The 288,358-nt window shown below is 38.1% G+C and overlaps 5 protein-coding genes across 9 annotated transcripts; 2 read left to right on the top strand and 3 right to left on the bottom strand.

Annotated features, from left to right (window-relative positions):
* Nucleotides 1-27,083: 27,083 nt before the first annotated feature.
* On the bottom strand, nt 27,084-73,940 carry UCHL5 (ubiquitin C-terminal hydrolase L5). 3 transcript variants are annotated; one of them, XM_065872686.1, is made up of 11 exons: nt 73,738-73,940; nt 67,171-67,234; nt 65,382-65,487; nt 52,591-52,716; nt 52,447-52,508; nt 52,244-52,374; nt 50,799-50,862; nt 42,990-43,092; nt 42,036-42,149; nt 32,139-32,237; nt 27,084-27,366 (listed from the first exon to the last, which is right to left on the bottom strand). In XM_065872686.1, exons 1-11 carry the CDS (start codon nt 73,811-73,813, stop codon nt 27,322-27,324), a joined length of 990 nt encoding a protein of 329 aa, XP_065728758.1. In that variant the 5' UTR covers nt 73,814-73,940; the 3' UTR covers nt 27,084-27,321. The 3 variants fall into 3 exon arrangements, with proteins under 3 accessions (XP_065728758.1, XP_065728771.1, XP_065728766.1); XM_065872694.1 differs by having other exon boundaries at nt 27,322-27,366; nt 42,036-42,146; nt 73,738-73,813; XM_065872699.1 differs by lacking the exon at nt 65,382-65,487 and having other exon boundaries at nt 42,036-42,146; nt 73,738-73,892.
* A 225-nt stretch (nt 73,941-74,165) lies between these two features.
* Nucleotides 74,166-98,645, top strand: RO60 (Ro60, Y RNA binding protein). 2 transcript variants are annotated; one of them, XM_065873536.1, is made up of 9 exons: nt 74,166-74,311; nt 82,087-82,685; nt 86,986-87,206; nt 87,831-87,977; nt 88,231-88,368; nt 89,025-89,141; nt 89,832-89,945; nt 90,230-90,376; nt 91,881-93,119. In XM_065873536.1, exons 2-9 carry the CDS (start codon nt 82,106-82,108, stop codon nt 92,031-92,033), a joined length of 1,617 nt encoding a protein of 538 aa, XP_065729608.1. In that variant the 5' UTR covers nt 74,166-74,311; nt 82,087-82,105; the 3' UTR covers nt 92,034-93,119. The 2 variants fall into 2 exon arrangements, with proteins under 2 accessions (XP_065729608.1, XP_065729617.1); XM_065873545.1 differs by lacking the exon at nt 74,166-74,311 and adding an exon at nt 98,611-98,645 and having other exon boundaries at nt 82,106-82,685; nt 91,881-91,959.
* Nucleotides 90,212-108,776, bottom strand: GLRX2 (glutaredoxin 2). Of its 2 annotated transcripts, XM_065873568.1 has the most exons (5): nt 108,591-108,776; nt 107,054-107,121; nt 103,675-103,847; nt 102,478-102,613; nt 90,212-90,358 (listed from the first exon to the last, which is right to left on the bottom strand). In XM_065873568.1, the coding sequence occupies exons 1-4, from the start codon at nt 108,689-108,691 to the stop codon at nt 102,482-102,484; spliced, it is 474 nt and encodes a 157-aa protein (XP_065729640.1). In that variant the 5' UTR covers nt 108,692-108,776; the 3' UTR covers nt 90,212-90,358; nt 102,478-102,481. The 2 variants fall into 2 exon arrangements, with proteins under 2 accessions (XP_065729640.1, XP_065729631.1); XM_065873559.1 differs by lacking the exon at nt 90,212-90,358 and having other exon boundaries at nt 102,447-102,613; nt 103,675-103,851; nt 107,058-107,121; nt 108,591-108,691.
* A 10,562-nt stretch (nt 108,777-119,338) lies between these two features.
* On the top strand, nt 119,339-204,308 carry CDC73 (cell division cycle 73). The gene is made up of 17 exons (XM_065886215.1): nt 119,339-119,469; nt 122,141-122,246; nt 125,200-125,269; nt 127,069-127,131; nt 127,215-127,267; nt 130,397-130,485; nt 134,073-134,289; nt 138,113-138,211; nt 139,976-140,054; nt 141,692-141,756; nt 181,752-181,809; nt 188,076-188,111; nt 188,419-188,506; nt 193,446-193,607; nt 196,118-196,218; nt 202,558-202,699; nt 203,618-204,308. Exons 1-17 carry the CDS (start codon nt 119,339-119,341, stop codon nt 203,652-203,654), a joined length of 1,596 nt encoding a protein of 531 aa, XP_065742287.1. The 3' UTR covers nt 203,655-204,308.
* B3GALT2 (beta-1,3-galactosyltransferase 2) lies at nt 158,645-166,413 on the bottom strand. The gene is made up of 2 exons (XM_065892158.1): nt 165,830-166,413; nt 158,645-161,296 (listed from the first exon to the last, which is right to left on the bottom strand). The coding sequence occupies exon 2, from the start codon at nt 161,173-161,175 to the stop codon at nt 159,907-159,909; it is 1,269 nt and encodes a 422-aa protein (XP_065748230.1). The 5' UTR covers nt 161,176-161,296; nt 165,830-166,413; the 3' UTR covers nt 158,645-159,906.
* Nucleotides 204,309-288,358: the final 84,050 nt, after the last annotated feature.

A 288,358-nucleotide genomic window follows, 5' to 3' on the forward strand; every position in this document is an offset into this window, starting at 1 on the left:
CTAATCAACTCATTTGATCATTCAAATATTTCCAAAGAACAAGTTTCAATTGCCTACATTCACTGAGCACTTTCTACGTGCCATTATCTCTGGTCCTCACAATGCCTGTACTGGAAGGTTATTTTTACCTGTTCTATAGATGGGGAAACTAAGGCTCAGAGAGATTAAGTGACTTGCTCAAGGACACACAATAATTAAAAAGTCATGATTCAAATCCAGATTTATCTCTCTCCAAAGCCTATGATCTTAGTACTACACCATTCAGTTTTATTTTCAACAGTGATTAATAGTGATTAATTCAGAGAGATGGAAAACCCAGTTACCTTCCCCAACTACTTCTCCAGCAGTGGTTGCTGGAACACTGTCGAAAAGGATGCTTAAGCCGAACAAGGAATTTGCAGCCAAGACTTCCCCATCTTCCTGGACTGTATGGAACAGCAGGTATGTGTGCTACATGCCACAGGTTTGCCACGCTGGGTCACTGCCTTGTGGCAGTAACGTAGTTTGTGTTCAGTAAATACTTGTTGACTGACTGACAAAAGTACTACTTTCTAGTTTCCTTAGTCGTTCTCAGGGTCAGACAATTGTGGTATTAACATTTGTAATATGGGAGTAGCTAAAATATACTTTTATTTTTGCTATGATGTTATAATTTGTTTACACAACTTAAGTTTTTAAAATGACCACAATGGTGTTACACAAAAAGTATTAAAGTCCTCTTTGATTCTGATGAGTTGAGAGGGGAAGTGCTAACTTTTATTTTCTGCAGTAGTAAGTGGAAGTTACTGACTCCACTGAAATAACCTAAAATCCAAAAATGTTTAAGAAATAGATAGAATGGACTCTGCTTTACACGTCTTTGCATAACCTTGAGAAAGTGGTGTAAATGTGCCTTTCTCTGTTTTCTCCATTCATAAAGTGTGTTGAAAAAACGATTATTCTCCCATCTCACAAGTCAAAGAGAGACTTCAAAAATGATAAAAATGGGATGATTTTGGAAAACCTACTGCATTCCTCAGAGATGAGCACAGTACATCGATACACGTACATGCTATGAACAATGTTGCTAATTACCAGAAGACTTTAGTTAACACTTAGCAGCTGGTTTGCTACAGAAACACTCCCACTCTCCCCCAAATCCACTTTCTTCTCTCCAGCAAGGAGAGGGACTCTCATTCTCCCTAAAATAGATGGGCTGTGGAAATTGTTCCACCCCGGACAGGTCCCAGGTTCACAGGTTCTCACCCAGCCCTGGGTGGTGGGAGGAGGGATAGTTTGAGAGTTGGGGCAGCTCTGTAATTGTTGGCAAAGAGATTCGAGTGTTAAACAGAAACAGAGAGAAAAAGAAGAGAAAAATATATTATAGGACAGATGAAAAATACTCTCCACTTACCATTTTTGGTTTAAAAAAACAAAAAAGGAATAGAAGGAAAGTGATAAGGGGAACCCAAGGATCGATTCTGGGCTGCTTGATAAAATGGAAATTAATCTCACTCACAGCCCCTAATCTGCTGGGTACTGGCAAGCCTCTCCTAAGGAAGGAGTTCAATATTTTTGTAAATGTAGAAGCAGCAGCCCCTTAATCTGAAATTGGACAGCATGTGGGAAGAGAAGAGTCTGGTTAGCAGAATTTAAAATAGGTGGGAAGAAACGGAAAGCCTAAATCAGATTTCAAGTTTAGAAAAAGTTAGAACCCAGCTTCATTTGCATTCCAACAAATATCTGGGACACCTCTGGTTTTGAGTCTTGGTAAACTTATAAACTTCCTTTGTTCTTTTGATCACCATCTAACCATTTACCACTTGTTGCTAGCAGGGCATGGAATTTTTTAAGAGTTTCTTTTGCTTGTTTGATCCAAAGACTACAGTTCTCATCCACTTCAGTTTGTAAGTAGTATGAGGGGCCTGCATCGTACAGAATCTTGGATGGGAGAGCAGACCTTGGACGGGAAAATGTCTTATCCACATCTGTGGTTGTCATTCATTAGCACCTGTATGCAGACAGAGACCAGCCCAGTAATTCAACATTGGAGTTGGCATCCTGTAAACTGGGAACTCACTTTGTTAATAATCACCATAAAAAATAAAGGGTGGAAAGAAGACATGTCTTGTTTATAATTTTAAAAGATAGAGAGGCAGACATCTAATCAAATATAGATTACAAACAGACGTACAAAGGAAACGGCCGGCTTTAGAGAAAATGAGGAACATGAACCTCTCTGATTGAACTGCAGGATAAGAAAGCAGAAGCAGGCGTAGACTCATTTGCATCAGTGTATACAGGAGCCCACAGTGGATCACCGGCTTGACAGGGACCAGGCCAGATCTTTAGATCCTGGAACAATGGAAAGTTTACGGTGCCCTCCCCACACCCCAGCAATACCCTATCATAAGACACATGTAAAGAAATCCCACAATGCTCTGATTTTCCACACAACGTTATTTCTTAATGTTTTTCTCATTTTATGATGCCGTTTTTGGCAAGACTTAGGTTGCCTAATGGGTTCTCTAGTATTGGTAAGACTTGTTCATTTGCCCACAGTCAGGGAGCAGGTCCTTTTGAGCCCAAGGAAAAAGAATACTATCTAGTCCCAGCAAAAGTGGAAAGTCTGAGTAGACATCAAAGATGAATTAAAGATCTGGGCTACCATGTCTGTACCAGTCACTCCCAAGGCTACTGAACTCATTCCCTTTGGGTTCCCTTTTCAAGTTGGGGGTGGAGTGATCACTGGTGGGTGATCGCTGGAATCTCTTCCAGTTTGTTATAAATAGTCATGAATCTACAAGGTTCATGGAATGAGAACAAGAGGGAGAGGGGAGGAAAAAGAAGGGGCCCTACGTGTGGCTTCACCTCCTCCTTCCCTTCAAATACCATTCTTACCATAACCTCAGGGTTCCTCCCACCCTAGGACCCTTTGTGCCCCTTCACTCTGGAGTTTTGCCCCAGGGCAGAGGTATCAACACTAGTTTATTGGAAGAGGGGGTGTCTCCACTTCTCCTGTATCAAGGCTGGGGGATGAGAAAAGTCTTAAGTTGGAAATCTGAATTCATTTCCCTATCGAAACATTGTTATACACCTTGGTTTAGCTTTGTATGTCTTTATCATTTTAAGGATCAAATAGGCTTTTGACAGCATAACTTCTATTTAGAAGATTCCTTCAAAAGGAAGCTGCATTCGGAGTTCCAAATGACTGACCAGAGATAACTAGGAAGACTGCCTATACAGAGGAATGCTAGGGACTGTCTTTATATAAACAGCAATGCATCTAAGAAAATACTATGTGTGCCTATCAGTAGAGCAATAGCATGTGTTGAGAATCTGGCCTACGTTTCTGAAAAAAAGTCGTATATAAACTCTGATACAATGTAAAATGTACCCACTGCCAAAAGAGAGACCTCAAATATTATATGGGATCTGAGGAGAGCGTTAGCTTCTCTGATTCTGTCTGTTTACTCATTTTTGAAGGGAAGGAATTGATGAAGAAGAAAATATTTGACATGCACTCTGAAAAAATAACTAGAATTTCTATAAGAAATAAGGCGGGAGAAGGGATTCTAGTCAGAGGGAATCAGCGTAAGCAAAGCTTAAAGGAAGAATAAAAAGGGGTGCATTTGGGAACTAGTAGGTCCAACTTGACTGGAATATGAGGCACAAGAAGTAGAGGGGGAAATGCTTTAAAAGGTAGACTCTGCCCAAACTGTTGAGATGCCACACAACACATGAACAGTCTGGAGAGTTTATTTCTTTGGTACATGAGAGAGAGCATTTCAATTTTCCCGAGGAGAAAAGAGTTATGACTGGGGAAGATTAATTTAAAGAAGAGAAGCAAATCAAAGGGAAATATATGCAGTAATAGAATCAAAAAGCAAAATATTCGTACTTGTCTGGGTAAGGCGGACCTCTTTTCACTAACAAAATATTTGTGTTAGTCTGGGTATGCTGAACTCTTTTCACCAACAATAAACTTAGGGCAACAGTAAAGGCGAGGTAGCAAGAAAAGAAAAAGTTCACCCTCGGTGAATACTTACCAAATTTTGCATTCATCCACTCTAGTAAATTATTTTTAAAATTTCGACATGCAAGTTAAGCCTCATGTGTTAGGGTCTGTCATAGCTTTAAATTTGAGTAAGGTCCAGGGAAGGAGGGAATCTTAAAGCTTTAAAGATGGCCCTGCCAGTGTCAGGGTGGTGGCATGGAAATGCAAAGCGGTGCCGATGAGTCATTACAAAGGTGAGCTAGCTCCACGAGACCACCACAGGAGGAGAGGTAAAGGGAACTCAAAGATGACTACTACATTTCATTTGGGGTGTCTAGTTACCAGTAAGGGAACAGGTAAGTCGGGAAGGAAGATGCGAGTGTATTTTCAGCCATGATGGCTTCAGGATTACAGAAGAATGTTTAGATGGAGAAGTTCAGCAGGGGGTTGAACAGGCACCTGGGAGAGAACCTAGACCTTGGGAGTCATCTATACACAGATCTCTGCGCTGACCCTGTGAGAATGGAGGAGTCCAAGAAAGAAAATAGAAGAGTGTGAGAGGAGAAGCAATGTTATTTTCCTTAAGAGTCATAGAATCTTCTTTTCCCATCTCATCCTAATAGAGTGAAAGCCTTGCTACCTGCTTATTATGTGTCTGGGAGGGAACTGGATGTAGATGCTGATGCAGTGAGGATGTGTGAGTAGGAGGTGGAGAGGCAGAGGAAGGGTACCAGAACACTGTGTCCATCGTTTGCCCAATGGCTCATGCAGGAACCTGGATTTTTCCTGGATACCGTTACGGGCTCCTGTGGCTGATAGGAAGTGCGCTCCCAGACTCCACAGGAAACAGGGTAACCTGCTTCCGAAGAGTGCCCACCCTTCTGTGGGGGCAGAATGTGATAACTGTGGGAAGAATAGGGAAGCTGAAAGCCATGAGTCGGAAGACACCTCAGTCGTAACTCAACTGTGGCAGGGAGGTGTCCCCAAAGAGAAACAGATGGAGACATAAGTGGACCAGAGTCACCTCCAGTTGGCGAAGAACCCAACATAATGACCACATCATCCTCCTGCTTAAATCCTTTTTGTGGCTTCTTTTCATCTTAGTTTGAAGACCAAACTCCTTGGTGTAACTCACAAAAATCTGCACGATTACTACTGCTAGCTCACCAAACTCAACACATGCGTTTGCTCTGTGGCTCCAGGCATACTTCAACATTTCTAAACCTTTCTCAACTCTGTCCTGTCTCACAGCCTTCATACTTCCTTCTGCCTGGGATACTTCCCTCTGCACACAACCCCCAGGTTTGTCTACTTAACTCCCTCTTCTTCAGATTTCAACTCAAACTCCCCCTCTCCCCCCACCACAGGTCAGGTCTCCTATGATCTATTATGATCTCACAGGAATCTTCACTTTCACAGCACTTATACTGGTTCATAATCATATATTTGTGGCTGATTCATGTTTCTCAACCTCACTAGAGAGTAAACTTCATGAAGACAAAGGTCATGTCTGTTGTTTTTACCATTACATAGCCAGAGCCTCATTAAGTACCTCACACTTAGTATGGTCAGTAAACATTTATTAAACTACTTGATCCAAAAGACACCATCTCCAGCACTATAATGAGACAAATATCATTAGCTTTACGCCATCCATCCCAATATTCCTCCTTTTTATTGATGGAATAGCCTGATGGTGGCGAAGCTCTAGAAATAAGATTTCAGCTTTCTTTAGAAACTAACATTTCTTAATATCTAAAAAGCTATTACAAATTAATAACATTAACTTTTTTGGGGGGGGGCATGCCCCGCGGCATGCGGGATCTTAGTTCCCGGACCAGGTGTCGAACCCGTGCCCCCTGCAATGGAAGCACTAAGTCCCAACCACTGGACCACCAGGGAAGTCCCACAAATTAATAACATTAACTTTAAAAATATTAACACATCAATAGAAAAAATGGACTAAATACATGACAGGTGCATACTTCACTGGCTAAGAAATACAAACGGTCATTAAACACACACAAGCATAAACTTCACTAGTAATCAAAGAACATAGGAAAGATAAGAACTACATATATTCTTATATATTCATTCAATTTCTTTTAGTAATTAAGAACTACTAGTCAGAATCTAAAAAACAAAACAAACAAACAAAACCAAACAGAAAAAGACTCATGGAGACAGAGAACAAACTGTTGTTCACAATAGGGGAGGGTGTTGGGGGGTGGACAACACAGGTGAAGGGGATTAAGAGGCACAAACTTCCAATTATAATTAAGTCACAGGGATGCAATAATATACAAAACAGGTAATATCCTCAATATATGAAAGGGTGACAGATAGCTAGTCTTAGCATGCTGATCATCTCGTAATGTAGGTAAATGTCAAATCACTATGTTGTACACTTGAAACTAATATAATGTTGTATGTCAATTATATTTAAATTTTAAAAAAAGAACTGTACAAGTAACCCTTGACAGTTTTTACATGTAGAAATGAACAGAGAAGGAACTCCACTGTCCAGTAATGCCGTCCCGGTAGTGACTAAATCTCCTGCTTACAACAACTTTAAACAAAAAACAACAGATGAAATGATCGAAGTACCAACAAGGTAGGAAGGAATTACTACACCGAAGAAAAGAGAAAAGAACAACTCAAGAGAGAAAAGAGTCCCTGAAAGATGCTTTTGCTCTTTAGACATCTGTCAGACTCTGAAAATTTTAACTTTCATTTTTACGGCCCCCCAGGTCAACAGGAATAGGAATCAAAGCCCTGTCTTCCAGAAAATAAGAATTCATTTGGAAATGCTTCCCACAAAAAAACATTTGGACTCCACAAAGGATTACACATACTTGAAGTCAGCCCTTGCACAGTCTCATAGTCCGGAACTAACTTTTCAAAAACAATGAGCTAAGGAACACACACGTGTGTGCATGCAAACACACACACACATATGCACACACACAACTTGAGCAAGAACAGAAACCACAAAATGAAAAACAGATCCACTAAGACTTCAGAAATTGCAATAATCAGACTCATTATATGGCAGCAAAACCTTATCATCCAAATCCAAGCAAAGTAGTATGAGAAAGGTAAAATGAAGGCCAACATTACTCAGACATAGAGGCAAAAATCCCACACAAAATAGTTGCAAACCGAATCTAGTAATACATAAAACCACATACTATAGCAGCATCAAATTAGGTTTATCCAAGAAATGCAAGGTGGGTTTAACATTGGAAATATCTGAGCATTGAGATCAGAAATACCCAGGCATTTAATGGGGAAGACTCTTCCTCTGGACACACTTCAATAGATACTATGACTCTATTACATTTGCAGGTCTACAGTTGGCCATCCCTTTTCTACTAACTCCTTCTGGCTTTAGCTATGTTCATAAAATATTAATATATTCAATTATGTTATAGCAGAGGTTGTAAAGTGGAGACTTTGGGTCAAATTCAGCCCACAGTTGGTTTTTGTTTGGCCTGTAGTGTTTTAAAGAAAGTGAAGCCAACATTTACAAATTGAGAAATTTCAATAAATCCTGGTTTGGGGACTTCTTTCAAAAAACAGGAATATCTGGCAACAATGGCCCCTAGGTTTATCTGGAAACTATCAGCTACAGCTGAGGAATAGCCGGTCCTGTTAGATAAGGTGTGTATTCTCCTGTTCACTGAGAACTCTGCCGGTCTGGCCACGTGTCACTTGCCATTAATCTGTATGTGTTCTTTTTTTCTCCCTCTTAGAGTAAACTTGAGAGAAAAATAAAACATGTGTTGTTCTGTCTTGCCGATGAGAGAAAAAAGGAAACTGGACAAAGAGAGGCCTATGTGTCAAAGAAAAGTAAAGGAAAGCACATATTTTTATGAAAGTGAAGCCTATCACTTCGTGTTCAGTATGTTAAACCTGGTCAGCTTCACTCCTTTATAGGACCTGCCTGGATCTGCAGGCATACGTTTGCGACTTTTGGGTTATAGTCACGTCCAAATGGCGTGGAAACAGTCTGCCTCATTCTAGGGACTGTCTACTTTTATATTCTGTTATGTGTTGACTTTACAATTTAACTTTCAGAATGCAGTCTTATTTCCCTAATTCCTTAGTTCCTGAGATGCACCCCTCTAGCCCCTCTAGCCCCCAACAAGTCACCATTGTTACTCATCATTTATCTTGAACTTAGACTGAAAAGCAGCTAACACCTCTGTTCCCTTTTCTCCCCTTGTTTCCTCCCCCCTCACCCCAAAATAAGCTGTTACCGACTCTGAGAAAAGAAAAATGTTGACAGGAATGTTTATACCGTGACCACAATATATAATAGTAAGTTGGTATCTCAAGTGGGAGTTGATTCTCATAAACATTTGCTCAAAATACATAAATATTATTACGGCATGTGAGGCGGTAACTAGACTTATTTTAGACTGTTTTGTCTAATGGACGGGTAATAGTTACTTTTCATAATGTTGTCCCTGCTCTTTGGGGAAGTTATCACCAGTGACAATTATAATCTCACAATATGAAAAGCCAGCCCAAGCCTACAAAGCAAGACCATGTCTCTTCATCCATGTCTTCCCAATAAAGCAGTGAACCTCAGATTGAATGAGCCAATGAATGGACAAGCAGATGGTAAAGCCTGTTTCCAGTCTTGCTTCTTCTATTATAATACCATCATGTGATATTTATAATAGGGCTTCTATCCTGACATTTACTGATGCTGAAATACAGACTTCAAAATTTTTTTAATGGTATTTCTATCCAAGGCCCCAGAATTGTTTGCTTTTATTTAAAGACATATCCAGAAAGCAGTAGACTTTCCTTTCGGTGAATACATTTGGAAAGAAGCTATAAAGATGGTATATACAAACGACTAGATGTCAAATTGGAGATGCTGTGCCAGAATACATGGTTTATATAGCTTATACTCATAGGCTTGATTTCTTCTGTTTAGACTCAACCATGAGAGAGAGCAAGAGAGGGCCAGAAGTGTGTCTGTCTTATACAGTGAAGCTTTAATAGAGCAATATTTGTTTTAAGGGTTAGTTGTATAAACAGATATGAAAGCCATCTGTTTGCCCCATAAGTGCTACTTAAAATTTATAACAAAGGACAAAGTACATTTCAGCAGACAACAGAATATAGGTCAAGATTACACAACAGTTAGTATAGCAGCACTAGAATCCTAGGTGTCCCAAGTCCAAGTCCAAATCCAGTAGCCTGTAACATTTTGCACCAGGGAGTTAGAATCTGAGAATAAAATTGTATGCAGAGGGCTTCCCTGGTGGCGCAGTGGTTGAGAGTCCGCCTGCCGATGCAGGGGACACGGGTTCGTGCTCCGGTCCAGGAATATCCCACATGCCGCGGAGCGGCTGGACCCGTGAGCCATGGCTGCTGAGCCTGCACGTCCAGAGCCTGTGCTCAGACGCCGCAACAGTGAGAGGCCCAAGTACCTCAAAAAAAAAAAAAATTGTCTGCAGAAAGGTCAGTGTTTTAACTGTTAAGTTGTGTTTACCTGCTTTAAGAAAGGTAGCAAGTATGCATAGTTCTTAGAATGGCAGTAGACGCTAGAGTGAACAAGTGACTCACAGAAGCTATAAAGACACTCTGCTTCAGAGGCTTCCGGCAAGATAGCGGAAGAGTAAGACGCGGAGATCACCTTCCTCCCCACAGATACACCAGAAATACATCTACACGTGGAACAATTCCTACAGAATGCCTACTGAACGCTGGCACAAGACCTCAGACCTCCCAAAAGGCAAGAAACACCCCCACGGACCTGGGTAGGGCAAAAGAAAAAACAGAGACAAAAGGATACGAACGGGACCTGCACCAGTGGGAGAGAGCTGTGAAGGACGAAATGTTTCCACACACTAGAAGCCCCTTCGCGGGCGGAGACTACGGCTGGTGGAGGGGGAAAGCTTTAGAGCCATGGAGGACAGCACAGCAACAGGGGTGCGGAGGGCAAAGCGGGGAGATTCCCGCACAGAGGATCGGTGCCGACCCGCACTCACCAGCCCGAGAGGCTTGTCTGCTCACCCGCCGGGGCGGGCGGGGCTGGGAGCTGAGGCTCGGGCTTCGGTCAGAGTGCAGGGAGAGGACTGGGGTTGGCGGCGTGAACACAGCCTGCAGGGGGTTAGTGCGCCACGGCTGCCGGGAGGGAGTCCATGGAAAAGTCTGGACCTGCCGAAGAGGCAAGAGACTTTTTCTTACCTCTTTGTTTCCTGGTGCGAGAGGAGAGGGGATTCAGAGCGCTGCTTAAAGGAGCTCCAGAGATGGGCGCGAGCCGCGGCTAAAAGCGCGGACCCCAGAGACGGGCACGAGACGCTAAGGCTGCTGCTGCCGCCACCAGGAAGCCTGTGTGCGAGCACAGGTCACTATCCACACCCCCCTTCCGGGGAGCCTGTGCAGCCCGCCACTGCCAGGGTCCCGTGATCCAGGAACAACTCCTCCGGGAGAACGCACGGCGCGCCTCAGGCTGGTGCAACGTCACGCCGGCCTCTGCCGCCGCAGGCCCGCCCCGCACGCCGTGCCCCTCCCTCCCCCCAGGCCTGAGTGAGCCAAAACCCCCGAATCAGCGGCTCCTTTAACCCCGTCCTGTTTGAGCGAAAAACAAACGCCCTCCGGCGACCTACACGCAGAGGCGGGGCCACATCCAAAGCTGAGTCCCTGGGAGCTGTGAGAACAAAGAAGAGAAAGGGAAATCTCTCCCAGCAGCCTCAGAAGCAGCGGATTAAAGCTCCACAATCAACTTGATGTACCTGCATCTGTGGAATACCTGAATAGACAACGAATCATCCCAAATTAAGGAGGTGGACTTTGAGAGCAAGATTTATGATTTTTTTCCGCTTTTCCTCTTTTTGTGAGTGTGTATGTGTATGCTTCTGCGTGAGCTTTTGTCTGTATAGCTTTGCTTCCACCATTTGTCCTAGGCTTCTATCCATCCGTTTTCTTTGTGTTTCTAACTTTTTTCTTTTTTTTCCTCTTAATAATTATTTTTTATTTTAACAACTTTATTACATTTTATCTTATTTTATTTTACTTTATCTCCTTTCTTTTCCTTCCTTCCCTCCTTCCTTCCATCCTCCATCCGTCCCTCCCTCCTTTCTTTCTTTCTGTCTTTCTCTCTTTCTACTTTACTAATTCTTTCTTTCTACTTTTTCTCCCTTTAATTCTGAGCCGTGTGGATGAAAGGCTCTTGGTGCTGCAGCCAGGAGTCAGTGCTGTGCCTCTGAGGAGGGAGAGCCAACTTCAGGACACTGGTCCACAAGACACCTCCCAATTCCACATAATATCAAACGGTGAAAATCTCCCAGAGATCTCCATCTCAACACCGGCACCCAGCTTCACTCAACGACCAGCAAGCTACAGTGCTGGACATCCTATGCCAAACAACTAGCAAGACAGGAACACAACATTACCCATTAGCAGAGAGGCTGCCTAAAATCATAATAAGTCCACAGATACACCCAAACACACCACCAGACGTGGACCTGCCCACCAGAAAGACAAGGTACAGCCTCATCCACCAGAACACAGGCACTACTCCCCTCCACCAGGAAGCCTACACAACCCACTGAACAAACCTTAGCCACTGGGGACAGACACCAAAAACAACGGGAACTACGAACCTGCAGCCTGCAAAAAGGAGACCCCAAACACAGTAAGATAAGCAAAATGAAAATACAGAAGAACACACAGCAGATGAAGGAGCAAGATAAAAACCAACCAGACCTAACAAATGAAGAGGAAATAGGCAGTCTACCTGAAAAAGAATTCAGAGTAATGATAGTAAAGATGATCAAAATCATGGAAATAGAATAGACAAAATGCAAGAAACATTTAACAACGACCTAGAAGAACTAAAGAGGAAACAAAGAACGATGAACAACACAATAAATGATATGAAAAATACTCTAGATGGGATCAATAGCAGAATAACTGAGGCAGAAGAACGGATAAGTGACCTGGAAGATAAAATAGTGGAAATAACTACTGCAGAGCAGAATAAAGAAAAAAGAATGAAAAGAACTGAGGACAGTCTCAGAGACCTGTGGGACAACATTAAATGCACCAACATCCGAATTATAGGGGTTCCAGAAGAAGAAGAGAAAAGAAAGGGACTGAGAAAATATTTGAAGAGATTATAGTTGAAAACTTCCCTAATATGGGAAAGGAAATAGTTAATCAAGTCCAGGAAGCACAGAGAGTCCCATACAGGATAAATCCAAGGAGAAATACACCAAGACACATATTAATCAAACTGTCAAAAATTAAATACAAAGAAAACATATTAAAAGCAGCAAGGGAAAAACAACAAATAACACACAAGGGAATCCCCATAAGGTTAACAGCTGATCTTTCAGCAGAAACTCTGCAAGCCAGAAGGGACTGCCAGGACATATTTAAAGTGATGAAGGAGAAAAACCTGCAACCAAGAGTACTCTACCCAACAAGGATCTCATTCACATTTGATGGAGAAATTAAAACCTTTACAGACAAGCAAAAGCTGAGAGAGTTCAGCACCACCGAACCAGCTTTACAACAACTGCTAAAGGAACTTCTCTAGGCAAGAAACAAAAGAGAAGGCAAAGACCTACAATAACGAACCCAAAACAATCAAGAAAATGGGAATAGGAACATACATATCAATAGATACCTTAAATGTAAATGGACTAAATGCTCCCACCAAAAGACACAGATTGGCTGAATGGATACAAAAACAAGACCCATATATTTGCTGTCTACAAGAAACCCACTTCACACCTAGAGACACATACAGACTGAAAGTGAGGAGATGGAAAAATATATTTCATGCAAATGGAAACCAAAAGAAAGCTGGAGTAGCATTTCTCATATCAGACAAAATAGACTTTAAAATAACGACTATTAGAAGAGACAAAGAAGGACACTACATAATGATCAAGGGATCAACCCAAGAAGAAGATATAACAATGGTAAATATTTATGCACCCAACATAGGAGCACCTCAATACATAAGGCAAATACTAACAGCCATAAAAGGGGAAATCAACAGTAACACATTCATAGTACGGGACTTTAACACCCCACTTTCACCAATGGACAGATCATCCAAAATGAAAATAAATAAGGAGACACAAGCTTTAAATGATATATTAAACAAGATGGACTTAATTGATATTTATAGGACATTCCATCCAAAAACAGCAGAATACACATTTTTCTCAAGTGCTCATGGAACATTCTCCAGGAAAGATCATATCTTGGGTCACAAATCAAGTCTTGGTAAATTTAAGAAAATTGAAATTGTATCAAGTATCTTTTCCAACCACAACGCTATGAGACTAGATATCATTTACAGGAAAAGGTCTGTAAAAATGCAAACACATGGAGGCTAAACAATACACTACTTAATAATGAAGTGATCACTGAAGAAATCAAAGAGGAAATCAAAAAATACCTAGAAACAAAGGACAATGGAGACACGACGACCCAAAATCTACTGGATGCAGCAAAAGCAGTTCTAACAGGGAAGTTTATAGCAATACAATCCTACCTTAAGAAACAGGAAACATCTCGAATAAACAACCTAACCTTGCACCTAAAGCAATTAGAGAAAGAAGAACAAAAAATCCCCAAAGTTAGCAGGAGGAAAGAAATCATAAAAATCAGATCAGAAATAAATGAAAAAGAAATGAAGGAAACGATAGCAAAGATCAATAAAACTAAAAGCTGGTTCTTTGAGAAGATAAACAAAATTGATAAACCATTAGCCAGACTCATCAAGAAAGAAAGGAAGAAGACTCCAATCAATAGAATTAGAAATGAAAAAGGAGAAGTAACAACTGACACTGCAGAAATACAAAAGATCATGAGAGATTACTACAAGCAACTATATGCCAATAAAATGGACAACCTGGAAGAAATGCACAAATTCTTAGAAATGCACAACTGGCCAAGACTGAATCAGGAAGAAACAGAAAATATGAACAGACCAATCACAAGCACTGAAATTGAAACTGTGATTAAAAATCTTCCAACAAACAAAAGCCCAGGACCGGATGGCTTCACAGGCAAATTCTATCAAACATTTAGAGAAGAGCTAACACCTATCCTTCTCAAACTCTTCCAACATATAGCAGAGGGAGGAACACTCCGAACCTCATTCTACGAGGCCACCATCACCCTGATACCAAGACCAGACAAGGATGTCACAAAGAAAGAAAACTACAGGCCAATATCACTGATGAACATAGATGCAAAAATCCTCAACAAAATACTAGCAAACAGAATCCAACAGCATATTAAACGGATCATACACCATGATCAAGTGGGGTTTATTCCAGGAATGCAAGGATTCTTCAATATACACAAATCAATCAACATGATACACCATATTAACAAACTGAAGGAGAAAAACCATATGATCATCTCAATAGATGCAGAGAAAGCTTTCAGCAAAATCCAACACCCATTTATGATAAAAACCCTCCAGAAAGTAGGCATAGAGCGAACTTTCCTCAACATAATAAGGGCCATATATGAGAAGCCCACAGCAAACATGTCCTCAATGGTGAAAAACTGAAAGCATATCCACTAAGATCAGGAACAAGACAAGGTTGCCCACTCTCACCACTCTTATTCAACATAATTTTGGAAGTTTTAGCCACAGCAATCAGAGAAGAAAAGGAAATAAAAGGAATCCAAATCGGAAAAGAAGAATTAAAGCTGTCACTGTTTGCAGATGACATGATACTATACTATAGAATCCTAAAGATGCTACCAGAAAAATACAGTGACAAAAAGCTGTCACTGTTTGCAGATGACATGATACTATACTATAGAATCCTAAAGATGCTACCAGAAAAATACTAGAGCTAATCAATGAATTTGGTAAAGTAGCAGGATACAAAATTAATGCACAGAAATCTCTGGCATTCCTATACACTAATGATGAAAAATCTGAAAGTGAAATCAAGAAGACACTCCCATTTACCATTTACCATTGCAACAAAAAGAATAAAATATCTAGGAATAAACCTACCTAAGGAGACAATAGACCTGTATGCAGAAAATTATAAGACACTGATGAAAGAAATTAAAGATGATACAAATAGATGGAGAGATATACCATGTTGTTGGATTGGAAGAATCAACATTGTGACAATGACTCTACTACCCAAAGCAATCTACAGATTCAATGCAATCCCTATCAAACTACCACTGGTATTTTTCACAGAACTAGAAGAAAAAATTTCACAATTTGTATGGAAACACAAAGGACCCTGAATAGCCAAAGCAATCCTGAGAACGAAAAATGGAGCTGGAGGAATCAGGCTCCCTGACTTCAGACTATACTACAAAGCTACAGTAATCAAGACAGTATGGTACTGAAACAAAAACAGAAAGATAGATCAATGGAACAGGATAGAAAGCCCAGAGATAAACCCACACACATATGGTCACCTTATCTTTGATAAAGGAGGCAGGAATGTACAGTGGAGAAAGGACAGCCTCTTCAATAAGTGGTGCTCAGAAAACTGGACAGGTACATGTAAAAGTATGAGATTAGATAACTCCCTAACACCATACACAAAAATAAGCTCAAAATGGATTAAAGACCTAAATGTAAGGCCAGAGAGTATCAAACTCTTAGAGGAAAACATAGGCAGAACACTCTATGACATAAATCACAGCAAGATCCTTTTTGACCCACCTCCTAGAGAAATGGAAATAAACAAATGGGACCTAATGAAACTTCAAACCTTTTGCACAGCAAAGGAAACCATAAACAAATCAAAAGACAGCCCTCAGAATGGGAGAAAATATTTGCCGATGAAGCAACTGACAAAGGATTAATCCCAAAATTTACAAGCAGCTCATGCAGCTCAATAACATAAAAACAAACAACCCAATCCAAAAATAGGCAGAAGACCTAAATAGACATTTCTCCAAAGAAGATATACAGACTGCCAACAAACACATGAAAGAATGCTCAACATCATTAATCATTAGAGAAATGCAAATCAAAACTACAATGAGATATCATCTCACACCAGTCAGAATGGCCATCATCAAAAAATCTAGAAACAGTAAATGCTGGAGAGGGTGTGGAGAAAAGGGAACCCTCTTGCACTGCTGGTGGGAATGTAAATTGATACAGCCACTGTAGAGAACAGTATGGAGGTTCCTTAAAAAACTAAAAATAGAACTACCATATGACCCAGCAATCCCACTACTGGGCATATACCCTGAGAAAACCATAATTCAAAAAGAGTCATGTACCAAAATGTTCATTGCAGCTCTATGTACAATAGCCCGGAGATGGAAACAACCTAAGTGTCCATCATCGGATGAATGGATAAAGAAGACGTGGCACATATATATATAATGTAATATTATTCAGCCATAAAAAGAAATGAAATTGAGGTATTTGTAATGAGGTTGATAGACCTAGAGTCTGTCATACAGAGTGAAGTAAGTCAGAAAGAGAAAGACAAATACTGTATGGTAACACATATATATGGAATTTAAGAAAATAAAATGTCATGAAGAACCTAGGGGTAAGACAGGAATAAAGACACAGACCTACTAGAGAATGGACTTGAGGATATGGGGAGGGGGAAACGTAAGCTGTGAGAAAGCGAGAGAGAGGCATGGACATATATACACTACCAAATGTAAAGTAGATAGCTAGTGGGAAGCAGCCGCATAGCACAGGGAGATCAGCTCAGTGCTTTGTGACCGCCTGGAGGGGTGGGATAGGGAGGGTGGGAGGGAGGGAGATGCAAGTGGGAAGAGATATGGGAACATATGTATAACTGATTCACTTTGTTATAAAGCAGAAACTAACACACCATTGTAAAGCTATTATACTCCAATAAAGATATAAAAAAAAAAGAAGATATAAAGAGGTTACTAAGTGGACACACCAGTGTTTTTGACTGCAAATACTAATTCAAGTAAATTTTCCCCTAAAATCTGAAAAAGTAGCTGTATCACCCAAGATGTTCACGGTATTAACAAAACAACTTCTCCAATAACAGTCCTGTGTGCTCTGAGAGAAAAACTTTCCACCTTATAATAAGTGTGCAGAGCATTCCAAACGTGCAAATTAGATAATAGACTATTTCACGAATGTGATATTAAGAAAGGTAATGTTGGGGACTTCCCTGGTGCTCCAAGGGTTAAGAATTCGTCTTGCAATGCAGGCCAGGGGAACTAAGATCCCACGTACCGCGGGGCAACTAAGCCCGCGTGCCGCAACTACTGAGCCCACACGTTACAAACAGAGAGAAGCCTGCATGCTGCAACGAAAGATCCCGTATGCCGCAACTAAGACCCGACAGAGCCAAAAAATAAATATTAAAAAAAAACTCATTGAGCTGTACACTTAAGATTTGGATACTTTAATTACTTCATTATATGTATGTTCTAATTCAATAAAAAAGGGGTGAACAGACACACAAAATGAAAGGTCATGTTGGCAATATTAGAATAGAAACACTGATTCCTCATACATAGGTGTTACATACGTTTTAGGAAATAGTCCCTTTATTTGGAGACAGTTTAAAAATTAAATTAAGGAGCCCCTCCAGATGTCATTAAGAAGCCAGATTAGAATAAAATTGAAATGAAATAAACTTAAATTACAACATATTTGAAAACATGTGATATGAGAAGGGAAGTAGGAATATATCAACCAGTGATAATTATGGAGCTTACAATTTTGTCATTGTGTCCCTAGCGATGTATAGGAAAAAGATATAGTAACATTTTGACCAAGGAGGTGTGTAGTAAACCAGGTAGATTTGGTTGAGGTCAAGTATGACAAAACATTTCCCAGGTTATGACAGCCAGTATCTCTAAAAAAACAAGTAATTTCCTTTCCGATCACTTCTACAACCAACCTTCTGGCCTTAATTCAGTCTCCCTGGTAAGTTCATCTACCAGGGAGAAAATGTATTGATAGGCCATTAGGAATATTTGGCCCTTTTGGCAGTTATAACTATAAAGTAAATTAATAAATTGTCTTTTAGGCGCACCTTAGTGTCCTGCAAGTTTTATTAAATTGTCTCAAATATCCAGTGTCCTTATCACCTTCAGTGAGTATACTCGCAACGCCTCAAATCATAAACTTAAAGGGCAGATCTTGAACTGTGGTAGCCTCACTAGGAGACACAGCCCAGGGGGCCCAGCCTGGATAGGTTGTTAGTGTCTAATCAGAATCATTATAATCACCAGGCCCAGAGCTCATGTTTACCACTTGCTGTGTGCATTTCTTAATAACTCAGCCAAGGTCAACAGTGTCTCCTGCAAGTCTTCTCATCAATCCAGAGAGAGTTTTCTCATGTGTGTGCTTCCACTGTATGATTTTGTGATAATGCAACTTTCACCTCTAAGAATGGGGGACGGGGAGGAAGGAAGAGGGAAGGAGGGAGAGGAGAAGGGAAGGGTGGTTGGGAGGAAGAAGGGGAAAGAGAGGGAAGGGAGAAATGAAGAGAGGTAAAAAGGAAGAGAGAGAGGCAGGAAGGGGAGAGGGAGTGGGAGAGGGAAGGAAAGAAGGAAAGGAAAGGAGTATGAATTCAGGAGCCTCAGCTTAAGTTTGAATCCTAGGTCTACTCCTTACTGGCTGTGTGAACTTGACCAAGGAACTATCTTTGTCATTTAGTGTCCTCATCTGAATAATGGAGATAATAGGATTTACTTCCTATCAAGTGGGGATTAGAGTTACTACGTAAAAATACTTAGGACGGTGCCTGACACATTGTGAACGGTTTCGCATTTTATTCCTAATAAATTTTCTAATCGACTGCACTTTTGCATTTTGCTATAGAAACTGAGAAACTGTAAAAATCCTAAAACCAATTTCTCAAGTGCAGCAAATAAAGCCCAATGCCCACTGATTAGGAAAACAATACTTATTTCTGTAAATATAAAAATAACAGGGCTTCCCTGCTGGCGCAGTGGCTGAGAGTCTGCCTGCCGATGCAGGGGACACGGGTTCGTGCCCCGGTCCGGGAAGATCCCACATGCCACGGAGCGGCTGGGCCCGTGAGCCATGGCCGCTGAGCCTGCGCGTCCGGAGCCTGTGCTCCGCAACGGGAGAGGCCACAACAGTGAGAGGCCCGCGTGCCACAAAAAAATAAATAAATAAAAAGTAACTGGTGAGGCTGTGCTTGTTAAATTTTAATGTGCGTAGGAATCAACTGGGCATCTTGTTAAAATGCAGATTCTGTCCATTGGCCTGAGGCAAGGAGAGTCTGCATTTCTTACAAGTTCCCAGGTGATGTCGGTGCTGCTGGTCTGTGGGCCACACTTTGAGTAGACAGACTGTAGACAGTTTGATTCAAAGGGAAAAAAATAATAGGAGGAAGGAAGTAAAATAGAATAATATATTTTAAATGCTAGGGGAATGGCTATGGGGAGTACTCCATAATCAGCTGTATTATTGTTGCTCAGAAGGCATTCTAGGCATGCCTTAGATTGCACAATACATTTATTTCAAATATGTGTTATACATATGTGTATGTGTGTATATATGTATATAAACTGCATTTGTTTATGTTTTGTTCATGCTTAACTGCACTTAGGGAGCATCTTATTGAAAAAAAATCCTGCCAATACTTTTGTTATGAGAATAATTAGCTAATTTACTGATACAGCTTATTTACATATTATTTAGAATACAAAATTAATATATTCTCATCGGAAAAATTCAATTATCTCAGAAGCCTATTCATTTAAAATGGAAAATTCCCCACTTCACCCTTAAAAGTTCTAAGCTCCTAGGCTAGTAACTATTAAGAGTTTGGTGTGATACTTTAAAATATTTTTTATTCTTATATATCCATATAAGATTTTTTTCCAGAAAGTCTACACCACTATAATGCAACTTACTTTTTCCTCAAAGATATATCAAACATCTTTCCATGTTAATATGTAGAAATTCACCTCCTTCTTTTCAGTGATTGCACAGTATTCCAACATACTATGACTCATTTACCCATTCCCTATTGCTGTGCTTCTGGGATGTCTTCAATTACTTGCTATGACAAATAATGCTACAAAGAATTTTCTTACACCCGTCTTTGTATAGGTGTCTGAACACATCTGTAATGTAGTTTTTGGAGTGAAATTGTTGTGAAGGATACAGACCACTGAATTTTGAGAATTGCCAAATTGCTTTTCAAAAAGGATTCTACCACTGTTCCAGGAGCCTGCCCTACTTCCGTGCACATTGTAAAACGGTCATTTGCAATCACTTTAACTTCTTCATAATCTGACAGGAAAAGGTCATCCCTTTATTATTTTAACTTTCATTTTCTTAATCACTAGTGAGATTTACTATCTTTTATAATGTCACTAGCCATTTCAATTTCTTCTATGAATTGCTTGTTCTTATCACTTGCCAATTTTTCTCCTGGGTAACCTTTTCCTTTTTCCTTCTTTTTTTTTTTTATAAGAGCTCTCTGTATATTAGATATTATACTTCTAATATACGTATTACATTTTTTATGGTTAAGATTTTGTTGGCTTGCTGTCTTTAATGGGGTATGTTATTGTACAGAAATTTTTACAGAATCAAGCATTTCACTCTGGATTCTTTTTTTCTATGTTTTTAAAATGTTTTATTTCTTGCTTAGAGGCTTTTCCCTTCCCCCAAATAATAAAATATTCTCCCATTTTTTTCTAGTAATTTCATTTGTTTTAGTTTTAATGTTTACATCTTTAATCATGATGTATATCAAATTGTTTTTAAAAATACACTTGCATGAGGCTTTTACCACTGGAATTATGGTTTAGTCAATACTATATTATTATTGCTACAAGAAAGGGTTAGAGAAGCTTATCAATGTAAAATATCTGGATAGCCTAAAAAGGATAGGCCAGTGGTCCTAGCCTTTTCTAGGACCTACATTTTCTAAATGTAACTTTTATTCAACCTATTTTCATATTGACACCCCAAGTCAACTGTCATCAAACATTACTGCAAATTAACATTCTGAATTATTACATGTTGGTTCTGCCCGTATGTGATTCACTTTCATATTGCTGAGTCAGTGCTTCAGAAATAAAATTCTCTTCATTCAGGTCTCTGCTTAAATATCATCTCCTTAAAGGGACTTTCCATGGCCATCCTATCAAACCTCAGCTCCCTCCATCCTTTTGTCCTGGTTTCTTTTTACAGTTCTCACTGCTACTTGAAAAAATTACATTAGACAGGCTTGTCTATTACTTGTCTCACCATGAGGGTGGGGCTTTATCTCATTCACCACTATATCTCTAGCATCTAGAATAACTCAGGTATGTTGAATAAATTACCAAAGAATAAATTAACCAAAGATATTACCAGATCTTGAAACGTATGTCAAGATGTTAACATATCAAGTCAAAAACAAAAGGACTAGGTATGCTTAAAGTGGTGACTCTTTAGTTGGGTCAATCCCTGGATTTAGTGCCAGTAACTATGTGCTAAGGAAAATAACAAATTAAAGAACATGTATGCTTGCCTGATCTAGGAATTCACTTTACCTTAAAAAATAAAATTCCGCCCTAAAAATTGAACTATCCAGTTTGCCTGTTTCTACACTTTATTCCTTATAAGCCCCAATCGGGGGCTTGTTAAATACATTAAAGCATATTTATATAATGGAATTCTAAGCAGCCATTAAAAAAGATGTGATATAAGCGTAATTATTAATATGAAAGTTTAGGGTGAAATAGCATGCAACATAATCCCATTTTCAGAAAAAGAAAATATCTATTACATGTGTGAGTGTAAACACATTCTCTGGAGAGATCTACATCAGAATACCAACACTGAATCTCTCTAGGTAATGGGATTAGATTTGATTTATATATATTTTTTATTCTCTGTATTTTCTCATTTCTCTAAAATAAACATGTATTACTTATGTGAAAAGGAGAAATTGTTTTGGGGTGGAAGACCATAGTAGTGTGTGATGAAGTGGGTTTGCACACAGCACCCACATCGACCTCGTCCTCCATCCTTGGAATGCCTTCCTACTCTGCAGACTGAAGAGTTAAAAACCAATTTCCATACACTACCAAATGTAAAATAGCTAGCTAGTGGGAAGCAACCGCATAGCACAGGGAAATCAGCTCAGTGGTTTGCGACCACCTAGAGGGGTGGGATAGGGAGGGTGGGAGGGAGGGAGATGAAAGTGGGAAGAGATATGGGGACATATGTGTATGTATAACTGATTCACTTTGTTATAAAGCAGAAACTAACACACCATTGTAAAGCAATTATACTCCAATATAGATGTCAAAAAAGAAAAAAAAAACAACTTCCCAGACTCCCTTTGCAGAAAACCTAACGTAAGACTTGGAAGTGACAAGTAAGGCAGAAGCCATCTCCATGGCATGTGCAGCCAGGGAGAGGTGGCAGTTTTCTGCTTTCCCGTGTATGGTCACTGGGCGCCTGCAGACAGTGTGGCAGGTCCCCACTCCCAGAACACAACCTCTGCAGCCTGTTCTAACGTCAGAAACCCCACTGGTGAACCCCTTGGCCGCTGCAGTAGTAGCAGTTGCCCTGGTGGGCCAGTTAACGTATGTTTTGCTGGAGTCTTTTCTGGGGACCCAAACTTGAGCCCATTTCTCCATACCTTCCAATGATTTTGTAAGGAACTAAGTAGTTTCAAAATTCCCAATATTAATTCCCATTCCTCTTAAAATAGCTAGAGTGGTTTGTTTCCTGCAAGTAAGTCATCAGTGATACAAAAAAGGTAAATTGTGTATCATCAACTTTAAAAATAATGTATACTACACAAATCTATTTCAGAATGTGGAGAGGGCATGTGAGACTAACATACAAAAGCGTGGGGAAAAAGGATCACTAAGTACACTAACATGTTAATGTAGTCATCTCTGGTGGTAGAACTATGGGTAATTTAAATTTCATTTTGCTTATCTTTAAGTTTTCTTTTCTTTTTTTTTTTTAAGGGAAAACCTTAAAAACCATGGTTTTTTTTTTTTGAAACAAAAACAGAATCCTCTTACAGGAAAAGAGCAACTTCTGAATGTATCCTGAAATGTTTTAGGCAACGAGGATTAGTAACTAAAGGTATTAATCTGCATGTAACACTGTAGCACACACAGGAGTATGTATCATGGTCTAAGTAGGGGAGCAAGTCCCCATGGTTCATGATCTCAGAACAAATATTTGTCTATTCTAGTGACACAGTCAAGCTGACTGCTCTCTGCTAGAAAAAGGGCAGCTATCTTGGGAACTAAACATATGAAATTGAGACTAGCCAGTACCGCAGCTGTTGGTGAGCTTTCTTTGTTTAAAACAGCAGAAGTATATCCCTTAGAATTGGCTATGTTAAAAGGCATAAAATGAACGGAAGTGCCTTCACCTACCCAATCATTAAATGAGATTTCAGAAAAGAAAGGGCAAAAGTGAAATGAGCAAATGACTTTCTTTTAAACATTTCTTTAAAAAAATTTTTTTCCCACATAACTAACACTTACGTATTTCTGAATTGCTCTTTATTCCTCCATTTTCTCTACCCACTAGCTTCATGACATAGGATGCAGAAAAGGATGTCATACTTCTTTATTCACTGGCAGAAATTATCATGAAGGGTCACAATGCATTTGCAATCATCGAGGAAGCAGATAAAATAAACCATTCTTACTACGCAAATGCCTATCAAGGAATTGTATTAGAATTAGATTAATAAGAAAATATCCTTATATCTATTAACTCAGTGATTTTATAAAGCTAATTTTTATTTAGTTATTTATTTACTTTTTGGCCTAAAACAACATAAATTTATTCTCTTACAGTTTTGGAGGTCAGTCCAAAATGAGTCTCACTGAGCCAAAACTAAGATGTCAGCAGGGCTATGTTCCTTTCCAGAGGCTCTAGGGGAAAACCCCTTGCCTTGCCTTTTCCAGAATAAAGCTAATTTTTAAATGTCATTTGATACTAGCTACTTGTATTAAAAGCATCTTTCAATGACAAGTTTTTAATTTTCATGAACACTAATTTTAGATCTTTTATCGTTGTTTTCTGTCACCTAAGATATTCACCTCTGTTTCCTCTAAAAAGCTTTGTATTTTAGCTATCACATTTAGGTCTGTCATCCATCTCAAATTCATTTTTGTGAGGTAGGGAATCATGGTTCATTTTTTTCCATGGGGATATTTAGCTGTTCTGGCTCCATTTGTTGAAAAGATTTCCCTTCTCTGTTGGATTGCTTTGCTACCTCTGTCAAAAATCAAGTGACCATATAAATGTAGATTTGTTTTTCAGCTCTCTCTTCTATCCCACTGAGTTATTTGTTGATCCTTAATGCCAGTATCACACCGTCCTTGATTACTGGATACTACCTACCACAATATTCCTTGTATTGCTTTACAAAATTTAAGACTCTACAAAAGAGGGTATATAAATTAAGTTGAAATAAATGTATGGGCTCAAGATGAGCTTAAAAAAATCCTTATGAAATCACTGTTAAACTGTATCATGGCTTTGAAAACACTCCATAATCACTATCATTTCCAAAGTGAAATATATTTACCCACAAATGAAAAACTACAAATTCTTCATGACCTTCAACTGAAATTATGTATGAAAAATATTTCATTAATTTTACTACTCAACTTCCCACCAGGTCTTCACCACATTAGTTAAAAATACCACAGTGTAGTAAGTCTAAAAACAATCCTTAGGCAGTGTGCTCGGTGGTCCCGAGGATCTCTGTCTCTTGCTTCAACCGTGTTTGGACGGAACAGACCCAGGGACGCCCCTTGTTCCAGCCTCTGACCACCCTCCAACCTTTTTTCCCGTCTTAACTTTTGGAATCAGCCACACAGCTATCCTCAGCCACCAGGCCCGGACAACTCCATTTTTTGGGCTTAACTCCTTATTAACCCATCAACTGGGAGCTCCAGGATTCCGCAGAATGATTCCACCCAGGTGGAGGCTGTCTTCCACGGCCTGGTCAACATACATCTGTAGGCCTCCTACACCTACCTCTCTCTGGGCTTCCATTTCCAGCGAAGCGTTGTGCCTCTGGGGGGCGTGGGCCACTGCTTCTGAGAATCGGCGGAGGAGCAGCACGAGGGCGCCGAGCGACCCTTGAAAATCCAAAACCAGTGCAGCCACCTGGCCGTCTTCCAGGACGTGCAGAAGCCATCCCAAGAGGAATGGCATCAAACCCAGGACGCTCCAGAAGCCGCTGTGTTCATGGAGAAGAATCAGGCCCTCGTGGACCTGCATGCCCTGGGTTCTGCCAAACAGCCCCGCCTCTGACTTCTTGGAGGGCCACGCCCTAGATGAGCAGGTGAAACTCATCAAGAAGATGGGCGACCACCTGACTAAGCTCCGCAGGCTGGCTGGTCCCCAGGCTGGGCTGGGCCAGTATCTCTTCGAAAGTCTCATCCTCAAGCACGACGAGACGCCTCCAAAGTCCAGCGGCCTTTGAGGAGCCCCTCTGGTGTCAGGGCTTCTGCCTGAAGCAGCTCTCGGCAGCAGGTAGGCACTTTTTTTTTTTTTTTTTTTCGGTACACGGGCCTCTCACTGCTGTGGCCTCTCCCGTTGCGGAGCACAGGCTCCGGACGCGCAGGCTCAGTGGCCATGGCTCACGGGCCCAGCCGCTCCGCGGCATGTGGGATCTTCCCGGACCGGGGCACGAACCCGTGTCCCCTGCATCAGCAGACGGACTCTCAACCACTGCGCCACCAGGAAAGCCCAGTAGGCACCTTTTTAACCACGCTGGAGCCCTCTCCCAACCCTTGGACCAAATGGAAACAATAAAGCTTTTTACAGGGAAAAAAAAAATTCACGTGTTTGAAACTAGAGGATGCGTACACAGTCTCTCTACACGTTTAAACTTTTCTATAATAAAATATTAAAGTCATGTATCAATTTCAGAAAGGTACCTAGTAAAGAAAAAAGATTATTTCCTTTACAAACTTAAGTTTTATAAAATTTCCTTTAAAGTTTAACTTGGAAAAGAAGACTAAGAGCAAGAATACAATATTATTTTATAAAATAAAAAACAAAGCAACTCCCAATTCCATTGCAGGCAAACGATAAATGGCTCTTGGAAACTACTGGGCTGTACTAATTTTGTTCAAATTGGCAAAGAAGGATCCTCCACCACCACCATCATCCTTTTTTTAAAAAAGTAGATAGCCTGAATTGCTAAACCCCCAATTCTTTATAAAGATACAGCTTAACAGCTTGAAAATATGTTGCCAAACTGAGAGTAGCACCAAAAATCTTTAAGATTTACAATCTGTTCTTAACCTAAAATTTTGCTTTGATGCATAATACACCTTCCTGAAATAATTCTACAATACAAAAATAATCCCAAACACTGAAAAAAGTTTGCTAAAATAAAATTGGGATTTTTTTTACTTTTTCTACTGGTAGCAATGAAAATCACTAGAAACTATGCTTTTTTTTTTTTTTTAAACATTTATTTATTTATTTATTTTTGGCTGTGTTGGGTCTTTGTTGCTGTGCGTGGGCATTCTCTACTTGCACTGAGTGCGGGCTACTCTTCGTTGTGGTGTGCGGGCTTCTCATTGCGGTAGCTTCTCTTGTTGCGGAGCACGGGCTCTAGGCGCGTGGGCTTCAGTAGTTGTGGCTCGGAGGCTGTCGAGTGCAGGCTCAGTAGTTGTGGTACACATGGGCTTAGTTGCTCCGCAGCATGTGGGATTTTCCCAGACCAGGCCTCAAACCCATGTCCCCTTCATTGGCAGGCAGATTCTTAACCACTGGACCACCAGGGAAGCCCAGAAACTATACTTCTGTTCTTTTCAAATCATCTCCTTTAAAATCAAGCTTTTACAAATAATTGGTATAGAAGATAAAATTCAGTTTTTAAATCTTCAAATTATTTAGATATCAAAGACAGAAATACTGATTTTTTTCATTAATGATGAGAAGAGACTCCATTTAATAGATCTGACATTTATAAATTTTAAGCATTTAACCAAGCTGGAAAATTGGAAAATTATAACAATTACAGGTAGAGAATATCATTTGTCCATTTTCATTACGGTAGTTCATTACGGTAGTTCATTACGGTTCATTACGGTAGTTACCTATCCAGAGAACCAACAGGAGTTCTCAGATCCAATGTCATATAATGGGATTTGGGCAAGTGCTCTGAACACCACTTTTATTTAATATGCACCACATGCACATGATGCAGGCAGGGAGAGGTTATGAATCCATGCACTGAAGACGAGACAGACTGGGGCTATTGCCAAACGTGCGCTGAGTCGATTAGGATGTTGCTCAAAGTTCTTTATACTTAATGGTTTCCTTGAAAATAAGTGCAGAAGCAGAAATGGGTACACATCCCAAAGCATCTTCTTCATTTGGTTTCCTGTGCTTTCTTTGCATTCTGTTTTTCTTTTGCCTAGAAATTAAAGATAGTATACTATAAAATCTTAAAAGCCTGTTCCAGTTCATATTAAAATGAAATGTGTCTAAGAGGGCATTCTTAAGCTAAAAAGCTTGAGATGCGTTGTTTGCAAGATTTCTAGAGAATTATCTTTTATAAGACTCACAACAGACTACTCCTGGACAATGCTATAGTTATGCTTTGCCCTCAATAAAAAAGGGTCATACTTGGTTTGCAGTTCTTTCTTACCTGAAGTTGAAATGTATCATTATAATGGTAACAATTAAAAAATACAAAATTACTCATCCTATAAAGTCATACTCATTCATAACTATTTCAAAACAATATATTTACATGTGTGCCCATTTCTCATACAAACTGAGTATATGAAAAGTCCTGTATTAATCTCTGCATATTTGAATAAATGAGTTTAACATAATAGTTTACATGAGTTTAACATAACTAAGGATTATATACCCATAGTGTTGATAAACCTCACATATAAGTGAGGTTTTTTTCGCTCATGTAAGACCAAAAAAATGTTTTCACAAGTTTCACTTGAACCTCGTAACAAGTATAGAGCTTGAACACAGTAATTCTATTTCACTTTTTAGCAGATGAGGAAGCCAGAGTTTACAGGTGTTATCAAACTTGACCAAGTCACACAGCTAATCTATAACAAAACCTCAAGAGGTCAGACACATATTCTATAGCAGTGCTTCTAATGTAGAGACCAATGACCTGGGGACTGTGTTAAAATGCAGGCTGAATTGGTAAAATGCCTGAGGATCTAAATTTCTAGCAAACTCTCAGGTGATGCCAATTCTGCTGGTCCTCAGGTGACACTTTGAGAAGCAAGATTTTTAGAAGACTAGAATATAATGTTCTTTCCACTATGGCACTTGAATCAGAAAGAAACAAATTCCTTTTAAAAAAAAGACTTTTGCTATTATACAATTAAGAAAAAAACTTCTTTAATAAGAACAACTATAATCTTTTTTTATAATGCATTATAATGATAATAGAATTATCGTACAACCATATGATAAAATTAAGTGCAATGCATTAGAATATATTAAGAGGAAATATGTTATACATACCATATAAAAAATTTTAAATTACTTGCATAAACATTTTTAATAACAAGCATAATTTGTAATTTGATATGTACAATTTCTCAAAGAAGTCTTCTGTTTCCAAATAATAAAAATACTATTCAATTTTAGATATAATTTGGAAATAAAAATATGTACCTCTTTTCTTAGTGATCTCTGAATATACAGGAAGTTTACTAGGATTAACAGGAATCAATCTACTGGTTAATGACATAAATTTTACAACATAATTTAAAAAGCAAAGACATATAATGCAGAGTACCCATACATGTATTAAACTATATAATTCAGATAAAACTAAGGGTAAGCTAAATAAGTTAAAAATAATTACCACCATTTATTGAGCACATATTATGAACTTGACCAATATTATCTCATTTAATCCTTAAGAATGTGAAGTGTGATTACCAATTTATAGATGAGCAAATAGATTCTATAATAAAGTAAATAACTTGCCTAAAAGCAACAGCTAATAACATAACAGCTAAGTAACATATCTGAGATATAAACTGAAAGCCTGTATTCTGTTTTGCCTTTGTTGAAAAATAAAAAATACTGTATTTCAAAATAGCATGGAAAAAAATGTTCACTGTTAAGAAATACTTTCCTTCTATTTAGTGTGCTAGTGAGATACTAAAAATTGCTGACTGAAGTCAAATAATTCTGTAATCATAGGTATTAATGTATGTATTATTGCAGATAACTTTATTCTTCTACCTTATTTCTATTAAGAGATAGAAAAAGTAAGTTCTGCAGATTAGTTATTTATTACCAACTGAATTATAACGTCTTGGTAAAATCTGTACAAAATTCAGTACTGTGCTTTGAATCCCCCATAGCAACAAAATCTGTGACTCTAAATTATGGTAGGTTATTGGTGGTTATTAAAAACCTGGGATAGACAATGATTCAGAAATACATATAAAGGTTGAGATAAAATTTGAAAAGAATTGTAAATGTATCTGAATAAAAGTTTTACAAATGGAATCTTAATATAGCTGATTTTATTTTATATTTTAAGGAAGAGATTTGGTATATGGCACAAGAAGTTTTATAACTTTATATTTTTAGGTTACCTCCTGAGCAATCTTTATGTAATGTATACTCAATGAACTGATCAGATAAGACCAGAAGCTTCATAGAACAAGAACACTTACACGGCAATATCTTAACCTAATTCATTAAAGCCGCATGCTCTTGGGAGAAGCAAAGTCCTCACTCTTTGTTATTTTGTAAAATGAAAAGATTTCCACAGGTCAAATACTTCCACACCATCACAGGCAGTCAGGACCTGCCTCCAATTACTCAGAAATCTGATCCTGGATGGCTTTAGCAAGTAGCAACACTGCCTAGACTAGCCACATCTTTTCTTCTTTCACTTGGCATTGGGGGAAAGGGGGGGATTTTTTTTTTTTTTTTTTTTTTTACGGTACACGGGCCTCTCACTGTTGTGGCCTCTCCCGTTGCAGAGCACAGGCTCCGGATGCACAGGCTCAGCGGTCATGGCTCACGGGCCCAGCCGCTCCGCGGCATGTGGGATCTTCCCGGACCGGGTCATGAACCCGTGTCCCCTGCATCGGCAGGCGGACTCTCAACCACTGTACCACCAGGGAAGCCCAGGGGGGGATTTCTGACATAATAATCCATTTCTGAATTCTACATGTAATTCTTTTCTTAGAAGTATTACTTATTAAGTAATGTTCACTACTAAAGTCTTTATATTGGATATAATTGTAAAATGTAATCTTAATCTATTGTTTTTTTAATTTTTAACATTTGCATTTACCAGCAGAAAGTGATATTTCAATACGATATATGATTTCTTTTTTCAAAATAAGATGAACAAAAATATATTTGTGCTAAGGAAGCTGATTATTGGCAGAAATTAAGCATTTAATTCTAACCACAGATTCAAAATTTGTGGACGTGAAATTTTAAGTGGCATAAAGCTATTTAGGAGCTACGCTGTGACCCCCCAGAATCTTTAGCATGACTTTATTCTAGCACTTATCAGAATAATACTATGCAGCAGAGTACTATAATCATGTATTCCTTTCCCCAACTCAGTTGCTTAAGACAGAAAAATGTATCTTAATTATGTGTATATCCACTGACTTTTAAGAGACTGCCTCAAATATAGTTTCAGCTAGATAAATGTTGGATAAATAATCAAAACATTTCAAAAATTTTAATCAAATAATGAATCTGAATTCCCTTCAGAATCTAGGCACATAAAAGATACTGCATATACAGTATCTTTCTGTATAGTGTCTATACAGAAAGAAATATATCTCAATATTGCTTGTACAATATTATTAGTCAAAGAACAAGCAAGTCAGTAACTACCCTTTCAATAAAACAGACATATAATGTCTTTGTATTATATTCAATAAAACAAATGCAAACACAAGAAGAGACTTGAGTTGGTATTCCACTAACACTAGGTATTCATATACTGCCACCCTGTGTCCAAAATAATGTGAACTAAGGAATTATGGTTCTAATGTAAAAGCTGAAAAGCTATTGTACTCTATCTATGCTTTTTAAAAAATTATGGAAATATACTGTCATTAAAATCAAATAAGAATGGTCCTTTTCTTAATTTGCCCAAAAAAGTTTACTCACAGGCCAATTTTAAAGCACAACATATATATTTTAAATTTCTCTAATAACATTTGTCTGGTCCCTAATAATATTTATCTATACTTAATACCTGATACATCATACAATTGAGCATAACAGTCTATATTTCATTTTGTTTAATATTTTCTACAGAGAAATATTTCATAGTGTTTCATACAAAGAATATAATATCGAGGTACTCTGTTAACCAGGCAATTCTGAGGATCACAGGACCCTAATTGTTAATCTAAAACTTTAAAAATCAGTTTCCCATCTTGGACTTTCATGATTTAACACCCTGAGATACATGAATAGAAAAACCTATATGGAAAAGAGAAGACTTAGTAGTCCTCTTCTAAATTTTCTTAAATGTAAATTTTTACATTTAATGCTAAAAGTTGAAGCACATGTTCAGGATCTAGATAATAATGTATATATAAAAACCTTAACTCACATCTTGTATTATTTAGAATTTATGATGATATCAAGCAGCTCAGTTGAAATGTATCTTTGCTTCATGAACTTAAAAATAAGGAAAAAAAAAACCTACCATGTATTCTGGTCTTTAAGTTAACGGTCCAAATTTTTCACTAACCTATGCTAGTTTTCCCTCAGTGGAAAGAGTAATAACTTAGGAATAAGAAAACCTATTTCTTAGGCTAGGTTATGTTTTTTCCCCTTCATTCTAGTAGTAAATTTGATGATAATTCAAATTTTTGCTAAGTTAAATAAGAAAAATCTATTATTTCAATAACTAAAATTAATAATTTGTTTTCAGCTAAAGAAAGAAAAATGTTTTACATTTCATTCTAATATAGCACAACCTGAATTCCTGACACTAAGGATTCTGGAAAGCTAAAGCAGTAATGCAATTCCTTATTTTTATTTTGCAATATTAGATTGAACTAATGTTCCTCTAGATGAAAAACAGTAAGTAAGAGCAAAAAAATGAAAATAAAAAGCTTCAACCAATTTTATCTCTTCTCAAGCCAAAAAACATTTTTTGGAGAATCTAAATCTAATTTAAGTATTCGCCAGTAAAATACTTACCTTTTCTACTAGTGGTATTAACTGCTGGTGTTCTGCTAAAGTCTTTAACAATTCCATAATGAACGGCAGATAATTATGCTTCCTTCTGATATTTTCAATCTGAAAATAAAACATGTATCAAACCACAGTAACTTTGTATTTTCACTAAGTTTCTGATATTTTAATTTTTGTCTCCAACTCAAAATAGTAATGGAAGAAGATCCTCCATTCCCATAAAAAAAAATATGAGAAATAATGAGACTTCCATTGCGATTGAGAATAAAGACTAATTACAATAAAACATATGGAGACAGTTCCCTGGGTGCTGCTTCCTACTCTTGGCTTAGCAAATAACAGAGGGTTTTAAAAGTCTAATCTGAGATCATTTATGAAAACTTAACTTATGAAAGCAAACTTAGAGGGACTTCCCTGGTGGCGCAGTGGATAAGAATCCACCTGCCAATGCAGGGAACATGGGTTCAAACCCTGGTCCGGGAAGATCCTGCATACCACAGAGCAACTAAGCCTGTGCGCCACAACTACTGAGCCTGCGTGCCACAACTACTGAAGCCTGCGTGCCTAGAGCCTGTGCTTTGCAATAAGAGAAACGACTGCAATGAGAAGACGGCGCACCGCAATGAAGAGTAGCCCCCATTCACAACTAGAGAAAGCCCACTCGCAGCAAACGAAGACCTAACACAGCCAAAAATAAATAAAATTAAATCTTAAAAAAAAAAAAGAAAACAGGAAAGCAAACTTAGAAGGCCCATGTGATAAATTAACACTCTTGCTACTACACCTATGTAAATAAGGCCATGCCTAATGAGACCAGCTTTATTGTGTGATTAAGAACAATCTTTCTTTGACATTATTTTTGACCAAAAGCAAATAGACTGTAGGGAATGTCTGTGCTTCAGTGGAAAACTGCATTGTCTAAAGTATGCTCTCCCAAGTTACGTGATTGCAACCTTTCACTGTCTGGTAGAGGTTCAATTTACTTCCCTTCCCATAGGGGAAGAAAAAAGTTTCCATCTTTTGTGAATTCGTTTCAATATTCCTATACTTCATATAAATTTGAGCTTCTTTGACTTCTTTGAAATAGTTGAAATAGTCTTACAGGTTTGCTCAATTAATGAACGAAAATTTTAACGTGTTCATTTTATATCAATATGAGAATCATTTTATTTTTTTGAACAAAGCATTCTCCAACAATGTAGCAAAGATTCTAAAAACTTAGTTTTATTTTAGATAATTACTAAAAATTAGTTAATTATGTAACAACATTGCATAAGAATATATGAATAATAGGTAGGGTTTTTTTATATCACATAAAATAGAAGATAACATTCAAGTTTTCATCCCTTACTTTCCTGTCACCATATATTCAGCCCTCCTTTTTCCTGCCTGAAATACTCTGGAGCCAGTCCCTACCACTTCCACCTGAAGAAATCCTACTAGTCCAAGGTCCATGTATTCTAAAAATCACATTGCTGGCTGTTAAGTGTGTTGCAAAGCAGTATCCTGACACTGTGGTAAGCAACAGAAAGAAAAAGAACAATCCCTGCCTTCAACTGAGCTTAAAATGAAAAACTGCTTTTTCTATTGTGACAAACATGACAAATTGAATAAGAACCATTTCCAAAGTCCTACAAAATTCGAACTTTCCTTCACTCTTTTCACTCTCTGAAAAAAGCTTATCAGGCAGAGCTTTAAGATGGCAGAAGAATAAAACGTGAAGATCACCTTCCTCCCCACAAATACATCAGAAATACATCTACATGTGGCATAACTCCTACAGAACATCTACTGAACGCTGGCAGAAGACCTCAGACCTCCCAAAGGCAAGAAACCCCCCACGTACCTGGGTAGGGCAAAAGAAGAAAGAAAAAACACAGACAAAACAATAGGGATGGGACCTGCACCAGTGGGAGGGAGCTGTGAAGGAGGAAAGGTTTCCACACACTAGGAAGCCCCTTCGTGGGCGGAGCTTGTGGGTGGCGGAGGGGGGAAGCTTTGGAGCCGCGGGAGAGAGCGCAGCAACAGGGGTGCGGGGGGCAAAGTGGAGAGATTCCCGCACAGAGGATCGGTCCGACCGGCACTCACCAGCCCGAGAGGCTTGTCTGCTCACTCGCCGGGGAGGGCGGGGGCTGGGAGCTGAGGCTTGGGCTTCGGTCGGAACGCAGGGAGAGGACTGGGGTTGGCGGTGTGAACACAGCCTGCAGGGGGTTAGTGCGCCACGGCTAGCCGGGACGGAGTCCGGGAAAAAGTCTGGAGCTGCCAAAGAGGCAAGAGACTTTTTCTTCCCTCTTTGTTTCCTGGTGCGCGAGGAGAGGGGATTCAGAGCGCTGCTTAAAGGAGCTCCAGAGACAGGCGCGAGCCGCGGCTAACAGGGCGGACCCCAGAGACGGGCATGAGACACTAAGGCTGCTGCTGCCGCCACCAAGAAGCCTGTGTGCCAGCACAGGTCACTATCCACACCTCTCTTCCGGGGAGCCTGGGCAGCCCGCCACTGCCAGGGTCCCAGGATCCAGGGACGACTTCCCCGGGAGAACGCACAGCGCACCTCAGGCTGGTGCAACGTCACGCCGGCCTCTGCCACTGCAGGCTCACCCTGCATCAGTACCCCTCCCACCCCCTGGCCTGAGTGAGCCAGAACCCCCGAATCAGCTGCTCCTTTAAGCCCGTCCTCTCTGAGCGAAGAACAGATGCCCTCAGGTGACCGACACACAGAAGCGGGTCCAAATCCAAAGCTGAACCCCAAGAGCTGTGCGAACGAAGAAGAGAAAGAGAAATCTCTCCCAGTAGCCTCAGGAGCAGCGGATTAAATCTCCACAATCAACTTGATGTACCTGCATCTGTGGAATACCTGAATAGACGACGAATCATCCCAAATACAGGAGGTGGACTCTGGGAGCAACAATATATATATATATTTTCCCTTTTTCTCTTTTGTGAGGGTGTATGTGTATGCTTCTGTGTGTTATTTTGTCTGTATAGCTTTGCTTTTACCATCTGTCCTAGGGTTCTCTCTGTCCGTTTTTTCTTAGTATACTTTTTAGCACTTGTTATCATTGGTGGATTTGGTTTTTGGTTTGGTTGCTCTTTTCTTTCTTTCTTTTATTACTAAAAAAATTCTTTTTTAATAATCATTTTTTATTTTAATAACTTTATTTTATCTTCTTCTTTCTTTCTCTTTTTTCTCCCTTTTTTTCTGAGCCGTGTGGATGACAGGGTCTCGGTGCTCCATCCAGGAGTCAGTGCTGTGCCCCTGAGGTGGGAGAACCAAGTTCAGGACACTGGTCCACAAGAGACCTCCCAGCTCCACGTAATATCAAACGGTGAAAATCTCCCAGAGATCTCCATCTCAACACCAAGACCCAGCTTCACTCAACAACCAGCAAGCTACAGTGCTGGACACCCTATGCCAAGAAACTAGCAAGACAGGAACACAACACTACCCGTTAGCAGAGAGGCTGCCTAAAATCATAAGACCACAGACACCCCCAAAACACACCACCAGACGTGGACCTGCCCACCAGAAAGACAAGATGCAGCCTCATCCACCAGAACACAGGCACTACTCCCCTCCACCAGGAAGCCTACACAACCCACTGAACAAACCTTAGCCACTGGGAACAGACACCAAAAACAATGGGAACTACGAACTTGCAGCCTGCGAAAAGGAGACCCCAAACAGAGTAAGTTAAGCAAAATGAGAAGAAAGAGAAACACACAGCAGATGAAGGAGCAAGATAAAAACCCACCAGACCTAACAAATGAAGAGGAAATAGGCAGTCTACCTGAAAAAGAATTCAGAACAATGATAGTAAAGATGATCCAAACTCTTAGAAATCGAACGGAGAAAACACAAGAAACATTTAGCAAGGACCTAGAAGAACTAAAGAGCAAACAAACAATGACGAACAACACAATAAATGAAATTAAAAATTCTCTAGAAGGGATCAATTGCAGAATAACTGAGGCAGAAGAACGGATGAGTGACCTGGAAGATAAAATAGTGGAAATAACTACTGCAAAGCAGAATAAAGAAAAAAGAATGAAAAGAATTGAGGACAGTCTCAGAGACCTCTGGACAATATTAAATGCACCAACATTTGAATTATAGGGGTTCCAGGAGAAAAGGAAAAGCACTGAGAAAATATTTGAAGAGATTATAGTTGAAAACTTCCCTAATATGGGAAAGGAAATAGTTAATCAAGTCCGGAAAGCACAGAGTCCCATACAGGTTAAATCCAAGGAGATTACACAAAGACGCATGGTAATCAAACTATCAAAATTTAAATACAAAGAAAAAATATTAAAAGCAGCAAGGGAAAAACAACAAATAACATACACGGGAATCCCATAAGGTTAATATTTCAGCAGAAATATTAATATTGATATTTCAGCAGAAACTCTGCAAGCCAGAAGGGACTGGCAGGACATATTTAAAGTGATGAAGAAGAACTTACAACCAAAATTACTCTACCCAGCAAGGATCTCATTCAGATTTGATGGAGAAATTAAAACCTTTACAGACAAGCAAAAGCTAAGAGAATTCAGCACCACCAAACCAGCTTTACAACAAATGCTAAAGGAACTTCTCTAGGCCGGAAACACAAGAGAAGGAAAAGACCTACAGTAACAAACCCAAAACAATTAAGAAAATGGTAATAGAAACATACTTATCGATAATTACCTTAAATGTAAATGAATTAAATGCTCCAATCAAATGACATAGACCGGCTGAATGGATACAAAAACAAGACCCATACATATGTTGTCTACATGAGACCCACCTCAGACCTAGGGACACATACAGACTGAAAGTGAGGGGATGGAAAAAGATATTCCATGCAAATGGAAGCCAAAAGAAAGCTGGAGTAGCAATTCTCATATCAGACAAAACAGACTTTAAAACAAAGACTATTACAAGAGGCAAAGAAGGACACTACATAATGATCAAGGCATCAATGCAAGAAGATATAACAATTGTAAATATTTATGCACCCAACATAGGAGCACCTCAATACATAAGGCAAATACAGCCATAAAAGGGGAAATGACAGCAACACAATCATAGTAGAGGACTTTAACACCCCACTTTCACCAATGGACAGATCATCCAAAATGAAAACAAGTAAGGAAACACAAGCTTTAAAAGATATATTAAAGAAGAAGGATTTAATTGATATTTATAGGACATTCCATCCAAAAACAACAGAATACACTTTCTTCTTAAGTGCTCATGGAACATTCTCTAGGACAGATCATATCTTGGGTCAAATCAAGCCTTGGTAAATTTAAGAAAATTGAAATCGTATCAAGTATCTTTCCCGACCACAGTGCTGTGAGACTCGATATCAATTGCAGGAAAAAGTCTGTAAAAAGTACAAACACATGGAGGCTAAACAATACACTACTTAATAACCAAGACATCACTGAAGAATTCAAAGAGGAAATCAAAAAATACCTAGAATGAAAGGACAATGAAAACACAATGACCCAAAACCTATGGGATGTAGCAAAAGCAGTCCTGAGAAGGAAGTTTATAGCAATACAATCCTACCTTAAGAACCAAGAAACATCTCAAATAAGCAACCTAACCTTATACCTAAAGCAATTAGAGAAAGAAGAACAAAAAAAACCCCCAAAATTAGCAGAAGGAAAGAAATCATAAACATCAGATCAGAAATAAATGAAAAAGAAATGAGGGAAACGATAGGAGAGATCAATGAAACTAGAAGCTGGTTCTTTGAGAAAATAAACAAAATTGATAAACCATTAGCCAGACTCATCAAGAAAAAAAGGGAGAAGACTCAAATCAACAAAATTAGAAATGAAAAAGGAGAAGTAACAACTGACACTGCAGAAATACAAAAGATCATGAGAGATTACTACAAGCAACTATATGCCAATAAAATGGACAACCTGGAAGAAATGCACAAATTCTTAGAAATGCACAACCTGCCAAAACTGAACTGGGAAGAAACAGAAAATATGAACAGACCAATCACAAGCAGTAAAATTTAAACTGTGATTAAAAATCTTCCAACGAACAAATACCCAGGAACAAACGGTTTCACAGGCCAAGTCCATCAAACATTTAGAGAAGAGCTAACACCCATCCTTCTCAAATTCTTCCAAAATATAGCAGAGGGAGGAACACTCCCAAACTCATTCTATGAGGCCACCATCACCCTGACACCAAAACCAGACAAAGATGTCACAAATAAAGAAAACTACAGGCCAATATCACTGATGAACATAGATGTGAAAATCCTCAACAAAATACTATCAAACAGAATCCAACAGCACATTAAAAGGATCATACACCATGATCAAGTGGGGTTTATCCCAGAAATGCAAGGATTCTTCAATATATGCAAATCAATCAATGTGATACACCATATTAACAAATTGAAGGAGAAAAACCATATGATCATCTCAATAGATGCAGAGAAAGCTTTCGACAAAATTCAACACCCATTTATGATAAAAACCGTCCAGAAAGTAGGCACAGACGGAACTTTCTTCAACATAATAAAGGCCATATATGACAAACCCACAGCAAATACTGCCCTCAATGGTGAAAAACTGAAACCATTTCCACTAAGATCAGGAAGAAGACAAAGTTTCCCGCTCTCACCATTCTTAAACATAGTTTTGGAAGTTTTAGCCACAGCAATGAGAGAAGAAAAAGAAATAAAAGGAATCCAAATCAAAAAGAAAAAGTAAAGCTGTCACTGCTTGCAGATGACATGATACTATACATAGAGAATCCTAAAGATGCTACCAGAAAACTACTAGAGCTAATCAATGAATTTGGTAAAGCAGCAGGATACAAAATTAATGCACAGAAGTCTCTGGCATTCCTATACACTAATGATGAAAAATCTGAAAGAGAAATTAAGGAAGCACTTGCATTTACCATTACAGCAAAAAGAATAAAATATCTAGGAATAAACCTACCTAAGGAGACAAAAGACCTGTATGCAGAAAATTATAAGACACTGATGAAAGAAATTAAAGATGATACAAATAGATGGAGAGATATACCATGTTCTTGGATTGGAAGAATCAACATTGTGAAAATGACTATACTCCCCAAAGCAATCTACAGATTCAATGCAATCCCTATCAAACTACCACTGACATTTTTCACAGAAATAGAACAAAAAATTTCACAATTTGTATGGAAACACAAAAGAACCCGAATAGCCAAAGCAATCTTGAGAACGAAAAACGGAGCTGGAGGAATCAGGCTCCCTAACTTCAGACAATACTACAAAGCTACAGTAATCAAGACAGTATGGTACTGGCACAGAAACAGAAATATAGATCAATGGAACAGGATAGAAAGCCCAGAGATAAACCCACGCACATATGGTCACCTTTGATAAAAGAGGCAAGAATATACAGTGGAGAAAAGACAGCCTCTTCAATAAGTGGTGCTGGGAAAACTGGACAGCTATATGTAAAAGAATGAAATTAGAACACTCCCTAACACATACACAAAACTAAACTCAAAATGGATTAAAGACCTAAATGTAAGGCCAGACAGTATCAAACTCTTAGAGGAAAACATAGGCAGAACACTCTATGACATAAATCACAGCAAGATCCTTTTTGACCCACCTCCTAGGAAAATGGAAATAAAAATAAACAAATGGGAGCTAATGAAACTTAAAAGCTTTTGCACAGCATAGGAAACTATAAACAAGATGAAAAGACAACCCTCAGATGAAAATACAACCCTCAGAATGGGAGAAAATATTTTCAAATGAGGCAACTGACAAAGGATTAATCTCCAAAATGTTCAAGCAGCTCATGCAGCTCAATATTAAAAAAACAAACAACCCAATCCAAAAATGGGCAGAAGACCTAAATAGACATTTCTCCAAAGAAGATACACAGATCGCCAACAAACATATAAAAGAATGCTCAACATCATTAATCATTAGAGAAATGCAAATCAAAACTACAATGAGATATCATCTCACACCGGTCAGAATGGCCATCATCAAAAAATCTACAAACAATAAATGCTGAAGAGGGTGTGGAGAAAAGGGAACCCTCTTGCACTATTGGTGGGAATGTAAATTGATACATCCACTATGGAGAACAGTATGGAGGTTCCTTAAAAAACTACAAATAGAACTACCATATGACCCAGCAATCCCACTACTGGGCATATACCCTGAGAAAACCATAATTCAAAAAGAGTCATGTACCACAACGTTCACTGCAGCTCTATTTACAATAGCCAGGACATGGAAGCAACCTAAGTGTCCATCAGCAGATAAATGGATAAAGAAGATGTGGCACATATGTACAATGGTATATTACTCAGCCCTAAGAAGAAACGAAATTGAGTTATTTGTAGTGAGATGGATGGACCTAGAGTCTGTCATACAGAGTGAAGTAAGTCAGAAAGAGAAAAACAAATACCGTATGCTAACACATATATATGGAATCCAGGAAAAAAAAAAAAAAGGTCATGAAAAACCTATGGGCCAGACGGGAATAAAGACACAGACCTACTAGAGAATGGACTTGAGGATATGGGGAGGGGGAAGGGTAAGCTGAGACAAAGTGAGAGAGTGACATGGATATATATACACTACCAAACATAAAACACATAGCTAGTGGGAAGCAGCCACATAGCACAGAGATCAGTTCCGTGCTTTTTGACCACCTAGAGGGGTGGGGTAGGGAGGGTGGGAAGGAGGGAGATGCAAGAGGGAAGAGATATGGGAACATATGTATAACTGATTCACTCTGTTATAAAGCAGAAACTAACACAGCATTGTAAAGCAATTATACTCCAATAAAGATGCTTAAAAAAAAAAAAAGCTTATCAGACAGACTGCAAGTGAAGGAGAATGACATTATTAAAGACAGCCTTGCTTAATATTTTACTCTGAGTTATATAATGTTTGACATAATTAAAATAAATTTTAAAAATGTTAAGCCGTAAAAAAACTGGAAAGCAAAATTTAAAAAACGAATCCAACTTTGTATTAAACTGGTGATAGGATGACACCAAGAGAAAATTTTTTCAGATGAATTTTAAAATATGCTAATTTGATTGCACATCCAAAATGAAATACATCCTAACGAAAAAATTAACTGAAGAAAAAACTTCTCAGTTGTTATTAATACTACTGGCACTGTTATTCTGAATCTTTTTATATATACATACAAATACAGATAGCATAAAGAAAATAGGTAATTATGTTAATGTTGATAGAAACCAAGACTTTAAGCTGAAAAGATACAAATGCTTAACTTCAAATATAAAGCCCTTTTATCCTAAATTTGAGTATTAATATGAATTCATGTTGCATTTTCTGTTCAAAAATAAAAGAAACAAAAACTTATTTCTTAGCTCTGAAAAGTCCTAGAAGTAAAGAAGAATCAGTTATGACTGAGCACTCTGAGCAATCAGATAATGGTTTCTAAATACGATTTCTCACCAAAAGCACTCAGGACTTCTTGAAAAAATGGCTGATTCTAAGTCTGAAGCAGGAAATGTACAAGATGAGTCTGAAACATCTTGTCATACTCGAAAGCAAGGAAGCTATGAAAGATGAAGAGAGTCACATCAAAAGGACTTAGGAGACAGCCTGAAGTGGCTTCCAATGGCTAAAGATGGGATAATCTGAGCATCAATAATAACTGCAGTGAACTTTAGCATCAAATATGTTAAATATCTGTTTGTAATAATACTTGAAAAAAGAAAAAAAAAAGGAAAGAAACCTCACTAGTTACCTTTTTAGGATGCCAGGGAATCAACACATTATTCTGAAAAAGTGTAAATGATGGGGAAAAAACAATCAAGCATTCAACATACCTTCATGTCAAAATATACCACTCTATACTAAAACATTAAAGGAACAAATAAAAGGTACGTACCTTGTATCTTTTTAATTTCTGTACTTCTTCTTCAATAAGCATCTGATTTTTGGCAACCTCTGACTGAATAGCACTTAACATGTTATTACCCTGATCTGTATCCATGGGTTCCTCCTTAGGGGAAAGAAAAAGAAATAACACACCCTAATGACTGAGGCTTAAGTCTAAACTATTTTTAAATGATAAACATAGTACAATCATTTTCAAATTTTATTCTTAATATTGGTGATGGAATACCAGCTTACTAACTGCAATATTAAAGGATAAAAGCTAGGTAGTATCTTCCAATTTTCTATGTTCTACAACAATACATATGAATTTTAATCTAAAAATAATCTATACTGTAGCAAACTGAATTGCTATAATCTGCTGTTGAGCTATAAAGTAAATCTGCTTAAATATACTCATGAAAATGTGATCAAAGGAACGTATAAAAGTCTGTCTATTACTAATTCTCTTCTCCAATCATATTTACTAGAAAGATAATCATCATAAGGAATAGTAAAGATTACATGTGAATCTAAACGTGCCCAATTAATTCTGTAAGAAATATATTCTAACTTGCTTAATTATATAATGAAATTACAGTAAATTGTTCACACTTATTTAGCACATACTATTTGTCACTTTTTTTTAAGTGGTTTATATATATGTTATCTCAGTTATTCTTCACAACCACCTTTTAAGGTAAATACTATTATCCCTACTTTACATGAAGAAACTGAGGCACAAAGAAATACACTCAATCATACTTCCACTAAGTGGCAAAGGCAGGAGCTGAATCTAAGAAGCCTGACTCCAGAGTATATTCTTGTAATCACCACTCAGGATGCTTGATTAAATCTATATTTCAGACAAAGAAAGAAAGAAGGAAAAAAGGAAAAGAGAAAATAAATGGTTTCCCTGAGAGAATAACTAAGCTAGAACTTTGTACATAAAAACATGGCCACAAACCTCAGCAAGTTGTCTTTGTAACTCTGCTATCTTCTGTTCATATATCATTTTTCTGTCAGACACAATGGCCATTAAGTTAAATCGAATTTCACCTTCACTGTACCTAAAAAAAAATTAAAGCTTATAATGTAGTAAAGAAATGTAACACTATTACAATTAAGATAATCTATTGTGATTACCCCCTTATTCTCTGGGGTAAACACAGATCTACCAATTGGCTAACCATAGAAACTGACATTAAAAAAAAAAATCTTTCCTAAAGAGGAGAAGTTACAACCAGTATCACAAAAATACAAACAATCATAAGAGAATACTATGAAAAATGATACACCAATAAATTCAGCAACCTAGAAGAAATGGATAATTTCCCAGAAACAGTCTTCCAAGACTGAATCAGGAAGAAACAGAAAATCTGAACAGGCTGATTATTAGTAATGTAATTGAATCAGTAAACAAAAAAATCCCAACAACCAAAACTCCAGGATCAGAGGACCGCACAGGGTAATTCTACCAAACATTTAAAGAGTTAATTCCTTTATTTCTCAAACTATTCCAAAAAACTGAAGAGGAGGGAATACTTCCAAACTCATTCTATGAGTCCAGCATTACCCTGATACAAAAAACAAAGACACTACAGAAAAAGAAAATTACAGACCAATATTCCTGACGAACACAGATAAAAATCCCCAATAAAATATTAGCAAACAGAATTCAACAATACATTAAAAGGACTGCACATAATGATCAAGTGGGATTTATTCCAGGGATGCAAAGATGGTTCAATACACACAAATCAATCAACGTTATAACTGTATCAGCAAAACAATGGACAGAGATCACATGACCATCTTAATAGAGGCAGAAAAAGTATTTGACAAAATTCAACATCCATTCATGATAAAAACTCTTAACAAACTTGGTATAGACAGAACAATCTCAACATAATAAGGGTCATTTAAGCCAAACCCCCAGCTAACATCATACTCAACAGTGAAAAGCTAAAAGCTTTTTCTTTAAGATCAGTAACAAGACAAGGATGCCCACTCCCACCACTTTTATTCAACATAGTATTAGAAGTCCTAGCCACAGCAATCATACAAAAAAAAATAAAAGGCACCCAAATTGGAAGGGAAAAAGTAAAACTCACTATTTCCAGATGACATGATATTAAATACAAAAAAATCCTAAAAATTCTACCAAAAAAACTATTAGAACTAATAAGTGAATTCACTAAAGTTATAGCATACAAAATCAAAATACAGAAATCTGTTGCATTTCTGTACACTAATAATGAACTATCAGAAAGAGAAATCAAGAAAACAATTCCATTTACAACTGCATCAAAAAGAATAAAATACCTAGGAATAAAGTTAAACAAGGAGATGAAAGACCTGTACTCTGAAAACTGTAAGATATTGATGAAAAAACTGAAGACAACACAAATAGAAAGATATACCATGCTCATGGATTGGAAGAATTAAAACTGTTAAAATGTCCATACCACCCAAAGCAGCCTACAGATTCAATAATCCCTATTTTCACAGAACTAGAACAAATACTCCTAAAATTTGTATGAAACCACAAAAGACCCCAAATAGCTAAAGCAATCTTGGGAAAGAAAGAGCTGAAGGTATCATGCTCCCTGACTTCAAACTATACTATAAAGCCAAAATAATCAAAACAGTATGGTACTGGCACAAAAACACACATATAGATCAGTGGAACAGAATAGAGTCCAGAAATAAACCCACAAAACGCACAGTCAATTAATCTACAACAAAGAAGGCAAGAATATACAATGGGGAAAAGTCTCTTCAATAAGTGTTGTTGGCAAAACTGGACAGCTACATGTAAAAGAATGAAACTAAACCATTTTCTCACACCATATATAAGAATAAACTCAAAATGGATTACAGATTTAAATGTTAGACCTGAAACCATAAAACTCCTAGAAGAAACATAGGCAGTAGCTCTTTCACATTGGTCTTAGCAATAATTTTTGGATCTGTCCCCTCAAGCAAGGGAAACAAAATAAAAAATAAACAAATGGACTACATCAAACTAAAAAGCTTTTGCACAGCAAAGGAAAGCACCAACAAAATGAAAAGGCTGCCTACTGAATGGGAGAAGGTATTTACAAATGATATATCTGATAACGGGTTAATATCCAAAATATATAAAGAGCTCACAATCCAGCAATTTCACTTCCAGGTATTTTTCCAAAGAAAATAAAAACACTAATTTGAAAAGATGTATGTGCCCCAATGTTCATAGCAGTATTATTTACAATAGCCAAAATATGAAAGCAACCTAAGTGTCCATTGACTGACGAATGGATAAAAAAGATGTTTTATACACACACAATGGAATATTACTTAGCCATATAAAAGAAGGAAATCTTGCCATCTGCAACAAGATGGATGAACCTAGAGGGTATTATGCTAAGTGAAATAAGTAAGACAGAGAAAAACAAATATTATATGATTTCACTATAAAAAACAAAACAAATACAACCAAACAGAAACAAACTCAAACAAATTCAGATATAGAGAACAAACTAGTAGTTGAGTGGGGAATTGGCAGGGTAGGTGAAATAGGGGATTAAGAGGTATAAACTACCATTTATAAAATAAATAAACAGGGATGTAACATTTAGCACAAGGAATATAGTCAATAATATTGTTAAAACTTTGTATGATGCATAATCTATAAAAATATGTTGTACACCTGAAACTAATACAGTATTAGAAGTCAACTATACTTCAATATAAATTTATTTATTAATACTTTTATCTATAGACAAATAAATAAGCTTTCACATATGAAAGGAAAAAATCAGCTAAATTTCCATCAATCACAAATATATTATTAAATATTTTAGTACCTCCTAGACATTTGAAATAATGTGTTTTCATCAGTTCTCATACTTTCACAAAAAATATGGTAACTATCAATTACCTTTTATCTCAATTAGAAAAAATAATTAAACTAAGACCTCACATTTGTTGAATTAATTTTACTGGCATCTTGATGGTATTAACTATATTCCTTACTATATAATTTTTTCCAAATCATGATTTTGTTTCTATTCTTAACTCATATATGTTTTACATTTCACTTGTACTTTTATCATATACAAACATATAAATATTTATGTAATATGTTACAAATAATCTCTTGTAAAGTTTCTGAATACTGTTTTATTTTCACTACTCTGATACCAATGAAACATCTTATAGTATAAGCTTGTTTATGGTAAGGATTGACATTGGAAAGATTATCCATAACATTATGTAAATGGCACTTAATCAGATGAAAACATGTAGAAAATGTAAGCCTGTTTTTGTGTTAGTTCACCTGCAAAAGCTTCTCATAAATAGTTCTATTCACTGGAAAGAATATGGCCCAGTATATCTGTAGCACTTTGAACTATGAAAAAATGCTGTTTTTAAAACTCTGCTTATGGGACTTCGATTTCCCTATTCCTCCCAGTAAAAAATATCAAACTAAAAAAATCTAGACATATATTTTTTAAAAAATGAAAAAAATTAAAATTCTGAAGTGAAGAGAAGGCAGACATGCTAGGGAACCAGGACCCAAGAATGACAGTGGTGAAGTCTCTGGATTATCATTCTGCTGCGTATGTCCTGGCCTTGGAGTTAAAGAAGCCATCAATTGACAAATGCCAACAGGCACAGACAAAAAAAGCACCAACAGTCTGCTCTTTCTATCCAAACAGGAAAGGGGCAACCTCATGAGAAAACTTTGAGACAATAACCACTCTACCATACCCAAACACAACTGAAAAAACTGGCCCAAACCCTACCGGCCAGCAAAGGCTGGGTAGGGAGCCTGGACTTCCACCCCCACCGGGCTGTAACAGGCACCTGGGGTGGTGTCAGAAAAGGAGCTAGGGAGCTAGGTGTAGGGAGCTAGGACTTTCATCCCTGCAAACAGTAATGACATCTATTTGCAGTGTCAGAGGAAACCAAGTGGGAAGCCAAATGCGAAGTCACTACCATCCAGGAGTAAAGAAGCCCCCCTCCCAACTTTGGTATCAGTGGAGCCATGTAGAGAGCAGTCACAAGGCACTGCTACTCCTCCCAGCCAGGGTAGTATCAGGGGAAGCCCTACTGGGGACCAGAACTCCCAACCCCTGCCCAGCAGTAACAAGGAACCCCTTCCCACCTCAGGTGTCAATGAAGACAGAGTGGGGAACCTGGACTTCTACTTCCACCTGGCAGTAATGGGGTAGCATCCCTGATTTACCCTGCCAGAACAGTGCCCATAAACACCATCTAAAAGAGAAGTTTTAAATAAGATCCAGAGTCTTATAATATAGTACTGAAAATGCCCAGGTTTCAATCAATAATCACTTGTCCTATTAAAAATCATGAAAACCTCAATTTGAATGAGAGACATTCAACAGACAGTGATGACAGATGTCCAAATTCACTGACAGAGACTTTAAAACAGCCATCATAAAAATGATCCAATGAACAATTATGAACACACTGGAAACAAAAAATAGAAAGTCTCGGGCTTCTCTGGTGGCGCAGTGGTTGAGAGTCCGCCTGCCAATGCAGGGGACACGGGTTCGTGCCCCGGTCCGGGAAGATCCCACATACCGCGGAGCAGCTGGGCCCATGAGCCATGGCTGCTGAGCCTGCGCGTCCGGAGCCTGTGCTCCGCAACAGGAGAGGCCACAACAGTGAGAAGCCCGTGTACCGCAAAAAAAAAAAAAAAGTCTCAGCAAAGAAATAGAAGATATAAAGAAGAAACAAATGGAAATTTTACAACTGAAATATAAAATGATAAAAAAGCTGAATGGGTGAGTTCAACAGCAGAATGGAGGAGACAGAGGAAAGAATCAGTGAACTGAAAAGTAGAACAACAGAAATTACCCAACTGAACAAAGAAAACAGACTAAGAAAAATAAAGAGAGCCCCAGGGACCTGTGGGACTAAAGCAGGAGACATTTGTGTCACTGGAGTCCTGGAAGAGGTGAGAAAGAGGGTGAGATTAAAAAAGTTCTCCAAGTTATAATGGCTAAAAACTTCCCATATTTGACAAGATATAAACGCACAGATTCAAGAAGCTGAGCAAAATCCAAATAGAATAGATGGACAGAAATCCACACCAAGACACATCATCCTCAAATATATGAAAACTAAAACCAAACCAAGAAGAAAAAGAATTTGAAACCAACAACAGGAGAAACACCACCATATCTATAGGGCAAAAACTGTTTGAACAACAGTGGATTTATCAGTAGAAACCATGGAGGCCAGAAGGGAACTACATAACAATTTTCAGGTGCTAAAAGAAAAGACTATCAACACAGAATTCTATATACAGTGAAAATAACCTTCAGAAATAAAAGGGAAATCAAGACATTCTTAGATGAAGAAAAACTAGGATTCTGTTGACAGCAGAACTACCCTAAAGGAATGGCTAAATGAAGTTTTCTAAACAGACAGGAAACGATAAAAGAGTTGAGTTCTGGAACATGAAGAAGAAAGAACAATGGAAAAAGTAAAAATATGGGTAAATACATTTTCCTTCTCTTAAGTTTTTAAAATTATGCTTCATGGTTAAAACAAAAATTATAATACTGTCTGATGGAGTCCTAAATGTATGTAGAGGAATTATTTAAGACAATTATAACAATGGACAGTAAAAGTACATAAAAGAAGGTAAGATTTCTACACTTCACTCAAACTGGTAAAATGTTAACACCAGTAGATTGGGATAAATTAGAGAAACCATTAGAAAAGCCATATAAGGAAATAAACTCAAAACCACTATAGATGTCTGAGTAACTCACAGAAAAACAGGAAAAGAAAAACAAAGAAACAAACAAAAAAACAGAACAAAGAGAAAAAATTTAAATGGCAGATTTAAACCATAAGACATTAATAATTACATATTAAATATACATTTCATGTTATACGTAATTTTATAAATCCATTACAATGTAAATGGTCTCAATCCACCCAGTAAGACAGAAAATGGCAGAGTGGACTAAAAAATATGATTCAATGTATGCTGTCTATATGAAATTCACTTCAAATACAATGACATAGGTAGGCTGAAAGTAAAAGGATGGAAAAAATATATCATGCATATATGAATCAAGACAAAGCAGAAGTGGCTATATTACTGTGAAATAAAGTAAACTTCAGAGCAAAGAAAATTACTAGAGAGAAATATTGCATAATGATAAAAAGGTCAATCCACTAAGAAGAAATAGTGATCATAAATGTTTATGCAACGAACAAGAGACCTGCAGAATATGTAAGGGAAAAACTGATAAAACTTAAATTAGAAATAGCCAAATTCAAAACTGTGCCTATTTACAAATGACATGATCATCTATCAATATGTAGGAAATGTCAAGGAATTCACAAAACTTCTAAAGCTGGTGGGTGAGTTTAGCAAGGTTGAAGGATACAAGACAAAGAAAGAAAAAAAATCAACCTTATTTCTACACACTAACAATGATCACATGGAACAAAAAAGAAAATATAGTATCATTTGTAATCGCTCAAAAGAATATGAAGTGCTTGGGTAAAAATCTGACAAAATAGATATGGAACTAGCATGCGGAAAACTACAAAATGCTGATGAAAGAAATTAAAGAAGATCCAAGTAAATGGATAGACATACTATGTTCATGGATTGGAAAAATCAATATAGTAAAAATGCCAATTCTCCTAAAATTGATGTTTGACACAATTCCTATCAAAATCCCAAAAAGAATTTTTGTAGATACAAGATTATACGAAAATTTACATAGAGGGCAGAGTATCTATAATAGCTAAAACAATTCTGAAGAAAAAGAATAAAGTCGAGGGCATCAGTCTACCTGATTTCAAGACTTACAATATAGCCAGTCATCAAGACTCTGTAGTACTTGCAGACAGCAGACAAACAGATCAATGGAACAGAACAGTGAACCAGAAATAGACCCACACAAATATGCCCCACTGGATTTTTTTTTTTTACAAGGGTGCAGCAGCAGTTCAGAGGAGGAAAGGATAGCCTTTTTAACAAACGGTGATAGACCAATTGGACAGAGGAAAAAAAAAATGAACCTTGACTTAACTTCACACCACACAAAAATTAATTCAAAATAGATCATAAACTTAAATGTAAAATGTTATATAAACCTTTTAGAAAAAAAGGAGAAAATCTTTGGGATCTAGGGCTAGGCAAAGAATTCTTAGATTGGACAACAAAAATACAACTCACAGTGGGAAAGATTGACAAATTGGACTTCACTGGAATTAAGAGCTTTTGCTCTGTGAAAAACCATGTTGGGAGGAGGAGAGGATGGGCTATAGACTGGGAGAGAATATTTTCAGGCAACGTGTCTGACAAAGGACTAGTGATAGCTAGAGTATGTAAAGAACTTCAAGGCTTGGGGCTTCCCTGGTGGCGCAGTGGTTGGGAGTCCACCTGCCAATGCAGGGGACACGGGTTCGTGCCCCGGTCCGGGAAGATCCCACATGCCGCAGAGCAGCTGGGCCCGTGAGCCATGGCCGCTGAGCCTGCATGTCCGGAGCCTGTGCTCCGCAACAGGAGAGGCCACAACAGTGAGAGGCCTGAACTTCAAGGCTCAAGAGTCAAAAAAACAATCCAATTACAAAATAAACAAAAGGCATGATTTTCAACATTAGTCGCTAGGGAAATGCAGATTAAAACCACAATGAAATATCACTATCCACCTATCATTTAAACAATGATAAAATAAAGGTTTAAAAACGAGAACATTAGTTATGCCAATAAGATTAGCTGAGCATTTACTTTTGTATCCTTTTTTCTATGACTGGCCTCACTGCGCTGATCCAATCATCTTGATTGCATGCACCTAGGAGGAAATGTAAAAGCATTTATGTCAAATAAAATCAACATTAATATTATTTCAAAAGTTTGGTCCAAAATATCTTTTTACTAATATTTTGACAAATTCAGGATAGTAAAAAACCTTTTAGCATAACTATGTTAAGCTCCAACTCTTACTTTCTTAGTAATGGTAAGGGGAAACAGTATTATCATAATTTGCATTTCCACATTGTTGCGTCACTTAGTGGTGCTAAACAAATGTTTGAGAAAATAATGAACTAGGGAATTATTTCATTAAAACTCACGACTCTGAGATAAGGATAACTACCTTCATTTTACAGATGATGAGACAGAGGGCTAAGAAAAAACAGCTCACATATTAGTAACAAAATAAGGATTCAATCCTTTTGACTCCCCACCATCATAACTACAGAAAAAGAAAATGAAATCCACATACAATGCAAAACCGATTTTACCCAGTTTTTTAATCCTCTTTTTTACCTAAATTTTAGTATAGCCACCAGTTGTATAGCAAAACTGGCTGTTCTGTTTTATATTTTACTTCCTTTATATCTCATGGATCTAATGAATAGAGAATGGCTGACCAGATAGAAGCCAAGAGAAAAAAATGCAGCGATCAGATCAACCCCCAAACCAGAGAAAATCAGCTTCTACAGAATTAAAAGAACATTCCATTAATTTTCTTTAAGAAACATAGAAAAATAAATATTTTTAAACATGTAAATCTGCATTAGATGAAGTATTAGTTCTAGACATGGGCAAGGTCAATAAGAACAAGCAAAATGAATGTGTTAATTTTTTTTTTTAATCTGAAAGTATAAAGTTTTATGGACAGCAGATAACATTAGATTCCATTAAAACAGGTTACACTGCACTTAAACCTAATTTAAAAAAAAGAAAACTTAATGAGGTAAAAATAAGGAGTTAAAATTCTTTTGTGGATCTATTAGTTCATTACTAGATCAGAACCACCTCATCCTCAATAACCATTTATCATTAGCTCAAGGTAGGAGATGGGGTGGGATCAGGACAAATCCACCCTTTGGCACAAAGGACAACACATTAATGCACTAGTTACATAGAAAAAAGTAGTTTTTAAAAGTTAACTGAAAAATTAAAAATAAATTATGTAATCTATGGGTTTAAAAAACTTTTCCTGTAGGAAAAAAACTAAAGGTCCCAATGCAACTACAGTAGTCAACATGTCCTAACTACCTGTTACTTAATTTCATAAAGTAATGAAGAGCTTAAAGCCTGCATGGCATCACACCTCACAGTCACCTCCCCTTTCTAAACTTAAGCAGGACTAGGGCTAAACCAAAGGTGAACACCCAATCTTTTTTTCCTTATCAAAAGTGAAATACCAGGAATAGTAAACACATTACCTAAATCAATCGGTCCTTCTCTTAATCCATCTAATTCATACAGTCTTCCATTAACAGGAACATAACTGACAAAGTGAAAAGCATCTTCTTCTTTTGCTGATGTCTTTGCGTCAAATTCAAACATTTGCTGTCTACAGTGAAGAAAAAAACAGTGAGAGACAAAAAAACAGAGACGGCATTTATTTCACATAAAGTATCTTTACCTGGCGAAACTGTTGTGTACTTGTCGAATCACATCCGAATTACTCAGTGCCAAACCTTTCATCTGAAATAAGTTTCAAGAATAGCCTATTAAAATAAGAACCACCACAAACAGGGCATTTTAGGAATAATACGACTGTACTCACAGCTGCATCAAAGCTTTGTGAAAATTCTTTAAACTCTGATAATGTGTCTCCTAAATGGACATCTTGATGGGTACAGTTCAATAACACACTTACTATGGCTTGAGTAGCACAAGCATTATTAATTACCTATAAAATATGAAAGCAAAAATATTATCGATTTGTTAAAAAAAACAGCTTTTAACTGGTGATGATGACCCCCAAAATACGAAAAAAATAGTTTCCAAATTCTATTTTATATAGTCTTAGCATAAACATAATTAACATGATCAATTCCCAATCTAATCTATTTTCAGGAATTTGCCGCAATTCTGGAGCTGAAGATTCTAGGAAATCGAATAAATTAAATGAACTCATAATATCAGTGAAAACCAATCCAGTTAGGGTAACAAAACCAATCTTTCCTGGTCTAAAACATATATCTAATTAAACCAAAAGAGCTTGTCCTTCCCTCTTATTCACTTCCTCCTATGCTCATTTCTACCTATAAATATTCAACCCATATTTCAGTATCCAACGCAAGCTCCAACTTACCGATGTGGCTCTTAGAGAACTTATCCAACAACTCATATTACTTTCTTCCCTCATTTGAATTCCTAAAAACGTGTATATACTGTCTACATATTTTTCAATTCAATCTTTACAGCGCTGTCATCTAGCTATTAACTGTTTATTTAACAAGTTATGTGGACCTTACATTCTAGTGAGAGGAGAGAACATTTAGATAGCACCTACTATGTGTGGGTAATTTTCTAGGCACTTCATATGTATTAATTCTTTTAATCCTATCAATCAACAGCCTATGAAGAAGGAATAATATTATTATCCTCATTTTACATTTGTGGAAGCTGAGGCACAAAGAGGTTAAGTAGCTTGCCCAAAGGGCACAGAGCTAAGCAAGAGGCAGGTGATCTGGTTCTAGAATTTTGTGTACTTAGCCACAACATGAGGCTGGCTCTGTACACGTATGTGGTCTCTCCAACAAGATTATAACCTACTTATGGACAAGGGCTTCTGCCACACTCCCTACAGCACCTACACAGGGCTGAGATCACAGAGGTGGAAAGAGCCTCAGATGATCACTTCGAACACCAGCAAGGTTAACTGTAGAGTTAAATTAAACTTGATAAATGATTTTTTATAATACAGTTTAGTCCTATTGCTATATTTCATTACAATATTATAATTAAATACCATTTTCCAAAAATGCTAATTCACTTATGATCTTACAATTTGGTAAATTATTTCTATCTTGACTGATTTCAAAAGAAAATTTTTCTATTATCTTCCCTCATTAACTCTTATACTCCTGTACTTTTTTTTGCCAGACTTTTGAAGTCTTGTGAGTACCCACCAGTTCTTACATTTTTGACTGCAGTATGTTTGAGGAATTCCTTGATAAGGCTGCTTTCTCCATTAGAGAGCACTGTCTTACTCCCAATTCTCAAACAGTGATACCACCACATTCTTGTAATTCCTCTTACAGTATTTTGTACTCAAAACTATCTTATGATTGACCGATTAAGGAAAAGTAACAGGAGATCTAGAATCCAATTAACATTGCTGCTGATTTCTTTTAATATGTATTCTGAGTCACAGTTCTTTAGTAAATAAACTTGGATGAAAATTTTTAATGATTAAAGGAGACATCATAAAGGTCGTTAACTAAAACAAGACTTAGTGCTCCCTTATCTTGGGCCAAAATTATCTGGAGATGGGTTGGTAGAAGCGAAGTTAGCAGAAGTTAAAATTTATACTCATTCACACATCCTTTCAAAATGATGACACATTAAAGATATAATATGTACCCAATTCTAGGCTAGATGCTGAGGCTATGCAGAGAATACTATCAAACATTCCTATGATCTAAGGACTTCAAGTCTGTAACGTATCACTTTAGGAATTTTTTTTTTCAAACTCATCAAATTGTATACACTAAACGTGCAGTTTTTTTGTATACCAATTGTATTTCAATAAACCTGTTTTTTTTTAAAGGAAAAAAAGAAAAAAATCTCGTGGTTACTGATACTTCTCTTCCGGTGTTAATAAGGATTTACACTGCCCACGATTTATTACAGCTCATTTTGCATATGTGTGAAGAACAGTCATTACGGTGTGCATCAGTGTAAACATACCTCTTCAGGTTTTTAAATGAGTTAAGTGCCACCAAGTGGTTATGTTATAAATGGCACAGTGGTCCCCTTATCCTTGGGGGATATCTTCCAAGACTCCCAATGGATGCCTCAAACATGGATAGTACCCCTATATAATCATGTTTATATATCATGTTTTTCCCTATACTAACAGGCTGTTAGCACACATGAGGGACAAAGGGATGCATCCCACGTGGGACAGTGAAGGACAGAATGAGATTTTATCACACTATTCAGAACGGCACACAATTTAAAACTTACAGTTTATTTCTGGAATTTTCCATTTAATATTTCAGCCAGAGTTGACTGAAACCATGGAAAGTAAAACACCAGGTAAGGGGGGAATACCGCACAGAATTACCAAAAAAAAAAAAATTTAAGACATTAAAAAGTGCACAGCCATTCATTCGTTCAAATATTTATTACTGAGAACTCACTGTGTGCTAGACATTGTGATAAATGCTGAATACACAGTGAACAAGAGACATGTGGTCCTTGTCCTCGTGAAACACTTAAAAACCACCTTATACACATCCATTTGGGAGAATTTTAACTTCATCTTTCTTCACAAAAAATTATTGCAGAATAAATTATATATATAGTCCCCAACGAGAAGGGGATGAACAAGGAACAAATTAAGACGAGATGCTCAAGAGACAATGGGCACACTGGTATGTATCAGTATGCTTGTAATCAGAGCACGGGGTCATTGGTTACCTCGTAAATCAGTGCCTTTAAGCAATTAGGAGTTCACGCTAGGAGTAAGAGGTTTTTAATAGGAAATAACAGTAAATACAGTGATTCAGAAAGGTTCAGTTTAAGACAATTTACAGGAGAGACTGAAGGCGGCTAAAAACAAACAAGATCCACTGGGTTGCTATCCTAATGCTAGTATGAAATAATAAAGGGCAATAGATTAATGGGGCAGGACCCATTAAAAGCAGGATCACCCAAATATGCGAGTCAGTATTCTAGGAGTCAGGAATATAACTAAAAATAAAATCAGATTAAGAAGAATAAGGGGATAGTAATAACAACCATATAAAACAATTTTGTAAATTTAAGCTAAAATGCAGAAATTAAAAAAAAAATCTTACCAGAACTAAGTCAAGAAAAAATAAGTAGCCCAAACAAGTCTTTTAACTATTAAATTGAAGTGATTGTTAAAAATATACTCACAAAGAAAATACCAGGCACAGATGGCTTTATAGGCCAATTCTATCAAAATTTGAAGAAAGAGACGATCTAAATTTTAGATGGTCTAAATTGTCCAAATTCTTCAGGACAATAAGAAAAAGAGGAAATTCCAACTCAATTCATGAAGCAAGCACAACCCTAATACTAAAACTATTCAAAGCCATTACAAGAAAGGAAAATTAAGGCCATTTCATTCATAAATATAGATGTAGAAATTCTAAACACATATTACTGAATTAAATTCAACAGTGCATAAAAAGAGAATATGGGCTTACCTCAGATATGGAAGAATGATTTAATATTAGAAAAATTCATAAACATAACTAACCATATTAACCTATTAAGAGGAAAAATAAACATGATCATCTCAATAGATGCAGAAAAGCATTTGAAAAAACTTAATCCTTCCATAATAAGGACACTTGCTAAATTATTAAAAGAATGTCCTTAGGCTTCCCTGGTGGCGCAGTGGTTAAGAGTCCGCCTGCCGATGCAGGGGACACAGGTTCGTGCCCTGGTCTGGGAAGATCCCACATGCTGCGGAGCAGCTAGGCCCGTGAGCCATGGCCGCTGAGCCTGCGTGTCCGGAGCCTGTGCTCCGTAACGGGAGAGGTCACAACAGTGAGAGGCCCACGTACCGCAAAAAAAAAAAAAAAAAAAGAATGTCCTTACCTGAATGTTAAGAAAAAACAATCTGAAATGGGAAATGGTAAAAAGCATTCCCTTTAAAATCACAACGATTTTACTGGAGGTCTTAACCAGTCAATAAGATAAAAAAATAAATTAGAGACATAAGGATTCAAAATGAGGAGACAAAACTGCTTTGTTTGACATAGTAATTTAGATAGAACCCCCCCAAAACCAACAAATAACAGAGATAATAGAGGTTAGCAAGATGGCTAAATATAATATTAAGACATAAGAATGAATTACATTTTTTTATACCAGCAACAAACACCTAGAAAATGTAACTGAAGAAAAGATGATTTATAATTATAACAAAGAGATCAAGGAATTAAGATAAATCTAATAAAAGATGTAAACCCTCTAAAGAAAATTATGCAACATACAAAAGATAATAAAAGCATATCTAAAAATAAATAGATAAATAAAAGCAGATCTAAATAGAGATACATAATACATTTATGACTTAGTATCATGAAGATATAAATTCTCCCCAAATTGATACATATATTCAATGCTATTCCAGTCAAAAGTCAAAAGAATTTTTCATACAATTTGATAAGATGACGTTGAAATTTATATGAAGAACATAGGGTCAAGAATAGCAAGGATATTTTTGAAAAAGAGGAGGGAGAAGAGACATGACCTATTAGATATAAGAACTTATGAAGAAGTGAAAGGAATTAAGACAGTATGGTATTGGCAGAGAGACAGACAAATTGATCAGTAGAGTCCAGAAAACACACACACACACACACACACACACACACACACACACGGAACTATGGTACACAACAGAGGTGGCATGTCCGATAAATAGGGAAAATAATGGACGTTTAATAAATGAGGTTAGAAAAAAAGGGTGATCCATATGGAAAAAGATAAAACTGAACCTCTGCCTCATATAATATACCAAAATCCAACTCCCAATGAATTATGGACATAGATATCAAAAATTAAAATTTAAATGCATAGGTAAATATCTTTTCCAAATTCAGATAGATAACAATTGCTTAAACAAGACGCAAAAAAGCACTGGCTCTAAAATACAAAATTCGGGCTTCCCTAGTGGCGCAGTGGTTAAGAATCCGCCTGCCAATGCAGGGGACACAGGTTTGAGCCCTGGTCTGGGAAGATCCCACATGCTATGGAGCAACTAAGCCCGTGTGCCACAGCTACTGAGCCTGTGCTCTAGAGCCCAAGAGCCACGACTACTGAGGCCCACGCACCTAGAGCCCATGCTCCGCAACAAGAGAAGCCACTGCAATGAGAAGCCTGTGCACTGCAACAAAGAGTAGCCCCTGCTCACAGCAACTAGAGAAAGCCAGCGCGCAGCAATGAAGACTCAACACAGCCAAAAATAATAATAAAATAAATTTATAAAAATAAATAAACAAAACACAAAATTCTATTCATCAAAAGACACCCAGAAAAGGTAAAACAATAAGGTGCCAACTTGGAGAAGCAATATCATGAAGATATAAACAACACCTACAAATCAAAAAGTACAATTAGTCCTACAGAAAAATAATTTAAGAATTTCACAGAAGAAACACATATGGCCACTAAGTAAGTACATCAACATCCTTTCAACATGATTAGTGCCCAGGGAGATGTAAACCAAGACCATAATGAGGTACCATTTTAGAATGAGCTGGCTGGCAAAAATCAAAAAGGCCTCTGGCGCAATGGTTGAGAATCTGCCTGCCAATGCAGGGGACATGGGTTTGAGCCCTGGTCTGGGAAGATCCCACATGCCGCAGAGCAACTAAGTCCGTGCGCCACAACTATTGAGCCTGCGCTCTAGAGCCCGCAAACCACAACTACTGAGCCTGCGAGCCACAACTACTGAAGCCCACGTGCCTAGAGCCCGTACTCCGGAACAAGAGAGGCCACCGCAATGAAGAGCAGTCCCCGCTCGCCACAACTAGAGAAAGCCCGCACGCAGCAACAAAGACCCAGCAACGAAGACCCAATGCAGCCATAAATAAATAAATTTATTTAAAAAAAAACGGTCTGACAATATCACATATTGGAGTATGTGGCTACACAGTAACTCAGATATTGCTAGTAGGCGTGTAAACTGGAGGATCTACTTCCGAAAGCACTTTGATATTTCCTCCTAGTGTTACACTTACCTATCAGAAGAAGCACTGTTGTACTTCTACATATGTACCAGGAGAAATTTGCACAAATACAACAGGAGACGTACAAAAATGTATATAGCCACACAGTTTACAGTAATGCAAGTGAAAACTCAAATGCCAATCTACAAAGAGTAAACAATTACTTACTCTTCATGCACATTCGTGCAATTACCACTGTGCAGCATGCAAAATAAGTTAACTATTATGATAAACAACTAGTGGATAAATCTTAAAATTAAGTCAAAAAAGTAAGTCTCCCAAAACTACAAAGAGCATGATACTTTTTATCAAGTTAAAATTTTATATACACACAGCCCTTTTAGGATTAGAAAAAATACAGAAAGTGGAAAGCAAGGAAACGATATACAGAATTCCACATGCAGGTTACTTGGATGAAGGGAGGGAGGATGAGAGCTATGTGGGACAATGGGTGGGACAGAAGGAAATGATAGTTAGATGACGGTTATCTAGGCGGTGAGTTCTTAGGTGCTTACTACATTACTTAGTCACCAAATAAGTAAACAAATAAACAAAAGGAGGACATGAGCGTGTGCCATCAGTCAAGAATTATCATAATTCCATGCTGTGTACCTGAAGATCAATTTTTTAAAAAGGAAAAAAGAAAAACACACTCATCATCACTGACTGATCTGTCCTCTTCCTTCATCACGCTTAATCATTACACATTAAAGGTGTTAGTTACTCTACCTCCTGAGTATTAATCAAATCTGTTCACATCTATCACTACTAACAGTCTTTTACCTGCTTTTGCATGGACTTCTACAAAAGCCTTCTAACTGATATGTAGTCTCATATCCTACCCCACTCCCTCCTCCTCAAACACATTCCCCACACTGTAGCCAAAGTGATCTCTTCTAAATGAAAATCTGATCACACTACCCTTCTTAAAACACCTCAATAACCTTCTACTGCTCTTAGGATACAGACAAAAGGCTCAAGCATGCTCTGCCTCTGTCCACATCTTGGCAGGAAGTGGAGAGTTATTCTCTAATATCCACCTTCTCCCTCTTCCAGATGAACAGAGGACCCAAATTTTATCTGGGTCCATGTCCACCTGGAATGAGGACAGCTTCCCCCTCTGCTGCTAAGTACAGCCATGTGACTGAGTTCTGGACAAAGAGAAGAAAGCATGTAACATGAGCAAGTTCTAGAAAACGTCCGTAAAAAGAGAGTGTGTGGTCCGCTTCTACTGTCTTGAATGTGGAATTCAGATAGAACGGCTGAAAGTCCAACAATCATCTCAGACCATGAAGTAACCTTTGGAATAGAAAGCACACACAAAGGAACAAAACAAAAGAGCCTGCCATCTCGATGTGCTCCACGGTGAATGAGAAAGAGAAAAACGTGTGTTTCTTATAAACCATTGTTTCTCTATACCTAATCGTACTGAACCCTGACTACCACACTGCTTGCTCAGCTTCATCATCTCATACTGCCCTGCCTGTGCTGTCTCTAGTCCAGCTACACTGGCCTTCCTGTAACAGTACATTTTACTAGCCTTACTCCCGTTTACTATAAAGCTGTTAGTAATCTGGGATGATCCTCAACCTCTTTCCCCTAGTTAATACCTACTTAACCTTTAGATTTCAGCTGAAATGTCACTTACTCAGAGAAGCTTTCTCAGATCTCCCTGAAGAGGTCAGTCTCATTTTTATGTGTGCAGTGAAGAATCTAGTCTTGCCCTAAGAGAGGCCTGACCTTTGCCCTTGGCTCCTAGGAGGTGATCTCTAAGCTCTTGAGAAGCCATGCCTCCTCACAAAAGTGTCTTCGTTTACCTGGGGGCTGTGGGCCACGCAGATAGTCTCACGGTGTGACTTAGGGTGGGTTCTGGGTCGACAGTATCATCTCAGTCTCCAGGGTGGCTGGAGACTGAGGGCCAATAAAAACTCGGTACCAAGAATCGGCTGAGATGGCCTGAGTGGCAGCACTCTGCACACTCACACATCACTGCCACTCAAGTTACAGCGCTGGCTTTGACTCCCCTGTGCGAAGACCACGCGCAGCTTTCCTGCACTCCGCCCTGCGTGTCTCTTCCCTTGGCTGAATTTAATCTGTGTCCTTTCACTGTAACGAACTATGTGACTATAGCAGATTTTGGTGAGGTCTATGAGTTTTTCTAATAAATTACAGAACCTGAGGGTGGTCTTGGGTACTCCCCAAACTTGCAAGTATCAGAAGTCAGGGTGGTTTGTGGTACCCAAGACTCTGTAGTTGGTGTCCGAAGGGAGGGTAGTCTTAATAGATTATTTTTGAACTTCACAATACGGTTCTCATTTCACTCCATGCAGCACTTATTGCCACTGTAATTTTGTATTTCACTGATTAATACCAATCTCCTCCACTAAGCTCTAAACACCCTTGAGGAGAGGGCTCCTGACTGTTTATCATTCCCCAAGCATCTGGCACAGTGTCTGACACATTGCAGACACTCAATCATTCTTTCCTGAAAGACTGAACAGGTGGAGTCACACAAACCTAGTACCAATGACCTAAAGCAATAAGTCAGACAGACCTTAGCTTTCTCATCTGTGAAACAGTAACAAGACAACAATGTTTTGCAGAGAAGCATTACCAAAAGGGTCATTCCTGGATCCTTATACACAAATTGTAACTACCAGAAGACACCTTTTCTAGATATTTTGTTAATCAATGATCCACACATATGCACACTTCCAATTAGAGCATATGATTAGCATAAGACAGGCAGTATTACCTCTCTAAAATGATGCAATTCCATCCATAAATACCAAAACTATGTATTTAGTTAATCTGTATGACATTATCACAAATAAATATAATTTTAATTAAATGTTTTAAATATCTGAAAATATTCCTCAGAGTCCAGAGACCCTGGATTGGAAATATTTACTATAAGCTCTTGAAGCCTAGAACCAAGGATTATATATTTATGTAATATATACTATAAAATTTCTAGCACAGGTTCATAGGAGGCATACACTAAAAAGACTGATAGATATTACTATTGAATTACTGATCAGTTTAATAGAAACTGTTGGCATAATATAGTATAAAAAAATACAATATAATTGGGAAATTACTAGTCTGGCATATTAATAAACATGGCAGGAATAATGTAATACAAATAAAACATTAAATTATAGTAAGGTAGAAATGTAATACAGAACTAGAAAAGTATCAAGAGACTCTAGAAATTATAAATTCATACTCCAGTATCATTTTTTTTCTTTGTAGAGTACTTTCTTATACCTTAAAAATACCTAGGCCTCTGTAAGTCAGTCATTGTTAGTGTCTTAGTGAATCCTAGTGTTCTTTAACTGTAATATTCTCTCTACCTTTATCAGATACCTACTATGTGTCAGGGATTATACATGAAAACTCCTGGGTTTACAATTTAGTAAGGAAGAAATATAATTAAATACACACACAAATATATATGGAAAAAACCTTGAAAAACATAAACTGTTTTAAGTGGTTATCTCTGGAGCAGGGATTATAATGGACTTTTATTTTCTACATTGTACATTTATAATGCTTACATTTTATATCATGGGTATAGATTCTTATATACCATAAAAAAAATGTCTTTAAAAGGAGAAAAATCACCTGAAGGACCAAACTATCTGTCCCCTACTTTTTCTCTACTACCTAGATTTTGAAAATCACAAGCAGTGATTATAATTATTATAGTACAATGATAAATATTAAAATTTATAAATGGATTATTTGTGTTAGAGAAATAATTAGAATCTCAAAATGTTTATCATTAAGAAATTTAGTTAAATAAATTATAGGACGCTTATACTAAGAATACTTTTAAAAGAGGTGGTGTTGTGATATGGTTAAGAGTGTGGACTTCAAGGCAACAGTGCCTGGGTTTGCACCCAGCTCTCCCACTGACTAGCTACATAACTTGGGCAAGTTTCTTAACCTCTCTGGGACTCAAGTTTCCACATCTGTGAAATGACAAGGAACCTGTAAAACCACATAGGGTCATTGTGAGGATCAGTTACTACAAATAAATTAATACTAAAAAATAATACATATAAAAGTACCTGATAAGCCTTCAATATGTTAGCTAATACTGTTATGTGCACTGAAAGTCAAACTTTTATCATTAAGTGAAGAAAGATGCAAAATATTTTGCACAACAGTCCAACTTCAGAAAAAAAAAAGATAATAAGAATGTGTTAACAAGTGAATAGAAAATGTGGGAGGCAGTATGGCAGGTGGAACCACCAACCTGGGCTTTAGACCTAGGTTTAAATTCTGGATCCACCATGCAATAGCTGTGTGACCTCAGGCAAGTAAGTTAATTTTCCTAGGCCTCAATTTCTTCATCTGTGAAATGAGGGTAACACCTCATAAGGCCGTTGCAAGGGTCAAATAAATAATATATCTAAAGCACAATATCTGGCACACAACAAACATTGTAAATGTGGGCTGTTGTTGGTACTGCTATGGTGATAGTTGTTACCAGTAAGAAGACACATGCCTGCCTTATCCACCATTACATCCCTAGGACCTAAAACAATGCCCAGCACAAAGGAGGTGCTCAACAACTACTCGTTGATTAAATGAATGAGTCAAACTGTTAGAAGGGGTTAGTAGACATGGGTGTGGGAGCACAGGGATATTCACTCATCACTATATATTTCTGTAACTTAAGATAATTTAAGTACACAATGATAAAATAATGTTTTCCAAAACCTTGAAGTAAAGCAAAAAACCTCTAATTTCTCTAAAAACACTCAATTTTTAAAAGTGGGGGGGGGGAAATGGAAAGAAGTAATAAAATAAGAGAAAAAGGAAAAACAAGTTACTAAGTGGAATAGTAAACGTTTGATTTAAAGGGCAGTAATGAGAATTAGCAGTTTTATTGTTTCCACCTTCCTAAAGGTTAATGAGATTATCTTAAGCAATTTTTTGAGTCTCAGAAATAAGTGCAATTTTCAAACAAATGCGATCATATTTAGCTTAGATTTTATACATTAATCAAACCTCTTTCATCATTCTCTTTTTCAGCTTTTCCAAACAATGGACTCCAAAATATGGAGGCATCTAATAACGCTGGTTAAACGTTTCACTGTATACTCCAGAACAGCAGTTCTCAAAGTGGGGTCCATGTACCCCTGGGAATTCCTAAGACCCTTTTCAAGGGGTTTGTGAGCTCAAAATTGTTCCCATAATAATTCCAAAACAGTTTTTGCTTTTTCCCCCTGCTTTCTTATTTACACTGTAGCACAACAGCAATCGAGGGTAAAACTGCTGGTATTTTAGCATATACCTAGGCAGTGGCATTAAACTGTTTCACTGACACACATGCTTAATTTAAAAAATTAACAAAACAAAAACCAGTTTTAGTGAAGAATGTCTTTGATAAAGCAGTAAAATTTTTATTATATTTTGACCTCAGAGTACAAGTGGTTGAGTGAAACAGGTGGTACAAATAAAGCACTTCAGCTGCAAACCAAAACATGCCAGTTGATTCCATGAAAGGCATTATTAGTGCAATTGTTTGAACTGTCAGCTAAGTTGGCTGCTTTTTTCTTGGAATATCATTTTTTACTTGCAAGGACATACAGCAGACAAATACGGCTGTTCAGACAGTATCTGGCAGATATTTTCTTGAAAATGAGTGAAATGAGTCTATCACCTATCACTTCAAGGAAAACATCTGATAGTATTTGTTGTCCTTCATAAAATTTGAATTCTCAAGTGAAAATTAGAATTTTGTAAGATTCAGATCCATAGATCCACCACTGTGAGTTTAAAAGTTTCAGGATACTTATCAATTCTTCTAATGATACAGATGCTGATATTAACAAATGTGACTTGTTGATAACATATATAATCATGTGTCAACATTTAGAAAATCTGCCTAAGTCGGTAAATTTTCAAAATGACCAATGCACAATGTTATAAGATCCTCCAAGAGTAAAAGATCCTTTTGAAGAGCAAGATAAACCAAAGGATTTTTATATATCAAAGTACAAAGTTCATTAATATGATCTCAGATTTCACACTGCAACCAATCTTTAGGAGAGGAACATTTCTGGAGTTTTGATATAATATCAAAGAATATCCATAATTTCCTGGAAAAGAAATTAAAATACTTCTCCCTCTCCAACTACACATATGTGTGAGACTAAATCATATACTTCAACCAAAAACAAAACAAAATGAAAACATTGCAACAGACTGAATAAAGAAGCTGATAGGAGAATCCACTGTGTGCTTAATATTAAGCCAGATATTAAAGATATTTACAAAAATGTAAAATAATGCACTCATCTCACTACTCTTTTGCTTTGGTAAAGATATTTATGCTTCATTTAAAAAATACATTATCATTAACATGTAATGAATTTATTGTTACTTTTAAAGCAATTAATAAATATTTTAAATGTCTCAGTTTTAATGTCTAAATGATAAATACTAATAAATATAACCCATATAAACAGAAGGTCTTTGGGGATCTCAATAATTTTTAAGAACGTGAAGGAGTCCTAGGACTGAGAAGTTTGAGAACTGCGACACTAGAGACACAGATGGAAGAGTCCTGTTTGTAAGAGGGTTGCTCTTGAGACTCCACAGTATCCAAGGACCATACCTGCTTGGCAAAAAATATCGTGTCAAGTCTGGAGTCCTGAACCACAGAGCCTGCTGGTTCTTCTCCTGGCTGCCACTTGAAAAGAAAAATCAACCCATGAACTGGCCTACAAAACAAAAAAATACAAATTAGTGACACCAAACCTTGCTTCTTTTAACACACTGTCAATATGTTAAGTTTTGGTCATTTACTTAACAAATACAATGCAAATGAAGTAAATTTGAGACATTTTTGAAAGATTTCTATTGCTGTTCATAGTTACTAGAATGTTGCCCAAGACACGGCTAACAAAACTTAAAAAAAATACATCAATTAAAATGGAATTATAATGAAAGGAATAATCTCAAATCTGTGCATTATTCAATTCTACCTTATATTACCTCACTTAAAAACAGAAAGAACATAGCAAAACTAGAAGAAGCTATTAACCCTAGACTGCATTCTGATATACATGAATAAAGTTCACATAGGATGTTTACAGATAAATGGCTGCTAGCATAAATACTAAGAAATATAGGACGTCACCTCCATATAATTATTGGATGCATGAGCAACCGTCACACTACAGTATGACTGGATGTTGCATCTCACACATAATGAAATCATCACCTCCCCAAAGAAACGGTTGTTGCCCACAAACTGTTAAATCACCACTTTAGGATTCTCTCCAGTCTATCTTTCACCACTGCCTTCCATGCAACAAAAATCTTTCCTATCCCTTAAAGACAGGTCAAATGATGCATCTTTAATTAACCTTCCCTGATCATCCAGCCAGAATTTCTCTCTTATTCCATCTAAAATGACTGCACTCTTTGTGGGGAAGAAGAAGATAGGGGGGAGGGAACTGTCTCCTTACTATAAAAAACATATCCCTACAGTCCCCATTCCAGGACCTAAGAATGCTCCCCACAGTGAAAACTCCCTAGCCCTCCATTTGCAATCCAGAGTCAATGCTTGAAGGTTGGGGGTTAAGGAGAGGCCCAGAGAAATCAGGACAGAGTAAGAGGAAGGTACTTCCTGGCATCAATATTTGGAATCTGAACTGTACCTCCCCAAGAAGCAATGTAATAATGTATAAAAAAAAGTTCTGGGACTTCCCTGGTGGCGCAGTGGTTGAGAGTCCACCTGCCAATGCAGGGGACACGGGTTGGAGCCCTGGTCCGGGAAGATCCCACATGCCGCGGAGCAACTAAGTCCGTGCACCACAACTACTGAGCCTGCGCTCTAGAGCCCATGAGCCACAACTACTGATCCCACGCACCTAGAGCCCGTGCTCTGCAACAAGAGAAGCCACCGCAATAAGAAGCCCACGCACCGCAACGAAGGGTGGCCCCGGCTCGCCGCAACTAGAGAAAGCCTGCGTGCAGCATGAAGACCCAACACAGCCAAAAATAAATTAATTTTTTTTTTAAGTTTTGAATTACTATTAATATACATTATCTGTCAAATACAGTTTTGTAGACTGGCCTATTATTCATGTGTTTTATGTTAAAATGCGTTCCATGTTCTAACAGTATTGATCTATAAGTGAAAGTTGTAAAAAAATCAACCTATCAGTACTTTGTTGATATGGAATTACAGAGACTTAGTTTTGAATGCCTTGCAAATTACTTATCTATGAGCCTCAGGTTCTTGGTTATAAAATGGGAATAATACCTACCTCACACAGTTGAAAAAAATCTTAAAGGAGATAATGTGTTCAGCCTAAGGTAACCCAAGTAAAATAAACTCATGAAAGTTTGCTTAAGTATAGACATATTACTTTTAACATAAGTAAAAACACACTTACTTTAATTTTTCAAAATTCTCAGGCTCTAAACTCCATATTTCTTCTACTTGGGCTCCTCGGCAACCTGAAATAAGAAATTATTTCTTCAGAAGACAAAATAATTCATTTTTTTTCCTTCGCCACTAAATAAAATATTAACTGAAAGAAAAGCACATTTGGGGGCGATAAGACATGACAAATTAAAATGGTAAAACTGATAAAGCTCACAGCCAAATCCTAGTCCTACCTTTACTATTTCCTAATTATTACAGTGGGAGTATATTCCTTTGACAACTTTAAAAAGTTTCAAGATTTATTTTCACTGGACACCACCCCATGGCTCCTTCTCAGTCTCTCTCAATCTCTGGCTCCTCTTCTCCACTCCCTTCACTCAAATGCTATGTTTCCACAGCTCTGCCCGCAGCCCCCTTTTTTCCTTACTGTACACTTTATTTTTAAAGTGGTAATAGGGGCATCCTTGGTGGCACAGTGGCTGAGAATCCGCCTGCCAATGCAGGGGACACGGGTTCGAGCCCTGGTCCGGGAAGATCCCACATGCCGCAGAACAACTAAGCTCGTGTGCCACAACTACTGAGCCTGCGCTATAGAGCCCACGAGCCACAACTACTGAAGCCTGCGTGCCTAGAGCCCGTGCTCCGCAACAAGAGAAGCCACCGCAATGAGAGCCCGTGCACCACAACAAAGAGTAGCCCCCGCTTGCTGCAACTAGAGAAAGCCCACGCACAGCAACAAAGACCCAACGCAGCCAAAAATAAATAATAAAATAAATAAAAAAATAAAGTGGTAATAAATAGCTACCACTTAACAGTGAATTTCAGAACACTATTTAGTTCTGACCCTTTTCCTAAATTCCAATTCTATACTTTAAAAATTTAATTTAATATCAACCACATCAGAGTCCCCCAAATATGTTCTTCTTCTACAACAGTGGTTCTCAACCAGGATGATGTTTTTTATGCCTCTGCACCCCCGACCCCCGCCAGGGAACATCTCAAAATGTCTGAAGACATTTTTACTGTCCCTACTGTCACTTGGGGGGCGGGGAGGTAGCATCTAGTAGGTAGAGGCCAGAGATACTGAACATCCTACATTACACAGAATAGCCCCTGACAACAGAGAATTATCTGCCCCAAAGTGTCAAGACAAAATGAATTATCAGGCCCAAAGTGTCTAATCCCTGCAAGACAAGGCAAGAGTACCAAGGTCGGGAACTGTGCTCTAGTAGTTCATATGGTGGTAATGGTGTACTGGTTAAGAGCCTGGCCTCCAAACTGCCAAGGTTTGAACCATGGCTCCTCCATTTACCGGCTATATGACCACTGAACCTCTCTGTTCCCCATACTCATAGAGCTGTTGTGAGAAATAAATGAGATAACTTACTATCTCATAAGGTAATTTATTATGCATGAGATACATTTAATACAATGCCTCGGCAAAATGTCAGGTAGCATTATGATCACAACAGAAAAAAACAGCCGTATTTACCAGAAACTGCAATGTGTAAACTGCTCTGAATGCATTTTCTCTAATCCCTGCAAGGAAAGTATTATATGGAAGAGGCTTAGGGATGTTAGGTGTCTTATCTAAATTCACTACAACTAATATATGCCAAAAAGTTAATTAAAACCCATGTCTGGTTCCAAAGTCTGGGCACTTTCTATTGTTCCAGATTATTTTCAAGTGAGTGCTGGAGAAGCCTTTAGATCACATGCAAAAATCTGTGGTTTAAAAAAAAAAATACTGGACCAACCAACTATGTGACTTTGGGCATTCATACCATTCAGTACCTCAATTTGCTCTGCTCAGCAAATATCTATTAGCTCCCACCCAAGCATTAAAGATACAGGTACCAGGAGAGTTACTTCATTATTTGTAGTAGAGAAGAACTAGAAACAACCTGAATGTCTAGAACAGGTTGCTAGACGTCCACATACATTATGTTGGGAAAAATGCTTGTTTAAGTGTGAACCTATATTTATACGTGTTATCAAGAAAGGGCACAAAAGAACACTAATGCACTTAACACTGGTTATGCTATTGGAAATCAACTGTAAAAAGGCCAAACGTTAAAACATTGCACATATCATACAAAAACACAACAAAAGTCACTGAATTAAAAGAGCCCCAAAATCTTTTGCAAAGGTATAATTTCAAGTGGTGACACTGTTTAAATAACCTTATGTTAGACACATACATATCTCTGTGTAAGGAAAACATAGTACTTAACTGTTAGCATCTATCTCCTTATATACATTCAATTCTAATAATCCCCCTATGTACATTCAATTTCAAATAATGCATGGTATAATGGAAAGAGAAATAAGCAATGATTCAAGAGAACTGGGTTGTAATTCTAGCACTGCCTTTAAGTTCTTTACCTTGAGTGAGAACACGTCTTTGAGCCTCACTTTCCTCATGTTTAAAACAAGAATACTACCTGCTTCATCCAATCCACACAATTCTTGTGAGGTATACGTTCTCAAACACCAAACACAAAGAATCACCATGCTGATTCCTCTAATATATTTTAGTAAAAAGTTGAGTGGGGTGGGGGGTAGCCTTTAAAAAGTTAATGATTCACTGGTATTTAACAAATACATTCAGCCCTCTGTATCCAACGGGTTCTGGGTCCGCGGATTCAACCAACCGCAGGTTGAAAGTATGTGCCAAGCATGGTATTAGGCCCTAACAAGGACAGGAAATAATAAACTATTTTAACAATGCTTAAGAACTTCAACCTAGTAGGAAATAAGCTCATATAACTCAAAGACTGTGCAGTCTGCATATTTTGCATATAAAAGGTACACGGGATGCGTTATGGAAGTTAAGAGGTAGCCAACTATCCTTGCAGATCATAAAAAACTTTAATGTATAGTTAAACTGGGGGACTTCCCTGGCAGTCCAGTGGTTAAGACTCCCTGCTTCCAATGCAAGGGGCTCGGGTTTGAACCCTAGTCAGGGAATTAAGAACCCACATGCCGTGCGGCCAAAAAATTTAAATAAATAAATAAATAATTTAAAAATAGTTGAACTGGGTCTTAAATAGGATGACCAAATAATCTGTCATTCAAACCAGAACACTGCTTTTATTAAATTGATTTTACTTAATAGGACATTAAATAAATTTTTAAATTGAAATGTTTTAAAATATTTATATCTTGACTAACACATTTGTATTATAGTACTGGTGGCTCCATAAAACAGTCTATTCAAAAACCAATTCTAAAAATAATTTTCTTAACAATATACCTGGAGTCTTTCTCCCCAAGAAAAATACTCTTGGGGAGTATTTTTATAGCCTACATATAAGGCTATACTGTTTATTTATTACCTCTTGAGTGAACTTTGGTAATTTGCGTCTTTAAAGGCATTTGGACATGTCATCCAAGTTGTCAAATTTATTTGCATAAATATTAAAATATTCACTTATCCTTTTAATATCTGTAGAATCTGGGACTTCCCTGGTGGTGCAGTGGTTAAGAATCCGCCTGCCAACGCAGGGGACATGGGTTCGATCCCTGGTCCGGGAAGATCCCACGTGCCACGGAGCAACTAAGCCCATGAGCCACAACTACTGAGCCTATGATCTAGAGCCCATGAGCCACAACTACTGAGCCCATGTGCCACAACTACTGAAGTCCTCACGTCCAGAGCCAGTTCTCTGCAACAAGAGAAGCCACTGCAATGAGAAGCCTGTGCACTGCAACAAAGAGTAGCCCCCGCTCGCCGCAACTAGAGAAAGCCCACACGCAGCAAAGAAGACCCAATCCAGCCAAAAAATAACTATTTAATTTTTTTTAAAAATCTGTAGAATCTGTAGTGATGTCATCTCTCTTATTCCTGATATTGGTCATTTGTCTCCTCTCTTTCTTCTGATCAGTCTGACTACAGGTTTATGCATTTTATTGATCTTTGAGAAACCAGCTTTTGGTTTCATTGACTTTCTCCACTATTTTTCTCTTTTCTGTTTTACTAATTTCAACTCTGATCTCTATTACTTCCTTTTATCTGCTTACTTTAGGTTTAATTTACTCATCTTCTTCTAGTTTCTTGAAGGGAAAGCTGAGGTCACTGATTTGTTGTAGTAAATCTAGTCCCTGTTACTCTATCTTGGCTGGAAGCAGAAATATACAGCCTCTATTTTTAATTAGTAGACTATCCTAGTTTGCTTTGCTGCATTTATGAATTATGTATGCATTGTATCAATTAAAAGTATAGTTCTACTCCAACAGTTTCTTAATTTAATAAGAACTTTGTTTTACCATGACGTTATATTCCACCAAAAATTTTATTTAATATATTCACTGAACTCACAAATAATTTCCCCTTCAATGAAGAAACTTAAATCTACAATAGCATTCATAATACAATAAGATGTTTCACTTTTGAAAGAATAAATTTCCAAAGGTTTTTTTTTTTTTTTTTTGCAGTACGCGGGCCTCTCACTGTTGTGGCCTCTCCCGTTGGGGAGCACAGGCTCCGGACGCTCGCTCAGGGTCAGCAGCCATGGCTCACGGGCCCAGCCACTCCGCGGCGTGTGGGATCTTCCTGGACCGGGGCACGAACCCGTGTCCCCTGCATCGGACTCTCAACCACTGCGCCACCAGGGAAGCCCCTAAAGGTTTTTTAAATCCATGAATTGAATGAGGAAAAAAGAAAATGACTGGAATAAACTCAGTCTCTTTGAAGCATCTGATGGTGATATACAACTACCATCATTTAACTTTTTGCAAAGTTCTTCTTCTGCTAATTAAACCAGTCTAATAACTATAGCTTCAGTTTTCATTTGTGCAGGTACAGAAGGTGCAGTTCCATTGCAGTCTCTTATGCATGCTTTTATTTAAATCATTTTCAATTCCAAGTTTTCTGCACGTACGAAATTGGAGCAAAAGCTGTTAACAGAATGGACTAATTTTAAAATAAACAAATTTGCCTGATACAACATTTCTTAAGGTTAACTCTAAGATGTCATAATGGTTAAGGTTTTGAAGGTAAAGTTTATGGCTTAAAACCTGCAGACATCTCAAACTCAGTGTATGTCCAAAGCTGAACCCACTTTCTTGTCCATCAAGCCTACTCTTCTCTTGTACTTCACCAGTCTCCCAAGCTAGAAACTAGAGTCATTGTCACCTCTTTTTCCCTACATCCCAGTAGTTAACAGTCCTGTGGATTTAAATATAGCAAAAATTATTGAATCGACCTCCTCCTCTCCAAATCACTACTTTATGTGTGGAACCAATCATCTCAAATTCTGACCATTTTAAGAGGCTTCTAGCTTCTCTTACTTCACGCCAATCTACCCTGCACACTACCAGTAGTAAATCTTTTTAAATTACAAAAATATCATTTCAGCCTTGAAATATCTTTGACAGTTAAGTTCCCAGGGACTACAGGGCAATCCATACTACACAACATGGCACACAATCTGGCCTCAGTTTCTTTTCAGCTTCGGATTGAAATACTCCTGAAGTCTGTTACATTATGTTTTAGTCACTTTCCCAGCTGTTCCCTAAGTCATATACTTTACCACCACTACTGTTTATGCCTTTCCTTCTGCCTGTGCTCTTCCACGACCTGTGTGTACCTACTCTAATGTAGCAATTAATACGCCATATTATAATTTGCTTGTCAGTTCTTTAGAACAGCAGTCATGCTTTATTCACATTAAAAATATCCAAACCCTACCAATGTGTCAGACATAGCAGGTAAACAATATATGCCCAATACAAGATACCCAAACAGTCAGCTACATACAACAAACAGTTATCTGTATCAATGTTGAATTTCCACCTCAAGTACAAGTTTTAACGTAAGAGCTAAAATTAATACTTGAGAAATAACAGATAAAAATAAACTTACAGCCAAAGAAGAGCTGCAGGGACAGGGAAGGCTACAAAGTCAAATATGTTGGGTACTTAGGACCAGAGATAAGGAACAGAGTCAGAAAGAAATTACGAGGTAAGCATGTGGCCTCTGGAGCACTAGGTGGAGAAAGCACACTTCCCCGGAGGCCACAAAACGAGCAGAACGAGCGAGGTGGTCCGTGCGTCCCACGCGGCCAGCCTGTGCGGACGTTCGCAGGGCTGGGCACACACTCGAGGGGTTCTGCTCCGAATAACTCGAATGTCAGGTTCCGGGGCGGCTTGGGCCTTGGACACCCCACCCTCGACAAGGCGCATCCGACTTTTCCTGTAGCACCGATGCCCTGACACACGTACCTGGGCACCCCTGCCCGGAACGGGGGCGCCCCGTGGTGCAAAGGGAAGAATCGGTACGTAAAGTGGGGGTGGTGGGAACTGGGGCTCAGGTCAGTGAAGCTAGTACTGGAGCGCCGAGTTCCGGGGACACACTCCTGCCCTCGCGGTGTGGCTCTCAGATCACCACGGAAACGCGACTGGCCGGGACCAAGGAGGGACCGGAGCCCTGCCTTTCCCCCTCCCCGACTCCACGGTTAGAGAGTTGCCTCCCTTCAGAAGCTGGGCGGCGGCGGCCCCAGGGAAGCACTCCGTGCCCAGATCAGGCCTCCTCCCGTGACCCCCGGCCCAGGACGGTCCCCTTGGCTCTCACCGAATCCTTTAATGAGCTCGGTGAAGACCCCGGGGTCGCTTTCCATGAGGCACCACTCCCCAGCATTTCCCGTCATGGCCCCGGCCACACGCCGCCCCGCTCCACCTCCGGCTCTGGCACCCCCCAAATCCAGCCGCCTCCGGCCACTGAGCTCCGCAAACCCGCCGTTGGCTCGTCAACCTCACGTCACCCCGCCTACTTCCCGACAGCCTCCGGGCGCCGTCACCTGCAGCGCGACAGAGCGCGGGAGGACGCTCTAGCCACCCAAGAGACGGCGAAACTCTTTCTAGGCCGCGCAGGACCCGGAGCCGATTCCGAGGGGCCAGGGCCGCCGAGAAAGGGCGGGATTTGGGGTGCCGGAGGAGGGAACATCCGGGACTCTCGCCAGTCTGGGGCGGGGGCGGGGCACGCCCAGGGGGGCGGGGCTCGTTCCCGGGAACCGAACCGGGAGACCCGGGCGGCGGAGTCGCAGCAGGCGCCACCTCTCAGGCTGACGCGCGTCGTTTTTCGGCGGCGTGGCGCAGCGCTTCTCCCGGTGGCGCGGCGGCTTCGGAGGATCGGCCGCCGGGCACAGGTGAGGACACCGCGAGCGGTCGGCTGGCCGGGGCCCTTTGTGCGGTCTGAGCGGCGCCTGGGTCCGGCCGGTCCTCCGTGGCCCTCACCCCGCATCCCCGCGGCCGAGGCCGGAGCAGACGCTGCGCCGACCAGTCTCCCTCCGCGCCTCTGTGCTCTGCCGTCCTGGGTGGTTAGACCTACACCTCTGCTGAGCCGGGCCCTTCCCGAAGCGGGGATCGTTCCCGCTTGTACTTGCGGAGCTTCCCGCAGGCCGGCGTCCCAGGGGCCCGCTTTCCTCCTCCCCCTCCTTCTCCTCCTCCTTTTCCTCCTCCCGCCGCTGCTGCGCCGAGAGGCGTTGCCCTGCCTCTGGGCTTCGGGAAGAAGGATCTTTGTGAGAAGACCGAGGACGAAATTTGTCCTGGAGGGAATGACGAGGGACAGGAGACGATCCGTCCTGTCGTCGGTGGGGCTGATAGACAAGTGTAAAGGCGCGCGATGCCTCCAAGGCACATGAGGTTGAAAAAGGCAGTGTGTTCATCTGAAAATATTTGTAATCTTAAGACTAAAAGATGCGTTAAACCAAAAATGGCTGTCTTCACTAAATCACGAAACCTCATTCACCAAGCCCTTGCACAATAGTAATGTTAAAACTAAAATCTTTCAGAGTAGTAGTGTTTATGCATCACTCCTTAAAGCTCTGACTTCCAAGAAGGGCCCTTGGCTTCCAGAAAAAAAAAAAGCTTTACTTGGTAAAACTCGGATTCTTTGCTTCTCAAGCAGGAGGACCTGTGCCCTGCAATAAGGGAACCTTGTCCTGCAGGATTATGTGAAGCTACGAAATAAACATGATACATTTTACTGAGAGAAACAGCGGCACAACTTTTATATGAAAACAGCCGTGGTTATATTATGGAGTAGAAGACAAAGTGTATGTCAGGGGTTAGATTAAAAAAAAATATTTTTTTTGGAAACTTTCTTGAAGTTTGCCCCTGGGAGACTGTGTCTTCAAGCTGGTGGGGGGCGGGAGAGGTATCTGTTCTGTTAAATATACTTAAATGGGAAAGTCTGTGTGGCACAGGAGTCTAGCCTTATTTCCTTATGAACCATGCCTAGAATGAGTGTCATCAGAGCCCAAAGCTGTTTGCAGGAATTTGCCGTATTTTCTTAATCTGCAATATTGCTGTGAACTTGAAAGTGTTTTTGGTGCTAAGTAACTATTGAATACATTAAAAGTAACATCTGATACCCAACTGAACATGGTGCCTATTGTAGAAAGACCAAACTGAAAGTTTAGCCCTTAAAACAACCTATAAGTAATCAGAATGGGGGGGTGTCAAATTTCTTTATGTTGTTAACATTTAATCCTAAGAGGTCACCTAAAAATCCAGATTTCTGAGTTTTTGAGAAAAATGAGAAGATCTGGCAATATGAGGCCCAAACTACATGACGGCCAGTTGGCTAAAAGGTGTATTCCTTCAGGATGTCATGCTGTCATGTCTGCTCCAGTTCCTAACCACTTTTTTTTTTTTTTTGCGGTACGCGGGCCTCTCACTGTTGTGGCCTCTCCTGTTGCAGAGCACAGGCTCCAGATGCGCAGGCTCAGCGGCCATGGCTCACGGGCCCAGCCGCTCCGAGGCGTGTGGGATCCTCCCGGGCCGGGGCACGAACCCGTGTCCCCTGCATCGGCAGGCGGACTCTCAACCACTGCGCCACCAGGGAAGCCCCTTCACCACTTTTTATTGCATCACCCTTGACTTGATTCGCTCATGTCCGTTTACCAGTCTGAGTGATACAGCTATATGAATTTGTGACCCCCCGTGTTTACAGTATTGTTTCTTTCAAACTGTCTTGCTCTCATAGATGTAAGTCAGCTTTGACTCCATTTAAAAAGGAATAAGCTGCAAACTTGTTTGACCTCTTGGGATGAAAGGGAGCCTTTTCAAGTGACAAATAATCAAGAGACTTGGGAAAGATATTTAGATGTGAACATTCAAGAAGAATGTAGGAATCCTTAGAAGTAATATATTATTAGCACTGTTAAACGTTACTATAGATGTTCTAGTTCCAGCGAATAAGAAGAAGAACTAGTGCTATTGCATACTGTGTATTACTGCCATTCACTGGTTTTGCATTCAAAATTAGGGAAAAGAGAAGTGGGCAATGTATAAAATATCCACAACCAATTTCAGAGTGTGGCCGTGTTTTTAATGATATTGTGATCTGTTTGATTTCCTCTCAAAATTTTGATTTATAGACGTTTAATACAACTTTAGCTGTATTACATTTCCTTGGAGGGGTGTTGCTTTAAGAGCACCGAACAGGTCAGGCCAACTGAAAGAAGAAGTAACTATCTTTTGTTTGTTTGTTTGTTAATCTGGATTTACAACACTTGATTATTCAGGAGTGGATTAATTGATGACCAGGCTTTGACCTCACTCACTGCCCAGCTGCCTTCTAAACCACTGACACTGGAGCTTAAGCTTTGAGAAGGGTGATGATAACATTTGGGGAAGGAAGAAATTAAGGTCCTGTATATGTATGTCTGTGTATCTCAAATTTCTTTCTAAAGACAAATATAAAAAATGTAGGGTTAAATATCACTTAAATGCTTATCTATTTAAATAACTTTCCAAATATATTTCACCTAGCCAATTTTTAATTTTTTTTAATAACAGATTTTTGAGATAGAATTCACACATCACATTCAGTGGGTTTTAGTATATTCACAGAGTTGTGTAACCGTCACCACTATCTAATTTCAGAACATTTTCATCACCCCTAAAGAAACCCTTTACCACTTTGGAGAACAATCTAGCAGGTCCTCAAAAGGTTAAATATAAAGATATCATATGATGCAACATTTTACATTCCACTAGCAGTATATGAAGGTTCTAATTTCTCCAAATCCTCGCCAACACTTATTATTGTCATTTTGATTATTGCCATTCTAGTAGGTGTGAAGTGGTAGCTCATTGCAGTTTTGATTTGCATTTCCCTGATGACCAATGATATTCAGCATCCATTTTTGTGTTTGTTGGCCATTTGTATACCTTCTTTGAAGGCATACCTATATAGGTTCTTTGCCTATTTTTTAATTGGGTTATTTATCATTTTATTATTTAGTTATGAGTTCTTTATATATTATAGACACAAATTCCTTATCATATGTATGATTTGCAACTATTTTCTCCCATTCCATGGGATGTCTTTTTTGCTTGCTTTGTGGTGTCTTGAAACACAGTTTTAAATTCTGATGAAGTCCAGTCTATCGGTTTTTTTCTTTTGTCACTTAGAGCTTTGGTGTCTGTATTTTGAGATCAACTCAGTTCAGTTCCAGAGTTAGCATCAGATCTCCCAAGTGAAAGGGCAGGATCCCAAACAGATTGCCCTTACTTCAGACAACAGCTTCAAATAAGGTCCCAGTCCACCCAGCTAGGCTTCCCACAATGCGCTCAGCGTCAGTAATTCACTGGAGTGACTCAACTCCCTAAAAGCACCATCCTTTGATTACAGTTTTATTATAAAGGATGCAACTCAGGCACAGCCAAATGGAAGACCCGCTCAGGCCAAAATCTGGAGGCAGGAGAGAGATTCCTTCTGTTTGTAGAATCCTGGCACATCACAGCCCCAGCACATCAGTGTTCACCAACTGGGAGTCTCTCCTGAACTTTTTTTTTTTTAAGATTTATTTATTATTTATTTATTTTATTTTATTTATTTTTGGCTGCATCGGGTCTTAGTTGCAGCGTGTGGGATCCTCCTTGAGGCACGCGGGATCTTTCGTTGGGGCGCGTGGGCTCTTCATTGTGGCACTCAGACCTCTCTAGTTGTGGCATGCGGGTTTTCTCTCTCTACTTGTGGCGTGCAAGTTCCAGAGCCAGTGGGCTCTGTAGTTTGCGGCACTCGGGCTCAGTAGTTGTGGCGCACAGGCTTAGTTGCCCCGCGGCATAAGGGAGCTTAGTTCCCTGACCAGGGATCAAACCCATGTCCCTTACATTGCAAGGTGGATTCTTTACCACTGGACCACCAGGGAAGTCCCTCCGCTGTACTTTGTTGTCCAGAGTTTGTATGTGGGGTTTCATGACTAGGCATGATTGATTAATTCATTGACCCTGTGGTTGAGGTAAGTCACCTGCCTTCCTTCCCTCTTGGGAGGTTGATCTGGCCTAAAGTTCCAACCTTCTAATCAGATGATTGGTCTTTATGGTGACCCCCAACTGGAAGCAATCCAAAGACCCAGGATGAATCGCCTCATTAGCATAACAAAGATACTCCCATCAATCAGGATATTTCAAGGTTTTTTTTTATTAACTCTTTTTAAATTGAATAAAAGATTCTTTAAATTCTATAGTGCTTTACAGTTTTCAGAAGTTTCACACATACGATTTCATATAGTCCCATAATAACCCTTTTTTTTAAGCCTCTACCCCTATATTTCCCCTTCCCTCTTCCTTCTCCCCACTGTAACCACTAGTTTGTTCTCTGTATCTGTGAGTCCGCTTCTTTTTTGTTTTATTCACCAGTTTGTTGTATTTTTTAGAGTCTGCATGTGATACCATACAGTATTTGTCTTTCTCTGTCTGACTTATTTCACTTAGCATAATGCCCTCCAAGTCCATCCATGTTGCTGCAAATGGCAAAATTTCGTTCTTTTTTATAGCTGAGTAGTATTCCATTGTGTATGCATATACCACATCTTATTTATTCATTCATCTGTTGATGGACACTAAGGTTGCTTCCATACCTTGGCAATTGTAAGTAACGCTGCTATGAACATTGGGTGCATGTATCTTTTCGAGTTAGTGTTTTTGTTTTTTTCGGATATAAACCCAAAATGGTATGTGAAGCCCTGTGAGAACCATGGACAAAAATCAGATATTCTTCTTTTTTTTTTAATACAATTTTTAAAGGTTACAAATTATTCATTTAACAAATATGACCGATAAGCAGGAATAGCCAGGTTGAAGTAACACCAGAAAGAGTGTGTTTTGTTAAATCTAAAGGAGAGGCCAGCAATGTCAAAAAATTTCTACTGGAATTAGCAATTAATGTTATCAATCTTTGAGAAGGCTCTTAGCCTTTTTGGATTGAAAGGCAGAGGTAAATGCCATATTGAAAAGGGGGTACAAATACATAGAAAAAGCAACATCCACTGCACCAGGAGTTTCAGCCTGTGCTGTACTCAGTCACTATAAATCAGTCCATAATGACTAATGTAATATGACCATTTCGTCTCTGACACCACCTGAAGCCTAGGCCTGCGCTGACATAAACTACTTTATGTCAGCACTTTATTTGGAATATTGACACTGCTGTTTCCGGCACAATGCAAATCACTGTCCCCCTTAGTCACATTCACAACGTGAGGCTTTCTTCCCAGCACTTATCTCTGCACCATTGTGTGTTCCCCGCTCTGAGACCCAGTCTGTCATTGCTCCCTAACTCACCCAATTTCCCCGCATTGACTCCCTCAAAAGGATCATTACCCATAACCTTCACCCTTAGTGGAGGAGATACCTCTTCTGCTGTCAAGGGCTAGTCTCAGCCTGGATGCTCTGAAGCTTCTTTCAGGGATCTCATTCCCTCACTTACGCCCTTTCTCTGCTGTCTTCACCTCTCCAAATTGAAGTTTGAACCTCAACCTCAGTGTCCTCTCATCTGAAAAGGTCAAAAGATTTTTCCTCTAGCTCCTGCCTTCTCTCTTACCTTCCCTTTAGAACGTTGCTTCCGTGCAAGAGTAGTCTACCTGTGAAGTCTCTTCATCGCTGCATGCCCTCCTGACCTCACTAGAATCAAGCTGTTTCTTGCAGCGCCCGACTGCGATTGCCTTTCCTCAGCATTCCTGTTGCCAACTTCAGCCTTACTTGATTGCTGAGCATTTGACATTACCAGCCATTCACTCCGTGAAATTCTCTTCCTTGCGTCTACGATACCACTGTCTCCTGATTTTAAGTCTATGTGCCCCTCCTTCCGTTTCTTCTTTAAAGGGCCCTTTTCTCCTTAGCTATTTTTTAATTGTTAATACTCACCAGGATTCTGTCTTTAGCCTTCCCCACAGTATATAAACATGCTCAAGCTTGTATCATCTTCAGAACAAAATATCTTTTACCTGTGTTCCTCTTTAAGCTACTACCTTACCTGTCAACATTTCTTCGCAGTATATTTAGTTCCTTTTCTAAAATTTAAAGACACAGAGCAAGATTTCATATACCCCTTCCTGGAATGTGCTCCCCAAACTTGATATGCCAGTTTTTCAGTCTTCCTGGATTATTGAGACAGCATTATTTTATCTTCCTCTGCTCATTCACTTTTCTGTTAAAGCACTTGATTACAGTTTGCTTTGTATTATGTATAAATTTCTATCTCATCGAATAGACTGTGATTTACCTGAGGGCAGGAAAAGAAGTTTTAAAAATCTTTTTAATGGAACAGAAATCTCCTTCACGCCTCACACACAGTATGCAGTAAATGCTGGTTGAGGATTTTTTGTTGGTTGTTTGCCATGGGGAGAAGCCCAGTGCACTGTAGTGGCCCAGGCAGGAAACCTGAAGATAAACAGCTGTCCTATAGTGAGAGAAGCGGTGGACGGATAAAGTAGTGGATGATTGTGGTTACTCCCTTTGGAGGAGAAAAAGGGATATTGCTGCCAGACAGCTGGTTCTAGTAGCTTCAGAGATAATGCAAGGAGGAAAATGTGGGTAGTCACAGATGAAGTAAACTATAAATGAGCACGGTTGATACAGGATGTTAATCAGTTAACATGCTCTCAGCTACAGGTAACAGAAAACTTATCTATGGCTTAAACAATAAGGATATACTTATGATATATTAGGACATTTCTAAGTAGGGCAGTTACAAGTAACTTGATATCAATGACCCAGATTCCTTCTTTTTTTTTTTTTTTTCTTTCTGGTGCTTCCATCCTTATAAATTAGTTTGTCTTCTTAAAGTGGCACCCCCCATGGCTCAAGATAGTTGACACCACTTCAGGCATCACGTGCCGAGGAGTACGTCAAGGCAGAAAAGGGACTGTTCCTTTTTAAGAAGGAAGAAAACCTCATAAGTATAACCAGCAGACTTATTATGTCTCACTGGTGGGAGCTGTGATACTTGCCCAATACCTGTACCAGTCACATGGCAAGAGGAATGAGAGCATCACCTGGGGACTTGTGATAAGTATGAATGCTTAGGCCTCAACCAGACATACTGAACTATGAAAGAAACTTCGGGGTGGGCTGGGGGCGGGTGTGGGGGAGGGTGGAACCCATCATCTTGTGTTTTAACTAGCACTTCAAGTAATTTTGATGCACGCAGAGTTTGAGAACACTGGCTTAGAGCAATCAAGATTCATCCCTTGGGGCTGGGAAATGTCCCCTGAAGGGCATTCCTACCAGAAAGAGGATAAGACAAGGGGGAAGGGAGGAACAGATGTTGGATACACAATCAAAAATGTCTACACTGTTATTCAGGAAGTAAAGGGAGTGTCAGCCCCCGCCCCGCCCGCCCCCCCCCCCCCTATTCAGTGGCTATTGCCGCTCCTTGTATTCTCCTCCATCTGGTCCTGTAGACTCCATGCTGAACTGCCTGCTCAGTCTCTGAAGCAACAAGCTATACCTCAAAAATGCGACTTCTTAGCTTTTGCTTCTGATCGTTATACCACCAGTTACTGAGCTTAAGAAATATTTTTAAATTAAAAGATTTCATGGCAGATTTCAATAAGCATAGATTAATAAATAATTTTCCTTTTTAGAATTTTCTTGTTTCTAGCTAAAATAACATTTTGCTTTTTGACAGTTTCCTAGAAGACAAAAAAATGGAGGAATTGGTAAACCAAATGCAGCCGCTGAATGAGAAGCAGATAGCCAATTCTGAAGATGGATATGTGTGGCAAGTCACTGATATGAATCGGCTGCAGCGGTTCTTGTGTTTTGGTTCTGAAGGTGGGACTTACTCTATCAAAGAACAGAAGTTGGGCCTTGAGAATGCTGAAGCTTTAATTAGATTGATTGAAGATGGCAGAGGATGTGAAGTGATACAGGAAATAAAGTCATTTAGTCAAGAAGGCAGAACTGCAAAGCAGGAGCCTATGCTCTTTGCCCTCGCCATTTGTTCCCAGTGTTCTGACATAAGCACAAAACAAGCCGCTTTCAAAGCTGTTTCTGAAGTTTGTCGCATTCCTACACATCTCTTTACTTTTATACAATTTAAGAAAGATCTAAAGGAAAGCATGAAATGTGGCATGTGGGGTCGCGCCCTTCGGAAGGCCGTAGCGGACTGGTACAATGAAAAAGGTGGCATGGCCCTTGCCCTGGCTGTCACAAAATATAAACAAAGAAATGGCTGGTCTCACAAAGATCTGTTAAGATTGTCGCATCTTAAACCTTCCAGTGAAGGTAAGCGTAAGATCTTCATGCGGGGGGTGAGGTGCCAATATCCAACAAATAGCAAATTTGTATTTGACGTAAGACAGTTGTGTAATATTTTCTAGAAATAGCCTTTAATTCTCAGAACACATTGATTAATTCATGTATGTTTAATGCCAACCTGGAATTAAACACCTAGACGTTAATGATCAAGAATCAAATGACAGATTTGCAGCTTGATATTCTAAATCTTAAAATGTCACCATGCTAACTAGAATGCTCACCCCCTTGATTATGGACTATGAAAGCAGCATGGATATGATTAAAGTTGTAGGAATCAAAACGGCTCCTAGCCAATAGATGGCAGATAGCCAGGCTGTACTGCTTTAGCCCCTTTTCTCCCTCCCTGTCTTCCTAGGACATATGTTCCGTGGAACCTAAAGGCCACCCAAAGTAGTGCTGAACTTAACAAGTCAGGGTGGTAGTTGTCTCCACACGGTCAGCCAGGGGTCATGGTGACTTGGGGCAGTTTTTCTATGTCTATGGGAAGAGACTTTTGAAAAGTTAGTTGGGTCTACAATGACTCTTTAGTCCTTCTTAGAAGGGAAATAAGAAAAACTTTTGCACGGGAATAATTTTAAGTGTGAACTTTAACAAAATGAACATGTCCAAATTTGACTTTTTTTTTTTTTACAGCAGAAGTGAAACTTGAAAAGACAGCCCCTCAGATGGGTTCAAATTTCAGTTCTACCTATTACTTTGTGTCCTTACACCAAGTAACTTAACCTTTCCGAGTTTCTGTATCTTCATCTATTAAAAAAGGTAGAAAAGGAATAACTCTTAAAATTATTGTGACTAAATGTGATAGTGTGTATTACAATACTTCCACAGTTCCTGGCACGGAGTAAAGGGCAGTGTCGGTTCTCTCCCCTCCCTCCCACATAGCTTGTGTAATGATACCTTCATACATAGTATCTCCTCAGTAATTCTTAATTTATCCCTTGTTTTTTTTAATTACAAATGGACTTTTTCAAATGAAGTTTAAGCAGTAAATTACTGCAAACATTTATGTATATAAACACGTTTCTATTTTGATTTTTTATTAGACATTGCATGCTTGTTTTATTTACTTATTCATTCATTCATTCATTCATTCATTCCACACGCAGCTTGTGGCATCTTAGTTCCCTGACCTGGGATTGAACCTGCACCCTCGGCAGTGAAAGCACGAATCCTACCACAGGACTGCCAGGGAATTCCCTACATGCTTGTTTTAAAGTAGCTGGATAATACAAAAAAATATAATGCAGAAAGTAGTCCTGCCCTTCAAAAGAAATCACTATACATAGGTTGTATATTACTCCCGATTTTTCCTAAATATGTTTTTTTTTTTTTAATTTTATATACCTTCTTTATTTCAGTTAAAAGTATATTGATTTTTTTCAGGTCAGTAGAAATAATTGCATGTGTGCCATTATATGAATATAATTTATGTAGCTGGTCTCTTACTGATAACAGTTAAGTAGCTTCTGGTTTTTTTGTACTATTAAAAAAATACTACAGTGGGGCTTCCCTGGTGGTGCAGTGGTTGAGAGTCCGCCTGCCGATGCAGGGGACACGGGTTCGTGCCCCGGTCCGGGAAGATCCCACATGCCACAGAGCGGCTGGGCCCGTGAGCCGTGGCTGCTGAGCCTGCGCGTCCGGAGCCTGTTGCTCCACAACGGGAGAGGCCACAACAGTGAGAGGCCCGCGTACCGCCAAAAAAAAAAAAAAAAAAAAAAAAACTACAGTGAAAAAACTTGGTTAATATAAATGTTTCTATAATTTCTGTAATGCTTAAATCCACAACGTGTGTGAAAGGGCCCCTTTCCACACGTTTGAACACTGACTCTTTACTAGTGTTTTTTAATCTTTGCCAATGATAGGTAAAAAATTTTATCTTGTTATTTGAATTTATGTATTTGGGCAAAAGCTCAACTTTTCATGTGCTTATTGATTATTTATATTTTTCATGGATTATATTGTATCTTTTTTTATCTACCAAGTTGCTATTTTTAATATTATAAAAATAGCAATAATTATAGTCAACATTCATTCAACAAATATTTATTGATCACCTACTGTAGATGGGCACTGTTCTCAGAAGTTGGAATACCAAGTATAGGAATTAATAATTTATTATTATATGCATTGTATGGACTTTTCCCCCATTTTTTTTTTCTTTGTCTTTTTGTTTTTTGATGGAGGGGGTTTCTGGCACAGTGAAGTTTGGAATTTTCATGTAATCAAACTTATCTGCCTTTGTTAGTACGTTTTTATTTTATGTTAGGTTTAGAAAGGCTATTTCCAACCTAAAGTCATAAAAATACTTACCTGGGTTTTTTTCCCTAACATATTCGTGGCTTAATTTTTTTAACTTTAAAAATTTCTTTAAATTTTTGCTCCAGTTTGAGGAGGCTGTAGGCATCCAGCTTTATTTGTCTATTGAGACACTATGTGGTGGTGTGGGCCTAAGTGCTAGTTCAAATTGGAAAAATTAGTTTCTGAATTTGTGCAAATAGTTATTCTAGTTTTGAATTCTTGGTCTATAAATTGAGAAATTAGTAGATATTCCCTAAACTTAGTCCCACACATAGGATTCTTCAATTCTAGATTTTTGAGGGCAGAACTCATACTTGAAACCTTGTAATAATAGCAATATGTTTAGGTGTAGAAGATCTTTAGGCTTCTCAGAGCCTAGTGTTTGGAAACAAACTCTTAAGTTACCAAGTAAGTGACTGAAATGTGTATTTAAACAGATAAAACAATTCAAAGTGTGATTCAACTAATCACGTGTTTATTGTGTACCTACTGTGTGGCCAACTCAATTCTAGGACTTGAGGAAGATAAAAATAATAAGAAGACAGACTTTCTGAAAGTTTTTTCTTTTAAATAAATTAATTTATTTTTGGCTGTGTTGGGTCTTCGTTGCTGCGCACGGGCTTTCTTTAGTTGTGGTGAGCGGGGGCTTCTCCATTGCAGTGTACGGGCTTCTCATTGTGGTGGCTTCTCCTGTTGCGGAGCACGGGCCCTAGGCACTCAGGTTTTAGAAAGCACAGCCTCAATAGTTGTGGCACATGGGCTTAGTTGCTCCGCGGCATGTGGGATCTTCCCGGACCAGGGCTCAAACCCATGTCCCCTGTGTTAGCAGGCAGATTTGTAACCACTGCGCCACCAGGGAAGCCCCGAAAGTTTTATTTTAGTTGGAAAGAGTAGAAAACATGCTCACATGAAACATTAACTCATTTAAGGCAATGTAATATTTTGTACTAAGATCTGTAAGATAGCAAGAGTCACGATAATTTAGAAGTTCCTGCATGTTAGTACTAACTTTTGATCAAGTTATTTAAATTAGAGTTCAGAAATAGCACATAGGCTCAATCTGCCTTAGAGATGTATTTTATTTGGCCTGCACCATATTTTAGAAAAAAATGAACTCTTTCGCAACATCACATAAAAATCCATATTGTACCTTCTTTTGAAAACATGGTTTTCTGGCAGCAGTGAGCCAATATTTCACTAAAACATTTGTCAGGGCATTCTCTCTTCTGTCAGTGGCCTCGTTCATTTATTTACTTTACCTACCATTCCCCCATAGACCCTGGAATTTAATAATTCAGTCTGTCCCCTTCCCCCCTTTTACAGAAGTGGAAACTAAGGCCTAGAAAGATCACAGAGCCATTTATTGACAACATGTAAACTAGAACCCAGGTTTCCTCACTGCCCCCCAACTGAAAGCTCTTTCAGCTATTGAAAGGAATTGTAGAAGAAATGAACACATTATTTTCCCTTTTTAAAAAATTTGGCCTGTAATACTTTCTCAGCTATTAAAAAAAAAATCACAAATTACCTACCTACCTGTCTACTTCCACTTATCTCTACAATTTATAAATGCATATTTATTTAGCAGCTAAAGGGGCAAGTGAATATGAGATTAATTGAGGTAGATCTGTACTTTTGTGAGTTCTGAGATTGTGGACCTGAAATAGGCACTGTGTACCAAAGGTTCTAATGCTAGTGCTTCAAAAAAATAAATAAAAGCTTCGTAACGAAATGACTTAGGATATTGGAGCTTTTCCTCCAAAGTCTCATGTTGAAGCAGTTATGAGGGAATAGGCAAAATTAGCAGACTCCATTGGCTTAAATGTGTTTGTCATATCATAGAAAGTAGCATGTCGGTTTAAACTCCCGTGTATCTAGGTGTGCCTTTCACATAATGCGTTCTCCATAACATGTCCTGTTCTTTACCTTATAATCCTACATGCCTTTTTAATTCTTTATTTTGTTAAAGGACTTGCTATTGTTACCAAATATATTACAAAGGGCTGGAAAGAGGTCCATGAAATGTATAAAGAAAAAGCACTTTCTGTGGAGACTGAGAAATTATTAAAGTATCTGGAGGCTGTAGAGAAAGTGAAGCGCACAAAAGATGAACTGGAAGTCATTCATCTGATAGAAGAGCACAGACTGGTTAGGGAGCATCTCCTAACAAATCACTTGAAGTCTAAAGAGGTAAGCAAATTATAATATGTTAAAGCATGTGATTAAACACGAGGAACTTACGCTGTGTATTAAAAGGATAAATTGTGAGTAATGCTTTTAAAAAATAATACTTAAAAAAATTAATACTTACAAAAACATTTTTTTTTTTTGCCCCACCACACAGTTTGCAGGGTCTTAGCTCCCCAACCAGGGATTGAACCTGGGCCCCAGCAGTGAAAGTACTGAGTCCTAACCACTGGACTGCCAGGGGATTTCCTAAAAAAAGTAATTTAAATATATCTTAAAATTAATGTTTATTTAAAACATGTAACACAATGCCCAGATGTAGTTGGCATTTTATAAATATTAGTTTCACTCCAGAAAATGTGCTGGTTCATTTGCCTCACTAATTAAAATAAATAAATAAAATTCTTATATGCAATTCCTTTACAAAATATACGTCAGTTTCTTACCCTAGTAAAGAGCAAGTTATTTTATTTGATGAGCCTTTGACCAGTTCACACCAATTTTTATTTAGAACGTGCTCTGAACCCCAAAAGAAATACTTAGTCTATGTTATTAATTGATACAGCTATGTTATACATATTCATTTACCCTTAATTCCTTATATTTCTATCTGTGTTATTGCAATAGGTATGGAAGGCTTTGTTACAAGAAATGCCTCTTACAGCATTACTAAGGAATCTTGGAAAGATGACTGCTAATTCAGTGCTTGAACCAGGAAACTCAGAAGTGTCTTTAGTATGTGAAAAGCTGTGTAATGAAAAACTGTTAAAAAAGGTAAGCATTACCTTTGTTAACTATTACTAATTGAAAAAGTTGGCTCCTAAATTTTGGAAATGCGGTTGGCACATTTTTTAGGTATTCAGAGACCAAGTTGCACTGACTCTTAAATCTAAGATTAATATGTCCTCATTTTTCTCTTTTCTTTATGGAATAGATTTATTAGCCATAATAACAAAAATCTAAAAGAAATAGTTACTGTTTTTCACTTGAATTTGACATTTGCTTTCTGTCTTGGTTGTGTTTCTAGGCTCGTATACATCCGTTTCATGTTTTAATTGCATTAGAAACTTACAAAACAGGTCATGGGCTCAGAGGAAAACTGAAGTGGCGCCCTGATGAAGAAATTTTGCAAGCTTTGGATGCCGCTTTTTACAAAACATTTAAGGTAATGGTTTGATTTTTATTTTAAAACAAAAGGCCCAGTTAGGATTTAATATCACATTTTAAAGATGATATTAGTAGTTTAACCATTTTTGATTATTCATTTGTTTTTTCTTAGTTCATGTGAAAATGAATATATAATTAACATTGTAAGCTTATGAATAAAGTACTTCTCTCTACCTTTGGACAACAACCAGTTATCCTAAGATCATTTTGATAAGTTTTAAGGTACCAAATTTAAAACTTTGCATTCCTCTGGAGCCCTGTGACTTGGTCCTCTGTCCTCTGCTTTTCTGTTAATCAGTAGTAGATCTCTTCTGTCTTGATAGGAAGTAATTTTTTTAGGAATGGTAAATTTTATTTGTATTTTACCACAAAAAACTTTCTTACTAGAAATTCCCAGTTTACTTCATGTGGAAAGATTTTTTAAAAAATGAAGATGATAACTTCTTTAAATTAATAAATAGGCCGTCTTATTTCCTTTGCTTTACCTCTAGTAAAAGCTAAGCATTTGTAATTGTCAATTGGTAAATCAAATATCAGGCCTTTTATCTTAGTCTTTTGAATGAAAATTAAGTAAATATGATTCGTTAGAAATTTAATATACTTATCATTTCTTTGATTGCTTTTAATGATTGTTTGGTTTTGTTTTCTCTTTAGACAGTTGAGCCAGCTGGAAAGCGTTTCTTACTGGCAATCGATGTCAGTGCTTCTATGAACCAAAGAGTTTTGGGTAGTGTACTCAACGCTAGCACAGTAGCCGCAGCAATGTGCATGGTGAGAACACCTAAGACAATTTAGGATTTTGCCACCCTAAAAATGTTTACCCTGGGACAAAACTATAAAGTTGAATATGATCAAGAATTATGTTTTTGCTTGTTTTAAGCAAAGCTTTAAGTATTATATATATACTTGGGTATACTTGTATATACTTTTATACTTAGGTATATACAATATTGTAGGTATATTGAAAAAGCATGTCTAAAGAAAAGTCAGAGTAGAAATTTTAATTTTACAACAACAGATTAAATATTACCAGTATTTTTAAGGAAACCGATAATGCTTAGAGAAATTATTAATGAATATAGACGTTAAAAATCAGGAACTAATAATAACAGTCAGGAGACTTGTTCTAGCCTGACTCTGTCGCTGAATAACAAGTAAATGAACCATAGGCGAGCTTCTTGGCTTCTCTTCTGTGGGTTTATTCCTTATTTAATAAAACGAGAATAATAATATATACTCTATTTGCTTCAAAGGATTGTTGTGAAAACCAGTTTCTTTATAAGAGTTTGTGAAAGTACTTTGAAAGTTATACCACTGTTACTGTGTAGTTTCCAAACACAGTAATACAAGTTTAGAAATAAAAGTAAGCATCATAGGGTATTTTCTTTTAAAGATGAACTTCAAGATACTGTATTTGTTTCCCCCAAATCTACTGAAAATTACTACCATTGAATTTTACAGGTTGTCACACGAACAGAAAAAGATTCTCATATAGTTGCTTTTTCAGATGAAATGGTACCATGTCCTGTGACTACAGATATGACCTTACAACAGGTTTTAATGGCTATGAGCCAGGTAAGAAACTGTTTTATTAAGTTTATTTAACATGTATTATATAAAAATTTATTGATGTCATTCCTGATATTAATAAATTTGTGAGAACAAATTGTTTCATCTCAACTTTCTCATGAACACAAAATCAGAAATATATTTACAAGCCTTGGGAAAGCCCATATATTGGGTCTAAACAAAATAACCTATAAAATAGTATTTTTAAGTATTTAATTATTTCAGACATGTCAGTACAGAAATGAGGGCATTTTCTTGTATTCTTATCCATGGTTTTTTTTCCGAGTTAGATCCCAGCAGGTGGAACTGATTGCTCTCTTCCAATGATCTGGGCTCGAAACACAAATACAGCTGCCGATGTCTTCATAGTATTCACTGATAACGAGACCTTTGCTGGACATGTCCATCCTGCCGTTGCTCTGAGGGAATATCGAAAGGTCAGATAAATTCTAATATTCTTTCTCACCCCAAATAAGATTCGATTCTCAAACATTGACTATATTTTTCAAAAAATGATACTGAAGGTAGTTCTGTACCTTTGTATAGGAATGTTACGCCCGTTCTGGACTCAGTAGTTCTGTACCTTTGTGTAGGAATATAACACCAGTTCTGGAAATAAGGAAGTACTACCTATACATACATAATTTATTTCAACAAGTTCCAGTTCCATACATTTTAATATCTTTTGCAAACAGTATTTTCGATAACAATCAAAATTTTTGTTACCTTAACTGTAAATTTTTAATGATTCAGTGTGCTCCTTGAAAAATTAAAGCATCATTTCTGAGTTTTGCTAAGGATTACATAAACCTAAAGCAAAGCTGTAATCTGTGTTTTAAGCTTTATGGGTATTTCTGTGTTCTAATCAGTGCTCTCTAGTTGAGCTTTCTGAAATGATGGAATTGTTCTATATTTGCACTATCCAGTATGAAATCTACCAGTCACATGGCCTGAGGAGCACTTGAATTGTGGCGAGTGTGACCGGAAGTGGAAATAGAGCTTGATGAGGAGCAGTGGTTCTCAAAGTGTGATTTCCCTACTAGCAGACTTAGCATCACCTGGCACCTTGTTAGAAATGAATATTCCTGGGCCCCATGGGAGACCTGCTAAATCAGGAACTCTGGGGTGGGACTGTGTTTTAACAAGCCCTTCGGGGATTCTGATGTATGCTTAAGTTTGAGAACAAGTGAGAGAACGGAATTCGGAGTCAAGACAGCCTGGGTTCTGAGTCCTGGGCCTTTCTCGTTATACTAACTGTGGACCCAAGTGAATTATCAATATTTAACTGATACATGTCATAGTAGTACATCACTACTGTGATATGTGCCATAGTAGTTAAAAGTACTACGTAGCTTTTAGGGTTGTTATAACAATTACATTAGATAAATTGCCTAAAGAGTACATCGTGTCTGACATAGTGCACACTCAGTGATTGTTGGTTTTTCTCAAAAACTCAATTATTTTAGCCTGAAATCATAGCTGTAGAGAACAGGTTATTACATGTGACGTATATGTTATACATAGCAAAGTCATAAACCAAAAATCGATAACCCCAGGGAACTGTTTCCTTATATATATCCTTACATACTGCCCCAGGGTTTGACATGTTGGTAAAAATGTCATGCCCCTGAATATCCTGACTAGTTTCATAAGTACACAGTCCCTATGCTGCTCAGGAATGTGTTCTATGCCTGTAATATGAGTAATAACTATTGAACAAAGAAGCAGGAATTTCAGGCAGCTTGTTGACATGTTTATTAATAACCTATTCTTCTGAAGATCACATAGTCTGGCCCCAGAAGATTGACAGATTTTATGGAGGAAAAACAAATTGGCTTTGAAATGAAAAGCTGTGATAGAATTTAAAGTGTTTTAATTTTAGGTTAAAATTTGCTTTTGCTTACATACTATTTTTAAAATATTTTTGATCTTTTCCTACAGAATATGGATATTCCAGCCAAGTTGATTGTCTGTGGAATGACATCAAATGGTTTTACCATTGCAGACCCAGATGATAGAGGCATGTTAGATATGTGTGGCTTTGATACTGGAGCTCTGGACGTGATTCGAAGTTTCACATTAGATATGATTTAATCATATGCACCAGCACAGTCTAAGAGGTCCATTGCCATCAGTGATCTCGCTAATACACCGCTACTTCCCAGCTAATCTTAATCCAATGAAAGGCAGTAGGATGATGGTATAGTATGTGCATAATGGAAAGTTTACCTTACCAAAAAAAAGGAAGGAACAATAAGATGAGCCCAAAGTTCTTTCTGTCTACTAAACTAGCTCTTGGGAAATAGCTTCAGAATACACTGTAGCCCCCTTTATCTAATAGAGAACTTCTTGTCGAGAGGCTGTAAAATAGTCAAACAGTTTTGCTTTGGCGAATAATCACATTTGTACTTAAAAGAAGAGAGAGCCAGAAGTGTAAGTAGTTCCATATCATGTCACTTATTTGAGAAATGCCTAAAGTTTTCTTAAATGTTTTCATTGGTAAAGGACAACTTTGATAATGTCCAAATATTCTGAAATGCACTGGACCATGTAACTGTGATGGAATATGAAACTCATTTGTAAACTTTTATACCAAGGGGGTTAAAAAAACAAACAAAAAAAACAAAAGACATTTGATTATGAATGAGTTTTACAAATTCCTTTAACAGTTTTCTACAGTCACATAAATAGCAGCTTTCTCAGTCAGTGAAAAAGATATTTTGTTTCTGTGGTTTAATTTACACTTGTAGAATTGTTACCATTAACCAGAAACATAAGGGAAACCCGTGAGATCTGAAGTTTGTGTCAGCTAAAGAAGTCTATTTTGGTTTGCTTTTGTTTGTTTATTGCTGTGAGTGAGGGGGCATGACTTGACAGTTTCATCTGGCTTATAACAACATAGCCACATGTAGGCACACTTTTTTTTTTCATTCTCTTAAATGAAAACAGATGTTTCAAGCATTTAACTCCCCCATTCATAATCTGAAAGTATGACAATTAAAATCTCAAACAAAAAAAAAAAATCTCAAACATAGCCAGATTAGCTTTTTCCTTACTTTAAAAATATTGTTTTAATTACTTTTATCTATTTTTTTAGCCAATTGTAAATGGGTTTTAGATATTTCTAATGGTAAACATGTTAGTGGCCTCCTCTCTCTTTGTCCATTATTCATCTGTGGCTTTGTCCATTATTCATTTGCGACAAAATATTCTTTTTTGATAGTATAAAAAAATAATAAAGCAAGGTAGGTCTTTCAGGTTTGAAAGGCAATTTTTGTGTGGCATATTATCACTAACCAGTCTGTAAGAAATTAATTTTTTCTATTTTATTTGTGTATATTAAACTTCCTATTCATTATAAAGTGCACTATTTTCTTGAGCAAGTATCCCTTCTTTGTGGGGAGGTTTAACCTGTTGAACTGCCAGTATATTTGCTCATAATTATATCATGGCTGTCTAAGATAATGTGCACATAAAACTTCAGTTTTTATGTATTGTTCTTTAAATGTATTTAAAGATTTACTGGGGATTTATAAAGCCCTTCTCAATATTATATGAAAAGTCAAACTAGTAAATGTAAATTATACTTTCACGTGCTTGGGGGTTAGAGGTTTTATGTTCTGGGGGGCAGAGGGACTTAAGTAATGTTAGAATTTGTATATTTTCTTCTGTTTCATGAGAAATTTGGGCTCTGGGAGTAATAAGACAATGTTCCTTTCAAACTTATTTGATAAATTAATGCTGGCCTTGTCTGATATGTAGCTCTTCCTTCAAGGCCACTGGTAGCAATTTGTAAATATTATGATTTACCTGATTTTTTGGTCAGCAAAGCCAATAGCACCACTACCCCCCCCCCCCCCCGCCAAAAAAAAAATACATGGCTTCTGATATCTGTTTTTTATCCTCTGTCAGGCATTGGATTTGACATGTTAGCTACTTTTGATACATTAAAATATTACGTTCAGATTGAATTTAAAGCTTAAAGAACCTAACAGAATTTTGTAATAGTACTTGAATTCTTTAAGTAAACCCAAAATCTTTTTTTTTTTGCGGTACGCGGGCCTCTCACTGTTGTGGCCTCTCCCGTTGCGGAGCACAGGCTCCGGACGCGCAGGCTCAGCGGCCATGGCTCACGGGCCCAGCCACTCCGCGGCATGTGGGATCCTCCCGGACCGGGGCACGAACCCGTGTCCCCTGCATCGGCAGGCGGACTCTCAACCATTGCGCCACCAGGGAAGCCCCAAAATCTTCTTAAATTAAAAATTATAACATGATCTAACTTTTTATTCCTAATAGAAATGTTAAGTGGAATATAGTATAAACGTTTATTTCCTTCAGTTAAACATTGTTTCTATATTGTTTTTAGACAGATATGTTCAGGAACTAATATTAAATCCAGCAGAAGTAAGATTAGATGTGACTTTTTTGAAGTCACATAAATAAGTCTATTAAATGGTAAGATTTTAGAAAGAAAAAACTAAAAGCCACCACTGAAGGTAGCTTTATTTTCAAATCATGGAGCTTTAGAGCTGGAAGAAACCTTAGAAATTTAAAAGGTAATTGTTTGAGTTAGTTTAAGGATCCATGGTCTGAGAGAGTGTGACTTTGGAGCCCTAGATCTAGATCTAGAAACCTTGGTCTCTTCATTCCCATTCCAGTGTTCATTTCCCGACAAAATGGGAAGACATTGACTTAAAAGAATAGGTGATAAAATAGAATTATTCAAGACTTTTATCTTTTTAGGTATTAGGAAATAATGTATATACATGATTGCTTTAGGAGTAGAAAAACAGAACTTGTGAACATGTATACTTCTGTAGTTCATAGTAACCCTCAAGCACAATTAATGTCTTAATAACCTGTATTGCTATATAACACAGTCATATAGAAAGAATAAAAATACTTTACCTCATATGAATAAAATATACTCAAGTGATAAAGAAGTTTTATTTTCTGAATTACTTCTAGCATTATTGCTGATTAGGAAAATGTTGCTTCTAAAAAACAATCCTAAGAAAAGTAAACTTTATTTCCTAGAAAATATGTAAATATTTTCAGGATATAGTTGTAATTAGTAAAACAAAAACTAATCTTATGATCCTACCCTATCCCTGTTAATTGAAATTTCTTGGAAATTCCACTTACTAACACTTATGTATTATTTAGTTTAGTCATCATTTTAGGAAATATTGGTGAGGAAGACACTAGTGAATGGGATTTAGCGTTATACCCTTCTGGAACCTCTTTTGCTTTATCTAACTTACTGTGTGACTGTAGACAACCAGTTTAACCTATGTGATTCAATTTTGCTATCTTTAAAAAGTAACATATCTGATGCTTGGCTCATAGAAAAATCAGTGATTTTATATCTGTATAAAACTTGAAATTGGGAAGAAGGCTTGCAAAGAAATTAGAACTTTTTAAAAAAATTAAAAACACTTTTAATAGGATATATGTTTTGAAAGATAAAATGTTTTAGAAAAACAGCTCAGTAGGCTCAATAATTTTTTTAAACACTCCTGTTCTGAATGGGAAAATGTGGAAGAAAAATTTTAACAGTAAAGGTAATGACTAAAGAAATCACTATTTTCTGATAAGAGAAAGGAATATATTCCATTAGATAGATCAAGAAAAACTAACTCATACTCTAAATGAGAAGATGGTCTTACAAAAATTTGCTTAATGTTTTAAAATAACAGGTAAATCTACAAACGATAGAATATCAGTTAATCAGGATTTTTTTCTGCAAAACAATTTAAAATTATTTTGGAAATTTAAGATAGAATTTCTGAATAAATTTGAGGATCTGACAATTAAGAAACATCTGTGGAAGCACAGTAAAGCTACATCTAAACAATAATTAAAGGGAAATGGTTGTGATCACTTATTGGACTTACTTCAATTTGCCCTAAAGATGATATACCCACAGATCTCTCAATAAGTCCCTTACAGTTAGTAATCACAAATGAAAAATTCTAGTCTTGTATACCACAGACTTGGGTGATTCGTTAAGGCTGTATCCCCTCTAGAGAAGCGTCAGATAGCATCAATGTAAACGTGCACAAGGGAGAATTAGAAAAAAGATAAGTTAAACTATTTCATTAGTTGTATTTACTGTATGCATTTAATTTAGTATATATCCCAGTTACTTGCTCCCTAGTCCATTATTTGTTGGAAGATTCCTTCTATACCTTTTTTTTTTCTTTTAAAATTCCTTTCTTCTAACATTTTGGTCTTCTGTTTGCTTTTCTAGTCCTGCTGTACCTGAGTAATAAAATAAATGACAGGAAAGTCACCCATATTTAGGTTTGGGATACATCTTGCAGATTGCTTTTTGTTCCATATAGATTTAAGGTCATATTGTTTTCAAATTAATAATGGGCAGGTCTCCTGAAACAATAATTGAATTGATAATTATCTCCCCAAATCAAGTTATATTGTATACCTTTTATATTAGATGTTTGCAGAAATGTTTGCAGTTATTCAGCCTTTGTTTGTAATTATAGATGTACCTAGCTCTTAGAAAAAGCACCCTTTGAAAAATAATTAAGTGAATACTCTTTCAGAAAATAGCATGTCTCAGTGCTCATATTTCCATAATTATAAAGACTACCCACAAAATCTTTGTCTACCAAATACTTCACAGAGCTTATATATACATGGCTTGTAGCATAAAAGGTCTTGTAAATGACACGTATCCACATTCATCATTTTTTTAATTGGTGAGTGTTTTATTTGCTTTTGAAAAATTATTAGGAAGTTAATTTAAAAATTAATCCTGTGGTAATATTTTTCACGTAGAAAACTAATAATGTTGTTAAACTTACTGTCTGAATAGAACTATAATAAATGGCACATTTTCCTAAACCCTGAAAATACCAAATTATATAGGAAATTGGTAGAAAGAAACATAAACTTAGGAGTTATGTTGCAAAATTCAGTTACTAAAATTAAGGTGATTATTTTCAATGAGAATTAATTTTGTAAATACAATGAAAAGATATAAAAGATGTTTCTGAGCCTAAGGAGATTTTTCCCTTTGCTTCTATTTAATTTAGCACCACCATGTGTCATATTAATTTTATGAACACAAGTGATAATATACTTCATTTTAAAATATATTTAAATTTCTTTGCTTTTAGAAGTTATCAGAATCTGTTCTTGAACAAAAGAAATAGTAAGTTAGCTACACTTCACTGGCTTCACTTAATGAATACTTGGATTGTTAAGTGTAGTAAATGAGGTTAAAGTCTTGCTGTATATCATTACCACATAATTGATGGAAATTATATCAATACAATCATTGTATTGAAACTTCTGTTTAAATTACTTATTAGGCTTTATTTGCAATGTAAACTGTTTAGAATCCATAGATAGCCAAATTAAACATATTATACAATTAATGAATGGTAACCAAGAAAAAGTGTTTTTGTTCACTATTATTCTAAAGATGGACTGCTTGCAATTCGGTATGGTGTGACTAGACAACTTGTAATGCATTTGAGTTATATTTTCTTCCTTTTATTGCCAGCTTCTGATAATGAAGAAATTCTCCAAGAGATGAGATATAAAATCATCTTTTTTAAAAAAAACTGAATGGGGAAGAGGTATTATAATCTAGTTCTAAACTGTCCATTTGCTTTATATAAAGGCTTTGATTTCCATATTTGACCACTCAATAAATATTTAAATTATACAGACTAATGGCTGCATAGAATAAAATTTAAGTATGCAAGAGCCTTAAAGTGAAAAAAAATGAGCCTTCTGACTGCCTTAAAATATGACTAGCTCTCCAACACAGGCATACGTACTTTGCATAGGGTCTGTTCATTAAGTAATGCCTTAATAGTGTCAGTGTTTCTGAAGTATAGAACTCGAAAGGTCTTTTACAGCTTTCTCTTTTACATAAAGAATGGAAATTTAATTATTAAGTTTTAAAACCTGATTGTACATTAGCTGTTTAAGCACCCGTTAACAGGATAATCTAGGGACACTGATGTGTTATACATACATGACTGTTAACATCAGTAATATTTTGTGGTAGTTTAAGGTTTTTTATTGTTTTGTATAACAAATTATCCAGGAAGCTGGACTCTGTAACTGATCTCCAAGGACCAAGTTGCATATTTAAACACTCTGAATGAAAAATATAGTTGTACAGTTCCAAAAATGATTAATTTTTTAAGGGAATTTTTCAAGACAAAAGGCAAATATTTTGTTTCAAGCCTACCAGCAAATTCATTCAAAGAAGTGAATATAGTTGTAAGACATAGTGACTATTGCAATAAAAAGTATCCAGGCCAGTGATGTTTAATTACATTCACATTTTTACATTCACTTTGCCTTTCAAAGCAGGAATATTTTATAAAAATGAGAGAAAACTTTAAATTGTCAAGCTGGTGCTTAAAAGTATATAAAGTTCAATTTATAACAAGTTCCATTTCAAAGAAAAAGGACACTGAAAGGAGGGGCAGGGGGTTTCCTAGGTCTGTTGTTGATCAACTTACTGATAACTTTGTTGAGTCTTCCAAGTTTTCACTGTAAATAACATACCTAGCAATGTAATTCTGCTGTTTTCTGATAGAAAATGGATGAAATACTAATGTATGAAATTTATTTCATGACAAAACAGTTTTCACCAATACTGCAAAATCTGGACTCTCCTTTCTAGCCCTGCAAAACCCCATACTGGATAAATCATTTTAGACATGGAGTGCAGGTGGACACAATGTGAACTGTTTCTGGTCACTTGTATTATTGTAAAAATTGATAGATGTACCAAATAAACTCTATGCACATCAAGTAATTGTCTTTCCATTTCTTTAAAGAAGAATTTTAAGGTTATTATATGCCTTATAAAATGTAAGGCTCTTAGCAATCTTATAACATTTGAATAAGATGAAATTAAGGTCTGACCATTAATATTGGTCTTAAAATGCCGCTACTTGTATATAACTATTATTTAATTATTTAAAATATGTGGTTGGGGATTCTTTTCCAATGGATATTAATTATAGGATCAAAACGACTGGATTTAATAAAAGTGCATATTAAAGAGTTTAAAACAGGATTCTTTTGTGAAAAAAAATTCAAAGTTGCCTTTGGGAGTGGGAGAGGGATAAATTAGGAGTTTGGGATTAACATATACACACTACTATATATAAAATAGATAACCAACAGAGACCTACTGTATAGCATAGGAAACTATACTTAATACTTTGTAATAACCTATAAGGGAAAAGGATCTGAAAAAGAATGGATATATATATATATCTAACTGAATCACTTTGCTGTATACCTGAAACGAATCCAACATTGTAGATCAACTATACTTCAATAAACATTTTTAAAAATAAGAAAATAAAAGTTGCCTTTGGTAAAAGTTGCCTTTGGTAAAAGTTAACACCAAAAGTCAACTATGCAAATAAAAATATTTAAGTGCCAATTTGCAGAAATTTCTTTTCTCTGAATTCCCGTAAAACTTTCATATTAAAAGTTCTAAGATCTGAGCTGTAGGTTATGAAGAAGAGTGAGAACAAGTTGCATATGAATATACCCACCAAAACTTTGAACATTTGATCGATTCTATAGTTCTCCATTTAAAGATGACAGTGAACAGTTATGGAGAAAGGAAGATCACAAATACAGTGGACCCCTGAATGGCTGGTTGGACCCTTGAACGGCGGTCGGTTGAATCTGGGCATGCAGAACCTTGGATGCAGAGGGCTGACTATAAATTATCCTTGGATTTTGAAGTTGGGGGTTGGAGCGCATAAGCCCTGCGTTGTTCCAGGGGTCAACTGTATACATCTCATAGATGAAGAAAACTAAACTTAAAAAAACTTCCTTTTAAACCTTATCAAGAAAACTTGCCTTTAAAAAAATGTTCAAATGGTATTTTTTAAAATATTAGTAAATAATAAAATGCAGATATATTTAAACAAATGACCCCTTTTTTTCTCAGCAGTTTTTCAGCTTCCCAATTAAATATTTTGGCAATTTATGTGTAAGTTGATTAGTGATAAAGTGAGAAAACAAATGGCCCATTTTTAAAATATTAAACAGTATGTCTTTCAGATCTTAACAGTAAAAATAGAGGACCAAAAAAAAAAAAAACGATATCATTACTTTCTCTTAAACTGGTCATGATTTTCTTTCTAACCTGTGGTTTTGGAAAGAAAAAACAGAGCTGCTGAAACCCCTCATACCTAGTTTTGCCTTAGATTTACATTATACTTTCTATATATATATATATATATATATATATACTTTTATCTAGCTGTAATTTATGGTGTCATGGACTGAATGTGTCTCCCCAAAATTTATGCTGAAACCCTCATCCCCAGCACCAATTATATGAGTTTTTCCACTGAGAATCTGTTACAGTCCCCTATCGAAATCTCTTCCTGTTAATCCTCGGCTTTGTAACTAGCTCCTGCACAACTAGTTAAATCCTCGGTCAGCCAGGATTGGCATGTCATCGGGGCAGCTGCTCAGACCCACAAGACTGTCCCCTCCAGCCCTCACTTCAGATGCCAATCTCAAGTCCAGGTTGTCACCTGTGCTTCTCCCAACCAGATATAGACGGGATTCCACCAACCCTCTCCCTCCCTCCTTAGGTTTGATTAGTTTGCTAGAGCAGCTTACAGAACTCAGAGATAACATTTTACTTTCTGGATTTCCACTTTACGATAAAAGCCTCTAACTCAGGAACAGCCAGTTGTAAGAGAAGTATAGAGCAACGTATGGGGAAAGGGGAGAGCTTCCGTGTCCTCGCTGGGCACTTTGTTCTCCCCCAATCTCCACGTTTTCACCAACCAAGGAGCTTCACAAATCCTGTCCTTTTGGGTTTTTACAGAGGCTTCATTACACAGGCAGGATTGATTAGCCATTGATGATTGAACGCAATCTCCAGCCCTTCTCCCCTCCCCAGAGGTCGGAGGTGGGGCTGGTATTTCCAACCTTCTAATCACAAGCTTCCCCAGGCAACCAGCCTCCATCCTCAGGGGCTTTCCGAAAAACACCTCATTAACATAACCAAAGACAATTTAATAGCTCTTCTCACAGGAAATTCCAGGGGTTTCAGCTGTGTGCTAGGAATGGCATGAAGACCAAATATATATTTAATATAAATCACAGTATCACACGAGGTAACATTTCCTCTACTCTCTAACAAAGAGTTTACAACATAGCAAGCATGCAGGAATTTCGCATCATGACATAATGCAAAATAAAGGGCTAAAGGAATGCCTCCACTGTTCCATTCCAGTTATAACTTATCACGTGAGAATGCAATAGTCCAAATTCTTGCTTTATCAAGGTCTAACGACAGCTTAATAGACCATGTAGGAAGCATCATTGAGGGCAAATGGCAAAAAAAGCCACCAGCTGTCTTCTGCAGGACTATCCCTGATTCTCTGATCCATCTTAAGCAGAAAGCAGATGCTCACCGCTTCTCTTAAAGTCCATCTTCCTCCCACCTCTGAGGAAGAGTTTTCTCTTCCCAGCATCTGGTAATCTGCCCCGTGTGACTCTGTGGGATCAGCTAGAATTCCCAGTCACAGAAGCGAAGAATATCTACATCAGAAATTACTTTAGGGACATTCAGTTTAATCTCCCATCCAATACCTGGATGCCCTATGGAACATTTCCAACAGCTTCCAACACCTTCTGGAAAGCAGAACTCTCCACCTCACACTATAACTCAAGTGTATTTCTGAACTGTTTCCGCAGTTCATCCTCATACAACGCTGAAATCTTCCTCCTCTTAATTTCTGCCCAGAGGTGCCGTTTTATTCTCTAGAACTACCAAATCATCAGATGAATAATGTGGTTTTTCTAAAATGAATTTCATTCCATCCTACAAATTTAATATACTTCTTTTACTCTAGAAGCACGAAGTGTGAAGGCTTGTCACAATACAGTACAAGGATATCCCTACCGAGTTCACAACTGCATCAGTGAGAGCCTTATTTTGCAGAGACGGCACCTATCAGCGCTCACCACTGAACGCTAGAAAAGAAAAGGCATTAACTCCTTCTGAATACAATACAGAAGAGTCCCAAATGCTTACTTTCTAGCTCTTGGTTGTAAAATTCATCTATAAATTCCGAATAAAACACATTCTTTCCTTATCTTTTGATATAACTCTACTCCTTCAGTTTTAAATATCATCCATTTTACTCAAGAACTGGCAAATAAGAGGTTTCCAGCGTGATTTACTGTTCACTATTTTTTACAACTTTTTCATGAATTCATATATTTAAAATACCCTCGAATATTTAAAAGGCATTATCAGGCATTATCTCTTTAAATATATAGTGACTTTTTTTTTTTTTTTTTAAAGGCTTTATTGAATTTGTTACAATATTGCTTCTGCTTTATGTTCTGGTTTTTTGGCTGCGAGGCATGTGGGATCTTAGCTCCCTGACCAGGGATCGAACCTGCAACCCCTGCACTGGAAGGCGAAGTCTTAACCGCTGGGCCGCCAGGGAGGTCCCTATAGTGACATTTTATTAGCAAAGTTATGAGCACCTACATCACTAAAATTCTTTCCTCTTACTTTTTTTTAGATAACACTGGTGAACTAGTGGAAGCAATTTCCCTTCTTTGTGAAGCCTGTGAGTGTCAGTTGCACCGCCAATAAAAGTTCCATTGACAAATATTCTTGGCACCTGTTGGATAAACAAAAGATTAGATGGCACCTTGGTGTCAGAAGTATAAGGCCATTCACATGTGGCTAATACATATTCCACTGTGAGTACTTTTATGGGCCAGACATACACGAAGCTCTTTGACTAATTACCTATTTAAACTTTACAACCCTTCAGGTAGGTATTATTTTTAGCCTTATTTTGGAGGAAGAGGAGGCACAGGAACTTGCCCAAGATCACAGTGATAGTAAATGACACAGCTGGGATTTAAATCCTGGACAATCTAACTCTCTACCCACTCCGTCTCATCGCTATGGCATATAAAAGGCAAAATAAAGTAATCTCTAATTATTAATAATGTTTAAGTGGTTCTTTCTTACCATTGTTTACTAAAGAGGAAGAGTACACTATCAACTCCTTCCAGGCACATATAAACAAGAAGGAAAATGGCAATATTATCTATTTTTCGTTTGTTTGTTTGTTTTGGGTTGCCGGGGCGTTTGGGGGGTTTTTTTGGCCGTGCCACGCAGCATGCAGGATCTTAGTTCCCTGACCAGGGATCAAACCTGTGCCCCCTGCGGTGGAAGCATGGAGTCCTAACCACTGGACCGCCAGGGCGTTTTTCTGATAATGCATATTATGGGAAAATCCACAGATTGCAAGAATATAAAAACATGGAGCCCGAAAACACTCCTATTAGCACAGAACATGAAGACCAACCCTTGGTCTTCACTGTTCAAGGGAGGAAGGAAGGATGTTTTCATCTTGAAAAAGCCCCAGGAGGACCTCAAAGATTCGTAGACCAGCACTCACAACACCACCATTACCCCTCCCGCCTCACACACACACACACACACACACACACACACACACGCACACGCACACATGGCAAAAATAAAAATAAAACAAATGAACTCTGCTGTTTCCTAGTCTATGAGTCTGGTTTCCAGATCTGCCATTTCTGTATCAATTAAGATTCTCAGAGTATGTCTGGCTCACTTTTCCCATCATGAGGGCACAGGCCCGAGGTGACCCAACTCAGTCCCCACTTCGGGGCAAAGCACCACAGTAGATGTACTCACAGTTCTTTCACCGGTCATTTCGTGAAGAGCGTCTTGTAACTGGCTTCCGTGTTCAAGCATGTCCAATTCCACCACTTTATAGTTTACATTCATGTCGTGAAAAAGTTTTTTTGCCATCGTACAGTAAGAACAAGAAGTTTTGGAGAAAATCACCACGCAATTATTAGAAATGACTTCCTGAAGGAAAACAAACCAGAACAAAAAAATCATTTGAATTCTAGACATTATCTTTCAGAAAGGAATCATGATACAGTAGAAAGGGTATGGATTTTGGAGTCTCACAATTCAGGGCTCAAACTCAGTCGCCATCAATCTGTTTTCTCATCGTAGATTGAGGACAAAGAAACATTATTAGGAAAAAAAGGATGTGACAGGTGGAAAGTGTTGGCAAAGGGTAATAACACCAATAATCACAGCCAATTCATAGACAGCAGACACTTCTGTGTGCCGACACAATTCTCAACACTTTACTAGCTCACTTAAACCTCACTACAGTCTTGAGATAGGTGCTATCATCACCTCCACTTTACAGATGAGGAAACTGAGGTACAGAGGAGGGGAAATAACTTACCCCTGGTCCTCAGCTGAGAAGTGGGCGAGCTGGGATTTGAACCCAGGCAAGTCTGATGCCACAGCCCAGGTAGTTAATCTCTGCTATACTGCTTCTCAAATATTCAGGTGTTCAGGAGTTAACTCCTTACCTTCCTTAACTTTTTTTTCTTTATTTTTTTTTACCATCTTAACCATTCTTTGCCTTTTTTTTTTTTTTTTTTTGGCTGCACCATGCAGCTTGCAGGATCTTATATCCCCCACCAGGCATCGAACCCGTGCCCTCTGCAGTGGAAGCGTGGAGTCCTAACCTAACCCCTGGACCGCCAGGGAATTCCCTTCTTTGCTATTTTTAAAACTGGAATATAACTGATTTACACGGGCTTCCCTGGTGGCGCGGTGGTTGGGAGTCCGCCTGCCAATGCAGTGGACAGGGGTTCGTGCCCCGGTCCGGGAAGATCCCACATGCCGCGGAGCGGCTGGGCCCGTGAGCCATGGCCGCTGAGCCTGCGCGTCCGGAGCCTGTGCCCCGCAGCGGGAGAGGCCACAACAGTGAGAGGCCCACGTACCTCAAAAAAAAAAAAAAAAAAAAAAAAAACTGGAATATAACTGATTTACACTATTATATTAGTCACAGGTGTAGAGCATATGATTCGATATATTTATACTTTACAAAATGATCACCATTTCCTAAATGTTCAGTGGTGAGAAATGATGTATGATTTCTCTTTAAAATGTAAGGCTTTCACTGATCCAGATGTAAACAACAGCTTACCCTACCCCTCAACTTCCACTCCTTCTTGTGTATCTTTATAGTAAAAAAAACAAAACAAAAAAAGTCATTACTGTTTTGATAAGGTCTTCCCACAGCGTTGTTCCTGGAAATGCTACTTCCAGAAAGACTGATTCAATGGGTTTGAGGCAGAGGTCAGAAGCTATTTTTGAAAAACCTTTCCAGATGATTCTAATGATATCAGCCTGGTTTGGAGGCTACTCTCCAGGCTTTTATCACAAAGACCCTGAGACTCTGCTATGCATCTGCGTCACCTGTGAAATTTGTTGAGCTTTGTGTTCCTAGACATATCAATGCCCAGGTACTTCAAGCGTTTCTGAATGGACATGTCTGGCACCTAGGCATCTGCCTAGGGTTATAAGCAGCACCTTCAAGAAGACTAAAAATCAGAAAGTAGAGCACCCAGGCAAAGTGTTTCAGAAGTTATATCTGCCCTTGGGTGTCAGAAGGGTTCTAGGTCAGTGTCTAGGTGTCTGCAGATTGGTCTATTTTTATGCTTTCTCTCCTGCTCACTCATAATATTTACTACAGAAGTCTATCTCAGGGAGAGCCAGACACACCAGAGATGTACTACTGAATCCATTTTATAGATGAGAAAACTGAGGTTGGGAAGTTCACAATACTGGGTGGGATTCCACCCAACCTGTCCCAACACCAAAGCCAGTGCGCCTTCCTCACTGTGCTGCCTCAGGTTAGAGACACATGGACCATAATTCAGAGAGAGAGGAGCACCCTGGCAGCTGAGACGTAGTACAAACACTGACGGAGAGGTTCCAAAGTGAGCCGAAACACAAGGTGACAGTGTCCAAGTTTTTTGAACCTTCTTTCTCACCTTTTCTCAACCTCGTCCTTGCTAAATAGTTCATGGTTTTGTATTCTTTATTTTTTTGGACCGAGTCACGCGGTATGCAGGACCTTAGTTCCACGCAGGGATCGAACCCACGCCCCCTGCAGTGGAAGTGCAGAGTCGTAACCACTGGACCACCAGGGAAGTCTCCCACCTCACCATGGTTTTGTATTCTTTTTTTTTTTTGCGGTACGCGGGCCTCTCACTGTTGTGGCCTCTCCCGTTGCGGAGCACAGGCTCCAGACGCGCAGGCTCAGCGGCCATGGCTCACGGCCCAGCCGCTCCGTGGCATGTGGGATCTTCCCGGACCAGGATACGAACCCGCATCCCCTGCATCAGCAGGTGGACTCTCAACAACTGTGCCACCAGGGAAGCCCCCTCTATTCTTATTTTAAAAGAGGCAATCCCTCACTATAGGTCTCCAACATTACTGTTATAGTCAATGGCTGTGGGTGGATACTTCTGTAGCCAAATAAAGGCAAAAATGTTTGTGTGAAGTGGTGTTTGGTGGTGAGGAGCAGACATATGAGTATGTCCTGTGGGCTACAAGGGAACAGAAACATACACACAAGAGGCATTTTCTGAGGCAGACTTAACTGGGCTTCGCAGTGCAAGCAAGAGAAAGACAAGAGAACACAGCAGTGCACAGTATCCTTGAGAGGATCGGTCATGGAGTAACTACTGCAAACTAGGTTCTGTATTAGGGAAACAGCTTCCCAGACCAGAACCAAACACTATCCCTGGGTAAGGGCAACCTGACTGGTATCAGCAGTAGACCTGCGTTGGGTGAGATGGTAAGAGCAGCCAACAACATAGACCCAGCTTAGGGAAGTGAAGGCTCCATTAAGAATAAATCTCATAGGGACTTCCCTGGCGGTCCAGTGGTTAGGACTCCACACTTCCACTGCAGGGGGCACAGGTTCGATCCCTGGTTGGGGAACTAAGATCCCACAAGCAATGCAGCACAGTCAAAAAAAACAAAAGGATAAATCTCATAAATTCTGACTGACAAAATGATCTAGAACTTCTTTGTCACATGCATGATTTTGATAGCAGATTTAAAAATATATAAGAACTTAGTAATTCATTTGCTGTACTATGACAGGTTTCGATACAGAATAAGCATATTAAATGTGTAAGACAATTCTTTTTCCACCAAGGGAAGTTTTTTGCTACATGTCCCACATCACTCACTTGGATCTGATTCATGGGAGTAGTTGCTGTGTTCCCCAAAGATGACGATGTGCTGTTCCCCATCCTAAAAGGAATTTTAAAAGGCAGTGCAGTTTATTAAACATTAAAGACAATATATCAGATGAGACCCATTTGAAAAAAACCCGATATGCTAATATATATCCAAACTTATGAAAGAGAAAAAAGTTTTACTTATTATCAGTACAAAATATCAGTTTACAAAGTATTTGTTTACTAATATCAAAAGGGCCTGTGTGCTTCTCTAACTAGCCTCCAGAACAGAAAAAGGAGATTAAGGGGTGCAGGGGTGGAATAACACAGAAATCTATTTGTCTTATTAACTAAGAAAACACGTCCTTTTCATCTCAATTCCGGCATTTAATTATCATCCCTAAACCATCTACTATTTGTATCTACTCTGGAAGCAGGAATTCCAGTAGAACTTTCATAAGACAATGCTTTCTTGGGTACTAAGAGAGGAGGTGGGAGGTGCATTCTGAAACATCAACCTCTTCTCTACCAAAGAAAAGAGAAAGCTTCTGGAAGGCACTTTTCTCCAATTCTAGTCGAGAAAGCAGCAGGTGTTCAATAAACGTTTCATTGATGAAGCAGCCACTAGCCATGCCACATTTATGAAGCACCTACTATGTGCTAAACGGGCGAAATGCCCCAGGGATACGTATCGCTGGAAGAACACAAAGAGCCTCAAGGACCTGTCAAATAGTTACACTATATGATCGGCACCTTCCGGAGGGGTTCTCTAGTTTAGCATAGAAGGTTAATCAAGAGTTCCTGGAGTCTTGTAAAACTGGTAGGAGTTACCAGATCAAGGAATTAGGAAGAAACTCCCAGACAGAGGGATGGATGCACAGATAGGCGAGCGGACAGGACAGCCCCGGCCAGCCGCGCGGGAGTGAGGTGGGCAGAGCATCCGTCTGGGCAGTGGGTCTCGCACCACAGGCCTGGGAGCCGCGGGTATTCACCGTCCTCGCTCGAGCCAAGGACGACTTCAGCATGAATAGGCAACCGTCCTATCCTCAAAGACTTGGCGATTTGGTAGAAAGCGCCACTTTCACTTCCTGCCGCAGGGTTGCCAGGTTTAGCAAATGAGAATGAAGATCGCTCGGTTAAATTAGAATTTCAGATAAACAGCGAATAACTGTTTAGCTTACATATGTCCCGTGCAATATTTGGTATATACTTAAACCAAACCATTATTCGCTGTTTATTTGAAATACCAATTTATTAGAGCATCTTGTATTTTACCTAGCAACCGAGGGGGAGGGGAGGTACAAGCGAACAAAGACAGGTATTTGCAACCTGAGAGTAACGTGATCCTTAAGTCAACCTGAGCGCTTAGGGAACATTCCCTCCCCGCCCTTCCTGGCCCCCAGCCCTCCGAGGGGCCTCGACACCTGCATCGACTCAGGGCCCACCCGGCCCCCGGGAAGAGCCGCCCCGCCCACCGCTAGGTCCAGACCCCCGCGAGGCCTCTGCGCCACGTCCTGCCGGTGGTGGTCGCGGCGCCCTTACCCAGAGGCCGAAACTCCCGCTGCCCCCTGGAGCCGGCCCGCCGACCTGCCCCCGCTCCGGACAAGCCGCGTCCCACCCCGTGCTGCGCGGCGCCAGTACATGGCCTTGGCTCTGGGCCGCCGCGAGTAGACACGCCGGCGACCGCGACCCGGGCGAGCCCGCCCCCGCCGACCGGCCCCGCCCCGCCGGGCTGCCGGCGCAGCCATCCGCCGGCCCTGCCCCTCTAACCGGCCCTGCCCCTCTAACCGGCCCCGCCTCCTCCCGTCGGTCCCACCCCCGTTCGACGGCCCCGCCCCTCCCCGCCCCCGCAGAACCCGCCTCCGCCCACCGGCCCGGCCCCCGCTAGCCCGCCCCGCCCTCGCCGGCCGGCCACGCCCCCTCCGGGCTGCCCGCGCGGGCGCCGGTCTCGCTGCGCGGCCGGCGGCTCCTCCCTGTCTGGGCTCCGGAAGAGCGGGGTCCCGCGAGTCCCCGCCCACTTGGGAATAGTTGTCGGAGTCCTCGCGGAGGCCTCACCTGCACATCTCAAGGTTCATCCAAGCCCCGCACGTGTTCCTTTTAGGGTTAGGGACGCTCATGAAGGCTCACAGGCACGTGGAGATAGTTCTTGGGGATTGTGGCCAACATTCTGACAAAACGAAGAAGAAAAATAATGAGTGTTCGACACGGAATCAAAGTGCCTGGGATGTTTACATAGGAAGGCAGCGTCAGCGCACCTTCCTATCGGACAGGTTTTTGTGTTGGTGAAATCAGAGCCTAAAGGTGTCATCTCAAAATTCGGCCGTTGATCGAGAACTCATATAAATTATGGGAATATTGGATTTTAGAAAAAAAGCCATCCAACTTAGAACGTTCATTCCAAAGAAAACAAAGATTGTGTTTTCAAAATAAAATTAGAAAATAAAACTTAAAATAGCCCAGGAGTGTTCCCTATGGCTTTGAGTGCTGCTAATGACAGGATTGTGTCAGTCACGGTAATAGTAGCCCTTTGTGCGTGACTGTATAAGAAGAGGCGGGTCGGCCTTTATTTACTGAGGACGTTGAAATCTATTTGTTAAGGTCAAATGGTATGTCTAAAATTCTAAACAATTATTAGAAAAATTCAGACCTTTTTTGATCCTTCATGCTCAATTAGCTAAATTTAAGATTTAGTTCTGAGAGTTCTTTCCCTACTTTCAAGTGGGCCATGTTTCATTACTTCATAAAAGGATGAAAATTGGTTGCAAAAACAAATACCCCAAAAGGTGTAAAGTCATTCTTCATAAATCCAAAATTAAATTAAAAAATGAAGATATGTTGTTATCTACAATGTTGTGTGGTTTTGTGTTTTTGGATTTTTTTTTCATCAAAAGACAGCTATTTAGGAAATTTACTGTATTTTTGTTTTGTTGTAGAATTTTCCCTTATTGTCTCCAATTGTGTATTGTGAGGTGAAACAATCATGTCACAATTTAATTTTAATATAGTATAGATGGCCTATGTTAAGCACAGAATTCACTGGACAGATTTTTAAAAAGGGGTTCCCAAATGAGAGTACTTCAGACAAAAGTGTTATGCCTTAATTAAGCATGATATATTCATCATCTTCAACTGCTTTGTACTTCTTTAGGTAGCTAGAGAAGTGATGATTTTTGGTCATAATTGTGATGTCTGCAATGATACATGAAGATGTGGGCTGTTCATTTATGTGTGAACATAATGGGGGATGGCCAGTATAGGTAGATCAAGAATATATTGGTAAATACAGCCTTAGGAGTTCTACAATTTTTTTTCAAGATTCAACATAGTATCAATTAAAAGAATTGACATATCTTTAAATGTTCTTTCAAACTCGTTTTTTATTCTTTAAATTGTCAATTAAAACTCACACATTGTGTTTGACATCAAGAGCAGGGTTTTCTGCTTCCTAGCGTTGAAAGTTGCTCAGATCAGTAAATGATGAGATCTTCTACTAGAAAGGGCCTTCTGGGAGGTTCTCTAGAGTGGGTCCAACCTGTGGACCTTAGACATCTAGGAACCTTGGAAAATGCTTCCTCCAAAGAAACTTTAAAAAGAGCGTGATCGTGAGCCCTCAGGGATCAGCTATTGTATTAGTTGTCTTAGGGCTGTTGTAGCAAATTCCCACAGACTTAAAGGACAGAAATCTATTCTCTCACAGTTCTGGAGGCTCAAAGTCCGAAATCTGGCAGCGCTGTGTTCCTTCTAGAGGCAACTATAAGGGGGAATTCATGTCCTTCCTCTTCCACCTGGTGCTCCAGGTGTTCCTTGGCTGTGGCCACATCTCTGCCTCCTTCTTCATGTCTCCTTCTCTGATAAGGACACTTGTGATTAGATTTAGAGCCCAGCTGAAAAATCCAGGATGATTTCATCTCTAGGTCCTTCACTAAATTACATCTGCAGACTCAGTTTTCCAAATAAGGTGACATTCACAGGTTGCAGGGATTTGACCTCCACATTTTGGGGGGAAGGACCATTTTTCAACCTACCACACCTAACACAGACTAGAGAAAGCCTGATATTTCACTGAAGTCTTGTGTATTCTGTTAAAACCCTGTGAATTTTGCATTATGGTCATTTTCTGGATTTGTTTTCCTATATTACTTCATCCTTTATTTGGTCAGCCTCTGTTCTGGGCGCACGATACAGACAAGTTTCCTGCCCCATAGGAGATAACACTATCTTTTCAACAAATTTTTGAACACTGTAAAGTTGTAAACGGTGTATAGTTCATGGTTCACAAAGATGTGTCATATTTTTACTTTGACATCACTGTTAAGTACTCCCATTTGAAAAGGTAAAAACAAACTTATGTGTGCCCATGCATTGTCTTAGCCTGAACAATGTCTCCCCCTTGTGTTTTTCTCCCAAATAGACTGCAACTCTAAAACCACATTAGTTTAAAACCGTGACTGAGATTCATTGTAAGCTTTTGGGCATTATAGAGTTTCTCATTCAACAAGTACAAAAAGTACAACACATTATTATTTCACAGGAAAGCTTGATAAGGACTCTGCTTTTTCAAACAACACCCAGTTTTCCAATGCTCTGACATCAACTGGGTGTTCTACATTTCAATTTAATTCTGGCACTAATTACGCGGAGGTGGCACAGACCTCAAACGTCAAGGGCTCAGTCCTACAAGACTGCTTCCACTTCAGACACCAGCCACAAAGGGGGTGTCCAGGCTGCCCACACTTCTGCCTGGCCAGCTACAAATTTGGGTGTTACTACGACCTCACTTCAAGTTCAATAATTGACTAAACAAACAAACGAAATGCAGGAAAGCACTGTACTTACAAAAAACAGTTTTATTCTGAAGGATACAAACCAGGAACAGGTCAATAGAAGTGATGCCTGGGGAGTGGCTGGGGGAAGGTTGGGTGCAGAAGTCCAGCACTCTCGCCAGGAGCACCACCCTCCCAGCAAATCAACCTGTTTACCAGCCCGGAAGCTCCCGAAATCTTGTCATTCCAGAGTTGGTATCAAATTTCCATTGCATGGGCGTGGCTGATTGGATCACTGACTTGGTGGGACTCAAATTTGTCCCTTCCATTGAGATGTGTGTTTGGGGGCAAACACTTCAACCACTCAGGAAATTCCAAGAGTTTTAGGAGCTCTGTGCCAGGAACCAAACCGGGGACAAAAGCCAAATATATATATATATATTTTTTGATACTACAAGGACCTATGTGATCTTTTTGGAAGAACCCAGGGATAAGCCATAATGAATGGGGATGTCAAATGTTATTTAAGTTCTTAAACTAGTTCAGGTTCCTAATTCACGAGTGAAATGAATAAGAAAATACCTTGGAGAGGTAGATTAGAATATCCACCAGCATAGTAAGATGGGAAAGAATTATGTCAAGATTTATTCAGAATTTTTTTTTTTTTTTTTTTTTTTTTTTTTTATTCAGAATTTTTAAGTGTCAAACTGAAAGATATTTAAATGCTCTGAGCCCAGAGAACAGGGGAAAGAAAATCAGATAGGGAGGATTTTATAGCTATATGGAAGACTTGGAATTCCTTAACCAAGTATGCCCTGGACATACTTATGAAGGAAATGCAAATTATATCATGGATTAGGGAAACTTTTGTTAAAGAATGTGGTACCTCTACCACTTCAATTTGCTGAAGAATTAGCATCCAGTGGACTCTAATGAAAGTATTTATTTAGCTTTTATTTTTTGTCAAGCACTTATTCTATATCATTTCTAAATCCCTATATGTGTGTTCTTAAGTCTCTGGGTCAGTAGACTGGGAATGACAATAACAAAAATATTTTCTTTTGAAGTGTGAGCAAATTGTTTTTAAAATCTTGGGTGGCTTTACAGATATAGAGGACCAAAGTTGTGGTTACCGATGGGGAGGGGGAAGCGGGGAGGGGCAAGGTAGGGGTTGAGGATAAGAGGTACAAACTACTATGTATAAATAGATAAGCTATAAGGATCTGTTGTACAGCACAGGGAATATAACCAATATTTTATAGTAACTATAAATGGAGTATAACAATTGTGAATCACTACATTGTACACCTGAAACTTTCATAATATTGTAAATCAGCCATACCTCAAATGAAAAAAAAAAAAGATCTCGGGTAGTCTATAAGCCCTGCACTAGACAAATTAATACCTCTGATTGCCATCTGGTGTTGAACAAACAGCATTTTGTGGTAGATGTTTCCTAACCTTTGCATTCTGAAATGTTGTCTTTTCTCTCTATCTCCATAGAGGTCACTATTGCTTTGCCCTGTCCTATTTCTTTCCTTAAGAGGAGGCTGAACTTGTATTGCTACTGAACTCAGGTTCAGCTTCTCGCTGCTCAAAAGTCAATAATCCGAGAGGCAAGTGTCACTAGAAAGGCAAGGTGCTTTAATTAGAAAAGTCAGCAATCTGGGGAGAAGGCGGACTCGTGTCCAGAAACCAACTCCGAAGATTCTGCTCAGCCATGATAGCTTTTAAAGGGAAAAATGGGGGAAAGAATCTCAGTGAATCATCAAGGCAGGAGGTTGGGTTCTGCATCATTCTCCTCTGTATGCAGACTGGCTGACTCTCTTTTCAGACGTTATCTTGCCCACATGATCTGCCTGCAGGATTCCTTAGGAGGCCTTTGTGGGGAGAGAGCTAATCATTCTTTAATTATTTAATTCTTCATTCTTACTTCTTTTTATCCAGGAAGAGAATTGACAGGTTAGGCAAGGCATGGCATGCTTCAGGAGAGCATAAATCAGGAGTTAGGTTAAATTGCCTGGTGATCTCATTCTTATAATTAGGTTCTTTGAAGGTTAGAGAGGAACAGAAATGGGCAAACAGGAAAGGGGCAGAAGAGCTGCTTTCAATTCCCCACTGTCAAACATCATTCCATTCCTACAGGGTTAGGGGCAAAGGTCCATCTTCTGTAACTTCTTCATGCTGACATAGGGCACCATTTTTTCAAGTGGAAGATGTCAACATTGGTCTGTAGCATCTCTTTGCTGACAATTTAAGTTGCCAGCTTACATATATGGGCAGAGAAAGCTACAATTATTTTGATGCCCACAAAGATACAGATTATTATGAGCAATAATTTTAATCCCATGCTCCTGAGGCCAGTTCTTGGAATTGTGCTGGCCATAGATTCAGTACTGCTCAAGTTGGAGCAGCTTATGTCATGTCCTCTGGTGGTAGTTATAGTACTTGTAAAACAACTCAGAATGTGCATCAGACACTGAATCTATGACTCTATTGTCCTAATCATTAGGACATTAACTGCTCGAGCCTGCTCCTTTGTGACCTTGGGAAGCCTGGGAGACTTCAGCTTTTCTGCAAACAAGAGGCAAAGAACATAGAGAGGCTTTTGTAACCCTTTTCCTTTTCCTTGAATTGTATTTTTATCCTTTCTTGGAATCCACGCAAGACAATGTAGGCAGAATTATGGAGGGAAAAAGTTTCCTGAAGAGAGGGCAGAGTCAATAGTAGCAAAAAAGGACATTAGTGAAGGAGTGAGAACTTACACAGATACTTTGATTTGCAAGACGAAAGATATTGTTACCTTTCAAGGAACAAACTCTCATGAATGGTTGTGGTAGTAGCAGAAATCAGATTAGAAGTGACTGACAAAGAGACTGACTATGAAGTTGTGGATGGAGCAGGACCAGGTGATCCGGACAACTGAGGTGAAAGGAAGAAGAAAGAAGGTAAAGGGGAAGGTGAAGGCGAACAGAGAATTCCCCAGCAGTGCTGCAGGTCTGAGCTAGAAGGAAGGGACCTGGAGCCTGTAGAAGGCTACCGTTGTCTTCCCTCCAACCCTCCACCGAGTAACAGAGATCAATGTGCCTGACACTCTCCAGGGTGCTAAGGAGGTTAGGAAACAGAACTTTGAAGAGCAGAAAATAACTCACATTTACTGATGTGTCAGATACTGCATTTGAGTGATTCACATATAGAAACTCATTCGGCAAACAACAGCTTACTTGGGAACTCCAGTTGACCCTTGAACAATGCTGGGGTTAGGGGCGCTTCACAATCAGACATCCCTGCAAGTAAGTCATAGTTGGCTCTCCGTAAACTTGGTTCCTCTGTATCCAAGATTCTGCATCCGGGAACCCAACCAACTTCAGATCGTGTAGTACTGTAGTATTTACTATTTTTAAAAAAATAAATTTATTTATTTTTTATTATTTATTTATTAATTTTGTCTGCGTTGGGTCTTCATTGCTGCACGTGGGCTTTCTCTTCGTTGCGGTGCGCAGGCTTCCCATTGCGGTGGCTTCTCTTGCGGAGCATGGGCTCTAGGCACACAGGCTTCAGTAGTTGTGGCGCGGGGAACTTGGTTGCTCCGCGGCATGTGGGATCTTCCCGGACCAGGGCTCAAACCCGTGTCCCGTGCATTGGCAGGCGGATTCTTAACCACTGCGCCACCAGGGAAGCCCTGTAGTATTTACTATTGAAAAAATAAATCCATACATAAGTGGACGCATGCAGTTCAAACCTGTGTTGTTCAAGGATCATCTGTACTTTACATGTTTTTTCATTTACTGTTCTTAGTCACCTTATGAAGCAGGTATGTTCTTACCTTTCATTTTACATATAAAGAACCCAAAGCACCAAAAGTTTAAGTAACTTGTCTAGAGTTATACAGTTGATAGATTGGGCTTTTAATCCAAGTAGTCTGAAACCAGAGCCCACAATGGAATATTTTTATCTCTAGCTAGTAATGAAAAAATGAAGGGCAAGTAACATGACCAAGGCTACACTTATTGGTGACAGAATTGCAGTTTGATCCCAAGTCTCTCCAATTCCAATATTACCAACTTTCCACTATGATATGAGGGCCAAGCACAGAACAAAGACCTGTTCACCTGTTTGTTAGATTTGTGTAAATCTAAGAGGGCACCTGAGGTGGGCACTGCCAAGGCAATGGTAGTGAAAGAAGTCAGTCTAGCCCTCTGTCCACTCACAGACAAAGAGAAAAGCTGTCTTTGACATCCAGGATCTGCATCCATACCAAAAGCAAGGCCATGATATTCTCCTGTTAAATATAAATAATTTCACAGGGCACCGACTTCAGATAAGATCACTCTGTGACCATGATAGATCAAGACAAAACAAGACCACTCAGGAATCATATCTTTTTTTTTTTTTTTTTTTGCGGTACACGGGCCTCTCACTGTTGTGGCCTCTCCCATTGCGGAGCACAGGCTCCGGACACGCAGGCTCAGCGGCCATGGCTCACGGGCCCACCCGCTCTGCGGCATGTGGGATCTTCCCGGACCGGGGCACGAACCCGTGTCCCCTGCATTGGCAGGCGGACTCTCAACCACTGCGCCATCAGGGAAGCCCAGGAATCATATCTGAACACACATCCTAAAATGACCACTACTGGGGTCATTACAGTTTGCTAGTTACAGTTTCAGCCTCACTTCATTCCTCTCACCTTCGAGATAAGGTTGCATCTGGACCTTGACTGTTCTCATACAGCCTTTGAGCAAAGAACGGTTTTTAACATTTTTAAAAAGTAAAAAAATAAAAGAAAATAAAAACAAAGAACAGTATGTGAGAGAGACCATAGTTCACCTGCAAAGCCTATAATATTTTCCATCTAGCCATTTACAGAAAAAGTTTGGCAATCCCTGCTTTGGAGAAAATTAAGATACACAGTCATAAGTTTACCTTTGCTTCCTGACAGGATCCAAAGAAGAGCAAAGCTCCACATCATTAAGTGTTTCCCCAAATTACCTAACACCAGTCCCAAAGCCTATAATAATCCTAACACCCTCTTACAGAGATACTGCACAGATACACATAATGTATGGTCTTCCTTATAGCAAACAGTCAAAAAGCCCAACTTTGTTTGACCAATAAATGTATCAAGAACAACAGCCAGCAAACTCAGACCAAATCCCATCTGTGGCCTGAAAGCTACAAGTGATTTTTTTTTTTTTTTGCGGTACGCGGGCCTCTCACTGTTGCGGCTTCTCCCGTTGCAGAGCACAGGCTCCGGACATGCAGGCTCAGAGGCCATGGCTCACGGGCCCAGCTGCTTCACGGCATGTGGGATCTTCCCGGTCCGGGGCACGAACCCGTGTCCCCTGCATCGGCAGGCGGGCCCTCAACCACTGCGCCACCAGGGAAGCCCTACAAGTAATTTTTGTAAATTGAAGGATTGTTTCAAATCAAAAAAACAAACGAAGAAGAATATGTAACAGAGACCATATATGTCCCACAAGCACTAAAATATTTATTATTCAACCCTTCACAGAAAATTTTGCCAACTCCTGGTCAAGAACTGGGAAGGGTCAGAGATTATATTGCACTTGAAAGCTGACAATTTAATTTGTATCAGTTTCATAGATGATGACAAAAGACATGAGATTCCTGGATCAGAAATGAAGGATTTTATTATTGAAAACAGTGGCTAGGGCTTCCCTGGCGGCCCTTTGACTTCCTTGAACTCATCTATACATTTATTGATTTAACATTTTTTTAAGGGGCCAACAACGTGGCAAATAATGTACAAGACACTCTGATAGGATGACACAGGTCTATTGTCATTTAGTTTTGTAGGGGAGGCAGTCAAGTAGTACTGGGTGCTCTGATACAAGTATAAATAGAGTAGATAGTGCTGGGGATAAATAAAAAACGTTCTTTTTAGCCTGAGTGTTTGGGGTGAAGTTTAGGAAAATACGATAGTAACGGGAACATTTGCAGAATAGCCAAAATTTCTCAAATTCAGTTGCAAAACGGCTAGAGAGTGTATAGAAAAATGAACCACAGGCTTCCCTGGTGGCGCAGTGGTTGAGAGTCCGCCTGCTGATGCAGGGGATGCGGGTTCGTGCCCCGGTCCGGGAGGATCCCACATGCCGCGGAGCGGCTGGGCCCGTGAGCCATGGCCGCTGAGCCTGCGCGTCTTGAACCTGTGCTCCGCAACGGGAGAGGCCACGGCAGTGAGAGGCCCGCGAACCGCAATAAAAAAGAAGAAAAAAAATAAAAAATGAACCACATTCTTCTATGTATGTCTCTGCAGGGCAGATAACGAGAATCGAGTCTTTTCAAAGCAGGTAACAGAATTTGGTTATGTCAATCACAAAGTTGCCTTCTTTTCCTTTCTGCTTATAGTAAATTTTAAAAAATGGCCTATGGGATATGTTTCAATTAAGATAAACAGGCCACAATATATTGAATTTCTATCAATAAATTGAGTTCGTGTTCTCTAACTTTCCTATCAGCATCTTGGAACGGAGCCATTTAAATGTAGCCCTTTGGGGGTGGCGGGGAGAAGGGGACAGGATGGAAAAAGTCACCACCCAAGGAATTGAGGGGGAAGATCCAACATTTATGATATTTAGATGATTTGCTAGGTGCTTTCACCTTCTTATACTAATTCCATTTTCTCCGTTAACCAATTGATGCTGTGAGAAGGTGTGTAACTTGACCAAGGTCAAAAGGCAGCTAACAAACACCAGTGCCCGGGATTGATCTCCACTGGACGCGGTCTTTTCCACTATGCGAGTGAACCAAAAACACGTAATAAAAAACAACCCCCAAAACAACCCCCCCCAAACCCGTCCCTTCAAAGGGGGCTTAATCACTAAGACCTAGAGGTCATTTCCTAGGCGGGTCCGATCTAGCTGGAAAGGTAATCCCGGTTCTGCAAATCTCTCGCCAAACTCCATCCTGGCTAAAGGAGACCCGAGAGCCACTGGCCACACTCCAGGTGGGTCGTGGAGCACCCAGTGCGCCCTCTAGAGATGGAGGTTTCAGACCCTCCGCGCAGGTGCGCGCGCACCTGTCGCCTGCCGCGTACGCGCCGCGCGGGGCGGGAGGGCGAGGATGAGTTACGTGCCCCGCGCGCGTGCGCCGGGCAATGCTCCCTGTACGTGCGCCGTACGTGGGCACGGCGTCCCCGCGCTCCGAGTTTCGGGACGGGATTCGGCCCCGCGCCGAGTGGGAGTCTGGGAGGGGCGTTTCCCGGGCGGGCGCGGCGCCCCCTGGCGGCGGGCGGCGGCCCTAGGGGCCCTGGCGTCGCGAGATCAGGCGTTCTCCGCGGGCAGCCCGCGGCGGGGCCTTGCCTGCTAGCGCGGGGTCCTCGGCGGCCTGGGTGGCTCGTTCCTCAGCTGCTGTCGTAGGCGCGGACAGCTGCCAGTGCGGCTGCAGTTGGCTCGCGGCGGCGGCGGCGGCGGCGGCCGAGGCGGGGGTTGAGGCGAGAGGCGAAGAGGGCGGCGGGCGCGGCGGCGGCGGCGGAGCCCGGGGCGGGCGGCAGCGAGGGGGGCGAAGATGGCGGACGTGCTCAGCGTCCTGCGACAGTACAACATTCAGAAGAAGGAGATTGTGGTGAAAGGGGACGAAGTGATCTTCGGCGAGTTCTCCTGGCCCAAGAATGTGAAGACCAACTACGTGGTTTGGGGGTGAGTCCGGCGCGGCCGGGGCCGGGGGGCGGCGGGGCAGAGTTGGGCGCTCCCGGGCCCCCTTTTTCCGAACCCCTCCCCCCGTTCCCTTTGGGGATGGAGGAAAACCGGTGCTCCGGAGAAAAAGTTTTCCCAGGAGTAGAAGTTGCACTTGTAGGTGAGGAGGGAGCTGGAGGAGAGCTGTTTGCAGCGGTCCATCCCCTGAGCGTCGGGGGAGGGTGCTGTGGCGGTTTGTTTCTGCCCGTGTGTGCCGAGTGCTGGCTGCGTGCATAGGTGTAGAAAGGATCACACCGCCGGGTGCCCAGAAGTCTCTTTTTTGTTCTTTAGTTCCTTTCTCTACGCGGCTGCTCTGTAACTATCTCTGCTGGCCCCTTGCAGCTCCTGATCTGTTCTTTTTCCTTTCCCGATTCCCTCAAGCAGAGAGAAGGGAACCAGCTCTGAAGTTAGGACGGGAAAGAGATTCGGTGACTTTGGAACAGTAGTCAGAATCTGTTGGAGGTGAAGGCAGGAGTTTCCTCAGGGAGAAGGTTACTGCTGAAGTGGAGTAATGGGAAAAGTAAATGGGAAAAGACTCTGAAAAAGAATATAGATATATACATATGTATTACGAAAAGAGAGAGAGAGAGAGAGATGTCTGATCATCGTTGGGGGCCTTTTGAGTGATGTGTCTCTCAGTGGTGTTTCATTTGGATAGCTAGAAACCTGGGCCAGAACTTCCATACTCGTTTTGTTTGATTGAGTGGGAGCAGTGGGCTTTAGGAAGAGTTGATGAAAAGCTAGGGGAAGTTTAGTTGGTTGGTTTTTATTTTGTATCTTTTGGCCTCGAGGGCTTACGATTTAATTAGCTTTGTGAAATGTTGACGGAGAAATCATTCTGAGTTTTCTGTGTTTTTTCTCTTCCAGAAGGAATTTGCCCAGACAGAATTGCATTTGATTGGGTTTTAAGAACAACTTTTAAGAGTTTGGGGAAAAGAACTTGATTTGGGCAGTGCCAAACTAGAAGCGGTTAGGAGCCCTCTGCCCCACCCATAAGAGCTAGGGGCTGATTGGGTTTTTAACTGATTGGTTTTTCTTTAAAAAATGGTTGAGTACTCGAGGCTGTTCAATCTGAGAACTAGGAAAAATTGTGAGGAGCTGGGTCGGTGCCTCAGAGGAGGTTATCTCGATGAGAGTAGAGGAGATAAGACATAACTTGATAAGAATCTCATTCCCGCTCTTAAAAGAGCAGTCACTTCTACCTGGGGGTGTTAGGAAAGGTTTCACGGACGTGTGTTTGGCATATAGACATGCTACAGATTTTTCTTGAATAAGTGAATGAACAAATGAATAAGCTTTAAGGAATGGATAGGAACTCTGAGGGTGAAATGGTGGGTTTGGTGTTGCAGGAGGGGGGAACTGTGTGGTTAAAGGCATGAGAGCTGGAAAGCAAATGTTTTGACAGCCATTCAGTGAAGCAAGTAGTGAGAAAGGAGTGCTTAGAATAGTAGATTTCAAACTTTGACAGCAGTGTATCACACCAGTACCATCATTTTCATTTACTGTTATTCTCTGTGCATATGTAAATACACACGTGTACATAACATTAAACAATTTATCCTTATTGAATGCAGTGCATTCTATTTTTTGTTTTTTTTGTGGTACTGTTTTGTTTTTTGTGGTACGCGGGCCTCTCACTGTCGTGGCCTCTCCCGTTGCGGAGCACAGGCTCCTGACGCGCAGGCTCAGCGGCCATGGCTCACGGGCTCAGCCGCTCCGCAGCATGTGGGATCTTCCCGGACCGGGGCACGAACCCGTGTCCCCTGCATCGGCAGGCGGACTCTCAACCACTGCGCCACCAGGGAAGCCCTATTTTTTGTTTTTATATATCATAAAGAAATACCAGGTTGTGACTCATATATTATATTTCACAGTACAACGATTGATAAGTGGTGTGTGGTTTGAAATATATTGATTTAGAGGAAAAGTGGAAACAGAGGCTAGAAAAGTAGGTTTGGGGCTGTTTGTATTGGGCGGTATTTAGATTAATTTAAATAACACGTTGATATTTCTAGATAGAATGTAATAGGGAGGGTGGGATTGGACACTAACATTTGTTGAGCAAGTAATAGTATGTGCTTGCAGTGATAGAGCTTGCACTCCTAGACGACATTGTTTTATTACAGGTAGAATTAGTTTTGGTTTTACATCATTGGCTTAATTTGAGGGATGTCGTAAGACTCAAATGTCTGAAATTAATTGTTGTGTTGAAGAGCGTTGTTCAGCAGTATCTTACTTAGGAGACAGGATACATATCTTGGAAGTTTAGCACCAGTCGTAGTTGTGCTTCTTTTAATCAGTTTGATTGTTTTTTCTTATGGATCCTAACTGATTAGGTTTCTCTCTCTATTGACAAAGCCCAGAACCTAATTGGGCCCAATTCTAAAAAGTCTGTAGTAATAAAGTATGAATATGGTGTGCTTTCTTACTTCTTGCTTTTTGTCACTATCTACTTTTGTGCTCCTTTTGCCCAAATGACAGTTGCACTTACTAAATTTCATCTACGTGTATCTTTGTTAGCTATGTTAAATCCATCGTTGGATAGCAAAGTGAGTGTAGATAAATTAATACATATGATTAAGCCGAAGGAGTTATATTAGAATTGTGAGTAAAAATCTTGTCTTAATCATTTCAGGACTGGGAAGGAAGGCCAACCCAGAGAATACTACACATTGGATTCTATCTTATTTCTACTTAATAATGTGCACCTATCTCATCCTGTTTATGTCCGACGTGCAGCTGTAAGTAGAATTCATTTAAAAACTCTTTTGATTTGATAGTTGGTATCATTTGGTGTGGATAACTTCCGTCATGTGTTTTAGATCAGAAGAATGAAAAGTTTGTTTGTATCTATATGAAAGTCTCCTGGAGGGTCAAAATTAGATAGATCACTGTGATTTATGCATATTTTTTAAATCTGTGAGTTTTTTACATGTAAGATGTGAGTAATGTTTATAACAACAGAAGTTTTAAAGCTGTTTGTAGGGATGTTTTAAAAAATTTATGAGCCTGTGGAAGGACCTTGATATTCAGAAATCTAGTTTAATTGCAAGGAAAAAAAATTTTTTTGGCATCAAAAAGAACCAAATTTAGTAGACAGCTTTTTAAAATGAATTTTTAATCAATTTTGTACACTTTTTTCATACTTAATTGATAAATTCATTTGTTTTCAGATGCTTGAAAGATGCCTGCTTTCTGCATCTGAGTGTATGAACACTGCTTTTCTGAACAAGAAATATATATTTAGTGTCAAGTATGTATTGAAAAAAGTAATATGTAGGGTGAAACTATTTAAAACTTTGGAAATAGTGAGATAAAATATCAGCATCTCGCTTTATAAAGCTATGTGAGCTCATATTAGATCTTTAAAAACTGAATCAGGCACTAATTAGAATGTTTTGTTGGATAAGTCCCTTCATTTTGGGGTAATAAAGATAATCCAGACACTTGGTATAGGTTTAGATTACGTCTCTGGGGAATGGCTGTAGTACATAACTGATTCTGTAATTGTTAACTGTGGGTCTTAGGACCTTTGGTCACGTAAGATTTAACAGTTATATTTCTTAAATATTTGACAGATGGAAAGGGCAGAAATCTAAAAGTCTAGGGTTCTACAAATTTTGTTTTCTCCTAACTCCTTTGTATTATTTGCTCTTTCTTGTGAGCAGACCATTTCTGAAATGAGTTTTTCTTACTCATAGCCCCTATTTTAGTGTGAATAGACTCATACTTTTTTTTGTTGGTGATAACGTATATATAATTCATTAGTGACCAAATGATGAAGTATGTTATAATACTTAGACACAGTAATTTAAAGAAAATCAATTCAGATATTTTAACTATGATATTCCATGTAGACTAGTTTTTAAAAACAAGCACAAAAAAAATCGGTGGGCTCTTGTTTATACTCATCAGCAGAAATTAAATTTTAACCTAACTTCTTAAAAACAGATTAATTTTAAGTGATTAAATGTAGTTTATCTCTGTCATTGAGGAGCATGTGCAGAATGTTTGCTGCAGTGAAGTATAGTCAGTACTCAACATAAGATAGTTAGCCAGGGATATTAAGGGTTCTTGTTAATTGTTGCTTATATAAAGTAACAAAGGGTTTATAACTGTATAATCCCATAACCACATGTTTTTCCCGTACTCTGTTGTCCTTAGTTTACATTATAAAAATGGTAGTGAAAATTGTGGTAATGATAGAATTCATTGAATTCATGGCCCAAGGATGACTTGGTGCCTAAAGTATACAGTTTTATTTGTTTTGCTTACCTCTTTACAAATTGCTAATATAGGAGATTAAAGGAAAACTACTCACGTAGCACAATAGATACATTTTCCAGATTTAATTTTTCAATTGTTTCCCCCTGCTTACAAAATTTATACACACTCAAGGATAAGAAAAGAGATACGTAACGTAGAAAGTAAACAACTGTCGTTAACATTTTTCTGTATAGCCTCCTGATTTTTTCCCTGTGCCTAAGCAACACATACCTATTTTTTTAATCATTTTCTTTTTTCTGTTTTTTAGTTAAAATGTAGTCGATATACAGTAATAAAATATTTTCAGGTGTACAACATAGTGATTCAACATTTATGTACATTGTGAATTAATCACCACAATAAGTCTAGTAACCATCTGTCATCATACAGAATTTTTGCAGTATTATCGAGTATATTCCTTGTGCTGTACATTACATTCCCATGACTTAGTTATTTCATAATTGGGTTGTTTGCTTTTTTGACGTTGAGTCGTGTGAGTTCTTATATATAGTTTGGATGTTAATCCCTTATTGGATATATTGTTTGCAAGTATCTTCTCCCATTCAGAAGGTTGCCTTTTCATTTTGTTGATGGTTTCCTTCATGGTGCAAAAGCTTTTTAGTTTGATGTAGTCCGTTTTTTTATTTTGTTGCCTTTGCCTGAGGAGACAAATCCAAAAAAATATTGGTAAGACTCATGTCAAAGAACACACTGCCTATGTTTTTTCCTAAGAGTTTTATTGTTTCTTAATTCTTACATTTAAGTCTTTAATCCATTTGAGTTTATTTTTGTATATGGTATAAGAAAGTGGTCCAGTTTGATTCTTTTGCATGTAGTTGTCCAGTTTTCCCAGGACCATTTATTGAAAAGCCTGTCTTTTCCTCAGTATATGTTGTTGGAACATGTACTTATTGTTAATTATGAAAATATAGTTTTAGTGGCTCATTTAGTTTATTTGAAACAGTTCAGTTACCATATTTGGAGGAGGTTTAGTTTGGGTGTGAGAAAAGAAAGCACTTTGGAAACCTTGAATAAAATGAGCAAGCAATGGGACTAAAATGATATTTGTCCTGAAAAGCAAAACATCATGAGTAAAATTAAAAAATAAATACTTAGAATAAGCCAAGGGACAACAAAGACTGTAATCGGTATTTCAAAGAGGATAGGGTTATTGTTTCATTTCTAATGCTCATCTTTTGTATATCTTACTGGAATTTTGAGGATAAAGTTACCAAAAATTAATATGCTTAAAAATTGTCAAGATTTTATTAGGTTCTTTCAGCCTAATTATTTTCTAAAAAACATGATTCTAAATATATGTTATCAAGATACGTTGGAATAAAATTCAGACTTTACAGGATGTTGATCTTTACCAAGTTTCTTATAATTGTTATTGATTTGATATGTATTTTAAAATTTTGACTTTAGACTGAAAATATTCCGGTGGTTAGAAGACCTGACCGAAAAGATCTACTTGGATATCTCAATGGTGAAGCATGTGAGTAATTTTTTGATTGCTCTCACTCTTAAATAGACATTGTTGCTTTTTTTTTTCCCCTGTGAAATAAGAATTAGTGGGACGAGATCGTGGATTCCCACTAAAAACTTCCCCTACCTGCAGCTGTGTCCACATGCTGTCTTCTCCTTCCTGTTATAGTGGATGCACTTGGCTCTTGGGGCCAGTCACCCCTTCCCTGCGTGTGGGTTTCATCTCCTTTCGCACTCTCAGAGACTCTGCCTTTGCACGTTGCTGCTTCTGTCTTGCATCGTCAGTTCTCTTTCTTCTGCGCCATTCCCTTTAGAACATACACCGTGGTCTCTCTCATTAAAAAAGTTCTCTGAGCCCCCCTGTCCCCCACCTTCCTACTCTCTACTGGTCCATTTGTCTTCTCTTTTTCATTACAAAATTCTTTGCAAGGGTTGTGTGGTGTCACTGCCTCCGCTTTGCCTCTGATTCTCTCTTGAATCTACTCCAGTCTGACTTTCTTCCTCACCATCTCACTCAAATCACCCTTATGAGCTCAGCACTGACCTAAGGACTAGCAGATCCTTTGGTCTCTCTGCTTCGCAGCTAACTTGACCTCTCAGCCTTTGATACTGTGGACCGCTTACTCCCTTTTGGAAAGCCTTTCTTGACTTGGTGTTTGGGGCACCAGACTCTGGAGGTTCTCTTTCCACTCATTGTCTGCCTCACTTTTTTTCCTTGCTTCCTTATCTCCAACACTGATGTGTTCCTGAGCTTCACATTTAGAAATTCACTGTCAGCATCTTCCCTTGGGTATTTAAAAGGCGTGTGAAATGTAGCATATCCACAATAGAGTGCCGAGTCCTTCCTTCCGTTCTCCGCACCGACAGAACGGAAGCAGCAAATCTGTTCTCCCAGTGTTCCCGTCTCAGTAAATGGTACCCCATACACACAGTTGCTTAGGCCGCCAACCCTGGAGAAATCTTTGATTCTCTTCTCTCACAGCTCATGTCCGTTCCATCAGCAAGTCCTTTCTTTACCTTAGAAAGTATGACAGCTTCTTACCATTGTACGCCCGCCCCGCTCCACCTTCCTCTTTAGACCATTGCATAGCCCTCCTGAAGGTCCTCGCTCCACTGTTTCCTACAGTGTAGCCTCTGCTCACCACTCAGAGGGACCTATTTTTGAAAAAGCCTCTGAACTTGATTGTGTCACCCACCTGCTCAAGGCCATCCTGTGGCTTCCCGTCCCACTTAGAATACAGTCCATCCTCCTTTCCTGAGCTTCGCGACTGTGCTTCTGCCTGTCTCTGTGCCCTCATCCTCTCCCAGTCTTCCTTTGCCCTCAGAACCAGTCTTCCTGGTTCTTTTAGCTTTTCTAACCTTAGAGTCTTTGCACTTGCTGTTCCCTCTGTGTTAACATTTTGTTTCTCTGCGTTGTCACGTGACTCACTTCTCACCACTCCATTCAGAGCTGTGCTCTAATGTTGTTCCCTTATATATATATACGTTTATGTTTTTATTTATGTTTACATACACTTTTACATACATGTGTTGTGATATTGGAGTATATTCTTTGAAGTTGATTTCAGTCAGGTTATCTCAGTTTGTAAGTTAAATGGTCAAAAATAGTTTGTCCTCTTACAGACTTTCTAATACAGATTAATCATTTATAATAAAATGCTTTTACAAGCCTGCTTTAAAACATTTTTTAAGGGAAATAACCATATATAAAGTAAGAAATATAACAAATCTTGAACATTCACTTGTAAATATATCCAATACCTGTCTTCAAATATTTATCTTCTCACAGAAATCTTTTTAAATCTTCAGCAACATCGGCCAGTATAGACAGAAGTGCCCCTCTAGAAATAGGTCTGCAGAGATCTACTCAAGGTATGTCTTGTTGCATGTTTATATTGAACTTTCAAACACCAGTCCCCAAACTATATGTTTATTTACTTCTTTTTTCCTTACAGTCAAACGAGCTGCAGATGAAGTTTTGGCAGAAGCAAAAAAACCGCGAATTGAGGTAATGGAACTTTATTTTAAGTGATTTGGTTTTTTTATGGAGATTGGACTCATGTAGTAGTAAGAATTCTTTGCTCATAGTAGTGCTCAGAACTTTTGTTTTCCTGGAAAAGTGGTAATATTAGAATGAACAGTTGATTAATAAGTAGCTTGAGCTATCGTGTAAGATCTCTCACATACAAGCTGTGTGATGGACAAATCACTTTATTTTCTTTATCTTTATACCCTTACGATGAAAGTGTTGGCCTAGATGAGTGGTCAGAAGGCTTGTTCTATAAAGGGCCAGATAGCAGCCACTTCAGGCCTTTTGGGCCTTGTAGTCTTTGTCCAGCTCTTTCACTCTGCCGCTGTAGTGTGAGAGCAGGCACAGGCGATGCATAAATGAACAGGCGAGGCTGTATTCCAATAAAACTTTATGAAACATGGCCAGCCAGATTTGGCCTTTGTGTTGTGTTGTGCCTACCTCTGGAATAAGGTGGTGTAGGAGTTTACTCCACTCTGAAGAGGCGTGAACATGAAGTCCTTATTCCAGTTACTTCTTCCAATATTGACATATCAGGTTATATGTTTTTTTGGTAGCATTTTATAGCCAGCAAGTGGAATATTAGTATTGGTAAACAAGGGTAGTTCATGTTAAATAGAACCCTGTAAGCAGTGCAGTTAACGTTGAAAAGAAAATTTGTTGACCAGCTCGTATACTGCATAAGACAATTAAACTTTCGGAGTTTAAATTGTATGAGTACAATACTGTTTATTTAAATTTGTAACAAGCCCTAGATCAGTTGCATATAAACTCTCTGAAAATGGAGGATCATGTATTAGAGGCACACTTAAAATCTGAGAAATGACTGAACTGGCTGTATATCAATGACCAGTATAGGAATAACACTTGGGGTCACCAGTAGTGTTAACATTACTAGAAACTTAAGTTTTGTCATTTCACACTTACATAAAAATCAAATAGTTGTACCTTTTGCCTGCTTCATGAACAGCAAAGCATCCACAATTAAGGATAAGAAAGGTAACTTACAGAGACAGGGTTGGTTGGTAAGTACGTACAGTAGAATCACTGACAAAATTTGATGCTAAGATTACATAATTTTACTTAAGGATACTCTGAGACATAGACACGATGTTTTTCAGATGATAGTGATAATTAGCTCGTTGTTATTCTGTGCTAGGTGATACTGTATGTACTTTATGTATGTCATTAACTCAAGTAATCCTCACCCCCACCTCCTGAAGTCTGCAGTACTGTGCATGTCATCTGTGAGCAAACAGGCTCAGAGACAAGTGACTTGCTGAGGTGCACAAAATTGGGATTAGAGCCCAGGCAGTGTGGCTCCTACCTAGTCCACTATCCTGGGTACAAATTTTTTGGCAGTAGAACTGACATTTTCCCCAACTCTCTTTGTGTGTAAGGAAGTTATAATCCACTTTGTACAAAGTGAGTGAATTTAGGACTTCCCTGGTGGCGCAGTGGTTAAGAATCCGCCTGCCAATGCAGGGGACATGGCTTCAAGACCTGGTCCGGGAAGATCCCACATGCTGCGGAGCAACTAAGCCCGTGCGCCACAACTACTGAGCCTGCATTCTAGAGCCTGCGACCCACAGCTACTTAAACCCGCGCACCTAGAGCCCGTGCTCCACAACAAGAGAAGCCACCACAATGAGAAGCCCGCACACCGCAACGAAGAGTAGCCCCCACTCGCCGCAACTAGAGAAAGCCCACGCAGCAACGAAGACCCAACGCAGCCAAAAATAAATAAATTTTTTTAAAAAGTGAATTTAGAGATACCATTTAGTTGGAAAAACGTGAACTTCATTGTTTAATTATTTGAAAAAAAATTGAACATTATCAGAAATGCAAAATGCTAGGATCTGGTAACTTTAGAAACCAGCAAGAAATAGCATCATAAAATGCTTTCCAGAGCATTTGTAGGGTTAAAATAAATCACATAAATAGCTATTGATATATTACATAAACAGTTTTCAGTTCAGATCTATATTGAGGACCTGCTGGGCACTATGCTAGCAGAGAGAAACCTTAGGATCTGGTTAAAACCTAGGCTGCAGTTGTCTCTAAAATCAGTCTCCTGAGACTTCCTTGGCAGTCCAGTGGTTAGGACTCCCTGCTTTCACTGCTGAGGGCCCATGTTCGATCCCTGGTTGGGGACCTAAGCCCCACAAGGCGCACGGTGCGGCCAAAAAAAAAAAATCAGTTTCCGAAGGAACTTGAGTAATACGTGTTAAATCATTCTTACAAATGGAAAGAATTTAATGTGCTTGTTAAAATATTAATCTTTGCATTCATCTCAGCAATATGCCTGTTTCGAGTTTTACATGGTTAGAACACAATTGGAGCACATCTCTCTGGACCTCTTGAACGTACTGATGGTTTTTATACAATTTCATATTTGTTAGCCATAGACGCTGACTCTGGTTCTCAGTTTTCTTGTCTGTTGAATGTGGGCATTGAACTAGATCAGAATTAGTAAGTTTTGTTTTAAAGTAACCGAACACTTTTCAGACTGACTTTTACCTGAGATTCTCATATCTAAATGAGGTAAAAGTCGAGCTACCAAAGTTGAATTCAGATAAGAAGTGGCTCCTGGGCACTTTGTAGGAAGCTCCTGATGTTCTGAGGAACACACTTTGAAAACCATTAAAGTTTCACTTCTGGTGTTTTGTTCTGTGCTGATAGATTCAGGACCTGGGGCAACAGATGAAAAAAATCTAGACCCAAAATGAAATTTTTGACTGTGGCAAAGCCTTCTCATAAAATTTAGTTATAAACTTCCCTGAAGAGAAGGAATTTATTTGTTGTATGTTATCTTTCTGAATAAAAGTAGCTATGATATGTTATGGGAAGAACACTTAATCATAGAAAAAACTTACTAAAGTTTATTTGTAAGCTTTTAGTCAGTTTTAATCTTACATGATCCAACATATATTTATTATTGTTGTCTTTATTTAACTAAAAATATTTTAAAATTGACCAAAGGCCAGTGATGCCTGGGACTTATAGGTGGGAACTTGGGTAAGGAAAAGTTATGTGCAGTGTTTTTTGTTGTTGTTGTTCTACAAGTTAAATAAAAATTTAAAATATTCACTGAGTGATTATTTTCAGGATGAAGAGTGTGTACGCCTTGATAAAGAGAGATTGGCTGCTCGTTTGGAGGGTCACAAAGAAGGGATTGTACAGACTGAACAGATCAGGTAAGAATTTCTTTAGTAGAAACTGAACAGTCTAGGTATATGTAAGTATACATGGAAAAAAGGGATATTAGTATGCTGTCTACATGTGTTCTTCATTGCCTTCAGTTCAGAAGATACTTGAGCATGTTTTATGATGGGAGGATTGGAAGCCATTGTGCTACTTATGCTTTCTGGAAGCTTCTTGATTCTGTTACCATATTCATCTTTCCTTTTTAAAAATCACTCTATAATCCAAGCCACTCGTTTATCATGAAATCTTTTGTTGGTTTATAGCAGTGATTAATAAACTTTTTCTGTAAAGTAGCATGTGTTAAATATTTACATTTAACATGATTATTGATATGCTTAATTCTAGTTTTAATTTGCTGTTGTTTTCTGTTTGTCTCTTTGTTCTTTTTCCTTTTTGGGGGACTAAAATTTTGTCCCCCAAAAAGGAAATTCATTTAATTTTGGATTAAATGAATACATGCTGTAATTCCTTTCTGTCTTTTTTGTTGGCTGATTAGTTTATGCTGTTGTCCTGTTTGAGTGGTTGCTAGGGTCACAGTCCACCTTGCATGCTCCGTCACCGTGTGAGTAAGCACAGAGCCTCAGTAGAAGGCCCTCCCAGTTCCCTCCTCTTGGCCTCTGTGATACTGCTGTCATGTATTTTACTCATACGTATGTTATAAACACCAATATGCATCGTTCTTATTCTTGTTTAAACAACTATCTTTTAAAGAGATTTAAATAAGAAAAACATTTTATATACCCTTTCCATGCCTCTTCTTTACTGTTGTAGACCTGTGTACCCATATTTTTTCCTTCTGCCTGAAAGACTTCTCACCCCACCCCACAAAAGACTTCTTTTAACATTTCATTTTTGTGCAGGTTTGCTAGTGATTCTTTCAACTTAATTTTTATTTTTGAAAAAGTTTATTTCCCCTTTTTTTTTTTTAAATTTTCACTGGATATGGAATTCCAAGCTACGTCTTTTTAAAGTACTTTACAGATGTTGTACTGCTGCCTTCTTGATTGCATTGTTTCTGATTAGAAATCTGTCGTCCTTATTTTTGTTTCTTTAAATGTGCCCTTTTTTCTCTGACTACTTTAAAAATTTTCTGTATTGCAGGTTTTGAGCTATGTAATTATCACATGACTTGGAGCAGTGTTCTTCATCTTTCTTGTGCTTGAGGTCCATTGAGCTTTTTGAGGGGATTTTTGGGTTCATAATATTCATTGAATTTAGAAAATTTTTGGTATTGCTTCTTGAAATTTTTTTCTTTTTCCCTCTTTCTGGCCTAATTCCTCTTATTCTGCTGGAAGCTGTCCAACAGCTCACTTGGGTTCTTTTCTTTTTTTGGATTCTTTTTTCTGTTCATTTTGGATAATTTCTATAGTTCACTAATATTTTCTTCTGTAATTATATTCACATTACATTTGTAGTCTCCAACATTGTATTTTTTTATCTCTACAAGGTGGCTAAATATGCAGTCCATGTCTTTACTTGTTGAGCATATGGAATAGTTGCATTAATTATTTTAATGTCTTGTTTGCTAGTCCTACGTCTGTGTCAGTTTATAGTGTTTTTGGTTTAGATTTCTCCTCATTTTGGCTTGTTTTTTCCTGTTCCTTTATATGCCTTATAATCTTTGGATACCAGACATTTTGCATTTTATGTTGTTGAGTGCTAGATGTTTTTGTATTCTTCTAAATTTTCTTTAGTTTTGTTTTGGGACACAGTTAAATCACTTGGAAACAGTTTTTTCCTTTTGAGTCTTGATTTTAAGGTTTGTTATTTGAACAATGTTAATTTAGAGTAGTTATTCCCCACCATTGCAAAGTCAAGACCATTCTGAGTACTCTACCTAATGCCCCAGGAATATGAGGTTTTCAGTCTGGCTGGTGGCAACAGGTATTATTATTCATCCTGAGTGAGTGCTGGACACTGTTCCCTCTAACACTCTTGGTGGTTCTGTTCCTGGCTTTAGTTTCCACTTGTTTATGTGCTAATCAGTATTCTGCTGGAATACTCGAGGGGGACCTTCTGTGCAGCTCTCTCTTCTCAGGTACTCTGGCCTGTGAGTTTCCATACGCCTTGTTCTTGCGTATGGAAGAATCCCCCCACCATTTTCTCAGATCAGGAAATACACTGTTTTGCCTGGGTTCTCCTCCCTCTGCCATGTTGGAAACTTTCAAGGCCATAAACTGCAGCTTTCATAGGACTTAATTATTTAGTTTGCATTTGTCAGAGATCACTGTCTTTCATTGCTTGATATCATGTATTGTGTAAACTATTGTTTCATGTATTTTGACTGGTTGTTTCAAGACAGGAGAGTTAATCCAGTCCCTGTTACTTCATCTTGGCTGGAAGTACAAGTCCAATGATTGAATGTCCAATGCACGTTTGATTACAGTTTAGAAAAGTATTTGGCTCAAGGTATGCTGGTATGCTTTAGATTTTAAGGGAAAGTTGTGTATTATTATGTAAAATGAGTCAAATACTAATGCATATAGAGCATATACTTTGAGCAAGTACTTTCATACCTAATGTAAATAAAATACATACTATGTAATACTACCATGTTTAAACCTGCAGGAATTCCTGTCCTTTTCCCACATGTTGTTTAAACGTATTTCAAGATTGTCATCTTGTGATTAGACTAATAATTTTATCAACTGTTGTTAAGGTATCCAAACTCTTTTTCTTGTTTTACATTTTGAAAAATGACACTAAGCTTAAGATTGTGATCTTAATGAAATCTATACTTTCATTGTTGTCTTTTTTGTTTTCTAAATAGTTCTGAAAGCGTAGGCTCTGTTTTCTATTTCACATGTTATTTGAAAATAAAGGAAAGAAAAAGAAAATTTCAAAATATTGTTTTATCTTCTAGGCTTTAAAAGGAGTATATGTTTATGTGGCATATAAAAAAGCCTCTGTCATCTATAAAATTGATATGTTGTACATTGTAGCATATAGATTTGAAACCTTGAAATAAGTTTCAAGGAAAACCTAAACTGTGAAGTCTTCACAGAATGAAAAATTTTTACCCCCATTCCAGGGTGGTGCGTGCACATGCTCACATATGTGTCTGTGTTTGTATACTTTGCATGGGTGGGAGGGAGGGTTAGCAAGTAAAAGTCTCATAGAAAAGGGCTTTTTTGGGGGGTGGGAGGAAGTGCAGAGAAAGGTTTATTGCAGGGCCAAGCAAGGAGAACAGGTGGCTTGTGCTCAAAAAACCCAAACAATCCGAAGGGTTTCAGCAAAGTAGTTTTAAAGGCAGAGTGAGGGAGGGGTGTCCCAGGGTATGTGATCAGCTTGTGCAAAATCTCTGATTGGGAGGGCAAAAGGTTAAAAAAAAATGAGAAAAATTTTTTGCATTGTTCCTTCTAAGAAATTACTAATTTGCTTATAGTGCAATATTTCTATAGGGTCTCTTTCTTACATGGTTATAAGTTATCAAACATGTCAGTTTTATATATAAGAAGGAAAGCTTAATTATTGCCACTTGTAGTGTTATTACCAGGAACTTAAAAATGTCACAAAATATTTTATGATGTGCTCAAGAGATCCTTGCTGTGAATATTAAGAAAGAAATTGCTTTCAGGTCTTTGTCCGAAGCTATGTCAGTGGAAAAAATTGCTGCAATCAAAGCCAAAATTATGGCTAAGAAACGATCTACCATCAAGACTGACTTAGATGATGATATAACTGCCCTAAAACAGAGGAGTTTTGTGGATGCTGAAGTAGACGTGACCCGAGATATTGTCAGCAGAGAAAGGGTGTGGAGGACGCGAACAACTATCTTACAGAGCACAGGAAAGGTAATTGAAATATTTTATTTGTTCGTTAGAGTCAGTGTGTGTGTTTCATCTACAGTTGGTTATAAAACTGGTTAAAGTTTCCCATGAGGAGGAAGTTTCAAGTTTATATCTGACAGATCGGTAATAACGTAGACTTCTAAGGGGCCATATTTACCATTCCATTCTAGCATGTGTTTGGTTGTTGGTCACCAGAGAGACTGATGAAAAAGTCTGATTCAAAGTGCGAGTCCCTTTATTTTCACCTCATTTGTAAATCCAAAGAGGTCTACAGTTTTCTTGTTGATGAGATTTTTGCTTAAACCTAATGAACAAGGAATATTGATGGCAAGCTCTCTGATCATTAATACCGTTATTAATTTTTTTCCTCACAAAGTAGAGCACTTAACGAAAATCAGTCAGCAAACATGTATTGAGTGTGTTTGATACATTATAGTCTGTTAGGTGGATGTTTATTCCTTATTAATGGAGTTGTTTTGTTTTTTGCTACAGGATTGTGGGTTTTCTTCCTTCCCTTTCCTCCCTCCTCCTCCCCTTCTCCCTGTCTCCTTCCCTTCCTATTCCCTTCCTATTCATGATTACAAAAACTGCATTAAAAAACATCCTTGTTCATACACCTTTGTGCATTTATGTCTATATAGCAAAAGGATTAATTCCTAGAAGTGAATTGCTGATTAAAGGAGATATGTACTTTAAATTTTGAAAGATAAGTTGAAAGGTACTGGATGTTTAGTATCTTAATACATCTCCAAAAAGGTTGCGTTGATTCTGTTTCACTTACCTCTTTTCACCTGTCTTTTCCTCCCACACATCCGAATTTTCCCTTAAATGTTAATTCTTCACTGATGCCCAGTTCACAGTGGTGATTTGGTGAGAAGGTTTATAGAAGTTATGAGATTACTGATGAAAGTGAACTTTAACATTGGTTCAGGCAGACTGATTTTCTTTGCAGTTATTTTTGGATTCTGGCCTTAAGTTTACTGTGCCATTTTAGTAGGAATAAAGCTACTAGAAAAGAATATATGAAGGAAAGAATTCTTTTTCTTTTGTACTTTGACTTGTTTTACAAAGTACTTGAGGTCAAGGTTAAGAATCATTCTCCAGAGCTTAGAATTACAGAGAAATTTGAGAACATGAGTAAACTTTCATTTTTGTATTTAAAATAAAGTGATCTGTTGATACGCATTTTTACTGCCTAGTATGGCTAATAGTTAAATATTGTTACTTTTATTGTTCTACCAACGTTCATTGTAATGTTTGAAATGAACAATTTTCTTTGAGCTCTAGGTGGCAGGATTGTACCATCATTTCAAAACTTAGTGTTCCAATATAATTTACTGTTGTTGGCACCAATGTGTAATTTTAAAAATAAGTTAATACTAGAAGAACTGTTTGGTAGCTAGGTTTGTTTCTATGAGTATGAACATTTTTAAAAGTCAAAAGCAACAATTTTAACTGAAACCCTCTCTGTATACTGTTCTCATCTGCAAAACTCTAAAATAAACCCTCTAAAAAAACCTTTTTAGGTGCTTATAGCCCTGAAAGGCCCTGTGATTTTTGACAGATCTTCATTATTACCCAGGTATCAGGACTTTCTTTTTTTCTGAGTTTCCGAAATAAAAGACAGGTTTAAAATTCCATGAAAAATGTAACTACATACTTTTGTAGTTATATTACCACTGCAAACACCCTACAAAAAGGCAGCCTGATTTCATAATACTGTTTAAAACATACTTTTAAACTTACATACACTAGTATATGTTCATCTTTGAAAGATTGATAAAAAGAGACCACTAAAAGGAAGATAATAATCCCCTGTAATTCTACCACACAAAGATAGCTAGTAACATTTTGATTGATTCTTCTAGAGTTTGTGTCTCTCATGAAATGCTTTATTATTTTTAAAGTAATGAAATTTGACTTTCATATTTTCAACTATTTTCATAATAGGATTAAGATTTTATTTGCATATGTCACTGTGTTGACCTTCTCACTGCTGGTGCAAAAGCAGTGGTTGGTTAACTGCTGGCATCTTGGCATGAATCAAAGCATTGGCACCAAACTTTGCTAGTAGCCATTTTGTTCTTCACCTACTAATGATGTCCTTGGTGAAATTTGAAAATTTACTAATTTTATTAAATCTTAACCTTTGAGTATATGTCTTTCTAGTATTTTCTGTGATGAAATCAGAGCATACAAAGCACTCCTGCATCCCCAAATGTGATGATTGTCTCCACAAAGAGCACTTGTGCATTTGGCATTTTTTCGAAAATGAGGGAAGAAAGCCTGTTCATTCAAGAAATGGAACTGACAGTATTTGTTGCCAGTAATAAAATGCGAACTTCCATGAGAAAATTAGAATTTGGGAGGTTTCTTTCTGCTACTGAGACCTTAACAGTTTCCTAAATTTAACATAGTGCCACTCTTCCTTGTCCTTACTTTTTGTGCATTTTGGAAAATACTTTTTCATAAAAACAAGTTATTTTTACGTGGAATAGTTTTTTTCCCTCATTTTTGTAGGAATTAATATTTTAAAAACATTGTAGTTTAAATTTGTAATGTGATAAATATTGTAACCTATATAATAAAACTCTTTAGGGTGTGCCATAATTCTCGAGAGTGGGAAGGGGTTGTGAGACATTTGTTTGCTGTCCTAAAGAATTATAGGAACTTGTAAGTACTATTAGTGGGGCAATGGTTAAAATTATGTTTCAGGCTGTCTCTCCTTTTGTAAGCATGTTTATTTGTGTAATATTTATTCAACACCTACCAGCCAGGCACGTGGTGGGCACTCACTAGAGATGCATTGGTCCTGGCTTTCACAGAGGTTATATTCTTTAATAGGAGAGAGAAAATTAAATAAGCAGTAATTGTGACATATGACATTATAGGGATGCTACCCAAGAAGGGCAGCTAACTTGGTCTAGAACCACGAGGAGAGAATGATACCTAAATAGTAAAAAGTAATTAGGAGGGACAAGCTGTCCAAGCCAAAGAAACAATATTCTTAATTGTATAGAGAAGAGAAACCATTTGAGGTTCACGAGGACAGGGATGACGTCTCTCTTAGTCGTCATTGTGTCTGAGTGCCAAGCGAGGTGTTTGGCTTATAGTCAAAACATGTTGCTTAAAATGATAAGTGATTGACAGGCAGAATTAGAAGAGCCCCAAGGGAACTGAGGGAGAGACTCAGGTAAAAGAAGAATATTTCATGAAGGAAGGAGGAGTCAGATTCGTCAGCTTTGTTCAGTGTTGCTAAGGTTGTTCATGCAAAAGTTAAGTTAAATTTTTAAATTGCATTCCAACTTAAAAACTTTGAAAAGTGCATGTTGAGTCCTAAAAAACAGTATCTTAAAACTTTCAACATCTCATAAAAATTATAGCAGTCTGAAATTAGCACTGGAGTTTATTAATACCTAGAAGAGAATATAGTAGTTGATTTCTTTCAGAAGGATTAATTTCTTTTAGAATTAAGAAGCCCCCTTGGCAACAAATCTGCCATATTTTTATTTTTTTTAATGTTAACTTGTTTCCTGGTTACATATTTGAATAAATGGAGAATATGAATGAATTTATAGCCAGTTATGCACTTTAAGTAAAATGAAAATAAGTGAGTAACACGGGGTTTATAATAATTGGTCTTTGGGTGAATTTCCTAGTAGCAGTTGATTCTTACTTACTTGTGTAGTAATCATACCTCATTATGATGTAGTAGGGAAGAATTGATAGGAAGAAAACTGAGTCTGAAATTGTTTATTAAGTAAACTTACTGCTTTTGGATATTTAATTTTAAGAAGACTTAATAATTAAAATCCATTTGTTTCAGAATTTTTCCAAGAATATTTTTGCAATTCTTCAATCAGTAAAAGCCAGAGAAGAAGGGCGTGCACCTGAACAGCGACCGGCCCCAAATGCGGCACCTGTGGTAAGAATGTTTTGCTGCTTATGTAGTAATTTTAATGAAAGCGATTATTCCGTGTTGTAATTTTGAAAACATCTTGGAGTATTTATTTGCTTCTTTATTGTATAGTTGACATACAATGTTATATTAGTTTCAGGTACACAACATAGTGAGTCTGCATTTATATATATTACAAATTGATCAGAACCGTAAGTCTAGTAACCGTCTGTTACCATACACAGTTATTGCAGTATTAATGACTGTATTCACTATGCTGTATATTGCATCCCTGTGACTTAATTATTTTGTAATTGGAATTTTGTACCTCTTAATCCCTTTTACGTATTTTGCCCCAACTCCCCCCAACCCCTTCGGTGACCACCAGTTTGTTCTCTACATCTGTGAGTCTGTTTCTGTTTTGTTTGGTTTGTTGATTTGTTTTCTTTTTTAGATTCCACATATAAGTGAAATCTACGAAGCCAGTTTCATAAGGTTCAGCAAAGGAAAATTAATATGCAAATAAAATCTTTTTATATAGAATTTTTGAAAATATGTCAAAATTTGGTAGAGTACTAATGCAGTCTTTGCAAGAACTAGTAGTTTTATTTGTTCATGAAATCCTTGGTGTTTACCCTTTTAGAGGTAGTGAATTTTTGCCAGTATTTAGACGAACACTTGAGGTGACTTTCTGGCAAGTTTTTAAGTGCCTCTTATTTGTCAGGCAGTTTGCTGACAAGGATACAAGAGGGACAAGAACGAAAGCCCCTTTGAGCTTGTAGTCTAGCGGGACATACAGATGAGTCAGACAGGTAGTGGGGCAGGTGCCGTTATGGTGAAACACAGGGCGCCTATGGTCATGAATTGGTTGACATCTTGAATAGCAGCTGGCATGAAACTTATGTCAAATCTTAAAACAGTTCGGCCGTTATCTTCTTGACTGAATATTCTGTGTGTTTCTGTAATCATTAAAATACTTGAAAATTTTAATGTTTGGCATTTCAGAATAGAAGTGTATACCTAGTGACAGTCTTGAATGAGTATCTTTTATTTGGAATAATAATAGCGGTAGCATCCTGTTGTAACGAAATGAAGCATATTTCAGTATTTATGAATACCATGAATTTCCCAAGCAATTTTGGGAATATTCTTTAAATCTGCTTCTTTAGATTATTAGACTGAGTTTTATATTAAGTATTTTTGAATTAAATTATACATCATTAGATTAGCAAGTTTTTCTCAGTATTTTTAAAAAACACCTTTGTTAGCTTCAGTTTTACACTGTACATTGATACCTGGGTTTATTGTCATTGTTATTTATTTAATATAAGGATTAGTAATTGGAATAATTCGGTTAAAAGGCTCCAGAGTGTCAGCCCAATAAGCTTTGCATTAAAAGATTTTTTTGTTAAAGAAAAATAATTCATGACTGGAGACAGTTTATTAATTTGTGAAGAAATTTAAGTAATTAGAATGAAATTACTAAGTACACCGATTTTATTTCTGCAATGTCTAAGAATTTTGCTTTGTGCCTTTGTGCACGTTTACTTGGGGTTCTTTGCCTTGTCCCTGGCAGGGATGGTAATTTTCTAACAGTAAATAGTATCTTGAAAATCAGCTTCAGATGATTCCCCACTTTTGTCTACTCCTTGTTTTTGTCTTATTGGCTCAAATATTGAGAAGAAGAAGGCTTAGAAAACAATACCCTTATTGTGTTTTTTTATTATGAGTATTAAGTAACAATTTAAACAATATTGACATGTAACTCATAGTTATTATATTTTTCTACAGGATCCCACACTGCGTACCAAGCAGCCTATTCCAGCTGCCTACAACAGGTACGACCAGGAAAGATTCAAAGGAAAAGAAGGCAAGTTACTTAATTTTGGTCTTCCCCTTACCGTGGCCGTGCTGAACTTGAGAGGCACTGTGGCCTGGTGTTCGGGGCAGGGGCTGGCGAACTAACGTCTGCAGGCCAAGTCTGTGCCACCACGTACGTGTTTTCGTGAATCAAGTATTGTTGGAACACAGCCACACTCATTCACTTTTGTGTTGCCTGTGGCTCCTTTAGTGCTGTGACAGCAGTTTGAATTGCGACAGAGATGGTGTGGCCTTCAAAGCCTAAAAATACTGTCCAGCATTTTACAGAATAATTTTGATAAGTTACTTTAAGTGCAGTCTCTTTCAGTTTCCTCCTGTGTGTCATTACAATACTAATAGTAGCGTTAGTAGTAGTCCCTATCTTTTAGTGTTATTGTGGGGATTAAACTAGTTAATGAAGTCCACAGAATAGTAACTGGTATGTATAATAAGCTGTCTATAAATATTTACTGCTATTAGCCTTAATTCTGTTTCTCAGAAGTTTATTTTAGAATGGAAATTCTATATATAAAATCATATTTCCCCATATATAAAGGTATACATTGAGAACTTGGGAAGCATAGATTTTAGAGTAGGCATGTGAGGACTTGTTTTGTGATAGCTACACAGCTAATTCAATAGTGAACCATTTCCGCATCAGTAAGGTGGCTAGTGAGGGGTGCCTGATGTCAGCGCAACTTCTCTTGGGATCTTCATTTATCTTGACTTCATTCGTGAAAAAATGGGTTAGAGGCAACTAGAAGTTTATCATTTACGATTTTTTTCCTGCATAATCTGAAATCTCCATTTAAGTTTATTAAAGGGTTTGTTGTCTTTATACAGTGAATTTTGTGTGCTGGTTTCATTTGCTGGATAAAGGCATGTACTGAATCCATGGTGTAGAAAGACAGTAATGTGTTCTTTTATCCACTGCAATGTTTTTCTTTTGGGACGAATTTATATAAAGTAGGGGTTGACAAATTAGCGCCCACAGACCAAATCTGAACCTCCTTGGGCCAAATCAGGCTGTGCTCATTTGTTTACATATGTTGTTCATCCTGCTTTTGCACCACAACTGCAAAATTCAGGAGTCGTGACAGAGACTATATGGCTTGCAGTGTGTAAAATATTTAATATCTGACCCATCACAGAAAGGTATATTGGGCCTCTGTCCTGGAGTCCCTGTCGCTATTTACAACATGGCTTTTCTGTGAGTTACATAACATATGCTGATGATTGTAATTTTGGAACACAGCTTTTTATAAGTTAAGGAGGTCTCATGGTATTAGATGCTTTTAGTGGTGCTGTAGTTGAATATTAGGACTAAATAATTTGGGGGTTATAAAGTATTTTATTCAGTCTAATTTTTGATATTTCCAACCAACTATATGACCGTTGAACATGGTTTTAGAGTCCTAACCAGCTTCTACATTTTGGGCTCATTGGTGTGTATTGAATGTATTTTGGAGACCAGTACTCCTTTTAAAGTTTCTAACTTCACAAGTATGTAATTTAACTTTATATCTATAGTAGATTCAAGGCTTTGTTATTCTGTTGAACTGTCAGATATAATATAGATTATTACTTTAAGTTTGTTGTTTATCATGAAATATGTAAAGTCTAATGGTAACCTCCCTTTCTTTATAGAAACGGAAGGCTTCAAAATTGACACTATGGGCACCTATCATGGTATGACGCTGAAGTCTGTAACGGTAAGTCACTCTGAATGCAGAGGTTCTTTTGTTCCATTCATTTTATGTGAGTAGCAGATGTTGAAGGAAATCTTTGTTCTCCAACATTTTCAATTTCATACATTTATCTTTAATGACCAGTTGTGCTGACAGAGCTGTGGGGTGATTATTTGATTCATGGGTGTCTTTTTTTTTTAAACTGAGTGTAAAGAAAAGCTGTTTTGATTAACTTGCAAGTAGATTGGATGCTACCTGGTTAGAGAATTTAAAGTCAGTGAGGAGTTATGAGGTTCAATTTGGGAGAGTTCTTTGCCATAATATCTCATGTTATTAAAATGTAACGCTGGGGCTTCCCTGGTGGCGCAGTGGTTGAGAGTCCACCTGCCGATGCAGGGGACGCGGGTTCGTGCCCCGGTCCGGGAGGAAGATCCCACATGCCGCGGAGCGGCTGGGCCCGTGAGCCATGGCCGCTGAGCCTGCGCGTCAGGAGCCTGTGCTCCTCAACGGGAGAGGCCACAGCAGTGAGAGGCCCGCGTACCACAAAAAAAAAAAAAAAAAAAGTAACGCTTTACGCTCTAAAAAGACAGATTGCAGTGGTTGATGTCATACTGCAAGTTGCATACTTGACACAGCCAAATACATGACGTCCATGATTATAAGCCTTTGGCTCACTTTTAGCAAACTTTTTTTTTTTTAATGTCCTAAAGATGGTTATTTCTAGCTGATCTGACCAAGGTCCGTTTTTTTAAAAATAAGTTTCAGTTGTACAACGTTGTAGTAACATCTGTATATGCTACAGAGTGATCACCACCACAAGTCTAGGTACCATACACCATACAGCTGACCCCTTCACCCATTTCACTCACCTCACAACTACCTATCCCTTTGGTAACCACTAATCTATGCAATAATCTTTGTTATCTGTGAGTCTTTGTTCTTTTTTTAGTTTCTGCACTGATATTTGTGTTTATATGTATTTTGCTAAAACACTTATTTTTAAATTGTCATCAGATTTGTTTTTGTATTATTGAAATTGTACGTGGACGCATTATTCATTCAACAAGTGCTTATGAGTATTTGTGTCAGACCGTGTTCTGGTTGCTAGGGTTGTTGCTGTGAATAAGCCAGATAGGACTCTTTACAGAAAGGAGTGAGACAGGCCTCTCTGAGGAGGTGACAGTTGAGCCAGAGCCTGGTGACGAGCATTCCATGAAAGACACGCAGGGTCAGAATTGAGGCCCATACAGCAGCACGCAGGCCAGTGTTTTGAAATTACTCTTTGAAATTACTTTGAAATTACTCTGATAATTGTTTCTTTTTAGTTGAATCTCAAACTTATCCTTTCAGTGTAATGTTTTTTCCTCCTCTTTTGAAATTATTACTTCTTTGTGAGCTTGCAAGTTTCACCAACTTTCTACCTCATTCTCCAGTTAAGAAAGTTTCTGTTATGAGATCCACCCAGACATACCAAGCAGTTAAGAGTATGTTAAAGGCTTTGTTGCACAGATGTGACTTCCTTTCTAATTTATGTGCAGCTCTGCTACCATTGTTCTTCAGGGTTTTGATATGCCTGGTTGATGTACAGAGTTACCAAGATTAGTTTCAATCTGCATTAGGATTGATCTGCATGTCTTTTAAGTTCAAGACACCAGAGTTCTCTTAGATGTTAGACTAAATTAATAAGTCACATTATGCAGACTAGAAAATTTTCATACAAATGAGTTTTTTTCTGTATCTGTTACAGAGAAGGAAGGGGTATGTGTTTTGATAATATTTCATAAGAACCATAAGTTATTGAAATCTATAGAAATTAGGGCCCAGGCAGTATATTTTGTAACACTTTGTAAAGATAATAATTTGTTGAAGTTTATTATAGGAACAGAAGCTCTGGTACCTTAAAGTTACAAGTTTGTATAGTATAGCTTTTGAATTGTGCCAAGAAATACAGAGGCACACCACCTCTTGAAGAGTAGTTAGACGACTTTCCTGGGTTGGGACACTTCCCCCAAAATGTGTCACTTGGGTTCTATAATGTTTAAGAAATACTGGATTAAGCAGATTTTGTGCTATAGGAATCTCATCGTTTTTAATGTATAAATCTCTCTCTTTTTTTTTTTTTTTTTTGCGGTACACGGGCCTCTCACTGTTGTGGCCTCTCCCGTTGCGGAGCACAGGCTCCGGACGCGCAGGCTCAGCAGCCACGGTTCACGGGCCCAGCCGCTCCGCGGCATGTGGGATCTTCCCGGACCGGGGCATGATACCCGTGTCCCCAGCATCGGCAGGCAGACACTCAACCACTGCGCCACCAGGGAAGCCCCTATAAATCTCTTAATTGGAACACAGGAGTATGGACTCTTTCCCAAGCTTGTTTACACCCCAAGTTTGCCCCTCTCCTCCCTTCTGTTGAGAATACTGCAAAGAACCAGAGTTGCATAGAATCAGTTTAATTGAAGCTATCTTAGGAGTCGTGGTTTGGGAGTAGAAACCGTTCAGTATGGGGGACATCAGAATATATTTTCATGTATTCCTTCAGTGAAAGGGGCCGTTTTAGACTAAGAAAATGCCACTTGATAATGCTTTTCGTTGTATAGTAAATAAGGGAGATGATGAAGACCTTTTTTTGTTAGGTAGTAGCAAGGAACTTATCTGTGGTTCCACCGGAGAGGGAATAAGAAAGATATGATCACAGTTCATTGTTATTATTTATAAAGATTTGGAAATCCTTTATCAAGAACTACTTTATTTTAATCTCCCAATCTAGCTTTTCATGTTCACATGGAAAGGCCACGTGTTCTAGCCTCTGTTTATTCTTTCCTCTGTTCTTACTGAATATCATTGACTCTCGATAACCTTGCTGTCTTCATTTTTGAGGAAACCTTTTGCACTCTGAAATCATACAGATCAAAAGCTTCCCTTTAAGGTCGTTATTTGAAGAGACTCCAACAGACATCGTAGTTCTTATGATCTCTTTTGGGAAACCATTTTTTTGATAGTAAGTAAACTTGGGTGGATTTTCAGTATCTGTGTTAGAGGTCTAATATTATCACTGTCAACTTTCACTTTTGAGAAGGATCCAGAATCTCAGTCTCCTCCAAGTTACACTCTAAAGCAGGAATGCATACATCAGTAACCGCCGCATTCCCTGTTCTATAAAGCTTGCTTCGTTCTCATTTGGTGGTCAGTTAACGTGTTCATCCCTGCTTGAAGAGTTACGGGAGTGTGCTAGTACCCGTGCTCTCTGGAGGTGGGCCTAGAGCCGGGGCCAGGAGGAGATGGAGGTAGCTGATTAAGACATTGTTACTCAAGACTCTCCTTCCCTTCCCTCCCTCTACTCTTCCTTCAGCAGATATTTCTTGAGTGCTTTTGTATGCCAGGTACTATGCTAGGTGCAGGGACATCGAAGATGAAGAAAACCAGACATATGCGTATGGGCTTTTTTAATGGTCTGTTGGAGGAGAGACACATCAGTCAGTCACTCAGATGTGAAATTATGACTGTGCCACGTGTGTGCAGATGCATTGTGCCGTGAGAACCTAAAGTTGGAGGATTTTCTGTGGGAGTCGGAACACTTCATTTGAGGAGGTAGTACTTGAAGTGAAATCCAGAGTTTGAGTAGAGGCTGACTTGAAGATTGCAGGAAAGCGCATTTTAGGGAGAGTGAACAGAAGGCAGGAGTAGATGCCCTGGTGGGAAGAGCATGGCACTTAGAAAGATTTGGAAGGCGACTGGTAATGGTGTGGATTCGAAGGATGCCTCTGGTAAAGTTTCTTTCCAGAGGTAGGTACAGCCTGCCTGTCTGTGCATGCCAGGGCCTCTCTGCACGCTTCTGGGGCCATTCTTTGTGCCAGTCTAAATGTGGCCCCACGCTTACCACAGTAGTAATTCCAGGGTTTATTTTACTCACCAACACTTAAAGAATCAGAGTATGTCACGTAAGCAGGCTGGATTTCCAGCTTCTTTTGAGAGGCCTCTGGCATGACTGGGCGCTGGGCCCACAGTCCAGCATGGCAGACCCACTTCCCCTGAGCAGGACACCTTCCTCACCTGGGACGTGTTCCCCTGGTAGCCTCAGGCCTCGCCACTCTGGTCTTTTCTGTCGCCTTCTTCACTTATTTACACCACCTTCTTAGGCCCTATTGGCCTTTCAGTATGAAATCCCTGCTCTAAATAGAGGCAGTGCTAGCTTGTTAAAGAGGAGTCAGTTAGTTGGAAACACAGATTTAAGGCTTTGAAGTCAGTCCTGGCTTTGAATCTCAGCTCTTCCACTCATTCCACCACTAATGAAGTTCAGAAGGTTGTGTAACCTTTCTATCAGTGGTCTTGTTTTTATTTTATAATAAAGATATTAGAATTTATATTACAGTATTATTGATGAGTGAAACAGGCACTGTGTAAAGTGCTCAACACAAAAAGGACTCAACAGATAAATGATGGCTACTTTTATTATGAATTTATAATTTTATGTATAATCTCAGCTTGTCATATGTGTAAATGTAGGCAACTGTAGCTTCAGTGATGAACTTGATATTACATGTTTAATGGTACAATTTTCATTCAAAGCTATGAAGACTAGTTTACTTAAACATTATGAGAACCCTTTTCTTCTCCAGTAACTGGGATATTTTTACTCTAGCTGTGTGTGTTTATCTTAAGGTAAAGTTCTTTATCCTTGGAGAGAAAATTGCTACAAAGACATTATCGTTTTAAGTGTGTGACAGCTTAGCTAGTTAGGCTTTTCCATTTACCTGTTAGGGCTCATATATAGGAATAAACGTTATTTACTTAGATTTAAATTATTTACTTTGATCCAAAAAGTATGTAACTGTTGAGATTTTAATATATGGTCACAGAATTATAAGTAGGAATATTACTTCTATAATTTATAATTTGTCGCATTCTACATTTAGATTGGCATATTATTTTGCTCAAGAATATTATATTACACTTGAAATAATTTTCAGAACTTGTTGCCTCTCTTGCTGTTTCAGGGAACTGGGGTGGTTCTGTCCTGTGCCAGCCTGACCAACATAAAGGTGTACCCTCTAAACAAACCAAACATTGTGTGTTTTCTGTCAGTAACTCGTTATATGTGTTAAGCTTTTGAAAGTCAACTTTATACTTTTACTGTCTGTTACATGAAGTAATACTTAACTGTTAACATATTAGTATTTTGTGCATAGTTTATTTTTTATTATATCTGCATTTTCATAGACTTTTCTAAGATTTCATCACTAAACTGGACAATGTTGTTTTCTCTGTACTCAAAACTTCCCTTCTATCCCTTTTATAGTAGTTTTCCCCAAGTGATTTTTCCAGATTTTTGGGTTAAAAAAATTTTTTTTATAATGTTGTGCTCGTTGTAGATTTGGCACATACCTCCATATAAGGGAGACAGAAGGAGAGAGTCTTCTACAATATTATGATTTCTTTGCCTGTTTGTTGCAGCAAATTAGGCATCGGTTTTCTCATCTGAAAAGTGGTATTATAATAACCTCCTCTGAGGTCTTCAGGGTTTCAAATGTGCACAGGTGTACCTAGTTCAGCATTGTTCTTTCAGTGCTGTTTGTAGCACTGAATTAATTGTAGTTATGAACTTTTTTTACACCGAATAATACAGAGCCCCTGTTCATCCACACTTTTTTAAATTAGTTGGGTGGGTAAGTGGGGGGAGAGATAAATTGGGAGATTGGAATTGACATGTCCACACTACTATATATAAAATAGATAACTAATAAGAACCTGCTGTATAGCACAGGGAACTCTACTCAGTACTCTGTAATGGGCTTTATGGGAAAAGAATCTTTAAAAAAAAAAAGAAAAGAGTGGATATATGTATAGGTATAACTGATTCACTTTGCTGTACATCTGAAACTAACGCAACATGGTAAATCAATTAGACTCCAATAAAAATTTTAAAAAATCAATTAGAAAATAAAAAACAGTTGGGTGGTATGTAGAGTGAACACTTATTTGGGTGGGTATTAATCTCCTTACATTGATACCTTCTTAAAGGTATTAAAATCTCAGTTTACATTAATATTTTGTCAGCATATGATCAGCATTTTGATGCTGATATACTTAGAAAAAATGAATAATAGCACAGATCATATTAATAATTGTCAGGGAATTTTAATGCCTATAAAGTAAAAGTTATTTTTATAATACTGCTTTTTTATACTGTTGCTTTCAGTTTATGTATCTTGTTGAGATTTATTGAAAATCCATTGCACAATGGATGGTGCTTTTGGAGTAAGCATATACAGTTAAACTCCATTAATTTAGCTTTGCATTTCATTAAAGAGTAATTATTGGCTTATCCAAAATGCCTTAAAATTTTAATAATGCCTGTAACATACCTTTTAAAATTATTCTACCAGTGACCATATATTTAATGCCATGATCACACAATTTCTGAGACTTATTTTGAAAGAAGCATAGACAAAGTTATTCTTGACACGTATGTTAGAAGTAATTTAGAAAACCATTGTATAATTTTTAATAATGTTAACATCACTTTGTTTCAAAGTGTTTTATTATTGGTTATTGTGAGAACAGAAAACAGAAGCCAGTTTGGAAATATAATGGTGTTTTGTTAATATGATAAAAATTTATACTATGAAATTTCAGCTTGATTATATAAATTCTTTTCACTGTAGTTCCATATGAAATGCTGCAGTTATATACATGACTCAGATGTGCACAAAAGCAAACTTTAATTTTCATTCAATTTAATATTCTCTCGGACATACTACAGTATAGTCTTTTATTCTAATTTCTGTTTACCTTCATCACTACAGCTTTATTCAGTTTTAACAAAATTAATATCAGTATTGAACATATTTCATCACTTTTAAATTCTAACTTCTCGGTGTATTTTTAGACTAACCACTGCTGTTCTTTAACTTAGACATGATTTTATTTTATATATTTTTCTTCATTAATTTGAGGAAAAAGATTAATATTTAATATCATGACATGATTTGAATCAGTTCGTTCATAATAAAAAAACAGTATATTAATTACATACTGTAATTGGGTATTTAGATATTTTCTTGTCGGGTACTTTTCTGCTGGCTGTTGTTGGCTGAGTTTTAGTTTGCTCTATCAATTTCTAGGTCTTCATAAATTGATTTAAATCTTCAGTGAATTTCTAATCTTTTGTATAAATCCCACATTCACATTTTATTTTCTTAGTGTCTTAGTGCTTTTCTCTTAATACTCATTGGATTGTCTAGTTAGTTCATCCCTTCCCCTCCCCTCTGTCCCACACCCTGCCAACCTCATTTGATCTTTAATTCTAAGTTTTGGTTTCTTTTCCAGGTCTTTTTCTTGATGGATGTTTCTTTTAGTGTTGTTCTTCTTGTCTTTCCTGCTTCTCGTGTTCCTCTGTGAGTGACTGTTCCCACGTTTATTTTAAATATCTGTTTTTTGTTTGGTACGCGGGCCTCTCACTGTTGTGGCCTCACCCGTTGCGGAGCACAGGCTCCAGACGCGCAGGCCCAGCGGCCGTGGCTCACGGGCCCAGCTGCTCCACGGCATGTGGGATCTTCCCGGTCCGGGGCGTGAACCCGTGTCCCCTGCATCGGCAGGCAGACTCTCAACCACTGCGCCACCAGGGAAGCCCTAAATATCTGTTTTTTAAAGACTCTTAGTTGCTTCTTGTCCGGACAAATCTTACTGTTTAGAACTAAGGTTTTTTTTGAAATTTCAGAATGGTGCTTTACTGTGAATAAGTTGAAGACATACTCATTTGAAATGCTAAGGAATTAAAGCTTTTAAGATTTTTATTTTTGTTTTAATTGGAGACAAAAGTCATACCATAGAACTCAGGTAATTGTCTCGTTGTTGACATCATATTTTATGTTGTCATTGAAGATGCATTTGTTCCTTAACATTTAGGTTTGTGCAGAAGTATATAAGATCAAACACAAAATTATTTTGAAATGAAGTCAATTTAACATTTTTACAAATTACCATTTAAGACAGAAAGAGTTAATTCAGTATTTTATTGTCATCTACAAACAGTGAATTCTGGACACCATCAAACTAATCATTTATCTCCCCTAATTTTGATATTTTAGATAGGTGCTTCAGTCTTCTTGCAGTGTCTTTTTGTCATTTCTATCTTATATGTGTGTTGCCATAAACATCCTGAAATTCAATTCCTTATATATTTTAATATACGAAGTTTGAGAATTAAAATTAAGCAGCTCTTTGACCTTTCAGAAGAATTTTAACTTCTATTATGTAGAAGGCTTTTAGTTTTCTTTATGAGCGCCACCCCCCCCAAAAAAAATTCAGCTTCTGATATGATTAGAGTATTATAATTTATTTTAAAAGGCTGTACAAAATACTTCATAGTGTCCTTAGGAATTGTTTGCTTTTAACATGGAGAGCTACGTTATAATAACCAACCATTCTGATAGTAAATTTGTGGATACATTATAATTCATCAATAACTTTAGTACATACTATGATATCCTCCCCTCCCCCCATCCCAAAGTTACTTTAACAGGAAAAATAAAGGTTAAAAGCTTAACTATTTAAATTGTTTGGGGAAACATTCTTTCTTTATCTGGATTAAATGTAATAGATATAATTGATTTAATACCGTCTAATAAGGTAATAGATGCCAATTTTGGGGAGACCTGTGATACACATTTGATTTATTTCTAAACTTCCTGAGTCATTATTAGTATTTTTGAAAAGTTTGTATAGTTTTTTTTTTTAAAGCTTTAAATGTCAGTGTAAAGCTTTTTAAAGCTTTAAATGTCAGTTGTAGATTTTACAAAAACATGCTTCAGTGTGGCACACTGGTAGTATTACATTTATATTTTACATTGGAACCCTCTTGTAGATCACTGAAGACCAATCCCTAGACATACAGTCTGGTTCTAAGTACCTGAAGAATTTTCACCACCGTCTTTGTGATGTAACAGATCAAAGCTGGTGTTGAGCGCCTGTGCAGAACATTATTCTCCCCTGCAAAGATCAGTTGTGTGGATCCCAAGTTGCCTAATAGGGTGGCATTTCCTTAGTAGTTTGCCATGGCCCAGAGAACGGCTGAGAAACTGGGTAATATTAATATACCGGGAGAGATTGATTCATTGTTCAAGCTTATGAAACAGTAACATTTGAAATGCTAAATGCTGATTAATTTCGAGTGAGAAATGTAATTGCCAAGGGCAGTGGGCACTCAGTTCCTCTATCCAGCACATACACTTTCTCCCGGTAGAGAAGCTACTTGGAGATCAGAGATAATGATATTTGCATCTCTTCAGTAAAGGAAGATGTACTGCAAAGGCCAGGGAACCTTTAGTCTTGGTCACTGCTTAGATAGGCTTTGCCATTTTGACTTCTCTTCCTATTGGTGTGTCTGACTAATCCATCTCCTAGTGGATACGATATAGTTCTTTAGATGGACAGATGACTGATTCAGCTTTAGGACTAACATCTCATTCTGTTGCGTTTGACTTATTTAAAAAATTTTGGAGACATTTGCCTAGTGGCCATTGCCTGTGTATTGTAGTTAAAACTATTATTTCTATTTATCTTAGGAAATGCAGGAATATTAAATGAAAATTATTACTGATGGATTTGGATTTTAGACTGACAGCAGTGAGAAACTGTAAGATATATCTCCTGGAACTGAAGGAATTAAATTTTTATTAATAAAACTTTAGTAATCAGGAAATTTTAAAAAATTTATTTATTTCATTTATTTATTGTTGGCTGTGTTGGGTCTTCGTTGCTGCACACAGGCTGTCTCTAGTTGCGGCGAGCAGGGGCTACACTTCGTTGCGACGCGCGGGCTTCTCATCGTGGTGGCTTCTCTTGTTGCGGAGCATGGGCTCTAGGCACACGGGCTTCAGTACTTGTGGCTCTCAGGCTCTAGAGCACAGGCTCAGTAGTTGTGGTGTGCGGACTTCGTTGCTCTGCGGCATGTGGGATCTTCCCGGACCAGGGCTCGAACCCGTGTCCCCTGCCTTGGCACGCGGATTCTCAACCACTGTGCCACCGGAGAAGCCCCTGTAATCAGGAACTTTTGATTGCTTAAAGCCAAATAGAATGGACATTTGGTATTTTTTTTAAAGAAAATTTCTCTCAATGAATGAACATATCAGTTTTTGCTAAGACATCCTCCTGGTTTGTGACAGCATATGGTATTTGGGAAACAGAGTTATAAGGCTTTTTGTCTGTCTGTCAGGCTGAGAAAACACTTCTGCTAAGACAGAGGAGCAGTTGATGAGGGAGTGCTGAGTTAGATGACAGGTGAGGATAGCAGGACGGTGGAACGGGCTTGCCGAGAAGAGATTAGCAAGCCCACCTTCCTGCCGATGCAGAGCCTGCCTTAAATACACTAAGCTGGAGAGGTGTACAGTCCACTTCTTAATATTACACAAATGGAGAGGGCTTCTTTTTGGTTACAGTCATTTTTTTGACAACCTGGGAACCATCTTGCATGGTTCAATTGCTTAAATATGTACAGCATTCCCTCACCCCCAACCCCGTCCAGATTTTTAAACTTTCTGCCAGTTGTGAAAACGACAGCGGCCTGGCACGCATCATTTACATGCGTTTGCAACTACCTAGCTTCCCTCTCCTTTCCCCCACCCTGTTCTTCTGAATCGTCAGATTCTCTTGAGTATGAAAACTAAACGCAATCAGTGCTCATTAGCTTAAGACTATAACTTATTATTTTTCCTAAACCATCATTGTTTCTAATGTCAGGATGTGCTGGTTTGATCAAAGGCTAATTTTCTAGGCCTGGACAGTTGATATAATGGGAAATAGGTTATTTTTTCTTTGAAATAAATGCCATTAGACAGGTGGTGCATACTCACAAGGTGCATAATGTCAAAGCAAGTTTTAATGATGCCTACTGTCTTCCCTGAACGTAATGGGGGAAGAAAGAGGAAAACACCTTAGATAGCTTGCACCCTCCTCAAGTTAGGTGGCCTGGCCTAGGACATCATCAGCCCAGAGAAAGGAGCATCTTTCTCTAATTTTCTTCCAACAGACAGTGCCCCTTTGCAATTTTTTCCCCTCTAAGGGACTCTGTTTTGCAAAGCAGTTACTGAATTCCACCCCCCATTTTTCTTTTTTTTTTTTTTTTTCCCGGTATGCGGTCCTCTCACTGTTGCGGCCCCTCCGCTGTGGAGCACAGGCTCCGGACGCGCAGGCCCAGCGGCCATGGCTCACGGGCCCAGCCGCTCCATGGCATGTGGGATCTTCCCGGACTGGGGCACGAACCCATGTCCCCTGCATCGGCAGGCAGACTCAACCACTGCGCCACCAGGGAAGCCCCCACATCTCTGGAATTCTTATCTCCGGATCACTACTGTCCTTCCTGGTCCAACTATTTCTGTATCTTCCCTGGACTATGCAGTGGTCTCCTAGTTTGTGTTTTTGTATCACTCATGCGTCTCCTTATTCTGTTCTCATGTTGCAGCCAGGATGCCTCAAACACTGAAGAAGAGAGGAGCTGTTAGGCATTCACTAGCCTCAATTTTTTTTCTATTTTCTAAGTATTGTTGTATCTTCATTGGCTTACTATTACTCTTAGGATTAAAAGCCATATTTTAATAGGTACTACAAGTCTTCATGAGGATGTACCTGTCTCTCTCTCTTTTTACCTTTCTGGCATCAGCTCATATCAATCTTCCTCTTTATTTTTGTGCCATGGTTTACTCTAACCTCAGGGCCATTGTACCTGCTGTTCCTTCTTCTTGGAATTGTTCCCCTTTTGCCTGATTAACATCTAGTTATTTCTTAGATGTTAACGAACGATTCTTCTGAGAAGGCTTTTCTGACCATAGGTCAGGTCAGTTCCCGTTATATGCTTGCAAAGCACTGTGTATCTTTCCTTCATGACAGATATCATAGTTGTCCTTTCCACTTATTTATATGAGGATCTGTTACATGGCTTTCTCTGTCAAAGGAGTATTATGGCAGCAACTTAATGATTGTTTTTGTTTATCATTGTATCTACAGCTCATGTCTTAATGCCTAGGCTCTCAGTAAATATTTATCAGGTGAGTGGACTTTTGGATGTTTCTTCAACGCTAAGGAGGACTGGACTCAAGAATTTCTATTAACCTAGTGTTAGAGTTCTGGAACATAGCATGGTAAACTGGTCTGTTTGGGAAATGCTCCTAGGGGTTTCATCTGCATTGAATTTCTATTGAGGAAGGTTACCACTTCTTGATCTTCTTCAGCATCATGGTCCCTGCTTAGAAATGCACTGTCATGTGAGGGACCTTCACATTTGTGGAACTGATTATAGTAATTATTTCCAGAATACTTGTACTTTCTTTTTGTCAACATATATTTACTTATATGTTGCTTTATTTGCAGTGTGGGTGAGCCCATATATAAGCCAGTTGTTGAGTCTTACTTATTTTTAAGGCGTCAAAATCAATTTTTCACTATAGAGAAAAATTGATTTTGACGCCTTAAAAATAAGTTTCCTTTCAAATAAGATGAAAATGCTGCAAACAAAAAAGGTGAGGCTGTTTTATTGAGTCAAATTTTAGTTCACTGTTTCTAATCTAGGACTTTTTGTTTGTTGATTGCTTTGAGGAAGAGAGGATACATTATGGAGTGAAGTAAAAGGCAGCAGTAAGATCAAAAGATTGGGTAGAGAAATTAACTTTAGCAAGGAAGAGAGTCATTCATGGGCCCTGCTGCTATCCAAGGATTTCAGGGATTTTGGTATTTATCCTAAGAACATTGGGAATCCATTGAAACATTGGGATGATGTGAATAGTTTTGTGGTTTTGAAAGTATCATTCTGGCAGTAGTATATGGGAAGCAGATTGTAAAAGTTTTGCTCACTTGAACTACTAGAGCGGTAAGATGAAGAAAAGTGGGTGGATTCCACTGTGAATCCAGGTTTTGGGGATAGAGTGATACGGGTGATGATAAGAGAAGGAAGTGGTGAGGATGACTCTGGATATTTTCGTGTGGCCACTGACTGGATATAGCCATTCACTCAGACAGGAAATGTTATTTTAAAAGTTTTAAAATTTGGAGATGAGAGAAGATAACTGGATTTAAATGTACTGTTAAATGTGTGTACTTAAAGACACTCAGACATACAAATACTTTAAATTTGGGGTTATGCTTATGAACTTTGATTAAGAAATTCATTTTATTTTTGTAAAATTTAACTTTACTTGTCTTTTTGGCCCAGTTATTAGCTTTCTCTTTTCAGTGTAGAGGAGTCATTCATTCTCTTCCCTCCTTTACATAAATCTACCAGGAAGAAGGTTGTAGCTTTTTCTTTTTTTTTTAGCCTTATCAGGAGACGAAAAGATCTCTGATAAAGGAATAGTTTGAAACAGCAGATGTGAAGGTGTGGTCAGGCTTCTCTGTTCATTCATTTCTAAGCTTAGACAGCATTTTACAGTGCAGGGGGCTCAGGCAGCTGTGCTGATGGTTACTTCCGTGTTGGTGGTTACTTGGGAGACACGTTGCCTCTCCCCCATGGGGGTGTGACTGTAGAAACACAGCTCCCAAGCCTGTTTCCCTGATCCCTCTTCAGTAATAAGGTATCTATAGCAACATGCTCTCCGCTATATTATGTTATATGCACAAAAACTACTTTGTTTTCTTGTGAGGCCTGGCCATGAATATGAATTATGAACAGTTCTAAAATTTTCAGCCTGTTTTCTTTAACAGAAAGTTGTTCTTGGATCCCTTTACACTCCTGACTTGTTCAGGTGGCAAAGCACACAGAGGGCATGGTGTTATAGAGCATTCTGAAGTCATCATAGAACCTAGGAACGACTTTATCACTGCAGCATTTGCTAGTGGTAGGTTTTCTGTCACTTAGGATTCTTTGGTTAAAAATTGACTCTGACTAACTGAAACCAAAAAAAAAAAGTATCAGGATATTATAGGTGAGTTCAAAAAATTAAAGAATCAAGTGGTAGAAGGGACAGGAACCGTAGCAGCTCTGAGATCTAGAGAACAAGAATCAGTGGGTAATTTCTGCAGGGTGCTGAAGTTCAAGTGAATCAGCTCCAGTCATTTTCTTTGTGTGCGTGTGTTTGTTTCCTTCAGGATTCAGGTTGCAATAAGAGAGGGTCTTTGGTTATCTTGGCTAGTGCAAGGCAGGGTGTCTTGATTGAAAGTTTTCCTAGAACTTTCTTATTTGAGGGTGGAGTAGCTCCCCAAAGGAAATCTGCCAGTATGTTAGAAAATTCTCATTGCCATCAGAATCTCATGCTAATTCTGTTATCTATATTCAAATATATGTTTTTACTAGCATTTTAGGTATGACAGTGAAGCAAACAACCCTTATTAGTTTTATTGTATAAATTAGTATTTTTTAAATATTTAATTAAAAACATATACAAGCATGAATTTAAGATTTTGCATATAATGTTATAGCTTTCTGTTACTTAACATTTATTTTTTGTGATGCTGTTGATTTATTTTCATTTTTCAACGTTTAGGATACTGTCTCAAGTGAAATTCAGACTGAGAATCTATAGGCTTCAGTGAGAAGTTGAAATAATTAGATTAATAAACAGATGGAGGCAGTTGCTTTCACTCTAGTTGTCCTTTAGCTCAGATATTTGCTGGTGGAGGAAGGGGAAACACTTCTGCAAATACAGAAACGTTTTTCTTCCTTCTCTGGCAAATCGGATCTTGAAAGTAGTAAGGTGTAGAGTTATATCGTGCTTGGGGGAGGGCGTGTGTGTGTGTGCTGATGGAGTGCGCAGCAACAGGTTCCTGGCCGAAACTTAGAATGGCCCCTGTTAGTATTTGATGCACATTACCCGTCTTCCGAGAGTCATGTTAAGCGATACACTGATACTCTGTGAGGTGTGTTAGAATATAGGTATGGTAGAGATTTTTTTTTTTGGCTTCTTAAATCTGTGTTAATTTAATAGTCAACTTTTGTAGTTAAGCAGTAAAAACTGAAAACAAACCTGAACCAGCTGGATAAATCAGTTTTACCACCTCATCACCAAACAGGCGACTAACCAGTAGAGTGAGTAAATGCGGTGCTACTTTTGACTACTAACAATGACCAAATTGTACTTCAAAAGAAACACCTTTTACATAATTTCTAAGTGCCACCTGCCTGTTGTTTACAGATGTGTCTCAGTGCCCAAAGGAGCAAGAGATAAGCAGTAATCCTTAGCTTTTCTGAGTTTCTGGCCCCCAGACATCAGCAACTGAAAAGGAGAAGAAAAAATAACTGAGGGATCAGATTTCCTCTCCTTCTCCTTCTCTTTATTTGCGCCTGACATCAGGCGTCCCTCCAGTGTGAGAAAACAGTTGTGATGCCTGGAGATCCTAGCAAAAGGTGAAGAATAAGCATGGAATAGAAGAGAGGACAGGCCATTTTTGCTTAGCTTTTTAGACCCTCTAGCAGGAGTCATATGTGAAGTACGTAGCAGAATAGCATAATGGTTAAGAGTCTTTGCAGTGGAACCCTGCTGTTTTACTAGCTGTGTGATCTTAGGTATTTAACCTCTTGTACCAGTCTTTCTTATCTCTTAGTGTTACTTATAAGGATTATACGAGATATGTGTGTAAAGTGCTTTAACACGGTACCAGGCACACAGCGTACTCTCAGTCAGTAAATAGTTCCTGCTGCTGTGTTGGTATTATTTTTATAGGGGTTTTAGTAATAGATATTAATAAGACTCCAGTTGATTTTTTGTGATTATACTGTATAATCAGAGGTGAGAAAGAAAATTTTTTTGCTCTAATTAGAATTTCATCACCTATATAATCTTGATCAAAATAAACTAGTAAGTATTGAAAGTTTTGGTATTTTTATCTTCCACAATATCTCGTAACACTTCGAGCATAAAGATTACATGGTTGTTCCTGTAATTTTTTTCTTTGACCAAATGCAAGTGCTGTCATTTAAAATTATATTTTCATGCATAGTAAAAATTACATAGTACTGGGCATGAATAAGGCACAATTAATATTTGGTGAGATGTTTAAATACTGTATTTTTAAATAACATAATATAAATTTGAAAATCATATTTTGCTAAAATCAGCTTGCATATTCAGAATGGAAGGTCAAAAATAAATTAATAGCAGAATACCAGAATACTTATTTTAAAATAAAGATTTTCAGCAGTACTAAAACATTTGTTATTTGATTCAGTGCTCTTTGAGAACTTGGCGTGTCATGAGATTCCAAGTCATCTTTTTTAGACTTGAATTTTTCTGGAAGGAAAATACTATCTCTTAAAGATACTGCACTGTAATAATAATTTGTACACATAGTGTTTGGATTGTGTCTGAGTGCGTACCTGTGGATGCATACATGCATATACATATACTTTTAAGAAATAAAACTTCCGAAGTATTAAGGAGAGGATTATACTGAGGGAAGGATTCCTTTTGTCTTTCATCACACTTATCTAATTTGGTATTATCCTTTTATGTGTGACCTTTCTTTACTAATTTTGGTATTTAGTAATTTTAGTCTTTTTATAACCATACAGAATAAATCAAGTGAAAAACAGACCGTACCAAGAGCTGGGGGGTTATTTAGCTCAACATTCAGAATTATTCTATGTAGAATAGAACACTTAGACAACTGAACTGAAAGTGGGAGATAAGTTGAGTGTAAATAGAATTCAACGCATTAAATGATAAGTACTGAAGCAGTCTCTGTGGTTCTGAACTGTAACATGTTAGAATTCTGTTTTGGTGGATAACTCTTCAGAATAGAATCAAGGATGAAAATGATTGTTGTTAGAATTAGGATAAGTGACATCCTCACTGAGCAAGATTGATAAATTTATACACTTGTTTAAAGTAAAAACACCTTTTTAAAATTAATGGGTTAGTATTTTCTGATTTTAAAATTTATAATGGAGCCATACAAAATTATTGTGAAGCATTTGGACCATAACACTCAGTAAAGGTTTTTTGTTTACCTTTTTTATTAAAAACTTGATAAAAGTGCATTGTATACATTGTTCATCCTAGAATCAAGTGTTCATCAAACATTTGTAGTTTTCCCCCATCCCTCCCAAGAAAGTTTTTAATCAGTGGTGCAGAATATTTGTCATCCACCAAATTAAAAACTGCAGGTTTGTAAACTTGGCACTCAGAGAAAGAAATAGGTGCCGTAAAATGATTAAGTACTGGCATGTGTACACCTGCTGTCAGGAAATAAACTTCCCATATGTTGCAGTTTGGCAGACATGCATCTTAAAATGTATTGAATGAAACTGCCGCTGCACTCTTTATCCTTTATCTTTTTTCAACAGTGCATCCTCTTTGTGCCTGTAAGTAATCACTTTTGCTTCAGTTAGAGGAAAATGATAGATTTTTTCAGATATGCTTGAAGTTAACTGGTGATGCTCCTTGAGAGTGCAGTAACTGGTTGATTGAGTAAATCATTGAAGTTCTAGCTTGGCCCTGAACACCAACGAGGGAACAGATGTTCTATTTTGAAACATTTAATTTTTTTTTATAAAAATGTGAGCCTGAGACACATTGATTTTTTTTTTTCACATTTTATCACGTCATGTCAAAATAAATTCCCCCAGTATATGTGCGTATTGATAAAAGAAAATGAATATCTCAATTGTTTTTATAAAGTAAATACTTAGATGAGAACTGCATTGATGAAACATCTGAACTTTATAAACATGTTTATGGAATAATTCAACTAAATCTTATTGCATGGAATATGGTTTTTAGAACCCTAGAATAGGTCAAAATTTGTCTTTTGCACAATTATAAAGTTTCCTTAAAATTGACAATAATGTTTTATTTACATTTAATTATATATTGAAATGAAAAACTGAATCCAAAGTCTTTTGACTGTATCCATTTCTTAAATTAAAATTTGTGTGGAAAACATATGCAAATACACCTTCTTGGCCCCTAACGTAAGAGTTGAATCATTGATGTATGCATGCCTGTTATTGCATGTTAATACACAGAATCCCCTTATGTGGATTTTTAGTAGATTGTTTGGGATACCTTTTTGTTATATCGTGTTGTATTTTTAAGAATTACCTTCTTCAGAAATTAAAAAAATATTTTTGGATTCCTTTATGCGATGAGTTTTAACTAAAACTTGTCCTATGGATGTAATCAGTTTTAACTATACATGCTTTTAGCAATATTTTACAGATCGCACGTTTGGGAAAACAAAAAAAAGTTGTCTTTTCTAGTGGAGTTTGCGGTGGCGATACCTGCCTGCCTTTTCTTTTGCTGCGTTGGCACAAGCGTTGTGCTTATTTTGTTGTAAATGGTTCCAGTATTTTATCAGTTCACTAGGCTGGAACTGATGAGAGGTAATTAGGTGACTGTATTTACAGCTTGAATAAGAAACTCGCCAGTGATTGAACACAAACTCATTGGGAGGGGGGACAGGATCAATTCTCAACTTGGCAAGACAGATCCCTACATATACATCTTCCAAGTGCAAACGACGGATGCTTAAAGAAACTTTAAATATCTTCTCTGCCAGATCTCCAGAAAAAACATAACCAGTCCCGGAACAGAAGACAGGATAGCGCTCACTTGGGTAGAGGTCTGGTGGCATGTACCACTTGCTGTCTTTGTTTCGGTTGGGTGCGTATCCCCTCATTAGGTAACCAGTAAAATAGTTATGTCTAGGAGGCAGGTCTGGCTTCAGTAACTTAAGTATTAAATATTCGGTGTTGACAAACATGTCACTGTCAGTTTTCATAACATATGGAATATGTGGACAGTATGTGGCAACCCAGTTCATGCCCATTAGTGTTTTAATGGTCAGATTATAGTATGTATCTAAATATTCCTGTTGAATTATGTCATGGTATTGTCTGCTTTCTTCCAGGATTGCACGTTGAAGGTAGCCATTTAACTTAATACTTACACCCAACAAAAAAATTCGTGTGATTTGGATACCAGGTGCTAGACTTTCATTGCCCCAAGTTTGCCGAATAGCTCTTCTAGCTTCTATCTGTCCAGGTTCTGCAGCTATTAGTAGTATTAAAAAAGGGCTTTTCTCCTGGCATTTTGCAGGTTCATTGATAAGGTATTTGAAATGGTAAGAATTTGGATGTCCAGTGCCTTTTTCATTGTAAATACTTCCGTTGGCACTGAGTGTATTCTCCAGCCCTGTAACTCCTTGTGGTGACAGATCTGTGTTATTGGAGTTAGTTGCTGTTTGAGGCCTCAGAGTCTGCGGGACTGTTTCTTTCCAAATGTTCCGAAGAGAGCTGTGGTTTGTCTCACTTTTTGTAGAACGAAATCCACGGAAAGTGTATGTCACAGGGTTTTCTTTGAATCCAGTTCTGCCTGGCAGCCAGTCATGATGATTGAAAAACAAAAACATAGCAAAAAGAAACACGAGAGAAAGTACACCAATAAGATGGGTACGGAACAGAGACCTCTTGGCATTCCAGCTCATCTTTGCAAAGCAGCAGTGTCTTCTTCTCCACTGAAGCATGTTGTAAATATCCAGTAGTGGATGAGAGATCGGTGGCTGAGAATGTGTTCTTCTCCTGAATCAGTACTGTTCTTTGGTAATCATTTTCTAATGCGGTCACGTTGTCTCCCTCGCAGTCATTCTATAAAGATGAAGCATAAACGTTTACAGAATGGAAATATCACAGAACTGCTTGAAAGAGACTAATAAAATTAGGGCACATGGAAATTTTTAAGCTGTGAAAATAGGATAACCCAGGAACAACGTTTATGACTTGTCTTCCCTTGACAACGTAACATCCTGAGAACAGGTTTATTTTCTTTAAAAATACACCTTTGGAGCACAGTGACCACTTTAAAGAGAGGTGAATGGATTGATTTTCTTCCACTTATTTCATCATCTATCTCAGTAGCTCTGGTCACTTGTACTTGTTGACTTAAGTTAAAGATTAAAAGTTGTATGCATGGAGAAGAGGAAAATGCTGCTAGATCCCTGAGAGAGGCCATGTAAGGAGGCCTGAGAGCAGATGGAAAATTTATTGGCATTAATTAAAATTGATTTGACATACCGTTGGTGGTATGGTGCACAGTCAGCGGCCTTTTTTGTAAAATGGCCATGTATCAGTTGTGGGACAGACGGTGCAAGGTTGATTATGGCAGAGTTTTGTTAGTCACAGTACACTGCTTGGCATGTTTCCGTTGGCCCCTACTGTGTCGAGAAAGTCAGTGAGAAGACGCACCTGTCAGAATTAATGTTCAGGGTTCAGTAACTTCAGTGCAGGATTTTAAGACAGTAATAAATGATGGACATTTGCAAGTACTCATTTCTCATGTTAACCTTCCACTTCAGACATGAGGTATTCAGGAGATCATTGTCCTTACTTAGACTTATGATTGATTTTTATAATATAGCAACTAATTATCTTTAATTATCTGTGGACTTCACAGAGTACTATCACGTATCTCAGTTGAATCTCCATGTTAGAATTAAAGAACTGCTTTGAACAGTCTTTTCAGATTTCTTACAAAATATAGACACTAGGTATTATTGTATCCCCAACTATTTAAAATTTTAAATTTCACAAAATGCATCTTAAAAGATTTTTGAGTTATGCTGTGTTCTAAATTTGCATGTAGAGAATTTTTTACATTTTTAGGACTTCTGCTAGCATGACACTTAGAGCCCTACATTTAGGAAAAAAATTTATGAGATGTCAATATGGGAAGTTCACGATGCCACATATTAAGAACTGGTCTTTGAACAAGTTTTTTTAGTGCATAGCACAAATATGTTCATGTTTTTTCAGTTTGTTATTTTTCTGGATCAAGGCGTGGGGGTAAAGGATGGGTAAGGAGCTGTAGCTTGAATTCTGTTAAAAGAGAAAACAAACCTTTTTGTGTAATTTTAATTTTTTCAACTTTTTATTGTGAAAATTATTTCTTTATGTAAAAGAAAACTGGTCAATTAAAAACATTTATTGTAGGAGCATTTGTTTATTTGAAATTATATATACACATATGAATGTGTTTATGTAGCCTGTGATATTGAAAGGTTTATGGTTAATACCAAATTTGCTTAACCTCGATAAAAAATTCAATTATTTGGGGAAAATAATGGCATTTACATGGAAGTCCTCATATAATTGAATAACTAGAATAGCACTCATATAATGTAAAGTATTTTGAGAATATTGATGGGAAGTGTTAGACTCCTGTTCTAGCAGAAGCCACTAGGAGGAGCAAGCAGGTGGGGATTCGAGCATCTCTGAAGCGTAACAGTACAGGCGCTAGCTTTTGATGATTTCTAGTATCTGAGATTATGTAGTACTTTTAGAAGTTATGGTGTTTCTCAAATGTAAGAAATTACATTAATCATTTCGTGAGATAGGAGCAGTGTTTTTCTTCCTTAAGTTTTCAGATTAAAAAAAAATAGAATCTACTTATTTATTAGAATTTATTTACCTGAATTTTAATTTCGCATTACTCTGATGAAGACTAAGACACTTCACCATACCAGTAAAACATAGTTCTGTGGTGAGCTCAGTTGAAAATAACAGAGCTGAGTGTTCTGGTTTAGAAACTCACTTTTCTCCTCCTTACACTTGTAAATAGTTGGCCATTCTGTTTAGATGAGGAGACTCTTTCTAAGCTTTTATATTCAAATGAAATATTAGATAAATAGTAATAATTTCCCTCCACCCCGTAAAGAAGCCAGTAGATATAAGGGTTATGTGTGTAAATTTAAAGGAAACAAAAGTTGCTTTTAAAATTTATTTGATAATCTATTTTAAACATTCCAAAGCTAAATTAAATGTGTCAGCTTTCTCTTGATATAGAATGCTTAGAAACTGGTTGAAGTCTAATCATTTAGATCCTTTAAAAGTGTAAATTTGATGGTTTAAGAAGCAATAAATAGAAGGTCAGATGTTTGAATGCATGTTTGAATAAAGGACTGAAAAAATGAATGAAGGTAAATATATTAGTAAATTGTATTTTTATGAAAACATTATACCTGAAGTGATGTTTCTAAAGTATCTCAATATTACAGAAAACAGCAAATTATTATATATTGTAACCTGGCATACATGTAGTTTATGGTCCTATGTGATTTTGTAGCGATAGGTGATGGAGATGCATCTTAATGTAAATTCATGATATTTGTATGTTTGTAAATATCCAGCTGCTCAGGCTTGAAATCCATATATACTCATTTCTTAATCTCCCATTGGTAAATGTAGTGCATGTGTCTAGCCTTAAAAAAATGCTTTATTAAACATTTTTCAGATATTTACCATAATTTTACTGTTAAAAAGAAAGTACAATTAAAGTAACTATTCCTCCTTTTATTAAAAGATAAAATTATTCTCCAGTTACTGCCTGTTTTACATTAATTCTTAAGAAGTGGGAACAAGACCAGAAAGTTAAAATATTTTGACATTCTAAATAGTTTTGCACTTTTACATTTTCAGCATAGAAATAACTTTGATTTGTCTCATGGGTTTTTATGGTAATATTATCAAGTGATTAATATGTATTTACATCTTATGGATTGACCCTCACGGAGAGGATGTTACTATAAAATGTTCCGTTACTTCTCCCTCTCTCTTTCCCTCTCTCTATCACACACACACACACTCTCTCTCTCTCTCTCTCTCTCCCTCTCTCTCTCTGTCTCTCTCTCTCTCTCTGTCTCTCTCTCTCTCACACACACATGCTGTTTTTATTATTTGACTTCTAAAAGTGATAATATCTTAGTCTGTGGGAACAGTTCTAGATTTAAGGGGTGCTTGAATAAAAAACTCTACACTCTTATTTTGAGATAGCTAGCTTATAAAAATGTTTAATTGGTGACTTTAACATTGAGAGATAAAGGTACTAAGAGAGACTTGAGGTTTTTTACAACCATATTTTTTTTGTTTGTTTAATACCATCTGGTTTCATTCCTTAATGGAATAAAAATTTATACTGTGAGTGAGAGTTGATGTTGAGCTCTAATAATAATAGGGCCTGATAGACTTGTTTAATCTTAACTTTAGAATGGAATCCCTACATACGTCTTTAAAATGTTTGCCTTTTGTGATTATTAAATAATAGGTTGAGTTGTGCTGTAAAATTGAGCAAAAATCAGGATCTTTGACGATCTGTAAAAAATTTTAGAAATACCCGAGTTCCTGAGCCATGAGTTGCTGTTCTATGATTGTTACTAAAATAGTTTATTAGATTTATTTCTGCCCTGCACACACATACTATGCCAGTTAGTTCATCATTACATATTTATATAACCTGGAAGCACAGTGGCTACATTTAGATTTAATTTTTTGACCTTGTATTGCTGTTACATGGATATTTTTATGACAGAGTATTTTCATATTATGTTTTTGAGTTTCACTTTAAAAATGATCACCAAAACCAGTCTTATATTTTGATCATTTAGAATCAGTCTGTTGCTTAAAATAAAAGCTCACTATTTTAAAAGGGGGTAATTTTAGCAAGTATTGATATTTCTTTGTTTAAAGTTGTATTTGTGAACACGCAGATCTCCTGGGGTGGTGGGCTGTGCATAAATGCACACTGCCTTCTGTGATCCTGTGCAAATGCTTTCCTTATAGTATCTTACAGCTCGGTGGTACTTAAAATTTGTTGATAGTCTCAGAGTTGGTAAGTTATCTTTATTTAGGGACATGGGTATGGGAGGCAACATTTTGTTATTAAAAACTTCTATATTAAGATTTTGTTTTAAAAGGACTGAGAAAGCTCTTAATATTAAGATCATCTTTGATACTATTTAATAAATTTCACTGCATTGACCTCTTCGATGGCCATTTTTAAGAGAGCACTTTAATTTATTGGATAAGGATTCAACTTGACTTAATTTGATAGAGGATTGCTATGTTTTCTTTGGAGGGCTTCAGATTTTTTTTTAAAGTTTAATTTCTCAGAGAAGCCTTTAAGCACATCTTGTTACTGTTTGCCTTTTCGGTAATCCATAATTACTGCAAGCTACATATTTACTTGAATAAAGCAATGACAGATTTTAAAATCATATATTTAGAAACCCTTTCATAGTTTCAAGGACAGTGAACTGTATGAACTTGTTTATTAGATATTAGTGCCTCCAGGGCTATAAAAAAGTAACAGACATTTAAATGAGTATCACAAACAAGATATCAACATACCTTCCTTGGTCAGGCATTTATGAGGCGAGGATTATGCTCACTGAAGATACTTTTGGCACGCCATCACTTCAGCCAAGATGCTATCGAACATGCGCACCTCCCCCAGCAGTCTGCCTCCTGCGATTGCTTTTCACAGTGTCCAGAGTGTCCATCTGTCTGCTTGTCTTCGAGTTCCCCTTCTTGTTCATATGGGTCCTAGTCTTCTGAGGTTTTTCCTTTCTTTCATTTTCTTTCTCTTTCTTTAAACAAAAGAGCTGTGGTGGTTCGTTCTGTTTGGAGCACTGTCGACTCTTGCTGACAGTTGATGCATTGAGGCTTTTTACATCTGCTGTTTTCCTGGCCGGACAATGCAGTGCTGTATTCTCTTCTCAGTATCCATATTTCTAGTAAGAACACTGAGCTGCAATCAAAAGCAGCCAGAGCTAGAATGGAGTGCTTCGATTGTATTGGAAAAGAACAGGATTTAAGTCTCTTTCGTTGTTGCCTGGCAGCTGCAGGAAGGATTTTGAGCAGTTTTACCAGGGTTTTAGTCTGTAATATGAAATCCAGGGTTCCTCAGCTGCTGCACAGGCAGGCAGCAGTTTAAATGTGGGCTTGACAGATGCTCTCTCTGACAGAGCAGAATTTAACGTCACTGCTTGGCTGAATCCCACGTGATTGTTTGCATTCATTTTGACTAAAAACCTAAGGTAGAGAGAAGCTTAGAGATTTGCTTCCATGTGCTAAATTATATATATTCAGTGTAAGTGTAGTGATGAGTGAATAATACGAAAATGGGATGATTATGAAATGAATGGTTATAATTTTATCTTTTTCCAGCTTATTTCCTTTTTTTTTTTTTAATTTATGCTCAAGCACGGGCTTTCTAAATGTTTTCAGTGTTAGATGTTGGTTTTCATGTTACATGATTTTATAGGGCATAAGCAATATAAGCTTTGATATGTAACTTAGTGTAATTTAACCCCTTCGGTGCACTCCTTCCCTTGAAGTTCTTTTTCTCAAATTGTTCTGATTTTCGTTTTACTAATATCTAGTTGCGGCTCGTAGACCATTTTTAATCAGTAATGTAGACATCTTCCCCCCTCCCTCCCCCCACCATTTTCTAGGATTTATGTAAATCAGCTGCTGTGGATTGCTTTACTGACACGTGTTGTGATAGCCCACTTCTTTTTCACTCTTGCGCGGTTTCTCGTGTTCTTGAAGGCAGCAAAACTTTATTTTTAATCACTTTTTAATGTCAGCATTTATTTTTTTTTTCTTTTTCTTTAAAATTACATGTATGGCGGAATTCAACAAAATGATGTAATGGATAAAGCACACTTGTACAGGATCTTCTTGGTGGGTAATGAGGCTTTACTAATCATGTTTATTTGTCCTAATATTTCAGGATGGTTTAGTAACTTGCCATCAGGCAAATTTTTCAGTAAACACTAGATATTCACTCTTAAATATTTTGTATGATTAGTCTGTTGGGCACCTTGCTGCTTTTTTTCTGCAAGTACTGGGGCATTGTCCTTTTTTTTTTTTTTTTTAAATAACCTGAATTACCAGTTTTTCCTCTGAGACTTTAGGGACCTTAACTCATAGAAATTTACCATTTTTAAACTTACACTGTATATTTGTAGTCGTATATTTTTCATCCCACCTATCTTCCCCAGTAATGTGTGTTATTTCAAATATAGATTTACATTTTCTCTAATATTAAAAATTTTTTTGTCCTCATTATGTTTTTTAGTATAGCTGATGAAATGTGTTTTGTAGTTTTAGGAATCCTAAGACTTTTTTAAAGGAGTGTATGTGATTTTCCTAGAAATGTTAGAAGGAACAGTAAGAGTTTTATAAATGGGAAATGTAAGGCCTAGAGCTTTGACTTTTTCTGGTTAAGTGTGAAGGAGAGAACTAAAACCTGGGTTTCTTGGCATTTAGTCCCTAAGTCCACCCATATTACATGCTCACTACTCTCTTTTTTAAAAAATTAATATATTATTTTTTGGCTGCATTGGGCCTTCGTTGCTGCGCACGGGCTTTCTCTAGTTGTGGTGAGCGGGGGCTACTCTTCGTTGCGGTGCGCAGGCTTCTCATTGTGGTGGCTTCTCTTGTTGTGGAGCATGGGCTCTAAGCATGTGGACTTCAGTAGTTGTGGCATGCGGACTCAGTAGTTGTGGTGCGCGGGCTCAGTAGTTGTGGCTCACGGACTCTAGAGCACAGGCTCAGTAGTTGTGGTGCACGGGCTTAGTTGCTCCACAGCATGTGGGATTTTCCTGGACCAGGGTTCGAACCCTTGTCCCCTGCACTGGCAGGCAGATCCTTAACTGCTACGCCACCAGGGAAGCCCACACTACTCTTTTTTTAAAAAAAAAACAAAAACTACTCTTTTTTTTTAAAAAAAAAAATTAGACTTAGGTGGCAGAATAATGCTTAAGTGCCTACTTAAGATAACTTATTTTATAAAAGTATAAGTGGCTTGTAGTAGATCATTATTTACCAATAATTCCTGACGTAGGATTTGACTATGCAACTAGCAGCAGTGACTAAATTCATGTGTGTGCTAAGCCTACTTGAGCTGTTATATAAATGACTTTTTTTCTCATAATTGTTTTATTTTTGTAATACCCATTTTAAAGATGAGGAACCAGTGTTTAGAGTTGTAAACTAATTATCCCAAATATCAGATGATTAGTGATGAGAAAGAGTCCAGCTGGGAATTAAAGCAAGATTAATAAGTCCTTATCCTCTCTTCTTAACTATTATGCTGCATGGCACTGCTGGAGAAAGTTGTGGGACTTTTTTCCTGTTACTAGCATGGCATACCCAGAGATCATTCATAGCAGTATAAATGGATGTTTGTATTTTTGCTTTAATCACTTGATCAGCAAATACATATCTGATCAACTGCTGTGTGCCAACATTTGCAATTAGGCACAGCTTATTAAATGTTAGAGATACAAAGATGTTTTAGTTACATTCCCTGCCCTTTCTCCAGGAAGGATAACGCAATTATTTATGGCTGTTCTTTTGATTGGACTCTTTTTTGATGCCCACTGGATTTCTTATGGATCTTGATTATTAAGAGAACTCCATAGGTAACCTGCTGGTTAGTGGTTCCCTGCAGTATTAGGTGCAGTATTAGGCCCCTGAATTCCCAGTGGACTATTGTCTCAACTGTGCTTGCGATGGGAAAGTGTTTACACAGCAAAGGAGACTCCTGAAAGCTAATGAAAGGGTACCTGTGTACTGAATCAGAATTTACTTTAAACTTCTAGGTACAACTGCATCCTGTTTCTTATGTTTAAGTTAAGCTGGTTAGGAACTTTACAGAAAAACAGCAGACGTGAGATAAAAGTTCCTTTAGTGACTTTTTCTAGCAACCTGCATGTTTCCAGCCAAGAGAAATGGTAAAAATCATATGACAGGCAAGCTTGTAGAAGTTCTTCCTTTAGTCTGATTTCTTTTAACATCTGATTTCTATGGTTAAACTTTCTCAGTAAATGTGACAGATTTCTTTGTCAGACTGAGCAAACTGGCAGCTATTTTGTTAAGTTTTATAGTTATAGATGTCTTGTAATTTTTACTTGCATAGGTCTGTTTTTTAATTTTAGAACACATCCCTGGTGGGAAAATAGATGGATATTACTATTATATATGCATTATGGCCAGCATTGTCCAGGCTCATTTTAGGATTTTCCTGGGCATGTCTAGAATATCCCCTAAGGAGTCAGAATTTAAAGGCAGGATTTGCTATGCCTCCTAACTCTTAGTTTCTACTGGGTACAGAAATAATTATTATTTTTTTATTCATGTTGTTAATAGTATCTGAGTGATTATTACATGATCAATCAGGTACACATTTGTTCAATATGTAATAGGAAAGACAAGTATTATACTATTCATGTATATATAAATTCAACTAAATGTCCTTGGTAAAAAGAACAAGGGAGAAAGGGTTGTGGGGAGAACACTTCAACCATGGTGGGTGATTTCTGTTCACTGAGAATGAGCTAATAGCCTTGAGTAATGCGAGGAAGGGAACATGAATCTGGTTTTCTCTACATTAGTCTCCATGCCTGTTTGTGCTTTAGTCTGACTCTTTAGCCCCTAAATGCAAGCCATTTATTTCACCTGAAGAACTAGCTATCTTTTTCCAGTGCTGGAGAAAAATCTTAATGTTTTGGATTAGGTGTAATTTCCAACGTACTATGAAAAATTCCATTTGACACAGTTATTTAGATACCAATTTTAATTTTATTGAGATCAATCAGCAATTTTGCATAGCAGTGTTTGCTTGGAGTTTATATCTCTTGACTGTTTTGACTCAAAATCAGATGACATCTTTTTCATTGCATAAAGGATTTGGACAAATAGCATATTTTTGGCTATTTAATATTAGTAGTTTTCCATTTTTGAAAAAAATTATTGTGTTTATTAAGAATGTGGCATTTTCCTTTGAAGTTAATATAAGATTTATGAACCAGTTTTGCTTTTCTTTGGACTCAAAGCAGGAATTAGCTGATTGCAAATTAGCAATCTCAGAATGACCACAAGTGTCAGTGTTTGCCTGCCTTAACTCTTTGCTTCAGTTTTCACAAGCTTGTGCTGCAGTTTCTCAAATTGTTTAAGAATTCTTTAGACTTGAAAGCAGAGCTAAATTTAAAGTCTCTTTCAAAACTAACTGTAGACACCTTTATCTGGTTTAATTCATACAAACTGTTAATGATCCTAAGGGAAAATGTAAGCATCTAAAATCAGCAGTAATTTGGCAAGTACTTTAATAGTAAAGGCAGGGACTTAGCTGTGGTTCAGTGGTTAAGAATCCGCCTGCCAATGCAGGGGACTTGGGTTCAAGCCCTGGTCTAGGAAGATCCCACATGCTGTGGAGCAACTAAGCCCGTGTGCCACAGCTACTGAGCCTGCGCTCTAGAGCCCGCGAGCCACAACTCCTGAGCCCATGTGCCACAACTACTGAAGCCCGTGCGCCTAGGGCCCGTGCTCCGCAACAAGAGAAGCCACGGCGATGAGAAGCCTGTGCACCGCAACGAAGAGCAGCCCCTGCTCGCCGCAACTAGAGGAAGCCCGCGTGCAGCAATGAAGACCCAACGCAGCCAATAAATTAATTAATTAAAAAAAATAGTAAAGGCACACTTCAGAGATATTTGGGGTTCAATTCCAGACCACTGTAATAAGTGAAATCGCAATAAAGTGAGTCACATGCATTTTTTGTTTCCTAGTGCATAGAAAAGTTATGTTTACAGTATACTTTGTGCGATAATAGCATTATGTCTAAAAAAACCAATGTACATATCTTAATTAAAAAATACTAAAACCATGATCTGACAACATGGGGTTGCCATAAACCTTCAATTTGTAAAAAAATGTATCTGCAAAGTGCAGGAAAACGAGGTATGCCTTTTTACTTGTATATTCTTTGTTTTTTGTTTTTTTTGTTTTTTTTTTACAGTACGCAGGCCCCTTCCACCGCGGAGCACAGGCTCTGGACGCGTGGACGCGGAGGCCCAGGGGCCATGGCCCACGGGCCCAGCCGCTCCGCGGCATGTGGGATCCTCCCGGACCGGGGCACGAACCCGTGTCCCCTGCATCAGCAGGCGGACTCTCAACCACTGTGCCACCAGGGAAGCCCCTGTTCTTTGGTTTCTCAGTAGCATAGCTGTTTCTTTTTAGCACGAATCAACTAGAATCTTTCAGTTGTTATTTGACACACATGGAATAGTCTTAGAGGGGTTATCAATGAAGGCAGTACTGGGCTTGATACTACTTTTCTAGGAGGTGTTCTAGAAGTTTACAAGGGAAGGTGTGTTTGGCTGACAAAATAATTGAAGGGCATTTAGTGAGTGTGGCCAGGGAAGGTAGTCTGTAGTGTGGGAGACAATCTTTGAAAACAGCAAGGCCTTCTGAGTGTCTCAGAGTGTGTGTGTGTGTGTGTGTGTGTGTGTGTGTGTGTGTGTGTGTTTGTGTGAGTTCTTTAAATGAATCTAAAACATAATTGTAATACAGAGTATATTGCTAGGATATTGGTTTCCATTAAAAATTTTACATAGGTTAATGTTACCTGTGCATTTAATTTAAAATTGTTAGAGGGGTCAGTGTAAAATATTTCTTACATAGAGTTGTGAAGCCTGCTAGGTCTGCACCTTTAAATTGTTTCAGGCGTCTTACTCCTGACTCCCTGCTCCCCAGCACATGAGTATTTAAAAATATTAACACTATTAATTCATTACAAAGTGTGACCATTTGTAAATTCAGGTAGATATAATATGTTAGAACTTACAAGTGCACTAAAACTTCACAAAGAAGCGTAGTTACCCAAATATAAATTATTAATATTGAAAAATGCTTCTTATTTAATAGCTTTAGTAGATAAGGAACTAATGCAAAAGTCAGAAGTAACTAAATAGAAAGTTTTCCCCAAAGGGCCTTTTTGTGATGACCTGGGAACATTGAGTATACTTGATTCTAAATTCATGTACGTAACGTAGCTGTCTTCAGAATGATTGTTTATGGTCTGGTTGGCAATAGGGACTTTAGTATAAAGAAGCTTTGCAAAGTTTTCAAAACTTTGCAAAAGAGACAGGCAAAGGTTATAGGATTAGGAAGGGGTAAGGGTTGACTTTAGGGTTTGATTTCTTCCCCTCCCTAATTTCTTAGAGGATGCCCAACGGATTCACTTACATTCAGCAAATACATTAAGCATATACACAAATTACAGGAGCATATGAGATACTGCATCATTAGGTTCCTTTTTTTCAAGAGATTTCTAGACTTGATGGGTACACAAATCATTATAAAGATGGCACAGATAACTAGAAGTAAATGTTATATAGTTATTTACAGTTTTTCCCTTCAGGTAGAGTTTGTCTTGTACAATTCACTGTGGTCTCACTCAGTTTCACTGCTTTGATACTTTTGATCTTCCCAATTGGAGTTGGTTTTTTTTAAAAAAATAAATTTATTTTATTTTATTTATTTTTGGCTGCATGGGTCTTTGTTGCTGCGCGTGGGCTCCCTCTAGTTGTGGCGAGCAGAGGTTATTCTTCGTTGCGGTGCACGGGCTTCTTATTGCGGTGGCTTCTCTTGTGGAGCACAGGCTCTATGCACGTGGGCTTCAGTAGTTGTGGCGTATGGGCTCAGTAGTTGTGGCTCGCGGGGCTCTAGAGCGCAGACTCAGTAGTTGTGGTACACGGGTTTAGTTGCTCCGAGGCATGTGGGATCTTCCCGGACCAGGGCACGAACTGTGTCCCCCTGCATTGGCAGGCGGATTCTTAACCACTGTGCCACCAGGGAAGCCCTGTAGTTGGTTTTATGTTACATTTTTATCTGTTTAATTTTTATGTATTTCTAATATTTTATCCCCTTTTAATAAATAAAAAGAGGGCTCACAGATAATACAGTTCCTGAGTTTTAGTGAACTAAAATTTTAAAAATGAAAATTTATATATTTCTGTTTGTACCCTCCATTTTTTTAGTGTCTCCCTGATTACTTATTAATTAACATATTGAGTATGTTTCTTTTTCATAAATATCCTCATAGTAGACTTTGAGTTTTATCTGTATTTCCTCTGTAACTTTTCACAGAATTTGTATTTATTAACATCTCTGGAATTTATAATGTTTCACGACATTTCAGTTGCCTGTCTTAGTATGTGTGATTTCAGATAGTTAAGGTCTCTGTTTTATTTTAGCTTCCTCAGTCAGTTTCTTGAATTATTAAATGGTAAAACATTGAATATTTTCTTTTAAAGCTTACAATATTGTTATTTCCCTTTCTACCTGTATTGCCAGTAGCTATAATCTTTGGTTCCCAAAACAATGAAATTAATATAATTCCAAACGTGTAACCTTTGATAGAGGGAGCTGGGCAGGAGAATATTATTTATTCACACGAAACAAAAGAAGAGCAAATTTATAAGCTATAGAGCAAAATTATGAGCTGTATGCGTTTGAAGAAACATTGAATTATGTCTTCAAACTTAATCAGTTAATTGGACCCTTCGGGTTGTACTATAATGGCATTGTTCCTATTGAAAAGGTATTACTTACATTAGAATAATGGAATTTCAGAGCAGAATTGGACCTTTGAGGTCATCTAAAAATCTAGTTTCCTCATTTTACAGGCAAGGTAACTAAGACCCTGAGAGGTTGTGATTTTTCTCAAAGGTCTACTCTTAATGTGGCAGGGCCAAAGCTAGAACCTAGAGATCAAGACTTGTAAATCAAGCTTTTTTTTTTTTTTGCACTGATTTATTCTGTCTCTAGTTAACATCAGTGTATTTGTTTTTAGTCCATGGATCCATAAGCTACACAAATGAGCCTGTGGACCTTCTACCTTACCTGTATCCCTCTGCCACTATAAAAACAATTCTGCCAGTTTTAAGTGAGAATGATAATGCTTTTATTAAAACTCAGTGAGAAAGAATTGTTCATTTGTACCAGAAGGTATGTGATCATTATAGACTTTGGTGTTAAAGGAGATCAGTACACATGCTTTGGTTTGTTTCTAATTGCAGTGCTGTGATTAACATTTCATCTACATTCATGTGGATGTAATTTTTTAATCTACAGATAAACAATTTTTAAAAACCTGACATTTTCCCAGTATGAAAGAATACCTCTTTAAAGATTTTGTGTTCTGTCTCACTCTCTTTTCCTCTCTTTTGATCCAAATTTTTATTGCTGTATTAGTTTGGGTTCTCCAGAGGAACAATCAACAGGGTAGATAGATCGATCATAAGGAATTGGCACATGTGCTTAGGGAGACTGAAAAGTCCCAGAATTTACAGTCGTCAGGCTGGTGACCCAGGGAAGCTGAGGGGATGGTATAGCTTCAGTCTGAGCCTGAAGGACTGAGAACCTGGAGGGCCGCTGGTGTAAGCTCCCGTCTGAGGCTGAGGCAGGAGAATACCCATGTCCCAGCTTGACCACTGCCAGGCAGAGTGAATTCTCTTTTATTTTGCCTTTTTGTTCTGTTCAGCCCTTCAGTGGATTGGATGAGTCCCATCTCCTTTGGGGAGGGCAATCTCCTTTACTCAGTCTGCTGATTAAAATGTTAATCTTATCTAGAAACATCTTCACAGACACATCCAGAATAATATTATAACCAAATGTCTGGGATATTAATTCCTTATCAAATAAATGATTTGCAAGTATTTCCTCCCATTCCTTGGGTTGACTTCTCACTCTGTTGATAGTGTCCTTTGATGCATAAAAGCTTTTAATTTTGATGAAGTCCAGTTTATCTTTTTCTTTTGTTTCCTGTACTTGTTGGTATCATATCCGTGAAACTGATGTCAAATCTAATGTCATGAGGCTTTTACTCTTTGATTTTTTCTATAAGTCTTAAAGTTTCAGCTCTTAAATTTAGGCTTCTGATCCATTTTGAGTTAATTTTTGTATATGATGTAAGATAATGGTCCAACTTCATTCTTTTGCATGTGCATATCCAGTTTTCCCAGCATCATTTGTTGAAAATACTGTCCTTTCCCCATTGCATGGACTTAGCACCTTTCATGTATGTGAAAGTTTATTTCTGGGCTGTCTTATTCCATTGGTCTATAGGTCTGTCTTTATGCCCTACTACAGTGTTTTGATTACTGTACCTCTGTAGTAAGGTCTGAAATCTGGAAGTTTTAGTCCTCCAACTCTTTTCTTTTTCAAAATTAGTTTGCCTCCTTGGGGTTCCTTGAGATTCTGTATAAATTCTAGGATGAGTTTTTCTTTCTGCAAAAACACCTTTGGGATTTTGACAGGGATTGTGTTAAATCTGTAGATTGCATTTGGTAGTATTGAAATCTTAATATAGTTAATTCTAGCAGTCCATGAACATAGATGTCTTTCCATTTATTTATGGCTTTAATTTCTTTCAGTAACACTTTGTAATTTGCAGTGTACAAGTTTTTTTGCTTCTTGGTTAAATTTATTCTGGAGTATTTGATTTTTTAAAAGCCATTACAAATGGGGTTGTTTCCTTCATTTCTTTTTTAGATTGCTCGTTGGTAGCGTATAGAAGCGCAGTGGGTTTTTGTGTGTTGATTTTGCGCCCTGCAATTTTGCTGAAATAGTTGATTAATTGTGGTAGGGCATCTGTTCCCTGCACAACCTCCCCACCCCGGAAATCTTTAGGTTTCTACATACACATCTTGTCATCTGCAAAGAGATAATTTTATCACTTCCTTTCAGATTTTGGATGTCTTTTATTTCTTTTTTTGACTAATGGCTCTGGCTAGAACTTCAGGTACTATGTTGAGTAGAAGTGGGGAAAGTGGACATCTTGTTCCTGATCTTAGGGGAAAAGGTTTCAATCTTTCATCATTGTGTATGGTGTTAACCGTGGATTTTTCATATATATATGTATACGTATACACATATATATATAGCCTTTATGATGTTGAGGAAGTTTCCTTCTGTTCCTGGTTTGTTGAGGGGTTTTAATTTTTAAATCATGGAAGAATGTTGACTTTTGTCAAATGCTTTTTCTGCATTAATTGAGATGATCGTGAAGTTTTATCATGAGCTTATTTTCCCTTCGTTCTGTTGATGTGATTTATTACACTGATTGAGTTCCATATGTTGAGCCATCCTTGTATTCCAGGAATAAATCCCATTTGGTCATGGCGTATAATCTTTTCAGTATGCTGCTGAATTTGGTTTGCTAGTTCTTTTCTTATCTTTGTATAGAGAATGTCTCTTTATGGAAAGAAGATGGTTTAACAGTTATTAGTCTCTTTTTATTTGGGGCAGTGAGCTGGACACACAGACATATACACACATACACACTTACAGACAAATACACACATACACACAGACAAATACACATATATGCACATTATGAATAATTAAATACATATGTAATTATATTTCTAATTTTTCAACTTCTCTTCATTCATTTATTCAGTCACTGGCTTCCTCCATTAGATTGCCAATCTCATAAGGGCAGGGACCACGTGGCTTCTGTTTATACTGCTGCATTCCCAGTTTCTTGTTTGGTACTTGATGCTCTCAGTGAAAGTATGTGGAATGAATAAATAAATTTTGTTTCAGTAATCTTTTATGATATTTTTACCATCTTCATTTAACAGATTAAAGCAGTTTAACCAGTATAACACTAGTGAATCAGTAATGCTAAGGTATGGATTTGTTTTAATTAATTACTTAATGTATATTTATTAAGCATATATACCATGCATCAGGCTCTCTATAACAGGCATTGGACATATGATGGACAGTCCCTGACCTCAAGTAATTGATGGTCTGGTTGTAAGAAGTAGACAAGTAGTTATATAGCATAATGAGAAATTTGATAGAGGTATCAAATCTATATATTTAACAGGCATACCTCGTTTTATTATGCTACGTGCTTTGCTTTTTTTTTTTTTTAAATAAATTGAAGGTGTGGCAACCCTGCCTTGTCAGAGGATGGCTAGCATTTTTAAACAATAAAGTTTTTTTTAATTAAGGCATGTACATTTTTTAAAGTCATAATGCTATTGCACACTTAATAGACTACAGTATAGTGTCAACATAACTTTTATATGCACTGGGAAACCAAAAAATTTTGTGACTCACTTTATTGTGATATTAGTTTACTGCAGTAGTATGGAACCAAACCTGCAGTATCTCTGAGGCATGCCTGTATAGATATACTATACTATATTTTATAAATGTGTCAGCTATTTTCTGTATTGGCAAACATTGTATGCATATGCCCCCAGGTTATGACAAGTCTACTTAAAATTTGTGTTGAAGTGTTTTGTTCCTGAAACCTTTAGTGCTTTTCAGCCTCATTGTGATTTGCTCAAAGTTGCAGTTTCCTTTTTGTACATAGTTTTTCCAAAATACTTGAAGACTCACTCAGTGAACTTAAAAATTCAGTTGCTGAAAGAAAAAAATCCTGATACTTTAGAATTCTGAATATCAAATCCAGATTTCATGGGAATGAGTTACTTTTTAAAAAGAAAAAACATGCAACTGTAAATTAGTATTTGATTACTTTTTAAAACATATTACTTTTCCTCTCATAAGTACAGTAGTCAAAGAGGTAGATTATAAACTCCTAGAATCTGCATATATATTCTGTATGTTTTCCTCATTAAGCAATTTCAGTATTTCATTAAGTTTCATATAAATAGCAATTTTCAAAATTAAATACAGTATATTTTGCATACTGATACTTGTAACAAATATTCTTTCTTATGATATTTTATATTATGGTTTTATTTTCTACTTGTTTAAGCAGCAAATACCACTGTTCTGTCTCCTAATACCAGAAGATTTTAGGTTATCTCATTTGGTAAAAGAAGGCAAGGAAGGACTGTAAACAGTTTACTTTGTTTTTGTCTTGTTACATTTTGCAAATATGATTCTATCACTATTTCCCCCATCCCTTTTTATCAGTTACTTCTTTTCCAGAATGCCTCAAGTCTTAGTGAAATTGTAATGATTCTGACTTTTTAAGAGAAAGCAGGTTTTCCTCTCCAGTTGGCACAACTTGTCGGCTCTTTTAGTTGTTTTTGTGCTGTTACTTTTCTTTTCCCAGCTGAGTAGTATTTTCCCCCCAATCCAAATATCTTTAAAAATATAGAACTGTCGGTTTACTCCATGATACTGCCAATTATTATTTCTGTTTCTTAATATATGCCAGATATACCACTATGTAGCCTTTGAAAAACTATTTCACCTCTGTCTCTTCATCTTTAGAGTAAAAGGTACTGGGATTGGACTGTATGGTTTCTGAGGTCCTTTATGCAATGACTTATACAAATTTATTTCAAAATAATGCAGGTCAGAGTAGAATGAGCTTTTAGCTCTTAGTATTGGCTAGGGCGTCCTAGAAATGGCCATGAACTAACGACGAGATTAGTGAAGGTCTCCCGGTTTTCATTCCAGGAGCCCACAGCCTACTGAAGTGTCATAGCTGTGTATGATCGTGTGCATTTGAGCTTATTTGTGTGTGTTTACTTCAGAATTAAGCAAAGTTATACTATAGTGACTTTTGGCAACTCAGAATTTTCAGTGAATCTGAGAAAACAAAATTAAATAACTCTTCTGGTTGCAATTAACAGATTCTGCTCAACTAGTTAAGACAAAAATTGTTTGTGTGGGGTGCATAGAATGAGATGAGGGATTTAATCGCTCTTAGAATCAAGAAGAGTTAGCAGGAGAATAGGTCTTACAGGCCAGATATTATGAGGGATATTGTATTCCATGTGTTTTCTTGTATACTGGTAATGTTGCAGGAAGGGGGACCCCTTCCAGGGCCCAAGAGTGGCCTCTTGTCTAACACTTGGAAATGAATTGTCCGAGGAGACACGCATGCTGACAAAGCAAGAGACTTTATTGGGAAGGGGCGTCCTGGCGGAGAGCAGGAGGGTAAGGTGACCCAGGAGGACTGCTCTCCCACGTGGCTTGCAGTTTCAGGTTTTATGGTGATGGGATTAGTTTCCAGGTTGTCTCTGGCCAATCATTCTGACACAGGGTCCTTTCTGGTGGCACGTGGAACCGCTCAGCCAAGATGGATTCCAGTGAGGAGGATTCTGGGAGGTTGGTAGGACATGTGGACTGGCATCTCCTCTGTCCTTTTGACCTCTCCCATATTCTTCCGGTTGGTGGTGTCTTGTTAGTTCCGTGTTCCTTACAGGATCTTCTGTCATAAAATAACTCATGCAGATTGTTACTGTCCTTGCCTGGCCAGGGTGGGTGGTTTCAGTCAGTGTTTTCCCTAACAGTAACTTCATTATGTCCTTCTGCAGATGGGTTTTCTCCATGGGTCAAGAGACACGGTTATCTGTAATTTTAGACTTAACCTCCTTATAGCCTTGTGACTGGCAAGCTCCAGTTTATAAAACACATATCAAAGAAGAACTCTCAATAGACCTAGCCCAGGACATATGTCTTGCCCAGTGACCAGGAACCAGGGGCTTATTGCCAAAAGGAATGATTTGGAATGGGAAGGGGTCATCAAGCAAAGATTGCTTACTTGGTAAACATAAAATGCCCATTATTGATATTTAAAGGGGTCTAGTTTTGTAGACAGAAATACTTAAGGGTAATAATTTGTAATGGAAAAGACTTTTCTTTTCCATTCTAGTGCTGTATTCTAGTGATTTTGATCTAAGTCTACTCTATTCAGGTGAAGAGGGCTTTGATTTGGATTCAACCAGCCTTATAGTCAAATGCAGACAGAAAGAGGTCTCCATATGTGTGTGCTCATTGTTTTTCCTGTCTCATTTCCTTTATTTTTCTTCCTTCTCTGTGTACTTAAACCATACCCAGTGAGTCTGTATTTACATATAAGGATTTAAAAGTAATATGGTTAAAGCTTAATCTTGTTATTTTATTATATAATGTCTAGTTAATTTCTATTTAATGATTATCCCTTGGCTTCTGATTTTTAAAAGTCTAGACTCAGTTCAATATGACACACATTTGTTGAGTGTTTTAGGTACTAGATTTACAAAGAGGAGTAAAAGCCGTTGTGTCCCCTAACATGAACTTAGAGAAAAAATATAAATCAGAAATTTCAGCATGTTAAATGACGTTAAATGTTTAATATGCTCTCCACCTTAATAATAACTCACTTTCTTTACATTTAAAATTTTACTTGAATATAATTTACTTGTAGTGTAATGACCATATCATTAGTAAGCTTGACAAATTTTCACAGACTTAACACATCCATGAAACCAGCATCCAGATTGACTCAGTTTCAACCACACAATGTATAACTAAATGCATAACAGTGAAAATATTGGAAAAGGATGTTCTGCTGTCTTCGGGTACCTTTTTTCCCAAAAAAGTTTTTGCTAGTTGCCTCTGCTGCTATTATTTTTTGCAGTAAAGAATGGTTTCTTTGGCTTTTTAACTGAATGCCAGGAATCCCACCGAATTCCAAGTGAAATACATTCTCTGTGTTGGTACTAATTTTTATAATCATTAAAAAAAAAAAGATGCTTTGGGATAGCTTATCATTCCAAATGATTTTACCATTCCAAATTTTTGAAGAAAGTGTAATATGATTAAAATTAACATTGTTTAGCAGGACTTCTTTAGAAATGTTTCTGTGGTTGTAGTAGTGATTTTTATTATTATGGATTTATGTAACTTCCATGATATTTATCAAATTTCCTTCACTTGAATACAACTAGAATAAAATCTCCATGAGTTACTAGTTGTTTTTGAAATTTACACTTGTAGCTTTCTGTAAAGAAAAATGGTTTAATGAAGAATTTAGTGTGAATATGATTGAAACTATTGCACTAAATATAGATAACTTTTGAAGTATTTTAAGCATTTCAGAGGCGTTTATTCTTGAGTATATAATTGATGTACTTCAATACATAGCATATTTCCTTGTATATATTACATGCTTAGTAATTAGTTGAGATTTGTTATTCAGTTTTTAAGATATTTTCAACTACTCTTAAATGTAACAAATCTCATCTTTATAAATGGATTATTTCCCCTGAATATTTTAAAAGGCATTTAATTTGAAATATTTGCATTTTTAAAAATGAACTCAAGGTAACACTTTCATCTTTCAAATGTGAGATTATGTATCATTTATTCATTTTGAGACTCTTTAAGGGAAAAAGAGATCGACTTGATTTTTAAACTGGTAACGACATTTCTGAGAATATTATAATTGCCAGCAATTAAGCAAATCATTGAGTATTTGAAAAATACTACCTACTTACAATAACTACTGAATGGTAACAATTTAAATATATTCCCACTTAAGATTTCTCTTACTACTTCACAACCAATAGCATAAAAGATAAGGGGAGGTTTTTCCTTTTTTTTTTTTTTTTTTTTAAGTGGAGTGACTGAGAGAGATATGGAATTTCTTTGCAGTAATTAAATGAAAGTGTTTATTATGCAAAGGAACTTTAACATACCCATTTTTATTCTTTTAAAGGAGGGTGCCTCGGCCCGTAAGACGCAGACTCCTGCAGCACAGCCGGTACCAAGACCAGGTAAAAATATAAAACTTTTTGATTTTTGTTTTTTTCTATAATCATGACAGTGAAAATTTTTGATAATGTATAATGCTTTGAAGGAATTGAAATTTTATGTAAAATACTTCAAAACTAGTATAAGAACATTTACTTGAGTAAATAGGTATAGTTGAAGAGTTAAAGAAAATTTTTAAGAAAATGTTTTTAAGATTTTAAAAACATGTTTTGAAAAGCTATTTATTATGTACCCATTCCCCCATCAATTCCTTGTTTGAATTCCATGATAGTATGGTGGATGTGATTTTTGTTTTTTCCTACAGAAGCATAGAACCATAATTTTAATAGACTGATAAGCAGCTTTGATGTTTAGATTTTCAGATATCTGTGTTATTGAGCATATTAGGTTCCATAATCATTTTTTAAAATATGTATGTTAATAAGCAAGGGTAGTATTGAAGTTACTGGGTTGGCCAAAAAGTTTGTTCGGGTTTTTGTAACATCTTATGGAAGCAACTGAACGAACTTTTTGGCAACCCAGTATGTTAGCAGTATTTTCTTTTCCTCTTCCTAGTACCTAAAAAGATTGATCTTTATAAATGCATGCTATATTCATTTTAGGTGTTTTGGGTTTGATTTTAGTGTTCATTTGTTTTATTTTTACATTTAGCATAGTATCAGTGCTGTTAAAAGTGGCTATGAAGAAAATGAAAAGAATTGAAAAGGCACAGTCAGGAATTTGACTGGGTGATCTTCCTTTTCAGTTTGTTAGTGTCAGTAGTGCAGATTTGTATATCTTTTTATTCATAGTACATTCGCACATAGGCTAATTCTAAAATTATGTAGATTACAGGTATTCAAATTTCTGGAAGCACTTTAAAAGCATGATGTTAAGAGGTTTATATTGGGATGGTTTTGTAGGCTCTTTCACTGTGTCTTGGATCCATAAACCTGGGTCTTGACATGACTAGTATTTACTTTTTTTTTAAGTGACGGGTTTGTTTGAAATCTTTGTTAAATTTGGAGCACATTGGATGTAATTTCTTTCAGATGACAGGACCATGGCACTATTTTTCAGTAGAGAAGACCATACCAAAAGCTGTTAATGAGAGTATAAGGAAGAGCAATTAAATTTAATAAATATTATTTGAATGCCTTCCATGTACGCAGTGCCAGAAACTAGGAGAAGCTAAAGGAGCTCTTTTCAGGAATGAAGAAAAAAGTCAAGGAAATAAGAATGGTCAGACTAAGTTGGACCCAAGGAATATAGCCTGCAAAGTAGAAGAATATTGTGAAGGCAGTTGAATGATAGATACAGAATTATTTGTTTTCCCTTGGAAGGGGGGGATGGCAGGCTGTAGTTGGTCAGTCTAAAGAAGATCACATGAGAAATTCAGAAATGGTATAAAAAGGAAGAAATCACCACCTGAGGATTCTAACTCTGTTTTGTGCTGTGTGATAAATAACTGTCTCCATTTCACATTTTCTCAAAATCATTTGGCAGACAAAGGAAAGGGGTAGGGGTGGCACTAATACCTGAGTAAACCCGGTTGTTCAAATGTGCCATGTAATAAAGCAAAGGGAGCTGGGTTCTACCAGCTAGTTAGTTATGTGATCCTGGGGAAGGTCACATGTGAGGTAAGGAGCTGTGGGTCTTTTCAGCTCCTAATATTCCATCTTTCTTTTTCAGTTGTTCTACCATGGTGATTAAAATGGTTGAAATTAATCTTATCTAATGTCTCATAACAAATACTCTGATGCCCATCCATGTGAGGTCTCCTCTTCTTTTACTCACTGATTGATTCCCATAGGTCCACAATCCCTACCTACCATTCCAAAAGCAGTGATTTATTATTTTATAAGTTTTTAATGCTCATTTGTCAGTAAGACCTGACTTGAGTGGGCATTAGCAGTTTGTCATCTTTGTCTTGATCAGTGAATTTTTGTTTTGCAGATTGTTAAATGTATTTGCTTATTGGGTGATGCCCAATTTTGAAGGCATATTGTGCAATATATGGCATGTTCACCTGGATTATCTTTTTAAAATTGAAAAAAAAAGAAAACCACACAAAACATTTCTGGCAATGTAACGTTATACATGAGACAGCATAGACCTATACTGTTATTTGTTAGGTAGAGTTTGAATTATTTGGAAATAGGGAACTGAACTACCTACTCTTTTTTCCTTCAGTGAAGGAACTCAAGGATGGTGTTCCCTTTTTTTTTTTTGGCTGTGCTGCGAGGCATTTGGGATCTTAGTTCCCTGACCAGGGATTGAACCCGCACTCCCTGTATTGGAAGGCGAATTCTTAACCACTGGACCACCAGGGAAGTCCCATGGTGTTCCATTTTTGATCATTTTTTCTTATTTATTCTTTCATCAAATATTTATTTAGCACTAATTGTGCCAGGCAAGTCCCTGGGTCAATTTAATATTTTAAAGTGTTTACAATTATTCCCAACTTCTAAACATTCATTTAGGGAATATAACTAACAAGAGGCACATGCCTTCCAGTGAATTAAGAAACACAAGCCTTTGATAAGCTACAGTCCTGGAACTTAATGTTGTTTCCTTTTATAGCCACATGAATCTCTTGCACATATCCCTGCTCTTGCTACCTCTTTCTAATGCGTGTACATCACATACTTCACTTCTCCAGCTTTCATTCTTTACTTCTGTTTCATAGGTCTTCTGAAATGGGTAGGTGAGTACCCATGACTCTGTAACTCTAGTTTATCTGCTTACTGCTCATGTGAGATTGAGAGAGAGAGTTAGCCCTGTTCAGTGATCCACTTTGTAACGTAGGTGTTGGTTGGATTACCTCATTCCATAGTTTTAAATCTATGTGCTGATGATTTTCAAACTTTTGTCCCTAATTCTTCCTACCTCTGGTATCATCTGTTAACTGTTTAACATTTGGATGTGCCATAGGCATCTTAAAACTGATTAAACCTTAAAACCTTTGCTCTTTGATATTTTTCCCAAGATGTCTTACTTCACATTCTTCTGCTTCTTCATGAATAAATGACACTGCTATCAACTCTGTTTCTTAAGTCCAAGACTTAGGAGTTACTCTTCATTTTTCACATTTGCTTATTCCTCTCATCTAATATGTCAGTGAGTTCTGTCAGATTTACCTTTTCTGTATTCCAGATTTATCTGTTCTCTTTATCTCCACTGCCACAACTCAAGTCTAAGCCACCAGCATTTCTCTAGACTAGTGCATCTTAAAGTATTGATATTAGTCCATTACCTGTTTAGTTCTGGTCCCTAACAAGATACAGATAGGAATTGAGGGTACAGTACTGGCACAACATCCAGGTGCATGGCCAGTTTTCTACCTGTTCATTGTTACTGTATTTTATTTAGTTGACCTTGGAAAGTTTACAGAAAAACATTATGCTTAACCGCACATAATTTGGGTAGCACCACTATAGAATATCGGTGATAGTCCTAACTAAGCTTCCTGCTTTCACGGTTGTCCCTCTTATTTTTTATTTTTATTTTTTTTGCGGTCCGCGGGCCTCTCACTGTTGTGGCCTCTCCCGTTGCGGAGCACAGGCTCGGGACGCGCAGGCTCAGCGGCCATGGCTCACGGGCCTAGCCACTCCGTGGCATGTGGGATCTTCCCGGACCAGGGCACGAACCCATATCCCCTGCATCGGCAGGCAGACTCTCAACCACTGTGCCACCAGGGAAGCCCCACGGTTGTCCCCCTTGTCCCCCTTTTGATCCCTTATCTAAATTTATTGTTTTTCCCTTACAGAAGGTGTGATGTGAAAATCAAATTATGTCACTTTCTGGCTTAAAAGTTACAGGGTTTTCCAGTGGCACTTAAATAAAAACTTAACGTTGCCTAGAAAGCCCTACATAAAGTGGCTCCTACTTGTATTTTTAACCTCATCTCCTGCCACTCTTCCTTTTGTCCCCATGGTCTGTCTGTACATTTGCAGTTCCATAAGCATGACAGTTTCTTCCTGCCTTTGGCATTTGCCCACATTCCTACCTCTTATCAAGACTGTTCTTTCACTTGTTCTTTGCAAGTTGGCTCTTTTTTGTCCTTCAAACCTCAGCTTAAATGCCATTTCCTTTGAGAGGCGTTTTCTAAGCATTTTGTCTAAAGGACACTATAATATCAGTATACATTCTCTTTGCTCCTTAATATTATGTATTCAAATTTGTTTATATGTGTTTGTTTGCCTATTTGTTATGGTCTGGTTCCCCTATTTTACTGAAAAGTCTTTGAGGGCAGGGATTATTTCTGTTTTATTTATCATCATAAAAATAAGAACCTAGCAGAGTGCCTCGTACATAGGCTGTGAATAAATATTTAAGTAAAGAATATTAATTATATTTGAAATCAAGCATAGTAACAGTAGTTGCCTCTTCTCAGCTTGTAAACAATCGGTCATTGCGTTTGCGGAAGGCGGTGGTAGTGGTAGAGGCACAACGTCAGCAGTGGCCACGAGGTTCAGTGAATGGTAAATATGCCCAGGGCCCAGGACCTGGACAACTTGCCTTGATGTTTTTAAGACTCTTAAAACAGGATCGAGATGTAGAAATTGTTGTCTCTGATTTATGGTTGGGGACAACTGAAGCTGAGCGGCATTCATCTTAGCGTGCCGGGGTAATATGCCTGCGAAGCGGCACAGTGGGGATAGAATCGAGATCATCCGAGTACAGGCTCTTGCTCTCCATCACTCTCCTTGTGGACTCGTATTATTCTGCTCTTTGGTCCCCCATCCTTTAAATCAAGCTTATCCTTAGCGTGTTCACCTTCATGTCCCTGTCTTAGTCCTTAATTGTATTTGTTTTTTTACTAAACACCTAAAGTTTCTTTTTAATATGTGAGCTTTTATACTTTGTGTTTTTGCTACATTAAGTCTTCTCAGCCTTGATTTGAGAGAATCTTTTCCTATATTCCAGGGTCCATTGTGGGTTCCCTTAGCAAATCAGTGGTAGTTCATTGAAGATTTCTTTGTTCTCCTTAGTCATTCAGCACCTCCGTCTCCAGTTTATCCATCTCTCTGTCCATCCCATCATTCCTGTATCCCGCCAGCAAATTCTAAGTATTTATTGAGATTGTATTATACTCCAGATGACACTATCTAGCTGTATCCATGTATACATGTCAGATGTATCCATGAGTACTATTTCTAAAAATAATTTAAGAAAGTTTTAGTATTTTTTTCTCAGGAAGAAGAAAGATGGGAACACCATAATAAATATGTGTGTGAACTTGTATTTGTATATATCTTTCTCTGCTTTCTGTGGCTAGTAGAATCATACTTGTGGACTACATAGTATTTTCTCACAATGAAATAGCTATATAAAGGAGTACAAAGTATTAGTTAAAATTTAGCATTTTACTGCTTTTAAAATGGAACATATTCCAAAGATGTGTGTGCTTTCCTTTAAAAGTGGTGTCTCTGAGAACTAATGTTGAATTAGAATTTTAAATTGTTGAATTTTTTTGTGTGTGATTTAAAAAAATTAATTGTAGCACAGCACATGGCACGTAGAAGGCAGTCAATAAAAATTTATTGTATGAATAAATACTGAAAATTGAACATACAGCACTTTTTATTGTAAAATATGTTAATCTTAACCTAGGCTGATATTGCCATTATTATGCCAACAAATATTTTTGTGTATTATAAAGTCCATTGTATATACAAATAATGAAAAGATACAAATATTCTTGTTTTTATAACATGTATTCAAAATTATTGATAATAGGGCAATTCCAGAATAAAGACCTTTACATGACTCATTGCCTATAATGTTTTCTTCTGCTAATAAAAACCCAAAAAATTTTAAAAAGAGAGAAAAGGGTAAATATTTTAGGTCTTAGTCCCCAGTAATGTCTTTGTTTTTCCTCCACAGCGGTTAAGTACATTTCCCTCTCCCAGCCCTTCCCCCAGAGTTAGATGCTCTTGTAGTACTCTGTTTTTGCATTTATTACAGTGTAATCAGTTAATTCAGAAGTTATTTATTTGCTTCCTTTTCTAGATCCAAGCATCCATGAATGTAGATACTCAGTGCCTACCAATGCCCATGTATCCCCTTTCCTTGTGACCACTGATTGTTGAAGTGCTAAGGCACTGTAGTGGTTTTGTGAAGCAGAGAAATAACTTAATATTATTTAAGAAGATTGCAATACATTTAAAAATTCTACAACTAGTCATATGTAAATACAAATATTTTAGGCCTTATTTACTTTGTAGGTTTGAAAATAAGAATGTGATTTTCATAACAACATTTTGAATTTTTTTCTTTCTTACAGTTTCTCAAGCCAGACCTCCCCCAAATCAGAAGAAAGGTAAGGTTGTGCCTGTGACTCTAAACTTACTTTAAAAAAGTAAACGTGAGTAAGCTAGCTTACAAAATCAGGGCTGATTGCATGCTTGTGCAGTTATACCAAATGTTTGTGTTTGGTGTCTGTTCTGAGTAGTCAGTGCTCAAGTCATCCTGATCGTTAAATATTCTGAGTATCACTGCTGACTAAAATATTTTTTAGCTCAAAAGAGTTAAAATTACAAACTTACAAACTTCTAACTTATAATTAGGAAAGTAACTATAATTCCTTTGAATAACATATTTGCTCCTTTAAAATTTTGTCCTTATAGGATCTCGAACACCCATTATCATAATTCCTGCAGCTACCACCTCTTTAATAACCATGCTTAATGCAAAGGACCTTCTACAGGACCTGAAGTAAGTAATTTCTTAAACTGTTCTTTTCATAGGACATGGAACTATTGTTGAGAATTAGTGTTACTAATGCAGTATTTATTTTGAGAAAGCAAAAATTCAGTTTCAGTGCTATAGGCTTTACAGATAGTCTTAAATATAAATTTCAAAACAGCATATTCTTTTATATCTGAATACTGTGGGGAAAATTATAGAAACTCTGACTAAAGTTTTAACGAAGAAGGTATTATTGTATTAATTTTTAACGTGAATTATTTTGCTCCAGCTGAAGAGCTTGAAGAGGTTCTAAAACAAATTCAGGTTGTCTTCTCTTCACTTCCAAATTCTGGTTAAAGAACCAAAAAAGTAATATGAACTTTAAATAATTAGATGTATATACCTCCTAGAGGGAGGAGGAGGGACCATACTTTTTTAACCTAGACATCAGTAAAAGATAATTGAAGAAGTGAAGAGGAAATCTGTATCCTGTGTTAAAATTTCCAGTTGCTTAACTTTCTCAGTAAAATAACGATGACGATTCTTAAAAAAGAAACAAAACAACCTCACCTCCAAAAAGAAAATCATGCTGCTTCTAAATAACTTATGACTAATTAAAAATGAGTAGCAAAATAAGTTGTAATACTTGCTGATTCCAGGTTTTACCAAATACAGAATTGAATTTTGAGTGCCTGTGACTTAAATAGCTGTATAAAAACCTACGTAACTGGCACATACAAGTGTATTCGTATAGTGTTTTTTCTTTAGTACTTTAGAGTGAAATTTTCAGTGAACCTTTCCCTAATAACAATGTGGAAAGAAGGAATTTTTAGGTTTTATATTTTATTAGGCTTTTTTTGTGAAGTTTAGTATTCCGACAGTGTTGTGGATTACTCAGATAATCTACAGTCTGCAGTTCCTCAAGTAATCTACAGTTGGATGAATATGAAATATAATTATTTTGGCCCATCTCTTTAAATAGATCTGATAATAATATAAAATATTATTTTATAATAAAGATAGCAAGTAGTGCATGGAAATCACAAACTAAATTTTAGCATCTTTCTCCTTAGCCTTACTACAGAGAAGCCAAACAATTTAACAAGACTACCTTCTTTGGATAGATCATGCCCAATTTTTCTCCTCAGTTTAAAACACTCCCTTCATTGTTTAACACCTCATTGCAGCTGACATCTCCCCTGCAGCTTGAGTCAGCTGGAGGCTTTGCTATGTAATTAATGCATAATTGAAACCTCCTCCACACAATTATAGTACTGGCTGTAACCCATAGCTCATGTTGGCATAGATTCTGTTTGGTTTCATGTAAAATTGAGGATTCTTCAGTTTTCTAGCCCTTCAATTAAGTAAATGAAACGAAATAAAATAAAACCTGCCTTCACCTTTAACATTTTAAATAACAGAATTAAGGTTGTATCATGGAAATATGAAAAAGCATATTTTACATTTTAAAACATGATCTTGAGAGAAGTTTCACTGGGACCATAAGTTTATTTAAAATAAACTGATTGGATGGCACTTGTGACTCTGGCCACGATGGTCCTCTCACAGGGCAGAGTTCCAAAGAGGAAAGATTGCACGGAGAGAGTGCTCCAGAGATAGGCAGAGGGTTCCCCTTGCATTAGTCAAGTACTGTTCAGCACACACATGTGAGGGAACCACTTAAGGCCTGGGGAAGAGCAGGCAGAACGGTTACTGGAGCTTACACTGGACCATAAATAGTTCGTGTTCCCTGCTGCCACATGCAGTGCAGAATGATTCAACCACTCTGGAAAACCATAGAGGAGTTAATTTTTTTCTTATTACATTGAAGGTATTATTGCACTACCTTCTAGCTTCCTTTGTTGATGATGAAGAGGTCAGCTGTGGTAATCAGTCCTTTGAAAGAAATCTGCTTTATCTTATTATTTTAAAGATCATTTTAAATTTATCTGCTGTACCTAGGTGTAGATTTCTTATATATCCCACCTTGGGATTCAGAATTGAATCTATGGATTTGTGTTTTTCATCAGTTTGGGAAGTCTTGGCTCTTATCTCTTTAGATATTACCTGTGTGTTCTCCCTTCATCTCCCCTTTTTTCTTTCTATCTGGGATTTAAATGAGACATACTTTAAGACTTTCTCATTTCATCATCCATGTCTCTTAAACAGTTCTACTTTCCATCTGTTGCTCTGTCACCTGCATTCTTGATCATTTCTGTAGGTATAACTTGTAGTTTGTTTCTTTGGCCGTCCCCTAGTCTAGTCATTCCATTTTAAAATTCAGATATCTTATTTTTTCTATTTTAGTGGTCCTGTTTAGTTCTTTTTCAAATCTTTGGTCTCTCTCTCTTTTTTTAAAATAATTTCTTTTTCCCTGTACATATTTTAGGCTTGTTTTACAGGTTTGGTCTTTGATAGCTGCATGACTAGAAGTCCTTGCTAATCATTTTCTTTTGATTATTGTTTCATTCATTATACCTCATTTCCTTGTGTGTTTAGTTTTGGGTTTTTTATACTATTCATTTAATGGTTTTCATTTAGTAATTTCTGTTCATTTTCCTTGGAATTTTTTTCTTGTGGAAATTCTTTGAGTTCCAGAATGAAGATTTGCGTTTGTGTCTGCTAAGCACCTGGGAGCATAGCCAATCTAACATTGCTTTAAGTTAAATTCTCAGTTTGAGGTTTAACATTCAGAAATTATTGTGAATTCCCCAATTTCAACTTCTTTTATTTAGCAGAAAGGAACTATATTTTTTTTAAGATTTTTTTTTTGATATGGACCATTTTTAAAGTCTTTATTGAATTTGTTACAGTATTGCTTCTGTTTTATGTTTTGGTTTTTTGGCCCTGAGGCATGTGGGATCTTAACTCTCCAACCAGGGATCAAACCTGCAACCCCTGCATTGGAAGGTGAAGTCTTAACCACCACTGGACCACCAGGGAATTCCCGAAAACTATATTTTTAATCTGTGACATAATCCATAAAATTGTTCTGTTTTTCAAAATAACGTAAACTTAAAATCTGGAACTTAACCTTGGTATGTCAACTCATTTGCATTTTATACTAAGAAAATTATTTTACTAGAACTGTTCTTGTTTAAACAGTAATGACTTTAATCATATCACCCATACTCCTTCACCCTCATAGAATGCAAAGTGGAATAAATAAATTGCAAATATTGGATGAGTCAGTTAATATCAAAATATTTCTCCAGATCACAAATATCCATCCAATCAGTTGTGTATCATTGCTGGTTGTATTCATTAGAGCACTTTTTGTTCTGAGTATTAAAAACCAACTCAAAGTAGCCTTATCAAAACAAAATAATTTATTAGCTCAATATAACTAGTCCTGGCTTCTGACACAGCTGGACTCAGTGCTAAATGAAGTGATCAGGAGTTAGTCTCTCTGTCTCTTAAGCAGGTTCTCCTGCTTCAGGGGCAAAGATGACCATCAGAAACTCCAGGTTACCAAAAATGCCAGGATTAAGTCTTATCTGCCTGGCTTGTATAACACACTTATTTCCGAACCAGTCACTGTGGTCAGGGTTGTTAACTCTTGCGTTAACTCCAAGTGAGGTCCAATTTGCAATTCCGAGATTTGATTATTCTTGCACTTGTCAGGGTGTTGGTTAGGGCTGGGGTGGACATGGGGGGCAGGAAAATGGGTGGGCACTGGGTTTATTTCTAGTTTACATTATTTATATTATACTGAACTTAACCCCCAGAGTCCTAGCTTTATGAAAGAAGGAACTTCTGTTAGATTCTCTACCTTGAGCAGAATATGGGCCTTGTTTCCTCTTCCAGGAGTCTAGTGAAATATAGTGTCAATAAAAGACAAAACTTAAGTTTAATTAGTTTGCCAGTGCCTTCCGTGGATGGAAAGAAGTCTGCAGTGTTATTCTAACCTCTTTGAGTTCCCTACTTTACTCAGTCTTTGGCCCAAGAGTTCTTTACTTCTTGCTAGCTAGCTCAGAGATGCCTTTACAATGTTCTTCATACTTTATCCCACTTTGGAAAACTTTCTGACAGTTTCTTTTAAAGTTAAACATACCCAGTGATTGAACAGTTCCACTCATAGGTATTTATATAAGAGAAGTGAAAACATACGTCCACAAAAAGACTTATACCAGAGTATTTATAGTAGTTTTATTTGTAATAACCGCAATTTTGGAACCACCCAAATGTACCACAGGAGAATGTGTAAAATTGTGGCATATTCATACAATAGAATCTTATTCAGCAGTAAAAAAGAATTCATTGGTAGTTCACTACCAATATACCCCTCAGCATGGATGAATATCAGAAACATTAAATTGAATGAAAGAAGCTGGGCAAAGAAGAGTACAATTCTGTACGATTCCGCATATATGAATTCGTAGGACAGGCAAAACTCGTCTGTGGTGATGGAAAGCAGAATTGTATGGTTTCCTGTTGGGGGAAGAGGATGGGGATTTACTGAAAGGTACAGGAGGAAACTTTTCTGGTCTGTCGCACATGTTCTGTATCCTGATGGGAGTGGTGGCTACCATGTGGAAAGGGGTGTTTGCTGACGCTCCTGGGTAGACTGAGTCACCTAGCTAGCCACGTCAGCTCCATTTCAAGTGACCTTTGAGTTATAGTAAAATTTCCCTCTTACTAGCATTTGAGAAATCAAGGATTAGTGTGGTTGTTTATATAATCTTGAGGAATACTAAATGCTAGATGAAGGAATATAAATTGGGTGTCTGTGTGTGAGACTGACACACACACATACTGACTTCTGGCCTAAGTGAGCTTGAGTTCTACTTGGCATGGGAATTAAAGACCCATACTCTTCAAGCATTGTGATCTGTACATGCAGAGTGGGTTTATATCAAAAAATAATGTTTTTGGTTTAAAACTATCATTATTTAAAAAATCATTTCAAAATACGATTTCTTTTCTTTTTAACGATTCCTGTGGAATCATTTCTGTTTTTTGAAAGGTTTGTCCCATCAGATGAAAAGAAGAAACAAGGCTGCCAACGAGAAAATGAAACTCTAATACAGAGAAGAAAAGACCAGATGCAACCAGGGGGCACTGCAATTAGTGTCACAGTTCCTTACAGAGTAGTAGACCAGCCCCTTAAACTAATGCCTCAAGACTGGTAAATTAATCTGTATTTTTCACATAGTCGTTAATTTTTTGTGTAATGAACAAGTATCAAATTTTATCATGAGTTCTAGATAGAACCTATCCTTGAAACCTGTGTTAAAATGTCTAATTTGGTCATCAGTAATGTTAACATTCTAGTAATACCTAAGAAATATATTTTGGATGTCTAAACTTTATTTTACTTATAAGAAGAAACACAAACTTCTGGAAAACTTGGAGAGTAAAAATTCTTTCCACTTGTCCATTTATTCTGGATCAGCTTTTAGAACAAAATTTTCAAATAGACTAATGTTGTTTTAGAGGGCCTATGTTTTAGATTTTTGATTTGGAGAATTCAGATTTTTTAGTAAGAAGTGATAAGTGAAAGCATTGTTACTTTTATTGTAAGGAAATAATTTAACAAAAATAATAACATCACCCCAGTTCAGCTCTTTTATTGCATTAAAATGTCCTTTAATAAAATATTAAGCTATTGGTTTGGCCAAAAAGTTCGTTCGTGTTTTCCTGTAAGATGTTACGGAAAACCCAAACGAACTTTTTGGCCAACCCAATCTTTGTAATATAAAGTGCGTATAAATTCAGATACATGAATTACCTTAAATTGTTTAATTAATCTAAGCCAGAGTAAAAATACAAAGTCTAAGTGTGCATTTCTCTGATATAGAGAGTGTAACACATTGATGCATTAGCTGAAATTTACCTTTGAAGTACTTATTAGTCTTCAGATGTTAGGAAGTCAAGCCATCGAGAATATTAGTATGTTAAAAATTTACTAAAGAATCAAGGGTTCTTGTATTAGAATTCTCCTTTAGTACCTAACAGAAATACTTTGAGTTATATATGAGGTCCTAGCCATTGGTGTCATAACCTAGGGATAACATTTTCCTTACCTTTCTTCTGTTCTCTGTTAATTGTCCTCTCAGGAGTTCACTGGGAATAGTATTTTTATTATCCAGCTCACCTGCTAACCCTATGAGACGCACTAGGATCTAGGGGACCTCTGTCTAGCAAATCCTCTTTACTTTGGCAGGTACCTTGGACCTTCAACTATTGTATGGTGCAAGTTACATCATAAAATTAAGAGGCCATTTAATAGTGTGCTCCATTACCAAAGATGGTTTAGGCAGTATGGAGCATATATGCCATGAAGGAGGAACTTTTTAATTTAAGGTTTAATTTTAGCGTTAGAGATTTTGAGCAGGTTAAGAATTTTAAGCTGTGGTTTTTCTTAGTAACTTTGATCACTGCTGTAAGTCTTTAACTTGAATAGAAGGTAACTTTGGCTTAATATTCTGTTGGATGTACAGAGTCTCCATCTAATGCAGTGATTACCAAAGTGTGGTCTGTGGACCTCTGAGCATTCCCAGGACCCTTTCAGGGAGTTGTAAGGTCAGAACTGTTTCCATTGTAACACTGAGTTGGCTATTCATGTGATTTCTTAGCCCCCATACAGGACAATAGCATAACCAGTGCACAAGATCAATCATTGATTTCCCTCCCTCTCTCTGCTCTCTTCTCACACTCCTCCCCTCCCTCCTTCTCTCTTCTGGCTAGTGGACTGTTCTCTAGTATGCTTGTGCATTTCTGTAAAATAGGGGTAATAATAGTTTACCTCACAGGGTTGTTTTGAAGGTTAAATGTGTTAACATAAGTAAACTGCTTAGACCAGCACTGGCACATAGTAAATGCTCGTAGTAAAACTAATGAGTGTTAGTTATTATTGTTGATGTTATGATTTTGTTCCCACCTCTTTAGTTGTAGGCTTATACTGTGTATGGCTTTCGTACTTATTATAATTTCTCAGTTTAATTAAATTTTCTGGAAGCTAATGAAATATGAGGGCCTAGAAAGAGATTTGTGCTTTTTAGGAAAATGAAGTTGAATGGCTGGGAAAAACAAGTTGCTTTAAAAAAAACTTAGAGAATTTAGGGTGAATGAAACAGCTGTAAAACAATTGAAAACGTTTAAAAGTTTAGGTGATTTCTGTACTCAGATTATTTTCCAGATAATCAGAAGGACTCAAAATAAGGCCTTTGAGCTTTATAAAATGGTTAGCAAATTATTATAATTTATAACATTTATAATTAAAGTGAAATATTTAAGATGCGTTTGAATTTTAAATGATTTTCTTTTAAAACTAACTTTTTCAATTAACAGATATACTACTGTTCCCTGTTGCATAAGCAAAATGGGCCCTTTAATTAATAGAAGGGGCAGAGATAAAAGGCTAAAAGGATCACGTATAGGACTGTGCATGTAATTATGTTTAAATGACTTAGGTGTAAAAAACAACACATGGGAAATGTAGCAATCATTATGTACCCTAATGGTAACATTATAATGAAAAGTTATGGTAATGCAGTACTGTGTTTGCCTCACAGAAGTATTGACAGGAGACTATTGCAGGAATAAGGATGAGACTCTTTCCATAAGGATTATAGTAACCAAGAATATTTGAGATACTCAGCCTCCACTCTTCCCTTCCTTCTTTTCTATTTATAGGGACCGGGTTGTAGCAGTTTTTGTGCAAGGTCCTGCATGGCAGTTCAAAGGTTGGCCGTGGCTTTTGCCTGATGGATCACCAGTCGACATATTTGCTAAAAGTAAGAGTCTCTTTATTTTTACTGCTTATCTAATATAGAAATGCTTTTGCTTTCCTTCCTTCCTTCCTTCCTTCCTTCCTTCCTTCCTTCCTTCCTTCCTTCCTTCCTTCCTTCCTTCCTTCCCTCCTTCCCTCCTTCCCTCCTTCCCTCCTTCCCTCCTTCCCTCCCTCCCTCCCTCCCTCCCTCCTGCATGGCTATGCACATGTGATGTGTATACCAAAAGATTCCTGTTAAGTACCACATATTTTAATTTTTAAGCACCTGTGACATTTTTTTTTTTTTTTGCGGTACGCGGACCTTTCACTGTTATGGCCTCTCCCGTTGCGGAGCACAGGCTCCGGACGTGCAGGCTCAGTGGCCATGGCTCACGGGCCCAGCCACTCCACGGCATGTGGGATCTTCCCGGACCGGGGCACGAACCCGTGTCCCTTGCATTGGCAGGCGGACTCTCAACCACTGCGCCACCAGGGAAGCCCCTGTGAAATATTTTAAAGCCTTTTTGGAACATTAATATTTTCTGTGTACTTATATCTAACAGTGAATTATTGCCTATCCCATAACATTAATAAATCATTAATACTGTTGCATGTCCCTACACTTTTATTCACTTTGTTAGCCAGTTTTTAAATGGGTTGGCTTTCGCCTGCTACTCCCACTATCTGGAGTGGTTGCTGCACGACTGGCCTTTTGCTGTTCATTTAGGTCTCAGCCAAGTAAGTACTCTGTCCTTTAGGGAGCCCTTCTCTGACCACCCTGGAAGTAGCCGTTACCTCCTCCCAGTTACTGCAGTGGTAACACTCACTGTTGCTTGACATTATCTTATTTTCGTATCTGTATTGTAAGTCTTCCCTGGCTAGAATGACAGTTCCAGGGTGGGAGCAGCCTTATCTGCCTCGTTCACTGTTGTATCATCAGCACAGAAGAGAGCATGGCGTTGGGAAGCATTCAGTAGATACCTGTTAAATGGATAGATTTCATGTGTCTTATGTCTTTTATTGACCATATTTTGGTATGTATTGATATACCAAAAGTAGATGAATTTAAGCTTGTCTTTTTTTTTTTTCTTTTTTTTTTGTTTTGTGGTACGCGGGCCTCTCACTGTTGTGGCCTCTCTCGTTGCGGAGCACAGGCTCCGGACGCGCAGGCTCAGCGGCCATGGCTCACGGGGCCCAGCCGCTCCGCGGCATGTGGGATCTTCCCGGACCAGGGCATGAACCTGTGTCCCCTGCATCAGCAGCCGGACTCTTAACCAGTGCGCCACCAGGGAAGCCCTAAGCTTGTCTTTTTATTGGTAGGGATAGTCTAATTATCATTTAATTTGAGTACCCATTTAAGTTAGTAACATTAGTAAAATTACTTTTTAAAAATCATGCTCATGAAACAGGTATGTTTGTTAGAAATAACAACTTTACTTATTATGAATGTAGACTATGCTACTGTGAAACCCAGTTTTGTTTTTTTTTTTTTTTAAAATAAAACAATTTTAGTTTTTGTTAGTGGTACCACCATTCTTCCAGGCTGGAAACTGCCCAGGCTTGAAAGCTTTTAATTGCTTATTCTCCTGCCTTCATTCAGTTTTAAAAATGAATTCTAATATGATGGTAGCTTTTTATGTTATTTCAGAAACCTGAGTAATGCACAGGTTTGATAAATAGAAGTCAAAGATGTAGAGAGAATGGGAGTTTTAATGAAAGCAAAATGTCAGTGAACACTAATTTTGTTGTGTTTTACCTACTTGCTTGCCTTGTTGAATAATACTGTAATAAAAAATGATTAGAATGTCTTCAAGATATAAATGCTCTCTAAATTCATTGTTGTTTTGTTCAGATTGTTAGTCTTCAGAAATTTAGATAAGAACTTAGAGATTTTTTAAAAAGTTAACAATAATAAATTTCTTCCAAGAAGTATTCTTTCTCTTCAACTTTCCTTCTTTACTTATCAGCATTTACAATGAAAGTACTCTTGCCACTTGCATCATAAAGGGAAACAAAACCCTTTCCTCTTACCTCATCTTTTCTTCTAGCTGGCTCTCCTTTCCTTTTACAGCCAAGCCTTTGAAAGAATTGTCTCTACTCACTCACTTTCTGTTTGATTCTCAGGCTACTGTAGTTGTGCTCTCTTGCTTGCCCACTAAACTGTTCCCGCCAGACTCACCAGTGACCCAAATATTGGATACTTTTGATCTCCTTATCAGAATTTTACTCTCGATCCATTTCCTCCTTTTTAAATGTTCTTTTCTGAGGGCTTGTTACATTTTCTCAGACACTAGCTGCTCTCCCTCTGGCTTTCAGTGACATATTTGTGTTCCCGCTTCTCTTCTCCTATAATTACACATACTCTCTCAAGGAGATCTGATAGCTTTCAGTTACCATCTGTATCCTCTGTTTATAAAAGTTATGTCTCTGGCTTGATATTCTGGGTCTGCCTATCTCGCTGATGACCAGGTGACTCCTTGTGAAGTCCCATCGGTGTATCAGGACTCAACCTGTTCCAAGCGGAATCTATTGTCTTATACCCTCTGTCATCCCCAAGCTGTTCTTTGCCTCAGTTTTTTTTTAGTAATTTGCCTAAGCCAGAAATTTAGAAATATGTTATCTCTTAGCTGGTCTCCTTGCATTTAACTCTTTACTCTTCTAGCTCCTCACCTTTTCCCCATAACCCACATAGAAAATGATAATCTCTATATAGCATAGGAGTAAATTGAGGGTACTTGGTAAAAAAAATTATATTTTCTTCATATTGCACAGTAAGAAAATACAAAGGTTTAGAAAAGATTTTAAATATTGGATTGTATAAAATTTCCAAATAAAATCTTTTCAAAATTATGAGAGATTTGAGCTTGTAACCGGATATAGCTTTTAAAAAATATTATTATTTTTTTTAAATTTATTTACTTATTTATTTTTGGTTGCATGGAGTCTTCATTGCTGCACGTGGGCTTTCTCTTGTTGTGACGAGCGGGGGCTGCTCTTCTTTGCGGTGCGCAGGCTTCTCATTGTGGTGGCTTCTTTTGTTGTGGAGCACCGGCTCTAGGCATGCGGGCTCAGTAGTTGTGGCATGCGGGCTCTAGAGCGCAGGCTCAGTAGTTGTGGCGCACGGGCTTAGCTGCTCCGCGGCATGCGGGGTCTTTCTGGACCAGAGCTTGAACCCGTGTCCCCTGCACTGGCAGGCGGATTCTTAACCACTGCGCCACCAGGGAATTCCCCAAAATATTATTTCTCATGCTTGAAATGGTTACATACATTTGTTGATCAAGATTTTTAAATGATGATTTCTTCAAATTTTTGAGTTAATCATTGTGAAAACTTTTTCATTTAATCTTCTGTATTATGTTGTCCCTTTGTCATGCCATCATTTATCTACTGAAATACTATTTAAGAGCACCTTTCTATTTCTTTTCTTTCTTTGTTCCTGCAAAAAAGCCTTGACAACATTCATGCAGTTTGCAAAAAATGAACAATTCTGAATTGTGTGAAGTATTTTGCTTTAGTGTTCATTGTTTCCCCAGATAACTGGCTTCTTATAAGAAGAACTTTGTTTCCTCTATTCTTGCTGAGGCTTAAAAATTATGTCTTTTATGAATAAGAAACACTGGACTTACTGGAATTCCTCCAGGGAATTCCCTAGACTGGCGGCTGAGTTCTTGCTGGGGTTGGTTACACCTGCACTGCCCAAAACAGAAGCCACCAGCCACATTTGGCTGGTCCAAATTGAAATGTTCTGTCAGTGTAAAATATATACCAGATCTCGGAGACTTATACAGGACAAAAATAAAATATCTCATCAATAATTTTATATTGATTACATGGTAAAATACATTTTAGATAAACTAGCTTAAATAAAACCTTAAAATTAAAAAAAAAAGATCTTTTATGGTATCTTGGTGTAAGTTTGCTTGCCACCATTGCTTCATGCTAATAACATACTTTGTATGATGAGAGAAACCATATGTTTCCTCATTTGTGACTTAACCTTTTTGGACTCTGATATTGTTTTAATTTAAAAACTTGTGTATTCTATTGGAAAAATAAATACTGTGTAAACTAAATCTACTGAAATTAGTAAAGGGGATTATAGGCCTTTATATAAGGCTTTATTATTTAGTTTAAATTAATTAGTTAATTAATTTTGGCTACATTGGGTCTTCATTGCGGTGCGCGGGCTTCTCATTGAGGTGGCTTCTCTTGTTGTGGAGCACAGGCTCTAGGTGCACAGGCTTCAGTAGTTGTGGCACGTGGGCTCAGTAGTTGTGAGTCATGGGCTGTAGAGCGCAGGCTCAGTAGTTGTGGCACACAGGCTTAGTTGTTCCGCAGCACGTGGGATCTTTCCGCACCAGGGCTTGAACCCATGTCCCCTGCATTGGCAGGTGGATTCTTAACCACTGTACCACCAGGGAAGCCCTATACAAGGCTTTAGATAAGTCATTTTAAAACTTATAACTCATGTATTTTTAAGAATGATTTTTAAAGCAAATCATACTGAGAACATTAGAAAAGAGAAACATGTAGTAAGCACGATAGAGAGTATTCAAATATTGACTTCATTTAATTTAAAGGTTTAAAGAAACTTAAAAAATATTTTTTACACATATAAATAATAATTATTTTGAAAGTGAGTTTTCTGAATCCATAACGGATAGTCCCTTTAAATGAATTGGTTTAAATTGATTAATTTGAATTAAATTCAAAATAAATGTGCTCAATGAGGAGACCTTTATTTATGAAAGCAAATAATTTAGAAGTAATATTTATGTGTTTTTTGGGGGCACAAATGGTTTATTTTGTATTTCCATCAGGGAATTAGACCTTGATTAGTTAACATCAAAAGCCAGTAAGTCTGCAAGCAGTATGGAACAAGCAATCTATAAATCAGCTACTTAAAAAAATTAACAGTCAATCATTTTCTCTTTAGAAACTCCTAATAGTAGGTGATAATGGTGATAGTAATGATCATATCTTATATGTTAGAAAAAAAGTAAAAAATGGAAAGAAAAGGTAAACATCTTCCACGTACACAAGTAAAACTAACACTCCACTGATGATAAACTGATTGCAAATACAATAATAAACTGGTGAGGATGGTCCAGCAGGACGGTCAAGGAAGAAGATTCAAAGTCAGTGTTTATGGTCACCTTTTAACGTTTGACAGCAGACACTTGTTGGGAAGTTTAGTCCTAGAGTCTTTAATCTCCCCAGCAACCAGAGATAGCATTTGAAAACGAAAATCAGATAATTTCACCTCCTTGCTCCAAACTATCTAGTGGTTTACTATCACATTTGGAATAAAATTCAGATTTCTTATCATAGCTGAATAGGTTCTTCATATAGGACATTGCCTACAAAAGTTGTTCTTGTTTGTAGGGCATTCCAAGCTTGCTTCTAAGGGCCTTTGTATCAGCTGTTCCCTCTGCCTGAAATCCTCCTCTTCTAGATCTTTGCTAGACTCTCTTTTTATATCATGCAAATATCTACTTCCAGATAACCTTCTCCAGAGACCTTCCAGTTGTTTCTTCTTCCCTTTTCATTTCTCACCAAGTTCCGTTAGTTCTCACTTGCTAATTATCTCTTGAATCTTTCTTGTCATATGTGTATCTTCTCCCCAGTAGAGCATATCTCTTTCTCCTCTAGATTAGTATGCTGTATCATCAGTCTCTGCTATACACTCTGCAGTGAATCCCTACATCTCTTAGGTAAAAGTCCAAACTCCTGAATATGGCCTACAAGGCCAGCATTGCTCTGAACTTCTATGGTCTTAGCTTTTATTCATTCCCTGTGTTATTTTTTTTTCCCCTACCTTACTTTGCATGATGCAATTTTGTTAAATTTCTTTAGTTCCTAGACTAAACCTTTTTCTCTTTGAGCATGTTCTTTTTGTTAACTGGATCACTTTTCTGTGTAATTCTTACTCCACCCTGCCTATCTAAGCCTTTTCTGAATCCCACGACGTGGGAAAGGTACTATTCTCCTGTGTTCCTATGATATTCTACTACCTTTATCATACTGTATGTGAGTAGTCTTTTTCTTCTTCTTATCCTTCACTGGATCATATGCATTTTATTTTACCTCATTTTTTGTTTCAGTCCCCAGTGGCTGGCATGTATAAGCCTCAGTAAATTTTTGTTTAATTGAATGTTTTGGGAGATACTACAGTGCTCAGCCTCTTATTTCAAAGATCACTTTGGTTATAATACAGTTTTGGTTGGTGGAAGAAAGGTTGACTTTTTTTTTTTTAAGTTTTTTTGATTAATGTCTGTGTTTGGGTATTTTTATTCTTTTATAAAATATTTTTATAATTTTGGTTGCAGTTTGAATAAAGAGTATTAATTCTCCCCCCCTGTAGTTAAAGCCTTCCATCTCAAATATGATGAAGTTCGTCTGGATCCAAACGTTCAGAAATGGGATGTAACAGTATTAGAACTCAGCTATCACAAACGTCATCTGGATAGACCAGTTTTCTTACGATTCTGGGAAACCCTGGATAGGTAATCCTGATCCTAAGATGCACTTAACTTCTGCCTTATATTAGTAATTTTCCTGCCTCCTTATTGGATTTTAAGTTCCTTAAAGTTGTGAACCGTATCCCCCAAAGCCCCTTTAAGACATTACCTAATTTGTTGTTGCTCTAAAATAGATAATTAACCAATATCTTGGTTATACTGACTTGAACAAAGGGAGAAAGGGCTTATAGCTTGGTAGAAAGAGCACTAAATCTGAGTCAGAAGACCTAGATTTTAGTCTTGATTTTGTGATTCGGCTCGAATGAACCATGTGACTTTTCTGAACCTTGTTTTCTGTCTGTCCAGGGAACTTGGACTAAGTAAGTGATCCCTTAGTATTTTGCCAGCACCAAAAGGTCTCTGACTCTGGACTTGAGTTATGGGTAGCTGGCTGCTCGTGAAAGGAGTTCAGTTTTTGAATATATCTTAATTACTAGTATAAATTGAGTTCTTAAAGACCTTTGCAATAATATCAGTTTTATAATAGGAAATTTAACAACAGCATGTGATCACAATACCACTGAATCTGTGGTTCTCGTTTCAGGTGCTCTGTAAAATCTGTAACTTTCTTGGTCTCTCACTGAATATTATGGGTTTCCTCAAAGTCACAGGTGATTGAGTTAACCCAGTGGTTATAATTGATAATATATTAAAGAGAATCATTTATTATTCTAGCCAGAAGCTCTTAGATTATAGAAATTATTAAGAGGAATGTTTTTTCTGGCTTACTTCAGAAATCCTTATATTCCCAAAGGTTACAGTATCCATTTTTTAGAAAATAAAACATCCTATTCCAGTGTTGATTTTAAGTTTTAAAAAATGTCAACTTATTTTTACATGTAATATTCTAAAACTTCTAGAATTCTTATAATCATTATAACCTATTATAATATTATTTTTCAGGTACATGGTAAAGCACAAATCCCACTTGAGATTCTGAATTACTTGTTTTCCCGCTTTTCTGGAAATCTGGATTAAGAAGCATGGATACACCGTGATCTAGAGACTGGGACTCAAGCTTTATGAATTTATCAATGAAGAAGGTCGCAGATCGATCTTTTATAAAACCTTATTTGATGATTTATGCTTCAAAGGGATGATGCCTGTCATATAAGCAAACTTTTTGGCTTACAACTATTTTTTTAATATTAGCCTTCTAGTCTGTAATGGAAATTGTATATTTTGATAGAATTTTTTTCTCCATTGGTTAAAGTAGCATTACTTAAAATTTGTTTCTTTAGAAAATAAATACAGGTTACAAAAGTGTGTATATGTAGAGGTTATAAAGCTCTCTAAGCCATCTTCTGATTTTTCATTGCTCTATAATTCCTTTTATTGAGAATACTGTGTTATGAATGGTATTAATTTTAGTCTCTGGAACTTCCAAAACCAAGCAAAGGGATGTGACTATTTTGAATGAATCAAAATGTCAGCCTGTATGTGTACTATATCTGTACTTTCTCTATTTAAAAAGGAATAATGAAAAGTCAAGAACAATTCATCACCTTTGGTTGAACTGTTCGGCTTTTCAAGACTTCTTTACTTAAAATGAATACATTTAATGAATGTACATTCTTCTCACTGACTTTGGTAATTTTAAAACTTAGAATGATATATTTCTATCTGTGATATCTTTCCACTTGAAAAATCTCAAAACACAGATTAAAAACCTTATAGGCTATAGTACTTTTTATTTTGGGAGCCAGAGTATGATTTGGGGGAAAGAAATGTATTAGTCCTACTGCAGTGTAACTGTCTTTTCTCATAAGTCCACCTTTGATTCTTTGTATGGTATAGGATTTTGAGTCTTCTGTTTCTAGGCATGTTCTTATCTTCCATTATCTTTAAATATTGATAAACTCTCCCAGACACCAAAGAACATATTTGCTTAATTAAGTGTCTGAACAGAAACAAGATAAAAACACTGGTATTTTTATGTGCGTATTCAATATCGTATAAAATATAAAACCTATATTTTAACTTAGTAAAATATTTTACTACTTCTGTACGTTAGAGTGTTGCATCCAAGGTAAAACGAATGAGCTTTTTTCTTGAGTCTTGATCCACCTTTTATTACTTAAAAGCAGCTTTTGGAACCTTTACTCCCCTAAAGAGTTTTTGCCACTAGAATTGTTGCTGATCATTCATCTTATGTCATTTCCCGCCCCAGGAATCTCTCGTAGGTTAACATATTTTATGTATACATTTAGCTCTTTCTTATGTTAAGCTGACATTACCTAGCCTCATTTTGAAATTTAATGCTATCGTAAAAATGAGAAGCACTTAATATTTATTTTTTAAGTAACCAAAAAAGTCCATGCCAATAATGAACAGAAAAAGTATTTATTCATATGGAATTCACTAGGTTCCTGAGGAAGAAAGCAGTCAGCGTTTTAAATTATTAGATTTTAGGATATTTATAAGGTTTGAACAGACTCTGCCCCCCACCCCTTTCTTCCCTTCTCTGCATCCTCTCTTCTTGAAAAGAAAACTCAAATTTGTTCACATTAGAATTTCTCAGCATATAAATCTGTTTTCAAAATAAATTGTGTTGTATAAACTTTCTCCGTGATGAAATAGTCAAGGACTAGAATCTGTAATATTTTAATGTAAGATTACTTGTTAAGACTACTACAAGTGGACATGAACTACCTTTCTATAAAGATTTTTAGTATTTATACTTATGTATGAAATTTATAGAGTGTGGTTAAAATTGGGAACATCTACTTTAAACAGGGTTTATTTTTCTATCTTGAATTTGCCTTACGTGTATTCAGAGGCTCTGGAAATAACATTAGGAAAAGTACAAATATGCTGTTTCATGTATTTGAAAATCAAACCCTTAGTATGTACTTTTTGTCTTTTTTTTTTTTTTTTTAACCTTCATTCCCTTAATTAGGTCCATGTAATTCATTTTATAGCCATTAATTCTAAGGAAAAAAGCTTCCAGCCCATCACTCTTCATCCTCTCATGGCTCCAGGTCCTGTAGCGGCACCTGTCACAGTGCCTTGCACACAGTAGGCATTCAGTACATATTTATGTGCACGAATGAGTGATGGATTCTCAGTGTAACTGATTTATTACAAAAAAGTACTTTGACTCTACTTGGTCTTGGAGTTTAAAAATACAGAATTGTAATTGTAATTCCCTGTAGGGAATGAAGAGTCCTATGCAGATACTTTAATGGAAAGGAAGTATGCATTAGTAAGTTTGACTTACCCATAAGTAACTGGAGACACCCTTGTCTTGTCTCACCAGTAAAAGAAAGCGCCTTTTCTTCATTCGTAGGACACCTTTTCTGAGTCAGGCAACAGTAAGAAGCTTGTGGGTTTCAGTCAGCAGCTCTCAACCCTGACTGTACGTTAGAATCATTTGGGGGCCTTTAAAAAATTCCGTTGCCTGAATCCTGTTTCTGATTTAATTTTTTTGGGATGAGACCTGTTCATCAGTATTTTTAAAAAGTTGTTCTTCAGGTATTTCATGTTGAGAAAGGATCGAAAATCACTGGCTCAGTTTGTTACGAAAACAATGCCAGTATTAAATGTTGTGTCGTCTCCTCCTTTTTTTGTTTTTTGTGTTTTTTTTCTTTTGTGGCCACCTTTTGCACTAGACCATCCCCATTATTGGTGGTATTGGCCTATAGTTCCACAAGACAAATTCAAGTCTTATTTATTTAATATACGAATATTTTGCTGTTTAATATTTAAACAATGTTTAATATATTTCCTTATAAACTAGTATTATAGTTTATGGTTTGTTTCCCATGTGTCCATATCCTTTACTAACTTGTTTTTTTAACAGCAGCGTGACAACAGTCCATACAGAAATAACTAATTCATAATGAGGAAAATTCATAATTAATTTTTAAGGTAGAAGGAAATAAAGTATTAATTTCTTATCTGCCATGCAGAATTAGACAGATAGAATTTGCTTATGAAAGGAAAGAGGCATACTTTTTAATTGGTCTACACAGAAAAGTAAAAGTAAATTATTCATTTAAATAAGATTCATTATCTAATAAACATTGAAGGAAATATTTTTCCTAAATAAAAAATTTTGTGACTCCTAATAAAATTAAAGTGATGACATTGTTCTTTTTTGGAGGGTGGGGAGGGGGTATTTAGTTGCCATATTTCTTACTACATAACAATTTCATTTTATTGGTGTCAACAGTAGGAACAGTGATAAGATATACATATGTGGCCAGGAATAAAGTGCCACTTTGCCAGATAACTATTAGATGAGTCTTAGTTGTCAAACTAATTCGTTTATAAAATTTTTTGAGACCAACAGTCTATAATATTACAAATGCAGCCATTACAAAAGCTGGTCAAAATTAAAGGAAACATGAAAAATAAATGTAATCACATGAGCCTTAATATTACGTGACTGAACTTTTATGATTCACTTGGATTTGATATTCAACTGATTACTCTAACCATGGTATATTAACTTTAGAAATAAAAAGGGGAGAAGTGACTGAATTTGACATAAGAATTGCATTAGAAATTTTGAAATGGCATGTCCTATATGTTCTGGCCAACTCATTGCCACATTTGGATATATATTGACCCCAGCATGGTTTCTATATTCATATGTTGGAATAATAACTAAGGAAAAATTGAAAATGTATAATAGATGTATAAAGAATTATATTTAGTAAATGCATAATAGGTAATAACACTTTCAGGTTATTGATCTGTTCGGCTTTTTATGTATTAGGTAGTGTTTATACGAGTATCTTGGGAGTTATAAACGCGTGCCATTTAAATGAGTAAAGCTAATGAAATAAAACCAGTTTTATTGCCAAAATTCAAAAAGTGGGGTGATACCATGTCAAATTTAAGTAAATGACCTATCTCTGAGAATTTCGTTTGCCATTGAATTCCATTTCTATCCACTTTAAATTTACTAAAAGCTACTTAACCTCCAAGTTTGATTAAAGTGCTTTAATATGTAATGCGGTTCATGTACATGGCGTAGGCACTAGAAGTGATTGGCCACCGATTTTATTATTTCTCAAGCAAAGTGGTTCTTGAGTAGAGTTTAAATTTGGGCGGTGTAACCTGATAAAGTGTTGTACTCATTCTGATTTAACATCAGTGGATTTTTAAGTCTCCGGTTTAATTGTGAATAAAACATTTTGTGGTACTTTAATACTACCCTCCCCGCGCCCCCATGCCCCACCAGAAAAATCCCATTCCCCCAAGAAGACAGAAACTGTACTGTGGGGTAGGATGTGGATGATGAAAGTCTTTACATAAAATGATTCATCAGATTTTTCAGGCATAGTATTCCTCTGTTTCGGAAATAAATACAGTATATAAGTTTTCACTTTGAAAACTACTGAGTTAAGTACATTTATAGTCACCTTTTCTGTTAATGAGTTAAATAATACAGAGACTCGTAGTTCTTCATAAAGATAAGCTATGTGCTCGGCTGAACTTATAGCTTGGTTATGGTCACATTTCCTATATCCTTGTAATAGAATTAAGAGTGTATCCTGGTAAATTACATTATCTTTACAGTTTGGGCATCCTGATTTTAACATTTAATAGTTTCAAAACAAACTGTACTCCCACATAATCAAAGCGTTAGCAGCAGCAGCATAGTGGCGGTGCCAGTAATAATGTGTGGATCTTCCGCAGCAAAATTTCTTTAATGAAGAGTTTAATGGGCCATATTCGAACTTAATTTCCATCCAACTCATAAGTGCCCACTAAATATGTATTTTATTCTGCTCTCTGTTCCTTTGATCATCTGCTCTTGGGTGAGCTTTCACATAACTAAAATAGATATAGCCTGAGTTGTAAATGTTGAACTTTTTTAGGGCTTAAAGGTACTAGTATATAAATAACAGCACATTGCCAAATAAGCTTTTTTTTCTGTCATTTTCTAAAACACTTTTCCTATTATATTTGATTGTATAATGATCAGCATTTATGGTGGGTTAGAAGACTTTTCCTCTCAATTTTCTTAAATGACCATAAAAAACATTAAAAGTAGCTCTGGAGAAGGCTGTGTTGTTGAGTCTGTCTCATCATTATTGGTAGATCCTTTGGCATAGAATTATTAATAGTTTATAATTCACCCTCATCTATAGAATGTTGATTTATATCACGTAACTGATGTCAGTAGGGCTGAGGCCATATGAAACAGAAGGCATCTGAGAGATTCTGTTTATCACATTTGGATATTTTTAAAGGGCTGTGCTTCATTTGCTACAAAAAAATCCAAATGGAAACACATTGGGTCATACAACATTCACTGTGATAAAATATGGTAATGTATACTCACAGAAGAGCTGCCATCCTGCAGTTCACAGTGTTAAAGATGTAAATGTGGTGATGGCATCAATTTTCCTTTTTAAATTTGTTAAATAATATGAACATGTTTCTCTTTAAAATGGAATAATGTGAAGGTTTGTCAAGTCAGTGTTGATGGTTGGGGGAGATCAGATGAGCTTGTTCGTGCTCGTTCAGTTATTTTAGCACAGTTGGGCATCGCTAATGTTTACAGTGTTTTTGATTTTAAAGAATTTGTATTCTTAGTTATGTATTTTTATTCCATAATACACCACTGAGTACAAAAAGGAAGAATAAGAGTTACTGATGATGAAATAAAATAAATTGAGGAGCATTAATGTAGTTTAAAGCAAGTTGATGTAGGAATTTGAGGAGAAAGAAGAAATTATTTGGGAACTCCCAAATATAGTAGGATTGGGCAGCGATGTATCCTTTTGGGGTTTCAGTCATAAATTTAAGTGAAACTAGGCAAAGGCCTGTAAGGTGCGAGAGAGATATATATATTTCCCCCCACCCCTCCAGCAGCATTTACCTGCAGGTGTAGAGAAAGCAAATAGTTAGATTTTTAACTTTTGATGGAAGTAGAAGCAGGCCAGGGAGTTGAAGATGCTCGCAAGGTGATGATTATTGGACCAGAACATGGGATCTAAGTAAGCCCTTCAAGGAATAAATGATGGAAAGGAGGTGGTGGATTGGGGAAAGTGGCACCGACCGTGAACTGAAACCTTTAGTGAAATGAGGCTAAAAGTGAGCCTGAAAGATGAGAAGGCCAGAGGATGGGATGTGTGAAATCAAGATTTCAGAGCTGATAGAATATTGATGAGAAAAAGTCAAGACCTTGGAAGAAGCCGAGATAGGAGGAGATCTTTGAGATAAAGAGTCAAGGATCTGTGAGGCAGTGGTTATTAATGTGAGTGTTGAACTAATCTAGAATGACAACAAGAACTGGGGTGACAGGGAGGACAGCCACAGGCTAGGGACTCACGTTGATGGCTGCAAACAAAAACCTTGGCATTATATCAAGAGATCAGTGAATGTACATTTAGGTATTTTTTTGAGATTTAAAATAAAAAGGTATAGATCATTTCAACACCCCCTCCAAGTTGCTTTAAAAATGTTACGTATTTGTCCCATTAGCACAGATTATGAGAGCTTTGATGTTCCTAAGTGCAAATCCTGCCTGTGGCCTTCCTGCCTACTCTGAGACTTGTCTTCCCTCTTTGCTCCCCTGTGAGGCTAGTTCTTCTCCTAGCTTCTGGAGCCCAGCAATCCTGAGGATGGTAAAATCTTTGTTGGAAGACCTGAGCTCTGCCCTCTTCCGAGATCACCCCCTCCCCACCCCCTGAGGTGGTACTCGCAGCTCCCTACTAAGGGAGAGCACAGGGATCAGTTCCCAGACTGTATGCAGGGTGCTGGGAGAAGGAACCCCTGAGGATACTCGTGGTTGGAAGGGGTTTTTCATTCCTGAGGGGTTTTCATTGTTTTTATTCTATGGGAGCCTCTTTATTTCCTCAGTTTGCTTTGTTAAGGATTTTTGGATGAGGGTTCTTTGAATGATGTCGGCTTTGTTTTCCTACAGTGAACTGGTTCGATGCTCATTTGAGCCTAATCTAAATCTTGTCTGCTTGATATGTTTCTTTCCTCAGTTTCTTTGTTAGCATGAGGTTTTATGCCTTCTCTTGATATTATTGCAAGTTTTTCCTCCTTCCTCACTCTCCCACCAAATCTTTAGTTAAGTATGATCCAGCTGTGATCCTGCTTTACTTGATTGTCTCTACCCAGAAGTGACCCTACCTCTTCTTGATAGAGGAAGCAGAAGCCATGAACTTCCGGGACTGTATCTCACAAACAGGTGTGCACGATAATAAGCATTCTTTTTTTTCTTCCCTCCTGTCAACGATAGTTTAAACGTCCTGCCCCCCATCAGGGAAACTGCCCATTCATACGTGTTCTCCTACAACCTCCCCCAGTGTCGTGAGTTTTGCGTTCTTACTGTTTACTCCCTAGCTTGCATCTTCATCCTGTCACCTTGTACTTACCCCTTGCCACCCACGTTTAAACTTGGTTGCACCTTTCATCTTCAACGTGAATGCGGTTCTAGGGGTATGGCTTGAAGATGTGAGAGCCTCGCTCTCAGAGTTCCCTGGACTTGGAAAGTGGTGTAGTCCACACGGGTGGCACCAGGCAGACTCCACTCCCAAGTCCCTGCTGGGCTGCTGCGTGGCGGACTCACTTCCGTGTCTTCCTGCGAGGCTGGGAGGAGGAGGTTCTTGTAGACGGAGGAAATGAGTTGGAGGAGACTGACCTCCTGCCTCTGCTGGGGGCTGCCAGTTTGCTGGCTAACCCCCCATCAGCCCACAGAAGCCCAGGTCACTGGCTTCTATTGCTCACAGGTTTACGGCACTCAAGAGTATCCCAGTTTGACTTATGCCGAAGGGTGAATGAGTTGACAAAGGAAAATAGTCTACATAAAACTTAAGTAGCCGGTATCTAGAGAGAAAGAACCCTCAGAAATGGGTAGTGGTAAAAAAGAATTGCTGTAGAGATCAAGGACAACTTTAATTTTGAAAAAGCACGTGAGGAAATTGGTGTGAGATAAACTTTCCAGAAATTAAAAACCTGACACACTGAAGTGTGGTAGGAGAGAGGGAAATGGCCCCTATCAAGGACCAGATTAGTGGCCTGGAGTATGTGTCATAGTCATTATTTATCTTTAGAAAAGCAAAACCCAAAGATATGGAGATGGTAGCAAAAATGAAAGCACCTCGAAGACAAGTTTAGGATATTTAATGTGAAGAACCATAGGGGGGAAAATGGAAACAGACTCAGGAAGGCACACTCACTAAATACTAGGGAAAAATTTCACTAGTTTGAAAGGGCTCATACTATGTAGGTTCCAGGCAACATCGGGGGGTAAAAGACACTTGGCAGACGTTTTGGTCAAATATTTATTATCTACTTCATGTCAGTGATAAGCATGGTTTTAGTCACAGAGAATACAGGGTGAGCAAAGCATTGGGTCATCCCTCAGTGAATGGGATGAGATGGACGGGAATAAGTGATACAGGAAAAAAAAAAAATGAAGCAAAGTAGAGTGACTAGGCTGTGTTGGGATAATCCTGTAGAGGCAGGATTTGCTATTTTATGCAAGTGGTCAGAGACGTCTCAGGAAAGGTAACATGGGAGCAGCAACCTGAAGGAAACAAGGGAGTTGGCCTTGTTAATATCTGGGGAGAAACACTCCAGACAGGGAACAGGAAAACCCTGCGGTAGTGTCCTGCGTGCTCTTTCAAGGGGAGACGAGGCATCGAACACGGTCAAAGATGAGGGGGCCCGCAGCAGCAGGCAGGGCTGAGAGGGCGCTGGAGGCAGGTGTGAGGCCTTTGACACACATGGGAGACCTGGAGCGTTTGGGGGCAGAGGAGGGACACCAGGTGAATTACGTGTTAAGAGCGTCTCTCTGCTCTTGGAGAATAGACTGTGTATGCAGTAGAGGCAGAGACGGGGAGACCAGATCACTGGATATTGCGGGAATTGAGATAAGAAATGACACGGGCTTCGAGCAGTGTGGTATCAGTGGAGGAGCGACAAGCGGTCAAATTCTGGGAATATTTTGAAAGTAGATGGTTGGGTATGGTGTGTGATAGTTATAGAGGCAACAAGTTCGCTTGTTTGGTTCTGCCTGCGTAGCTGGAAAGCACGGAGCTCCTGCTTCCTGTAATAGGACAGATTGTGTGAGGGTCCCATTGGGGGGCGGCAGCAGTTAAGCTGTAGGGAATCGGGCTTAACTGGGATGTTGACTTTGGGATGCTGGTCAGACAGGCTGGAGAAGGTACTCAAATTCTTGAATTCCAGGGTAAAGAGAGGAATTTATAAAGGAAAAAAAGAGAGGGAGAAGGGAAATCACATCTCCAGGCTTTAGAGAATGACTACAGCTAAGAATCCCTTTCCCAAATAAGATTGTTTATCTTGAGGATCCACAGAATGTTTCTCCCCAGTGACCTGGGTTGAGGAAAATGTACCAAGAACTTTAAACAAAGACCTGTGTTCTGTGATAGAGAATTTGTAACGTGTGAAGTAAGTACAGTACAGCAGTTAGTCAAATAAATGCTAAATAAACATGGGTTGACTTGAAGCTTTGTAATACTTATTTAGATTTCTTAGAATGAGAGTGAAGTTTAGCTAATAATTATCTATCATTTGATTCTGCAAATTTAAGCAACATATGGGAAGTGGAAAGTAAGTAAACATATAACTCGTGGGTTTGGGAAAAACCTAATGTCAAGAAGAGATGCGCCCGTATCCTTAAGGATGGAATTAGTAGGATATCTTCTCTCCACAGAAAGACAGAAATCTAAGAAGAAATTTTAGAAGGAGTTTGAGTTTTGCCTGGTTTTCTTACTTCCAAACTCCTTAGGACTTGGCTGTTCTCATGTCTGTGAATTGTAGGCAAATCATAGCAGAGTGAACACCCACCTCTCCCTCCATCAACTATCAAGCAGGCCTTGGAGAAGAGGAGGTGCGAGCTGGCACGTCTTCACTTTTCTTTCTTTTTCTTTTTTTTTTTTTACATCTTTATTGGAGTATAATTGCTTTACAATGATGTGTTAGTTTCTGCTTTATAACAAAGTGAATCAGTTACACATATGTTCCCATATCTCTTCCCTCTTGCGTTTCCCTCCTTCCCACCCTCCCTATCTACCCCTCTAGGTGGTCACAAAGCACCGAGCTGATCTCCCTGGGCTATGCGGCTGCTTCCCACTAGCTATCTACCTTACGTTTGGTAGTGTATATAGGTCCATGCCTCTCTCTCACTTTGTCACAGCTTACACTTCCCCCTCCCCACATCCTCAAGTCCATTCTCTAGTACGTCTGTGTCTTTATTTCTGTCTTAACCCTAGGTTCTGCATGACATTTTTTTTTCTTAAATTCCATATACATGTGTTAGCATACGGTATTTGTCTTTCTCTTTCTGACTTACCCCACTCTGTATGACAGACTCTAGGTCCATCACCTCATTACAAATAGCTCAATTTCGTTTCTTTTTATGGCTGAGTAATATTCCATTGTATATATGTGCCACATCTTCTTTATCCATTCATCCGATGATGGACACTTAGGTTGTTTCCATCTCCAGGCTATTGTAAATAGAGCTGCAATGAACATTGTGGCACATGGCTATTTTTGAATTATGCTTTTCTCAGAGTATATGCCCAGTAGTGGGACTGCTGGGTCATATGGTAGTTCTATTTGTAGTTTTTTAAGGAACCTCCATACTGTTCTCCACAGTGGCTGTATCAATTTACATTCCCACCAACAGTACAAGAGGGTTCCCTTTTCTCCACACCCTCTCCAGCATTTATTGTTTCTAGATTTTTTGATGATGGTCATTCTGACTGGTGTGAGATGATATCTCATTGTAGTTTTGATTTGCATTTCTCTAATGATTAATGATGTTGAGTATTCTTTCATGTGTTTGTTGGCAGTCTGTATATCTTCTTTGGAGAAATGTCTATTTAAGTCTTCTGCCCAATTTTGGATTGGGTTGTTTGTTTTTTGTTATTGAGCTGCATGAGCTGCTTATAAAATTTGAAGATTAATCCTTTGTCAGTTGCTTCATTTGCAAATATTTTCTCCCATTCTGAGGGTTGTCTTTTGGTCTTGTTTATGGTTTCCTTTGCTGTGCAAAAGCTTTGAAGTTTCATTAGGTCCCATTTGTTTATTTTTCTTTTTATTTCCATTTCTCTAGGAGGTGGGTCAAAAAGGATCTTGCTGTGATTTATGTCATAGATTGTCCTGCCTATGTTTTCCTCTAAGAGTTTGATAGTATCTGGCCTTACATTTAGGTCTTTAAACCATTTTGAGCTTATTTTTGTGTATGGTGTTAGGGAGTGATCTAATCTCATACTTTTACATGTACCTGTCCAGTTTTCCCAGCACCACTTATTGAAGAGGCTGTCCTTTCTCCACTGTACATTCCTGCCTCCCTTATCAAAGATGAGGTGACCATATGTGCATGGGTTTATCTCTGGGCTTTCTATCCTGTTCCATTGATCTTTCTGTTTTTGTGCCACTACCATACTGTCTGATTACTGTAGCTTTGTAGTATAGTCTGAAGTCAGGAAGCCGATTCCTCCAGCTCCGTTTTTCGTTCTCAAGATTGCTTTAGCTATTCGGGGTCTTTTGTGTTTCCATACAAATTGTTAAATTTCTTGTTCTAGTTCTGTGAAAAATACCAGTGGTAGTTTGATAGGGATTGCATTGAATCTGTAGATTGCTTTGGGTAGTAGAGTCATTTTCACAATGTTGATTCTTCCAATCCAAGAACATGGTATATCTCTCCATCTATTTGTATCATCTTTAATTTCTTTCATCAGTGTCTTATAATTTTCTGCATACAGGTCTTTTGTCTCCTTAGGTAGGTTTATTCCTAGGTATTTTATTCTTCTTGTTGCAATGGTTAATGAGAGTGTTTTCTTGTTTTCACTTTCAGATTTTTCATTATTAGTGTATAGGAATGCCAGAGATTTCTGTGCATTAATTTTGTATCCTGCTATTTTACCAATATCACTGATTAGCTCTAGTAGTTTTCTGGTAGCATCTTTAGGATTCTCTATGTATAGTATCATGTCATCTGCAAACAGTGACAGCTTTACTTCTTCTTTTCTGATTTGGATTCCTATTATTTCCTTTTCTTCTCTGATTGCTGTGGCTAAAACTTCCAAAACTATGTTGAATAAGAGTGGTGAAAGTGGGCAACCTTGTCTTGTTTCTCATCTTAGTGGAAATGCTTTCAGTTTTTCACCATTAAGGACAATGTTTGCTGTGGGTTTGTCATATATGTCCTTTATAATGTTGCGGAAAGTTCCCTCTATGCCTACTTTCTGGAGGGTGTTTATCATAAATGGGTGTTGAATTTTGTCAAAAGCTTTCTCTGCATCTACTGAGATGGTCATATGGTTTTTCTCCTTCAGTTTATTAATATGGTGTATCACGTTGATTGATTTGCGTATATTGAAGAAGCCTTGCATTCCTGGAATAAACCCCACTTGATCATGGTGTGTGATCCGTTTAATATGCTGTTGGATTCTGTTTGCTAGTATTTTGTTGAGGATTTTTGCATCTATGTTCATCAGTGATATTGGCCTGTAGTTTTCTTTCTTTGTGACATCCTTGTCTGGTTTTGGTATCAGGGTGATGGTGGCCTCGTAGAATGAGTTTGGGAGTGTTCCTCCCTCTGCTATATTTTGGAAGAGTTTGAGAAAGATAGGTGTTAGCTCTTCTCTCAATGTTTGATAGAATTCGCCTGTGAAGCCATCTGGTCCTGGGCTTTCGTTTGTTGGAAGATTTTTAATCACAGTTTCAATTTCAGTGCTTGTGATTGGTCTGTTCATATTTTCTATTTCTTCCTGATACAGTCTTGGCCAGTTGTGCATTTCTAAGAATTTGTCCATTTCTTCCAGGTTGTCCATTTTATTGGCATAGAGTTGCTTGTAGTAATCTCTCATGATCTTTTGCATTTCTGCAGTGTCAGTTGTTACTTCTCCTTTTTCATTTCTAATTCTATTGATTTCAGTCTTCTCCCTTTTTTTATTGATGAGTCTGGCTAATGGTTTATCAATTTTGTTTATCTTCTCAAAGAACCAGCTTTTACTTTTATTGATCTTTGCTATCGTTTCCTTCATTTCTTTTTCATTTATTTCTGATCTGATTTTATGATTTCTTTCCTTCTGCTAAGTTTGGGTTTTTTTTTGTTCTTCTTTCTCTAATTGCAATAGGTGCAAGTTTAGGTTGTTTATTCAAGATGTTTCCTGTTTCTTAAGGTAGGATTGTATTGCTATAAACTTCCCTCTTAGAACTGCTTTTGCTGCTTCCCATAGGTTTTGGGTCGTCGTGTCTCCATTCTGATTTGTTTCTGGGTATTTTTCTATTTCCTCTTTGATTTATTCAGTGATCACTTCATTATTAAGTAGTGTATTGTTTAGCCTCCATGTGTTTGTATTTTTTTACAGATCTTTTCCTGTAATTGGTATCTAGTCTCATAGCGTTGTGGTCGGAAAAGATACTTGATACAATTTCAATTTTCTTAAATTTACCAAGGCTTGATTTGTGACCCAAGATATGATCTATCCTGGAAAATGTTCCATGAGCACTAGAGAAAAATGTGTATTCTGTTGTTTTTGGATGGAATGTCCTATAAATATCAATTAAATCCATCTTGTTTCATGTATCATTTAAAGCTGTGTTTCCTTATGTATTTTCATTTCGGATGATCTGTCCATTAGTGAAAGTGGGGTGTTAAAGTCCCCTAGTATGAATGTGTTACTGTCGATTTCCCCTTTTATGGCTGTTAGTATTTGCCTTATGTAGTGAGGTGTTCCTATGTTGGGTGCATAAATATTTACAATTGTTATATCTTCTTCTTGGATCGATCCCTTGATCCTTATGTAGTGTCCTTCTTTGTCTCTTCTAATAGTCTTTATTTTAAAGTGTATTTTGTCTGATATGAGAATTGCTAGTCCAGCTTTCTTTTGGTATCCATTTGCATGAAATATCTTTTTCCATCCCCTTACTTTCAGTCTGTATGTGTCTCTAGGTATGAAGTGAGTCTCTTGTAGACAGCAAATATATGGGTCTTGTTTTTGTATCCATTCAGGAGATCTGTGTCTTTTGGTGGGAGCATTTAGTCCATTTATATTTAAGGTATTTATCGATATGTATGTTCCTATTCCCATTTTCTTGATTGTTTTGGGTTCATTTTTGTAGGTCTTTTCCTTCTCTTTTGTTTCTTGCCTAGAGAAGTTCCTTTAGCAGTTGTTGTAAAGCTGGTTTGGTGGTGCTGAACTCTCTCAGCTTTTGCTTGTCTGTAAAGGTTTTAATTTCTCCATCAAATCTGAATGAGATCCTTGCTGGGTAGACTAATGTTGGTTGCAGGTTTTTTCTCCTTCATCACCTTAAATATGTCCTGCCAGTCCCTTCTGGCTTGCAGAGTTTCTGCTAAAAGATCAGCTGTTAACCTTATGGGGATTCCCTTGTGTGTTGTTTTTCCACTGCTGCTTTTAATATGTTTTCTTTGTATTTAATTTTTGACAGTTTGAGTAATATGTGTGTTGGCATATTTCTCCTTGGATTTATCCTGTATGGGACTCTCTGTGCTTCCTGGACTTGATTAACTATTTCCTTTCCCGTATTAGGGAATTTTTCAACTATAATTCCTTCAAATATTTTCTCAGTCCCTTTCTTTTTCACTTCTTCTTCTGGAACCCCTATAATTCGAATGTTGGTGCATTTAATGTTGTCCCAGAGGTCTCTGAGACTGTCCTCAGTTCTTTTCATTCTTTTTTCTTTATTCTGCTCTGCAGTAGTTATTTCCACTATTTTATCTTCCAGGTCACTCATCCGTTCTTCTGCCTCAGTTATTCTGCTATTGATCCCATCTAGAGTATTTTTCATTTCATTTATTGTGTTGTTCATCATTGTTTGTTTCATCTTTAGTTCTTCTAGGTCCTTGTTAAATGTTTCTTACATTTTGTCTATTCTATTTCCAAGATTTTGGATCATCTTTGCTATCATTATTCTGAATTCTTTTTCAGGTAGACTGCCTATTTCCTCTTCATTTGTTAGGTGGTGGGTTTTTATCTTGCTCCTTTATCTGTGGTGTGTTTTTCTGTCTTCTCATTTTGCTTATCTTACTGTGTTTGGGGTCTCCTTTTCACAGGCTGCAGGTTCGTAGTTCCCGTTGTTTTTGGTGTCTGTCCCCAGTGGCTAAGGTTTGTTCAGTGGGTTGTGTAGGCTTCCTGGTGGAGGGGACTAGTGCCTGTGTTCTGGTGGATGAGGCTGGATCTTGTCTTGTGGGCAGGTCCACGTCTGGTGGTGTGTTTTGGGGTGTCTGTGGACTTATCATGATTTTAGGCAGCCTCTCTGCTAATGGGTGGGGTTGTGTTCCTGTGTTGCTAGTTGTTTGGCATAGGATGTCCAGCACTGTAGCTTGCTGGTCGTTGAGTGAAGCTGGGTGCTGGTGTTGAGACGGAGATCTCTCGGAGATTTTCGCCGTTTGATATTATGTGGAGCTGGGAGGTCTCTTGTGGACCAATGTCCTGAAGTTGGCTCTCCCACCTCAGAGGCACAGCAGTGATTCCTGGCTGCAGCACCAAGAGCCTTTCATCCACACGGCTCAGGATAAAAGGGAGAAAAAGTAGAAAGAAAGTATTAGTAGAAGTAGAAAGAAAGAAAGGAGGGAGGGAGGGAGGGAGGGAGGAAGGAAGGAAGGAGGAAGGAAGGAATAAAAGAAAGAAAGAAGATAAAGTAAAATAAAATAAAGTAAGATAAAATATAATAAAGTTATTAAAATAAAAAAATAATTATTAAGAGAAAAAAAAAAAACCGGGCGGATAGATCCCTAGGACAAATGGTGGAAGCAAAGCTATACAGACAAAATCTCACACAGAAGCATACACATACAGACTCACAAAAAGAGGAAAAGGGGAAAAAATCATAAATCTTGTTCTCAAAGTTCATTTCCTTAATTTGGGATGATCCGTTGTCTATTCATGTATTCCACAGGTGCAGGGTACATCAAGTTGATTGTGGAGCTTTAATCTGCTGCTTCTGAGGCTGCTGGGAGAGATTTCCCTTTCTCTTCTTTGTTCTCACAGCTCCCAGGAGCTCAGCTTTGGATTTGGCCCCGCCTCTGCGTGTAGGTCGTCGGCGGGCGTCTGTTCTTCGCTCTGACAGGACAGGGTTAAAGTAGCAGCTGCTTCGGGGGCTCTGGCTCACTCACGCCAGGGGGAAGGGAGGGGCACGGCGTCCGGGGCGGACCTGCAGCGGCCGAGGCCTGCGTGCGTTCTTCCGGGGAAGTTGTCCCTGGATCCCGGGACCCTGGCAGTGGCGGGGCTCCCAGAAGCGGGGTGTGGAGAGTGACCTGTGCTCACACACAGCCTTCTTGGTGGCGGCAGCAGCAGCCTTAGCGTCTCATGCCAGTCTCTGGGATCCGCGCTTTTAGCCGCGGCTCGCGCCCGTCTCTGGAGCTCCTTTAAGCAGCGCTCTGACCCCCTCTCCTCGCGCACCAGGAAACAAAGAGGGAAGAAAAAGTCTCCTGCCTCTTCGGCCGGTCCAGACTTTTCCCCAGACTCCCTCCCGGCCAGCCGCGGTGCACTAACCCCCTGCAGGCTGTGTTCACGCCGCCAGCCCTAGTCCTCTCCCGGCACGAAGCCCGAGCCTCAGCTCCTAGCCCCGCCCGCCCCGGCGGGGGAGCAGACAAGCCTCTCGGGCTGGTGAGTGCCGGTCGGCTGGAATCTCTCCGCTGTCCCCTCCGCACCCCTGTGGCTGTGCTCTCCTCCATGGCACCGAAGCTTTCCCCCTCCGCCACCCGCAGCCTCCGCCTGCGAAGGGGCTCCTAATGTGTGGAAACCGTTCCTCCTTCACGGCTCCCTCCCACTGTTGCAGGTACAATCCCTATTCTTTTGTCTCTGTTTTTTCTTTTGCCCTACCCAGGTACGTGGGGAGTTTCTTGCCTCTAGGGAGGTCTGAGGTCTTCTGCCAGCCTTCAGTAGGTGTTCTGTAGGAGTTGTTCCACGTGTAGATGTATTTTTGGTGTATCTGTGGGTAGGAAGGTGATCTCCGCGTCTTACTCTTCCGCCATCTTCCCGGAAGCCTCCTGCCCCAATTTTTGAAGAATTTTCTCTGAAGCTATATAAATCATTACTTAGGCATCATGGGAGACTCTGCTTATCAAAGCCTAATGATTATTAATTGTCATAATTCTGTTTACATAAATAAATTTCAATGATATATATTTTAGGATTAATGTTAACTTAATTAAACAGAGATTCAAAAGTATCTAAACTACCTAGCACTCCGTAAGACAGTGGGTTTCAAATTTTATAGGAATGAGAATCACCTTGGATGACCCTTAAAAGTCTGATTCCAAGGCCCTTCCACAGATATTCTGATTCAATAAGTGTGCATATTTGACAGGAGATTCTGTTACTGATGGGATAGAAAAAAACGTCAAAATCTACTCCTGGAGGGGTGATAGGGTACACAAAAGAAGTATGTAACATAGCTTCTACCTCAAGTAACTTAATGTGAATTAATAGAAAAGACATTTGTGTGGAACAATACAAAGACAAGTTGTGTTTTGGGTTCTAAGCCACTACAGCCAACATTTTTCTTCTTTAATTTGAATTAGGAGGAAAACTAGGTCAGGTAGGAGGAAAACTAGGTCCAGGAGTGAGGTTTTTCCAACTGGCAGGAGAGCTTAAGCAATTAATTTAGTGATGGATCTGATTCACATAGTTTGTTTCCAACTTATATGAGCAATACATTCTATAGATTAAGTGAAGAATTTAGTATCTTAAAGTTTAATGTTACTTTCCAGGGAAATTAACAGAAAGTTTTTTTATGAAGAATGAGTAGCCCAGGAAGAGATTTGGACTGAGTATACATACAGATCTTCCTTGACTTAACGATGAGGTTAGGTCCTGATAAACCCATCCTAAGGTGAAAATATCGTAAGTCTAAAATGCATTTAATACACCTAACCTACCAAACATCACAACTTAGCCTTGCCTACCTTAAAGGGCTCAGAACACTTACATTAGCTTAGAGTTGGGCAAAATCATCTTACACAAAGACTATTTTTTAATAAAGTGTTGAGTACCTCATGTAGTTGATTGAATACTGTACCGAAAGTGAAGAGCAGAATGACTCTAAGTGTATTGGTTAATCACCCTCGTGACTGCATGTCTGACTGGGACCCATGGCTGCCACTGCCCAGCATCACGAGAGAGGATTGTACCACATATCACTAACCTGGAGAAAGATCAAAATTCAAAATTCGAAGTACAGTTTCTAATGAATGCGTATGGCTTTCACAGCATTGTAAAGTCAAAAAATCATAAGTTGAACCATAAGTCAAGAACCATCTGTATATGTTTCTGAGCCTTGTATATAATGGCTCAAACACATAGAAATTTGTATCTCAGTCACATAGGAGGCCAAGGAGGGGGAGGAGGTCTACTCCATGGGGTGATTCAGGCATCCATGGTCATTCCATTTGGTGGCTCTGCCATCCCCTTGTTCACCACTGCCATCTGCATCCAGCCTATGGGAAAGGAAAGAAATATCAAAGGGAAAGCACACCTATTTCATAAAAGCCTTGGTCCCCAAACAGCACACATCACTTCTGCTAACATATACATTAGTGAGAATTAGTCATATGGCCACACTTAGTTTCACAAAGAACTGGAAAGTGAGGTTTCTCGTCTATCAGCCTCTTTGCAGCTTCAACTCTATACATGGAAGGGAAGAACGGATTTTGGTAGACAGCTAGTCACACACTAAGGCATACCCTCATATTTCAAATCACCTGAGGTAAAGAGCAGATTCTAAAAGCTTGCAGAGAGAGAAAAATAGTCACTTACAAAGAACCAGTAGTCAGAATGCCATCAAATTTCTCAAGAGGAATATAGAAAGATGATGGAGGAAAGCCTGCATAATTCTGCATGGTCAACCTAGGAGTCTATACCTAGCCAGACCATCAACATGTAAATGTAGATAGACTTATGCAGACTTGTGCAATCTCAAAAGATTTACCTCCCAGATACTTTCTCAGGAAGTTACTGGAAATGTGTTCTACAGAAGCAAGAGAAGAATCCAAGAAAGATGACAACATAAAATTCAGAAAACAGAGTATCTAAGAAACAAGGGCGAAATGAGTTCTAATAATGATCGTGAAAATATACTCCAGTCTGACAGCTGAGCAGCAAACCTAGAGAGCAAGTTCTGACTTGAGCAAGAGGATATGAAGGTTTCCAGAAAGGATGAGCCTACACACACACACACACACACACACACACACACACACACACACACACAAATTGAGCTAATAGATTCCTTGGTGTGTTTGACTCTATTGAAATTAGTTTTAATGTTCTGTCAGAGAATGTGGGGTTTAATTAGTTATAGGTACATAAAAATTAAGTAACTAAAAAGAAAAGAAATATATTCTAATATACTATATGACTCATCTATGAATTATATTTTGGTAATTATAATAATATAAACACTGATATTCATATGGAACATATAGAGGGGATAGTGGGGGGAAAATATATTGGGTGGTGAATGAAAATGTAAAACCACTAGGTCCTCATCTTTCATGAAAAAGTCAATTCATAATGTCTTAAAGTGAAAAATCAGGAGATATAAGTTTGAACAAGTTATTTAGAAATACAGAGAGTCTTAACCTGGGTTCCTCAGAAAGCAGACCCTTTCATGTGTTTTTCCCTGGGGGGTTGGTTATTTGGTCTAATTCTGTGAAAAATGCCATTGGTAATTTGATAGGGATTGCATTGAATCTGTAGATTACTTAGGGTAGTATAGTCATTTTGACAATATTAATTCTTCCAATCCAAGAATGTGTTATATCTCTCCATCTGTTTGTGTCATCTTTGATTTCTTACATCAGTATCTTATAGTTTTCTGAGTACAGGTCTTTTGCCTCCTCAGGTAGGTTTGTTCCTAGGTATTTTATTCTTTTTGATGTGACGATAAATGGGATTGTTTCCTTAATTTTTCTTTCTGATCTTTTGTTGTTAGTGTATAGGAATGCAAGAGATATCTGTGTATTAATTTTGTATAAAATTACAACTTTACCTGCAACTTTACCAAATTCATTGATGAGCTCTAGCAGTTTTCTGGTAGCATCTTTATGATTTTCTATGTGTAGTATCATGTCATCTGCAAACAGTGACAGTTTTACTTCTTCTCTTCCAATTTGGATTCCTTTCATTTCTTTTTCTTCTCTGATTGTTGTGGCTAGGGCTTCCAAAACTATGTTGAATAAAAGGGGAGAGAGTGGACATCCTTGTCTTGTTCTTGATCTTATTGGAAATGTTTTCAGTTTTTCACAGTTGAGATGGATGTTTGCTGTGGGTTTGTCACATATGACCTTTATTATGTTGAGATATGTTCCCTCTATGCCCACTTCTGTAGAGTTTTTATCATAAATGGGTGTTGAACTTTGTGAAAAGCTTTTTCTGTATCTATTGAGATGATCATATGGTTTTTCTCCTTCAGTTTGTTAATGTGGTGTATCACACTGATCTACATATTTTGAAGAACACTTGCATCCCTGGGGTAAATCCCACTTGATCTTGGTGTATGATCCTTTTAATATGTTTTTGGATTCAGTTTGCCAGTATTCTGTTGAAGATTTTTGAGAAATATAAACAGAGCTGGAGGAATCAGGCTCCCTGACTTCAGACTATACTGCAAAGCTACAGTGATCAAAACAGTATGGTAAAAAAAAACAAAAATCCAAAAAAAAACAGTATGGTACTGGCACAAAAACAGAAAGATCAGTAGAATAGGATAGAAAGTCCAGAGATAAACCCACGCACCTATGGTCAGCTAATCTATGACAAAGGAGGCAAGAATGTACAATTGAGAAGAGACAGCCTCTTCAATAAGTGGTGCTGGGAAAACTGGACAGCTACATGTAAAAGAATGAAATTAGAACACTCCCTAACACCATGCACAAAAATAAACTCCAAATGGATTAAAGACCTAAATGTAAGACCAGACACTATAAAACTCTTAGAGGAAAACATAGGCAAAATACTTGTTACCTAATTGCCTTTTTTTTTTTTCCTACAGGAGAAACATTAATGGCTGCATAGGATTTTATTACAAGTATATATCATAATAAAATTAACTAAATTTCTTTAAAAATGCAGTTGGGAGTAGTAAAGATTAGGACAGGACTCAAATTATAATTTTATTTTTTAAATTTATGTGTTTGTATTATTAATTTAAAAAGACAAATTTAAAAATGATTAAAAGTATTTTACATAAGATTCTTTATTCTAGGCAATTATCATTACAACCAAAAATTCCTTTTAATTTTCACAAAGACTAAATCTAAGTGATTTTTTTTTTAAGTTAGGATATTTCTACTTTCCTGTTACTAACATATTGAGTGTAATTAATGACCAAAATTCATAGAATTGGCTAGCAATCCTCAAATGTTTTCGTCTAAAAACCTCATTATACTGTTAAAAAGTCTATAGGTTTCAGTTAATGATATTTATCAAATTAAAAAAAAATTAAGAGCTTAAAATATTTGTTTACTGACTGACTTAAAATAACAATAATAAACCAACTGTATGTGATAAATAACATATTTTTATTTTAAAGCAACTACATTTTCCAAAACAAAATACATCAGCGAGAAGAGTGTCATTGTTGGACACTTTTTCAATTCTCTTTAACTTCTGGCTTTAATAGAATTCAGTTCATTCCTTATATCTTCTTCTGTATGCAGTTTGTTGTGATATGTTGTTTGGAAATGTAGGGGTAAAAATGTGCCCTCACACAGATACATTGTTAGAAAAGGAAGTATTTTAATAGCCTTTTCAGATAATTGTGGTTATTCTTCTTTGTTACAACACCAAAATGTGAAATTGGAAATCATATCCATGAACTTTTTCTGTTCTGTTACACTAGAAGTCATTGGTCTATCTTGTACTTTGAATGGACCTTTTCAAGAACTGTGCATGATTTGGTAACATAATGCATTAGTCACTTGAAGAGTACTGGTTCACTGAGCTATGCAGATCTTCCAAATGCTGACTCATTTCATTACTCAGTTTCAAAAGATGACATTCATTAATATCACTACCAGTCTCATTAGAAAAATCTTTAGGTATTGGCAAACTATAGCTAATGGTCATGAATACAAATTTTCTAAATTTCTAATTTTTGTGTGAAACCTCAAATTTTTTCATTGTGAACAATGTCAATTGCTTCTTAAAATGATACTCATTTCATATATTTTCAAGAATATGCCTGCCTAATAAATCAGAATAGCTCTAGTTTGCCTGACAGTTGTTCCTGCAAGTGAAAAGGATGCTCCATGAAAAAAGCAGCTAGTTCTGCTGGTAACTCAAACACACATAAGTGCTTTTCTTCGAGACAACCATCATACTTCAGTATGCAACCAAAGTATTTTATGTTTTTCCAGCTTCACTGAAACAAATTGACATATAACATTGTATAAGTTTAAGGTGTACAGTGTAATAATTTAATACATGTATATATTGTAAAATGATTACCAAAATAAGGTTAGTTAACACATCCATCACCTCACATACTTACAAAATGTGTGTGTGTGTGATGAGAACTTTTAAGATCTACTCTCTTAGCAACTTATTCATATAGAATACAGTGTCGTTAACTACAGTCACCAGGCTGTACGTTACCCCCCCACAAATTATTCATATAGAATACAGTGTCGTTAACTACTATCGTTATCATAACGCTGTACATTACCTCCCCACAATTTATTCATCTTATAACTGGAAGCATGTACCTTTTGACCACCTTCACCCATTTCCCCCATCCATCCCCCCCATCCTTGGCATCTACCAATCTACTGTCTGTTTCTATGAGTGGAGCACAAATTATTTTATGCCTATTTCCCATTTTGACACACAGAATGTTAAAATGACATGCACTCAAGGGTCAAGATTTAATAAAATTAATAATATTTACTGCTTTATAAAGATATTCTTAGGCATACCTGGCATTTTTTAACCACAGTGTAGGCAATTAAAAAGACAACGACTACTAGTACAGTTTGGTACCCCTGCCTGCATTCATGCTTAGGTGCTAGTAGTTTTACTCACCATTTTTTTCCACCATGCTTGCAAGTGTCAGCCTTATGAAAAAGTCAAATAATATTTTAGTACTATTATGTATTATTTAGTATTATTATTAGAGCTTTGCCCTTTAAGACACCCAGAAAGGATTTCCATAGCCCACAGGTTCTGTGAATTGCCCTCTGAGAACTACTGATGTAGGCAGTAAGTATCATAAATGATAAAATGATCACAAACAAAAGTCTTTACTTTTTTGCCTAGCTGAATAAGAGTTAAGTTTTCCAAGCTGTGTAAACTGTGCCTAGGCAGTAGGATGCAGTAGAAATAGTTCGAAATTGTTGGAATGTAACACTTGATCACAGCTCAGGGTACCTGTGTCCCCGTGTTGTCATTTACCAGTCATAGGATCATTGATTAGTCAACTGTGCTTCTTTGAGCATCTTTCTCCCACTTGAATATTGGAGATAACACCATCTACCTCTTAGTGTCATTGGATAAACTAGAGTGACTCAAAGTATGGCCCCTGCACCCTTAGCATCAGCATCACCTGGGAACCTGTTAGAAATCCAGATTCTAGGTTCCCAACCCACACATGTTGACCCAGAATCCTCAGAAGTAAGGTCCAGAAATTTCTTCTTTTTTAGGTTCTCCAGATGATTCTTACCCATATGGAAGCTTGAGAAGCATCATTACAGACCAACAACATAAAGGATTAAAAACTGTGAACACTATGAATTCACATTATAATGATAATAAATAGAAAAGAAAGATCTTCCAGGCAAAGAACTACATGAAAATAGTTATTTGTGTAGTTTTAGGACTTTTACCCCCCACTAAATTATTAAACATATTTATTTTTAAATAATATGTTTAAAACATATTTTAAAATTATTTATATTTGTGTCATCCACTGTAGGTTACCAGTGATCTTATTGTTGCTATTAAACATATGTGTGTGACAAAGAAATGAATTTAAAAATACAAAGCCAAGAAATAGTCCGGAGTAAAGGAGATAGCAAAGAGTATATTTGGAAAGCAGTGGGAAATAATGCTAGACGTGATTAAAGTATGGGATGATATGGCTAAACTTTATACAAGAAACAACAGGAACCATTATAGATTCTCAAATAGTTAAGTGACGTGATGAAAGGCATGTTTTAGTAATCGTGGTACAATATGAATTGGAGGGGAAAAGACATGAAGGCAAGGAGTATTTCATCAGGATCATACATTTTTTTTCTCCCCGTAAATAAGAAAGTCCTCCACCAAATCTGGACATGGTCCGCAGTGGCATAGGTATATGGTAGGACTAAAATGAAGACAAAGAAACTCTAAGAATGAGTATATTACATGTTCATTATTTACGTCAACACAGCAATTCACCTTCTCTTCTATTCCAAGTGTTCCTATTAATTCGCCGCTCTCAAACTCTTGTTCTCAATGGTCTTTCAACCTGCCCTCCTTTTCTCAGCGGCCCAGGTTCTTCCCCTATCAATGAAGACTCTTTCATGTGTTTCCTATCCTGTAACTGTCTACGCTTACTAAAAGTTCGAATTGATAAGAAGCTCTTTTCTAAGAATTTCTGTGCCGAAGGAGAGGAGTAATGGAAAATCCCTGTGTCCCAGAGTCTTCCTCTCTTCCTGGACATATTATGTAGTTATCAATAGCTTTTGAAGATAATGTTTTGATTTTAGCGCTTAAAAAGAGAGAGAGAGAAAATAAGGGGCTGAGAGAATAAAATGAAAACAGGACAGAAGCAATGTCTCTACAATGCAGGCTTGGAAAAGATTAAGTCAAAAACACCAGGACTGTGGAGCTGAAGTTGAATTTATCTGTTTGTGTGTTCTGGGGACAGAACCAGATCAGAACGTCCTGCCGGGATTTATCCGTCCTGGAATGGAACTACCCTGGGAAAGACTAAAAGCATTTAAAGCAGAATATAGAATAGCAATGGTTGGAAAAGCCCCTCAGATTTGACCCTTAATTAAGCCAAGCTAATTACATTAATAAAAGATTATCCAAAGCTATTCCTGTCAAAAGCATTCAAATTACCCTGAACTTCTGGCTGCAATTACACCGGGAATTGCAAGCTAAGAAGACTTAGGGGAGTGACCCAAATCATGTGACGTTAAAGGTCGGAAGGAAGGCAGAACTCAAAGTCACCAAGTGGAGACGAGTGGATTTGAGAGTGAGGGGATTTTAGCATCTTTCATAGTATAAATGTGCACACTTTTACTTAATTTAAATTGAATGCACTCAGATTCAGTTAAGTGGGGTGTTACGATGAAATCCAAAGCTTTTTAAATGTTACCCCAATTTTTTGGATGAAAATTCAGTGAAAAGACAATTTATTTATAGAAATATCATATATAAGAAAAATGAAACTTTTTTTTTTGCGGTACGTGGGCCTCTCACTGTTGCGGCCTCTCCCGTTGCGGAGCACAGGCTCCGGACGCGCGGACTCTGCAGCCATGGCTCACGGGCCCAGGCGCTCCGCGGCATGTGGGATCTTCCCGGACCGGGGCACGAACCCGTGTCCCCCGCATCGGCAGGCGGACTCTCAACCACTGCGCCACCAGGGAAGCCCAGAAAAATGAAACTTTAAAAAAATGGTTGAGAATACCATCTTCCATTTAACTATTTGAATTCAAAACAAGACCTATTTGTTGGAATGATAGCATGGTAATAATATAAACTGTAATTAATTTCGTTCCAGTTTTACTCATTCATAGATAATCCCTAGCACAGTTCTAGGTAACAAAGATACCACTGTGAACAATGCATAGATATGGTTCCTGTCTTTATGGAGTTTATATTCTAGTAAGGAAGATAGTGAAAATGAGAAGTAAACACATGACTATAAATACACGAGTATATAAAGTAAATTGTAAGTGCCACATAGAAACAAGTAGCTAAGAGAGAGAAGGGTTAGGGGGATGAGTTTAAATAAAATGGTCAGGGAAGCATCTCTAAGAAGACGGCATTAAAGCTCAGACCTAAGAGTGAGAAATTATCACGCACAGAGTGGAGAGAAGCTCTCTCCTGCCAAGACGAAAGCAGCGTATAGGCTCTGAGGAGGGAAAGAGCCAGACTTGTTCAAAGATCTAAGACAAAACAAGTGTGGCTGGAGCCTGGTGATCAAAGAGGAGAGAACAAAGATGAGCTGGAGAAAGACATAGGGGTCAGACCATGAGGGCCTTTTGTGCTATCTTGTGGAGAAAGCAGAGGAAAATAAGGGCAGAAGATGTCCTGTGGCTTGGCAACCACAATGTAATGGGTGTCGCTCGCTATAGCTAATTTCAGGAAAATAGTACAGAAGAGTCAATATCGACTCCCGCTAGGATGAGTAGGAGAGACAGCCAGCAGGGAAAAAGACACATCTCTGTCTCGCTCAAATTCAGCTAAGAGGGGGAGCTTGGTGGAGGAAACCTAGAAGGTTTGGGTTTTCTTTCCCAATGCCAGGAAAGATCAGAGCATGTTTGTATTCTGATAGGGATTGGTCCAGGGGAGAGGAGTTATTGATGAGAAGCATGGATGGGGCCCAGAGCACAAGTGAAAAATTGAGAGACAAGATAGGAAAAAAGATTGTGTGGACACAGGTCAAGGTGTGCAATTACTGGTAGAAGCTTCGAAAACACTGTCCTCTACCACCCTCACCTCCTCTTAACCTCAGAATCTCTGAGCTATGCTTTCATGTTCATTAACACTTTAGCTCCTGAATCTGTTTCTAGATTCAAACCATTGACACATCCCATCTGCTTTAAAATCCCTAAGAATTCCATGTAAATAATTTACTTTCCTAAATACACAAGTGTTTGCAAAGATGGCACAGCCAAGTCAATAGAGGTTTTGTGTTTTTTTTTTAACAGAGTTGTCCTGCAATTTTATTTATACAACATAATGTGATAAGGAAAACGTTTTAGGACAAAAGATAAATTAAAGGTGCCCCCCACCGAAAGTGGCAAGATCCAGAATCGCTACATATAGTTTTCCATACGTTTTTCCTCAGTATCTTTTTATTATATTACCAGGGTCTTGGAACTTATTTTTCCATCCATGCCACTTCCACTTTTCATATCAGTGTGGCATTCAAATTCCTTCTTGGACATAATATCCCCAGTGCTTTGTAGAATGTGTCCCTTCTTTGAAAATGTGTATATTTATATATTCCTATATCCCCTCACTTACTTTCCATTACTAAATTAAGAAAGAAATAATAGGAGATGTAACACAAAGCATATGCTGTGTTTGTCCAACTGGATAGATAGATCATTTTCAAATATAGTAGCAAATACTGTTTTAGTTTAAAAGAGTTTTTAACTTTTCAAATCCAAATGCACTGAGTTATTTTAAATTCTGCTACCATCAGTCAGTTGCTTCGTGTGGAAGAACATATAACTTAGATAAAGCTAAAGCAGCTGGAGCAATCACCACAAATCACCAGTTAGAAGGCTGCTTGCAGCAGTAACACAGGCTGAAAAGTCCCCTCTCCCCCCGAAAAACCCATGAAAAAGTTGATGTCCCGTGGTTTGGCAACCGCAATGTAATGCGGTTGCCAGTAGCTCACTGTTGTTCAGGTCATCTGTCATCCCACTGGACCACACAAGTAGGAGTAAAGAAGAAATTCGTCTTTTATATTGACATCACACCATGTCTTTTTTTAAAATGGGCATTTGTAGCTTTCATTTGGTATCAAAATCCAGAAGTCTCTAAGCAAAAGAAGTAGTGAGAAAGTTTAAAATGAAGTTTTAAATCTCACTAAATGAATGACAACATTTAAGCTTAAGGAGCATTTCTAACCTTCTGTAGAAGAAAAGCATTTCTCCTCTAGCATGAGTTTCAGGTAATTTTGTTTGTTCAATGATTTGTTCAACTTTTCCTTTTTTCATTGAGAAACGTCTGCCCACAAAAGTTAACGTCTAGGTTCACAAATCCAGATAGCAGGCTAATTTAAATAACTCAAAACTTTTCCAAGTGTCATTAAACTCAAACTGACATTCTACTACATACCCACCAGGACGGCTAAAACTAAAATCGAGATCATATGTGTTGGTGAGAATGTAGAACAACATGAATTCTGTATTGTTTATGGGAGTATAAATTGGAAAACTGGTAAATACAAATTTGGAAAACTGTAAGAAAATAGCTACTAAAGCTAGTGGAATGCCAGTAAATACTGAACACCTGATTCTCAGGGGAGTGTTGGGCGGGGCTGGGGGTCTGCTGGTTTGTAGTATTGCCTGTGATGTAAATACTCCCCTGATAGCCAATTTCAAGCTACCAATGTGACATCACTGAAGAGGAAATTTCTGAACATCTTTCCTTTGACTAGAGCTAAAAACGTACATCTTCTCCACAATCCTGAACATTTCCTCCTAATTATAATCCCCAAAGAGATGTATATATATGTTAACCAAAAGCTGCATACAAGAATTTTTATAGCAACACAATTTATTAAAGTCAGAAACTGGCAACAACCCAGTTGTCTTTCTCCCATCAAGCATCCAGTCACCTCAACTAAGCCAAAAGAAGGCAGAGGTATTGTCTATTACCCACTACTGTATCTTCCAGCACTAGAAAAATGGCTGGTAGATAGTAAGTTCTCACTAGATAGCTGTTGATTGAAAGAATAGATTAACTGATGAATCAACAATAGATGTCTTTTTCCTCCCAAAAAAGAATCAGTGTTTCCTTCTAGGATGTTCTCAATTCAGTCTGGATTGGAGATGAAGAAAGGATCCTTTGGAATATTCTCGTACTTCAAAAGAGTTTATGAATCTGGAAGTATTTTAGGAGGAAACATACTGACTACATTTGAGCCATTCAGTCTTTATGTGACAATTCTCATTTCCTTCCTATTTCAGACCTATCAGGACAAGTTAAGGAGCCACCCAAAGGAAAAATTCGTTGTACCCCTCACCCTGTCAAAATGCATTTATCTGACAGAATAAACTGTTTGCAATTGTAATCACTAAAGACATTGACTCCCACTCATGGGAGGCTGTGTTAATCTAAGACGTGATTTTTGTACCTGCATTATAACTTTTAGAAGACTGTGCCTAGTGTCCTTTTTCCCCTTGGGATTTCAGTGGAGAAATCCTAAAGTCCCTGCCTTCCGCATGGCTCTTTTAAAGGCAATTCTTCTTGCTATTCCTGGGAAAAGAGATCTTTAAAATCCTTAGTCATTTTCCCAGGTGTAAAATGAGTAATCCTTTCAGGACATCAAAAATATTGTCCATCTGCACAGTCTCCTGTCTCCTGCCATCTGTGTTGTCTTTCTTACCGTCTAGTCTGGGGCTGAAATAATTTATTACAATTAAAACCAATCACCAATATGTAAACCAAATCATCAGAGGGAGATTTTTCAATATTTCTTTAAGCTGAATGTTTAGAACTGCCCTATTCAAAATCACTTATATTTGAAATTGTTTAAAATCACGTTTGATTTGTTAATCCCCAGAAATATACAAATGATATATAATTATTCTACCAGTTATGGAGGCTGATAGATAAGATTTTATGTCACCTCACTGGGGGGGGCCATCAGGATTCCTGTTGACAACAACAAAGAATTATACTTCAAACTGCAATTAAAAAAAAAAACATTATAAAATGGGGTTTTAATTTTAACACAAAAAGGGAATGCTTCCTTATAGCAAATATGGATGGAGGTTGACTGGGAGCAGTGAAGGAGAGGGCGTGGCATTGAGAAACGGAAACATGCAACAAATGATCCGGAAACCTTCTGGACTCAGCCTAGTAGGGGTCTGTCTGTTTTAGAGAGGATTAGTAAAAGAGGAAGAAAGAAGTTGATGCCTTTGATCAATGAGAAACCTTGAAGAGGTGAGACTTAGAAAGTTCAGGGTTAAAAAGAAATTAAAAGCAAAATGCTTAGAGGACATGGAGTGACAAAGAGAGCCAGAAATTCTCTAAGTCATGGGAGCCGGCGAGCACAGGAACCACGATCAATCTCTAACTTCTCACACTTTGTTCAGTGCTTTCTTAAAACTGCTGAAGCGATGTGATTTCATAGCGTCTGTGCCAACTTTAACTATGAAGTATTTTTAAAACTGCCTCTCAAAGAATGAAATTCCCCTTCAATATCATAATTAAACAAATGTGGTTAAAAGGAAACTCTTAAAATGAGCTTAGAAACTAGATCATTTCTTTCCTCAAGAGGTGGCCTTTTCTTATGGTCCAGATGGCAATGCTGACCCTTATTAACGCAAATTAAATCGCACCTATCACCTAAATGGTGCCACATAGTTTTATCCAAGAAAAACAATGAATATTAACAGTCCAGCTGTACACAGAAGTTTCTTCTCTGACAAGAGAAAACTCATCAAAAAATATTAATCTGACTCTTAACACTGAGATGTGAATTAGCTGTGTAATTGCTACATAAATGTAAAAATATAATTTTGTATCGAATATATGTTGGAGGTAACCAAACTGAATCTATTGCCCTAATGTCAATTGCTTTGGAGAATGGTGTCACTGATACCATAGGGTGGTCCAGTACAGTTAACAATTAATTTAAATGAATGAAAACATGTTTGAGATATTTCATTCGTGAAATCCAACAAATGAAAAAAATTCTCTTTATTTAAAGTAATAAAGTCATTTGGGATTGACACATAAACACTATTAATGCTATGTATAAAATAGTTAACTGATGACAACATACTGTATAGCACAGGCAACTCTACGTAATGCTCATGGTGACCTAAATGAGCAGGAAATCCAAAAAAGAGGAGATATATGTATATGCATAGCCGATTCATTTTGCTGTACAGTAGAAACTAATACAACATTGTAAAGCAGCTATACTCCAATAAAAATTAATTAAAAAAATATTTTAAATGGTAATCGTTCCCTGATGTATATAAATCAAATCATTATGTTGTACACCTTAAACTTACAGAGTGTTGTATGTCAATTATATCTTAATAAAAATGGAAGAAAAATAAAATAAATTTTTAAAAATTAAGAAACCCGCATCTTGGTTGGACAATAATCATGCTGAAAATTATTCCTTACACAATCGAGGGTGAGACACTCTATAGAAAGAACATCTTGAGAAGATAGCTACACAATCAGTAACATAAAATTCTGACAAAATCAAACCAGATGCAAAAAAAAAGCAATTACAGTGAAAAATACAGCAATATCCATGAGTACACAAAGTAGTGATTGATGAAAAGTTTAATAATTTTTCCATAATGTAAAATGTACTCAGAAAATGACAAGAATCAAACTGTAGATTCAGATTCCATAATTTGAAGTATGACATCAAAATGCTAGCGAGAGAAGCTATGCATGGTACAGGGTAGGGATGCACAATCTGGTGGTGAGCTGCAGATTCTCATCCCACCTCTGCTGCCTCTGGCCCTGCCCCAGTGACGTGACCCCTGTGCGTCTTCCCGCCAGCACGGGGATAACGCATGTAGCAGCAGTGCTCGCTTTATAGGCACATGTCCCAATGTCACACATCCAGCCAATCAATTGTTCTCTGAATTTACTACAATACAGAGCCAGGTTTTCCACTTTGCAGAACCAGAAAGGGGTCTTTATTAATGAACCCAGAGCCCACCAGGTTCTCAGTAATAGCAAAAAACATAGGCGATAGTAGGTAGCTTAGATGCCTGTCCTTGAAAGCAACTCCATGAAGTAAATGTTATGATATTCATTTTTCACATGAGGAAACTAAGGTTTAGACGTGTGACTCTCCTATGACAACAAAGCAACTGAATGGCAGAGCTGCTCTTCAGACCCTAGTCTGTGACTTTCCAATACCACCCTGCAATAACGGTTCCCATAAATGTTATTATTCCACAAGAAAGATGTACATATAAGGATACCTGTATTTTTATAATTTGGCACAGTGGTTCACAAAGTGTGATCTGGGAACTCCTGGGGGTGCTCAAGATCTTTTCGGGGAGACCACGAGGTCAAAACTATTTTCATAATAACAAAAAGACATTCCTTGTCTTATTCCCATTCCCTCATGAGCCCACAGTAAAGTTTTCCAGAGGCTGCGTGACCTGTGATGTCACAACAGACCGAATACAGAAGCAGATATAAGAATCCAGCTGTCTTCTATTAAGTCAGACATTAAAGAAACTTGCAAAAAAAAAAAGTTACTCTTCTCACTAAAGTTACTTTTTAGTTTTAGAAAATAAGTTTTTTTTTTTTTTTTTCTGCACTGCGTGGCTTGTGGGATTTTAGTTCCCGACCAAGCAGGGATTGAACCTGGGACCTCAGCAGTGAGAGCTCAGAGTCCTAACCGCTGGACCGCCAGAATATTCCCAAAATTATTTTTCGTTAAAATGTTATTTATGTTAACGTGTAATGGGTTTGTTATTTTAAATAAATTATCCTTATATTTAAAATTTTTTCTCAGATGTAAGTTTGAATACACTGAAAATCTCTAGATATAATATACACATAAACAAAAGCTTTTGGGGGGGCCTCAATAATTTTTAAGAGTCTAGAGAGATCCTAAGAAAAAAATTTTGAGAACTTTGAAGAACATTCATATGCCACTGTCAGTAGAAGAGCATAGGGGAGAAAACAAGATCACACAAGAAGTGTGTGTTTTGTTTTTAATTTTTATGGAGTATACTTGATTTACAATGCTGTATTAACCTCAGGTGCACAGCAAAGTGAATCACCTCCACACATAGACATGTCCCCTTTTTTTTAAGACGTTTTTCCCGTATAGGCCACCACAGACCATTGATTAGAGTTCCCTATGCTATACAGCAGGTTCTTATTAGTTATCTATTTTATATAAAGTAGTATGCATATGTCAATCCCAATCTCCCAGTTTATACTCCCGCCACCAGCCCCTGGCCACCACAAGTCTGTTCTCTATATCCGTGACTACCTCTGTTTTACAAATAAGTTCATCCGTACCCTTTTTTTTTTTAAGATTCCACATATAAGCAACATCACATGCCACCTGTCTTTCTGTGTCTGAACCACTTAACTCAGGCCGACAATCACCAGGTCCATCCATGTTGCCGCAGTGGTTTTCAATGAGCACCTAATTTAGCCTGACTGTTCTCTGGGTACCCTGAAATTCAGTGTCATTTTCATCCCTGCATCCACCCAAACTGAAGCCACTTTTCCATGAAGAAGGACCTTCCAAGGGATTATTGTCAGGTGATACCGTGTGATTTTTTTTTAATTGTGTTGGAGTGAAGTATGAATTAGAATGTGAGAAGCTGAATGCTTTTATCACGTTTTATTGCATGTGTTTTAATAAGTCCATATTGTAAAAGATTGTCAAAAAATCCCTTCCACAGAGTGCCCTGAAAGAGGATGAAGCACTTAGCTTACCACAAACTGTGATAGCCTTTAACTTAAAAAAAATTGTACGTGTATGTGTATAATAAAAATGTAACCATGATGAAATCTTTATGTAATTTATATTATATGAGGATATGTTACATACTATGAGATAGAGACAGATATAGATAGTATATAAATCTAATAAAGTTAAGTCTGACAGAGAAGAAAAATTAAGAGTTTCACTTGATCAGTGTAGCAACGTTCTTGATACATAAGTAGCTACATAAATGTTCAGAATACAGACTAATACCCTGTATATAACATGTATATTTAAGTGGAGTTTGCTATCTCTTAGTCTATCTTCAAAGTAACCATAGAAGGTTATTAGAACAAAATTTGTTTTCAACTTTTTTATTTGTATGCTAAATGGTTTAAAAAGTATAATTAACACAGCCTTCAAGAATGAAAATGATGATGACATAACCATCAAGATGAAAGTATATTAACAGAGCAATACCAATTGCTAAGCAAACTCTGGCACATCCATGCATAATCTACATCATGGCAGAGGGGTAGGAAGAATACAGTAGCAAAAATATCTGCCACCTTAATAAAACAGGATCAAAATACCTTATACCAGGCATTTTGATTCCAAGATTTCTTAGATTCACTATTTGACATAAACTAATTCAAATAAATATAAAAGAGCAAAATACGTGAAAGGAACAGGGAAATCTGTGAAAAATAAACGTGCTAAGCATAAGGCCCATAAACTACCTCTCAACCACAAAGAAAATACAATCTGACGCTGCTGAGTCTTCCACAGACATAGTCTTTTTTTTTTTTTTAAAGCAGGTGGTGGTATGGCGGAAGGAAAGAGATTTGACTTTAATAATATTACTCTAGTTAGCAAGCATTAAGACTATTTTTCTCTTTGATTTACATAAAGGTCAACCTCTGACTGAAAAATTTGAGTCGCAGGTAGGATATTTAATTTCCTAGATGACCTCTCGTGGTCATCCAAGACATGCATTGGCATGGGAAATGAGAGCTGTCTATATTACAAAGTACAAAATGATCAAATAACAAGAAGGATCCTGAAAAATGTCCTTTAAGGTGAAAGACATTCTCACTTGATAAATTTAGAGTGCATCAAAACACTTAAAATGTATACCATTAATCCTGAAATTCTAATTTTAGGAATGTATCCTAAAGAAAGAATTTGGAAAGGACTCAAAAATGTTACAAATAGGGATGTTTATTTCAGGATTGCTTAACAACAGAGTATAATGGCCAACAATGCCTAGTGGTTAAACAAAGTACCGTACATCCATGGAGTGAAATACTAATGCAGCCATCAAGAATAATAATGACGACACATTTATCGAAAAGAAATTGTTAGCAAAATACTGTTGAATTAAAAAGTTAAAATCAGGGTAAAATAGTATAACTCTTGATACTATCTTGGCTTAAAAATTACATGGAAGGTATGTAATAAATAATCAAAGGATTAGAGGTTAACCTTTGGGTGGTGAAATTATAGATTTCTTAAATGAATTAATTTTCTACTTTATTCTATAATAAATAAGTATGCTTTGTAATAATGAATACCTTTTAATAAAATTTTACATAAAGGGATATTGATCCATGAGATTATAGCCAACTTCACACAGAAGTTACTAAAATTCTTTTTCCTTATCCAACCAATTTTGTCTATAACAGACTATGCAAATATCTCAGGACAATCTTTCTGACTCACTGACATATTTTTTCTTTCTCTCTGGTAAGTTGAAAGAAAAAGCAGTATCCTGTACACACGTTTTTTTCTTAGAGCTTTATTTTTCAAGTGCACCTTAATTTACCGAAACAAGAAAGCATGTCAGAGATTTATTTTTTTATTCTTGAAAGAATAAAGGTGCTTATCTAGGTGATTTTATAATAGAGTAATAAGTCTAAATTTAAATACACCAGAATAATTGACCATTTTTTTCCACCACTGTCAAATTACTTAGAACATGTGTTTGGAAAGAATGGTTTCTTGAAGGTACCTGAAAGCAGCAACCAGCAGAAGCCTCTGTGAGAAAAGCAGACTTTGTCAGGATTACATGTGTCTGGATGCAGGAAAACTTGCTACAACTGACCGATTATAAGTAATCTGAGCAAGTAACAGATGATCAGGACCAATGTTTCTCTAAACAGACAAGAAAGTAAGTAAATTTGACTCATGGTTTAATAGGCTGTGTTTATTAGCCCATTGTTTATAGCAATAATGTCAAGAGTATTTATAACATTCAGCTGTAGAAATACAAACCAGTTATTATTAGGTCCAATTCTGGCCCCCATAAATTAATTTCTTTTCACTGTTGTATCTCGACCAGTTGTATTGATCCAGCATGAGCTGAAATTTAAAACCAGTTGCCACTTGATTCCTTTGTTAATAGGACCCAAACTAACATGGATCATTGAAATTAGCTGTTTTCTCTTAAATCCAACTCCCTCCTCCACTGACCCTCTTTATCAGAACAGGCAATAAGCCAAACCCAGAATAACCTGCACTTGCCTCCCGCAGCTGGTTGAAGTGCTTAATTGGTGTGCCCTAAATACAGACACAGAAGAGAAGCTGTACCATACAAAACCTGCCCTTAAGCTAACAGCTAAATTATTTAGAATCTGCTATATTCATCAGAAGATGAAAACCACAACACGTTAACAGGATAACTTCAAACCAAAACTATCCAACTTGCACAAAACCATTATTAGACCTGGAATAAACTTGAGGCCAGAAACACCGCTAAATTTCATTTCCTTTCTCTGGCAAAGTGAGTTAACTCAATAAACTTCAGCCTTACTTTCCTTACACAATTTCTCACTTGAATACATGAGCCCAGAGTTGTAGAAAGAAAAAATGGCAAACTCCTAACCATACGCATGTAACCAATACAACTTTAATCATTTCTCCAGAATTCTACCTGCCCACAATATGCCTTTTGAATTACAAATTGCTTAGGGTGAGGGGAAGCAGTGAAAAATTTTATATCATGTAAGTTCAAAGACAATTTTCTGTGACAATTTCCATCTGGCACGTTGCATTTGACAGTGGCCATCAGCATTCTCTTGTGTGATGTAATGCCCTATGACTGGTGTAATCCAGGCCAATCATCTCAAAGGAGAACACCCCATGGGAAGTAACTTTTTCATGGGTAATGAAAGTATTAGAAATATATGCTATATTTCATGTTCCTTGACATGGTATAGCCTAGAGCTATGACATGCAAATCATTTTTGTCAAATTATTTTACTTTTGTCTTTTTGCTAGTGAGTAATTATGTATAAAGAAATATTCTAATATCATATTTCTAGCACTGTGTGCAGAATAAGTAGATCATGAAGCTCAGGCTGGGCGTGGGGTTGGGAGAGGGAGAATTATTAGAAAAATATTGTATAGTTTTTTTAACTCTTCAGAGACATTTTATATATCTCAGATGATTGGAGTCAATTAACCTAATTGTATGTACCCACAACCCAAATTTATCAAGCTAATATTTAGCTCTTCAATTTATCCATTATTTCAGTTACCTATTTCTGCGTAACAAATTACTCCAAAATGTTGGCTTAGAACATTTATTATCTCATAGTTTCTCTGGATCAGGAATCCAGGCACCGCTTAGCTGAGTGCTCTGGCTCTGAGCGTCACTTGAGGCTTTGGTCAGCTTAAGGCCCACTTGGAAAGGATTCCCTTCCAGGCTCACTTATGCGCTTGTTGGCAGGACTCAGACCTCAGCAGGCTGTTAGACCCAAGCTTCAGAGCATCTCACCACGCGGCAGTAAGCAGAAGAGAGGGCAAGAGAGAGAAAGCTAGCAACATAAACATAGAAGGGACTCATACTCGAGGGGAGGGCCTTACACAGTTGTGTGACTCCCAGAAGGTCGGGTTCACTGAGGTCGTGTCAGAAGCTGCCCAACACATTCACCCACACCTTGGTTATAAAAATGAATAGGCCAGCGAATATTTTCTATCCCTGTAATTAACACGTATTAAATCATGACCCCTCGCTAGACAGTCACATTTAGAAGGAAAATGATTTGTCTTACAATAAGTCCAACTGATGTAATCAACAAAGAGTCTGAACTCATGTTAAGGGAGAAAGTAAAGTTAGCAGCCGGTAACAAAATAGATATCACTCTCAAAGGTCATTCTTTTGGTTTCTTTTACCTCAATAATTTATGTCACTTTTCTTCCTTTCCCTGGCAAGATGATGTCAAAATTAACATTCAGTGCTGAAAGAATGGGTGACCTTTCAGCATTTGATCGTTGTCATTCACATGCATGTGCGGTACCAGAGTCAAAAGCTCAGATTGACAACCAGCTACTTCCGTGTATAACTAATAGAGCTGGGTTTTCCTCTACTTATTTAATAAATGTACAGTTAAATAATATACAGATAAAACACCAATCTGTCCATATAATAATAACCAATTAATATTGAGTCCTTACTGTGAGCCAAACACTGTTCTAAATCACTTAACTACCTAACACATGTATCTGCATCCATACTAATGTATGGATATCCACATGTAAACTCAAGAAACCACGTGAATTGATTAACATTATTGACGTATTTATAGTGTATTTTTAGTGCAATTAGATTAAAATTACTCAGCTTTCTCAAAGCCTACAATTTCTATCATTCCTCTTCAATCAGCACTCAGACCCACTAAGTGATAAAAGATGTCAAAAAGAATTATAGTTAAGTATAAAGTGACTCTGCCTACCTTGTACTCAACTAGACTGGTTTATACATATTGTGAATTTGCTTCTTTGAAGAGAAAAAAGCAGCATGCCTAGAGTGTTGGTTATTTTATTTCTGCTAAAGGAAATTATTTTTAAATTCCCAGAATTGTTTTTTTTAAGTCTGAGGTTATTTGTTTCTGTCCTCCTATCAATACATAGATGTATCCTTTTTTCTTAATATATTTATTTATTTATTTTCTTTTTTGGCTGCGTTGGGTCTTTGTTGCTGCGCACGGGCTCTCTCTAGCTTCGGCAAGCAGGGGCTATTCTTCGTTGCAGTGCGCAGGCTTCTTATTGTGGTGGCTTCTCTTGTTGTGGAGCACGGGCTCTAGGTGTGTGGGCTGCAGTAGTTGTAGCACGCGGGCTCAGTAGTTGTGGCTCTCAGGCTCTAGAGTGCAGGCTCAGTAGTTGTGGCGCACGGGCTTTGTTCCTCCTTGGCGTGTGGGATCTTCCTGGACCAAGACTCGAACCCATGTCCTCTGTATTGGCAGGTGGATTCTTAACCCCTGAGCACCAGGAAAGCCCCATAGATGCATTCTTGTAGAATGTATGAATGTTTTTTCATTTACTTTTTCTGGTACAAAACGTATATTGATATGATATATACACTAATGTGTAGTATAATATTTTTTAAAAACTTTAAAAAAAGTAAGATAAATGCTATAATCATTAGCTCTAAATGTTAATTGGATGCCTACTACATTTAAGGTGCTCTACTAATGCTAAAATGTGCTTTAAATTTTTCTATTTTTATTATTTTTTAAATTAATTAATTTATATTTTAATTTTTTTTTTTTTTTTTTTTTTCAGTATGCGGGCCTCTCACTGTTGTGGCCTCTCCCCTTGCGGAGCAACAGGCTCCGGACGCGCAGGCTCAGCGGCCATGGCTCACGGGCCCAGCCGCTCCGCGGCATGTGGGATCTTCCCGGACCCGGGGCACGAACCCGTGTCCCCTGCATCGGCAGGCGGACTCTCAACCACTGCGCCACCAGGGAAGCCCAAATTTTTCTCTTTTTAAAAGTTGTACACTGTTGAAAAGTTTAATACTGATAAGTTCATGTGTTGATTTTTTAAAATAGCAGTACTATAAGAAAAACAAAAGTTAGCCTCTTGTAGATTACTGAGTCTTCTAATAGGGAAGCTTAAAAAGGCATTGTCTTACCACTTGCCTTAAAGATTAGCTGGCTAGAGATTTGTTACCCAACCATAGCATCACTTTTTCTCCTGCCATTCATAATTGACTGTATTGGGCATATGTTTTTTTCTTCATAAATGGAACCATTTTACTCTGAACACCATCTATGTTTATACAGAACATAATTTCTACCTCTGCTTTCTTTTGCAAAAATAAAAAAATATATATTACTGTATTCAACATTTCCAGCAGTTTCCAAATTACAGGAATTATAAATTCTTCTTCAGTGAGGGAATAATCTTAGTGTTTTCCTGCTCCTCTCATTGAAATACTTGGAGATACAATGTAACAGATGTGACTGCTTATATGACTTTGAAGAGAGGCTTCCACCTTAAAGGACAAAAACAGAAAAGAACATTTCAGAGAATGAAGAGAAATGATTCTCCAGAGAAGTTAAAGATGTTTGTAGAGAATGTAGAATTAAGAGAAAATAAATAGCTTTCCAAGATCCTGTGGGTGAATTTTATTGCAGAAATATTTAACTTTTGGCCTCACTGCATACCAGAAGTATCATAGTTCCCTGACCAGGGATGGAACCTGTGCCCCTGCAGTGGAATCATGGAGTCCTAACCATTGGGCCAACAGGGAATTCCCGACAGTTTTAGTTTAAGTCAGTCATGACTCCAGGAATTATGCCTGAAGAGAAGATGAATAGCCTTGGCCTACCAAGTTCTAGCAATAGTACAGGCTCTTGTCGTCCTCTTTATTAATTAATTAATTAATTAATTAATTTTTACATCTTTATTGTAGTATAATTGCTTTACAATGGTGTGTTAGTTTCTGCTTTATAACAAAGTGAATCAGTTATACATACACATATGTTCCCATATCTCTTCCCTCTTGCGTCTCCCTCCCTCCCACCCTCCCTGTCCCACCCCTCCAGGCAGTCACAAAGCACCGAGCTGATCTCCCTGTGCTATGCGGCTGCTTCCCACTAGCTATCTATTTTACGTTTGGTAGCGTATATATGTCCATGCCTCTCTCTCGCTTTGTCACAGCTTACCCTTCCCCCTTCCCATATCCTCAAGTCCATTCTCTAGTAGGTCTGTGTCTTTATTCCTGTCTTACCCCTAGGTACTTCATGACATTTTTTTTTCTTAAATTCCATATACATGTGTTAGCATACGGTATTTGTCTTTCTCTTTCTGACTTACTTCACTCTGTATGACAGACTCTAGGTCTATCCACCTCATTACAAATAGCTCAATTTCGTTTCTTTTTATGGCTGAGTAATATTCCATTGTATATATGTGCCACATCTCCTTTATCCATTCATCTGTCGATGGACACTTAGGTTGCTTCCATGTCCTGGCTGTTGTAAATAGAGCTGCAATGAACATTTTGGTACATGACTCTTTTTGAACTATGGTTTTCTCAGGGTATATGCCCAGTAGTGGGATTGCTGGGTCATATGGTAGTTCTATATGTAATTTTTTAAGGAACCTCCATACTGTTCTCCATAGTGGCTGTTTCAATTTACATTCCCACCAGCAGTGCAAGAGTGTTCCCTTTTCTCCACACCCTCTCCAGCATTTATTGTTTCTAGATTTTTTGATGATGGCCATTCTGACTGGTGTGAGATGATATCTCATTGTAGTTTTGATTTGCATTTCTCTAATGATTAATGATGTTGAGTATTCTTTCATGTGTTTGTTGGCAGTCTGGGTCTCTTGTAGACAGCATATATATGGGTCTTGTTTTTGTATCCATTCAGCCAGTCTGTGTCTTTTGGTGGGAGCATTTAATCTATTTACATTCAAGGTAATTATCGATACGTATGTTCCTGTTCCCATTTTCTTAATTGTTTTGGGTTCGTTATTGTAGGTCTTTTCCTTCTCTTGTGTTTCTTGCCTAGAGAAGTTCCTTTAGCAGTTGTTGTAAAGCTGGTTTGGTGGTGCTGAACTCTCTCAACTTTTGCTTGTCTGTAAAGGTTTTAATTTCTCCATCAAATCTGAATGAGATCCTTGCTGGGTAGAGTAATCTTGGTTGCAGGTTTTTCTCCTTCATCAGTTTAAATATGTCCCGCCAGTCCCTTCTGGCTTGCAGAGTTTCTGCTAAAAGATCAGCTGTTAACCTTATGGGGATTCCCTTGTGTGTTATTTGTTGTTTTTCCACTGCTGCTTTTAATATGTTTTCTTTGTATTTAATTTTTGACAGTTTGATTAATATGTGTCTTGGCGTGTTTCTCCTTGGATTTATCCTGTATGGGACTTTCTGTGCTTCCTGGACTTGATTAACTATTTCCTTTCCCATATTAGGGAAGTTTTCAACTATAATCTCTTCAAATATTTTCTCAGTCCCTTTCTTTTTCTCTTCTTCTGGAACCCCTATAATTCGAATGTTGGTGCGTTTAATGTTGTCCCAGAGGTCTCTGAGACTGTCCTCAGTTCTTTTCATTCTTTTTTCTTTATTCTGCTCTGCAGTAGTTATTTCCACTATTTTATCTTCCAGGTCACTTATCCGTTCTTCTGCCTCAGTTATTCTGCTATTGATCCCATCTAGAGTATTTTTCATTTCATTTATTGTGTTGTTCATCATTGTTTGTTTCATCTTTAGTTCTTCTAGGTCCTTGTTAAATGTTTCTTGTATTTTGTCTATTCTATTTCCAAGATTTTGGATCATCTTTGCTATCATTATTCTGAATTCTTTTTCAGGGAGATTGCCTATTTCCTCTTCATTTGTTAGGTCTGGTGGGTTTTTATCTTGCTCCTTCATCTGTGGTGTGTTTTTCTGTCTTCTCATTTTGCTTATCTTACTGTGTTTGGGGTCTCGTTTTTGCAGGCTGCAGGTTCGTAGTTCCCGTTGTTTTTGGTGTCTATCCCCAGTGGCTAAGGTTTGTTCAGTGGGTTGTGTAGGCTTCCTGGTGGAGGGGACTAGTGCCTGTGTTCTGGTGGATGAGGCTGGATCTTGTCTTTCTGGTGTGCAGGTCCACGTCTGGTGGTGTGTTTTGGGGTGTCTGTGGACTTATTATGATTTTAGGCAGCCTCTATGCTAATGGGTGGGGCTGTGTTCCTGTGTTGCTAGTTGTTTGGCATAGGGTGTCCAGCACTGTAGCTTGCTGGTTGTTGAGTGAAGCTGGGTGCTGGTGTTGAGATGGAGATCTGTGGGAGATTTTCGCCGTTTGATATTATGTGGAGCTGGGAGGTCTCTTGTGGACCAGTGTCCTGAAGTTGGCTCTCCCTCCTCAGAGGCACAGCACTGACTCCTGGCTGCAGCACCAAGAGCCTTTCATCCACACGGCTCAGGATAAAAGGGAGAAAAAGTAGAAAGAAAGAATTAGTAGAAGTAGAAAGAAAGAAGTAAAGAAGGGAGGGATGGAGGGAGGGAGGGAGGAAGGAGGGAAGGAAGGAAAAAAAGAAAGAAAGAAAGAAGATAAAGTAAAATAAAGTAAGATAAAATATAATAAAGTTATTAACATAAAAAATAATTATTGAGAAAAATTTTTTTTAAAAAACCCAAAAAACAAAACAAAACAAAAAAACGGACGGATAGAACCCTAGGACAAATGGTGGAAGCAAAGCTATACAGACAAAAGCTCACACAGAAGCATACACATACACACTCACAAAAAGAGGAAAAGGGGAAAAAATCATAAATCTTGCTCTCAAAGTCCACCTCCTTAATTTGGGATGATTCGTTGTGTATTCATGTATTCCACAGATGCAGGTACATCAAATTGATTGTGGAGCTTTAATCCGCTGTTTCTGAGGCTGCTGGGAGAGATTTCCCTTTCTCTTCTTTGTTCTCACAGCTCACAGGAGCTCAGCTTTGGATTTGGCCCTGCCTCTGCGTGTAGGTCGCTGGAGGGCGTCTGTTTTTTCGCTCAGACAGGACGGGGTTAAAGGAGCCGCTGGTTCGGGGCCTCCGGCTCACTCAGGCCGGGGGTTGGGGGATGGCGGAAGGAGGGGCACTGCGTGCGGGGCCGGCCTGCGGCGGCAGAGGCAGCGTGACGTTGCGGCAGAGGCCGGCGTGACGTTGCACCAGCCTGAGGCCCGCCGTGCGCTGTCCCGGGGAAGTTGTCCCTGGATCCCGGGAACCTGGCAGTGGCGGGCTGCACAGGCTCCGCGGAAGAGGGGTGTGGAGAGTGACCTGTGCTCGCACACAGGCCCCTTGGTGGCGGCAGCAGCAGCCTTAGCGTCTCCCGCCCGTCTCTGGGCTCCGCGTTGTTAGCCACGGCTCGCGCCTATCTCTGGCGCTCCTTTAAGCAGCGCTCTGAATCCCCTCTCCTCGCGCACCAGGAAACAAAGAGGGAAGAAAAAGTCGCTTGCCTCTTCGGCAGGTCCAGACTTTTCCCCGGACTCCCTCCCGGCCAGCCGTGGCGCACTACCCCTTTCAGGCTGTGTTCACGCCGCCAACCCTAGTCCTCTCCCGGTGCTCCGACCGAAGCCCGAGCCTCAGCTCCCAGCCCCGCCCGCCCCGCGGGTGAGCAGAGAAGCCTCTCGGACTGGTGAGTGCCGGTCGGCCCTGATCCTCTGTGCGGGAATCTCTCTGCTTTGTTGCCCTTCGCACCCCTGTTGCTGTGCTCTCCTCCGCGGCGCTGAAGCTTTCCCCCTCCGCCACCCGCAGTCTCCGCCCGCGAAGGGGCTCCTAGTGTGTGGAAAGCTTTCCTCCTTCACAGCTCCCTCCCACTGGTGCAGGGCCCGTCCCTATGCTTTTGTCTCTGTTTATTCTTTTTTCTTTTGCCCTACCCAGGTACGTGGGGCGTTTCTTGCCTTTAGGGAGGTCTGAGGTCTTCTGCCAGCGTTCAGTAGGTGTTCAGGTATTGCTGGTGTATCTGTGGGGAGGAAGATGATCTCAACGTCTTACACTTCCGCCATCTTCCCCTCGTCCTTGTCTTCTTGATTATATTTCCATCATGCATCCTGATTTTCTGCAGATCTAAATCTCCCACAAAACTCTACTTGGAGGATTGTTACTACAAACAAGCTGTTTGGTTTCACCTCTATTAATTTATTAACAGGCCTTGCTCCCTCCCTCCCTTTCTGGCCAGAGTAGTCCTCTGAGCTAAGCCTCCTGCCATTCGCTGCAGCTTCCTTGAGGGCAGCAGACCCAGGGGACCTCATGTGAGTCTCACCCCAAGCCTGTGAGGCAGAATCACTAGGCATCCTCCAAGGATATGTCCTCTTGCTATGTAAGTTGTCTCCTGTTGGGATTATGATTAAAAAAATAAAAACAAAATAAGAGCCATTATACCTCAAAAATCTAGGTGTTTTCAACAGACTGTATCCTTGCAACCCCCAAATTTCATATTTAAAATCAGTGCAGTGACTTCCAGCTCTCAACTCCATACCCTAGAAAATCCATAACCAGTGTGATGTCATTAGTAATGAGGTGTATTGAAATAATTTTAATAGTAATAACTAGAATGTCAATCATACAAATGATTTACTTTCTCCTACAAATTAGAATAGATTCAAGGTTATTCCCTGAATGGTACCACTCTCACTCACTTGCTTTCCTATCTGCTTTCTAAAATTAGAAGAAATAGTTGAAGTTGCAGGCAGAAAGAATTAGATATAACCTGCAATTTATTTCTCCTCTGCCACATCCTTTAGTGAGCCGTCATTACTGATACGCCATTAATAACTATAGCAGTTACGAATCATTATAGTGCTTTGGTGCTGATTTTGTATTTTCTTCCATTTTCATCTTAGTTTTACCCATGGATGAATTTTTATTAAGAAAGGAGAGATAAAGAGGGCTTAGCAGTGCATCTATATCATGGGTTTTCAAATATCTTCTTTGTAAAGGAAAAAGAAAAGCTTTTTTCAAAGGAAGACTTATGTAGAACCCCAATATACAAAACAAATAAATGTGGAATTGCTCTGGTTCAGACATGGGAAGGAGACCAGCCTGCCCACTTAGCGTCTACCTGCCTGCCTTTGGTGACATCTGAGGCACATCCACAGAACCCCAAGATTCCACTGACCATCTTCTGAAAGCCAGTGATGGCCATTGACCTGATACACGAGCCCAATGATACCATTGACATTGATTGACAGTCCAAATTACCAAATCAAATGAAGACCAATAATAATCTGGTGATATTAGCCATGATATGCTTCATGTGATGTGTTAAAAATCCATAAATATTTTTAATTGGCAAGAAGAATTATATAATAATAGCACCTTCTTGGGACTTCACTGGCTGTCCAGTGGTTAACACTCTATGCTTCCATTGTAGGGAGCACGGATTTGATCCCTAGTCGGGGGACTAAGATACCACATGCCACATGGCATGGCCAAAAAATAAAAATCAAAATCATAGCACCTTCTTAAAGAGATATCTGTACTCCCATATTTATTGCAGCATTATCCACAGTAGCTTAATACTGAAAGCACTTTAATGCCCATCAACAGATGAATGAATACAGATAATTATATATATACTCACATTGTGATATATATATATACACAATGTGATATATATACAATGTGAGATATATATATACACAATGAAAAAGCCTTTAAAAAGAAGGACATCTGCCATATGGAACAACATGGATGTTCCTAGAAGACATTATGCTAAGGGAAATAAGCCAGACAAAGAAAGACAAATACTGCACAATCTCATGAGGAATCTAAAAACGTCGAACTCCTAAAAGCAGAGAGTGGAGGGTGGTTGCAGCAGCAGGGGGCTGGAGGAGGAAATGGGGAGATGCTGGTCAAGGGCACAGTGGTATAATTGTGTACAGTACTTGTTCCTTTATTTCGCTATAACTCTTTTCAGAGGGTCACCATCCAGATATGCCCATTTGAGTGTGTTGGGGCAGGAAAAGAACATGTTGAAATAACCCATTTCCATTGATTGAGGTACTTATCCTTTTTTTTTTTTTTTTTTTTGCAGTACGCGGGCCTTTCACTGTTGTGGCCTCTCCCGTTGCGGAACACAGGCTCCGGACGCGCAGGCTCAGCGGCCATGGCTCATGGGCCCAGCCGCTCCGTGGCACATGGGATCCTCCCGGACCGGGGCACGAACCCGTGTCCCCTGCATCGGCAGGTGGACTCTCAACCACTGCGCCACCAGGGAAGCCCGTGAGGTACTTATTCTTAATCTATCCTATCTTTATTATCCTTTTACTAAAGGCCTTGATTCAGTTGTTATGAAATTGATTCAATGAGTTACCAAAACAGAAAGATGTTATATTTTAAGGAATTTATAAAATTAACCACACACCAAAATGTATCAGGAAAGAAAATTTGTCAGAGAAGGGTTTGTTCTAAGATAAAATCTCTTGCATTCAGAAATCAGCAGATTAGAAAAGCAGTATTGAGTTCAATAGTCTTCATTATTTTTCTAGATTTTTTTTTTTGCCAAACTATACAGTCAAAAATTTGGAAAAAATATCAGTATGATTTTTCTTCTGCAGTACATCTTTCCTATAGCCTACTTCACAACATTCCCTTGGATGTATAAGCAGTCCCCATAGAAAATAGAGATCCAGCTATGCTCTGTACTTTTCAATTTTATAAGGCAACTGTTTCAATCCACATACAATAAGAGAAAATAGGAAGAAAAATATTTTCCCCTTATTTTAAACCTTGCTTGGAAAATGGGCAGGGGTACCACTCGTAAATTATGAATAAACTTTAAAATTCTGATGGTAATTCTGTCAAGGTCTATCCAAATCTTCCTGAAGGTTCTGTCTCTCAAACTAGGGGCTAAACTATCCTTTTTCCATATTCACTTTTTGAATGGGAAAAGCAAGAATTACTCATAGTGTGATGGAAAATCTTTGATAAGTGCCTTATACTTTAATTTTCAATTCATCCTTTTCTGGGTTTTATCTTCTTGACTCCAAAGAAAAATTCCATTTCAGAGGAAATGGACTATGGCTAGTTAGTAAAAACCGAAAAGTGGATCCTGAATTGCACTAGCAAAGTTGTATTTGAATAATTAGTGCTCAATACACACATTTGTTCAATTAATTAATTAGTACATTGGACTCTTTTTTTCATGTTTTTTTAACATCTTTATTGGAGTATAATTGCTTTACAGTGGTGTGTTACTTTCTGCTTTATAACAAAGTGAATCAGCTATACATATACATATGTCCCCATATCTCTTCCATCTTGCATCTCCCTCACTCCCACCTTCCCTATCCCACCCCTCTAGGTTCACAAAGCACCGAGCTGATCTCCCTGTGCTGTGTGGCTGCTTCCCACTAGCTATCTATTTTACATTTGGTAGTGTATATATGTCCATGCCACTCTTTCACTTTATCCCAGCTTACCCTTCCCCCTCCCCGTATCCTCAAGTCCATTCTCTAGTAGGTCTGCGTCTTTATTCCTATCCTGCCCCTAGGTTCTTCATGACCTTCTTTTTTAGATTCTATATATATGTGTTAGCATATGGTATTTGTTTTTCTCTTTCTGACTTACTTCACTCTGTATGACAGACTCCAGGTTCACCCACCTCACTACAAATAACTCAATTTCATTTCTTTTTATGGCTGAGTAATATTCCATTGTATATATGTGCCACATCTTCTTTACCCATTCATCTGTCGATGGACATTTAGGTTGCTTCCATGTCCTGGCTGTTGTAAGTAGAGCTGCAATGAACATTTTGGTACATGACTCTTTTTGAATTATAGCTTTCTCAGGGTATATGCCCAGGAGTGGGATTCCTGGGTCATATGGTATTTCTAATTTTAGTTTTTTAAGGAACCTCCATACTGTTCTCTATAGTGGCTGTATCAATTTACATTCCCACCAACAGTGCAAGAGGGTTCCCTTTTCTCCACACCCTCTCCAGCATTTATTGTTTGTAGATTTTTTGTTGATGGCCATTCTGACTGGTGTGAGATGATATCTCACTGTAGTTTTGATTTGCATTTCTCTAATGATTAATGATGTTGAGCATCCTTTCATAGTACATTGGACTCTTAAGGGATATCCTCTCATTGTCTTCATGACAGTACATTGCATGGTAAAGAGACACAAAACACTCAGCCTAACCTTTATTCCTTTACCTTCTAAGAAGCAAAAGGTAGAACTTCTTCACCCTTAGAGTTACTGGTGAGATTCCTTTTCCATTTCACTCATCTTTAGTGTTCTTGATGGTGTACATACACATTACTAAACTCTTAGTATGTACAGAGATAAATTTTAGACTAAGATTACACTATTTTTCGTGCTGTTATATTGGTCTGTTAGCCTTTTCAATATTGTTGTTTAAAGTTCTGTATTTACTTATAACTCAATTCATCCAAAAAGGGTTTGAAATTTCTTACTCCCCTAAATCCTTTGTCTGCCTGATTTAATTAACTGAATCCAAAACTGACCAGGCACTTTGGGGGGGGGGGTCTAAAAGCATGAATGACAGGGTGTATCTGCCCTCCAGGAAGTAAAAATCCAGTAGATTTAAGATATATGAACCTAAATCACTCTGAAGAGACAGACTGATAACTGATAAAATAGGTCTATGAGAGTACCTCAAAGAAAAGAGTCATTCTACCAGGAAGTCAGCTAAAATGCATGGTCATTCTACTTCTATAATCTGAGGGCAGTTGCCAGTACTGATTCACCTCAATATCCCACATCTTCTGCATCAGATTATAAAGGTTCATAAATGTTTATAAGGATGGTTTTGAATCAACAATATGTGGTTAAATTATTTAATTTTATTATTTAGACTAAAGTTGGAAAGTATATAATACAATTTTCAAGATCTCAATATAATTCATTGGAGAGCAAATCATATTTTAGCTCAACTTTTACCTTTCAAATGTCCAGAAATGTCATTTATCCAGAGTACCTAATTCCCAAGGACTCTGGAATAGCTGAATGTGGCTGTGTGTTCCTCTTCTTTCACTTTATGCTTTAATTCTTTTAAACATTATATCTTTAAGTAAGGATTCTCAATAGGATTATATACATTGCCTAATGCAGTTCTAGCCACATAATAAGCATTCAGTTTTGCTGATATGCATCCAGTTTTATGTATCTCAATAAGTATTCAGGGCTTCCCTGGTGGCACAGTGATTGAGAGTCCACCTGCCGATGCAGGGGACGGGGGTTTGTGCCCTGGTCCAGGAAGATCCCACATGCCGCAGAGCGGCTGGGACCATGAGCCATGGCTGCTGAGCCTGCGCATCCAGAGCCTGTGCTCTGCAACGGGAAAGGCCACAACAGTGAGAGACCCGCGCGCGTACTGCAAAAAAAAAAAAAAAAAAAAAAGTATTCATTGTGCAAAATTCAGTCAGATAATATCAGCAAGAAAATACAACTCAAAATGGATTAAAGACCTAAATGTAAGGCCAGACACTATAAAACTCTTAGAGGAAAATGTAGGCAGAACACTCTATGACATAAATCACAGCAAGATCCTTTTTGACACACCTCCTAGAGAAATGGAAATAAAAACAAAAATAAACAAATGGGACCTAATGAAACTTCAAAGCTTTTGCACAGCAAAAGAAACCATAAACAAGATGAAAAGACAACCCTCAGAATGGGAGAAAATATTTGCAAATGAAGCAACTGACAAAGGATTAATCTCCAAAATTTACAAGCAGCTCATGCAGCTGAATATCAAAAAACCAAACAACCCAATCCAAAAACGGGCAGAAGACCTAAATAGACATTTCCCCAAAGAAGATATACAGATTGCCACAAACACATGAAAGAATGCTCAACATCACTAATCATTACAGAAATGCAAATCAAAACTACAATGAGGTATCATCTCATACCAGTCAGAATGGCCATCATCAAAAAATCTAGAAACCATAAAACCTGGAGAGGGTGTGGAGAAAAGGGAACCCCCTTGCACTGCTGGTGGGAATGTAAATTGATATAGCCACTATAGAGAACAGTATGGAGGTTCCTTAAAAAACTAAAAATAGAACTACCATACGACCCAGCAATCCCACTACTGGGCATATACCCTGAGAAAACCATAATTCAATAAGAGTCATGGGGCTTCCCTGGTGGCGCAGTGGCTGAGAGTCCGCCTGCCGATGCAGGGGACACGGGTTCGTGCCCCGGTCTGGGAAGATCCCACATGCCGTGGAGCGGCTGGGCTTGTGAGCCATGGCCACTGAGCCTGCGCGTCCGGAGCCTGTGCTCCGCAACGGGAGAGGCCACAACAGTGAGAGGCCCGCGTACCACAAAAAAAAAAAAAAAAAAAAAGAATCCTTTAAAAAAGAGTCATGTACCACAATATTCATTGCAGCTCTATTTACAACAGCCAGGACATGGAAGCAACCTAAGTGTCCATCGACAGATGAATGGATAAAGAAGATGTGGCACATATATACAATGGAATATTACTCAGCCATAAAAAGAAATGAAATTGAGTTATTTGTAGTGAGGTGGATGGACTTACAGTCTGTCATACAGAGTGAAGTAAGTCAGAAAGAGAAAAACAAATACTGTATGCTAACACATATATATGGAATCTAAAAAAAAAATCGTTATGAAGCACGTAGGGGCAGGACAGGAATAAAGATGCAGATGTAGAGAATGGAGTTGAGGACACGGGGAGGGGGAAGGGTAAGATGGGACAAAGTGAGAGAGTGGCATGGACATATATACACTACCAAATGTAAAATCGATAGCTAGTGGGAAGCAGCTGCATAGCACAGAGAGATCATCTTGGTGCTTTGTGAACACCTAGAGGGGTGGGATAGGAAGTGTGGGAGTGAGGAAGATGCAAGACAGAAGAGATATGGGGATGTATATAGATGTATAGCTGATTCACTTTGTTATACAGCAGAAACTAACATACCATTGTAAAGCAATTATACTCCAATAAAGATGTTAAAAAAAAAAGAAGAAGAAGAAGAAGAATCCGCCTGCCAATGCAGGGGACACAGGTTCGAGCCCTGGTCTGGGAAGGTCCCACATGCTGTGGAGCAATGAAGCCTGTGTGCCACACTATGGAGTCTGCGCTCTAGAGTCTGCGAGACACAACTGCTGAACCTGTGTGCCACAACTACTGAAGCCCGCGTGCCTAGAGCCTGTGCTTTTCCACAAGAGAAGCCACCGCAGTGAGAAGCCCATGCACTGCATCAAAGAGTAGCCCCCGCTCGCCGCAACTAGAGAAAGCCTGTGTGCAGCAACGAAGACCCATCGCAGCCAAAAATGAATAAATAAATAAAAATTTTAAAAAATAAATAAAATATACCTTTAAAAGAAACGATAATACATGTATTATAACTCACTAATAAAGAAAAAAAATGAAACAACCCAAATACCTTTCAATAGGAGAATAGTTAAATAAATTATTGGCAGATAAATACAAAATATAGTGCTTCCTTTCATAAAAAAAAAGAGATACATTAATATATACTTATATGGAAAGGTACCTGAAAGTTTTAGCTTCTGGACAAGATGGAGTAGCAGAAACCAGATTCATGTTGCCCTTCCCCCTACCCCCAAAAGAAAACAAGTCAAAAAATAGACAAAACATATGATACTATGGTTTTTAACACAATGAACATCAAGCAGTGAAGGACAGGACAGTGGTCCCTGAGGGACAGGTAACAAGTCCTATGACCTTACTGCAGAACATTTCCAGGCCATGCTGTAGGGTGCGGGAACCCAGATGGAGCCCACTATTTCCTCTGAAATAAGAAGATGGATCTGGGGGCCTGTGAGGCCAAAGAGGCTATGGTTTGTAGGGTAGGGTACCATAAAGTAGAGAGCTGCACAGAAACAGAGCTCTGAAGATTGCAGAGCGTCCCACTCAAATCTTCAGCCGCATACTCACAAATGCTGACATTATTTATCGACATAGAAAATACAATCGATGCTATAAAAAGTTACTAGAACTAATAGATAAGTTTAGCGAGGTTACAGGATCAATATACAAGATCAACGTACAAGCATCAAATGTATTTCTATATACTAACAACAACTAGAAACCGATAATTATAATTGAAAAAAAAGTCATAATACCCCATCACCAAATGGTATTTATGCCACGCATGCAAAGTCAGTTCAACATTCAAAAATCAATTAATATACATGACACCAAAAGTACACACAAAAAAGCAAAAATCTAGAAGTGGGACTACATCAAACTAAAGCACTTCGACATAGCAAAGGAAACAATCAGCTAAATAAAATGCAACCTACATAATGCGAGAAAATATTGGAAAACTATATATTTGATAAGGATTTAATATCTAAAATATATAAGGAACTCATGCAACTCAGCAGCAATCAATCAATGAATAACCTGATTTTAAAATGGGCAAATGACCTCATTACATATTTTTGCAAAGATTACATACAATGGGTACATGAAAAGATGCTCAACATTGCTACTTATCAGGGAAATGCAAATCAAAACTATGATGAGATATCACTTTATACCTGATAGAATGGGTATTATCAAAAAGACAAGAGATAACAAGGATTGCAACTGTGTAAAGAAAACAGAACCCTTGTATACTATTAAAAGGAACATTAATTTGTATAAGCATTATGGAAAGCAGTATGGATACTCCTCGAAAAATTAAAAATAGAACCATATGATCCAGCAATCCCATTTCTGGGAATATATCCAAAGGAAATAAAATCAGTATCTCAAAGAGATATATGCACCCCATGTTCATCTGCAACATAGCTCATAGTTCATAGCTAAGATATGGAAATACCCTAAGTGTTCTAGGTGTTCGTCTAAGGATAAATAGATTTTAAAATGTGATACACACATAAATAGAATATTAGTATTCCACCATAAAAAGAAGGAAATTTCACCATTTGCAGCAACATGGATAGATGTAGAGGACATTTACACTAAGTGAACTAAGCTAGATACAGAAAGACGATTACTATGTGATCTCATATGTGGAATAGAAAAAGAAAAAAAAGTCAAACTCACAGAACCAGAGAGAAGAATGCTGATTGCCGGGAGTTGGAGGATGAGGGAAATGGGGAGGTGTTGCTCAAAAGGTTCAGAGCTTCAGTTATGCAAGTTGAGTAAGTCCTAGAAATCTAATGTACAACATAGTGACAAGAGGGAGGGGATACGGGGGCAGGTGTATGCGTAGGGCTGATTCACTTTGTTGTGCAACAGAAACTAACACAGTACTGTGAAGCAATTACACTCCAATAAAGACGTATTAAAAAAAAAGTGATAACTCACTGCTGATAGTATGTCCCCTTGTTGTGATGTGATGGGACTGGCACTTTACACCTGTGATCTTCCTCCCCAAAACTTAAAATTCCAGTCTAGTCATGAGAGGAATTTCAACGGAGGGACATCCTCCAAGGTGCCTGACCAGCACTCCTCGAAACTGTCAAGGTCATTGAAAACAGGATAAGTCCTATCTCAATAAATCTTCAAGAAAAAAACAGACACAAACAAACAAGCAGGATGGGTCTGGGAAACTGTCATAGCCGAGAAGAAACATGACTGCTGAATGTGGTGTGGGGTTTCTGGAGAAGGTCCTGGAACAGAAAAAGGACGTTAGGGAGACTTCCCTGGTGGTCCAGTGGTTAAGACTCCACGCTTCCAATGCAGAGGACGCGGGTTCAATCCCTGGTCTGGGAACTAAGATCCAACATGCCATGCAGAGCGGCCAAAAAAAAAAAAAGAAAAAGACATCAGGTGAAAAGTAGGGAAATTTGAGTCATATGGATTATAGTTGATGATAGTGTATCAAGATACATTCATTGATTGTAACAGATGTGCCTTTTCTATGTGGGATGTTAATAGGGAAAACTGGGGGTGAGGGGAGAGGGGATGTGGGAACACTATTATCTGTTTAATTCCTGTGTAAATCTGAAAGTACTCTTAAAAAATAAAGTCTGTTAATTAAAAAAAAATAATAGGGCTTCCCTGGTGGCGCAGTGGTTGAGAGTCCGCCTGCAGATGCAGGGGACACGGGTTCGTGCCCCGGTCCGGGAAGATCCCACATGCCGCGCGGAGCGGCTGGGCCCGTGAGCCGTGGCTGCTGAGCCTGCGCGTCCGGAGCCTGTGCTCCGCAACGGGAGAGGCTGCAACAGTGAGAGGCCCGCGTATAGCAAAATAATAATAATAATAATAATAATAATAATAATAAAATAATAATAGTGTATTATATTGGGCAGAAGATCTAAATAGACATTTCTCTAAAGAATACACACAGACGGTCAAAAAGCACATGAAAAGATGCTCAACATTGCTAATTATTAGAGAAGTGCAAATTGAAACTACAATGAGGTGTCACCTCGCACAGGTCAGAATGGGCATCATCAAAAAACTCTACAAATAATAAATGCTGGAGAGGGTGTGGAGAAAAAAAGAACCAAAGAACCCTCCTACACTGTTGGTGGGAATATAAATTGGTGCAACCACTATGGAGAGCAGTACGGAGGTTTCTTTTTTTTTTTTTAAATAAACTTTATCTTTTAAAAACTTTACACTTACAGGAAAAAAGTGACGATAGTACAAAGAGTTCTCATATACCCACACCCCGACACTTTACATTACCATGGTATGTTTATTACAATTAGTGAATCAATATGGATACATTATTGTAAGTTCATACCTGATTCCCATCTTTTCAGTTTTTACCCAGTGTCCTTTTCCTGTTCCAGGATCCCATCCAGCACCCCACACTACATTTTGGGAGTCATGTCTCTTTGGCCTCTCGTGGCTGTGGCAGTTTGTCTGATGTTCCTTATACTTGATGACCTTGACAGTTTGCTGAGTACTGGTCAAATTTTTTGTAGAGTGAGTCTCAACTGGTAGTTGTCTGATGTCCTTCTCATGGTTAGTCTGGGGTTATACCTTTTTTTAAAACAATTTAATTTAATATAAATTTTTTATGCACAGGTTCTTATTTTCTTTTTTATATATATTAGTGTATATATGTCAATCCCAATCTCCCAATTCATCCCATCGCCCCCCCCTCCAGCCACTTTCCCCCCTTGGTGTCCATAATGTTTGTTCTCTACATCTGTGTCTCTATTTCTGCCTTGCAAACTGGTTCATCTGTACCATTTTTCTAGATCCCACATATATATGCATTAATATATGGTATTTGTTTTTCTCTTTCTGACTTACTTCACTTAGTATGACAGTCTCTAGGTCCATCCATGTCTCTACAAATGACCCAATTTCGTTCCTTTTTATGGCTGAGTAATATTCCATTGTATATACGCATCACATCTTCTTTATCCATTTGTCTGTTGATGGGCATTTAGGTTGCTTCCATGACCTGGCTATTGTAAATAGTGCTACAATGAACACTGGGGTACAAGTCTCTTTTTGAATTATGGTTTTCTCAGGGTATATGCCCAGTAGTGGGATTGCTGGGTCGTATGGTAGTTCTATTTTTAGTTTTTTAAGGAAACTCCATACTGTTCTCCATAGTGGCTGTATCAATCTACATTCCCACCAACAGTGCAAGAGTATTCCCTTTTCTCCACACCCTCTCCGACCTTTGTTGTTTGTAGATTTTCTGATGATGGCCATTCTGACTGGTGTGAGGTGATACCTCATTGTAACTCTGATTTTCATTTCTCTAATAATTAGTGATGTTGAGCAGCTTTTCATGTGCCTCTTGGCCATCTGTATGTCTTCTTTGGAGAAATCTCTATTTAGGTCTTCTGCCCATTTTTTAATTGGGTTGTTTGTTTTTTAATATTGAACTGCATGAGCTCTTTATATATTTTGGAGATTAATCCTTTGTCCGTTGATTCGTTTGCAAATATTTTCTCCCATTCTGAGGGTTATCTTTTTGTCTTGTATTTTAGTTTCCTTTGCTGTGCCAAAGCTTCTAAGTTTCATGAGGTCCCATTTGTTTATTTTTCTTTCCATTACTCTGGGAGGTGGGTCAAAAAAGATCGTGGTGTGATTTATGTCAAAGAGTGTTCTTCCTATGTTTTTCTCTAAGAATTTTATAGTGTCTGGTCTTACATTTAGGTCTTTAATCCATTAAAAAAATATATTATTGGCGCCTTGTAGAAGGTCTTGAACTTTAAATTTATTTGTTTATATTTGGCTGCGTTGGGTCTTCGTTGCGGTGCATGGGCTTCTCATTGTGATGGCCTCTCCCACTACAGAGCACGGGCTCCAGGCGTGTGGGTTCCAGTAGTTGTGGCTCATGGGCTCTAGAGCACAGGCTCAGTAGCTGTGGTGCCTGGGCTTAGTTGCTCTGCGGCATGTGGGATCATCCCAGAGCAGGGAAAGAACCCATGTCCCCTGCATTGGCAGGTGGATTCCCAACCACTGTGCCACCAGGGAAGCCCCTTTAATCTATTTTGAGTTTATTTTTGTGTATGGTGTTAGAGAGTGTTCTAATTTCATTCTTTTACATGTAGCTGTCCAGTTTTCCCAGCACCACATATTTAAGGGGCTGTCTTTTCTCCATTGTATATTTTTGCCTCCTTTATCAAAGATAAGGTGACCATATGTGCATGGGTTTATCTCTGGGCTTTCTATCCTGTTCCACTGATCTATATTTCTGTTTTTGTGCCAGTACCATACTGTCTTGATTACTGTAGCTTTGTAGTATAGTCTGACGTCAGGGAGTCTGATTCCTCCAGCTCTGTTTTTCTTTCTCAAGATGGCTTTGGCTATTTGGGGTCTTTTGTGTTTCCATACAAATTGTGAAACTTTTTGTCCTACTTCGGTGAAAAATGCCATTGGTAGTTTGGTAGGGATTGCATTGAATCTGTAGATTGCTTTGGGTAGTATAGTCATTTTTGCTATGTTGATTCTTCGAATCCAAGAATATAGTCTGTCTCTGCATCTGTTTGTATCATCTTTAATTTCTTTCATCAGTGTCTTATACTTTTCTGCATACAGGTCTTTTGTTTCCTTAGGTAGGTTTATTCCTAGGTATTTCATTCTTTTTGTTGCAATGGTAAATGGGAGTGTTTCCTTAATTTCTCTTTCAGATTTTTCATTAGTGTATAGGAATGTAAGAGATTTCTGTGCATTAATTTTGTATCCTGCTACTTTACCAAATTCATTGATTAGCTCCAAGAGTTTTCTGGTAGCATCTTTAGGATTCTCTATGTATAGTACCATGCCATCTGCAAACAGTGACAGTTTTACTTCTCTTCCAATTTGGATTCATTTTTCTCTGCTTGCTAAAACTTCCAAAACTATGTTGAATAATAGTGGTGAGAATGGACATCCTTGTCTTGTTCGTGATCTTAGAGGAAATGGTTTCAGTTTTTCACCAGTGAGAATGAGGTTGGCAGTGGGTTTGTCATATATGGCCTTTATTACGTTGAGGTAGGTTCCCTCTATGCCTACTTTCTGCAGAGTCTTTATCATAAATGATTGTTGAAATGTGTCAAAGGCTTTTTCTGCATCTATTGAGATCATCGTGTGGTTTTTCTCCTTCAGTTTGTTAATATGGTGTATCACATTGATTGCTTTGCGTATACTGAAGAATCCTTGAATTCCTGGGTTAAACCCCACTTGAGCATGGTTTATGATCCTCAAATGTGCTGTTTTTTCTGTTTGCTAGTATTTTGTTCAGGATTTTTGCATCTATGCTCATCAGTGATATTGACCTGTAGTTTTCTTTCTTTGTGACGTCTTTTTGTGGTTTAGGTATCAGGGTGATGGTGGTCTCGTAGAATGAGTTTGGGAGTGTTCCTCCATCTGCTATATTTTAGAAGAGTTTGAGAAGGATAGGTGTTAGCTCTTCTCTAAATGTGTGATAGAATTCTCCTGTGAAGCCATCTGGTCCTGGGCTTTTGTTTGTTGGAAGATTTTTTAATCACAGTCTCAGTTTAAGTGCTTGTGATTGGCCTGTTTATATTTTCTATTTCTTCCTGGTTCAGTCTCAGAACGTTGTGCTTTTCTAAGAATTTGTCCATCTCTTCCAAGTTGTCCATTTTTTTGGCATATAGTTTCTTGTAGTAATCTCTCATGATCCTTTGTATTTCTGTAGTGTCAGTTGTTACTTCTCCCTTTTCATTTCTGATTCTGTTGATTTGAGTCTTTTCCTTGTTTTTCTTGATGAGTCTGACTTATGGTTTATCAATTTTGTTTATCTTCTCAAAGAACCAGCTTTTAATTTTATTGATCTCTGCTATTGTTTCCTTCATTTCTTTTTCATTTATTTTTGATCTGGTCTTTATGATTTCTTTCCTTCTGCTAACTTTGGGATTTTTTTGTTGTTGTTCTTCTTCTTTCTCTAATTGCTTTAGGTGTAAGTTTAGGTTGTTCATTTGAGGTGTTTCTTGTTTCTTGTTGTAGGAGTGTATTGCACTAAACTTCCCTCTTAGAACTGCTTTTGCTGCATCCCATAGGTTTTGGGTCATCATGTTTTCATTGTCATTTATTTCTAAATATTTTTTGATTTCCTCTCTGACTTCTTCAGTGATTTCTTGGTTATTCAGTAGCATATTGTTTAGCCTCTGTGTATTTGTATTTTTTACAGGTTTTTTCCTGTAATTGATATCTAGTCTCATAGCATTGTGGTCGGAAAAGATACTTGATACAGTTTCAATTTTCTAAAATTTACCAAGGCTTGATTTGTGACCCAAGATATGATCTGTCCTGGAGAATGTTCTATGAACACTTGAGAAGAAAGTGTATTCTGTTGTTTTTGGATGGAATGTCCTATAAATATCAATTAAGTCCATCTTGTTTAATGTGTCATTTAAAGCTTGTATTTCCTTATTTATTTTCATTTTGGATGGTCTGTCCATTGGTGTAAGCGAGGTGTTAAAGTCCCCCACTATTATTGTGTTACTGTCGATTTCATCTTTTATAGCTGTTAGCATTTGCCTTAAGTATTGCGGTGCTCCTCTGTTGTGTGTATATATATTTATAATTGTTATATCTTCTTCTAGGATTGAACCCTTGATCATTATGTAGTATCCTTCCTTGTATCTTGTAACATTCTTCATTTTAAAGTCTATGTTATCTGATTGGAGTATTGCTAGTCGAGCTTTCTTTTGATTTCCATTTGCATGGAATATCTTTTTCCATCCCCTCACTTTCAGTCTGTATGTGTCCCTCGGTCTGAAGTGGGTTTCTTGTAGACAGCATATATATGAGTCTCGTTTTCGTATCCATTCAGCAAACCTGTGTCTTTTGGTTGAAGCACTTAATCCTTTCACATTTAAGGTAGTTATCATATGTATGTTGCTATTACCATTTTCTTAATAGTTTTGCGTTTGTTTCTGTAGGTTCTTTTCTTTTCTTGTGTTTCCCACTTAGAGAAGTCTTTAGCATTTGCTGCAGAGCTGGTTTGGTGGTGGTGAATTGTCTTAGCTTTTCCTTGTCTGTAAAGGCTTTAATTTCTCCATCTAATCTGAATGAGATCCTTGCTGGGTAGAGTAATCTTGGTTGTAGGTTCTTCCCTGTCGTTGTAAATGTATTGCGCCACTCCCTTCTGGCTTGTAGAGTTTCTGCTGAGAAATCAGCCGTTAACCGTATGGGAGTTCCTTTGTATGTATTTGTTGGTTTTCCCTTGTTGCTTTTAATAATTTTTCTTTGCCTTTAATTTTTGTCTGTTTGATTACTATGTGTCTTGGCATGTTTCTCCTTGGGTTTATCCTGTATGGTACTCTCTGTGCTTCCTGGACTTGGGTGAATATTTCCTTTCCCATGTTAGGGAAGTTTCTACTATAATCTCTCCAAATATTTTCTCAGGTCCTTTCTCTCTCTCTCTTCTCCTCTGGGACCCTATAATGCAAATGTTGGTGCATTTAATGTTGTCCCAGAGGTCTCTTAAGCTGTCTTCATTTCTTTTCATTCTTTTTTCTTTATTCTGTTCTGTGGCAGTGAATTCCACCATTCTGTCTTCCAGGTCACTTATCCATTCTTCTGCCTCAGTTATTCTACTATTGATTCCTTCTAGTGTATTTTTCATTTCAGTTATTGTATTGTTCATCTTTGTTTGTTTGTTCTTTTATTCTTCTGGGTGTTTGTTCTTTAATTCTTCTAGGTCTTTGTTAAACATTTCTTGCATCTTCTCGATCTTTGCCTCCACTCTTTTTCTGAGGTGCTGGATCATCTTCACTATCATTATGCTGAATTCTTTTTCTGGAAGGTTTCCTATCTCCATATCATTTAGTTGTTTTTATGGGGGTTTATCTTGTTCCTTCGTCTGGTACATAGCCCTCTGCCTTTGCATTTTGTCTATCTGTCTGTGAATGTGATTTTCATTTCACAGGCTGCAGGATTGTAGTTCTTCTTGCTTCTGCTCTCTGCCCTCTCTGGAGGTTTCTTAAAAAACTAAGAATAGAGCTACCATATGATCCTGCAATTTCATACTTGGGAATATATCTGGAGAAAATCATAATTTGAAAAGATATATGCACCTCAGTGTTCACTACAGCACCATTTACAATAGCCAAGACATGGAAGCAACCTAAATGTCCATTGACAGATGAATGTATAAAGAAGATGTGGTATGTATATACAATGGAATATTACTTAGCTATGAAAAGAATGAAATAATGCCATTTGCAGCAACATGTATGGACCTAGAAATTATCATACTAAGTGATGTAAGCCAGACAGAGAAAGACAAATATCATATGATATTGCTTATATGTGGAATATAAAAACAATGATACAAATGAACTTATATACAACATAGAAATAGACCCACAGACACAGAAGACAAACTTATGGTTACTGAACAGGAAAGGTGGGGAGGGATAAATTAAAAGTTCAGGATTAATATATACACTCTACTATATATAAAATAGATAACCAACAAGGACCTACTGTATAGCACAGGGAACTGTACTCAATATTTTTTAATAACCTATAAGGGAAAAGAATCTGAAAAAGAATATATATATTATATATATGTATAACTATATATATATATACACACACATATATATATAAATCTGAATACTTTGCTGTACACCTGAAATTAACACAACATTGTAAATCAATTATACTTCAATAAAAAATAAAATAAAAATACTATATTATATATTTGAAATCTGCCAAGTGAGATCTAAAGTGTTCTCACCACAAAATAATAATAGTAATAATAATATAACTGCGTGAGGTGATGGATGTGTTCATTAATTTGATTGTAGCAACCATTTCAAAATGCGTATGTACATTAACTCATCACATTGTACACTCTTAAAAATTTATACAACCTAAATATGTACAATTTTTATTTACCAATCATACCTCAATAAAGCTGGGGGAAACAAAGAAAAGAAAATTAATGTAATCCATCACATCAACATGCTAAAGAAGAAAAATCACAGGATCATATCAATAGGTGCAGAAAGAGCTTTTGACAAATCCTACATCCATTTATGATAAAAAAAACTCTCAGATTATGAACAGGAGTAACTTCCTCAACGTGTTAAAGAACATCTACAAAAAAAGTGCAGCTAACATCATACTTAATGGTGAGAACCTAGAAGCTTTCCTACTAACATCAAGAACAAAGCAAGAATTTTCCCCTCTCACTGTTTCTTTTCAACATCATATTGGAAGTCCTGACTAATGCAATAAGTCAAGGAAAGGAAAACAGTCTGGGAAGGAAGAAATAAAACTGTCTTTGTTCACAGGTGACATGATTATCTATGTAGAAAACCAAAAAAATTGACCAAAAAAAATCCTGGAACTAATAAGCAATTATAGCAAGGTTGCAAGATGCAAGGTTAATATACAAAAGTCAATTACTTTCCTATATGCCAGCTATGAACAAATGGAATGTGAAATTAAAATGCAGTATCATTTACATTAGCATCCACCAAAATGAAGCACAGAGGTAGAAATCTAACAAAATACGTACAAATCTATATAAAGAAAACTACAAAACTCTGAAGGAAATTAAAGAAGAACTAAGTAAATGAAGAGATAGTCCATGTTTATAGATAAGAAGACTTAATAATGTCAAGATGTCAATTTTTCTCAACTTGATCTATGAATTCACTGCCATCCTGGTCAAAATCCCAGCAAGTTATTTTGTGGATGTTGACAAACTGATTTTGAAGTTTATGTGGAGAGACAAAAGACCCAGAATAACCAACACAATATTAAAGGAGAAGAACAAAATCAGAGGACTGACACTACCCCACTTTATGACTTGCTATAAAGCTACAGAAATCAAGACACTGTGGTATTGGCAAAATAATAGACAAATAGATCATTGAAACAAAATAGAGAGTCCAGAAATAGACCCACATAAACATAGTCAACTGACTTTTAACAAAGGAGCAAAAGCCATACAGTGGAGGAAAGACAGTCTTTTCAACAAATGGTACTGGAACAACTGGATATCCATATGTACAAAATGAATATAGACACAGACCTCACACAATTCATGACTATTAACTCAAAATGGATGATAGATCTAAATGTAAAATGCAAAACTCTAAAACTCCTAGAAGATAACACAGGAGAAAACTTAGATGACCTTGAGTTTGTCAATGATTGTTTTAGATATAATACTAAAGGTATAATCCATGAAGGAAAGAATTAATAACCTGGACTTTATTAAAATTAAAAAATGTGTGCTTTGCAAAAGACATTATCAAGAGAATGAAAAGACAAGGCACAGGCTGGGAGAAAATATTTGCAAAACACATATGTGATAAAGTAGTGGTCCCCAACCTTTTTGGCACCAGGGACTGGTTTCGTGGAAGATAATTTTTCCATGGATGGGGAGTGGGTGGGGGAGGGATGGTGGTTCAGGCGGTAATGCGAGTGATGGGGAGCGATGGGGAGCAGCAGATGAAGCTTTGCTCGCTGGCCTGCCGCTCACCTTCTGCTGTGCAGCCTGGTTACTAACAGGCCGCGGACCAGGGGTTGGGGACCCCTGTCTTTTAGAAAAAGAACAAACTGATAAATTCAATTTGATCAAAGTTACAAACTTCTGCTCTTTGAAAGACATCATTAAGACAATGAAAAGTCACGAATCAGGAAAATCTATTTGCAAATCATGTCTGATAAAAGATTTATACCCAGAATACATAAAGACCTCTTAAAACGCAATAATAAGAAAACAACCTAATTTTTTTAATGGGCAAAAGATTTGAACAGACGCTTCAACAAAGAAAATATGTGAATGGCTATTAGCACATAAAAAGATGTTCAACATCATTAGTCATTAAGGAAATGCAAAATAGAACCCCAGTGAGGTACCACTACACATCTATTAGAAGGGCTAAATTTTTTTTACAAGACTAACCATAACAAGTGTTGGCAAGGACATGGAGGAACTGGAACTCTCATACAGTGCTAGTGGGAATGGAAAATGATGCAGCCGCTTTGGGAAGCAATCTGACAGCTTCTTAAAAAATTAAGCCTATCCATTCCACAAGATCTTGTCTAGTCACTTCTAGATATTTACCCAAGAAAGATGAAAGCTTATGCCCTTATAAAAGCATGTACAGGAATATTCACAACCACTCTAGGTTCAATAGCCAAAAACTGGAAACAACCCAAATGTCTATCAACAGGTAAATGGATAAACAGTGTGGCATATCCATACAATAAAGCAAAAAGAAAGAAACAGAAAGAAAGAAAAAGCAAGGGAGAAAGGGAGAAAGAGAAAGAGAGGGAGAGAGGGAGAGAGGAAAGGAGGGAAGGAAAGAGAGAGAAAGGAACTAAGGAGAAAGAAAGAAGTGAAAGGAATTATTGATACACACAACAACATGGATGACTATCATAATAATTACGGTGACTGAAAGAAGCCAGATAAACAGTGGTTGCATACTGTATGATTCCATGTATGTGAAATTCTAGAAAATGCAAACTAACCTGAGGTGACAGAAAGCAGGTCTGTGCTTACTTGGGAAGGGGAGAAGAAAGGAACAAAAGGGAAGGATTACGAAGGGACACAGGAAATGTTTGGGGTGTTGAGTGCATTATCTTTTTTTTTTTTTTTGCGGTATGCGGGCCTCTCACTGTCGTGGCCTCTCCCGTTGCGGAGCACAGGCTCCGGACGCGCAGGCTCAGCGGCCATGGCTCACGGGCCCAGCCGCTCTGCGGCATGTGGGATCTTCCCAGACTGGGGCACGAACCCGTGTCCCCTGCATCGGCAGGCGGACTCTCAACCACTGCGCCACCAGGGAAGCCCTGTTCATTATCTTAATTGTGACGATTTGACAGGTACATAAATATGTCAAAATGTCTCTAGCTATGTGCCATTTATTGTACATCAATTTTACCCCAATCAAGTTGTAAAAAAAAAATTAATAAAGATTAAAGCCCCCCAAAAAGTCATGTTTGTCACACTGCCCTTCTGGGCCCCCCACTTATATTGGTAGCAGTAGCAGGAGCTACCAACTGGTTAAAAGCCTCCAATCTGTCAAGCAGTGTGTGAGATGCTGCCATTTAAGCCTCGCACTGGCCTTCTCTGCTCCCGTACAAGGTTTCCCTGACCCTCCTTTGTGCCACCACTAGATTTTATTCACAGCTCTGCCATACAGTTCATCACTCTGAACTGAAATTATTTTCCTATATGCCAGAGTTCATTGAGAACAATATAATGCCCTGTTCATCTTTATCAATGCAGGACTAGCCTGGTGCCTGGTTGAGGAATGAATCTCTCAATCAGAGAACAAACCGGTAAAATCTTTGTGGAGTTTTTCCTTCTTAAGTGCTTACATTCTGGTTGGAGAATTTATGATTCTTGGAAAATGCCTTTTTTTGTCTTCGCCTCACATAATACAAACTGTGCCAAAAATAAATTCGAAAGCTGAAGGATAAACTAAATCAGAATTTAAGGGGTTATATTTAAAGCTTACCCTCCAGCAATCTTTCACAGTCCCTCTACTCAAAATAAAAAAATTTAACTTTTGACTCTGTTGATACCACAGTGTTCAAAACACAACATGGTTTGAAAAGCCATATTTGACACTAGGTTACTAAACAGCCTTTTTTCCTCCTTGTGTAAATGGGCCTTAAGTGGGTACCATCTTACCTCGGTGAAAACAAGGAGCAGGCAATTTTTTCAGTCAGAAAATTGCTGAGAGATATGGTTGAACTGTGTGAGCTGAAGAGCACAGAACTGACAGGCCTCACAGCAGCTGGTAAGCAATGAAAACAAGAACCAAAGTAGAATGTCCAAAGAGAGCCGGGAAGGGCTCTTAGCTTATAGATGGAGAGGAGTGATTTGCCTTCTAATCTAAAAGTGTATTTGCCACGTTAGTGCCATATCTATTCAATTCAGTTCAATAAACATTTCTCCGAGAGGCAGACTCACCCTTCATAAAGGGGCAAAGAAAATTTTCATAGCACCAGCCATAAAGGTAAGCAGTTTGGACACAGTGAGACCATCTTCCAAAAAGATTGTTTTATACTTATTTTGTATGATACATACTCTATCATTTTCAAGGTGTTCTTACAGGCTTTATTTCAAGTGATCTTTGCCCCAAAGTCATGCAGAAAACAAGGCTGGTATGAGCATCTCCATGTTACAAGGACTTGGAGAGGCTGAGGATGAAGCCCAAGGTTATATTGTAAGTTAGTAATTAAGCCTGAACTTGAGACAGATCTGATTCTTGCATCTGTGTCCTTTCCACTGTCTTCTTTATTCTTTTTTTTTTTAATTTTATTTATTTATTTTAAGAAGACGGTGGGGGTAGGGGTTTATTAATTAATTAATTTATTTTTGCTGTGTTGGGTCTTCGTTTCTGTGCGAGGGCTTTCTCTAGTTGTGGCAAGCGGGGGCCACTCTTCATCGCGGTGCGCGGGCCTCTCACTATCGTGGCCTCTCTTGTTGCGGAGCACAGGCTCCAGACGCGCAGGCTCAGTAGTTGTGGCTCACGGGCCCAGTTGCTCCACGGCATGTGGGATACTCCCTGACCAGGGCTCGAACCCGTGTCCCCTGCATTAGCAGGCAGACTGTCAACCACTGTGCCACCAGGGAAGCCCACTGTCTTCTTTATTCTTGCTGAACTTCAAGAAATGTAAGGATGTCATCTTCTCTCAGTCTGAAAATTTAAAAGTCCCTCATCTAATGTCCTTCAGCCTTCTGTCATATCTCCCTTTCTTCTTCTCCACCCAGATTCTTAAAGGAATTCCTGGTGATATTCACATTTCTTCAATCTAGCCTCTATCCTCACCACTCATGACATGCTCGTTTGAAAATCACCAGTAATTACTAAATCCATTTACCTTTCTCAGAGCTCATCTTACCACCATCCTTCAGCGTTTGGCCCTGTTAACCAAAAACTCAAAACCTGCTAGGTCATCAGCAGATAAAGCCTTAGGAAAGTTCAGTGATTCAGGGCCTTTTTAGACTTCGAATGACAATAGTAAACTGTTTTTAAAGAACATTTATTATAGTTTTCTGTTTTCTAAGTGAGTGCTAGATGATTTCGTATATTTGATCTCATTTTATTTGCACAATAATCCTGTGAAACCGACATTGCCATCTCTATCTTACACCTGAGAAAATGTAGATTCAGAGAAATGAATAAGCTATATCCAGACTGTACAGCTGTAACAGAGTCGTTAAGAGGCCCCAGTTTCCTGATCATCGTGTTTTCCCCTCCACATGACAGCTACGTCTCCATTGCATAACCTGGCAGTGTTGGGGAATGAGATGCTCTGTATTAATTAATTTTCCAGATAACTGAAGTTTACCAGCAAAACAGAAATTTTAAAGGGTTTTAAAATCATTTTGTACAGACACCTTTCCAAAAATGTGTTCTTATACAAAGATCATAAACATAATTTAACTTCTCCTTAATGCACAGTCTTTTTTATAAAAAGTAAATTTATTTATTTTTATTTTTGGCTGCATTTGGTCTTTGTTGGAGCACACGGGCTTTTTCTAGTTGCGGCGAGCAGGGGCTGCTCTTCGTTGCGGTGCACGGGCTTCTCATTGCAGTGGCTTCTTTTGTTGCAGAGCACGGGCTCTAGGCGTGCGGGCTTCAGTAGTTGTGTCTCGTGGGCTCTAGAGCGCAGGCAGGCTCAGTAGTTGTGGCGCACGGGCTTAGTTGCTCCTCGGCATGTGAGATCTTCCCGGACCAGGACTTGAACCCGTGTCCCCTGCACTGGCAGGCAGATTCTTAACCACTGCGCCACCAGGGAAGTCCTAATGCACAGTCTTACTATGAATATCTATTGGTATATTCTGTGCAAAAATAAAGTTCTTTGTCCATTTAAAAAAATTTCTGCTTCCTTTTTCAGCATTAGACTCTTGTTAAGTTCTGCTGATATTTTGGCTTTTTATAATTATTTCGTACTATATCTGATGTACCTTGGTCTTTCAAAAACTATTAACTAGGAAATAAAATAGACAAAGTACTAAGAACAACTTGGAAAACATAAGTCAAATCCTTTCTGTGTCGGAATGTCAGGAGTACTTTGTCTTTGGTTAGGGGCTACTTTGAGACACGTTTTTCTAGGTTTGGGAAGATTTTTTTGCCCTTTTTGGTATTCCTTGGGGGCATTAATGGGTATGCCACTAAGAATCAAATACATTTGGAAAATGCTGCGTGCTATTCCTTAGTTTTGAATATTCACAAGACATTTTAGCTTTTTAAAAAAAACTGTTAAAAATACCCCAGTATTTCCCAAGCACACTTGACTGCCAGACCCTTTCCTATCTCACAAGAATTATGTAGGAAATGCTCTTCTACAAGTATGAGGTTGTTGCAAGACCAGTCTCTGGATATGAAGACTATAAGAAGTTCAAACAATAAAGAATAGTTTTAATGTTATGTTCTTTCTGAGGAAAAAAGCAAACTTCACTACCAATACCATTTAAAATGTCTATGAGACCATAAAAATGTCTTCCATACTCAAACAACAATTTTCATTATCAATGAGTTTTATAAGATTTTATCACACTTTGTTCATTCTACTCATCTTTATATATAATTGTTTATAACTCTGTAACTACCTATCTATAGCTACATAGATGACAGATACAGATACAGTTATAGATACTAGGGTGTCTGTCTTACTCTACCTTGGGAATAGTCTTACACATATCTTACAGTCAATAAATGCTAGTATGAATTTATAATAAATCACCACTGAACAACAGATATTTAGACAAACCATTTTTTAAAAAACAGGATGAAAACATTTTCTAGCCATCAAATTTTACCAGCTCACAGCATATCCACTGTCTCTTTAAACATTCACCATTATCATAACAATGCTGTGGTACTATTACTGCAGGTCTCAGTGACCTGAATAATAATTAATAATAATAATGGTAATAACACCAAATGAATCAGAGTATTGACTTTCTCACAAAACAACTGTTTAGATCTGAATCTGATCTGAATAATTTTTAAAAAAAAATTAAAATTAAAATAACACAGTAGACGGGGCAGGAGGGAGAAGGGGAGATAAGATAAGGAAGAAATATATCCTTCTTCCAAGAAAGGTTCTAGTGCCAAATTGCACCACCAGGAAAGCCCGGGAAGCCTTTTTAAAGGGTTATGAAACTCCTGGTACATTTCATAGACTAGCCTTTTATACATTGTATGGATTAGGAACAGATGGAGTAATATTCTCCATGAAACAAAGGCTTAATCTTCCAGAGGAGAAATTCTTGACTAAAGCAACTGATCCCTTGCCAAGTTCAATCTACTGAAAATATATCCATTAACTATTCTGCTGAACCTCAACTTTACCTGGCCTTACCATCCATTAAAGCTGACTCACAATGAAACCTAAGGTTCCCCATTTAGAGGGCACTGGCTCTGTTAAAAATGGAAGTGAAAACTCATAGGCACTATTTCTCTTCATGGCTGAAGTGATGTTACTGACAGTTGGTTTATTCCAAGACCTAAGTGCATCTCGATCTGAATCAGTGATTGTGCAGACCTTTGACATACCGCTAAAGAGGCATGCTTGGGTGATGGATATGAACTAAACTTAGTGTGGCAATCATTTCACAATATATACAAATATCAAATCATTATGCTGTACACCTTAAAATTATATAATGTTATATGCCAACTATGTCTCAATATATCACAACTATTTCTCAAAACTGGAAAAAAAGTCAGCATGGCTGGTGGTGGTAGAAGTGGTGATGATGGCTGTAACGGAATTTATAATCTCAGTACTCCAGGAGAACACTTATTTTTAAAAAATTAGTTTTCATTACTGTGGTAGCCAGCCTCCATGAGGGCCCCCAGATATCTCTGCCCCCTGGTATTCACATCCTTGTGTAGTCTTGTATAGTCTCCCACGTTGCATAGAACAGACATTTGTAGCCAATAGGATGTTGCAGAAATGACAGAGCATGACTTCCAAGCTAGGTCATGAAAGACACCAATCTTTCCTGGATCGCTTAGTCTGGAGGAAACCAGGTGTCATGTCATGAGGACACTCAAGTAACCTGAGAGAGAAGTTCACATGATGAATAACTGAGGCCCCCTGCCAAAAGCCATGTGAATGTGCCATCTTGGAGTTAGATCCTCAGACCAGCGATACTTTCAGATGACTGCAACCTCCTAAGAGACCCCAAGCCAGAATCACCCAGCTAAGCCCCTCTGAAAATCCCGAGCCACAGAAACCATGAGGTAACTGCTTGTTTTAAACCACTTGGCCTGGAGATAATTTGTTATGCAGCCTAGAACATTAATAGTTACCAACGAAAAGATGACTGACCAGGGTATTTGGCCAATGAGTAAATACTCCAGTCAGAAAACTACTGATGGTAGAGACCCCTGTACTTCTCTTTCCTGATTAGTGGTATCATCTGTTTTTTAGCGTTCTAACAAAATCCCTGAGTTGCTGTCCAAAACCTATAAAGATGACTAGCAAATTGAATTGTGAGGACAAAGTTAAAGTGCACCCGGTGTTAAGTGTTAAAAGAAAAAAAAAAAAAGATACAGTATCAAATTTGAATTGTTTTTGGTCCAATTGGTGTGAAAACCTTCCAAAACATAATGTATTTGCAAATAACATGAATCAAAAATGAATATTCTATTTGTACTTCAAAAGACATATGATCCTTTATCTTCATTTCGCCAAGTGAAGCCAATACTGGACTCTGCTTTCATCTTACTCCATACAGTCTAATGAATAAAAAGCAATTACATGTTCCATGGACAAGAATTCTTTATAACAAAGGGATTATATTTGTTAATTTTACTTACTGGAGATGTACTTGGAAATTTTTAGGTTTCAGAAAATTCTAAGCATAGTCTCTCCAAAAATCCCAAGGCCTGACATTCGACTAAATGCTCATCCATCTTCTCCTAATTGATTATTTCTACCCCCAAGCCTCATCAGTGTTTGTGGCCCAATCTTCCAGACACCAGGCTTTTCTTTCCCCAGAATCTACACGAGGAAGAAAGTGGCAGAATATAAGAGGCAGGTGAAGTTTCAGGACCTGGCAACACCTGATGAGGTTTCCCTGTGTTGGCATTCCCCAGGGTTCCGTTCTGAAATTTTGATTGTCTTTTTTACTTACCTTCTTGTCAGTGTCTCAGATCCATCTTGGCCTCTCTGCACATTCCACCCTAGTGATTCTTAAACTTTTCAGGGTAAAAGGCCCCTTTGAGAATTTCATGAAACCTCAGAATCATTGTCTCCAGAAAAATGCACATAAAAGTTAAATTTTTCCTACAAATGGTGAAGGGTCAGGATTCCCTGAAGCCCATATGTGTGCTCTCCAGCTAAAAAGCTTCAGCAAAATATATTTTCCCTAGATGAGCTTAACTAGTGTCATGGCTTCCGTCACCATCCAGGTCTGTATTTCCAGCCCCGGCACCTCTCGTAAGTCCTACAACTGTTATCTCCAAAGACTCAGTGGACATCGTTGCTTAGAGACGCTATCCTCAAGTCAAATTCCAAACCTTCCTCCTCTGTATTCTCTATTTAGTGGATAGGATCAATGTCCATTCAACTGCCCACAAGGGAAATCTTGTTTTTTTCTTTCCTTTTTTCTCCACATATAACCTATTACTAGCCAATTCGGTCTTCTCAAATCCACCCCCTTCTTTCAGTCTCAGCTTTCCCAGTTTATAGTAATAGCCTTCCAACTGCTCTTCCTGCCTCCACACTTACTACCTGCAAACCCATCTGCAGCCTAAACTACCATTTTAAAACCAAAAGTAATCACATTTCTCCACACCCCAAATAACCTTTAACCTATTGCCATTTGTTTTAAAGTTAAAAGTCCCAGAGTGAGATTCCCCCACCCATGCTCTCATTGTCGCACTTAATATTGCCTTAAACATGTTACATGTTCTTTGTTTCTCTTCCCTACAATGGAAACTATTCTTAAAAATAACATTTTTAAGTGGCATGGACTTATATACACTACCAAATGTAAAATAGATAGCTAGTGGGAAGCAGCCGCATAGCACAGGGAGATCAGCTCGGTGCTTTGTGACCACCTAGACGGGTGGGGTAGGGAGGGTGGGAGGGAGATGCAAGAGGGAGGGGTTATGGGGATATATGTATATGTATAGCTGATTCACTTTGTTATACAGCAGAAACTAACACACCATTGTAAAGCAATTATACTCCAATAAAGATGTTAAAATTAAAAAAAATAACTTTTTATATAAAATTACGAAAAAATCAATGTGCCCATTTCAATGTGTGACACGATACAAACACAATACAATACAAAGCAGAAACTAACACACCATTGTAAAGCAATTATACTCCAATAAAGATGTTAAAATAAAGAAATAACATTTTTCATATAAAATTACAAAAAAATCAATGTGCCCATTTCAACGTGTGACACAATACAAACAAGAGTAAAAAGAATAATGTTGCCTTCTCTTTCCCCAGCATGCCCACATGCAGGAGTGCACATCTAGACCACACGGAGATTGTACTTTTCCATGTATTTGTCTTCTGTATTGTGCACAGTGTCTGTACATTGGAGGCGCTCAATAATTATTTTCTAACAAGTTGGTTGAGTCGTATGACATTATGGGATCAAGACAGATTCTAAATCAGAAGGATGGTCTGCATTCACTCTAAGCCCTTGCCGTTGGGAGTGTGGTCTCTGCATCAGCAGCCCCTGTGTCACCTGGGAGCATCTACGTTGAGATGCGCAGAATATCAGCCCCTGCTCAGACCTAGAGCTTCACAAGATCTCCAGGGGTCGGAAAGCACGTTAAAGTCTGAGGTGCACTGCACTCAAGTTGCACACTTCAGAGCAGCTGCCCTGACCCACCTTCGGTCACTCTACCTAAAAGATGCTGATAAGAACCATCTCTTAATGACAGAAGGCAAATATCAAAAATTATGCTGATCAGATTATCCTAGTGAGTAATCACTATACTGTTTTCTGGTTTGTGTGCTGAGTCAAAACATTGCATTCTCTGGTAAAGCGTCTTTCAATTTGGGGATTTTCAGTGAAAGCTGGCCTTAAATATCAAGTAGACTATGAAGCTCTAGCAGGGAGCAGAGCCACTAAAATCAGAGACTTCAACTCTTGCTTTTATCCAGGAGTTGGGTTTCTCTCAGTTAAAACAATTGAAATTTAATTATTAAATCAACACTTTTTAAAACAGGACACACTTCAGAGGAACTGTTAATATATGTATTTTCTAAAACACAGGCAGCAAGGAAAAATGGAAAATATGACAACCAAGAGTTCATTTTTTTGGTTCAGTCTTGGCCCTAACCTAGATAAATCTTCAAACCCTCACCTGTAAATTGGGGATAAGAATCTTGACATCATAAGGTTGCTGTGAGGATTAACCCTACTTCTTTTTTAACATGTTTTTCTCCTCTCTATGGTCCACTCTCTAAAGTGAGGGGCTAAGACTTTTTCTCTGGAGAAGCCCCATGTCTGACACAATTCTTGACACACACTGAGCAGTCAATAAATGACTGAGGAATGTGTTTATGTATAGATATCAAGCCCACCAGAAACTTCCTTTGGAACTGACCCATGACCCCCGATTGCTCTGTCCTTGGTAGAAAATCATTACCAAATTCTGTTTCTCTCCTGTGGCAACGTCTTTGGAAAGTCTCTGCTTCCTTCACCTGCATGCCCACCTGCATACCCCAGCCCCTTTCCCCACATGCACCCCACTCCCAGCACACACACACACACACACACACACACACACACACACACACACACACAGGCCTTTCTCTTTATTTCTCTCCTCTCTTACTCTTTGCTTCCTATGGAGTTTAAATTCTTCCACTGCAAGGCACTCAGTACACTCAAGTCAGAAATAAAGCTAACAGAGGAAAATCTCCGCAGAAGCTTCTTTTGGCCTGGTTTGCCCATCACTTAGTCTTTTATTAAAAGTCAGATGTTGGGGATGTTGTTGCTCTGTTTTTCTTTGTTCTCTCTCTCACCCCTGCATCCCCATCTCATTGGCTTCTTCAACTGATCCTGAAATGAGTTTAATTTCTTATTTAATAGCCTGCATGATATTTGTGCTTAAAAACTCACAAGGGGAAATAAAGAATGTCGTTGTAAATGTTAAGAACACAAAATTTAAGCAGAGGAAATCAGTTTTGCCTCTTGGGTGGTATTAGTTGCTCCTGAGGCATGTGAGGGAAAAATGGGCTGGTAGAGATTTCCGGCTCATTGCTAGAAACACCTGCAGGCCCTTGGGGAAGACGTCTTTAAAGTGCTTTATTGAAAGCTGTTTTCAGTCTAATTTTTTTAAATTCCTGTGTTTTAATTTACCTATTTTCAAGCTGAATCTAATAAACCGTCAGTAGTAGAAATAAGAAGCAGTCCCCAATTCGATTGTAATTCACCACAGATTTAAAAAAATTAAGTCAGGATCAGATGGAACTTTATTCTTGTTTTTTATAGTCATAAGAAACAAATTAGCCACTTCTAAGACAGTTTTAGATCAGATTTAAAACATGAAAAACCTTTTATATTTCCAAGCATTTTGTTGAGTTACTTTTCTGGGAAAAATTTCAGGATTTTGGAACATATTTAAAACTCCCATGACACCATTTTCCTTTTCTTTTAGTTACTTAGTTGACTTAAAAAAAAAAATTGATGCCAGTTCTTAACTTGGCAGAAGCTATATATCATTCCCAGCCAATTCGTCACTTTCAAATATTCTTGGAATTAGAGTAAGATTGCCAGATTTAGCAAATAAAGGTGCAGCATGCTCAGTTAAATTAGAATTTCCAATAAACAATAAATAATTTTTTAGTATAAGTATATCCCATGCACTATTTGGGACATACTTACACTAACATATTATTGGGGTAATTTGAAACGACAGAAATGTATTCTCTTTCAGTTCTGGAGAACAGAGTCTGAATCTAGGTGATAGCAGAGCCACTCTCTTCAGAGGCTCCAGGAGACGATCCCTCCTCACCTCTTCCAGCTTCTGGCGGCTCAGGCATTCCTTGGCTTGTGGCTGCACCACTCCAATCTCTGCCTCTGTCTTCATAGAGCCTCTCCTCTTCCTCAGATCTCCCTCTGCCTCTATAAGGATATTAGTCATTGGATTTAGGACCCACCCGGTTGGGTTAATTTAAGATGATCTCATCTCAAGATTCTTCATTACATCTGCAAAGACCCTTTTTTGGGAACTTCTCTGGCGGTCCAGTGGTTAAGACTCCTTGCTTCCACTGTAGGGGGCGCAGGTTCAATCCCTGGTCCAGGAACTAAGATCCCGCATGCTGGGCTGCCCAAAAAAAGAGACACTTTTTCAAATAAGGTGACATTGACAGGGTCCGGGTATTTGGACATGAACATAACTTTTCTTTGGTGGGGGGGTCACCATTCAACCTACTACAAAGGAGAAGAGCTAAAACTTCAAACACCAGCTGAGGTGGTTAAATTCCTGACTCAAGTGTAACAAGCAGTTCACCGTCAGAAATGAGGCCAAAGGAGGTAAATTTGTAGATGTTTTTTCAGCTGGTTTTCCATGGGCACCAGATTCTTATTTGGAAGAAGCATATGAAATCCACCCAATTCAGTCACTCGCTCAAGAGACATTCATTGAGCTCGTTGTATGTGCCAGAGTCTGAGAATCCAGGGTAAACCCAGCAGATTCCCCTCCTCAGGATTACTTTGGTCACCACTGGCAAAGCCCATTAACAATTCCCAGGGAATAAAAGTAGAACCTGGGGAATAAAAGTAGAATCTTTTCCTTTGTGCTTAGTCTAGTTTCACTGGCTCACAGGGTCCTGCGTGCAGAGGCCTGGCACCCGGCCCTTCAGACCAGAACTCCTGGTGTGAAATGGCTGCTCCGGGACCTCAGCTCAGGGCTGTGTGCAGAGGCTGCACAGGACACTCCATCCAAGATGGCGATGGCGGGCCATGTGCAGAGACTCTGCACGCAGCACTACCATCTGGAGTCTGAGCAGAGCAGTTGCTCCGCCCACAGGAACCCCACCCCCTTCCCTCTGATGCGATCCCTTTAAAGCAGTCCTGCCCCCTGCCTGTCCGAGGGGGCGTGTCCTCTAGAGCCTGAGCTGGCACCTCTCCACTCTGATCAGAGCCAAGCTTTCCTTTGCTCCTGAACCCAGCTTGGTCTTGTTCAATTGGCTCGAGTGACACCAGCCACGGGGACCCCTGTTGAGGACCCACTAGACAGGGTGGTTAACACTTGCTAAGGAGAGGAGACAATAGATCGATCAATCAATAAGGGAACAATAGAACTGTTATACAAAGTAAGAAGGGCTCTCAAGGAAATAAACAAGGCGAGGTGATAGAGTAACTGGGAACAAGACATGGTGCTTTAGAAAAGGCAGTCAGGAAAGGTTCTCAGAAAAGATGACATGGGGTGGTGCGTGCCAAGAGGTGAAGGTCGAGGCAGGCGTGCAGAGATCCCAGTGAAAAACCTTCCAGAACAAGGAATAATGGGTTTAAAAGCCTGAGGTTTGGAAGGAATCACTGTGCTCTAGAAAAAGGTGGAGACCACAGTGGCCAGAACATAGCAAAATTGTTCAAGAATGGGGCTGGGGCTTCCCTGATGGCGCAGTGGTTGAGAGTCCGCCTGTCGATGCGGGGGACTCGGGTTCGTGCCCCGGTCCGGGAAGATCCTACATGCCGCGGAGCGGCTGGGCCCGTGAGCCATGGCCGCTGAGCCTGCGCGTTTGGAGCCTGTGCTCTGCAACGGGAGAGGCCACGACAGTGAGAGGCCCGCGTACCGCAAAAAAAAAAGTGCATTTAAAATTGTATTTTGGCTTGCATTTGATTAAATAATAGATGAGGTTCAGTCAAATATTTGTAATTATTAAATATAATAAAATTAATAAATATAATTAAGATGTTTTCATTTAATTATGCCCATGTCTAACTAAAAATGAAATCTTAAATACCTTTTTCAAGTAGAATGTTCCTCAAAGGATAGTACCATGACTAATTAATACTTGGAAAATATTACCTAATGTTTAAATTTATAGTTGAAAAGAATCCTTGTATATTTCATCTAATCCTAAAGGTACTATTATCATTCACCTTTTATAAGATAAAAGCTCAATGAGGTTATATGAATTGCCCAAGTTTACCTATCTAGCAAATACAAAAGCCTGGGCTTATACCAAGATCTTCCAGTTTCAAGTTCCCTGCTCTAAATACTCAACACCCTGCTGAGCATCTAGAAACACCCAGCACCTAATGAAGTCTCTTGCCCCTTGATTATTTTTTGTAATTAAAGTAGGGGAATACTATGCAGTCACTGACTATATTTTCCATTTGTTAAAATCTTAAATTATATAATAAGGAATTAAAAAATATATATAGCAAAAGGAAGTGTTTGGGATTAGCAGATGTAAACTATTATATACAGGGTAGATAAACAACAAGGTCCTACTCTATAGCATAGGGAACTATACTCAATATCCTGGGATAAACCACAATGGAAAAGAATGTTAAAAAAAGAATGTCTGTACGTGTAGAACTGAGTCACTTTGCTGTACAGCAGAGATTGGCATAACATTGTAAATCTACCACACTTCAATTAAAAAAATTTGAAAAATAAAAAAGATATTGTATTTTTTTTTTTTTTTTTTGTTTTGCGGTACGCGGGCCTCTCACTGTTGTGGCTTCTCCTGTTGCAGAGCACAGGCTCCGGACGCTCAGGCTCGGGGGCCATGGCTCAAGGGCCCAGCCGCTCCGCGGCATGTGGGATCTTCCTGGACCCGGGGCACGAGCCAGTGTCCCCTGCATCGGCAGGCGGACTCTCAACCACTGCGCCACCAGGGAAGCCCCCATTCTCTTTTTTTTTATCATCAATCTCTCCATTCTCACTGGCTTCTTCCTCTAGGTAAACATGCTCAAGTCTGTTCTACCTTTAAATAAACTTTCCTCATTCTAATCTACTCTCTGGCTGCTAACATTTGGTCACCTTAACTTCATTATCAAATTTCTGGCAAATAATCAATCTGCACTTGTTGCTTTTACTGTACTTACCACCCATTCACTCCTCCTTACTTTGCTCTCTGGCTTCAGCCCCCATGAATTCTGAACTTGCTATACCTCTTTCTATTGGGCTGCTCTTACCCCATTCTTAAGAAAATGCTATTCCATAGAATAATCTTCCAGCCCCACCTGTCTCCAATTCTCATTTACCACAAAGTCAATCAATGGCAGAGCCTGCCGTCAAGGGATTTTGGATGGAAGGGGAAGGAGAGGAAAAGGATAAATGACCCAGAACTTGAAACCAAAGTTTAATACTGCACTAAAGAACTGCACTAAATAACACCATTTGCACTAGATATACTTGCTTTCAGGAAGAGAAACAATCTTGCAGTCACTGAGTTAATATTTCAAACAGATTACAGAACATAGGTTTTATAGAATTACTTACAGATTGCAGCTCTGACCACTAATTGAGCATTTTTGCGTGTGGGGTATTACCAAAGCGTAATTATAGATTATTGATTACCAGCTGAGCATCTGTGTGTGACAATGGAGAGGGTTGGTCCAGTCTAAGGTAAATCCACCCAGAAAATATCATGCTTATAAATACTCCTAATTAATGTGCAAACTACCTGTAACAAAAATGCACAGGCAAGAGTATCTCAGGGAATAAGCATGTTACTGTAGAAATCTGTGTAAGTAGAAAGACACAGAAAAAGAAAACGGGTATTGCCTCTCCGAAAGACTTAATATCCCAAATGTTAAGGAAAAGGCTAGCTTGCACAGGAAGATTCAAGAGTTGCTGAAATCCCCAGAGATGCAGTTAATTTTTTCTCTCAGTTTTGAAGTTAGTATGATCATCAGAATGAGAGAACGTTCATGCCCAAATTGTTCTGGAAAGGGAACTATTAGAAGAGATAGCCTAATAGCAGGAAATGTGTCCCGTAAGCTAACAGACATCCAAATTAGTTGCAGAAGTAAGGCAAAGAGATATTTATGAATGCTTCAGCAAAATGAAACCATTTTACTCAACCCATTCTGTTTCGGGGATGTGGCTTGAAATAGCTAGATCTTTGCAGATGAATAATTTATGAAAACTCCAGTACCCTTTGAATAACATAACTTAAACTGAAGTTGTTCCTGAATAAAAGGAAAAGGAAGAACACACTTCAAATTCTTCAAATTTCAGCATGTTAACACATAGTTTTGATTTAAGGTAATCTAATAACCATTTTAGTTCATTGCACCAGTCTCAAATAAATCCCTGCTTATGCAGCCAAAGTACTGCAGAGAAGTTAAAGTTCAAAAGAGCTTAGCTTGAACAAACTAAGCTAAGCCAAGTCCTGGTTTAAGTCCATTTATAAAATGAGTTTTATCATGCATTGGTGCTTTTCTTTTCTAAAACACATTTTTATTCTAGATCAAAAGAGAAGACTTAAGTACCAACAAGAATTAAAGCTGACAAACCATGCAAAAAACCAACGGACTATCATGTTTGTTGTGTCAAAAAGAGCCTCTTTTATGCCACTGACATTCTCATTTAAAAGCTTGTGTTCTAATTAATATCGTGGAGTTACATAATTACAACATTATCACTGATTTCAAATTTTGTCTAACAGGCCTATGTCTAAGAAATGAATAGAACAGAGCTAGGCTACAGTAGACTTTCTACCCTCTGATAAAGAAAGAAAATCATGCCCAAAGTAATATAGCAATCAGTCAGCTAACAGTCTTCATTCTAAATGCACTGAAACATCTAATCCTTAACACCTCACATACCTCACATGAGTTTAAGAGTGTTTTTTCATCAATGCTAGCTTGACCCCTTGAACATTCTTATATTATTATGCTTAAAATACTGCACAAATACTGCTGAATTTGTTTATGCGTATATTTGCCAACCTAGGTTACGTAAATGCCTTGAGATACAGACTATTTTATTCATCTCCATCCCCAGTACCTAGCAAATTGGACACTGAAAATCATCTGTAACTTGAAGGGCAATTCCTGTATTTGTAGGAGGATGGGGAAGGGGTGGTGAAAGAAATGAGCACTGGAATAGAATTCCCGAGAAAGGTAGAAGCAGCCAGTATATATGTCATGAAGGACAAAAATCATTTCTAGATCATCTACTAGTTGTTTATTAGCAGGCTGCTGTTTTTCATCTGTGCTGTTTTATTTTTTTTTTATCGTGTCTTCCTCCCACATTGAGGTTGTTAGTGCTGGGTTTCTATTTTTTTCTAATTTTTTTCAGCTGTATTGAGGTATAACTGACAAAAATTGTATATATTTAAGGTGTGCAACTTGACGTTTTGATATGTGTATCTATTGTGAAATGATCACCATGGCCAAGCTATTTAACACATCCATCATATCATGTAGTTACCACTTTTTTTTTGGTGAAAATACTTAAAACCTACTCTCTTAGCCAATTTTAAGTATATAGTACCGTATTGTTAACTATCGTCACCATGCTGTCTATCAGCTCTCCAGGATTTACTCATCTTGCGTAACTAAAACTTTGTACCCTTCGACAAACATCTCCTTCTTTCTCCCGACCCTCACCCTCTGGCAACCACCATCCTACTCTGTGTTTCCTGTGTAAGACTGTTTTAGATTCCACATATAAGTGAGATCATGCAGTATTTGTCTTTCCATGTTTGGGTAATTTCTCTTAGCCTAATGTCCTCCAGGATCATCCACGTTGTCACAATGGCAGGATTTCCTTCTTTTTTAAGGCTGAATAATATGCCACTACTTATATTACATTTTCTTTATCCATCCATCTGTTGACAGACATTTAGGCTGTTTCCATACGTTGGCTATTGTGAATAATGTTGTAATGAACAGAGGGCAGATAGCTTTTTGAGATCCTGATTTAATTTCCTTTGAATATATACTCAGAAGGGGGATCAACATAATACGGCACTGGCATAAAAACAGACAGATAGACACTGGTACTTATGGACAACTGATCTTTGACAAGTGTGTCAAGAACAGCAATAGGGAAAGGATAGTCTCTTTAATAAGTGGCGCTGGGAAAACTGGATAGCCAAAGGCAGAAGAATGAAATTAGACCTTCACCTCACACCATATGTAAAAGTCAACTCAAAATAGATTATAGACTTAAATGTAAGACCCCAAAGCATAAAACTCTAGAAGGAAATAGGGAAAAAACCTTAAATTTATTTATTTATTTAAAAATTAATTTTTATTGGAGTATAGTTGCTTTACAATGCTGTGTTAGTTTCTGCTGAACAGAAAAGTGAATCAGTCATACGTATACATATATCCCCTCTTTTTTTGATTTCCTTTCCATTTAGGTCACCACAGGGCATTGAGTAGAGTTCCCTGTGCTATACAGTAGGTCTTCATTAGTTATCTATTCTATACATAGTATCAACAGTGTATATATGTCAATCCCGATCTCCCAATTCATCCCACCCCCGCTTCCCCCTTGGTATCTGTTCGTTTTATCTTTACATCTGTCTGATCTCTATTTCTGCTTTGCAAATAAGATCATTTATACCATTTCTCTAGATTCCACATATATGCATTAATATACTTCTTGACTTTGGTCTTGGCAATAAATTTTTGGATATGATACCAAAAATGTGGGCAACAAAAGCAAAAATAGACAAATGGGATTGCATCAAACTAAAGCACTTCTGCTCATCAAAGGACACAATCAACAGGATGAAAAAGCAACCCATGGAATGGGAGAAAATATTTGTAAACCATAGATCTGATAAGGAGTTAATATCCAAAATATATAAGGAACTCAAACAACTCAATAGCAAAATCATAATAATATTAATAAATAACGATCATCTGATTTAACAATGGGCAAAGGATTTGCATGGACATTTCTCATAAGAAGACAGACACATGACCAACAGGTACATGAAAGGGTGTTCAACATCACTAATTGTCAGAAAAATGCAAATCGAAACCACAATGAGATATCACCTCACACCTGCTCAAGCAGCTTTTATCAAAAAAGACAAAAGATAACAAGTGTTGGCAAGAATGGGGAGAAAAGAGAACCCTTGTACACTGTTGGTGAGAATGTGAATTGGTATGGCTAGGATGGAAAACAGTACGGTGGTTCCTCAAAAAATTAAAAATAGAACTACCATATGTTAGTGCTAGGTTTTTTAAGACTAGAGACCAATTTATCTCTCAGAACTTCTAAACTCAATTTCAATCTCTCCATCACTATTGGGAGCGCAGCCAGGCTCTAACCCCTTCCATCTGATTGGACCGCTGCCCTGTGCACAGCTAAGTGTCAATGCTAATTTTCGATGAACAATTCATAACTTGTAACCAGGTTATTTTAGCAGATGTTACCCCCAAAGGTCCCCACAGAATAACTGCAAACAGTGCCACCTATGACCCTCCATGAGATTATCTTGTCTGCATTATTCTGCCTTTTTAGGAAGAAGCCAACCCAACAGGATAGAAAATGAATAGTGGAAAAGAAGGAGAAAGAAGCCTATTTTAAAGCTAGGCCCCTCGTCCAGGTCTTTGCTAGAAACCTCTGTGCAGACCTCTTGCAAACTTGGGGCTCTCCCCTTTTTCAGCTGTAGGTAAGAACTACAAAGATGAGTCCTTATAATGGAGGAGAGAGAAGCCTGAGACAGGCCTCCATTCCGCTGGAATTCAGACATAGAAGCTCTTAAGTGAAAGAATCTGGAAATTAAAACCTTGGCCTGATTATACATCCTAAGAATGCTCACCAACCCACGCTGCCTCTCTAATGTCTTGATTTAGTCGTCTTTCCACTTCCACACCTTCTAACTGTGGAATTTCCTTTCATTTTAATTCTCCTCGGGGCCAAACTCTGATTAAACTAACACATATGGTTTCTAGGATTTTGAAACTGAGCTCTCTTGGCAAGAAGCTACTCAGAGTAAATCAGTCAGCCCTCTCCAGTTTTCCCTGCCCGAAATAGATAGGGACCTACCCTGGCAGGCAATTAATTGACCCAGACTCCCCTGCATTTTCTCTTCTGCACGAAGACTAGGTAAAAATCCTCCTCTGGCAACTGCAGGCTAGGCATCAGTTTTCCATGCGGTCAGCACATTCCAAGTTAATGTGCTTGGCTTTGGAGACTCACACAATGTTAACATATTATTTACATCTCAGAGATAACCTTCCTTTCTAAAACTTAATTGAAACTTCCACATTTTAAAAGAAAACGCGCTGATTGCTGCTGAAGGATGATTTACAGAAAGCAGCCTTTTCGAGTGGACACCCTCATGTCTCAGAGAAGTGACAGCTGGCATGAAGGCACAGTGATACGGAGACACACACGTTCACAATGATAACAAAACCACTCACACGGGCTCAGGACTTCTTTTTAGTCCCTTGAACACATAGGCTTTTCTCTGCTCCTGCCTTACTCCCAATAAGCCTAGCGCTCCAAAAACTCTCTTTTGCTTCTCGTCTGTCAGTTGGGAGTTTCAGCAAGTCTGAAACTTTTCCACATCCAAGGGATGAGAGGTAAGGATATTTTAGTTATTTGTATTTTCCAACTTAAAAATAGAGTATTTCTTCCAGTTTTATTGAGATATAATTGGCATATAACAGTGTATTATTTTAAAGTATATACCATAATAATTTAATATATATTTTAATATATACATTGCAAAATTATCACCACAATAAATTCAGGGCACATCCATCACCTCATATAGTTACACATTTTTTCCTCATGATCATGATTTTTAAGATTTACCCCCTTGGCAACATTCAAATACACAATACAGTATCGTTCTCTATAGTCATTAGCTATCTTTTCAACTCTTGTGAATACATGTCTCTACACGTTCATCTGAATATCCATGCTTATTGTATTTTATCAAGCACCTGTCTACACCAGGCAGTGTTCTAGGGCCCTGGGGATATACTAAGGAATAAGAAAGACAAAGCTCATGTTCTCAGCTCTCATGGAGTTCTTGTTTCAGAAAAAAATTCATATAATACTTTTATATCATTTAAGTTTTATAAAGAAAATAAATTAGGGAATGTGATGGCACATGACTGAGGGCCATTTTTGTGGATTGGAGCTGATAGCCGAATGACCAGATGAACCAGCAATGACAAGTCTGAGAGCAAAATATTCTAGATAGAGGGTATGTCAAGGTCAACAGGCCCTGGGCTCAGGCGCATCTGTGTCCTGGTTGATGAACAGGAAGAGGGTCGTTATGGCTGGAGCTTAGTGAGAAAAACAGATCAAGATCAGGTGCAAGAGGAAGGAGAAATCAAAACATGGACGCCCTTAAAACCATTGTAAAGGTTTTGGGTTTTATTCTAGTGGTTGAGGGAAGGCCTTCTGAAGTGGGTTATGATTTTTTTTTTTTAAGATTTTTTTTTGATGTGGACCATTCTTAAAGTCTTCATTGAATTTGTTACAATATTGCTTCTGTTTTATGTTTTGGTTTTTTGGCTTCGAGGCATATGGGATCTTAGCTCCCCGACCAGGGATCGAACCCGCAGCCCCTGCATTGGAAGGCGAAGTCTTAACCACTGGACCGCCAGGGAAGTCCCTGGGTTATGATTTTTAAATAGCACTTGTGCTGCTATGTGGAGAAGGGATGATGAAGGGCAAGAAAGGGAACAGAGAAACCACTGAGAGGCTGTGGCAGATTCCACAGGAGAGACAGTGGGGGGTTGTCCAAGTGGAAAATGGAAAGGTGAAGAAAAATAGATTGATTTGAGAACGTTTTTGGAGATAGAACTGCCCGAACTTGCCAATGCACAGCAAACAAAGAGTGAAGGAAAGTAAAGAATCAAGTAACAATTTATTTGAGATGACAAGACGTGGATTTGGCAAAGAATGGGTTTGGTTTGAGAAATTAGGACATGTTAATTGTGGGATTCCTGTTAGACATTCAAGTGTAAAAGTCAAACCGGCAGATGGACAGACAGGTGTGGATCTGCAAATGGTGGTTAGAAATGTTCAAAGTCAGGTTGGGGCAGTATTTCACTGTGGAACGTATCTGCCTAGGCTGACTCATTTGTCCATTTATTCAACATTTAACACCTACTATGTGCCCGACGCTGCTCTGGGTGACAGGAATATAGGTTTATAAGATGAACACCCCATCTTATAAAAGTTACCGTCTAATGGGAGGACACAATAAACAAACAAACAAGACTATACCAGATAGTGATAAATGTCATGATAAAAACAAATCATGGTCATTAAGACTCACGATGATCGCTTTATAAGCATAG

The sequence above is a fragment of the Phocoena phocoena genome, chromosome 1 (genome assembly GCF_963924675.1).
Source record: "Phocoena phocoena chromosome 1, mPhoPho1.1, whole genome shotgun sequence".
Taxonomy (NCBI): domain Eukaryota; kingdom Metazoa; phylum Chordata; class Mammalia; order Artiodactyla; family Phocoenidae; genus Phocoena; species Phocoena phocoena.

Bases quoted from the DNA above. Each gene is read 5' to 3' on its own strand.
- UCHL5 (XM_065872686.1), bottom strand. From the start codon at position 73,813: ATGACGGGAAATGCTGGGGAGTGGTGCCTCATGGAAAGCGACCCCGGG. The intron at 52,375-52,446 runs GTAAAGATACTT...TCTTCACTGTAG, and splicing joins GTACACAACAGTTTCGCCAG to ACAGCAAATGTTTGAATTTG. The intron at 32,238-42,035 runs GTACGTACCTTT...TTTTATTTTCAG, and splicing joins AGAAATTAAAAAGATACAAG to ATTGAAAATATCAGAAGGAA.
- CDC73 (XM_065886215.1), top strand. From the start codon at position 119,339: ATGGCGGACGTGCTCAGCGTCCTGCGACAGTACAACATTCAGAAGAAG. The intron at 130,486-134,072 runs GTAAGAATTTCT...AATTGCTTTCAG, and splicing joins GTACAGACTGAACAGATCAG to GTCTTTGTCCGAAGCTATGT. The intron at 138,212-139,975 runs GTAAGAATGTTT...ATTTTTCTACAG, and splicing joins CCCCAAATGCGGCACCTGTG to GATCCCACACTGCGTACCAA.
- GLRX2 (XM_065873568.1), bottom strand. From the start codon at position 108,691: ATGTACTGGCGCCGCGCAGCACGGGGTGGGACGCGGCTTGTCCGGAGC. The intron at 107,122-108,590 runs GTAAGGGCGCCG...AATTCCTTTTAG, and splicing joins GCGGGAGTTTCGGCCTCTGG to GATGGGGAACAGCACATCGT. The intron at 102,614-103,674 runs GTGAGTACATCT...TTTATCCAACAG, and splicing joins AAATGACCGGTGAAAGAACT to GTGCCAAGAATATTTGTCAA.
- B3GALT2 (XM_065892158.1), bottom strand. From the start codon at position 161,175: ATGCTTCAGTGGAGAAGAAGACACTGCTGCTTTGCAAAGATGAGCTGG.
- RO60 (XM_065873536.1), top strand. From the start codon at position 82,106: ATGGAGGAATTGGTAAACCAAATGCAGCCGCTGAATGAGAAGCAGATA. The intron at 88,369-89,024 runs GTAATGGTTTGA...TTTTCTCTTTAG, and splicing joins CTTTTTACAAAACATTTAAG to ACAGTTGAGCCAGCTGGAAA. The intron at 89,946-90,229 runs GTAAGAAACTGT...TTTCCGAGTTAG, and splicing joins TTTTAATGGCTATGAGCCAG to ATCCCAGCAGGTGGAACTGA.